Source organism: Schistocerca serialis, chromosome 4 (assembly GCF_023864345.2).
Source record: "Schistocerca serialis cubense isolate TAMUIC-IGC-003099 chromosome 4, iqSchSeri2.2, whole genome shotgun sequence".
NCBI lineage: Eukaryota > Metazoa > Arthropoda > Insecta > Orthoptera > Acrididae > Schistocerca > Schistocerca serialis.
The window spans coordinates 715802926-716057223 of NC_064641.1; the positions used below are offsets into that span (position 1 = coordinate 715802926).

The 254298-nt window shown below is 40.1% G+C and overlaps 1 protein-coding gene across 1 annotated transcript; it reads right to left on the reverse strand.

The window, feature by feature from the left end:
- Positions 1–43156: 43156 nt before the first annotated feature.
- On the reverse strand, positions 43157–199184 carry LOC126473234 (condensin-2 complex subunit D3-like). The gene is made up of 12 exons (XM_050100148.1): positions 197090–199184; positions 152396–152572; positions 152146–152306; positions 151901–152051; positions 125480–125710; positions 104173–104347; positions 81833–82010; positions 65887–66175; positions 64173–64344; positions 47167–47360; positions 46918–47055; positions 43157–46410 (listed from the first exon to the last, which is right to left on the reverse strand). The coding sequence occupies exons 1-12, from the start codon at positions 199043–199045 to the stop codon at positions 44983–44985; spliced, it is 5250 nt and encodes a 1749-aa protein (XP_049956105.1). The 5' UTR covers positions 199046–199184; the 3' UTR covers positions 43157–44982.
- Between the last annotated feature and the right edge of the window lie 55114 nt (positions 199185–254298).

Genomic DNA, 254298 nt, shown 5'->3' on the forward strand with positions numbered 1-254298 from the left:
TTGCTGAGAGTTCCATAATTTACGTTGTTCGTGTTAAATATACTGATGGTACAGCGCTCCTATTTGACACAGTCATGCAGAGCAAGTGACGAATCCTGCTAAGTGCAATTTCCATGAAATTCACTCTTTCATATAGGTATTTATATCTACATAAAAGGTGTGGTCAGAAAGTAACAGGAATTTTTTTAATTTCGCAGACTTTATACATACGATTTTCATTTTTTTTTTTTTTTTTTTTTTGTGACTTGATGCTACGTATGTTCCTGATGTATGTTTGCATTTTCAACTGCTTTGAATGTTTAGTTTATTGCTGACAGCCGAAAAGGTTGTATGTCTTTTCGAGTGCTAGGCGAATTTTTACTTTCGAAAAAGATGGATCAAAGAATTTCCATTAAATTATGTTTGAAAAATGAAATAAGTGCAGCACCGCATACGAAATGCTGACTGTAGCTTTTGGCGATTCTGCTATCAGTAAGACAAGAGTTTACGAATGGTATAAAAATTTCAAAGAGTGTCGAGAGGTTGTTGAAGATGGCGGCCGCCCTGGACGCCCTAGCACATCAGTTACTGGTGACAATGAGGAAGAAGTAAAGAAAATTGTGCTGGAAAATCGACGAATCAGTAATAGAGAGGTTGCTGATTATGTAGGCAAATCCTCTGGCTAGTGACAAGCAATTTTTTTCGGATGTTTTAGGCATGAAACGTGTAGCTACAAAGTTAGTTCCGAAATTGTATACCGACCAAAAACGACGTTGCGTAGATATCGCTCAGAAATTGCTGAATGAAGTCGACAACGATCCAGAACTTCTACAGAAGGTTATAACGGATGGCGAACGGGTATGACGTTGAAACCAAGACCCAATCCTCCCAACAGAAATTGACTGAAGAGCAGAGACCGAAAAAAATTCGACAAGTTCGATCACACGTGAAGGTTCTTCTCATTGTTTCCTTCGATTACAATGGGATAGTGCATCACAAATTCCCACCTTATGGTCGTACGGTCAATAAGGAATACTACCTGGAAGTTACGCGCCGTTTGCTTGAAGCAATGCGAAGAAAATGACCGGAATTGTGGCAAAACCACTTGTGGAAACAGCATCACGATAATGCTCTCGTTCACACCTGAATACTTGTTAGTGTTTTTTTCGCAAAAAACAAGACCGTTATGTTACCTCAGCTACTGTATTTGCCGGACATGGCCCCCTTGCGATTTCTTCCTATTCCCGAGTCTGAAAAGAACCGTGAAAGGACGTCGTTTTGCCACCATTGATAACAACAGAATCGCTGAAGGAACTGAACACCATAAAGTGAGTTCCGTAAGTGCTTCCAAGCCTGGAAAAAGTTCTGGCACAAGTGTACTGTGTCTGAGGGCGATTACTCTGAAGGAGACAAAGTTGATGTTGTTGAATAAACAAAGATTCTTTAAGAAAAACAAAAAATCTCTTTGCTTTTCTATCACACCTCGCATATAAGCGGATTTCCGGAATTTGCCTTATGTCCAAGGTAAAATCACATTTGTCACGTAGATTCGCTTCAAATACAATGGTCCAAAAACTGCACGTAAAATTTAAAAGTGCTTTTTGTGCTGACTGTTAAAATTCCTGCGTGAGTCGTGATATATTGTGTATTAACCAAGACATCCGTCATTGCTCAAGTATTTATTTATGGCTGTGCCTGAGACTTCGTACGAGTGGAATTTATTTTTGACTTATAAAGCTACTTGTATGTAGCGTTTGAAGTAGTGTGATCGGGGACATGCATGAAGAGGTTGTTTGCTTTACTAATTTGGGAAATAGCCACATAGAATTAGCCATGCAAAAATCAACTGATACTGAGTTTCACACCTGCAACATGCAACGTCTGGCCTTCTGCTTTGTTTATGGTCACAGCGTAACATAAACGCATCGGGAACTGAAAACGTTTAAAGTGAAATAATAATATGTTAGGAATAAGTGGGATTCTGGATATGAAAATTCTCTCACATCAAAATTTGTTTTTATGGTACTATATTGGAGAGAAGTAACTTTAAGTCTCTGTGAGTGAAGGGTTTTGAGGATCGAGATAATGCCTGATACTCTTGATCAGAGTTACATCGAGCCTCCTTTCAGAAGAAATTTCACAAGAGCAAGTTAAAGCATGACGTACTCGAGCCGCAGCAATTCTCGCCTCACGATCTTCATTGGATTCTTTCAACTGCACAATACTCAGTCTTTTAGCTGTCCTGGTGTATTCAAAAAGTCTCGACCGTTTTCCAGGCATTTTTATTGGTAAAGAAAAGAACAAAATCTAGATTTAACGAGGAGGCGTCCAAATCACAACACAGGCTTAATAATTCGTTTTTACTAGCAAAGAACATACATAAAACCTATTGAAAGAACCAAAGCAATTCCAGTAAGTATTAATACATGAAGTGAAATCAGTAACTACACATCCAAGCCAAATAAATTAAATGTTAGTTGTAACATTAACCAAAACGGCCTTGCTGTGCTGGTACTGCGAACGGCTGAAAGCAAGGGGAAACTACAGCCGTAATTTTTCCCGAGGACATGCAGCTTTACTGTATGATTAAATGATGATGGCGTCCTCTTGGGTAAAATATTCCGGAGGTAAAATAGTCCCCCATTCGGATCTCCGGGCGGGGACTACTCAAGAGGACGTCGTTATCAGGAGAAAGAAAACTGGCATTCTACGGATCGGAGCGTGGAATGTCAGATCCCTTAATCGGGCAGGTAGGTTAGAAAATTTAAAAAGGGAAATGGATAGGTCAAAGTTAGATATAGTGGGAATTAGTGAAGTTCGATGGCAGGAGGAACAAGACTTTTGGTCAGGTGACTGCAGGGTTACAAACACAAAATCAAATAGGGGTAATGCAGGAGTAGGTTTAATAATGAATAGGAAAATAGGAGTGCGTGTTAGCTACTACAAACAGCATAGTGAACGCATTATTGTGGCCAAGATAGACACAAAGCCCATGCCTACTACAGTAGTACAAGTTTATATGCCAACTAGCTCTGCAGATGATGAAGAAATTGATGAAATGTATGACGAGATAAAAGAAATTATTCAGGTAGTGAAGGGAGACGATAATTTAATAGTCATGGGTGACTGGAATTCGTCAGTAGGAAAAGGGAGAAAAGGAAACATAGTACGTGAATATGGATTGGGGGGAAGAAATGAAAGAGTAAGCCGCCTTGTAGAATTTTGCACAGAGCATAACTTAATCATAGCTAACACTTGGTTCAAGAATCATAAAAGAAGGTTGTATACCTGGAAGAATCCTGGAGATACTAAAAGGTATCAGATAGATTATACACTCCTGGAAATTGAAATAAGAACACCGTGAATTCATTGTCCCAGGAAGGGGAAACTTTATTGACACATTCCTGGGGTCAGATACATCACATGATCACACTGACAGAACCACAGGCACATAGACACAGGCAACAGAGCATGCACAATGTCAGCACTAGTACAGTGTATATCCACCTTTCGCAGCAATGCAGGCTGCTATTCTCCCATGGAGACGATCGTAGAGATGCTGGATGTAGTCCTGTGGAACGGCTTGCCATGCCATTTCCACCTGGCGCCTCAGTTGGACCAGCGTTCGTGCTGGACGTGCAGACCGCGTGAGACGACGCTTCATCCAGTCCCAAACATGCTCAATGGGGGACAGATCCAGAGATCTTGCTGGCCAGGGTAGTTGACCTACACCTTCTAGAGCACGTTGGGTGGCACGGGATACATGCGGACGTGCATTGTCCTGTTGCAACAGCAAGTTCCCTTGCCGGTCTAGGAATGGTAGAACGATGGGTTCGATGACGGTTTGGATGTACCGTGCACTATTCAGTGTCCCCTCAACGATCACCAGTGGTGTACGGCCAGTGTAGGAGATCGCTCCCCACACCATGATGCCAGGTGTTGGCCCTGTGTGCCTCGGTCGTATGCAGTCCTGATTGTGGCGCTCACCTGCACGGCGCCAAACACGCATACGACCATCATTGGCACCAAGGCAGTAGCGACTCTCATCGCTGAAGACGACACGTCTCCATTCGTCCCTCCATTCACGCCTGTCGTGACACCACTGGAGGCGGGCTGCACGATGTTGGGGCGTGAGCGGAAGACGGCCTAACGGTGTGCGGGACCGTAGCCCAGCTTCATGGAGACGGTTGCGAATGGTCCTCGCCGATACCCCAGGTGCAACAGTGTCCCTAATTTGCTGGGAAGTGGCGGTGCGGTCCTCTACGGCACTGCGTAGGATCCTACGGTCTTGGCGTGCATCCGTGCGTCGCTGCGGTTCGGTCCCAGGTCGACGGGCACGTGCACCTTCCGTCGACCACTGGCGACAACATCGATGTACTGTGGAGGCCTCACGCCCCACGTGTTGAGCAATTCGGCGGTACGTCCACCCGGCCTCCCGCATGCCCACTATACGCCCTCGCTCAAAGTCCGTCAACTGCACATACGGTTCACGTCCACGCTGTCGCGGCATGCTACCAGTGTTAAAGACTGCGATGGAGCTCCGTATGCCACAGCAAACTGGCTGACACTGACGGCGGCGGTGCACAAATGCTGCGCAGCTAGCGCCATTCGACGGCCAACACCGCGGTTCCTGGTGTGTCCGCTGTGCCGTGCGTGTGATCATTGCTTGTACAGCCCTCTCGCAGTGTCCGGAGCAAGTATGGTGGGTCTGACACACCGGTGTCAATGTGTTCTTTTTTCCATTTCCAGGAGTGTATAATGGTAAGACAGAGATTTAGGAACCAGGTTTTAAATTGTAAGACATTTCCAGGGGCAGATGTGGATTCTGACCACAATCTACTGGTTATGAACTGCAGATTGAAACTGAAGAAACTGCAAAAAGGTGGGAATTTAAGGAGATGGGACCAGGATAAACTGAAAGAACCAGAGGTTGTAGAGAGTTCCAGGGAGAGCATAAGGAAACAATTGACAGGAATGGGGGAAAGAAATACAGTAGAAGAAGAATGGGTAACTCTGAGGGATGAAGTAGTGAAGGCAGCAGAGGATCAAGTAGGTAAAAAGACGAGGGCTAATAGAAATCCTTGGGTAACAGAAGAAATATTGAATTTAATTGATGAAAGGAGAAAATATAAAAATTCAGTAAATGAAGCAGGCAAAAAGGAAAACAAACGTCTCAAAAATGAGATCGACAGGAAGTGCAAAATGGCTAAGCAGGGATGGCTAGAGGACAAATGTAAGGATGTAGAGGCTTGTCTCACTAGGGGTAAGATAGATACTGCCTACAAGAAAATTAAAGAGACCTTTGGAGAGAAGAGAACCACTTGTATGAATATCAAGAGCTCAGATGGAAACCCAGTTCTAAGCAAAGAAGGGAAGGCAGAAAGGTGGAAGGAGTATATAGAGGGTTTATACAAGGACGATGTACTTGAGGACAATATTATGGAAATGGAAGAGGATGAAGATGAAATGGGAGATAAGATACTGCGTGAAGAGTTTGACAGAGCACTGAAAGACCTGAGTCGAAACAAGGCCCCGGCAGTAGACAACATTCCATTAGAACTACTGATGGCCTTGGGAGAGCCAGCCATGACAAAACTCTACCATCTGGTGAGCAAGATGTATGAGACAGGCGAAATACCCACAGACTTCAAGAAGAATATAATAATTCCAATCCCAAAGAAAGCAGGTGTTGACAGATGTGAAAATTACCGAACTATCAGTTTAATAAGTCACAGCTGCAAAATACTAACGCGAATTCATTACAGACGAATGGAAAAACTGGTAGAAGCGGACCTCGGGGAAGATCAGTTTGGATTCCGTAGAAATGTTGGAACATGTGAGGCAATACTGACCTTACGACTTATCTTAGAAGAAAGATTAAGAAAAGGCAAACCGACGTTTCTAGCATTTGTAGACTTAGAGAAAGCTTTTGACAACGTTAACTGGAATACTCTCTTTCAAATTCTGAAGGTGGCAGGGGTAAAATACAGGGAGCGAAAGGCTATTTACAATTTGTACAGAAACCAGATGGCAGTTATAAGAGTCGAGGGGCATGAAAGGGAAGCAGTGGTTGGGAAAGGAGTGAGACAGGGTTGTAGCCTCTCCCCGATGTTATTCAATCTATATATTGAGCAAGCAGTAAAGGAAACAAAAGAAAAATTCGGAGTAGGTATTAAAATTCATGAAGAAGAAGTAAAAACTTTGAGGTTCGCCGATGATATTGTAATTCTGTCAGAGACAGCAAAGGACTTGGAAGAGCAGTTGAACGGAATGGACAGTGTCTTGAAAGGAGGATATAAGATGAACATCAACAAAAGCAAAACGACCATAATGGATTGTAGTCAAATTAAATTGGGTGATGCTGAGGGGATTAGATTAGGAAATGAGACACTTAAAGTAGTAAAGGAGTTTTGCTATTTAGGGAGTAAAATAACTGATGATGGTCGAAGTAGAGAGGATATAAAATGTAGACTGGCAATGGCAAGGAAATCGTTTCTGAAGAAGAGAAATGTGTTAACATCGAGTATAGATTTAAGTGTCAGGAACGCGTTTCTGAAAGTATTTGTATGGAGTGTAGCCATGTATGGAAGTGAAACATGGACGATAACCAGTTTGGACAAGAAGAGAATAGAAGCTTTCGAAATGTGGTGCTACAGAAGAATGCTGAAGATAAGGTGGGTAGATCACGTAACTAATGAGGAGGTATTGAATAGGATTGGGGAGAAGAGAAGTTTGTGGCACAACTTGACTAGAAGATGGGATCGGTTGGTAGGACATGTTTTGAGGCATCAAGGGATCACAAATTTAGCATTGGAGGGCAGCGTGAAGGGTAAAAATCGTAGAGGGAGACCAAGAGATCAATGCACTAAGCAGATTCAGAAGGATGTAGGTTGCCGTAGGTACTGGGAGATGAATAAGCTTGCACAGGATAGAGTAGCATTGAGAGCTGCATCAAACCAGTCTCAGGACTGAAGACCACAACAACAACAACTACTCATATATATAAGATCGCAGCACTTAATTCTGTCTCTGATGTAAACTACCAAAAATACTTCTGTCACTGCGGGGGAAAAAAAAAAGCTTTCCTCGGAAAGAAGTCAGATATAATTACATCCTGTTGAAAGAAGCAAAACAATGCCGTTGAGTTTTTAAAATGATAAAATGGATGATAATAAATTGATAAATTGAATTGAATATACAAAGCGGAATCAGTAAACCTGCATATCCTAGCCAAATAAATTCGCTTTAGTTTGTATTTATAAAGATAAGATTTCAACGCCTAATTCTGTCCCTGGTGCAAACTTCCGAAAATGCATCTGCAACTGAATTAACAAAATTAACAGCGCCATCTATTGATTCTTTGGGGTGCTGAGCTGTGGTGATTAAATTCGACGTACTAAACTGAGCAGACGATTTTACACTCCTGGAAATGGAAAAAAGAACACATTGACACCGGTGTGTCAGACCCACCATACTTGCTCCGGACACTGCGAGAGGGCTATACAAGCAATGATCACATGCACGGCACAGCGGACACACCAGGAACCGCGGTGTTGGCCGTCGAATGGCGCTAGCTGCGCAGCATTTGTGCACCGCCGCCGTCAGTGTCAGCCAGTTTGCTGTGGCATACGGAGCTCCATCGCAGTCTTTAACACTGGTAGCATGCCGCGACAGCGTGGACGTGAACCGTATGTGCAGTTGACGGACTTTGAGCGAGGGCGTATAGTAGGCATGCGGGAGGCCGGGTGGACGTACCGCCGAATTGCTCAACACGTGGGGTGTGAGGTCTCCACAGTACATCGATGTTGTCGCCAGTGGTCGGCGGAAGGTGCACGTGCCCGTCGACCTGGGACCGGACCGCAGCGACGCACGGATGCACGCCAAGACCGTAGGATCCTACGCAGTGCCGTAGGGGACCGCACCGCCACTTCCCAGCAAATTAGGGACACTGTTGCTCCTGGGGTATCGGCGAGGACCATTCCCAACCGTCTCCATGAAGCTGGGCTACGGTCCCGCACACCGTTAGGCCGTCTTCCGCTCACGCCCCAACATCGTGCAGCCCGCCTCCAGTGGTGTCGCGACAGGCGTGAATGGAGGGACGAATGGAGACGTGTCGTCTTCAGCGATGAGAGTCGCTTCTGCCTTGGTGCCAATGATGGTCGTATGCGTGTTTGGCGCCGTGCAGGTGAGCGCCACAATCAGGACTGCATACGACCGAGGCACACAGGGCCAACACCCGGCATCATGGTGTGGGGAGCGATCTCCTACACTGGCCGTACACCACTGGTGATCGTCGAGGGGACACTGAATAGTGCACGGTACATCCAAACCGTCATCGAACCCATCGTTCTACCATTCCTAGACCGGCAAGGGAACTTGCTGTTCCAACAGGACAATGCACGTCCGCATGTATCCCGTGCCACCCAACGTGCTCTAGAAGGTGTAAGTCAACTACCCTGGCCAGCAAGATCTCCGGATCTGTCCCCCATTGATCATGTTTGGGACTGGATGAAGTGTCGTCTTACGCTGTCTGCACGTCCAGCACGAACGCTGGTCCAACTGAGGCGCCAGGTGGAAATGGCATGGCAAGCCGTTCCACAGGACTACATCCAGCATCTCTACGATTGTCTCCATGGGAGAATAGCAGCCTGCATTGCTGCGAAAGGTGGATATACACTGTACTAGTGCCGACATTGTGCATGCTCTGTTGCCTGTGTCTATGTGCCTGTGGTTCTGTCAGTGTGATCATGTGATGTATCTGACCCCAGGAATGTGTCAATAAAGTTTCCCCTTCCTGGGACAATGAATTCACGGTGTTCTTATTTCAATTTCCAGGAGTGTATATAAAACTGTAAAGTAGACAACATTTCTTCCATATTCCCATTTTATTTCAAGTCCATATTTTGCCCCAAGCTATGCTCAAGTTACCTGCAAAAACCCCATGAAAATTCGTCTATTAGCTTTGGAGGTGGTGGTGGTTAGTGTTTAACGTCCCATAGACAACGAGTTCATTAGAGACGGAGATCAAGCTCGGGTGAGGGAAGGATGGGGAAGGAAATCGGCCGTGCCCTTTCAAAGGAACCATCCTGGCATTTGCCTGAAACGATTTAGGGAAATCACGGAAAACCTAAATCAGGATGGCCGGACGCGGGATTGAACCGTCGTCCTCCCGAATGCGAGTCCAGTGTGCTAACCACTGCGCCACCTCGCTCGGTATTAGTTTTGGAGATTAGCATGTTCAAACAGACACGATGGTTTTAGGTGAAACTTTGAATCACTATATCTTTTTCTCTGTGATGCGATTTTGATGAAATAAAGCCTATGCCTTGTTCCAAGCTACACTCGCGTTATCCATAGAAACTCTACGAAAATTTGACTAGTAGTTTTGGAAGATAAAATGTTCGGACAGACACAAAGGTTTTACAGTTTTATTAGTATAGATTTTCGTACACTGAGTGCTGCGAAAAACGTATTTGTGCTATGGCATCAGTCTGTTGTAATCGACATTTGTGCTTTATGCAGTACCTCGTGGAATCTGTTGAATTTCACCTCTGGAGTATTAATTGATATTGCAAAATCTACTTCCATGGTGCAGCACGCTAAGCTGTCGATCTTCTCCCAAGTACCGTGACACAACCTATTACTGTGGAAGATTTGTAGCTCCATTAACAGTTCCCAGCGACCAGGTCGTGTCGTGTGTAATGGATGCATTCTCGGAGCAGTGCTAGCCCTCCACGATCGTAGATCCGATGTGAAGCTGCCTAAGTGAAGAAAGGTACACAAATATTCGAATACTGCAAAGGACTTACACCCTCTGCCTGCCTGCTGATGTTGGCGCCGGTGTTGACGAGAAAGCGAGTGCCCGATGACAAATCAGTGACATAGAGGCATCGCACCACCAGAGCAAGTGGTGCGACATCAGACAGTAGGCACTGTAAAGAATCGTTGCGGGACGTGGTGCCTAAGCATGGCCGTCGGTCTCGGTTGGGAAAGGCGCAAGGCACACGACAGTTGTGGGCGGTGTCCCCATATGTAGCGTGAAACCAGCACAGTGCAGCTGACTGCATCAGGACAAGAAGCCGATCAGGTTGCTGCTCGGGCGAGGTCAGTGGCTGTCAGAGAGCCGAAGGCAGTACCTCCTGTAGGCCACTAGGTGGCAGCTCATGACAGGCAGCTACGGTGCTGAGGTGAGCACGCTGGTCTCTGTCAGCAGAGTGTGAAACTGAAGGTGCAGACATGCCAAGTGGTAGCGACGGGGATGCGTCTATGACAGTCGGTGTCGGCGACGAATGATTGCGTATGCCTGATCGGCCACGCATAGGTGAACCTTGAGATGGTTGGTGACGTGAGATAGCAGGTGGAGTTGTAGATCTGACGGTAGTTTGACCAACCGCAAAGTCTAAAGCACAGCGTCTGGTAGTGTTTGATCATGAATTAATGCACGAAGGCACTGCCAAAGCCACCAAGTGAGGTCGTCAAGGTGCTTGTCATGATTGATGTGGTGGATAACCTCTGCTGGAGGGCAAGAAGGGCATTCAATAAGTAAAGTTTTTGTCATCACATACTTGGGCGAGGCGGGTGGCGAGAGTAGCAGGTCGGGATGGGCAAAGAGGTGGCTCACCACGCAGACAGAACAAGTGTCATCATCCAAGATCCCATAGATACCCAGTACTTGGTCCACCAGGGAAACCAAGTCTTAGGGTTGTCCTTTAGCAATGCAGGCAGCTTAGGACATCAGTGGTTGAGGGAGCCCCCAACACCGGGTGTGCAGTAGTGGTGGGTGATGCATCACCTGAGGTCTGCGTGGGGAGGGGGGGGGGGGGGGGACTGCAAGCAACACACCAAGAGGAGTGGGTCAGTGCAACCAACAGCATGATGTGTCCCAACTACAGACCCAGTGCGGATGTAATGATGTAATGGCCAGTGCCGCTGCAACAGCAGGCAGAAGGCGGTCGCGGTGCAGCCAAGGGGGGACTGATCCCAAAACCGGCGCAGAAGAAAGAGCCGGTGCTGTTACGGAATTTTCTTCCTACTGCTTAGATCTCTACCAAATAAAAATTAGTGTCATGAGAGGATATGTGTAATATAAGGTTGTTACAATTAAATGCGATATACAGGCTGGAGAAAAATTGTGTCACAAAATTTCAACAACTCGGACTACAATTAATTGTTAAAAGTGGTAAGAACAATTCTCTTCCATGTGTGGACAATTACAAATGATAATCAAAGATCTTCTTAACAATATTCTCCGAGGCAAAATACAAAAATATTACTTCAGTTTTTAACTTAAATGCAATGTGTTTCAAGATTGGATTGTATTACAGTAATTAACATGAACAAAATGTTTGCTCATGATTAATCATTATTGACCAACTAGTTATGAAAAGCATAGAAATCAAATTAAAAAAAAATTAAATCCAAACCAAAACCAAATCTCAACCATTTTAAAGAGCTCATCGCACACCATTTAATTATTATTTTATTAATATGTTACAACTACATGCAGCAAAAGATATTGGGATATACAGGCTGGAGAAAAATTGTGTCACAAAATTTTAACCCAAATTACTACTGTTGTGTAGGTCAACAACATACAATTTTTAAACTACAGAAATTTGGCGCCATGCACTCCGATATATATACAGGGTGTTACAAAAAGGTACGGCCAAACTTTCAGGAAACATTCCTCACACACAAAGAAAGAAAATATATTATGTGGACATGTGTCCGGAAATGCTTACTTTCCATGTTAGAGCTCATTTTATTACTTCTCTTCAAATCACATTAATCATGGAATGGAAACACACAGCAACAGAACGCACCAGCGTGACTTCAAACACTTTGTTACAGGAAATGTTCAAAATGTCCTCCGTTAGCGAGGATACATGCATCCACCCTCCGTCACACGGAATCCCTGATGTGCTGATGCAGCCCTGGAGAATGGCGTATTGTATCACAGCCATCCACAATACGAGCACGAAGAGTCTCTACATTTGGTACCAGGGTTTTGTAGACAAGGGCTTTTAAATGGCCCCATAAATGAAAGTCAAGAGGGTTGAGGTCAGGAGAGCGTGGACGCCATGGGATTGGTCCGCCTCTACCAATCCATCGGTCACCGAATCTGTTGTTGAGAAGCGTACGAACACTTCGAGTGAAATGTGCAGGAGCTCCATCCTGCATGGACCACATGTTGTGTCGTACTTGTAAAGGCACATGTTCTAGCAGCACAGGTAGAGTATCCCGTATGAAATCACGATAACGTGCTCCATTGAGCGTAGGTGGACGAAACTAAAATGAGCTCTAACATGGAAATTAAGCGTTTCCGGACACATGTCCACATAACATCTTTTCTTTATTTGTGTGTGAGGAATGTTTCCTGAAAGTTTGGCCGTACCTTTTTGTAACACCCTCTGTGTGTGTATATATATATATATTAGAGGGAAAATATTCCACATGGGAAAAATATATCTAAAAACAAATATGATGTAACTTACCAAGTGAAAGCCTTGGCATGTTGATAGACACAAATACACACACAAAATTCAAGCTTTTGCAACGGTTGCTTCATCAGGAAAGAGTGAAGGAGAGGGAAAGACGAAAAGATGTGGGTTTTAAGGGAGAGGGTAAGGAGTCATTCCAATCCCAGGAGCGGAAAGACTTACCTTAGGGGGAAAAAGGACAGGTATACACTCGCACACGCACACGTATTCATCCGCACATATACAGACACAAGCAGACATTTGTAAAGGCAAAGAGTTTGGGCAGAGATGTCAGTCGAGACGGAAGTACAAAGGCAAAGATGTTGTTGAATGACAGGTGAGGTATGAGCGGCGGCAACTTGAACCCACTTCCAAACCATAACCAAAAAAAATATTTTTTTTCGCTTTCAACACTACCGCTGCTATAAAATCCACCGTTTCCAGTTCACAAACGGTTCCTTTCACCTATTAAACAACCATTTCGGCTAGTTCTAACAACTTTTGCTTTATTTGCATTTCCGTTTTTCCCCACATCACTGGTTATTTTTAGCCGCTTCCCACAGATTTTAACGTCATTATTTCTTAGTCAGACAATTGTTAGCCTCATTTTCATAATCTGCCACCACAAAACCACTCCTTTTAATACATTTACACGCAGTTTTTTCGAAATTTTCCCAAATTTCTCCACCCTTTAACGTGTTTCGCAGCAACACAACCACCGTTGTGCACATTGTTGTTTACCAACGCAAATTCACCATAGGATCATCATAGCTCAACTTTAACCAACACTTTTTCGACTTTTTTCACACCAGAGCTCCAGTTGCTTTCTAGTTCACCTTTATCTCTCCCCATATATTTTTCTTTTCATTTCAGCCTCATGTTACACTTTCCACTTTCTAATACCACGTCACCTCCCACAACGACCCCATTAAGTTTTATTTACATTCCCTCGGCAAACATGCCTTCGCCCTAGCCAGATTACGTTGCCATATTTTATTTACTCAGGCTTGTCTGACATTTGGCACTACCCCCAAAGGCCTCACACTTAAAGTTCCCATCACTGGCTGTAACCCTTCTTTCCATCAGTCCCTATACCAGTTCCAAACTGAACAATCCATTGCCCTCACCCACGTAATCCTTCACCTACACATCAACTCAGCCAATGAACACACCCGTCAACTCCTATCCTTAATAAAAGTCCTCAATCTTTCCTCTCCCACATCCACACTGGCTGTTCAGAGCATCCTCCTACAGGCCAACTGCAAATTAGAACAGCATGCCACCCTCCACCTCAAAAAACTATCCAATCTCCTGGTTTCCCACCTCCAGAAAGGCAACTCATTCACCCTCCACAACCTTTCCAGCAAACCTCAACCTCCTCTCATTGCACACAGACCCGGTCTCTCCCATCTACTCTATCTCCCACTTCCAGCTCCACTCCCCCCAAACCCTCAAAATTCTAATCAACACAATCTGGAACCACAACACCCTAATTCAGTAGTTAACCTTTCCTCCAAACCTCTCTCCCAATCCGAAACCTCTGTTCTATCCAAAGGCCTCACCTTCAGCCCTACCCCCAGATTCAACCAAACAGCCCTCGTCAAAGATTTACTGTCCTACACTCGTACTCTCTGCTGGAAATATCACTTTGCCACAAAGAAAAATAATCCTAATCCTACTCCTAATGATCCAACTCCCCAAGACACTAATCAAATTGAACCCTGCCTGGAACAGTACCGTCCTCCGTCACAGCGGGACCCACCTCCTCTTCCTCAAAATCACCCTCTCCAAACCTTCCAGGAATTTCTCACTTCCAGCCTTTCCTCTCAATCCTTCTTAAAAAAACCTTAATCCTACTCCCAACATCACCACTGCTGAAGCCCAGGCAATCCGTGATCTGAAGGCTGACCGATCCATCGTCATTCTTCCGGCGGACAAGGGTTCCGTGACCATGATACTTGATCATTGCGAGTATGTGGCTGAGGGACTGCGTCAGCTTTCAGACAACACCACATACAAAGTTTGCCAAGGTAATCCCATTCCTGATTTCCAGGCAGAGCTTCAAGGAATCCTCAGAACCTTAGGCCCCCTACAAAATCTTTCACCCGACTTCATCAACCTCCTGACCCCACCGACACCCTGCACCCCTACCTTCTACCTACTTCCTAAAATTCACAAACCCAATCGTCCCGGCCGCCCCATTGTAGCTGGTTACCAAGCCCCCACAGAACGTATCTCTGCCTACGTAGATCAACACCTTCAACCCATTACATGCAGTCTCCCACCCTTCATCAAAGACACCAACACCTTTCTCGAACGCCTGGAATCCTTACCCAATCTGTTACCCCCGGAAACAATCCTTGTAACCATTGATGCCACTTCCTTATACACAAATATTCCGCATGTCCAGGGCCTCGCTGCGATGGAGCACTTCCTTTCATGCTGATCACCTGCCACCCTACCTAAAACCTCTTTTCTCATTACCTTAGCCAGCCTCATCCTGACTCACAACTTCTTCACTTCCGAAGGCCAGACATACCAACAATTAAAGGGAACAGCCAGGATGGCCCCCTCATACGCCAACCTATTTATGGGTCGCTTAGAGGAAGCCTTCTTGGTTACCCAGGCCTGCCAACCCAAAGTTTGGTACAGATTTATTGATGACATCTTCATGATCTGGACTCACAGTGAAGATGAACTCCAGAATTTCCTCTCCAACCTCAACTCCTTTGGTTCCATCAGATTCACCTGGTCCTACTCCAAATCCCATGCCACTTTCCTTGACGTTGACCTCCATCTGTCCAATGGCCATCTTCAAACATCTGTCCACATCAAACCCACCAACAAGCAACAGTACCTCCATTATGACAGCTGCCACCCATTCCACATCAAATGGTCCCTTCCCTACAGCCTAGGTCTTCGTGGCAAATGAATTTGCTCCAGTCTGGAATCCCTGAACCATTACACCAACAACCTGAAAACAGCTTTTGCATCCCGCAACTATCCTCTCGACCTGGTACAGAAGCAAATTACCAGAGCCACTTCCTCATCCCCTCAAACCCAGAACCTCCCACAGAAGAACCCCAAAAGTGCCCTACTTGTGACAGGATACTTTCCGGGACTGGATCAGACTCTGAATGTGGCTCTCCAGCAGGGATACGACTTCCTCAAACCCTGCCCTGAAATGAGATCCATCCTTCATGAAATCCTCCCCACTCCACCAAGAGTGTCTTTCTGCCGTCCACCTAACCTCCGTAACCTCTTGGTTCATCCCTATGAAATCCCAAAACCACCTTCCCTACCCTCTGGCTCCTACCCTTGTAACCGCCCCCAGTGTAAAACCTGTCCCATGCACCCTCCCACCACCACCACCTACTCCAGTCCTGTAACCTGGAAGGTGTACACAATCAAAGGCAGAGCCATGTGTGAAAGCACCCACGTGATTTATCAACTGACCTGCCTACACTGTGAAGCATTCTATGTGGGAATGACCAGCAACAAACTGTCCATTCGCATGAATGGACACAGGCAGACAGTGTTTGTTGGTAATGAGGATCACCCTGTGGCTAAACACGCCTTGGTGCACGGCCAGCACATCTTGGCACAGTGTTACACCGTCCGGGTTATCTGGATACTTCCCACTTACACCAACCTGTCACAACTCCGGAGATGGGAACTTGCCCTTCAGTATATCCTCTCTTCGGGTTACCCACCAGGCCTCAACCTCCGCTAATTTCAAGTTGCCGCTGCTCATACCTCACCTGTCATTCAACATCTTTGCCTCTGTACTTCCACCTCGACTGACATCTCTGCCCAAACTATTTGCCTTTACAAATGTCTGCTTGTGTCTGTATATGTGTGGATGGATATGTGCGAGTGTATACCTGTCTTTCCGCTCCCAGAATTGGAATGACTCCTTACCCTCTCCCTTAAAACCCACATACTTTCGTCTTTCCCTCTCCTTCCCTCTTTCCTGACGAAGCAACCGTTGGTTGCGAAAGCTTGAATTTTGTGTGTGTGTTTGTGTTTGTTTGTGTGTCTATCTACAGGCCAACGCTTTTGCTTGGTAAGTTAGATCATCTTTGTTTTTAGATAAATATATATAAAATTACGCGATGAGATGGAAAATTAAATGTGATAGTAAGAAAAAGAAAAGTTGTACAAGACCATAGACTAGGGAAGAGGAATGCACGTGGAAGCCACCTGGTAAAATTTTACATAGAGCATAATTTAATTGTTGGTAATATTTGGTTTAAAAACCAAGAAATAAGACCGTGTATGTGGAAGAAAATATACAAAACAGGTGAAGTTCCTGAAGACTATCAGAAATGCATCATATTCCCCATACCTAAGAAAGCATCTACTATGGACTGTGAAAACCATCGAACACTCAGTCTTCTTTCACACGCATCAAAAATTCTAATAAGAATAATTTTGAAAAGAGTTGAAAACCAATTGAATAGCACTCTAAGTGAAGACCAATTCGGTTTTAGAAGCGGTGTAGGGACGAGGGAAGCAATCTTATCTTTAAGACTAATAATTGAGAAACAAATTTCCAAAAACAAACAAGTATTTATAGCCTTCGTAGACCTCGAAAAGGCATTTGACAATGTTGTATGGCCAGAAATGTTTAGAATTCTGAAGAAGGCTGGTCTGAAATATAATGATAGAAGGATAATCTTTAAAATATACCAAAATGAAACAGCCTTAGTTAAGAAGGAAAACAAAGAAGAAACAGCAAGAATAAGGAAAGGAGTGAGACAGGGATGCCCACTATCTCCAGTAATTTTCAACGCATATATCCAAGAAGCAATAGACAAAATAAGAGAGAATATTGAAGTAGGAATAAAACTTAACGGAATGAAAATAGATATGTTGCGATATGCAGATGATATCGCCATAATTACAGAAAGGAAAGAAGATTTAGAAGCCGCACTCAATGAAATGGAAAACACCTTAAAAGAACAGTATGGAATGAAAATAAATACGAAAAAGACTAAAGTGATGGTGAGTGGCGCCCTGAACTACAATGAACCCATACGAATAACAATAAAGGGAGAGAAACTAGGGCAGGTTACAGAATTTAACTACTTAGGTAGCAAAATAACAGCAGATGGAAGGAGCAAAAGTGACATTAAAAACAGAATACAACTTGCCAAAATAGCATTCAATGGAAAAAGAAACTTACTGACGAGTAGAAATGTTAGTTTAGACGTAAGAAAGAGAGTCATGAAAACCTATGTGTGGAGTACAGCCCTTTACGGATGTGAAACTTGGACTAGTGGAAAAGAAGAAAAGAGAAGATTAGAGGCATTCGAAATGTGGTGCTACCGGAGAATGGAAAAAATCAGCTGGCGAGACAAGGCTACAAACGAAGATGTCCTCAGAAGAGTGAAAGAAAACAGATCTCTTTGGCGAAATATACAGAAAAGAAGAATAACCTTCATAGGTCACATTTTACGGCATAACAATTTCATTAAGAGAATATTAGAAGGAATCATTGAAGGAAGAACTCGCCGAGGACGACCTAGATTAAGCTACATTCAACAAGTAATAAATGACATCGGGTGCCAGACCTATGCAGATATGAAGAAGAAAGTTGACAAAAGAACGGAATGGCGTGCTGCTGCCAACCAACCTGTGGGTTGATAACCGAAGAAGAGAAGAAGATGTGGAAGAGACCCAACATACAGAAAGGTTTCAAACAGATTACATATTAAACTTCCTGGCAGATTAAAACTGTGTGCCCGACCGAGACTCGAACTCGGGACCTTTGCCTTTCGTGGGCAAGTGCTCTACCATCTGAGCTACCGAAGCACGACTCACACCCAGTACTCACAGCTTTACTTCAGCTGTGTGTACCGGGTGTGAGTCGTGCTTCGGTAGCTCAGATGGTAGAGCACTTGCCCGCGAAAGGCAAAGGTCCCGAGTTCGAGTCTCGATCGGGCACACAGTTTTAATCTGCCAGGAAGTTTCATATCAGCGCACACTCCGCTGCAGAGTGAAAATCTCATTCTAGATTACATATTGTTAGGACAGAGGTTTTGAAACTAAATTTTAAACTGCAGGGGCAGATGCAGATTCTTACTACAATTTAATCACTACAAACTGCAGATTGAAACTGAAGAAATCGAAAAGATGATGATACCTGCATACCTTGAAAGAAACAGAAATTATTGAAAGTTTCAACAGAAACATTACTAATAATTGACTGAAATGAGGATAACAAACACAACAGAAGATGAATGGATAGCCTTGTGACATGAAATTGCGGAAGTAGCAGTGTATCAAACCTGCAAGTCCAGTAGAAATCTGTGGACAGTACAGGGTATATTGCATCTAACTGACAAAAAGAAAAACTTTAAAAATGCTGTAAATAAAGCACATAAAAGGGGATATAGACAGGTAAAAAATGAGACTGACAGGAAGTGGAAAATGGCAAAGCAAGAACAGCTAGATGTGATATGTGAGGCCGTAGAAGTGTGCATGACTAGGGGATAGACAGACCCTTTGTACAGGAAAATTAAACAGACCTGTGGAGAAAAGAGAAGTAACTGTTTGAATACCAAGAGCTCAGGTGACAAGCTAATACTAAGCAAAGAAGAAAAAGCTGAAACTTGGAAGGATTATATAGAAGGGTATGCAATGGAAATGATCATGAGGGAAATATTTTAAAAAGGGAAGACAAAGTAGAGGAAGACGAATTGGAACATACAATAACTCCAAGAACAATTCAACACAGACTGAAAGACAGAACCCAAAACAAGTCCCTGGAGAAAAGGACATTCCATAAGAATTATTGAGATCCTTGAGAGAGCCAGCCATGACAAAACTATTCCACATGGTGAGCAATATATATATGAGACAAGCAATATACCTGTATACTTCAAGGGGAATGTAGCAATTCTAACTCCATAGAAGGCAGGTACTGAAAGGTGTGAATATTACTGAACTATCAGTCTAATAAGTTGTGTTTGCAAAAGACTGGCAAATAAATATTTACAGGGGAATTGAACAGCTTGTAGAAGCAGACCTCAGAGAATATCAGTTAAGGTTAAAGATAAATGCAGGAACATGTGAGGCCATAATAACCTTAAAATTTATTTTAAGAGACTGGTTAAAGAAAGGCAATGTTTGTAAATAGCATTTGTAGGTTTAGAAAACGCTTGTGTTCAGAAAACGCTCTTTCAAATTCTGGAGGTAGCAGGAATAAAATACAGGGAGCAAAAGGTTATTTACAACTTGTACCAGTCTGCAGTTATCAGAGGTGAAAGACATAAAAAAAGCAATGGTTGAGACAAAAGTGAGACAAGATTGTATCCTACCCCAACATTATTAAATTTGCACTCTGAGCAAGCAGTAGTAGAAGTTTGGACATGGAATAAAAAGCTCAGGGAGAAATAAAAACTCTGAGGTTCACCAATGCCATTGTAATTCTGTCAGATAAGAAGATGATCTGGAAGAGCAGCTGAATGGAATGGGCAGTATCTTGAAGAGAGGTTATAAGATGAACACAAACAACACTAAAACAAGGATGACAGAACATCCTCAAACTAAAGTAGGTGATGCTGAGGGAATTAGATTAGGAAATGAGACACTAAAAGTAGTGAATGAGTTTTGCTATTTGGGCAGTGAAATAACTTTTGATGGTTGAAGTCATTAACAACTGCTACTGCTCCTCAAGCTACCAAATGAATTCCAAGCACTTATGCTTGAAAAAGTTCTATTTTCTTAATTAGAATTCGAAGTAGTACTAACATTTCAACTTGAAGAGCCGATTAGATTAACACTTTCAGTCAACTTTCTACATGCAGTGAACTTATATGTCCAATTTGTGACCGACATGTGAATGTCGTAATCAAAGGGAATGGAAAATCCTTCTAAAATCTTTCTCCTTTTTGCATATGTACATTATTAGAAACTGTAGATGCACCTTCTCATTCTGGGAGGAGACCGAAAGATAGCACATAGAATAACTGATGATTAGAAATGCACTTGATAAATCTGTATTTGCAGAAGGGGAAAGAATGAGGGTAAGAGTAAGGTCACGGAAAGGGGAAGTGGCGGTTTAGGCCACAGAGGATTGTGAGAATGGAGGAGAAATGGAGTGACAAATTTCACCCATGTAGTTCAAAGGAATTGGTATGGGAGAGAGGATGGAAGAACACAACATAGGATTTAACATGCAGTTGGCAGCAAGATCGTTAGAAACAGAATACGATCTTGGTTAGAGGAAAGACATTGGCCGTGCTCTTTCAAAGAAATCATCCCAACATTTTCCTTAAGTGATTTCCGGAAATCACAGAAAGTCTACATATGGATGGACAAAAGGGGTATTTGAAATGTCATCTTCCCAGTTACAAGTCCACTGCCTTACCGCTGCACAGGGCCTCGGGGGAGGGGTCAGTTGGAGCACAGGTGTAAAAATGGCATGTGTACTGAAAGAGCTTGGGAAATCACTGGTGGTGTGTGCAGATTATTCAGCAGCTGGATGGTTAAGTTAGCCATTATTTCGAGGTGGCCATTCATGCAGACAGACTGTTGCTTAGCTGGCATCCACATTTTGAATGCTTTGTGGTAACCACAGCACAACTTGTATATATTGTGGCTTCTTTCGCACATGATCCTACCTTTTATAGGATAAGAAATCCTGTGACTGTTCTCCAGTGGGTGTATAGGACAGATCTTGCACCTGGGTTATCCACAATGACCTTTGTGTTGCTCAACTTGGAGCACAGTTGACATGAAGATGGACATAAGTAAATATTTATATTAAAAACAAAAAACAGCCCCTGCATTACTACAGGATGAAACTAATACTTTTTTATTTGTACACTAGCAAACCTGGAAATGCTTTGCAAGTGCTAAATATGTGTGGGAATTAGATGTATATCCTGATCTCTTTCTCCCCCTCTTTCCATCCATCTGTTACTCCTTCTCTCCTCAACCTCCCCCTTCACTCTTTGTCCATCTCCTCCATCCCCCTCTCTATTTCCGTTTCTTCCCCACCTTCTCTGTCCATCTATGCCTCACCCTCTCTCTGATCTTGAGCCTTGTCTATTGTGATTAAAAATTCAGATTCCTTAATAGTATTCTAATTATATGATGATAAGCCACAATTTTTTTAAACTGACTGTGAAAAAGAAAACAAAACAGCACAATGTTGTGTTTAAAATTTTTGTTTAAATATATTTATATAATAGGAAAGAATATGTACGAGAGAAACAATTTCTTTAATGTTTTAGCAACCTGCTACCATAGTTAAAACTGGCTGTGAGAAACAAAAAATGCGCATATTCACAGCAAAGCAAAGCACAGCACAGCATTTTTTTAATGGAAAATCTGTACATTATTGTCTGCAAACAATCTAAGAGGACTGTCTCCTAAATCATTTACGTACATCAGGTACAACAGAGGGCCTGTAACACTCCCCAAGGAAGGCTCTCTGTTGTTCCTGATCTACGTAAATGATTAGAAGACAATCTGAGCTGTCCTCTTAAATTGTTTGCAGATGATGCTCTCATTTACTTTAATGCTACGTCAACATATGAGCAAAACGAATTGCAAAATGATTTAGAGAAGATATCTATATGATGCAAAAAGTGGCAATTGATTCTAAATCATGAAAAGTGTGAAGTCATCCACATGAGAACTAAAAAGAATCCACTAAATTTCACTTACATCCTAAATCACACAACTCTAAAGACTGTAAACTTAACTTAATACTTTCGGATTGCAATTACAAATAACTTAAATTGGAATGATTACATAGACAATGCATTGGGAAAGCAAACCAAAAACTGTGATTTATTGGCAGAACACTTAGAAAAAGTAGCAGGTCTACTAAAGAGACTGCTTAGATTACACTCTGCTTATCGCCCTCTTCTGGAGTACTGCTGTTTTGTATCAGGAATCGGCATCAGATATGATTGACAGAGGACATTGATAAAGTTCAAAGAAGTACAGCTCATTTTACAGTATCACAAAACAGTGGAGAATGTGTCACAGATATATACACAAATTGGGGTATCAGTAATTAAACAAAGTCATTTTCTATTGTGGCAGGACCTTCTCATGAAATTTCAGTCATCAGTTTTCTCCTTAGAGTGTGAAAATGTTTTGCTGGTGCCCACCTACATAGGGAAAAATTATCATAATAAAATAAGAGAAATCATAGCTTGTGCAGAAAGTCTTAAGTGTTTGTTTTTCCCACATTCTGTTAGAAGGTGAAATGGTAGAGAAGTAGCTTAAAGGTGCTTGAATGAACACTCTGTCAGGCACTTAATTGTGAATTGCTGAGTAATTATGAAGATGTCGATGAAAAAATATACAGCCCATGTTCATATGAATTTGTCTCCCAATACCACCCCAGAATGGAGCATCTGAACCATATCCTTGATGAGGTCTTTTTACCTATTGTAATGCCCTGAAATGAGGAATATCCTAACCAAGATCCATCCCACCTCTCCTAAAGAGGTGTTCCATCATTCACCCAACTTCTACATTATCCTAGTCCATCCCTATGCCACTCTCAATCCCAACCTCTTGTCCCAGAGATCATATATATCCCTATGGAATACCCAAGTGCAAGACCTACCCAATCCACCCATCCAGCACTTCCTATTCCAGTCCTGTCATGAACTTATCCTACCCCATCAGAGGCCAGGACATGTGTGAAAGCAGACCTTATCATATACCAGCTCTGCTGCAAACATTGATAGCTTTTTATATTGGTACAACTACTCACCAGCTGTCCGCCAGGATGAATGACTATCACCAAACTGTGGCCAAGAGCATGGTGGACCACCATTCCCTGCTATCCCACCACCTTCCCTGCCCAACTCCAGATTGCCACTCAATGTGACAGAGGCATTCCAGTCCGAGCTGCCAGAGATGGCAGTCATGTGTGCATGAGGTGTGCCTTCTTTTGCATATATATATATATATAAAATAGAGGGAAACAATCCACGTGGGAAAAATTATATATAAAAACAAAGATGAGGTGACTTACCGAACGAAAGCGCTGGCAGGTCGATAGACACACAAACAAACACAAACATACACACAAAATTCAAGCTTTCGCAACAAACTGTTGCCTCATCAGGAAAGAGGGAAGGAGAGGGAAAGACGAAAGGAAGTGGGTTTTAAGGGAGAGGGTAAGGAGTCATTCCAATCCCGGGAGCGGAAAGACTTACCTTAGGGGGGAAAAAGGACAGGTATACACTCGCACACACGCACATATCCATCCACACATACAGACACAAGCAGACATGGTTTGTGTTTGATGTCTGCTTGTGTCTGTATGTGTGGATGGATATGTGCGTGTGTGCGAGTGTATACCTGTCCTTTTTTCCCCCTAAGGTAAGTCTTTCCGCTCCCGGGATTGGAATGACTCCTTACCCTCTCCTTTAAACCCACTTCCTTTCGTCTTCCCCTCTCCTTCCCTCTTTCCTGATGAGGCAACAGTTTGTTGCGAAAGCTTGAATTTTGTGTGTGTGTTTGTGTTTGTTTGTGTGTCTATCGACCTGCCAGCGCTTTTGTTCGGTAAGTCACCTCATCTTTGTTTTTTATATATATATATATATATATATATATATATATATATATATATATATATATATGTGTGTGTGTGTGTGTGTGTGTGTGTGTGTGTGTGTGTGTGTTCTTTTCTGAAGAAGGCTTTGGCCAAAAGCTAAATTTGCAGCAGTCTTTTCGTTGTGACTGTCTGCATTTCAATGGGCCATCTTTACAGAGCATAGCAATCTATCCTTTTCCTAACATTGTTGATATTTCAACTTGGAGCACATGTACTTATATTCTATAAGATGACCCTCAAGCAGGTTTATAAAAACATACGCATATTCAAAGGCAACATTGTGTCAAAATTTCAAAGCAATCAGTGACAAACTTTCAGAGATTTAAACAAATGGACAGTCACATTTTATTTATATAGTTTGTATATTATGCATAGGTATGCAGTATGTCAGTACTTTGTATCATCTCTGCAGTGGGAAGCTAGAACAGTTACCAATGATCAGCTGCATGTGGAAAACACTCAATTAAAAATACAAAAATAGTATCCACAACATATGCATAAATCTAAAACATTTAGAAGATAATCACTTTCTCCTCAAAAACTTATAAACTTGTCCCCTTTTTGGATTTCTGGATGGGGCTGCCTGGAAGGAAATTATCAGGTGGAAGATGAATAATGTTATACAAACTATAGTATAGAACGCTAGAATTTTAAAAAGTGTGAAGAAACTAATTTCTAGATATAAGATTACGGAGTAATAACAGCAAACAGTAAACGATACTAATACCAGTCGGTATTGGTACTGTTATGAATAGGAAGATCGGTGAAAGAGTAAGTTCCTGTGGGCGAGGAGGAAACTGAGGAATTGATAAAACATGTGAAAGGAGATAAAAATTTCATGACAAGAGAGAGAAGGAAAGAAAAGCAGGGACACTGGAGAATGGACTTGGAAGGGGTTGTGGAATCATGTGACACCTTTTAGCTGGTTCTTTTGAATATCTTCTTTCAAATTCACAACAAAATAAGGTATATTTGGAAAAGATCAAGAGATGCACAAAATGGTTAAACAAATATCTAAAAATCTGTAAATATCCAAGGGCACATATAAAGGGTGAACATCAATAAAACCGACAAACTGCGAGGACAGATTTCTGACTGGAAAAGGTGGATAAAAGGCTATGAATATGTTTCTTATAATGCATTGTTACCACAGTAGATGGCACTGACGAATGAAAGTTCCTTTGACCACCTGCTGTGTCTGTAGCCCACAGATGATGATTATGCAGATTGATGAAGCCAGTTCTGGTAAATGTTGCTTTGTCAGTGAAGAGGACTGATGACAGAAATCCCGTAATTGTGATGGTCTGGTGCTTAATGGTCTGGTGCAAAAACCATCAATAAAATCTTTCCTATAGAGGAAAATCTGCTGCTGATAATCCTTGCTCTTGTTACTGGTGATAGGTTAAGTAGTGGTTGTCATGTGGGATACACATATTTGTACTTTGGCTTACAAAATGTTGGTGAGCCACTTGCCTGGAGCTTGTACTAGGGTTCTTCTCAATATCCTGTAGAATCCACTCCTCCAAATCTGGTGTATGCACATTCCACTGCCTCCCTGCACGTTTGTTTGTCTGAAAAGACCCATGATCATTCAGACATCCAAACAGGGCTTGAAATGTGTGATGTCATTGATGTCTGTGAGGGTACTTGTTCTGGTACAGCCATGTTGCCTCTCGACCGTTTCCATCTGCTTGGCCATACACAAATACCATCTCGGCTTGTTCCTGACATGAATACTGGGCCATTCTGTAGCTTAAAGTACACTGTGTCAATAACATAGCCAGCAACACACAAGGAACACACAGATGGTCAAAGGAACTTTTGTTCACCAGCGCCATCTACCATTGCAACAATGCATATGTCTGGAAACATATGTTCAAAGGACCTCTTTTTCTCCATTTCCAGTGACGAATCTGTCCCTGCAGTTCATTGGTTTTATTAATGTTCACCCTGTATATGTCCCCTAGTGGTGAATCCCATGCATTGAAACTCTAACAATAAAGAAAAAGTAGCACAATAAGTGAATACTTTGGGCAGAATAAAATAAAACCACATCTCCAAGGTGGTGAATGATGGCCTAAGTACAAGGGCTGGAACTTTAATAGTGGCAACTATTTATTTACAGCTCATTCAAAATAGATACATGTTTCAATTTTTTACTGACCTTCAAAGTAGTCACCAGTATTGCGTATAACCCATTGCCAGCAATGTGGAAGTCGTAGGATACTCTTAGCAGTGCCAGTTGTGTTGACAGTTCGAGCGATGCAGTCTATTGCCTGACGAATTTGTAGCAGTTCTGAAGCGAATGTCATGAAATGTTTCCTTCAGTTTAGAAATAAAGTTGAACGTACGAGGGCTTAAGTCAGGGGAGTGCAGTAGGTGGTATAGCACTTAGCATCCCCATCAGTAACAGCTTGCACTGTATGTGCTTGAGCATTGCCCTGCAAAATGATGGTCAGGCCCTGCAGAAAGTGTCGTCTCTAGGCTGATCGAAGGTTAAGTTCCAAAAATGAACAGCATAGAGACAGAAGTGATTATACTTTCTGCAGGACCTGACCATCATTTTGCAGGACAATGATCAAGCACATACAGTGCAAGCTGTTACTGATTTGTTTGACTGATGGGGCTGCTAAGTGCTATACCACCTACTGCACTCACCTGACTCAAGCCCTCATAAGTTCAGCTCAATTTCTAAACTGAAGGAAACACTTCACGGCGTTCGCTTCAGAACTGCTACAAATTCGTCAGGCAATGGACCATGCCTCTCAAACTATCAACACAACTGGCACTGCTAAGAGTACCCTACGACTTCCACATCGCTGGCAATGGGCTATACACAATGCTGGTGACTACTTTGAAACATGTATTTTGTACGAGCTGTAAATAAATTTGTTGCCACTATTGAAGTTCTAACCCTCGTAAAAGGATTGAAGGAAGGGGGATTAGGGTTTAACATCCCTTCAACACAAGGTCATTAGAGAAGCAGTGCAACCATAGATTGGATTACGATTGAGAAGAAAACTGGTCATGGCCTTAAAGAAACCTTCCCAGCATCACTCTTAACTTTATGTTAATTAAGATATAACATGTAATTTGTTTCTCTAACAAGAGTCTTCTATTACTTTTTAATGGAAAACTGCTACTATTCCATCAAAGAATATTTCAGGAGACAATTTCGCAGGTTGAGCATGAAAATTTAACATTTATCTGTACAGTAAATCATATTTCAGTAATGTATGTAACAGAGCATAATACCACACATTCTGTTTCTTTCCGAAAAGAAAAATAATGTAAGGTTTTTATTCTTTTGTTTCCATTTAAAGTTTAAGTGTCTCCTGGATACAAATGAAATGATTTGATATTTGTATGTGATGAGACATGTAAATTAAATTTCATTTTAATGTTGCCTACAATAATATAGAAAAAATTAGTCATGAACATTGGAAAGGTACTTGATCAAAGTCAGCTTGATTTCTGTAAAGCTGAAAGAATCAGAAGTAATTCTGAAGTCAAATTTGATAATGGAACGAAAAACAAAGGAGAATCAGGATACCGACATGGAATTTGTAGACCCAAAGAAAGCCTATGACAATGAAAGTTAAAATAAGATGGCCACACTACTGAGACAAATCATGTGAATTACAGCAAGTGTGTGTAACAGAACTAGACAATTTAATGTTAAGAAGGATGCAAGGAACAGTTGCAGTTTATTGTCATTATTGTTTAACTGAGAAGCTGCAGAAGCAATGTAGGAACTGATTTCATTGAGAACAAAGCACAATGTGAGCAAATGCCAATAGCGTGATTTACACACTAAAGCTCTTCTGACTGACAATAAGTGATGCTTTAAAAAACCTGATGATCAGAATGGACAGCATGGTCTGCACAGAATATACAAACAAAGCTAAAGTGAGTGTTGTTGTTGTTTGTTGTTGTTGTGCATGATGATGATGATGGTGGTGGTGGTGGTGGTGGTAGTACACAGCAGTGCAATAATTTTTTCTGTAGGAAGAAGAACAAAAGCAAAAAAAAATGGTTGAAACAAAGCAGATTCCAGAAGTAGACTGGTACGGATGATAAAAGCTTACTTCAACAAGTGAGGTCTCCTCTTGTCAGGAAACTGCACACAAATTGAGGAACAGTTTTCTGATAAAATATATATGGGGCACAGCATCAAATGGGAGTGAAATATGGGTCCTGGGTGGAATAAAAAATAATAATAATCAAAAAACAAACAAGTATTGACTAAAAAAAGATACAGTGAGCTGTTGTAGAAAAATGTAAAAAATTATAAAGACAGATAGTGCATAAATGATGATGTACTAAAAAGAAATGGTAAGTATGAGGTCTATGAGGATCAATTACCAGGAAAGGACCATTAAGGAATAACTAGTCCCTACTAGAAATAGTAGAGTGGTCAAGTTTACAACTTGACAAAGATTAGATTATGAAAAAATCTTTTACTGATGATGTAATGCAAAGTAACTATGTAGAAATTAAAAGAATAGTATGAGAAGGAAAGAAATAGAGTATGACAAGGAACACATAAAAAAAAAACAGAATAGGAAAACAAAACTGTAATCAATAATGTGACATTACATCCTAACTTGAGCAAAGTGTAAGGCACCTCTGTAAGACCGCTGTAAAAAAAAATGAACCTTATGGTTTTAACACTCAGTGTAGGATGACGTCATCAGAGACCAGGCACAAGCTCAGATTGGACAATTAAGACATATCAAATCAGCACTGGCCTTTTCAAAGAAAATGCATCACATTGGCCTAGGGTGGTTTGGGGAAATCACAGATGACTTCAATCTGGAGGACAAGAAAGGGATTCAGATGTTGCTCCTCTGAAATATGGGTGCAATACTTAACCATGGTACACCTTTGCTCCATGGGAGGAATGGGGTAGCAGTGGCTAGCTCACCATCCCTTAAAAAAATAGTAGTTGTACAGAGAATATGCATATGGTGTTATGGTGAGAATGGAAGTTTTATTCGAACAGGATTTTTGACTAGTCTTAAGGAAATCACAAACCATAGGTCTATAGCGAATTTTACATGGAGAGGTCCTCAGCAGTGGGATTGACTTTTTGAAACCATCTATATGGTTATTTAGTTCAAGATCTCAGGTATCATACACTGCAGCCATTCACCCTGGTGAGCCCTAATTTGTGAGTAATTGATGAAAAACAAAATCAGAATTTTTTGTGACAACACTAAAAAAGTTGCATCAAATGGTCTGGTTGCATGTTGTAATAGATAGGATAGTAGCTTCACTTGTGGGAGGTTGTGGTTTCGAATCGTGCCACATGCAGTAAATTTTTTTTATTTTTAAATCTTTACCGAAATGACTTTGATCATCATTTTTATTTAGTTAACTGATCTAAATGTAATTTTTTATTTCCATTCCTTTGTCACATCATTTTAATCATAATATCAACTTCTTCATTTGCCCTCATTTTCCTTCCTATCATTCTTTTCCACTTGAAATCTTTGTTCATGTATTCTTAATTAATTTTATGTATTAATTTTGATTTAATTTCTTTTATCACCCTTTTTTGTCCACGTTATTGTGTTCATTACACCTACTTCTCGTTTTGTTTGAATTTCATTATACGTACAAACCCATCTAACATTTAAATCTTCTTCTGCTGTATTTTGTCCAGAGTGCAATAGGTATTTAGGTTATGTTTTAAATGCTTGTATGATGATTATGATGCAAAAAGAATTGCACATCTGGTAAAAAAAATACATTTTTTTCTCCACTACACAATCAATATAAATAGATTATTTGGTCTTTTATTTCTAACTAATAGATAGGAATTTTCAAATAACTGAATATAATAAATGATAAATATAATTAAATTCGTATTCATAACAATTCCCATTGGAAAAAGAATGATATAAAGAAAAAATGAAACAATTGAAAAAAGTTTGCATGGTGATTAACATAATATGACAAAGGAATAGAAATAAAAAATTACATTTAAACCAATTAATTGAACAAAAATAATGTTCAAAGTGACAAGATTCAAACCCATGACCTTTGTATGTGAAGCTTTTATCCTACCCATTACACTACACAACCAGACTGCATAATTTGACTTTTTTAACATTACTGAGTATTACACAACATTCTGAAAGTTTTTTTGTTAATTACAAACAAGGGGACATCAGGGTGAATGGCTGCAGGATGTGAGACCTGGGATCTTAACCTACATCACTGTATATTTTGTTTAAAAAAGTCAACACCACTGCTGAGGACCTCTCTGTGCAAGAAACAATAATATAAAAATATCTATTGTACAGTAAGCATACTGACATTGTTGTGCAGTATGATGAATAGTAACAGTAGTAGTAGTAGTAGTAGCAGCAGCAGCTGCTATTGGTGTGGGTTTCTGTCTGAAGAATGGCTTGATGCAACTCTCCACACTAAGCTATCCTGTAAAAACCTCATCATCTCTATTGCAACCTGCATTCATTTAAAGTTCTACCCTGTAGTCAAACAGTGGTCTCCCTCCACAAGTTGTACCCTCCCACACTTTCCTCCATTAATGCCTCCAGATGTGTCCTACTCAACCAATTCCTTTTTTCAGTAAAGTTGTGCCATAAATTTCGTTTTTCCTCCCATTTGATTCAGTACCACTTCTTTAGGTATTTGATCGATCCACCTACCCATCGGCATTCACAACAAAAACACATTTAAAAAGCTACTATTCTCTTGTCTAGACTGTTTACCACTCACATTTTACTTCCATATAAGGTTACACTCCAAACAAATACCTTCAGAAGAAACTTCCTAACGCTTAAATTTATTATTAATAATGGATTGCCTCAGCCATTTCACGATTGGTTTTTCTTTGAAGGTTGTACTGTTTCGTTCTTGCAATCCGCCCAATACTGTAATTTTCTCAGTTTGTCTGAAATCTCTATACCGTTCTACATGTCATTTCTGCTGAAAATTTGTGGTTCTTAACAAGAGTACTGATTTTGTATTTGTTTTCTGCATCTGGAGTCTAGCTGTTTTAAGATCTTTTTGAATTTTTCAGAGCCAATGCTCTACTGTTTTTTTTCCCCTACGATTTTTCTTCACAAGTTGTTGTAAAATCCTGTTTACTTTCAACCTTAAGATGGGAAAGAAATAAGAGATTATCTTCTCCTGCGCTGTGCTAGACTCTCCACAGGCAGTTTCACTGGAAGGATTCGCCAGACTCCCGAATGAGATTTTCACTCTGCAGCGTAATGTGCACTGATACGAAACTTCCTGGAAGATTAGAACTGTGTGCCAGATCAAGACTCGAACAAGTCTGGAAGGTAGGACGCAAGGTACTGGCAGAAGTAAAGCTGTGAGGATGGGGTGTGAGTTGTGCTTGGGTATCTCTGTTGGTAGAGCCAAAAGCCTGAGAAATGCAAAGGTCCCAAGTTCAAGTCTTGGTCTGACACACAGTTTTAATCTGCCACAAAGTTTCATTCTCCTCGAACTTCATATTTTTTATTTATGAAAGTTCTGATAATTCTTCTTTCACTTTTGAGGTGCTGATTACTTCTTCCTTCATTTTTAATTTGGAACAGGTTTCCACAAGTATAAGTGGCTTCCTGGAGAGTTACAATTTCATAGTGTTGGTTCTTAGTGTCTACTGGCAAGCATTACTTATTAGACATTTCAAGTTCAGAAATGGGCTTCATTTATTTTGTTCATTCTACTTGTCCATGTTCCTTTCTCATTTAAGCTATTCTTCATGATTTGTACAACATACAAAGGGTGTTCAAAAAGTTTTGCACAGTCGTCTCTAATTTTTTTTATTATTTTTTGCAGGAGGAAAATGAAATTTTTTGTGAACATACTTGGAACATTTGGATATACATTGAGCCTATTCAATGTAGCCTCCATCAGCTGTGACACATCTGGCCCAACATTCTTTCTATGATGTAAATGCACTTTGGTAAAATTCTGGGGATGCACTTTTACACCATCGCTTGACACAGGAAATAAGGTCTTTCTCACTATCAAATGTTTTACCATAAAGGTGGGCCTTCAGACGACTAAAGAGGTAAAAATCAGATGGAGCCAAGTCCAGACTGTAGGGAGGATGAGGAATGATTTTCCAACCCATTTTCCTGATTTTCTCCTGCATCATAAGAGTTGTATGGGGTTTGGTATTGTCATGGTGTAGTCTGATGAGCTGACCCTGAAGCCGTGGTCTGTGGGTCTTGATGGCACGTCGCAGCTTGTCCAATGACAAACAGTAATGGTCCCAGTTAATTGTGGAGCCAGGTTCCAAAAAGCCAATGAAAATGACACCACACTGATCCCAGAAGAAGGCCATCACCTTTCGGCCTGCTGTTCATGAAAGTCTTGGTTTCTTCTTCCAAGGGGAAACCGGATTACGCCACTCTATGGATTGGGTTTTGCTCTCAGGTTTGGACAAAAACAACCATGTTTCATTCTGGGTAATGATGGCGTCAAAACACTGTTTCCACTCTTCAGTAAAGGTCTTCATGAGACCTTTGCACACATTTTTCCTCATCGTTTTCATTTCTCTTGTCAATAATCTAGGTACACAACATGCACAGATTTTTCTGTATCCTATTGACTGCACCAGTGATACCACACTACCCAATATCAAATGAGTCACTTCAGCAAGCTGACATCTCGTCACACATCTGTCATTTTGGATGATTTGATCAATGGTCTCCTTATTCACATCACTCACTGCCATCGATGGTCTATCACATCATGGATTGTCTAGTAGAGAGAAATCACCTTCTTTAAATCCCTGCAACCACCGCTGGATACTGCTACGATCCACTGTGTCCTCCCAATAAACAGGGAGCAACTTCCTGTGAATCAATGTGGCAGAGTCATCGCCAATCTCGAAGAGGAACTCCATCACCGACTGTTGTTGCAACCTGGCATCTATTTCATGGTCCGTTATGGCTCACCTGTAACTAAAAGAAAATACTTTTTTGTACCAACTTACAGCTAAATGTTCCAAGTATATTCACAAAAAATTTCATTCTCCTCCTGCAAATGACACAAAAAATTAGAGACGACTGTTCAAAACTTTTTGTATTCAAGCTATAGAGCTATGTTAATCTTTTGATAGTTTATGAAGACTTTACTTATACACGTGGGTTTCATTCTCAGTTTTCTTCAAGGATATTTGTAATCTTATTTTTAAGACGATTTCTGCAGAGTGGGATGGGGATGAACTTCTTCCATGTCAAAAGCTAAAAGAGCTAAATCATCAAGAAACTACAGGAAGTGTGTTCTTATTGAGGATTTTGCTTAAATTGTGATATTCAGTGGTTTTTCTTTTTGCCAAATCTTCATAATTAAAATTGAGGGCTACATTGAAAAGTAGTGGGGATAATCCATCATCTCATGTTAGATCACTTTATATTGTGAGAACTTTAGAAATTTCTCTCCTGAACTTCACCTTGAAATTTGCATATGTTCAAGTTAGTTTGTTGATTTTTATTAATTTGGGATGGAGACTGTGCAATCTGAGGATTTGTAAATGCGGGTCTATGTGTACTATCATATGCTTTTTTGAAATCTATGTAGAGCATGGGTGAAATCCCCCTTGGTATTCTCCAGTTTGTGGTTACAGAGTGTTTTTGATCTTCTTGTAAATTATACTGACAAATATTTTACATTTGTATCCAGAAGAATTCCTCTGTAATTACCTGTGTTGGTTGGATCTCTATTTCAGAAATGTTTTTCTTGATACTGCCAACCTGCATTTCACTTCCTCTCTAGTTATATCGCTGCCAAAATAGGTAACCTCGTATACTACTTTTACAATGCCTTATCACACTCCATTATACTTGTTTCAATTTTGTAATGTTGACTTTATAGACCCTTCTTCAAGATGCTGTCAACTATGGTCAACAGATTTTCCACATCCTCTGTCGTGTGACAGAATCATGTTATTGGCACTTCTTAAAGTTTTTACTTTTCTCTGTGAATTTTAGTCCCCTTTCAAAATTTCTACTTGATTCCATTTACTGCTTGCCCATTGAATATATTGAACATCAGAGGTAAGCCATGGTCCTATTTCAAGCCCTTCTCAACTAGTGACTCCCTCTCCCTGGCACGTCCTTTGACGCATAACAGCAGTCTGATTTCTGTACAAGTTGCTGAAAACCTTTAGCTTTCTGGATTTTATCCCTACAGTAAGTCTGTTCCTACATTCCTTTGGAATACAGACAGATTTTAATTTCATATATTATAATCAATATTTTTTTGAAAGTCTGCAACTTTTTAACAGTCATAATTTAAATAATAAAAGATTGCACCAGTTACATATTTTTTCATGCTTAGCATGAAGCATTCTGAGAATTTATTCTGATTGTCAGGTGAAAATATTGATTATGAAAGTATTTTGTGTGATGTTTGCATGTGTGTTTTTCTTGCCTCTCTTGCACTGTCATCATATTTTTGAGTGTTTGTGCCTCCTCCATTTTGCATAGTACCACACATGTTGTGACATGGTACAAAATAAATTTTTGAAACATGTCATGCTAAGAATGGAAAAATTTGTAACTGGTACAGTATTTCATTATTTAAATCAAAAACTGATCTTTTCTGAGGTCAGCTTCTATCGGTTTTTCCATTCTTTGCAAAATAATTTGTGATAGCACTTTGTAACCATGACTTATTGAACTTATGGTAATATTCACATCTGTTAGCATCCGCTTTATTTTGAATTGGTATTATTACACTGAAGACTGACTTTACCTTTCTCAAGTGTTTTTCATACTTGCTGGAATAGTACTGTACAGAAGAGAAGAAATACCTCAGTGCACAGCAAACTACTCAATAATTGGGCAATCCCTGATAGTATTAACATTTTTGCGCTAACTTTCCAAAAGCACAAACACAATAATAATAAAGAAGAAACTGAGATATTGTCATGCAAAAACCTAGAACACAATGTGGGCATCAGACAACAAATGTTGTTCTTGTTGTGGTCTTCAGTCCAGAGACTGGTTTGATGCAGCTCTCCATGCTACTCTATCCAGTGCAAGCCTCTTCATCTCCGAATAACTACTGCAACCTACATCATCCTGAATCTGCTTAGTGTACTCATCTCTTGGTCTCCCTCTACGATCTTTACCCCACACACTTCCCTCCAATACTAAATTGGTGATCCATTGATGCCTCAGAACGTGTCCTACCAACCAATCATTTCTTCTAGTCAAGTTGTGCCACAGATACACCTTCTCCCAAATTCTATTCAGTACCACCTCATTAAGTAGGTGATCTACCCATCTAATCTTCAGCATTCTTCTGTAACACCACATTTTGAAAGCTTCTATTCTCTTCTTGTCTACACTGTTTTATTGTGCATGTTTCACTGCCATACATGGCTACACTCCATACTAATACTTTCAGAAAAGACTTCCTGACACTTAAATCTCTACTCAATTTTAACAAATTTATCTTTTTCAGAAACGTGTTCCTTGCCATAGCCAGTCTGCATTTTATATCCTCTCTACTTTGATCATCATCAGTTATTTTGCTCCTCAATTAGCAAAACTCATTTACTACTTTAAGTGTCTCATTTCCTAATCTAATTCCCGCAGCATCACCTGATTTAATTTGACAACATTCCATTACCCCTTTTTTTGCTTTTGTCAATGTTCATCTTATAGCCTCCTTTCAAGGCACAATAAATAGTACATAGAAAGCCATATTGCTGGTGTTGTCCAGGATTCTGCAGCTGTCTTCAATCTGCCCAGGGATAGTGTAGCAGCCTGCCACAAGATCAATGAGTTAAGTAACACAGAGAAGAATAAACAAAGTATATTGATATACGATATAAAGAAACTCAAATCAGCAAAATTCCACAACTGAAAAAATAATAATTCTTGCATCATCATATTCTGGCACAACACTTGATTGCAAATGAAAGTATTCGTGATTCCAAAACATGTATATGGTCATTATGGCGGGCCCAACGCAGACCTGCTGTAGAGCACAATACTGTAACATTTGATTAATAGAGTGTACTGGTTACAGGCTCACAGTAAATTTAACCTCTTATGAAGTTTGTTCTGAATAATCAATCATGATAAAAAGATATAAATACTGTTGTAAAGAACATACACACTTGCTCTGTATTCCCAGACTGCATGTGCTGATACTGCCTTGGATGCCAGAAGTTCTTACTTACTTCACCAATCAATGGAAACTAACATGAGAAGTGCAGAATGTGGACACAACAAAATGTAAATGAAATGTAGTTCTGCTCAACATATTTCAATAATAATACAAAAACAAATATTTTATTTTGACAAACAAATACAATCATTTACACATACATGCTCTAAAAATTGCATGCTCAGGTCATACATTAAATACACTCACTATGTACAATGTTTACAACACACATAACATCCTTTTAAAAGGCATTTCTATTATATTGCACTATAATTTTCAATTAGTCCAAGACAAATTAAGAACTGAACATTTCCTACAGCTTAAAACAGTGTCAGAGGCCTGGCTGCATGTGCTGATTCTTCCTTATTTATGCCAGGCATTAGCCACTGATCAACTTCCTTTCTACATATTGATGGGTTGGGTTGTTTGGGGAAGGAGACCAGACAGCGAGGTCATTGGTCTCATTGGATTAGGAAAGGACGGGGAAGGAAGTCGGTCGTGCCCTTTCAAAGGAGCCATCCCGGCATTTGCCTGGAGCGATTTAGGGAAATCATGGAAAACCTAAATCAGGATGGCCGGACGCGGGATTGAACCATCGTCCTCCCGAATGCGAGTCCAGTGTCTAACCACTGCGCCACCTCGCTCGGTCTACATATTGATAACTGAGTTTGCATATTCTGGTAGGTTTTTTGTTGCATTATTTTTCCAATTAGCTTAATGCATATCATTATCACATGAGTGTGGTACTATATTTTCACTTGAATATTAAGAAAAATCAGCTACTGTGCACTGAATTAAGTGTAACTACAGATTCTTCAATACATGTGTGGACACCAATTAACTAAATCTCCAAGAAAATATATAAAAACTGCAATCCAATTAAACTATGCATCCAAATTTGTAGTGTTTCACAAGAAACAAAGTTGGACTGCTCACTGTTTTGTTTGAATATGTTCTTTTTGAAAAGATGCAACATTTCTCATAGTAGAGCAAAAAATTTAACAGATACTAGTGCTTGAAAATAACCAAGAAAGAAGACAACCAAATGATTATGACTAATTTTGTTCCTTTTACAATTTCCACTTTTTTCTTTTGGCATGTTTTTTTATGTGTCTTTATACAGCTTACTTTTGCAACACTGGAAATCTTAATCATAAAGATGATCATAATGATCTCAACACAAAACATGCTGCACAAGCATCAGCTGATCCAATTAAGTGAACACATGAATCGGCTACAACTGTCGGCACTAGAATAACAGAAATTAGCAGCCCAACATGATAACTGAAAGGGGATTTGTGTTAAATATTTACATGATGTTCTTAAAATAAATTCTCCTTTATGGTAAAGACTACAACAAAACACACTAGATTACATGGAGTTTTTTAACATATCTATAAATTGCCAGAAATCCACTGCCTCACATATTGCTTTAGTAAAGCCAGCTAAAACACTGTATTCCTCAACATACAAGATAATGACCTGGCTGATATGTGCACAGAATAATGCATACTGCATCAGGAGACTTTATTTTATGACCTACTTTCTTTTCCATCTCATCCTTAGAGATTTCCAGGGACATTTAGTTACATACCTGTATATTACCCGTCTATATTACTTGCAAAGCATTTAGTTTTTAGTCACTCTCTCTCAACAGTTAATCCCTCACTCTTACTTTTGAAGAAACTCTTCTTTTGTTTAAGTTACAAATAAGGCTTTTCTGCTTTTTTTAAAAAAATTTTATCCATGACACAGTCTTGTTAAAAACATATACTCACTTGAGAATTAACCAGAAACACAACTACTGCAGAAGAAGTGATGCGTGTCCAATCTGAAGTGACCAAATAAACGATGCATAAAGGTCAGATGCTTGCACACATGGTAATAAACATACCACATAGTTGGTTACAAAAGCATCAGAGGAACAAATCAAACAAATTGAAAATGAAAGTGAAAGACAAAATAATCTTTGAAATATATTGCAATCTGTTTCTGTTGCTTGAGACACGACAAGAACTGTACATCATTAACCTCGTCTAAGTGTTTTACTTGGCAGAACAACTGACATATGCATTACTACAATGGGTTAAAGAACTCCTTGTTACAGTGCACAGTTCCCCACATTTGAAGTGAGAGACAGAGGAGGGAAATCTAGTCACTACAACAAATCAAAATGGGAAAATGTGTAGCTTATATTTCAACTTAAGGTTGAGTACAAATTGTTAATAAATTACTACGATAAGACTGAAGCATTTCAAAAAGTTCCTCATCTTTTATGTACAACTGTATTGCAGTGAAGTGAAGCATTTAGATCTAAATCATATGGTTTCCAAAAACAAAGTCTACATCTGCAAAGAGTACAAAGACACACTACCAATAAAGTTTAGAACAACAATGTTGTACTGTTGCAGATACAATGCTACTCCTCTTGAAAAATGGAAGTGTTGGGATTATTCAGGAAGTAAGTTAATATAATGTCAAATCACTTCCATAGCAATGTTTGAGGTTATACAACTGAACAGCATTTAAAAATAAAAAAGTGTTATAAAAAATAAAACAAACTTTAAATGTAAACATTTTAGATTAGGCTTGATCATGGCCATTACGAACATCAACTGACAATACAAATTACTGTAATAAGCAATATTTATTATGCTTCACTTTCCACTATACACTTTGGAGGATTATATCCCAATCATCAGGTAGAAAATTTGTTTTTTAGTATGTTACAGTGTTGCTCAGTTGCATGACTCAATTGATACATTACATTAAGAAAGAAATACGAGACATGATTGCTGGCCAGTGCTTTCCTTTGGGAGACAAAATATTTGTATTTTCGGCAGATACATAAGTGGGGAAGGTTTAAAAGGAACAGAGGTCACTTAGATTCCACGTTGAGAGGGACTCATAAAGATCTTTTTCGACCCTTGTCCTGACTACAAGTACTAGCAAGCAATTGTGTCTCACATTTATGAGTTTTCTCGGTTGGATTTTCTTTTGATGCATTACATTAACCCACAGACAGTATGGAAAAACAAATCACAACACGTACAGAATCATAATTTAAGAGCGACCACGTAACTGACAAGATAACAGCCATAAGTATGGAAAGCCTTTCAATGTGGATCACTGAGCCGAATAATATGATGATGAATTGCTCCTAAAAGCTCACTGATCTGGAAGCAAACATGAGATTGTGTCACTAAAGAAAGTTTAATATGTTCAAGAGCTAGAACTGGAATTCAGAAGTTGCCACAGGGAACGACATCTCACAAAATAGAGCAGATATTAAGAATGGAATAGAGTGAAACTCAATCAAAGAACCAATTAAAATTGAAGTTTGAACAGGGTAGAACAAAAAAGAGGAAGAGACATGTCAGTCAGAAATACAAGGTAACATAGGTTTTTAGATTTGGGTCTATAATTACAGTGGAAGAGCAATGACAAGAAATAAACAGCCAACTAAAATTTTATCAAAACATTAATCCTGAAGTATGGCCAGTTATACTTTGAAATAATAAGTCTTGAAAAAAATCACAAATAGCACACAACATACCAGAGCACTTCCACATACAAGAAAAGCATGTACATACTGACATATGACAATGAACTTACCTACAACCAAGATGATACAAGAAGCAGTGATAGTGCAGAGTTTAGTGACTCACTGATGTTGAGTTGAACTTTAAGCACAGACTGGGCAAGGCTATGACAAGAAATATGTTTTGATATTTTTGAAGGAACCTAAACTGACAAACAAAATTTCAGACAACCTAAATCACAATGGTCAGACAAGAATTTGGAAGGTTACATTCCCTCCAGCATCTTAATCACTGCTCCAGTTCGCATAAAAAGCAGACACAATCTAACTTGTCAGGATATCTGAATAGCATAATCCTAACTTGGGAAGGAAAAGCTTGCATGATACAAGAAACATTACACATCAGTTTATTTGACTACTATACTTTCAAGTTGGAAAAAATACTTTCTACACAACTGAAACCAGGAAAAGCTCTGGAATATCCCTAACCTTAGCAGTATACAAATGATAATTAATACTTCTGCACAGAAACAAAAATGTTACTGATGTACAGCAAAAGGCTAGATTCCTTAACACTAAAATATAAAGCTGAACTTCTACAAACTGCTGAGAAAAGTTTTTGCAAATCCTGAAAATATGACAAAAATGCCCATGAAGGTAAAAAAGGAATACTAAACCAAAGTTTTAAGAAAGGAGAGTAAAACTAGAGAGAAAGTCATGCACATATATCAGCATTTTATAATTAAGGGTAGTAGAACATACATCGAAAATAGGTATACATACTCAAAATAGCGCAAAGGAAGGTGATTACAAATGCAAAAGTAAAGAACAAAACACTGGCTTTAGCTCTAAATGTCACTGGTATACAATACTCTTTATATTCTTTCACAATTTTACACCATACCAACTAAAGTCTATGTCAACTGAACTGGAAGACTCATTCATAAACTTTCTAGTTTTCCTGGTGAACAAACAGTATAAAATATTCATGGATGTCTAGCAATGCTCAAGAACACAAGAACAGCTGGAATATTACTTGCAAATGTCAAAGACTGGCTAAGGAATGCTATTATTAAGTTAAAAGCTGAAGATATAATTTCCTCAAAGAAAAATAACTAAAAGGAAACAATAGTAAAGCTGTTAATTATGCTAAGCAAAGGAATGACATTTGACAGTCCATGAATGCCAACCATTATGGTTTAGAACTTCAATGTTGATACTCATGAATAATTCAAAAGTACATACCATCTCTAGAGATTTCTACACATACATAAAATGAAGGGAAGAAAGAGTTGGGTTTAATGTGTCATCATCAATGAGGTCATTTGACTTGAAGCCGATTGGGAAAGAAATTGCCTTAAACAATTTAGGGAAACTGTAGAAAACCTAAATCTGGGGGGCCAGATGGAGATTTAAAATGCCGTCCTCCAAAATGGAAGTCCAATTCTGCATTTAAAGTCAAGGGTTTGTGATGTAACACCTAACTCCATGATAAGTATCTCTGTATGTACATAATTCAATACACACTAATGGTATTCTTAAATGTAACAATGCAAGACACAATGGACAAAAACTGAGCTACCAAGAAATAACATCAGAGAGTACCCCAAAATGCAGCAGTAGCTGTGTCTAGTGTGACATATCTTTATACAACAAAAAATAATAAAAGAAATGGAGGTTAGGATGTAACGGGTTGTTGTCAACGAGGTCAGTGAGGGTGGAGCACAATCTTGGACTGGAGGAAGTTAAGATAGGAAAGCAGTCTCTCATTTCTAGAAGAACCAGCCCAGTGTTTGCCTTAATCAATTTAGAGAAACTGCAAAAAATCTAAATCTGGGTGGCCAGATGGGAAGTTGAATCATCGGCCTTCTGAATGCAAGTGCATTGTGTTACCAATATGTCACCTTTGTCGATCTATATACAATAACCTTGTTTGTGAAGCCAATGCCAGGCAAGAGGAGGAATATCAGATCACTATGGTATCAAACCATGGAGAAATCTTAGCAACCAACAAATAAATAAATGCCATAAGGTACTCAACCTTTATAATTGCTGCAACTCTTATGTCAATTTAACTGTTTATTTACTCCAGTTACTTTTTATTTTACTTCACCAGACTGAACAGCTTTCATTTGAGACTTCACCACCACAGAAAAATCTAAGGTGATGACAGGAATCAAAGCCATGACCTTGCCAGTATGCTTAGAGAGGTGATTCAGTGATACAGAAATTCAAATAGGTATGACTCAAACTTAGGGTTTAAAATGTTAAACAGCTCATAGATGTCAATGAACAAAGAGAGGATGCAAATGCAACTAGATAATCACACATCAAATATGTCCCAGGACAAACACCTTTTGAGAGCCATCACACAAAAGGAATGAGAAAGGAAGATTAGTATTTAACAACCCTTTGACAACGAGATCACTCGACATGGATCACAAACTCAGATTATGGAGGGATGGGGACAGGGACAGAATCAGCTATGTTCTTTCAAAGGAACCATCACAGAATTTGCCTTATGCGATTTTGGGACATCATGGCAAATCTAAATCAGGATGGCCACACACAGATTTGAACTGTCATCCTTCCAAATGCAAATCCAGTGTGCTATCCACTGCACTACCTCGCTTGGTCTATGACACAGAGTTGCTAATTTTAATGACTGCTGGCAAGCCAAAAGTCATAAGAACTGAGGTCATCGGAAGTCTATCTCACTATTTATAGTTCTGTCAGCCAAGAAGTCACGCAATTAACCGATCTTAAAGCTAAAAAATATTACAGATTAGAAGAGAGAGAAAAGGCAAAGTAATACAAAAAATTAATGCAGGAGGAAACAAAATGGGTATAGAGAAGCAGTTTGTAAAGAAAACAGATAAAATGACAAAAGTAAGACCAGTTGGAAGGAACATAGAGTGAAGATTCAGAAGGGAAGGAATAAAATAAGGATTTAAACTCCCATCAGTGGTAAGAACATTAGAAAGCATAAACTTGGGTTGAAGAAATAGAAAGCATAAGCTTGAGTTAAAGAAGAATGGAGCACGGAATCAGTTGTGATCTTGTCATTTGAACCATCCCAGCATTCACACTCTACAATTGGGGAAATCATATCCTCATTCCTTCGAAAAGAAAGTACAGTACCTTATCAATTTGCAATACCATTTGACAATGAATTCAGGAGAGGTGTAATACAAGGAATAGGTTGGAAGAAGTGGTAGGTTTTATGGTGTGTCTGCTCTCAGAGTGCACTGGACGAAATTTATCTTGAATCTCGAGAGCAGTGGGCAACATTTTTTTCATTTGAAACAAAATCTGTTTCATTTGAAACAAACAGCATGCAAAAAATAAATACTATCGTACTTATGTAAACACACAGATTAATGGGCTGCAGAAACTGGATTGGAATTATACTATTAGCATTAAGTTAAAACAAAAAGCACCCATATATGGGCTAGACAAAATTTTATTAAAAAAAAAATGTACAGTTTAAAATATTTAACAGCTTAGCTTCACTGTATATACAAGTAGGCAATACTTACAGCCAAAGATTCACAATCTGGAGATTATAAAAATGGAGATTTGAGGAAAATTTTGTGTAAACATAAACCCCCTTTCCCTTTGGGCATATTGAGGTTAATTTACATGTCCAATTGTAAAATATGAAATCGCTGTTGGCCAGAATGGAACTGGTAACAGTGCAAATAAATTCTTTAATCTGGAACCCGACAGCTTTTTCACAAAGAAAATGTGCAACAGAAATGTCATGATGAAAGCAAATATTGCCACAGGAAGGGATTTAACTGATAGTGATACATTCATTATACCACCATAGCACATTACTCTTCAATGTAACGTAATTTTTTATATTCATCTTCTGTCCACCACTCACTGCCCATGGATTAGACCTTAAGCCTGTTCCAAGTGCAGCTTACATGGCAGTATGAGGAGAGATCTACAGACATGGGACATGTGATCAGCGTGTCACCAACTTCTCCCACCAATATCACAACTTGATGAATCCTGATGATCCCACTGCTTCTTTATTCAAGCATCTTTTCTTTTGGTCTTATGAGACTGAATGGACCCCCTTCCAGACCTCCCTATCTCAAAAACATCCAAGGAGTTACTGGAATCAAACCTGGGACCTTCAGCAATGACGGCAGTGATGATAACTATTCGGCTATGGAGGCAGTCTTTATTATTTATCCAATGAAATAAAATTTGTTTTGCAATATGATAAAATACAAACTTCTGTGTACCAACATTTTTTCATAATACTTCTTTAGAAATAGCGACCTACTAATTTCTGAAAAATCAGGGTATGGCACAAGACAAAACTAATTATCTTTTGGAAAATGGACACTGGGAATAATATAGCCTTTTTACAAGCACCAAAGGTACAACAGGTTCCATACAAAAAAAAAATACAACAATCTGATTACTGTATTTCACAGACAATACTAATCTTGTGGTAGGGCATTGCAAATGATCATCAAATAAAATCTAAATAAGATAAATTAGGACACTAAAAGTAACATGAGTAAGATTTAACCCTACTTTTTGCATACTGCTGAGTACCAAGTATTGTTTATTTATGATTAATTTTCTCCCTTCATTTACCTCATCTCTTCCTGGCCACAAACCAACTCTACATCCTTGTCCTCATAAAGAGTCTGAAGGGCAAAATCTTTTATTTTACAAGACCAATGGAGAACATACAGTATTCTGTGACATTATCAGCCAGCCTGTGCTTCCAACTGTTCAGAAATACAACCTAGCTATTTGTAATTAAAATAAAATTATGACTAATGAAAGATGGGAATATCTATAATTAATTGATAATTCCATGATTCAAGTGCAATTTCTATAGATGCCGACTGTCTGCTGCCTAAAATGGAGCAGTTGTTATGACTATAAAACATTTTAAAGGAATATTTGTGAAACTGTTACTACTGTAAACTTAACAAAATGTTTTAATAGTCTGTTTTCTTTACATATATAACAAAATGTAAATCACAAGAAAGCTGAGTAATTCAACAGAGTACTGCTTTTACGTAACTTTTACGTAAATATTGTTCTAAAGTAATCTAAATCAAAAAGTCATATTTTTATTTAGTGATTTTAGAAGTTCATAATTTACCGATATAACATCAGTCAAATATCCGTTGAATGGCTTACTTCTATAACTTAATATTTATATTCATGTTCTTGAAGTTTCAGGACTGGGTTGAAATTTCTTTCTTCCTGCGTCTTCGATTTACACTGGTAGTGTCATCTGTTACACTGTTCTCCGGGCTCACAGGAGGTGAAACTGCTGTTCTCTTTACACCACGTTTATGGCCATGATTTGTTAATTCCTTCTCCGTTGTACTTGAAGTAGATCGAGATTTATTTGAAACAGATACTTTGTGTTTTTCCTTCATATGTTGGTTTTCCCCCCGTTTGTCTTGAACATTAGAACTACTTTCATTACTTGAATGCACACCTACTTTTAGTGTTTTATTCTTTGGAGTGGCCTTTCCATCTTCTTTGCTAGCAATTTTGCTGTCAAAGGAACCAGTGACAGGAGACGGAGCCCCATTGGTGCTTATTCTGTTATGAGATGAAATGTCACTATCTTGAGAACTGTTTGTATGTGTTTGCTCTTTACCCAGTCTGTGGCTACCTGCAAGGTCTAAACTGTCACTCTGTATCTGAATACTTTGCCTTCTACTTGTGCGTGGTGTTTCAGGTATATCCTTTGATGCTGCACTTTTTATTGTGTTTGGATGATTGCTAGTAGAAGCTGTTTCAGATGAGGTACCTGCACGACTGTTACTACGCCTCAGGGTAGCTCCAGAATTTGAAACACGTTCTGAGACAGGTTTTGGTGTAATGAACGCATGGTCTGAAACAGGTTCTGATGTACCTTTGGTAGGGGTTTTAGTGATACCTGCTGCAGCTACTGAGGAACACACACTGGGCTGTGATGTTCTGGCCTCAGTAACTGTTCCAGACTTAGCTGTAGCGGCTGGTGTTCTTGCACTTAATTTGTCTTTATCACCAGAGGTATTTGAGTTAGACACTGGTGTTCTTACTGCAGACATTTGTACGATGCTTTTACGCTGTTCTCGAGCACTGCTGGTGGTACGTGGTGTCTCTTGCATTTCTGCAGGTTTACTCTTGTTCGAGTTTCTCTTCTTCCTACTTTCATCAGCATTGCTCTCTGATAGACGATTAGTATTTGAACTTTTTCCTGTTGTGTTTGTACCTGGTGTAACATGTGCCTCAGATCTATTTTCATTATTTGATAAAGATTTCCTTTTTTGATTATCTCCATGGCTCTGTTTTGTATTTGGAGTCTTGGAGGAGAGACGTTGTATGCTCCTCCCTGTTTCATTGATCATATTCTTGCTTTGCTCTTTCGCTGATGGTGTCCCTGCTTCGCCTTTGCCAGCTGGTTTCTCTATTACTGCCTGGGGACTGTTACCTGAACTTGTGCTTGGTACAGGTTCTATTTCACCATCTACCACTGTGTCGCAACTTGCGGCCTGCCTAGATGCAGCAATTTGTGCTTCCAGTTGTTTTTGTTGTTCCTCGTGCTTCTTCAGATCAAACAATATTTCTGCAGCCAGTGTCTTGTCATCAGCAAAAATTTCTTTAATCTGCAATAGGGGACAAATTATAATTAGAAAGAGACAAAGAGAGAAACACCAATAATTAAAATTTTATGGCCTACTTAATACATTTCCAACTCTGCAGCAATCATAGTAATAGCACCAGAAGTAGTAGTAGTAGTAGTAGTAGTAGTAGTAGTAGCAGCAGCAGCAGCAGCAGTAGTAGTAGTACAGAAAAAAGAAAATCAGGAAGTTAAAGATTTCAGTTTTGTTTTTACATGCAGTATTCATTAGAGAAACTGGATATACATTAGTACATTACTATTACAAGCAGAACTGTAATGCTTATTGCCCATCTGCTCCCAACTAACATATGTCGTTCATATTTTATGACAATAAGACATGATTGTGAAAATTTCTTATTTGATTCGCAAATTAATAATTACTGATGTATCTTTGCCACCAAATACTACTGAGCAAGTATTAGAATGATAGACTGAAGCAGAAATGCATATTCTCTCCCATTTTCACTGAGTAGACAAGGTACAGACTCACCTCATTCTTAAAGTCCCTCATCAATTCTTTGATGTATGACATCAGATCCAAAACAAGTGGTGACATAGCAGCTTGTAGCTTTGTCTTCAGTTGTATGACAACAGGTACAATATTTTCAATTGTATTTCGTTTTACACACTAAAAACATAATAGTCACTATTAATCTGGTGATGAAAAAGATAGGAAGTTAATGAATTCTTAATAAACACTGACAAAGGTTTACACATTCCATTTTAAGTTGCATGTTACCTGGGAAATAATCGTCTTCTTTGCAGTAGTAAGAACAGCTGCAGCAGCTTCTGACTCATCTGCTGCAGGTTCTTCCTCTCCTTGAGACCGCAATGAGGACAATTTGATCTCGTCACATGCCAACACCATCAGTGAATCTTTCAAAACATGTCTACCAGCACCATTCAGTGACATTTTGTCATTCACCACAGCACCTGCAGAAAAAAGTTTCATCTCTTCTATTCAAGACTAAAATAAAAGTTTGTCACTTAAATGTTCACAAATGAAATATTAAACACAACAGTTGAAGAAACTGATTGTTGGTATAATTCTCCAAGGAAATAAAATTGGATCACTTCATTACACTCCCTATAACACCATAAGCTGTATTTTTAAAAGGAGGAAGAATGGTGTGAAAACTGGAGACAGGAATTTTTGATTTTTTTTCTGTACTACATACCTACACCACAAGGGATATGCCATCAGCATTTGTACCTATATCCTTCACCCTATACGTTATATTGTTCCTGCAACTGCACCAATTTTCAACCTCTCTGATTATGTTATATTTGGAGGAAGACGAAGAAGAAGAAGAAGAAGAAGAAGAAGACAGACACTGGAATACTGTGAGCAAAAATAAACCACAAGATCAGTTGGTCACCTGAAATTTTGCTTTAGATTTCTTGCTGCTTAGTTACAAAAATTATCATTTAATTCATTTGAGTGCAATTCCTCCCTTGTATAACATTTGAGTATCCTCTTATTTACAAAAACAATGTGTGAAACCTTCTCAAGTCTTTATGAGCATTTCTGTTTTCCAAAATGAGGAAAACCAAACTGTTTTGAAATACCAAATCTTCACTGTTTATTTCAGTGTCTGGTTTTCAAATCCCTCTAATGCTCAACGGTGAAACTCACATCTGAGGCTTGTTTGTTTACAATGTGAACACATATTTCGTCGATTAAGATGTGTCTTTAAACTTTTACATTTGTTTGTAAAATATAATTAAAGAATTCAAGCTATTAGGAAACATTCAAACAAAGTCTCACATATATTTGAATGCAACCCCCCCTCCACACACACACACACACACACACACACACACACACACACACACACAAGTACAATTTCTTTGCTTGTGGAATCATAAGCTTTTAATGATATTTTATTCATTATTTTACCTGTTTTACATTCTGTATACTTTCTTCAGTGTATGTAGTTGTTATAATACTGAAGGTTTATATGTATTCTAAAGTTTTGATAGACACAATCAAAGTCTGACATTTATTTAGGAAAATAGTATGCAAAAGCTAGTCTACAGTTATGATCATGCTAAATTTTTAGTAAAAGAATTACCAGTCTCAAAACATTACAACATATGTCTTCCTCAGGGGAGTATATTAGAATCTACTCTGATCTTGATAATGAGTGATCCTAGAGATTCCCATTTCACAAGTTTATATCTTCTAGATGAATGAAGACAGAGATTTGGAGAAAATTTTTAACATAAAAATCGAAAGTAAAAGCTCAACTTGACACCAGCTGTAAGTTGTCGAGTCATGTGGCTGCCATTGGGGTCTCCCTGGTGCTACTAGTTCGCTTGCTTGTTTGTTACCCAATGAGCATCAATTTCATGACAATAACACAGCAAAAGTGAGAGACACTCCAAACCTTCATGTATTTTGTGCCATTTCCTGAGAAAAGGTTTAGAAACTATTCATTTTTTGTGGGAAAAATGGATACCTTGGAGATCTGGAGTCTGGGATATTTCATTATTGCATAACATGCTAAAAAATTAATATTTCAGAAGGTATTAGCACAAATGAACTGGCACCTGCATGTGAGAGCATTTCTTAACTATGAGCTGCTTTTGTGGAATGTACCGTTGTATGAGGGGATGGAGGTGGGGGCAGGGTGGAGGTGAACTGCAACACCACCAAACAACAGCAGTGAATGTAACTCTACACAATTTTGCAAAAGAATGGGATGAGTCTGAATCTTTGCTACACACCCATTGGAGGGCACACTGAACATTTTCGAAAGGTAAATATACATTTGTCATCCTAAATGTAATTGTGGAAAAGTACCCCAAGGTTGATATATGCTTAAATTTAAAAGATACACCCATGTAACATCGGATGCTTCTTTTGGGGAGTGGGGGAGGAAAAAAATAGTTGCCCTATGCATTAGTTACAATTTACTCCAAGTTTCTATTTTCATTCATGTAGAATATACCCTTTTTTGAAATATCCTGTATACATCAATGACATTCCTGGCAATGTAAGGCATGGAGAAACAATTTTCTTTGCTGATGACAGCAACATTATAGTTAGAGGTCTGTGCTGATGTGGATATCTGTGGACATCACCAGTAATATTACTTTGCAGATAACAGCTTGTGTGGATATGGAGAATCATAGGTATATCTGTGGGGTATCTACAATAATAATTATTTAGTTGTTAACAGTTAAAGGGCAGAGTCAATACTGTTACATGACATTCCACACTATAACTGTGCATCCTACCAGCAGCTGCCTTGCATCTGACTCCTGAAGTGTCACAAAATGATCTTGATGAAAGTTGGTGGGCATGTAGATGTGGCAAAATAGTACAATATAATTTTTTTTGTTTGTGCCAATTTCACTTTTAGGGGGTACAACACATTGCAAAAGGTAATTTAGTATTTTAGCTTTAGGGGGAAAATCATCAAAATGTTGATATACAAAAAATGTTTTTCATATAAAAGTCAGTATGTAATTAATGTTATTGAAAACTGTGTAATCAACTTTTGTAATGATCTGAAAACTTGCGAAATACCCTACCACCATTAATTAATTTTGAAAAATGAAAACCTTCATTACAACATAAATTAAAGAAGATTTCGAGCCATGTACACCCCTGTGTAATGAAGCTGGTTTCTGGAATACCACTTCTGGAAAATAAGTTGTACACAATTTGCTGTCAGAGTATTGTCAACATACCTATTTAAAATATCTAAATATTCATTACTATCCTAATTATTTATTTTACTTACATTTGTTTTATGTTTGAAGTCATTATGTTACATTTTACATTCATTGCATGCGTATTTTGTTAATTGAAAATAATAACTAACTCACCATTACGATATAAAATGATTACAATAATGATAATCTGTAAAGAAACACTTACAACATAATGTTTTTTCTACACCATGCACATATACAATGGAGAAGACAATATAAAACAAATTGCAGCAAGATTTTAAATTGTAACGAGTGATCCTCTAAATACCCAGATTTTTATCAGGCATATATCACTGCATCAGTAAGATTTGGCAAAGAAGATCAATTATGAACTAATGACTGTAGCTTGATTATATTGATTCTCAAGTGGAGACTGACATCGTAATCATTCAACAGAGCTAGACCTGAAAATCTTCTCACAAAACTTGTTCAACATTGAAAGCTTGTACATCCCATTCCCTTTACTGTCGAGCCCTTTGGGATCACAACAAGTTCCTTGTCCTCAGGTACAATGATCTCAAGAGTTCTTTAACACTGACTACCACAAGAATCTAACAATAAAACAGACAGAGGACTAAGAAAGAAAACACCTTTCAAGTGTCTTTTGGCCTGAAAAGCATTTGTTTCCTAGATTTCAATGCTGTCACAAGGACATTCGGGGCTTCAAAAAGATATTCTCGAAATCTCTGTTCAAAGTTGCCTATGAAGAGGCTTGAGGTCAGTGTGAAAAAAGCTGTTTAGACTGTCATGTCCAAGGACAAGAATCACCTGGTGATCCCAAAGGGCTCAATGGTACAGGTACAATCATGGAATGTATATGGCTTTTGATGTTGGAAAAACTTTGTGAGAGGATTTTCAGATCTAGTTCTGTTGACCCTGCCTCTTCCCTATGAGTCATGGACCTTACCAATGGTGAATATGCTCAGGGTAAAAGAATGAAAGAGGAAGCCTTCTAGTAGAATTTTGCACGGAGCATAATTTAATCACTTGTAAGAATCATGAAAGAATGTCATACACATTGAAGAGACCTGTAGACATTGGAAAGTTTCAGACTGATTATAGAATGGTAAAACAGACTTCGGAATCACACTTTAAATTGTAAGACATTTCCAGGGGCAGATGTGGACTCCCAACAGAATGGTTATGGCCTGTAGATTAAAACTGAATAAATCGCAAAAAGGTAGGAAATCAAGAAGATGGGATTCGGATAAGTTGAAAGAACCAGAGGTTGTTCAGAGTTTCAGAGGGAGCATTAAACAACAATTGACAAAAACAGGGGAAATAAATACTGTAGAAGATGAATGGGTGGCTTTGAGGGATGAAATAGTGAGGCAGCAGAGGATCAAGTAGGTAAAAAGACAAGGCCTAGTAGAAATCCTTGGATTCCACAGGAGATATTGAATTTAATTGATAAAAGGAGCAAATATAAAAATGTAGTAAATGAAGCAGGTGACAATGAATACAAACATCAAAAAAATGAGATTGACACAAAGTGAAAAATGGCTAAGCAGGAATGAACAGAGGACAAATGTAAGGATTTAGAAGCATATATCACTAGGGGAAAGATAAATACTGTCTACAGGAAAATTAAAGAGGCCTAGGGAGAAAGCAGAAGTAGCTGTATGAATATCAATAGATCAGATGGGAAACCAGTCCTAAGAAAGAACAGAAAGCTGAAAGATGGAAGGAGTATATAGAGAGCCTATACAAAGGAGATGGAGTTGAGGACAATATTATAGAAATGAAAGAGGGCGTAGATAAAAATGAGATGGGACATATGGTACTGAGAGAAGAATTTGAAAGAGCATTGAAATACCCGAGTCAAAACAAGACCCTGGAAGTAGATGACATTCCGTTAGAACTACTGATAGCCTTGGGAGAACCAGCCATGGTCAAACTCTTCCATCTGGTGGGCAAGATGTATGAGACAGGTGAAATACCTTCAGACTTCAAGAAGAAGAATATAATTTCAGTTCCAACATAAGGAAGTGCTGACAAGGGTGACTATTATTGAACTATCAGTCTAATGAAAGATGGCTGCAAAATACCAACACGAATTATTTACAGAAGAATGGAAAACTCATAGTAAAGCTGACCTCAGGGAAGATTGGTTTGGATTCCAGAGAAATGGGACACACAAGGCAATACTGACCCTACAACTTCTATTAGAAGACATGTTATGGAAAGGCAAACCTACATTTATAGCATTTGTACTCTTAGAGAAAGTTTTACACTATGTGGACTGGTGCAGACCCTTCAAAATTCTGAAGGTAGCAGGGGTAAAATAAAGGGAGCCAAAGGCTACTTACAACTTGTGTAGAAACTAAATGGCAGTTACAAGAGTCGATGGGCATAAATGGGAAGCAATGGTTGAAAAGGGAGTGAGACAGGGGTGAAGCCTATCCCCAATGTCATTAATCTGCACAATGAGCAAACAGTACAGGAAATCAAATAAAAATTTGGAACAGGAATTAAAGTCCAGTGAGAAGAAATAAAAACTTTGAGGTTTGCTGATGACATTGTAATTCTGTCAGAGACAGCAAAGGACTTGGCAGAGCTGCTGAACAGAATGCACAGTGTCTTGAAAGGAGGATATAAGATAAACATCAACAAAAGCAAAACAAGGATAATGGAATGTAGTCAAATTAAATCAGGTGATGATGCAGAAACTAGATTAGGACATGGACACTAAGAGCAGTACATGAGTTTTGTTATTTGAGCAGCAAAATAACTGATGATGGCCAAAGTAGAGAGGATATAAAATGTGCACTGGCAATGACAAGAAACTATCAGAAAGTTTTTATAAAGTATTTGTATGGACTGTAGCTATGTATGGAAGCACAACATGGATGATTAACAGTTTAGACAAGAAGAAAATACAGGTTGAGTAAGAGGAAAGGTACATGCTTTGAGGGGTGATAGTATTAGTGATTCTGAACAAAAAACTTCATGCGGATGTATGCCCTATTCCAAATGGTTTCAAGGTAGAGCACATTTAATATCACTTTTGTACGTTTTTCTTGAATAACTCAAAAACCGCACACTCCAGCAAAAACATGTCACAGTACAAAATTATAATATATTAAATTTCCTACAAAAACGACCCATTCATTTTTTTTCTCTAGAACTAATGGTTTGTGCAAAGAGATGCGAGAATGTTGGAAAACTCGCTCGACACGCATGCGCTGTAACTTACGCAGTTTTTGAAGGCCAATTTGAGGTAGTGTGTTGAGGTAGCAAGATGAGATGAACAGTTTGGGACACTTGTGGCCTATCAAGTCAGGAAACTACCTCAAATTGGCCTACAAAAACTATGTAAGCTACAGCACATGTGCGTCGAGCGCGTTTTTCAAGATTCTCACTCTCTCTTCGCACAAACCATTAGTTCCAGAGAGAAAGTGAATAGGACCTTTTTGTAGGAAATTTAATATAGTTTAATTTTGTACTGCAACACGTTTTCGCTGGAAGGTGCTGTTTTCGAGTTATTCAAGAAAAATGTACAAAAGTGATATTAAATATGTTCTATCTCGGAAACCATTCAGAATAGGGCATACGTCCATATGAAGTTTTTTGTTCAGAATCACTAATACTATAACCCCTCAGAGCATGTACATTTCCTCCTGACTCAACCTGTAGAAGCTTTTGAAATGTGGTTCTACAGGAGAATCTGAAGATCACTTGGGCAGATCACGTAACTAATGAGGAGGTACTGAATAGAATTGGGGAGAAAAGAGATTTCTGGCACAACTTGACAAGACGAAGGGATTGATCGGCAGGGCACATTCTGAGACATTAAGGGATCACCAGTTTAGTACTGCAGGGAAGTGTGTGGGGTGTTAAAAATTATAGAGTGTGACCAAGAGATGAATACAGTAAGCGGATTCACAAGGATGTACGCTACAGTAGTTATTCAGAAATGAAGAGGTTTGCACAGGATAGAATAGCATGGAGAGTTGCATAAAACCAATCTTCAGACTGAAGTTCATGATATGAATCTCGACCTGAGAAACAATATCTGCAGTCACTAAAACACAATAAATTCTCTGTGCCAAATCTTACCAATGTACCAAAATACAACTGAAACAAATCATGATATTTAAAAGATCACATTTTTCTTCAATCACTCGAAAACCGCACACTCCAGCAAAAACATGTCACAGTACAAAATTATAATATACTAAATTTCCTACAAAAACGACCCTATTCAGTTTTTTCTCTAGAACTAATGGTTTGTGCAAAGAGATGCGAGAATGTTGAAAAACTCACTCAACGCGCATGCGCTGTAGCTTATGTAGTTTTTGTAGGCCAATCTGAGGTTTTTGTTTTTTGCAAACCCTGCTGAATTTTGTTTTATATTGTCTTCTCCAGCATGTATGTAAAGAAATTTCATTCTTTTATTTGCATGGTGTAAAAAACATTACATTTTAAGTGTTTCTTTACAGATTATCATTATTGTAATTATTTTCAATCATAATAATGAGTTATTTATTATTTTCAATTAACAAAATACACATGGGGAGGAGGAAAAAGTAAATGAAAAATATAAAATAACAATTACTAACACAAAAAATTTAAGTAAAATAAATAATTGCAACAGTCATGAATGTCTAGATATTTTAATAAGGAATGTTGAAAATACTTTGATAGCACACTGGTACAGCTTATTTTCCAAAAATGGTATTTCAGAAACCTGTTTTATACCAAAGGATGTACATGGCTTAAAAGCTTCTTTAATTGATCTTGTAAGATTAGTTTTCATTTTTCAAAATTAATTACTGGTGGAGGGATATTTTACAAACTTTCAAATTATTACAAAAACTGATTACAGTTTTCAGTGACATTAATTCCATATCAACATTTATGTGAAAAACATTTTTCATATATCATCGTTTAGAAGATATTCCCTCCAAACCTAAAATGCTACACTACCTTTTGGGGTGCATTTGACCCCTTAAAAGTGAAATTGGGCACAAGCAAAAACAATTATATTGCACTATTTTGCCCCCTCTATACAACCACCAAGTTTATAAAAATCGTTTATTGACACTTGGGAATGCTCTCTTGTGAGTCATTCTTGGATTGCAGTAACAGAGCTCAATAACTCAATTTTGAGGGCTGAATATTGATTTTCAGTTTAAATTTACACTAAGGTGACAAGTCAAGGAATACCTCCCAATATCAAGTCAGACCTCCTTTTGCAGCAACTCGACATACCATGGACTCAACAAATCGTTGGAAGTCTTCTGCAGAAATACTGAGCCGTGCTGCCGCTACAGCTGTCCTTAACTGTCAAAATGTTGCTGGTGCAGGATTTTGTGCACGAACTGACCTATCTATTATGCCCCATAAATGTTTGCCAGGATACATGTTAGGTGACGTGGGTGGCCAAACCATTTTCTCGAATTTTTCAGAATGTTCTTCAAACCAATCATGAATAATTGTTGGTCAAAATGGTTCTGAGCACTATGGGACTTAACATACGAGGTTATCAGTCCCCTAGAACTTAGAACTACTTAAACCTAACTAACCTAAGGACATCATACACATCCATGCCCGAGGCAGGATTCGAACCTGCGACCGTAGCGGTCCCGCAGTTCCAGACTGAAATGCCTAGAACCGCTCGGCCACACCGACCGGCAATAATTGTTGTCCCGTGATTACATACATGACATCAGTATTTGGGAACACGAAGTCCATGAATGGCTACAAATAGTCTCCAAGCAGCCAAAATAACCATTCCCAATCAACAGTTGTTTCATTTGGACCAGATGACCCACTCCATTCCATGCAAACACAGCCCACACCATTATGGAGCCACAACCATTTTGCACAATGCCTTGTTGACAACCTGGGTCCATAGCTTCGTGGGGTCTGGCCACACTGAAACCCTACAATCAGCTCTTTCCAGATGAAATTGGGCATCATCCGACCAGGCCACTGTTTTCCCATCAACTAGGGTCCAACCGATATGGTCACAAGCCCAGGAGAGGCACTGCAGGCCAGGCGATGTTATACTGTTAGTAAAGGTACTCATGCCGACCATCTGCTGCCATGCCCATTAATGTCAAATTTCGCTGCATTGTCCTAACGAATACATTTATAATACATCTCACATTGATTTCAGCAGCTATTTCACACAGTGTTGCTTCTCTGTAAGCACTAACAACTATGGAAGTGCCTGTGCTATTGGTTCTCAAGTGAAGGCTGTCGGCCGCAGTATCGCCCGTGGTGAGAGGTAATGCCAGAATTTTTTTATTCTCAGCAAACTCTTGACACTGTGGATCTTGGAATATTGAGTTCCCTAATGAGTTCCAAAATGGAATGTCCCATGCCTCTAGCTTCAACTACCATTTCATGTTCAATGTGTGTTGATGCCCCTTGTGTTGCCATAACCATATTGGGTACAGAATGAGATTTTCACTCTGCAGCGGAGTGTGCGCTGATATGAAACTTCCTGGCAGATTAAAACTGTGTGCCCGACCGAGACACGAACTCGGGACCTTTGCCTTTCGCGGGCAAGTGCTCTACCATCTGAGCTACTGAAGCACGACTCACGCCCGGTCCTCACAGCTTTACTTCTGCCAGTATCTCGTCTCCTACCTTCCAAGCTTTACAGAAGCTCTCCTGCAAACCATGCAGAACTAGCACTCCTGAAAGAAAGGATATTGGGGAGACATGGCTTAGCCACAACCTGGGGGATGTTTCCAGAATGAGATTTTCACTCTGCAGCAGAGTGTGCGCTGATATGAAACTTCCTGGCAGATTAAAACTGTGTGCCCGACCGAGACTCGAACTCGGGACCTTTGCCTTTCGCGGGCAAGTGCTCTACCATGGTTCGCAGGAGAGCTTCTGTAAAGTTTGGAAGGTAGGAGACGAGATACTGGCAGAAGTAAAGCTGTGAGGACCAGGCATGAGTCGTGCTTCGGTAGCTCAGATGGTAGAGCACTTGCCCGCGAAAGGCAAAGGTCCCGAGTTCGAGTCTCGGTCGGGCACACAGTTTTAATCTGCCAGGAAGTTTCATATTGGAAACCTTTACACATGAATCACTTGAGAACAAATGACAGCTCCACCAATGCAATGCTCTTTTATATCTTGTGTACACAACAGTATCACCATCTCTATACATGCACAACACTATACCTTGACTTTTGCCAACTTATTGTAATGGAAACATAAAATTACTGGTAAAGTGAATCTCATCAACATTTGTGTAAGCGTCTTTTAAGTGTGCCTGTCTGGAACTTAATGAGTCTTCTTTACAGTAAGTAGTGATCTATCTTTTCTTACATTGTTGATATTCCTACCTGGAGTTTCAACTGTTTGAAAGCTAGAAATATTTCAGCTTTCAGACAAAGTCCTTCTTCAGAATTAAAAAACTCTCACACAATCATGCACACACACTTACATGAACGTGTGTGGGTTTTTTAGTTCTGAAGAGGAACTTTGTCCAAAAGCAGAAATAATTTTAGTTTTCTTCCTCTTCTTTCCCCCCTCACCCCATTGTGCCTGTCTGCAATGCAACATTCCTTTATGTGGTGAGCAGCAGTATATCCTTTCCATCTTCTATATACCCCTTTCTCCAACAAACAGCTCAGTTTACAAAATCAAAACTATGCACCAGAACAATCTACGCAAAGATTATTGTGGTATTTTGTATTAATGTAAGTAAAAAAATCTGATATGTTCCACATTCACAACAACCTCCCAACAGAAACAGATCCATGGGACGAAGAGTTCATCTACACTATTCTACAACACACAACTCATTATGAGGGGATGTTGTCTTAAGATTCCCAGACAGGCAGAAGGGAAGACATGCAGATGTACTGGAGGTGTGGCAGCAAGTTCATGATCTCTACATCATCTGTGAGAGTAAGTGGTGTATGCAATGATTAATTTTGAGATAGGTAATGAACAGTGGATAACTATTTCTCATCTTATCACTTAGTTGTTCTTAGTATGTATAAACATAAGAGCACTGGAAACTAGGGATAAACCAAATGAAGTAGTGTGTTGGTTCAAACACTGGCCTCTGATTCAGAAGCATGGATTTCCTAAATAACTTCAGACAAATACCTTGGCTAACACCAGTACTTTCCTAGTTAAGCATGTGTGTATATCTCTATAATAATATGATGTATATTGTTCCTTACACATGTACTTCCTAACAAATTTTATCAGTGTTTCATTACCAGACAGTTGACACACTTGTATAAGCAGGTGACTAACTGATATTAACAACAGTGGATGTTAGCTGCATCTCATGACAGACTGCAATATTATGGTATAAGCCAGGCTGTTCCAACGTTGCCGTATCAGGCAAGGCGCCTCTTCTAGGAGGTGCAGATAGTGTATGCTAGCCACCAAACAGCCCCATTGCTTATTTTTGTGCCAGTGCAAGCTGCTTGGCCACCCACACCTGTTTGCCTACAGTTAGTGCAGTACAATCGCATACGCTATGGCCTGACTGCAAGAACTACCCACATGTCACCGCTGTCTGTGGCCATGTCCACCCATCTGCCTCGAAAGTGTGTGGGAGCTGGAATAGCCTACAGCTGGAGTCACAAATGATGGTGGCGAGTTTTGGCTTGTTCTACACATAGATGGCACATATTCTCCAACAACCGATGAGGGTTCAGTAATGTTCTGTGCGCTCTGATGTGAACCTCACAACCAATGCAAGCATTAATTGCGATCACAGCAAGTAATTTAGTGACTATTTCATTTGTTGTGAGTTGTCTCTCTGGTAATGGCGGTATGTGACAAATTTTACACAAGCAAGCGAGATACATAATTTGCTTTCTTCAAGCACAAAGTACATGTATGGGTGTACCACAACTGTTGCTTGGAACTGGCAATGATGCGAACCCCGTCTGTGCCACAACCTGTGCAAACTGCCCATCATTCATGACTCGGACTGCAGTGTAAGTAAATTAAAGGACATTATTGCATTTTAAAGAAAACAATGCCAATAGTACACACTCATTTAAATTAATTTTGTTCTTTTATTTCAGTGGAAACTAATTTCACATTATTTTTACTGAGGCATTACATAGCTTTGCGAGTTGTCACATGTTCTGATCTTTGAAGTAACTCTATAGGGTGACTTACAGCATTGACAACCAGACCATACTAATTCAAAATGGTTTGCAAATCTGCTGAAAAGGAAGCAGGTGGATTGACATTCATCACAACTTTATGGAAAGTCTTCCTATACGCTTAGCAGCTAAGAGCCACATGTGGCTGCATTGCATAATACTGACACCACAACAATTTCAAATTAGCATTTTTTATTATATCTGTTCATTAATAGAACTTTAAGGGTAATGAATGTAGTCGTTGCACACAGTGAACAGAATATAAGGTCCTTGCAATACACTCTGTATGTCTGACGACGACTTCTGTTTTTGTGTAAAAAGCAAGTGTTTATCTTGCTTTTTCCAGTTTCTGTATTTAAGTCACACAATGAACCTCCACTTTTTACTATTTACGAAAATAATCGTGATTATTTAAACTGAATGGTGCATAATGATAGTGTGTGTTCTAATTTCAATACTTCCATATGACAGGGAGTAAAGGCGCATAAAATCAAAAGAAACATTGCATTTGTAACAAAAATAAAGGCAAAACAAATGTAAAACATAAATAACAAAGACTAAACCTGAGGTATATGTCAAATTTATGAGTAAAAGTGATCAGTAAGTAAAAATGGGCGAACCAGCCACTTTGCAGCACACTGATACTTCCTCCTAACACCTTGCCAAGTATTCTGGAGAGTAGGAATATATAATTTACTCTCAGAAGATTCAAATATGAAACATTTTAATTTCAGTACAATCTGATACATAACCGTCCTCTTAAAGGCACCAGAACAGCTGCGCACGTTAGAACATCGCTTTCGGGGCTGATGTAGGCACACTAGACGTGGGTTGAATCTGGCCAGCGGATTTATGATTAAGTCAGTTTGCTGGCCTGCCTGGATGTAGCTTTTAGGTGATTTCCCATGTCCAGCTTGGTGAATACCCGTGTCACACCTGTTATAGGATTCACTAACATTTTGAACACATTCTCACACTTTCACATGGCTAACACTAGACGCAAGCAGATGAGGTACCACAGTTTCCATCTCATGGAAGGAAAGGGTGGCAACAGGAAGGTTATCCGATCATCCTATTTGACTGATGTGCCAAGTCAAAATTTAACAGGTTGACCCAATGTAGGTATGGGATAAAGTCAGAAGAAAAAGAATAATAATTTCCAAGATTCTAGAAAGTGGCTTCCAGTCAGGACATAAATGATAATCTATAGGACTGAGAACAAAGCTGGCTGGGCCCAACTCTATAAGCCATCAGCCAGCCAGAAGAGCGCTCTACAGAGAGGCCGTGCACGCATACGAGAGTGGAAACCTCTGCAGGTGCTGGCATCTTGCAACTTCTGAAGCACGCCATACAGCTGCGCGCCCAGATTGTGGGTAAGGACTCTTACACAGGTTACACACTACCTGTTCCACAACCTCCTGCATCTTACTCCAGAGGTTCATCTGAGAAAGAGCAACACCCGCACAAACTTGATGCAGGCATGCCAAATGTTGTTGTAGATTTGTTGTCATCCACTGATCCTGAGTTCACAGTCAACATTTCATACTCTAATAGCCATCTGATCACTCAACTAAATAATCTTGTAAGGGATCTGGGATTGTCAAACAGTGGCACAGAATTGTTGGCCTTTAGACTCAAGCAGTGGAGAGCTCTTGCTGAAGATGTTAAGAGGTATCTCTTTTTCAGACATGATGAGAGACTCTGGAAGATTATTTTTCACCAAAAAGTGATCTAGTGCATAGTAAAAATGTAACTGGTCTTATGAGTAAATTTGACATAGAACATAATCCCGATGACAGTTGACTGTTCACAGACACATCAAAACCAAGTCTGAAAGCTGTGTTAGTGAACAATGGAAATGTGTTGCTATCAGTTCCAATCAGTTATGCAGTAGCTCAACTACACAAAATATTGCTACATTCGGTGTGAGTGTGATAGCCGAGACAAGGCTTCCCTTTACGCAAAAAAAGACTGGCTACTTCATAAATCTTTGGAACCAGGAAAAAATTGCATTCAATAAGTTCGTCTGGTAGATTCTAACAGGTTTTTACTTCCTCCTTTACATATTAAACTAGGTTTAATCAAGTACTTTGTTAAGAGTATGAGTCAAGACAGAGACACAATCATATACATCCTGAGTAAAATTCCATGAATTACTAAAAGTAAAATCAGGGAGGTAATATTTGAGTCACTTTATCCAATCGGCATAAATTTCTGTACTTAGTAAAAAATGTATTTAACAATTTCTGTTGCATGTATAAACCTGAAATTTTTTTGCATGTTTCTTAGTTACCTTTTTTTGTTATTAAAAAAACATCATAAAAAATTTTGTTATAAATAAAAAACTCTTGGATAAGGGACATTTTGGAATCAAAATATGGAGCAGAGACATTTTGAAAAAGAAAATAGGGGGAAAAATTATAAACAATGTATGTTTAGTAAATGTATATAATTTAATTTTTGTGGAAACGGCTTATGTAGGTATTTTTAAAACAACTGAAATAATTTCTGGTTAAGCTAGGGAAACACACAGAAACATACATTTAGCAGAAAATTATCAAAAAATAACATTACATTACACCTACACACATTACAGAAAACATAATTTTAAAAGTGTCTTAAGGGTAGTCATTTACTTATTTAAATCTGGATTTGTCCTATTAACTGCTGAGAAGTAATGAGAAGCCGTTTTCATCATCTATGTCTCCACCGGCATTTTTGCCATCATATTGATTTTCAGTTCTATTCTGTACTGGATTGAATATAATATTTTTGTAAAAGGCCGTGTCTTCATTTTGAGCCCAGTGTTCCCCAAAGTGAAGAGTCAGAAGCTTGTTGACATCTTTCACTTTCAGCTCTTTTTCTATTAATCAAGGTAGTACTAATGGTAGTTCAAAGTTTTGAACTTTAAATCCAGGTTTGAGTACTTTTTTCACCTTTCCGAGATTGGTGTTCTACTAAGGTTCTCCTGCAACAAGTACTTCAGAGGTTAGCGCATTGCCTAGTGTTATAATAAATCTTTTAGCACTTGAGTAATTTTCACTTACATTCTTCCAGTCAAAAATATTACAGCTCTCAGTCATATTGAAAACAGTTCCACATTCCTTAAAGATTTCAATGTATTTCTCAGGCTTAATAATAGTGTCATAATTTTGAATTTCCTTCTCAGTTCTACCAAATACACAATCAGGTGGCACATGCAAATAACCTGGTACAAGGAATACTAAAACAATGTCTTTAATATCTGGCGGCACTTCATTTACCAACCAGTATTTAAACATCATTGAACTGTTCCGGTTTTGTCCTCCACAACCATCAGCAATTGCCTTACAGTGGTCACTCCTTCCAAGCAAGTATTTTTTAGCCTATGAAAAATTGCTGATGCAATTTCATTCAAACCTCTTTTTTTTAAGTCCAATTTTGTCCAGTGATATATAAAAACACAGTCTTTTGTCTGCTTATCTTTAGATGTACCTTGGCAGATAGTAAAGTTAAATAAATAGAACTGTCGACTATAGTAAGCTGCCTAGTCAGGGATTTTGGGCAAAACTAAATTCTTTTGGCAAAGGAAGGGTTATTTCATTTTCAGTTTTCAGTAAATTAAAGAATGCTTCTGCTCCCTTTTTGTGGAGATCGAAATCAGTTTCAACTGATTTGTCCCCGCTGTCTAATTTCAACTGAAACTGGATGCATTTGGGGCACCTGTCCACAGCAGGAGAGCCAAAGCTTAAGTTATAATCTTTGACAAATATTTCATAAAAATATGAATATGGAACCTGAAGATAACTTTCTGTTCTTGAATTTTAAGCCTTGTGAAACTTACTCATTGAAAGATAGCTCGAACACTGTCTTGTAATTTGGTCTTTCTGCAATAATGTTTTTCAAGTGGGCAGAGGCTCTCTATAAATAACTTTACAGAATGCCTTTTAGCCTCAAACAGCTTAGACTTATGGTCTCCTCCTCTATTCTCTACAGCTAGATTTATGGAGTGGAAATGTATCTTACACTCTCGTTGAGCTCTTTTCTCACTAACACCAAGTATGTCACAAAAGGATCTCTTACAGACCCGAACCAAAGAAGTGTTTCCAGTTTTGGTATGTGGGATCAGATAGCGATTCCAATTTTCAGTGATTTGTTTCCATTCATCTTCATTAGCACTCCTCCGTTTAGGCGTTTCACACTCAGTATATTTAAGTATTAGTTATCCTGATCAATTTTATTCTTAGAAGAATAAAAGCTTCCATGAAACTTATGAACATCTTGCATTGTAAGCTGATTACACTTAAAAACTTGATCAGAATGAAGGCACTGTGGTACTCTTGCAAGTCTTTGATGTGTAGAGCTTCCACCTCTCTATTGTCTTTTTCCATTTATCTGGATCTTTTACACCTTTCCTTACTTTGTTCTTCTGGCGTGGAGTTATCTTCGGTCCCTCCATAACCTGTTGTTCAGTAGTTTGAGGTTGTAGTTCCTCCACTGGTTAACCACGAAGTTTATCAACTTAGGCCAACAACACTGCCTGTATAGTACACTTTTAAAACAAGAAGCTCCATCTGGAGTTGAGTTCGAGTTCTACTTCTGCTATACAGTGTGTTACGTTGCGTCCATGGACAAGTGTTTGTAGTAGCTGCATTTAGAGCACAGAGTACAAGATCTAAAGGCTAGCCATATCACACAGCTCAGAATCTTTGGTTGGTTCTTAGTATGCTTGACAATCAAGAGTCATATCTGTATAAATAATTCCATATGTATTTCCTGCTGTCACAGCAGTGGAGAGCTATAAAAGGTATGTGTCTTTGTCCACCCATGTGTACAAAAGGAGAACACAACACAAAGAATGCTGAAAAACAGTTATTACTGGAAAAAAGCTGATTAGTTAAGTTTCAAAATTAATTAAGAAAACAGAAAAATGTAAAACACGTACCAAGAATGTCCATACAAACTTTATAGGTTATCTTAAAACGATGCTCATCAGTCATGTGTTCAAGCATAAATTTATATAGTGTCATGCGCTTTTCAGCATTATCTTCACCAGATAAATCGAAAACCTCGGCTTCTTTCTGCGTCTGTGTTGTTCTCATAAACACATCTTCTGTCTTTAAGCATTGAAAAAGAATAAAATTATGTGTCAGCTGTCTGCTATTCTTTAGTTTAATCAACAAAAACACCAAATGCAATATTTTTCTCTAAAGTAGTGAACATGCAAAAGTAACAGAGTAGATATGATGTGTTCTAATAACAATTATTCGCTGCTTTCACAGGTTCCAGTCTTGATATAGAGGGACATTTCAAAACATGACACAGAATAGAGAAATATGCATCACGGAAATTAAACTACTACTTTTGCAATGGAAAAAGTCATCAACATTTATTAAAAAAAAGATAAGGTTTGCCATATGTCCCAATAAAATTAGTGACTCAATAATAATAACAAAAATGTAATATCTTCTTAATAATATGAAGTACAGTAGGGTATCTTATGTAGTATTTTGAACAAAAGAAAGTATGATTATTCTAATCAATGATTTCAGATTAGTAGTTTGTGTAGCATATGTTTCAGAAACTAAAAAAAGACACATTATATTTGTACAACGATGTTGAAAACTGTCAGCTGTGCTGACTGACTTCTCAAAAATGATCCTTACATCTGATTTCATCATAACATAAATACTTAAAAAATAATACTGGAGGAAATTAGCAGCACAAAATTCATGAGAGAACTAAATTGATCAAAGTTAGTATTTTCTTTGTAAGTGAAGAGTCATCATGCTAATGTACAAAGTAACAAAATATACTTTTTAGGTTATTGAGAATAAACTTTATTCAGTTAGCAAGAACGTAATTGTTTGTGCACCTCAGGTAGGTATTCCATCATACTTTTGAGGCGTATCTTCTTCTCTGAATACAATCCTTTTCACCAGTAACCTCACTGAATGTGAGCGAGTTGAAATCTTCACTTCACCGTCCAACATTCTCATCATTTCCCAACCCTTTATTTTGCCAAATGTCTTTTTTATCTGAATTACTCTAGGTGTGGTGGTTTTAATCCACAAGGCAGAACTTACATTAACCTCAGTTGTGTTAATGATCACTTCACCTGCTTGCCGAAAATCCATAAAATAACTGCCTTTCACTTGAACGACTTTGAGAGATTGGTTATTGCAAGCTGTTGCTATAATGTTCACTACATCGGTAACAGAACGCATCCCCATCTTCAGCCACATTTTCTTTTAGTTACCAGCTTTTCTGTTACTTCCCTTTGCTGAATTGTTCATATCTTTTTCACTATTTATTTTACTGCCAAGGAAGACACACAAGAGATAGGTTACAAAATGGCAGGAGCAAGCAGAACGGTATATTCTCTAAGTTGAGTATAGCTAGCTCGTACAACACAATCTGCACTGACCCCACTTAGCATGAACAAGTCATAGGAGTTACCTCTCAAGACATGTACTGGCCTTTGGTAGCACCTACATCAGCCATCACTGAAGGCAGCCCTTTTAAAATGTGAAAGCCCTGTTCACATACCACCTAATAAAGCACAAAGCACAATTTATGCAAAAGTGGCTCTCGGCCGCTTTAGCATGATAACTCTTCAATCGTCAGCATAGTAAATTAACTCATCAATAAATACATACCTCACATTTATTGTAATAATAGAGCCCAGCAACAAAATTTTGGTAAAGTATGTTCTTGTTCTTCACTAACAAAGATTCGGTGATGAAATAGATTATGGAATCAACAATAGTTTTGTCCTTATCACAAAGCATACTGAAAATGTTGAAATAAAAGCTGCCCCTCAGCTTCAAATAATCTTGCTGCAAGAGCTGAATCAACTGCACAAGAGCAGTTTCCCTCACTTTTTCTCTAGGATCTTTCAAACACACACAAATATCCGGGATTAAAGGCTCAACCATTGAAGTATACCTAAGAAAAGAAAAAAAACACTGTTGTGGAAAATAAATTGACTATTAATAAAGTTTATTCAGGATTACTCACAAGGGCTACAATTTGCAGGTTGCTAGTGTAAGTGTTATCAGTAAAAATAAAAAGTAGAGTTATTTCTCATATTTTCACCATTATGAAGCAAAAAGAACTTACAGAATTAAATATTGCATGATTACTGGAAACTTAAAAGGGAGAGATCACTTTTAACTTTTAAAATAACACAGCTTTCAAAATGATTCTTCCTGTTCACCTGTTGCACCTCTAAGAATGACATAGAATGAAAGCATATAATTAATACATTATTTTATGTTTCAACAATATGTTGGTTATGAGAAGTAGTGGAAGGGCTTCCACTGTGATGTGCTGTATACTAGACGAACGAGAGGCAATAACTTAGCAGTAGGTTACTGAGCACTGTTTAAATGTAACATTTAGTTAGCAGAGATTCGCAGAAATTCTGTGACACAAGAAAATGGATGGCATTAGTTTTTAATATTAATGTCTGATAGATTCAATCTGCATACCAAGGTATGATGTCAAGCCACCACTGAAAGAGTGAGTCACATTTACACGAACGATTAACTATGAGACAACTTTATGTAAGCAAAAGTTGACATTTATTGAGTGCTGACCATAAGCGATGAGGAGGAGAAACCATATGCAAATTGGAAGGAGAAACCTCACCAATGTTAGGATCATTATAAACAAAATCCAGCAGATGTTTTTTGCCCATTTGTTACCGTGAATGAGATGTAGATTCACCATTTCAAACCCAAAACAAAACACCACTCAACCACTCAATGCAATAAATGGGAGCCAGAGGCCCCGCACCACAAGAGAGAAAGTCAGTTTCATCTGTCAATGTGCTTATGTGTACAGTTTTATAGGATTTGTAAGGAATTCTTTTAACTGATAGCCTTACAAATCTGGCTCAATGAGAGGAAAAATATGTCGGGTGAGGTCTGGCTTGCAAAAGGAGGAAAGGGAGGGATACAATGCACCTGTCACCAAAAGAGTTTTTCCAATAAGAAAATAGTGGAATATGAAATGTGAATCGTGGTAATTTTTACAAATCTGGATCAATGAGGAAAAAAATTTGGGATGAGATCTGGCTTGCAAAAAGAGGAAAGTGCACTTGCCACCAAAGGAGGTTTAATAAGAAAGATGAGGGATATGAAATGTGAATGATGATAATTTTCACCCCATTTATCAGAGTTTTGTATACTCACACTTCTATCTACAACTACACCTAAAAAAATTCAGAGTTATGTTCATTGGCCAACCAAAGGTGGTAGGAGATGGGTAGCATATAGATCATCTAGAAACTCACTTCCAGAATGAAATATCCAACCATCCATTACAATGCCAGGTCAGGACTGGTGTGGTACTTCTCTAATTTCAGGCAGATACATACCGGCGTGTAGGCCGTTATTACTATGGGATTCTAAAGCGACTGCCAGCTTTCCCCCCCCCCCCCCCCCCCCCCACACACACACACACACACACACACACACACACACACACGGGCCTGGAATCCCTATACCCCTTCTATGCCTAGAGCATATTGCAGGGTCAAATGTGACATTGTTTTTCAAATTGTTTGCACATCACGTAACCAAGGCAGAACCAAGGCCTCATATTTACCTAAGTGGATGTGAGAAACCTGTTAAGAATCACACCCAATCTAATTGGCACACCAGTGTGCAAGGTGAATACGATCTGGGGCCAGAGTGCCTCTCCGTGTCCCAGAAGTTGGCTCTTTAACTGGGTGGGTCCAGAATGAAAAATATTCTCTGAAAAACACTGACGGAGAGTGATCATCTAAAGGAAGACAACACTAGACAAATAATTCTGAAAAAAGAAAAGGAGAAAATAATGAAAGCAGTCTTTCAGTGTCAAGCAAAGATTGTTTCATTTTCCACAAGTCACATCCCACCATTATTAAATTTATTTCTCTACCTGAAATGTAACTGCAACTGTAAATTTTTAACAGCTTTGGAAGCCAAGTTTATTTTTAATACAAATGTAATAATAGATGGAATCTCCTGAGGAAGACACTGTCAGGAGCTGATTACTTTTTAAGTATGATATTAAGATTACAGCATTATCCATTGGGCAAATTGTGCAATTTTAGAGCAATCATTTATTATGTCCACGTATATATCACTGCATGATGAATAAATATTCCAGCTATGCTACTAAAAAGAAACATTACAAAAGACAGCATATTTAAAGTAAAAAAGTTGTGGTTTGCATTTAAATATTAAGATAATTTATAAACAAATACGATGATTTTTCTTATTGTTTCTGTCTCTTGCATAGTCATTAATAAAGAATAACAGATTGATTAATAGAGTGTCATTTCATGCGATCAAAATGTATAGTGATTTTGATATTTTTTGCCACCTGTAGGTAGTAATATTACTCGTACAGGTCCTGTCTCAAATACACAATACATTAACAAACTGCAACATACAAATATTTTAAAGAAACGAATAAATTAAAACAGACCACAAGGTATTTGTTCCTTGTCAACACAGAGCTCAAACTGCACTCTGCTACACTTTAAAAAAATCTTAAATGGATTCTAAAATAAGAACCCCTCACTTAGTCGTTTATTACAAGTCAATTACACAACTTTTTTAGCTGTGGCTCTGTGGTATCAGCTGTGCTCTCATTATAGCTCCATACATCAGCTTAGCAGGTATTCAAATTATTCTATGCATTTTCTCTGGCTATGTGTATACATCAAAATAATAGCAGTTTCAGTAGCCACCTGCTGACATCTCTGGCCCGATATCTCACTCTTCCGCTGTCAGGTTTAGTAATTTATCACCATTACACACTGACTATTTTTCAGAACATCTTGTTTATATCACTATTTATGCAATGGTCCTTTGCATTTATAAATTTGAAATTTTATGAACTTTCCCACGTGTCACTGTCACTATGGCCTAGAATATAACACTGCTTCCTATTGCTGTAGAATTCCTAGGTCTCAATCCCACAGTTTGAATCCCACCGTGTGACTGTGATTTTCTGTTGGGGAGTGGACGACAAGAGATCTATTGAGCTAAATGAAGTAAAATGAGGTGTACACACACACACACACACACACACACACACACACACACCATTTCATTTTGGTAATATGCTATTTATGCTGGGTCTGCAATAATCTCTCTTCAGAATCAGAAATACACAGATATTTGCTAAAATATACTGTACAAACAAACAATTAATGAGATAATAACCAAGGAAGATGTAAAAAAGGAACTTCCGTGTTGTTAAACACAGAGGCATTCTAGTAAATACAACAAAGACAAAAAAATAAAGCAGTCTATCCAGCTTACAAAAGCAAAAAATCCAGGATATAACAGAAGAGACAAAACTGGTAAAACTAAAATGGTTATCTCATTCTGTTCTGTTTGCATCTTTTCTGTTATTTGCATCTTTCTGTAACTGGTCTCCAGCCAAGTTTTATGTCCGCCTCACTCCTTGAGTCTTGTTTCTAAATTAGTTACCACTGGTCTTTGCACAATATCTTTTTTAAGCATATCTTTAATTATTTTTGAATTTGAACCTTGACTTAAGTTGCCATGACTTTATTCTTGTAACAATACTCCCCCTTCCTCTACCTATCTATCTACGTATCTATCTGTCTTTATCCATAACCAAACAGTAAATGACTTTTTCTTCCCTCTCCTAGCTCTGGCTCCTTTGTGAGTCTTTTAACATGTTTTCCTTCTTTTGTGTGGGCCTATCAACAACTCTATGTCTGCTTGTAACTATTAACAATCTTGTAAATATCTGTCGTAGTACTTTTTTCCATAACACATCGCTAATGCTGTCGCTGTCTGATACCTGATATTGCTCCACATCATAGGTGTAGTGCAGGGGAAATTGTTATTCTACAGATATGTAATGTCTCAGCAAAGGACTTCGTTGCTGAGCAATATTTGCTAAGACCTAGTTAATATCTTCCATAAGTTTAACAGCTCCAGCTGACAGCTAAGTCAACAATGTTACATGGTTACATAGTTGGCTAATTCATCTGTAGAGTTGTACATACTAGTAGTAAATTCTTTGCTAATATTCATTGGTATTGTCTTTGCCTGTAAATTTGTTCAATAAAGTTGTCAATATCATTTTTGTGTTTTAAGTCTTTTGTGTGTTAAGAATTTCGTATCTAATTCTTCTAAGAAGTTCATTATTGGGTCCTTTGGTGCTATGTTCAGGATCTGTAATTTCATTTTTGATCTGTTTGCATGGGCTTGAAGATTGTGGATGGGTTTGTGTCACTGTTTCTGGCATTCTCTCACTGCCTGATTTTGAAATTTCTCTCTGTTTAGTTCATGTAGAATTTTTCACGGTCACTATAATTAATTTTATATACACTTGGGTATATGTGCAACGGAATTTTGGTTTTTACTGAGTAGATATTTGTTCTCTGCATGTTTACAGTGCTGTATGCAAATCTTACTGTAGTTTGCCTTAGTACGGTGTTATGTTTGTTTGATGCAATTCACATATACATTTGTGGTTTGTATGTTATTTTCTGTTTTGTTGGTACCTCTCTTGTTAATTTTATGTCATTATGTTTGTTGCGTTTCTCATAGGTTTGGTTGGCAATGTTGGGACTGAAGTTGTTCTGTTGTGCTATGTATTTGAGGATATCCAATTCCTTCTGTGTTGTGAATTACTGCAATAGTAAATTCATCCGTCTGTTTATCATCATTTAAAAGTATGCATTTTTGTGTGTTTTAGGATGACAAGAATCTGTTGTAATGATGTTATCTGATGTCTGTTGTGAATGTTTTTTATTGTCTGGTCCAGGAACCTTTATTGCTGTCTAGTTCCATTGTGAAGTCCATGTTGTGATGAAGTTCATTTAATGTTTTATGTATTTGTAGATTACCTGTGTCAGAATCGTCTATTGGTAGCTAGGTGTCATCTACATTACGCTAATTATGTATAATTATCTTTTCAAGTATGTTTGTGGGACTAAAAACTTTTGTTCTAACATGTTTAAAATATATGACCTGTTGCTTTCGCTAACCTACTCCTCATGGCTACTCCGTCCTTTCGTATGTATAATGAATTATCGAAAACAAAGTAATTCTGATTTAGTACTAGTGTCAGCAGTTCAGTGTTCTGTATTCCTGTCGTGGGCAATTCTCCGTATTGTAGCAAGTTGTTTTCTATAGCATTAATTGTTTCTTGTACTGGAATATTGGTGTAGAGATCAGTGATGTCAAAGGACATGAATTTTCAATTCTTTAGGGTTATGTTGTTTGCTAATGTTCTTGAGTTTCTTCACTGTGAGTCATTTTTTATATGTATAGTATTTTGTGGGCAGGATGTTCCGCTTTCTACTAATAAGGTAGGTTGGGCTATCTATAATAGAGTTAATTACTGGGCATATTGGGAATTGTGCTTCTGGATCCTTGGTTGGCCATATAGTTTAGATGTACTTGGGTTAAATATTATGTTTCTTCTTCTTCTTTTTGTCCTCTCTCCCTCCCCCACCCCAACCTTCAAATTCAGTGAAAATCGTATTGCAGCTTTTCAACTACAACCAAATTATTTCCTTCATCTGCTTTATTTGCTACTGTACAGACTGTGATGAGTTTTTGGTTTACCCTATTGAGTGTACAGTGATCTAGTTTTGCCTGTTATTTGTATCTATCATTGTAGGTTAATATTTTATTCTATATTGTGTGATGCTTGTACTGTTGTTTCATTTTGTCATCTAGTAGCTCATTTTGCTGTGTTGATTGTGAATTTGGTTGCGGCTATGAAATTTTTCAACATAAAATACATAATAATTCCAAAGAATGGAAAATTCATGTCCTTTGACAACACCAATCTCTACAACAATACTTCAGTATAAGAATCAAGTAATATTATAAAAAACAGCTTGCTACAATATTTAGTACTAATGCATTATACATACAAAAGGATGGAATAGCCATGGGGCGTAGTGTAGCTGGCACAATAGGTCATATATTTTTAAAAACATTACAAAAAAAATTCTTCTAGCCCCACAAACACACTTGCACAGAAAATTGCATATTATTACCTTCATGTAGATGACACCTTGTTACTAACAGACAGTTCCAACACAGGCATTCAACAGATACACAGAATGTTAAATGAACTTCACCCCAACATGAAATTCACAATGGAACCACAGAAAAAAATGAAATGACCAACTTCCTGGACCTAACAATAAAAAACATTCACAATGGACATCAATTTGAAGTCTACAGAAAACACACAACATCATTAATGCAAATTCTTGTAGTCGTAAAACACACAAACACGCATATTTTCATATGACAATGAACAGACTGATGAATCTACTATTACAATAATCCATTATACAAAAGGAATTGGAGATCCGCAAGTATGTAGCAAACAGAACAACTTCAATCCAACATAACCAGCCAAACATATGACAAATACAAGAAACAGAAACAAATTAAGATTCATAGTGGCATAAAATTAACAGCAGATGTATCAACAAAACAGAAAATAATATACATACCACAAACATACATTGGAAATATATCAAACAAACTTAGCGTATTATTATAGCACCCTACAGAAAGATTTGCATACCACAGTGCACATAAGCCAAGAACATACCTCCATTCCAGAAAAATGAAACTACCAGTGCACACATACACAGAAGTATATAAAATTAATTAAAATGACTGTAAAAATTTCTATATAGGTCAGATGGGGAGCAATTTCAAAATCACATGCCGATAACATACCTGAAACACAGATCGAAAATGCTCTGCAAATCCTGCACATAAGACCAAAGGGCCAATAATGAACTTTTTAGAAGAATTAGAATTATACATTATTTCCAGGCAAAATTCTTAACAAACAAAATGATTTAAAACATAAAAATTATACTGACAACTTTATTGAAATTACAGAACATGATAACGCATAAAACAAATTTACAGGCAAAGACAATACCAACGAACATAAGCAAAGAATTTACCACCAGTACTCAAACCTCCATATATGAATAAGCCAACTATGTAAGTATATAATATTGCTGACTTTGCCATTAATTGAAGCTGTTAAACATGCGGAATATATTAAATAGGTCTTAGTAAATGTTACTGAGCAGCAAACTCCACTGCTGGGACATTATGTATCTAAAGAAAAACAATTTCATCTGCACTACACCTACAATATTCAGCAATACAAGGTATTTAGAAAGCGATAGTGTTAACGATGTGTTATGGAAGTAAGTGCTATGACAATTATATACAAAACTGTTATTAGTTACAAGAACACATAGATACATGTACTAACAAGTCCATACCTTTCCAAACAGCTTGGTAATGGCCACGAGGCCTAAATTAGTTTACAGCACCAGAAAATGACATCTTAATAAGAGGTCTTTGAATATATCAGCATTTTGGCTTTAGTATAAATATAATGTCCTTAAACGACATCTAGAATGCCGCAGGCTCATAATAACTCAAAATATTTGAACATTCTCTACCATATCTTTTTCAGTTGTATATTATGGTGAACATAAGATGCAGGCATGAGCACTGGAAAGTACTTCATACTATTTTTCCATACATGATTCTAGTTCATCTTACTACTGAGAATGATCAGTCTTTCAATCACTATTTGTGCTAGCGTAAGCTGTTGCCAGCACACCAGCTGGCAAAGATGTAGCAAGAAGCAGGTGAGCGGCCAAAGATAGACTCGCAAGCAACACACCACCAACACCCTCTTGACCGCAAGTATTCAGATCGCCGCCACAAACTGGAGGGCTCAGTCTCAGTCAGTCAGTCAGTCAGTCTCAGTCACTAGCACAGTCTCAGTCTCAGCCACTAACCCTGCCTCTCAATCACTGGCGCATTAACTCACACTCCAAGTTGGCATCTGGCAGCAAACCGCGATCAGCGCAGTGTTTATAGCAGGACTTGTACTGCACCAGCAGTGAGGCTAATGTAGACTATTAGTGGAAGAGCTTGTACCACAACACACAGACTCTATTAAAAATAAGTAGCTTCCTGTTAGTGTAAATAAAGAAGCCTGTTAATATATGTGTGCAGTTGTGTTGTAGAAAGAGGATACCGGTCACCAAACAACATCTTCTCCCTTGATTCCTATGGGACAAGACTCAGCAGTGTCGATGAGGACAGTTGCGACAAGGATATAACAGTGGCCATGACGATAATTCAGTGCAGATTGAAGATAACCAACTTGGTTGAAGATTTTGCTTCTTTCTCTTATGTTTTAGCTTGCAGGGGCGCTTGCTCAATTGTTGTTGTTTGTTCTTACAAGTATTCTATGAAGGGAGCCACAAAACCAATCAAATTTCTCTTTTCAGAGGTTTTGCTTGCTTTTTTGCTACAACATATTTGCTACAACAACAAGCACTTACACAGCTGCACAGACTGGCATGTAGACAGGCAGACAGGCCTGTGAATTTAGTGAAGTCTTGCCCTAGATGTTTTGCTCACCAGAAGAGACGGGATCGCCCGTCATGTAATGCAACTTGTTACACGTGTGGAAAAAAAGGCCATGTCCAAGCAGTTTGTTTCCAATGGCACAAGACCACCAATTTTGCTTGCTCCCAGAAAAAAAAACAGGCTCGTGCACATGCCATGAATATTGTGTTTTCAAAACCTACAACAGGTTCCGACAACAGTAAGATTAAGGTTGTGCCTCCTTCTTGCCCTAGTGCTGGGCAACAACATTCTAACAAACTATTTGGCTCCTTATGAAGTGCTGGCTGTCGTGTGAACTTTCAGTTAGATGCAGGTGCCACAGTAACCTTGCTTAATCATGCCACATATGAACAGTTAGGCTCACCATGCCTTTCTAAATCTAGCAAGCACCTCACTGCTTACAACAGACAGGAAATTCCAGGGCTTGGACAGTGGAGTTTGCCTGCCACTTACAAATCTCACACAACAGTGAATTTTACTGTGTTGGAATCAAGAGGCAGCGAGAACATTTTCAGTTTAGATGCCTTGGACGTAGCATACAAGACATACTTTCAGTACCAGCTTTTGATCCAAAAGAACTCCCTGAACTTTTTTTAGAAGGAATGGGGAAATCTAATGACTTTGGAGTGCTTGTTACATTGAAAGACAATGCACAGTCTAAGTTTTTTCCGGGCATGCCCTGTTCCAATTGCTTTACGAGAAAAAGCTGCCAGTGAACTGTAAGAATTGCAAGGTAATGTGTAACTGCTCTCATTCGAGCCAGTCAATGGGCAAGTCCCCTCATTTTGCTGCCTAAGCCTTCTGATTGCATTCGCATTTGTGTTGACTTCAAGTCAACAGTCAACCCACAGACAGTAGTTGACACTTACCCATTACCTCACCCTGAGGAATTCATGGGCAGGCTTGGTGCAGGACGTTTTCTAAGATAGATTTGTATGATGCCTACTTGCTATTTCCACTGGATGAAGAATCACAGAAAGTGTTTGTTGTAAATACATACTTAGGACTGTTCAAGTATTTGCATTTTCCCTTCAGCAGTGCTTCTGCACCCGCCATTTTTCAACGTTACTTGGAACAGCTGACTGCAAAAGTGGCATTTTGTTCGAACTATCTTGACGATATTGTCATTTCAGGTCATACACCAGAGGAACAAATTGCCAATTTGTGCGTTCTTTTTCAAGTGTTGTCAGAAGCAGGATTCAAATGTCATCTCGAAAAATGTGACTTTTTTCAAACTGAATTAAAGTGACACATGACACAGTCATGTGATAAACAGTCAGGGTGAGCAACCCCTCCAATCTCATTTGCTTGCAATCCATGACTGCCTGTTCCTGACAATGTGTCTAAACTGCATACAGTACTTGACAAGATGACATACTATGTTTGGTTCATACCGAATGCCTGTCAGATCGCAACTCCACTGCATCACTTGTGTCGCAAAAATGTACCTTTTGTGTGGACTAAAGACTGTCAAAACGCCTTTCAGAAACTCAAAAATGCCTTGCTCAGTGACAGATGTTTAGTACATTTTGACCTTGCTAAGCCAGTAGTCTTGAGAGTCAACACTTCTTCCTGCGGAATCGACGCTGTGCTTTTGCACAGAACTAGTGCACAAGACAGACCTATTGATTTTCCCTCAAAGTTGTTAACTCAAACTCAGTGCAATTATTCTCAAATTGAAAAATAAGCTCTCACTATTGCGTATGGTGTGACCAAATTCCATCACTATTTGTATGATCGCAAGTTCTATTTAGCGACAGATCACAAGCCTTCGCACTCCTTGTTTCATCTGTCAAAGCCAGTTCCTACACACATTGCTTAAAAATTGCAATGGTGAGCTTTGTTGCTTTCGCACTATCAGTATGAAATTGTGTACAGACCTACGGCAAAGCATGGAAATGCAGACATCCTTTCTCGTCTTCCGATTGGCCCAGACTCTGATTTTGATTCACCTGCTGCATTTTGTTGTCAAAACATTGCACAGGACTCTGAATTGCTGGACACTTTTCCCTTGCACTACAGAAAAATTGCACAGGCCACAGCAGCAGACCCAGACCTCAAGATTTTTTTGCATTACATTCACATGTCTTGGCCTCGTTCATTGAACAGTATCCAAATCTCAGTTATGCACCAATACTTTGCGCGTCGGCATAACTTTCAGTTCAACAGGGTGTGAATCTAGTTCAAAATGTCAGTGGACAATCGTGTGTGCTTATTCCCTAAGTGTTGCAAAAGGATGTGTTGCAATTGCTCCACCAAGAACATTGGGGAATTGATTGCTCTAAACAGTTAGTTGGCAGGGCACAGACACCCACAATCAACAGATGACATCACAGTGTAACGCATGCAAGGAAAACAAACCCACTCCACCACAGATATTCTCAGCTTGGCCTAAGATTCAATTGCCATGACAACGAGTGCACACTGACTCAGGCAATGGACCACAGTTCACCTCACGTGATTTTGAACAGTTTTGTGAATGAAATGACATTTGTCATCTGACAAGTGCTCTGATACACCCACAGTCCAACTGAGAAGCAGAATGCTTCGTGTGCACTTTAAGCAACAGATGGCCAAGCTTCGCACCACCCACACACGGGAACAGGCACTGCAACTCTTCCTTGCCTCCTACTGTTTCCACCCATGAGACAGACCATCATCAGCAGACCTTCTCCGTGGCTGCCGCCATTGAATGCTGCTACAGTTGCTGCATACAATGCAGCATCCAGTGCCGGCAATGGTTCACAAGTATCGCTTTGCGCTGCATGATCTTTTTCTTTTCGGGGTTTATGGCAGCTGTGGGCACTGGGAAAGAGGTAAGATCCAGGAATGCATTGGTTCTTTTATGTACTTGATTGCAGGTGCGATGGCTTGCAGCACTGCCACCAGAACCAAATTCATGCATGTCATTTGCCCAGTGATTCTGCTGCTTTTCTTCCCTCAGATTCTTGGCCTCATGGGACTGTGCGGCCTTTGAAGCCACCCACTTGTTCCAGCATGGCACCCCAGTAGGAGCGGATGGACAATGCGCCCTCGCCCCTGCCATCCTCGCTCTCTGACCCAATGGACCTGGAACCGCTATTTCCATTGCTGTCCTCGTCATCATCCCAGGACATGCCTTCAGGCCTGGACATGTGTCCTGGCAGCAGTTTTCCGGAGGATGTTCCTGTTGCCTCGCAAGCCAGATAGCTGTGTATGGTTGGGAGTATGTCGTCTTCCAAAGGCATAGTTCCCTACTTATCTCTACATCCAGCATCCTGCCTCTCTCCCAGTTGTCATACACATCCACCCTACATGACAACGGTGCAGCTTTTTTCAAGGGGGAGGAATGTGTTGGTGTAAGCTATGGCCAGCACACTGGTTGGCAAAGATGTAGCAAGAAGATCGATAGCAGGTGCTGGATCAACAGCGTCTATCAGGAAGGCCAAAGGCAGACTCGCAAGCAACATGCCACCAATGCGCAGTCTCAGTCATTAGCTCAGCTGCTCAGTCACTGGTGCACTAACTCGCACTCCAAGTTCGCAACTGTTAGTACACTGTGACCAGTGTAGTGTTTATAGCAGGACTTCTACTTCACCAGCAGCAAGGCTAACATGGACTATGATTAGAAGAGCTCGTACCACAACATATGGACACTCTTAAAAAAAAGTAGATTCCTGTTAATCTAAATAAATAACCCTGTTAATATATGTGTGTAGCTGTGTTGTAGAAAGAGGACACCAGCCACCAAACAACATCCTCTCTCTTGACCCCTATGGGACAAGACTCAACAGTGTAGATGAGGACACTACAGTGGTGACAAGGATACAACACTACTTACAGGGAAATTTGCAGTTTGGAAATGATGATTAAACACTCTAAGGTTCTTGTTGAAGCATGAAAAAGTTGTAGGTATAAAATTTTAGATTGTCCATCTCTCAGTTATAAAGGAAACCATAACGTCCTAACTGATTCAAACATATCAATAATTTGAAAGAGTGTAGAGAGCACAAAAGCAAAGCACAGAAAATCCCCAGATGGTTTACAACATATAGGAGGAAGGTCTAAGCTCAACTGGGAGGATGGTCTAAGCTCAGCTGCTTATAACAAAAGGAAAATGATCAAACTACTGTAAGACACTACACACAGATACTAGACAACACTTTTAAAAAATAATAATATTTGGGGGACAGGAAACACTAGGCCTATGAAACTGATAGCAACATATGCAGACAAAACTGTAGCAAAAACAATGTAAATGGGGTAGGTTCCTGGACATGGAAGTATACATAGCGAATGCCTAAAAGCTATTTAAATTGCAGATGAAACTATTCAGTATGTACACAACAAGAACAAATGGATGGAAACATGGACAAGAAATACTGCACGAAGGTATACTACTCCACAACAGAGCATGAATTTTTTGGTAACACTGGGGGAAAAAACTATAAAATTTCCCAAAAACTGTATGGAGAAGCAATTTCAAAGGAAAAAGAGCAGATAGGTTTCCGAAGTAAATGATTAGAAAGTATCTTGACAGCTCTTGGGAAGCCCATCTGGTTTTTGTACACCTCCAAACGCATATGACACTGCCCTTTCAATGGATTGTGATATGCAATGCAATGTAGTAGCATAAATTTCCAGCCCTTGAAAGCTGTATGAAACATGAACCCAAACATTTCTGCAAGTATTAGATTGGGAAGACTGCATGGAAGTCCAATTCCACTGGAAGGCAGGGGCTACAAGTGGTGGATCGTAAAGACCAACAAATGTGGCTAAATATGGCAGCAGTTGTAACAAACTTGCCTGAATAAATTTAACTCGACACTGGAAGCAGTGCTAGTACTCCACCAAACATGGAGGAGGCATTGCAATATCTTCAGTTAACCTGCAGCAATTTAAAAAAAATGCTGCACAAAAAACTCCAACTTCTATCCACAATAGTCAGTAACCACTGAGAGATCAAATTATATGAAATCTTCCCAGTTCTCAAGACTTGTCTGTAAGTGATCGTTTTTATTGGAGTTATGTAAAGTCTCTGTGGTATACCAACAAACTAAAACTGCATTTATATCACATCACAACTAAAATTTCATATACCAGTGTTATGAAAAGGTCAAACTGTTATTTACCAAAGAGAGGAAGCATAGAGTCATAGACAGAGAAAACAAAAAAATTGCCAAATTTATGGCTTTCAGGCAAAAAAATCCTTCTTCAGCAACAGAACACACACACACACACACACACACACACACACACACAAAATAAATAAAAAAGCAAGGGACTCACACACAAATGGCTACCGTTTACAGGCGCTTGTGTCAAAACTGAGTGGCCATAGACGGTAGCAGTGTGTGTGTGTGTGTGTGTGTGTGTGGTGTGTGTTTTCTGTTACTGAAGAAGGACTATTTCATCTGAAAGCTGAAGTTTAGCAGTCTTTTCATTATGTCTGTCTACAACACAAAGCCTCCTCAATCTGTTGAGGAGCAAACTATCCTATTTAATGAAAATAAACAATTTTTGAAAATATAATGTAATTGGGTAGATACAAAATCTACTCACCAAGCAGTAGCAGAAGGTGTTGCCAGCATACACTCTCTGCCTGCACCCATTCATCCTAACTGATAACTTAGTGATAGCCATGCCGATGTGAAAGGCCAAACAGTGTTTACATAACAACTGGTACATGAAACGTTTCATTTCACAGGTGGCTCTCTCTTTGATAGTATAAGTTTTGCTAGTTACAGGGCTGGTACTAGTGGTAGGAGGAGGGTGATTAAGGCAAGTCTTATGGCAGGGATGGCCACAGGTGTAGGACCCACACAATGGAAAAATGGGTACTGAAGGAATAGGGTTTGACAAGGATACTGTGGAGATTGGGAGGGTGACAAAAAGCCATTTTATGTGTGGTAGACAAAATGGAAGACAGAATGAACCTCATATCAGGGCATGATTGTAGGAAATCTTAGCCTTGTCAAAGCAGATGATAATACATTGAAGAACAGGATAATACTGATTGACAATACTGAGTCTGAATGACAATACTGACCTGCTCTATGCACCCTCTTACCACTCCCTATACAAGTTCTGTAACGGGCAAAACATACTATTAATGAGAGAGCCACCTGTGGAATGACGCACGCCATGTACCAGATGTTACGTAAACACTGTTCGGCCTATTACATTGGCATGATTACCACTAAGTTATCAGTTAGTATGAATGGGAATAAGGAGAGGGCGTATATTGCCAACACAAAATATCTTGTTTTAAAGCATGCGATAACATGACAGTCATGACCTCAGTGCCTGTTTCACCTAACACGCCATCTAGATTCTTCTGCCAAGACCCCAGTTTCTCAGAACTCAGCAGGTGGGAACTAGCGCTACAACATGTCCTTGGTTCTTGCCACCCACCTGACATCAGTTTACAATAATTTCTTCCGTCTCAGCATTTCTTCACAATAACTACTCCTTTCTTCACTCCGTTTTTGTTTTCTGTGCCTTTGATTTTCTTACCTGTCTATTTTTGCTGTATCCCTCCCACCTCTGTCACATACATTGCACTTAGCTTTTCACTCTTATTAACTCATGCTCGATGTTTTAGCACTAATCTCTATCTTCCATATTACCGTGACCTGGGGTTCTTGGCGGTTTTTCCAAAACTCTCCCAATTTCCTAAACATCACCAGTCCTTTCCCATCACCCCTCTTCCTTTTCCTTCAACCCTTCTGACAAAAAAGGAACCTCTGTAACCACTGGCTTCGAAAACTTGTTAATTTCAATACCTTTATAGTTGTGTTCTTCTGCCACCACTTGGTGAGTAGTATTTTTTTTTAAATCTATGAAATTACATAAAATCTATCCTATTCATATTGTTGTTATTCCATCCTGGACTTTCCATTGTTTAAAAGTTAAAATAATGATGATACACCATATCACAAGAAAAAACAACTTTGTAATAATCATGTAGAACATCTGAAAAATGTATTATGAAGCCAATTTGCAACTAACAGAAAATTAACAATATATGTCCACCATTCTGAAAATAAAATCATATCTGTCTTGTATATCACAGTTTCAACCTAAATTTTAAAATTTTCACATCCCTGTTGCTCACTACTAAACACTTCCAGTTAAAGTTGAAGGAATAACAGTAGCTTACCTTATACACAAATCAGCCAACACATTGATGACATTTACTTTTACTATTATATCATCTGTCTCACGTAACACACACCCCAAAAGGGATACTACATCCTTGGCAAACAGATCATTTTGAAGGCTCATCTTACCAAGTGTAATTACAGCCATGGCCTGCAGTGGAGTATTTTCCAGTGGCACTGTAAAATTATTCATGTTTTAGTACACTTCACAGACATAAAAAAACAGAGAAAATATTAAACTTACACAATTTTGTTATCTTTCTTAGCTACAGAGCCCTGATTAGTCTAAGTATAATACACTAGCAAACCTTTCAATGCTTTGCAACTGCTAAATATGTCTAGGAATTGGATATATGACCCAATCTCCTTCTATCTACCTCTCTCTGTCCATTATCCTCCTACCTCCCCCCCCCCCTCGGCACACAATTTGTCCTCTCTGTCCATCTCCTCCTTGTCCACGTGCCCCCCCCCCCCCCCCCCCCTCTGTCCATCTCCTCTTCTGTCCTCTCTCTAACCTTGAATGTTAATTATTGTTTTTGCAAACAAAACCTTGACTGGGAGTTGAATTCACTTAAAAGTGAATGGGAGAATGGTTCTTATCATTGGTGTACAGAACACGAGAGACCCATCTTCAGCTGCTCGATCTGTGAGGATAGTAGCTTAAGTAACAGCACTCATCAACATTTTAATCTGTGGGTGGATAGGACTGCAACATTTCAGATGATTCAGATCCTGGAGTAGTTTTCTAATCTTAAGCCAATAAACCACAGAAACCACTTCACTGTTTTCTATTAAAACCAACTGTGAGGAAGAAAATAAAATGGCACTTTGTTGTGTATGTAGCTGTTGTTAAAAATTACGTATAAGGAAAAAGGCATTTGAGAGAAACCATTTGTCTAATGGTTTAAATGCCCTGTTATTGTAGTTAAAATTGACTATGAAAACGTTAACAAAACTGCACATTTTCATAGCACAGTGTTTTCTTTCTCACAGTTAGCTTTAACAGAAAACCAGCAAATTGTTGTTTATGAAAAAATACATCCTATGTCAGAGTGAACATTTATTAGAGCACCTTGTAAAAATTTGGAGTAAATTGGTCAAGCACTTTTCGAAATTTTTGCTAACACAGTTCCCACTTTATACATGACATATATTAGTATATTGTATTTATTAAAAATATAAATGGCCAATGTCCGTCCAAACATTTATTAGAGTATCATGTAAAAATCTGAAGTAAATTGGTCAAGAACAGTTCAAGATTTGTGCTAAGTTAACCCTTAAAAGTGTTTATTTATATATGTAAATAAATTATACACAACTGCAACCCGCTGGATGCTGGTGAAGTGTCACTGTTAAAGTGTGAACTAATATAGTTTGTGTGAAAGTGTTCTGGACATCAAAATAGAGGCAGACAGATACGAAAAAAGCCGCCTATACTGTCGCAAACCAGCACCCAGCACTATGCTACTACCAGTAATGATGTAACTTCCCGGATTCTCCCGAAATCATCTGAAGATGAACCTGAAAGGGTTCGAAAACCGGTTAATATAATAAAGCATTATTAATGAAAAAAGTGACTGGTTGCAGTTGTGTATAATTTATGTACATTAATATACAGTCACGGTTCTATAATATCCGTAATGGATAAGCATAATCAGTTTACTTATATATTATGTATGTAAATTTATATAATAAAAATACTAAGAATATGTAGCCTACCTTGATCCAAAAATTTATTAGACTATCGTGTAAAAATCTGAAGTAAATCGCTCAAGAATTTTTCAAGATATTTGAGATAGCCTTTCCCCTTTGTATAGTATATTAAATAGTTATATACCATATATATTAAAAATATGTAACCTATGTCCATCTGAACATTTATTAGAATATCATGTTGTAATTTGAAGTAAATCAGTCAAGAATTGTTTGAGATTTTGGTAACAAAGTTAAACAACGACTTGCCTTTATACAGTAGTATAGGTAACAGAAGACAACTAAACATGATACTCTTTTCGCAGTTTTCTTCAGTAATTACTTGACTCACAATTTTCATACATTGTTCTTGGATTGTGTCTATGTGATGTCTCAGTTGTTGACAATAAATGTCAACAGTGGTGATTACATGTTGGGGGAGCAATTCCTAGTACACCACACTGTTGCTGTTCCAAAAGATGCATAACATTATCTTCTGTGGATGCGCATAGGTCTTTATATGGGGAGATGCTGCTTTGTTTGGGCTCAACCATTCCTTTCTTTTCCATGTGTTAGCATAAAAACACCATTTCTCATCACCAGTAATGATACAAGACAGGAATGGTCTGTGTTGTTCATGAGTCAACTGATGACAAGCAAGCAGAGATGCACATATAGCCACCTGCTGATTTTTGTGATTTTGGCTTGGGGCATGTGGTACACATACACTCAATTTTTGAGCCTTCCAAATTGCATGCGAGTAACAGACGATGGTAGAATGATCACAGTTCATCAGATTGGCCCTATTTCGAGTACATTGATGTGGATAACTGAGGATTAGGGGTTTAAATTATCTTCCTGAAACACCAAAATTCTTCCTGACTCTGGAGAGTCACTAAAGTAAAAATAATCCTCCTTAAAACGAGAAAATCATATCCATGTGGTGCTCTGTTCAATGGCATTATCCCCATACATGATGCAAATGTTTTTGGCTGCCTCTGCTGCTGTAATCCCTCTACTGAACTCAAATAGAAGAATATGTCGGAAATGTTTTGATTTCTCCACCTGGCACTCCATTTCCACAGATCTGTGCACTACCTCTAAATGAAAAAATGAGAATATGTAAACTCAAACTGCAGTATCATCAATGACTGCATTGTGGCACATAGCATTTCATGGCCAGGAATCAGACAGCATTCAGCTCATGGTCGATAGGCGGTGGCACCAGCTCCACTTAACAGTGCAGGTGCAACCACCCCTAAGTCGCTTTGTTGGTAACCCCTGCAATGCCAGCCAACATACATACAGAAAATAGCAACCTACTGACTACAGGCCAATCATGCCATGCCACGCCACCAAGGGCTCCCCGGTGGCCTGTGTACTCCTGCATGCCTGGACTAGTTAAAAAGTGCACGCTCCACCATGGATGGCAGTGCAAAATCAGGCTTTAGTCCCACAAAGTGTTTGGACTCATCATTTGTAACTATGGATATATACAGACTTGAATTGGTAGTGTTGTATGATTGTGATAGGGACTCAGTGTACAATTCCGTCAGACAGTGTTTGTATGCAGAGCTTGAGTGAACTTCAACTGAGAAATTAAACTCGTTTTCCCACTCGCACCTCCAGTCTTCATTGTTCCACACTTCCCGGATACAACACAGATAGCAACAGTGAATAACAAATAGAAAATGACAATCAATAAATAAATCCACAGCAACCAAAATACCAACATGCAAAACAAAAGTGCTACAGCTTTGTGCCACCATAATGTATTAGTGTTGTTCATGTGTAATGTTGTTACCACGCCTGGTAAGGTATACTAGGAGCATGAACAGCGTCAGGTGCTTAGTGGTCACTGAGAAGGACAAGCAGATACTGCATACTCATATGAGACATTGTTATCAGCACTTGACATTCGAAAGGGTTTCCACAGTGGATCTCCATTTGGCTGGCTGGTCGAATCGTATAATATTTACATTTGTGTGACATTCAAATGTGCAGTGGCCTGATGTTGGACTGCTTGGGAATATGAGAGCATGCAACTGTCATCAGAGAGCAAGTAATGGACTCTCTGCAACATTATGAGTCATCCCACACCATTGGTCAGAGACTAGCAGCAGACAGACTACGAACTTACCATCCCAAGTGTATGCTAACATTAGTATTACAACACTGATGGTTGCATTTGGTGTGACGCCATGCATGGGAAGCAAAGACTGTAGAGGAATGGCTCTGAGCACTATGGGACTCAACTGCTGAGGTCATTAGTCCCCTAGAATTTAGAACTAGTTAAACCTAACCAACCTAAGGACATCACAAACATCCATGCCCGAGGCAGGATTCGAACCTGCGACCGTAGCGGTCTTGCGGTTCCAGACTGCAGCGCCTTTAACCGCACGGCCACTTCAGCCGGCTGTAGAGGAATGACATCGCATTGTGTTCAGCAGCAAATCATGTTTCTGCACAACCCCGGATGACCATTGATGGCGAGTATCGTAGTGACCTCAGAAGAAGTACCACTCTTCAAATATTTTGTAGAGGAAAGTGACGTTGAGAGCCATAAGATTGTGGCTGGTAAGGACCAAGGGAACTCTGACAGCACAACGGTATGTCACAGGCACACTTCATCCACATATGTTGCCTCCCGTGCGACAGTATCATGGTTCTATTTTTCAACAGGACAATCCACATCCACACATGGCTTGTGTCTCTATAAACTGTCTGCGTAATGTTGAGGTATTCGTGTGGCCAGAAAAAGTATGGATCGACAATTCCTTCCGCTGTGGAAACAACAGCATCTGTTACAACTACTGCAGCAGTAGCAACAACAATGCGCAAAACAGCTGGGTTCACTTTTGCGATATGAGTCACAAAACTGCAAGGCTTACCCTGCAAGTCTAATTTTGTACGTGCATCCGCAAAAACAAGTTAAGATGAAAGCATTAGCATCTTCAGACCCATCACTCGATATGGCTTTACAAATTGCGCAAGTACTTGAAATAGCCACTTCCGCTCAGGATACATTTGAAAACAATGTTGATGTATGTAGATTATCTAGTAGCCAATGTTGACAATACACTGATTTCAGACAGTTACAGACACCATCTCTAGGACTTAAGTCCACCACTACTGCATAAAGTGGCCAATAATTTGCCCAGCTCACCATTGCATTCAGAGAAGCACCAGTACAGATAATTTCACTGTCGTAACCAACATGAGAGACACACAATCACTCCTCCATATCGTTGCCTTCATGGCTTCATACTGCTACATTACAGAAATCATGTCCAGAGTGTTGTGTGAAACACACGCTACCAGTCTCTCATGACCTGAGGTGCAACACAGGCCACAAATCAGTTCACTTAACTAGTTTGTGCCTGATCATGTGGCCATCAACAACAGAGCCATCCCAGCAGTAACAAACTCCAACCAAACTGATGAATCAGCTAACCATCAACACTCAGTAGATGGAGATTCAGATGTACATTTGGGCTGTAGTGTGACTAATCAACTGGCACACACAACAACACACTCGTGCCCCCAGTCTACAGAAAGCAGAGTGGCTATTAATAATGTGCAGTGGCCAGCAGATATCACTAACAGGACCAAATAAAGTGTCAGTAATTTACAATCAAGTAGCTCTCACACTAACACTGCCAGTAGTTAGTTTAATAGTAGCATTAACACATTTGGACTATGCACTCACATATTATTTGAGTTCCAAATCGACTACAATAACTCAATTTAGTAATCTGGTAACTTTAGTGGTAATCATGAGAAAAGATTTTAAGGCACACATTATGTTAAAATAACCAGTGTAACCACACTTATGCTGAGCATGAGCAAACTCAATCACAATGTGCTACGCTGTTCAAACACAGCTACAAGAAAAGCTTGCAGATGATCAGACTGAGGCAGACAATATATCTGAAACGAAGTGTTTAATTCCACACACTGTTCGCTGCATTTCAAGTGCACGTTTTCAACTTCTTGCACATGTGGCATTATGCCATAATAAAGAACCAAACATGAGATAACATAGTACTGGTATTCCAAGAAAATTTATATCCCGAAAACTACATTGAAAAGCTTAATATCAGATCGTGGCCTACTTCACTAGGAATCTGGACATATGAATGTGCACTTTAAATATGCACTTTAAATGTGCACATTTTAGTATGGGTCACGAAATTTCGATGCTCTTGGAGTATCATCTGATGTCTTGTTTCTTTTATGACATAATGTAAGATCTAATGTTTTACACGCATGAACATACGGGCTCCCAACGACATCGTAGCTGCGCAGCAAGCGCGGTGACGCCTGTCATCTGGCACTCTCTGGCAACTGCAGAAACGAACCTATTTCTAATAGGTCGCGGGAAAATATTCTGAATGGTGGTTTGATAAGCTTTGCTATCAAAGTAAACTTCATTTCACACAAGCTGAACTACATGCAAGAATGTACAATGAATTTCTTAAAACACAGAGTGTTTGACTCTCATTTAAAAATCAACTCTTTGAAAACGAGCCATTTGGATGAATTATGAGCCCAGAAGATCAGACATTTATGTTGTTATTAAAAATTTTACTGGCACATTTGTGTGATATATCTTACATTGAAACACGCGCATAAATGACCAACATTATATGTAAAAGCTTAGCTTCTCTTGCAGCGTATTAATCTTACAGACCAATATTATATGTGGAAGCTTTGCTTTTCGTGTAGCAACACTATGTATATTAATTTAAACCATTAGCTTTTTCTGTTTGTGTGTTCACACTTCTTAACAGTGATGTTGCTATTGGCTAACTACATCACATGTCCTCAACTCTGACTACCCGCTGTCATCGGCTGGCGAGATCACCTGACATGAGCTATGCCTGGCTCACAAAAGGGGAACGCAATCTCGATTTCAATGCTTTGGAAAGTAACATGCGGTGTTTGGTGGAATTCGAATTTATTCTTTCATAATACAAAAATATGCAGCGTACATGTTTCTGCTCATGAAAGATCTTTCCAAAATATGTTTTTTTTCCCCCGTGTTTCATTTTCTAAAGAGCCGGGAAATTCTATGGCCATGTATTAGACCATACCCATTCAAAGGACTAATAAGTTATCCAGTTATGAGAGAAAATATACTCTCAGTTAACAGGGAAAAAGCATGTTTTCACCCGGGAGAAAGTGTATTTTTAACAGGGAAATCCGGGAATTTCTTTTTCCTTGTCCGCGTATACACCCTGAAAATATAGGCTCAACCACCTTTCACAATTCATCAATGAAATTATTCTACAAGAATCATAAAAACGTATAAAGTAAAGCTATAAATAAAAGTATTATTAAGTTGTGGCCACTTCCCTTGAAACTGAGTCTTCCTAAAATGTGGTTCAACATCATTCGTCCAGTTGGTATAATAAACTAAAATGAATTGGTTTATGCAGTCTGTGAATACAGCCAGTGTCATGGCAACAGCTGCTCGTGTGTATGGTCATATACCTCCAGGAAAGACACGTCTGATACAAACACATATGAAGCATAACTGAGCATTTCATGTACATAATCACTCTCACCAGTGATCAAAGATAATGTACACCCTGTATACAGCTGTCCTGGAGTTAGAATCTCATCACCCATTAAATATCCACGGTATCACTATAATTAGAGTAGCTGACCCCAAACTGATATTATAAAAGACTTACAACTTTTTAATAAGCAGTTCGTACCTCATGTATTCTATTCATTGAATATATCTTCATTTTTCCCAATACGTGTCGTAGTCTCTAACTTTCCCAATGGACCCAATTTGCTACAATTTTATGTATGTGTGAAATTGCAAAGGATAGCAAGTTTCATGGATGTGCAAGGTTATGACTGACTTTTCGAAATTATTAAGGCAAAAAGGGTAATTTTTTTTTCACTTTTGTAACATTCTTGTAGAATAACTGAAGGGGTTTACGGAAGAAGAAGCTAACCCAGAACATTTTGCGTTACTGCATGTTACAAGTGTAATCAAATTCAAAGACAACAGCAGAAATTGAATAAGACTGTTGTGGCTCGACGCGCAGTTACACGCATCATCTACATGCGGCGCTGTCTGCCAGCCATGCAGCAGCAGTGCCACCTAAGTGGCCAGCCAGCCAGCGGCCACTAGACTTAAACTCAGTTATGATTTGACTGTTAAAGTGTACACACGTCTTACTTCGTTTACTTGATCTGTGACTTTCATGTATTGCGTCTTCCTTGAAATATATTTGTTCAACTTGAAGTTTTAACAATTGGCAACGAGGTAGTGATTTTTCTTTTCCATCGTTGACCCACATTTCCATGGCTACTTTAGAGCAACTATTGCAAAGTCTCATAGAACAGCAATCGCTTCTCACAAATGCGATTCGTGATTTCGTCGCGGCATCAAATGCGGGGCATGTCTCGTTGTTGTCTCTACCTCCTTACGACGATACGGCGGAAGTCTGGTCTGATTACGAAAAACGTCTTCGACAGCACTTCTGGGCATTTCATGTCACGGACGAACAAACATGTAAGTCTCTGTTCCTTTCATGGATTTCACCTCAAATGTATCGGTTGTTGTCGCAATTGGCTCCTTTGAAAGATCCTGCGTCTTTATCCTTTGCTGAAATGTGCTCACTTCTGTCCATCTATTTTCAAAAGCAAACACATGCGGTAGTGTTGTGTACATAGTTCCGCATAGTCAGCGCGTACACAACTTTCCCACTAGAGCGGGCCCCACTAAGCACAACAGCGCAGGCACAGCGCTCGTCCGTCTCCGCACTACGAGATGGCGCTGCCACAGACACGGACCAAATTCTGCTTCCGCTGATCCGCGTATTAATATGTAACGCAGCCAATGAGATTAGTGCTAATGTAGAACCTTTTCTCCTCGCAGATCAAACTCACGCAGTGATACATGAACACGCGAGGTATGATAACGAGTGTACAGACCTCAGATTAGACAGTCTCCATTTGTCTGTACCAGTCTGCATTTGTCTGCAACAGTCTGTACGAGTTCTACATTTGTCTGTACCAGTGTAGTCAAGTTTCAGTCTGTGCCTAATAAGATTACCATATTCCTGTACTTAGCCATGAAGATAAATGTATAGACACTTTTGTCAAGTATCAGAGATATATGTGAGAATAAGATTAACGTACCAATACCAAAGGAACTGCAGATTGTCAATTGTAAATAGCATCCAGAACCAAGTTAAGTAATTTTTATGCATGTTATTATTTTAATAAATGTATGTGAAAAATTAAACAAGTTCTGTTTAAAGTTGGTCACCGTCAATCTGCTACTCTAAGCGTGCAAGTGGCATTTCTATCGTCTGACCTAACGGCGGAAGATAAACACGCCACGATAAGGCCACGAGGCATATTGCTGACACTTGCCTACCTCGTTAGAGTGACAAGTCAAATAATCTGATGATGTGTGTACTGAAGATCTTACAGTACGCACACCACAGGTAACCTCTCGTGTTGCCTTTTATCGCTGTCAAAAACAACCGAATCAATCCTATCACACTTGGGCTGCTGAACTTCACGGCCTCAGTAGAAAGTATCAATTTGTTACTGAAGTTCACAAAGAATCCTACACTGATTCCGTAGTACAGGATGCTATTATCCGATCGGCGCTAGACAAAGAAGTTTGGCAACGTGCCCTTCAGTTGGCAAATCCAATTCTAGATGAAGTCCTGTCCATTGCTCAGTCTTTTGAAATTTCTCACTCCACTGGAGCGCAAATAGAGGCATGGGGCGACGTCGGGGAAATACAACCTCTGTGCGATGTTGACGAAGCGTGTGGTGTGTCCCCGCCGGCCGACGTGGCCGCAGTATGCTCCCAAGCGTAAACAAACCTCTAAGAAACTGCAGCAAAACCCACGGCAACTTCCTTCATGTCTGCGGTGTTTTATGAAACATTCACGAGAAGATTGTCCACAATGTTGGGCCGTGTGTCACAAATGCAAAAAAAAGGGTCATGAGTCATCCATTTGCAAATCCGACCGCATAAATGATGTTCATGAACATGACGCTGACTCTGATTCTGTGTTGTCTGTCAATTGTACTTCTTCCCTTTCAGGGAAGTTATTCCTCGCTGTCCAAATACTTGGTCGAGGTATTCGCATGCAGGTGGATACTGGTTCTGCTGCCACGATCATCAATTCTCAGACGTATCTTCAGTTGGGTTCTCCAGTCCTGTCACCTGTCACTAGGCAATTACGGACTTACAATAAACAGAAGATTTCTCTCTTGGGACAATTTGATGCTAAGGTATCTTACAAATCTGTCATTCGCACTGTTACCATATTTGTGCTCGACCATAGTAACATGAAGAATCTTTTGGGTTTCGATGCCTTTCGAGTTTTTGGGTTCTCCATAGATGACACTGTCAATATCGTCTCTGATGCTATTACTTATGCTCAATTGGATTCCTTGTCGACGACATTTTTGTCCCTTTTTTCTCCTGGGTTAGGCAGAGCAAATGACTTTGAAGCTCACATCATGCTCAAACCCACTGCTCGGCCTAAATTTTTTTGGGCTCGGCCCATTACTGTGGCCCTTCATGATCCGGTCAAACGGGAGCTGGATCGTCTCACTGCTTCAGGGGTCTTGCTTCCTGTCACTTCCAGTGGGTGGTCCTCTCCTGTCGTTGTCGTTGCTAAGCCAAATGGTGATATTCGTCTCTGTGGCAATTTCAAAGCCACTCTAAATGCTCAATGCCTTATTGACACTTACCCTATGCCTCGACCTGAAGAATTGTTCACTAAACTTGCTGGAGGCCAGTATTTTTCTAAAGTTGACCTGTCAGAAGCTTATCATCAACTTCCTCTCGACGCTGCTTCCCGGCAGTTTCTGGTCCTTAACACGCCTTTTGGCCTCTATCAATACCAACGATTGCTATTCGGGATTGCCAGCACCCCTGCTCTCTTTCAGTGATTCTTGGAACAATTATTGCTCACTGTCCCTGGGTGTATAAATTACCAGGACGACATTGTTCTCACTGGCTCCACCACTGACGAACATCTTCAAAATCTCCTCACACTATTTCATGTCTTACAGACTGCCGGCCTTAAGTGTAATCTTCCGAAATCCAAATTTTTTTAGGCATCTATCACGTACTTGGGGTTTCAATTCTCTCAGGATGGTATACATCCGCTTCAGCACACGGTCACTGTGATCCATGCCCTTCCTCACCCTACATCTGTTAAGAAACTGCAGGCCTTCTTGGAGAAAATAGCACACTATCACAAGTTTTTACTGTCTGCTGCTTCGGTGGCCCAGCCATTGCACCGCCTGTTGCATAAAAACATGTCTTTTCACTGGTCCACGCCATGCGATGCAGCTTTCCAGATTTTATTTATTTAGCGTACGGCTAATACAGACATATCATACAATTACATATACATATGTACATATTGACACACAAGAAACTTAAGTTTGTCTTTACAACTGAATATCCAGTCCTTCAATCCAGCGCACTGCATCTGGAGTTGCTAGCAGGAAGTCCTCTTTGGCGCCGTGATAGGCTCGAATCCTGCATTCACTGACAATGTGGTGAACAGTCTGGTATGGAGCCCCGCAGTCACAAGCTGGATCAGGCAGCTTCTTCCACTTAAAGAGAGCATCCCTGCATCGCCCATGGCTGGTGCGGATTCTGTTGAGAGTAGACCACGTCTTGCGTGGTAAGTCTAATCCACTTGGAAGTTTAGCACCTGAGAAGATGTTATGCAGGTGCACATCTGTCACTGCTTCCCACCGACCTTTCCATTCTTCAAAAGGTTTGAAATTCTTAGCAACCATGTCAGCAGCATCGCACAGAGTTGGATGACGTGATTTCAGTCTCTTGCGATTTAAAAGTGGCAGGTCGCTATGCACGGGTAGGTTAGAATTCCTGGAGATCTTGTGGGATTCTCTCATAAGGGCAGCACATCTGCGTAGATCAGGAGGCATTATACCGGTTAACAGTGGAAGCCAATAAACTGGAGTAGATCTGATTGTGCCAGATATTATGCGCATTGTTGTATTCAGCTGGGTATCAACAAGCCTTGTATGATGAATATTCATCCAAACAGGTGCACAATACCCAGCACTTGAGTATACCAAGCCCAGAGCTGAAGTTCGCAGGGTGGTTGCTGAAGATCCCCAGGTAGTTCCGCATAGCTTATGGAGGATGTTGTTTCGAGTCCACAGCTTTTGAGCTAAGTTAAGGTGTTGTTTGAAGCATAGTGTACGATCCAGGATGACACCAAGATATTTTGGGTTCCAGTTGTGACGAAGAATTCTGTCTCTGAAACTTACCTCCAGTTTTACGTTCGCCAACTGGTTATTTAGATGGAAGCAACACACTTCTGTTTTACTCACATTGGGTTGGAGTCTCCAGATTTTGAAGTAATTGTCTAATACAGACAGGTCATTGGCTTTCCAGGCATTGAAGACTATGCTGAAACAGGTCCCGTGTCTGGCTACTTATCGAGCTGGCCAACATCTTGTTCTTGCCACGGGTGCCTCTCAATACGGGGTCGGTGCAGTCCTTGCGCACCATTTTTCTGACAGTTCTGAACAACCCATTGCTTATGCCTCCAAAACGCTCACGGATGCCCAACAAAAGTATTCTCAAATTGAAAAAGAAGCTTTGCCCATTATTTATGCTCTTCATAAGTTTGGTGTTTTTCTCTATGGATCCAAATTTCATCTTGTTACAGATCACAAACCACTTGTTTCCTTGTTTCATCCATCAACGCCACTTCCCGACAAGGCTGCACACCACCTCCAGCATTGGGCTCTTTGTCTCGTTTCAATTATGAGATTCATTTCTGGCCGACGGCTCAACATGCGAATGCTGATACACTGTCTCGCCTTCCCATGGGTCTTGATCTGGCATTCGATAGGGACGAACTTTTGTGTTTCCACCAGGATGTTGCTGAGCAGCGGGTTGTGAATGGGTTCCCCATCACCAGGGATCGGCTGGCAACTGCTACGGGTTCTGACCCTACCCTCTCCCAGGTTTTACTCTGTATTCAGAAGGGTTTGCCAGATTGTCCGTCTGCTAAGACTTCTGATCCATTGCGGAACTACTACACTTTGCATTACTGCCTCACGGCTAGGGATGGTGTTATCCTCCTTTCCACCGAAAATGCTTCGCCGCGTGTTGTGGTACCTGCATCTTAGCGTGCTTCGGTCTTGTGCCTCCTTCACCAAGGGCACTGGGGTGCCTCTCGCACAAAATCTCTGGCGCGCCGGCATGTGTACTGGCCCGGCCGGCATCGACTCTCAAATCGCACACATGGTCGCTGCCTGGGGCCCTTGTGAGTCACAGGCCGCCGCCCCTAAGTCATCTTTGTCACCGTGGCCTTCGCCCGAGAAGCCCTGGGAGCGTATTCATGCTGACTTTGCGGGACCTTTTTTAGGTACTTATTGGCTTCTCATTATTGACGCCTACTCTAACTTTCCTTTCATTGTCTGTTGCACGTCGCCTACCATCACGGCAACCACCAATGCTCAAGCTCGCATTTTCTCTTTGGAAGGCCTTCCCTCTACTCATGTTACTGATAATGGTCCGCAATTTGCCTCTTCCGATTTTGCGGATTTTTGTGCCCGTCACAGCACCATGCATGTCACGGCCCCTTTTTTTTATCACTTTTGTAAGATTCTTGTAGAATAACTGAAGGGGTTTACAGAAGAAGAAGCTAACCCAGAAGAATGCATTTTGAGTTACTGCATGTTACAAGTGTAATTAAATTCAAAGACAACAGCAGAAATTGAATAAGACTGTTGTGACTCGGCGCGCAGTTACGCGCATCCTCTACATGCGGCACTGTCTGCCAGCCATGCAGCAGCAGTGCCACCTAAGCGGACAGCCAGCCAGCGGCCGCTAGACTTGGACTCAGTTATGATCTGGCTGTTAAAGTGTACACACGTCTTACTTCGTTTACTTGATCTGTGACTTTCATGTATTGCATCTTCCTTGAAATATATTTGTTCAACTTGAAGTTTTAACAATTGGCAACGAGGTAGTGATTTTTCTTTTCCATCGTTGACCCACGTTTCCATGGCTACTTTAGAGCAACTATTGCAAAGTCTCATAGAACAGCAATCGCTTCTCACAAATGCGATTAGTGACTTCGGCGCGGCATCAAATGCGGGGCATGTCTCGTTGTTGTCTCTACCTCCTTACGACGATACGGCGGAAGTCTGGTCTGATTACGAAAAACGTCTTCGACAGCACTTCTGGGCATTTCATGTCGCGGACGAACAAACATGTAAGTCTCTGTTCCTTTCATGGATTTCACCTCAAATGTATCGGTTGTTGTCGCAATTGGCTCCTTTGAAAGATCCTGCGTCTTTATCCTTTGCTGAAATGTGCTCACTTCTGTCCATCTATTTTCAATAGCAAATACATGTGGTAGTCTTGTGTACATAGTTCCGCGTAGTCAGCGCGTACACAACTTTCCCACTAGAGCGCGCCCCATGAAGCACAACAGCGCAGGCACAGAGCTCGTCCGTCTCCGCACTACGAGATGGCGCTGCCACAGACACGGACCAAATTCTGCTTCCGCTGATCCGCGTATTAATATGTAACGCAGTCAATGAGATTGCTGCTAATGTAGAACCTTTTCTCCTCGCAGATCAAACTCGCGCAGTGATACATGAACACGCGAAGTATGATAACGAGTGTACTGACCTCCGATTAGTCAGTCTCCATTTGTCTGTACCAGTCTGCATTTGTCTGCAACAGTCTGTACGAGTTCTACATTTGTCTGTACCAGTGTAGTCAAGTTTCAGTCCTTGCCTAATAAGATTACCATATTCCTGCACATAGCCATGAAGATAAATGTATAGACACTTTTGTCAAGTATCAGAGATATATGTGAGAATAAGATTAACGTACCAATACCAAAGGAACTTCAGATTGTCAATTGTAAATAGCATCCAGAACCAAGTTAAGTAACTTTTATGCTTGTTATTATTTTAATAAATGTATGTGAAAAATTAATCAAGTTCTGTTTAAAGTTGGTCACCATCAATCTGCTACTCTAAGCGTGCACGGAAGAAGATAAACACGCTATGATAAGACCACGAGACAAATTACTGACACTCGCCTACTTCGTTAGAGCGACAAGTCAAATAATCTGATGGTGTGTGTACTGAAGGTCTTACAGTACGCACACCACAGGTAGCCTCTCTTGTTGCCTTTTATTGTTGACAAAAACAACCGAATCAATCCCATCGCACTTGGGCTGCTGAACTTCACGGCCTCAGTAGAAAGTATCAATTTGTTACTGAAGTTCACAAAGAATCCTACGCTGATTCCATAGTACAGGATGCTATTATCCGATCGGCGCCCGACAAAGAAGTTAGGCAACGTGCCCTTCAGTTGGCAAATCCAATTCTAGATGAAGTCCTATCCGTCCCTCAGTATTTTGAAATTTCTCACTCCGCTGGAGTGCAAATAGAGGCATGGGGCGACGTCGGGGAAATACAACCTCTGTGCGATGTTGACGAAGCGTGTGGTGTGTCCCCGCCGGCCGACGTGGCCGCAGTATGCTCCCAAGCGCAGCCTCGGCCCAACCGTAAACAAACCTCTAAGAAACTGCAGCAAAACCCACGGCAACTTCCTTCATGTCCGCGGTGTATTATGAAACATTCACGAGAAGATTGTCCACAATGTTGGGCCGTGTGTCACAAATGCAAAAAAAAGGGTCATGAGTCATCCATTTGCAAATCCGACCGCATAAATGATGTTCATGAACATGACGCTGACTCTGATTCTGTGTTGTCTGTCAATTGTACTTCTTCCCTTTCAGGGAAGTTATTCCTCGCTGTCCAAATACTTGGTCGAGATATTCGCATGCAGGTGGATACTGGTTCTGCTGCCACGATCATCAATTCTCAGACGTATCTTCAGTTGGGTTCTCCAGTCCTGTCACCTGTCACTAGTCAATTACGGACTTACAATAAACAGAAGATTTCTCTCTTGGGACAATTTGATGCTAAGGTATCTTACAAATCTGTCATTCGCACTGTTACCATATTTGTGCTCGACCATAGTAACATGAAGAATCTTTTGGGTTTCGATGCCTTTCGAGTTTTTGGGTTCTCCATAGATGACACTGTCAATATCGTCTCTGATGCTATTACTTATGCTCAATTGGATTCCTTGTCGATGACATTTTTGTCCCTTTTTTCTCCAGGGTTAGGCAGAGCAAACGACTTTGAAGCTCACATCATGCTCAAACCCACTGCTCGGCCTATGTTTTTTAGGGCTCGGCCCATTACTGTGGCCCTTCATGATCCGGTCAAACGGGAGCTGGATCGTCTCACTGCTTCAGGGGTCTTGCTTCCTGTCACTTCCAGTGGGTGGTCCTCTCCTGTCGTTGTCGTTGCTAAGCCAAATGGTGATATTCGTCTCTGTGGCAATTTCAAAGCCACTCTAAATGCTCAATGCCTTATTGACACTTACCCTATGCCTCGACCTGAAGAATTGTTCACTAAACTTGCTGGAGGCCAGTATTTTTCTAAAGTTGACCTGTCAGAAGCTTATCATCAACTTCCTCTCGACGCTGCTTCCCGGCAGTTTCTGGTCCTTAACACGCCTTCGGCCTCTATCAATACCAACGATTGCTATTCGTGGATGCCAGCGTCCCTGCTCTCTTTTAGCGATTCTTGGAACAATTATTGCTTACTGTCCCTGGGTGTATAAATAACCAGGATGACATTGTTGTCACTGGCTCCACCACTGATGAACATCTTCAAAATCTCCTCACACTTTTTCATGTCTTACAGACTGCCAGTCTTAAGTGTAACCTTCCAAAATCCAAATTTTTTTAGGCATCTATCACGTACTTGGAGTTTCAACTCTCTCAGGATGGTATTCATTCGCTTCAGCAAACTGTCACTGCGATCCATGCCCTTCCTCACCCTACATCTGTTAAGAAACTGCAGGCCTTCTTGGGGAAAATAGCATAGTATCACAAGTTTTTACCGTCTGCTGCTTCGGTGGCTCAGCCGTTGCACCGCCTGTTGCATAAAAACATGCCTTTTCACTGGTCCGCGCCACGCGATGCGGCTTTCCAGAAATTGAAGACTATGCTGAAACAGGCCCTGTGCCTGGCTACTTATCGAGCTGGCCAACATCTTGTTCTTGGCACGGGTGCCTCTCAATACGGGGTCGGTGCAGTCCTTGCGCACCGTTTTTCTGACAGTTCTGAACAACCCATTGCTTATGCCTCCAAAACGCTCACGGATGCCCAACAAAAGTATTCTCAAATTGAAAAAGAAGCTTTGCCCATTATTTATGCTCTTCATAAGTTTGGTGTTTTTCTCTATGGATCCAAATTTCATCTTGTTACAGATCACAAACCACTTGTTTCCTTGTTTCATCCATCAACGCCACTTCCCGACAAGGCTGCACACCACCTCCAGCATTGGGCTCTTTGTCTCGTTTCAATTATGAGATTCATTTCCGGCCGACGGCTCAACATGCGAATGCTGATACACTGTCTCGCCATCCCATGGGTCTTGATCTGGCATTCGATAGGGACGAACTTTTGTGTTTCCACCAGGATGTTGCCGAGCAGCGGGTTGTGAACGGGTTCCCCATCACCGGGGACCGGCTGGCGGCTGCTACGGGTTCTGACCCTACCCTCTCCCAGGTTTTACGCTGTATTCAGAAGGGTTGGCCAGATTGTCCGTCTGCTATGACTTCTGATCTATTGCGGAACTACTACGCTTTGCATTACTGCCTCATGGCTAGGGATGGTGTTATCCTCCTTTCCACCGAAAATGCTTCGCCGCGTGTTGTGGTACCTGCGTCTTTGCGTGCTTCGGTCTTGTGCCTCTTTCACCAAGGGCACTGGGGTGCCTCTCGCACAAAATCTCTGGCGCGCCGGCATGTGTACTGGCCCGGCCGGCATCGACTCTCAAATCGCACACATGGTCGCTTCCTGCGGCCCTTGTGAGTCACAGGCCGCCACCCCTAAGTCATCTTTGTCACCGTGGCCTTCGCCTGAGAAGCCCTGGGAGCGTATTCATGCTGACTTTGCGGGACCTTTTTTAGGTACTTATTGGCTTCTCATTATTGACGCCTACTCTAACTTTCCTTTCATTGTCCGTTGCACATCACCTACCACCACGGCAACCACCATTGCTCAAGCTCGCATTTTCTCTTTGGAAGGCCTTCCCTCTACTCATGTTACTGATAATGGTCCGCAATTTGCCTCTTCCGATTTTGCGGATTTTTGTGCCCGTCACAGCACCATGCATGTCACGGCCCCTTTTTTTTTATCACTTTTGTAAGATTATTGTAGAATAACTGAAGGGGTTTACAGAAGAAGAAGCTAACCCAGAAGAATGCATTTTGAGTTACTGCATGTTACAAGTGTAATTAAATTCAAAGACAACAGCAGAAATTGAATAAGACCGTTGTGACTCGGCGCGCACTTACGCGCATCCTCTACATGCGGCACTGTCTGCCAGCCATGCAGCAGCAGTGCCACCTAAGCGGACAGCCAGCCAGCGGCCGCTAGACTTGGACTCAGTTATGATCTGACTGTTAAAGTGTACACACGACTTACTTCGTTTACTTGATCTGTGACTTTCATGTATTGCGTCTTCTTTGAAATATATTTGTTCAACTTGAAGTTATAACAAAGACAAAGTAATTTATACAGCAGGCAGTTGTTTCTAGTGGTACATTGGGAACTACTTGTTATTAGTATATAGTCCATTTGAAAACATAACAAATTATTTGATCAAACTAATTATTACTAAACTGAGGGTTAGCATTTTTTTCTGCCAACCTCTTCAGTTCTGATGGAGAAGGATTATTCCTTTGAAATGTGTCACTTTTAGTGCTTTTGCATTGTGAAAGGTGGTTGAGCCTACACTTTAACATTGCTAAATGTAACTGGCTTCAAATATGGCTGAACGCCACACAGATGGGTTCACATGACAGAAAACAATGTTTACACATGGGAAACTACAGGTTGTAATATCAAGAATATTAGGGAATGGATAGACTACTACTCACCATAAAGATGGCCTGTTGCGTTGCTGACAGGCAGAACAAAAAGACTGCTACACATTATGGCCAAAGCCTCCCTTAGAGAGAGAGGGAGAGAGAGAGGGGGAGAGAGAGAGAGAGAGAGAGAGAGAGAGAGAGAGAGAGAGAGAGGGAGAGGGAGAGGGAGGGAGAGAGAGAGAGTGAGAGAGGAAAGGGGGGGGGGGGGGCGGGGGGCGGCACCGCATTCACAAAAGTAAGCACACCTCATACACCATACACACTTGACTGCTACCACCAGCAGCTCTGACCGGTCAGAAGCCTTTGGCCAAAAGCTATAATGTGTAACAGTCTTTTCACTGTCTGTCCACAGCTCAACAGGTCACCTTTAAGTTGAAAAAACAATATTTAAATTAAAAGCACAAATAAGTTTGTAACATTTTTGCACTAAATATGCTTTTTCTTCTAGTGCAGTAATTATAGATGCCATTAGTCCTTCAGAACTCTACTTGATTGTTTCAAACAAATTTCGTGAGAGGAAATATGTACTATGATTCTGTTGTTAAAATATCTAACTTCTTAAGCAGTTGTCTACAAGGTAGTCAAGGCTGAGCATCACATATTATTTTTATGGCACATTATTGTGCAATGAAGACTTTCTTCTTAAAAATGAATTATTGCAGAATGCAAACCTGTATGAAGTTACTAAATGAAAATAAGATAAGAATTAACTTACAGATTCCTCTCTCCCTGCAATCGGTAATATTACAAAGTGCAAAATGGGCTGCAAATGAACTGACTTATAAGCTTAAGCTCTAATCAGTATGGGGATTGAGATTAAAAAATATTGAGGATACTACCTTGCTTACTAACTCCTGCCCATGTTTTAAACTTATTATTGATACTGTATGCTTTTAAGCTGCCCCTAATGGGCACTGAGTTCATAACTATAACTAAAGAAAAGTTCATGTTCTAATGTTGATTTTACTTTGTTACTGTAAAGACCTATTTGCCAAATAAATATATCAAATATTGTGACACACAATGGAATCTGAAGCATAACATGCATAAACAGATCAATGATCCAGCATGACAAATCTTTTCTCACATTGTGACTTAAAGGATACACCTTTCTCATGAGCAAAATAACATTATTGATCATTGAATAGAATTTAACTCCAACTTTCTTGTCCTCACTTTTCAATAGGATAAATACTGTAATGGAAAGTCCTTAGTGGAATGTAAGTAATCAAAGAAACGAAGATTATGCACTCACAGTCTAGCTCTGATCTTGAATGATTGAGAACCACATTAACACAACCAAAAACATTGTTACACTTCTGGACAGGAATTGCAGGCTTCAAACTCCACTAGCCACTGCCCTATGCCCCGCCTCCCTGGTCAGCATTTACTCCACTTCAATCATTCTACACCCAGGTCTCCTTCACCATAACCTCCCTCTCCCTCTGTTAAATCTTCCCCCTGTCCACACCTTCACATCATTGTGCACCACATAAAACTCCCACTACTTGCATCAGATACAAAGCTGATTGGTGCCAAATTTCTATCTTGTGCACTTGCTGCCTCTTCCTCCCATTCGTCAGTCATCCTTATCTCCAAACATCCCTCCTGCTCCTTGCTTTCTTTCTCCCCTTGCCCCCTCTATTCAATACGAAACCTCACCCCCGTCAAGTTTCTCTGCCATTCCAGTGTAGTCAGAGAGGATACTCTAGCCACGATGGTGTATGTGTTAGCTTTCAAGAAGAACTTGTAAGTGCCTAATGACCACTTGATGCCTCTACTATACTTCAGTCGTTCCCTTAGTAATAGAACAAAGATATTTTAGGTAATATGAATAATGTTTAAAAGATACTAAAGAATAGACTGAATGTTTTCTAGGCCATGACCCTACATATGTAATTATTCAAAAGATACAATACCAACATCATCTACTATGTTAGAGTTTAAAACCATCAACAATGCTGACTAACTGACTGCAGTATCATTTAACCCATTTTAAGAACATCTGCTTCTTTCTTTTTTATTAACTGGCTTTTGACATATTCTTTCCATGAACCACTGCTTTTTCTACACTTAACAGTGGCTTGCTATGAAAAATTCTAATATAAACGTCCACAGTACTCACTGACAAGGGTACACATGAACAAATGTTACTCTTCACGTTAGATTTCACATCTCCTGTAAACCCTGTAAAGTTTAAAATCATGCCTCCATCATGGCTGTAAACCTTCTACAAAATACTAAATTCTACCTTATCTAGATAGGCCTGGCATGTTAATAACTTTTAATTTTTGACAAAAAGTTTAAAGTCCCGATAAAAGCATGGTTTTAATATTTGACAAGTCTTGTCTTACTGACAGAAATGTTGGCCGGACTAACTGATAGTGGAGAAAGCTGAGCTTACAGTGAAAGTTCCATTATTAGGCAGAATAACAGACTTGTTACATAAGAAAAATATCATGCAATGCTCTGGTATACATGGTCATTTTTCTTCCCATTCCTTTAGCAATATGTTGTTTATTGCTCAGGCATTATGCTTTAGTTGTACATCCGAATTTTCACCAATATGCACAAGTATTTCTTCAGTTTTCAAAAAACTTTTTACCCCTGTCTGCAATTTTCAGAAGAGTTTATTCAGTTCTATCTTATTTCTTTCTTTAATATATTGTATTTCGAACATAATAATCTGGATAGCGAATGTCATTGCCACTCAAAATTTTGAATAGTTTTCACCACGCATTTTTTAATTTGTTGGTTTACACTTACAGACATGCTGTCCTCTTTGCTCTATTATTTCAGATTTGAACTTGTTCCTTAACACCACCAGGTAATGCAACTGATGATAGAAACATGAAGAGGCTTGACACATCCCTTAGTGGGGTGCAGAATGCAGAACCTATGAGCTGACTGAGATACATCCAATTTGCCTCCGTTGAGCTTCAACTTCAGAGGCTGCCTGAGATGCACACAGTTCAAAGCAGCAAGATGCTCATCGAAATGACGACCTTTAGTAACTGCCCAATGAACATCATGTGCGTCAGCCTGAGAATTAAATGACACACTAGTGGTAGATAAATATATTATAATTTAACTCTCCAGCAAAAAGAAGAAGGGTTCTGTAAAATGTGTTTCAAAACTGTCATGTAAAAAGATTCAATCCATATTAGTTACATACATCATGGACCACTAATTAAGATGAATAAAGAAATAAATGTCTCTTCTTATATCATTTCTGTTCAGTGCCACTAGCAACTGGTGCATGTTGCATAGGATGTTTCTGACATCTAGTTGATCAAGATGGATGTCCTAAATGCTTTTACAATGATTATCAAGCTAAATGTGATTGTCCTCTCCTTCATCAGACACATTTTTCAAATGTTTGTGAACCCATTACCTCAAAACAGATTTCTGCCACTATCTCACATTAATGTGCATGCATAAAACTATTATTATTTCTAAAATTCACAACAGGCACTATACATTATGAGAGATCCAAACTGAGAGCACATCTCATTATATGAAAATAGATATAAGACAGACATCAGACTATCAGAAATATAGCTGGATCACAAAGAAAGGCATTTACTCTAATGATGCAGGAATTATCTGTTTGCCTACCTGGGAGCTTTTTCGGAAACAAAAGCTTTACAAGTCTGTACTCCGTGTCTTTCTCAACTTCTTCAGGACAGTATTGAGAAGCTTCACCAATAGCAAAAATATATCGAGAAAATTCTGGCACATTTGGCATCTTCCCAGTATCAGGATGATGCTCCTTTATGTAATCCTCACACATCTAAAAATTAAAAAAAAGAGTATGTGTAAAACAGCTAGTATATACAAGAATGAATTGGTAAGTGTGGTAAACTTCTATGAAAAAAAAATATTACAAATGGTAAACTTCATTAAGCTGGTAACTGTGATTCTTGTAATATTTTTGTTCTAACTAAAACCACATGTGCACATGACTGGCATTATCAGCACTGTCAAGTGATTTGAATAACACATTTCACACATCACTTTGTTGCAACACACAACATAAAAACACATTGTGACTCATGGAATATGTATAATTTCTGCTCATAAGTACCAGGTTTAACAATGAGTGCAATGTTAGGAGTGCCACATGGCAAGGCAGCTTAAACAATTCAGTAAGGAAGTGAATTGCACACACAGCCAGAGCAGAATGAGGGTGAGCATCGGACAGTAACAGCCTACATCACAGGTGGTCAACTGATGGTCCACAGATCGAAACTAGCCCGCATTGGTTTCAGTCTGGCTGCCAGAAGAACTAAGTTACTCCTCATTGTTTGTTGAGTGGGACCACCTATCTCAATGTCATATTTTGTTTTTCTATTCCCTGTTGTATTAACATTAGTAAATAATTTTTCCATTGTGGATGTATCAGAACACTGCAAGTGGTGAAATTGATTATAATTTTTAACGCATTTGCTGCAACCAGTTGCTTTTATAAGCGTTTGTTTTTCCATGATGACATTTCAAGATGCCTCGCAAACCGTCTTCAGATGTTTGCACTTATTTGCATTTTGCAAACATTGTTAAAGTCTTGTGGGTTACCACACACTGAGTACCTATAAAACATTTTTACTCACGAAAATGGAGTATGGTCCAGATAAAACTGGGCTGCAAGAAGCACCAGCATATGAGACCCCTGATTATCCTACTGGATAAATGAATTTGAACTTGGTTACGGTATGAAACAAATTTTTATTTTTGCACAGCATTTTTTTCTATCAAACTAGTTTATTTCACCCTTTTAAAACACTGTCAAGCAAAATATTCATATGCAGGCTCTTACATTACCACAATTTTTTTGCTGTGACAACAGATGCAAATGCTTGAGGGTATTGTCTGCCTGATTCAGTCTCAGAAAATGGATCCACTATGCTGTGCAATATATCGTATTTACAAGTTGTATCATAGATGTTCAGGAAGATAATACGTGGCCTACTGCATGAAAAAATTATCCAAGATAATGGTAACACTTGAAATCATTGTGAAATATTCCTTAAGTACATAACATAAATGATGCAGCAATGAAGTCTGTAAGCTACAGGAAGCTATGGAGGGTGTAAGTCATCTCCTTCAGTTCATAAATGAAACCAAGTAATTGATAGTATGCTACAACATTAAGTTTTAGAATAGGTTGTCTGTAATAAGATAGTGGGGTGAAGGACTACAGATCATCGTCCCTCACTTATCAAAGGATTCCACAAGGAAAAAGGGATGAATAGCCGATTTTATCCTTTAAGGTATCAGTTGCGCCTTAGAACCAAGTAAAAGGTAAAGTGAAGGAATAACAACTGCACGAAAGTAAAACATGCAATGACATGGGGTAGGAGCACCAATCAGAAGCAGCCAAGCACCCCTCGGGGTAGTGTGCTCTTTGGCGATCTCAAGTGAGGTGTAAAGCGAAGTAAGAAAATGAGCAAAGGTGAAACAGTCATGAAACATAATAAATTAAAGTGAGGTGGGGAAGGTGCACTGGCTGAAAACAGATGGAGGCTTCCTGTCATTTATCTTTCTGCATCTGACAAGCAAACCCCCCCCCCTCTCCCCTCTCCCTCTCCCTCTCCCACCACCACCACCGCCACCATCACAAATTAACACACCCAGTCACTGCACAAGACTGAAGAATGTTCGTGCCACAGAATGCTAAAAAGTGATGTTTCAACCATGGGGACAAACTTGCAAACTTCAAATGGGGATAAATCATTCTCTTGAAGAAAATGTAAACCAGATCTGACCAAATGATACAAATGAATTGGTATATAGGGTGGTCCACTGATCGTGACCGGGCCAAACATCTCACGAAATAAGCATCAAACGAAAAAACTACAAAGAACGAAACTTGTCTAGCTTGAAGGGGGAAACCAGATGGCGCTATGGTTGGCCTGCTAGATGGCGCTGCCATAAGTCAAACTGATATCAACTGTGTTTTTTTAAACAGGAACCCCCATTTTTTATTACATATCGTGTAGTACGTAAAGGAAATATGAATGTTTTAGTTGGACCACTTTTTTCACTTTGTGATAGAACGCGCTGTAATAGTCATAAACATTCGGCTCACAATTTTAGATGAGCAGTTGGTAACAGGTAGGTTTTTTTAAATTAAAATACAGAATGTAGGTATGTTTGAACATTTTATTTCGGTTGCTCCAATGTGATACACGTACCTTTGTGAACTTATCATTTCTGAGAACACATGCTGTTACAGCGTGATTACCTGTAAATACCACGTTAATGAAATAAATGCTCAAAATAATGTCTGGCAACCTCAATGCATTTGGCAATACGTGTAACGACATTCCTCTCAACAGCAAGTAGTTCGCCTTCCATAATGTTCGCACATGCATTGTCAATGTGCTGACACATGTTGTCAGGCATTGTTGGTGGATCGCAATAGCAAATATCCCTCAACTTTCCCCACAGGAAGATATCTGGGGACGTCAGATCCGGTGAATGTGCGGGCCCTGGTATGGTGCTTCGACGTCCAATCCACCTGTCATGGAATATGCTATTCAATACCGCTTCAACCGCACGCGAGCTATGTGCCGGACATCCATCATGTTGGAAGTACATCACCATTCTGTCATGCAGTGAAACATCTTGTAGTAACATCGGTAGAACATTACATAGGAAATCAGCATACATTGCACCATTTAGAATGCCATCAATAAAATGGGGGCCAATTATCCTTCCTCCCATAATGCCGCACCATACATTAACCTGCCAAGGTCGCTGATGTTCCACTTGTCGTAGCCAGCGTGGATTTTCCGTTGCCCAATAGTGCATACTATTCCGGCTCACGTTACTGCTGTTGGTGAATGACGCTTCATCGCTAAATAGAACGTGTGCAAAAAAATCTGTCATTGTCCCGTAATTTCTCTCGTTCCCAGTGGCAGAACTGTACACGAAGTTCAAAGTCGTCGCCATGCAATTCCTGGTGCATAGAAAAATTTTTGTGATTCTCGATTCTCACGCAATTTGTCTGCTACAGATGTGCGGATTAGCCGCGACAACAGCTAAAACACCTACTTGGGCATCATTATTTGTTGCAGCTCATGGTTGTTTCACATGTGGCTGAACACTTCCTGTTTACTTGAATAATGTAACTATCCGGCGAACAGTCCGGACACTTGAATGATGTCGTACAGGATACCGAGCAGCATACATAGCACACGCCCATTGGGCATTTTGATCACAATAGCCATACATCAACACGATATCGACCTTTTCCGCAATTGGTAAACGGTCCATTTTAACACGGGTAATGTATCACGAAGCAAATACCATCCACATTGGCGGAATATTACGTGATACCACATACTTATACGTTTGTGATTATTACAGCGCCATCTATCACAAAGCGAGAAAGTGGTCCAACTAGAACATTCATATTTCTTTACGTACTACACGAATATGTAAAAAAAAATTGGGGTTCCTGTTTAAAAAACACAGCTGATATCCGTTATAGCAGTGGCACATGTAGCGGGCCAACCATAGTGCCATCTGGTTTCCCCCTTCAAGCTAGATGAGTTTCGTTCTTTGTAGTTTTTTCGTTTGATGCTTATTTCATGAGATATTTGGCCCGGTCATTATCAATGGACCACCCTGTATATGCATATAACACACAATATTTAAACAAAATTTCATAAATCTGCATTATGGTGTTTAATGAAAAAACATCTACATAAAATCCCTACTTTAAAAAATAAATAAATACAAATAATTTAAAAAGTCTATATACTATCCTTTGGCCATTTTGGTTTGGTGCACAGATATATGCTCACTAGGAATTTAAAAGGCATATGCTACGGGTCGAATGCCACATCACAAATATTGTAATTTATAATTCTAGACTACACTATAGTGTACTGTATAGCACTGCACTACACAGTAGTAGATTTTGTTTGGACTGCTTGCCCTTGGCATGCTGAGGTACAACTCAGGGTTCACAGAGGCTGTGCTGTCATGTCACACAAGGAGATGAGATTTGAAAGTGACTGTCAGGGTCTCAGGAAATACTTTCTAGTCCTCCCTGAGGCTCATCTCCTCACTGCTTCTAGAAGATTGTTGTAGCTGTACGTTCTGTCATGGTCCGTCTTGCTGTCATTATGTATGGCCTGTTCTTAGTTGTCAGCCACGTATGCTTGCAATTCGTAAGTTGATATTTTAGCTGCCAGGATGTTCAGCTTGTCCCACAACTCCTCATTTCTTATTATGTTAATGGGTGGCATATTACCAAAACATTCCTACCCTGGTGTGTAACAACCTATCCAATGATGCACTCCCATATGAAGTGTACCAGAGTGCCGATTGCTTCATTTTCACAAGCATCTGTGGTGTGCTGGTGTATTTTCAGTAAGTAGCAGGGGTGTGAACCAAGTCCTGACAGGTAGCGTACAGCTCCCATGGCCAGAAAGAAGTATAACATTCTTTATTTTATGTCAAGCAAGAACTGGTAGGTTCTCTTCGCTGTTTCTGCCCTATCTTAGATTTCTTGCCAATCTCAATCAATGCATGCCTTCATTTTCTTTTCCAATGAGGCTTTGCTTACAGTATATCCTTTACCTTAACATCTTCACCCTATCCGAGCCAATACAGTGCACTGCTCTTGCTTATGGCTAAGTCCTGTGGTAGTAAGCCTAATATCACCAGAAGCATTTAAGGTGGCATTGTTCTACACATGCCTGACAAGAGCAGAAATGAGTTTCTCTGCACTTGCTGATAAACTTGTCCTTTCTTTACCTTTCTGGCTCTATGAGCCAATATGCACAGCCTGTAGCCCACAATAATAACTAAAATAGTATAGTGATACATTATTATAGCACTTAGAGGTAGCTGATATCTTCTTTTGCCAACTGATGTTATTCTTTTCAATATTTTAGGCATTAAAATATGGTAAATGGTTTCTGCTGGTCTTGATTTTAGTCGATGTTTATGCCAAGGTACTTTTATACTTCTTTTCTCTTCACAGGTGGGGCACTAATTAGAATTGTTGGGATTCTCAATTTTAATAACATTCCTTTTAGTAACAAATAAACTGTTTTGTGTGTTATCATCAATTTATTTTCTATGCTCCAGTTCAAGAACTTCCGTACTACTTTCCTCTAACTTAGCCTCATGTTGGCAGATACTATAATTAGCAGATAGTCTGCATACGTGATACAGACTCTAGTGCTTGCCATGCACTGACATGTGTTCGCTAATCATATTATGCCACCATCCCAGAATTCTAGACCCAAAAAGAGCCCAGTGGGCAGCCTTTTCACAATTTTCTTTCCAGGGCATTCCATCTTCACCTGCCTGTCAGTGCAATTTTCTTGCAAGATGTTATGGACACACCTGAGGCACTAAATCTGTTTCAGTCTTTTGAACAGGGCAGGCCATCATGAATTATCAAATGCTCCAGATGAATTGATCACTGTGCCGATAATGTACTTGCCATCTGTGATGTTAACAATATAAATTGAGTGATTTACCCTTTCTGCCCATACCCCAGGGATCGCATGCAACAATCGTCTTTGATCCTTCAGGCAACGGCACAGAAGCTTTTCCTGTACTTTGACTAGACCATTAACCAAACAAATCAGCCTCTAAGACTTCACTTCCCTTGGATCTTTGTCTTCCTTTACTTCAGTATAAGGATAGCCACGATTTTCCGGATTTCAGGTGCCCATACCAGCAAAAGACATTCATGTAATAACACTGTTAGATATGAGACAGCTTGATCTACTAGTCAATGCGACATTTCCGCCATAATTCTATCTGACCCAAGTGCTTTCTTCCCCTTTAACTTCATTACTGCCAATCTCACTTCCTCCTGGGCACATGGAATTACAATTCTATTATATACATGTTGCTCTAGTAATTCAGTGTGACAATACTGATGGTACTCTCTGTGTTCTGTTGTTGTATCATCTGGCAGCAGGGTCCACGGTAGGTACTGTGCTGATTTCTAACAGTCTGTCATCACACCACTGGATCATCTCAATGTTGGCAATACAATGGGTGATTCAGCCTTATTTGTTGCAAATATCTGTTACTATTTGATTCTTGATGTATGCTTTCTAACAAATGTTGGGATTGCCTTTGTCTTGCACTGTCTGCGACACTTGCACCATTTCGTTGACTTTAGGTCGACATCAAATCTACTTCCTTGTAGTGGCTGCATCTTGAATTACGTCCTTAAAAGTTCCCAATTTGCTTGGTGCAGATTTTATGTTTACTAGGACAGTATGTTATTGTCTAAGTGATTCACTGTGTCTGTAATTGTGGGATAGATGAGATTATGATCATCTGATGGAAGTCTGTCACAGATCTGCCATTTTTAATGTACCCACTGACTTTCAAGTTTACAAAGGTGATTTATATATCTGTTGCCACACACATGCACTTTTAGAAAGCAGGTTGGGTAAGACGCCTATTCATGACATGAAGCCCAAGTTCTTGCACAATCCTTGGAGGCAGAGTTTTTCATCCATAACTCTGCTGTCACAATGTTGATTTTGCATTTGTGTTGATTACAAAAAAGTTTCTGGCATGCTGACCCAGTAGTGTATGTAAAATTTTCCTAAGGTAGTCATTGTTTCTACTGTCACTATGTGTTCGTTGCACAGCTGATGTAGCTTTGTCACTGTTGTACTTTTATCCCGCACGACAGGCCACTGGATGATTATCTAATGTTAACAACCTGTGGCATACCTGGCACGTAGAGTAACCCCTCATTTCTGGAATATGACAACTATACAAAAAGTATGTGTAAGTCTATCTCTTCTAAAGCCTTCACCAATTCACCATCACCATGGTGTTGCCCACCACATTTATCTGGCCGATTTTAATCATTTGTCTATGTTCCACTGCCATTAAGTTGCATGCTTATTTTATGTGAATGCCAAGGGAACGTAGTGAGCACAGAGGTACGGACCCATTCTAATACATGATCATACACAATTCAGATTGCTTGTACAGATGCTCAACATCAAGTGTCTTTGTCCTCCTCTTAGAAATGACATCAAGTACAGTCTATAGTTCCTCTGTGTTTGTATGAAAGTTGTTGAAACGGGAACTGAATATTATCAACTTCCTCTGTGACAATTTATGGTACAGCCTTTTGGACGAATGTGTCCAACTACACTTCTTATTGCCATAATTAACACATGCTTACGCTCCAGTTTACCTAGTCTCTTTGTGACTTCACATATTTCATAAACAGGCCATGAGTTCAACTAAAACCTTCTTCCATTTCTAATGTCATGTTCACAACTGTTTACATTCTCTTTGTAATTTCTGTTATCATCTGTAGGCTCTGTTACAACTGCATATTTTCAAAATCTTCCCCTAATAGCTGTAGTGAGCTATCACACCCTGCCTTTGTTACACTTTCAATTTGTTCTTCTTAACCCCTTCCATAAACTTCATTCTTCTCTGTTATCTTAATTAGTGTCCTTTTTATTGACCATCTCATAATCACCCTTGTCTTCTACACAGTCAGTCATGTTCTTGGTTTGTGAGGCTAAGTCTCTTCGTGTTTTACCCTTCACATTGGACCGCAATTTTTTTACTCTTTCTGCATCTCTTTTTTTTATGGAGGTTTTCATATCTTACAGGGATGACAGATAATTTTATAATTCATTTGATCAAATGGGCTGGGTTTAATAGTTTTCTTCCTGGGCGGAATTTTGTCTTCTTCAATTATCAACCTGATACTTGTTACTTTTGTAGTCACCCTATAGTTTCCTGTTATGCTTTTCAGCAGATTGCTAAATGGTTCAAAACTCATATTCTGATCTTTGAATTTCCTTCTCCATGAAGCTGCAATCCACTAGCAGGAAATGGGCCACCAACAGAGTGGCATCACAACAAGGTGGGTCCCCTTGCCTGAAAACATAACCATGAACCAGCCAAATGCAGCTGACACAGAAGGTACGGGAATGAGATCAAATGGATTCTGTTTAATAGTTTTCTTCCTGGCTGTATTTTATCTTCTTCAATTATCACTCTGATATTTGTTACTTTTGTAGTCACCCTACTGTTTCCTGTTATGCTTGTCAGCAGATTACTAAATGGCTCAAAATTCAAATTCTGTCTTTGAATTTCCTGCTCCAAGAAGTTGCAACACACTAACAGGATATGGGCCATCACCAGAGTGACATCACAACAACTGGTTGCCTCCCCTTGCCTGGAAACATAACCTTGAGTCAGCCGAAGGTAGCTGACACAGAGCCAGCAAATGATAGTACATTCCCTATGGGAATAATGAAGCGAAGACTGCCAAGCAGCCATGGACCCTTTTATAGTTTGTAGCTTGTTCGTAATGGCTGTAGCATGCTATTCCCCACTCTGAGCTTCCAATAGCTGTACACAATGTTGAGTGCAAGTTGCATCCCACTACCCCCAGCTACGAGGATGAGTCAAATGAAAACCTTAAATTTGTAATAACAAATTGAAATTTTGCGCTGGCCGTTATCCTGTTAAGTTGGTAAGCGTGCTACAAACAGCATGCAGAATGGCCTATATGTGGCTGCATAGTGCAGATGCACACATACCGTCGCAGTATCAGTATAAAGATGGCTGCCCACTTGTGACTTGCACCAGGGAAGAACAGTGTTCTGTTATTCGGTTTTTGCGTAGTGAAGGTGTGAAACCTATTGAAATTCATCAAAGACTGAAGGTTCAGTACGGTGATGCACGTTTGTCACAGCAGCAAGTCTACGAATGGAGTAGGAAGTTTGCAAAAGATGTGACTTCAGCGGAAGATGCTCCTCGTCCAGGTCAAGCACAACGAGTTGTGACTCCACAGAACATTGCAGTAGTTGAATCCATAGTGAAGGAAACCCGCCGAGTGACACTGAATGACACTGCAGCACGTTTACAGATTAGTCATGGATCAGGACACCACATTGTGCATGATGTGCTCCAGTTTCACAAAGTGTTTGCAAGATGGGTGCCACGGCAGCTGACTCCTGAAATGAGAGGACGATGTGTTGATGCTTGTGAAGAACTTCTTTGGCACTTTGAATAAGAAGGTGATGGCTTCCTTGCAAGAATCATTACTGGGGACGAAACCTGTGTTCACTTCCACCAACCAGAAACAAAGAGAATGCACAAGGAATGGCACCTTTCCTCATCACCAAGTGATTTCCATATGTTTGGACCACTCAAAGATGCAATGGGAGGAAAGAAGTTCCGTTCTGATGAAGAGGTACACCACACGGTGCATGAATGGTTGTGCGGACTACCAAAAGATGCACTTTGTAAGTGCTGGAGGACTTGCATTGAGCGTGGGGGAGATTATGTTGAATAGTGATACAGCTTTGTACCACATCTGCACAGTAAATAATATTTAAAAAAATATTTAATGATTTCATTTGACTCACCCTCATACAAGATTTCCATCTTGGCAGTCTTCTCTGCTAACCAAACAGTTGGCTCATTCCTGGAATCCGAATGTAACTTGTGGTTCAGAGAAATACAATCAAGCTCCCAGTACCATGGATCAGGATGAAGAACATGTACAATCAAGACCAGCACATTCTGAGGATAGCATTGGGGTGCGGACTGTGGTCTGTTCAGAGGGTCACAGCTGCTTAATGAATTCTCAAGAGTTCAAGTGCAAGGATAATGGAGGGCTTGGATCACAACCACTGATTCTAAACTGCTGTTCGTGACAGCTGGAATGGATGAAGAAGGCATTTAACTGCTGCAATTGTCAACCTTCCAGCCATCAGTATAAATTATGTTAGAACAGAGTAGTTTCCCAAGAACTTGGAGGAACCTGCCCGAAATGCAGAGTGGTTTGCATTTTCCTTTAGTCCGAAGAAGACCTTTGGGTGAGGTACGAACTAAGCAGAAGTTTGTGAACATGACTTGACAAGAGGGTCAAAAGGTAAAAGCAGAAGAATGGGGACGGGAGGGGGGGGGGGGGGTGAAACACCCCACCCTCCTGGAGAGAAGGATATGTTGATGTGGATGCTCAGGATAGCTGAAGAGATGTGTTACCTATTTGAGTATTAATGTGGCATCTGATTTATACAGTCAATGTCCAACCTCTGCTAGGAGATTGTTCACAGGGCTAATCCAAAGGTACCAGTCACAAGAATGATCCAGCTGCTGTACAAAGTCTAACAGCTGTAATACAGGTGGGTCCGATAGTCTATAAGCCAGGCACCCTGAATGCACCTGAGATAGGACAAGGCTCTGAAAAGAAGGCAGAATGGTTTGCACCCCAGGAGGCATGGAGGATGATGAGTTTCTTCCACTGGCTCTTATTATTCAAGTTGGTGGATATGTGGTAGCCACATCAACTGAGTATAAAATAAAAGTCCCAAAAACAGAGATGACTTTACACACTGAACAGTTCATTACGAAGAAAAATTTCTGATGTGTATGAACAGTTCTGCATTGGCAGAAGCAAGTAACACATGTCCTTGCAGTGAAAACTTGAAAGTCATGAGTGATGGTCTAGAATCAGGCTTTCCTTATGGCACACTGTCATTCGTCAAAATTTGTGGTTGAAGAACTATAGTACATACAAAAATTGTTGAGATATATGAGAACAATGAGGCCATAGGCCCACGACCTCTTTGAGTCCACTGATTGGTATCAGAAAATGGTCATACTCAGCAACCACCCCTGTGGGAGCCCACTCTCCTGTGTGTGGATGGTAGTGCTAGATGCACTGGCCATAATGAGAAACAACCAGAGAGAGAAAATTTCAGATACAATCAGGAGGGGATCTCTAAAAAATCACTCAGTGTGGCAGGGATGTGGTAATGTCATGAGCTATCACATGCCTTTTCTAAGTCAAAGAAGGTTCCAAGGAGGTGTTGATGATAGGCATAAGTTGTCCTTATAGCAGACTTTTACACAGACATTGATTCACCGGTGGACTTACAGCTGACTAACTAAAACATATCTTTACCTGGTTTCAAGAGGTGGACAATTGGACTTTTCCTCCAGTAGCTTGTAAGCTCACCTTCACACCAGATATGATTAAAAACTGCAAGAATGTTATGTTGGTAATCTACGGAAGACTGTGTAGCATCTGAATGTTGATTCTGTTAGGTCACAGTCCCATGTTGTTTCTAAGAGCCTAAGTGCTGCAGAGATCCCATTTATTGAAAGAAGAATTATACGATCCATGAGATTGTGTAGTGAAGAAAAGACCATTATTCTTCACTTGCCTTCTGTGCAGACAGAAGGTAGAGGGACAGTTGTCAGACAGAGCTGTAGGGGTTAATATGAACATCTATATTACTAAGCAGCTTAAATGGTCACCCGTCCCTGAACGTTACCTATCTAACAGCTTCCAGGGGCAAAAAACATTGATTTCCAGTATTACACATGCTTAGGCAAACATCTGAGCAGGGCAAAACCAAAGACTGCACAATTTACACAATGGATTTTTGTCCAAATTTTCATAGCTAAATGAAGAGATGGAAATGGACAAATGGTGCATCTAAGTGAACAGCACTAGTTTCGCAAAAAAGGGTTTAAGTGCTTGAAAGTAATAAGTGTAAATAATAAAAATTTCATTAATTATTTGAGAGAAAATTTTTGTTCAAATTTTCTCAGCCAAATGAAGAGCAGGAAATGGACAAACAGGGTATCAAATTGACCAGTGTGAGGTCTAGTTTTGTAAAACAATATTTAATTGAAACTGCCTGGTAAACTGAAACTGTGTGTCAGACCAGGACTCAAACCTGGGGCCACTCTGCCTTTCTGAGCAAGTGCTCTACCGACTGAGCTCTCCAGCAAGCATGACTCATGACGCCACTCACAGCTTTACTTCTGCCAGTACGTCATCTCCTACCTTTCAAAATCACAGAAGTTCCCCCGCATACCTGGAAGAAAGGACATTCGTTTGGAAGGTAGGAGATGAGGTACTGGCAGGGGTAAAGCTACAAGGGTGGATAGGGAGTCGTGTTTGGATAGCTCAGTCAGTAGAGCATTTATCCGTGAAAAACCAAAGTCCCAGTTTCAAGTCCTGGTCCAGAACGCAGTTTTAATCTACCAGGAAGTTTCAAATCAGTGAACACTCAGCCGTACAGTGAAAATTCATTCTGGAAACAATCCTCCATGTTGTGGCTACGTTATGTCTCCACAACATCGTTTCTTCCGTGAGTGCTGGTCCTGAAAGGTGTGCAAGATACCTCCTACAAAGTTTGGAAGACAGGAGATGAGGTACTGGCGGAAGTAAAGCCGTGAGGGGGTGAGGGCAGATCATAAGTCATGCTTGGATTGCACAATCTGTGGAGCACCTTGCTGAAGAAAGGCAAAGGTCACAGGTTCAAACCTACATCTACACTCTGAAAACCACTGTGAACTGTTTGGCAGAGGGTTTGTCAGATTGGAACAGTTATTAGGGTTTCTTCCCATTGACCATGGGAAAAACGACTGTTTAAATGCTGCTGTGCGTGCTGTAATTAATCTAATCTTGTTCTCACAATCACAATGTGAGCGATAAGTATGGGGTTGTAGCATATTTCTAGAATCATCATTTAAAGTCACTTCTTGAGACTTTGTAAGTAGGCTTTTTCAGGACAGTTTATGTCTATCTCCGTCAGTCTACCAGTTCAGTTTCTTCATCATCTCTCCGACACTCTCCCACAGGGCAACGAAACCTGTGACCATCCGTGCTGCCCTTTTCTGTATCCATCCAATATCTCCTGTTAGTCCTATATGGTATGTGTCCAGCACACTTGAGCAATATTCCAGAATGAGTTGCATGAGGGTTTTGTAAGCAATCACCCTAATAGACCGATTGCCTTTTCCCAATATTCTACCAATAAACCGATGACTACTACCTGCTTTACTCATGACTGAGCCTTTGTGATCATTCTATTCTGTATCACTACAGAGTGTTGCACTTTGGTATTTGTTTGAGTTGGCAGATTCCAACTGCGACTCTTTGATATTATAGACATGGGATACTACTTTTTTTCATCTTGTGAAGTGCATAATTTTACATTTATAAACATTTAAAGCAAGTTGCCAATCTTTGCACCACTCTGAAATCTTATCAAGGTCTAACTGAATATTTATGCGCCTTCTTTCAGACAGTACTTCAAACTGCATCATCTGAAAAAGTCTGAGATTACCATTAATATTGTATGCAAGGTCATTAAAATACAACATGAACAACTACAAACATTTCCCTGGGGCACACCCAAAGTTAGTTTGACATCTAATGATGATCCTCCATCCAAGATAACATGCTGAGTCCTCCCTATCAAAAAGTCCTCAATTGAGCCACAAATTTCCCTTGACACACCATATGATAATACTTTTGACAATAACCATAGGTGTGGTACTGAGTTAAATACTTTTTAGAAATCAAGAAATACTGCACCTACCTGACTGCCTTGATCATATGCTTTCAGTAAGTCACGTGAGAAAAGTGTGACCTGGGTTTCACATGACCGATGTTTTTGGAATCCATGCTAGGTGGCATGTAGGTCATTCCGTTCAAGATACTTCATTATGTTTGACCTCAGAGTACGTTCTAAGATTCTATAACAAATTGATGTCAAGGATATTGGACGGCAGTTTTGAGGATCAACAGGAGTGATCTGTGATTTCGTCAAACTACTAGGCACTGTTTTTTGTTCGATGTTAGAGGGATGGGCTAACTCTGCCGCAAATTCAGTATATGATCTGACAAGGATTCCATCAGGCCCTGGAGCTTTGCTCAATTTTAACAATTTCAGCTGTTTCTCAACACCACTGAAATTAATGCTTACTTCGCTCAGATTTTCAATGGGACGAGGATTTACTGGAGCAATTCTCCTGGATTTTCCTTTGTAAGGTAACATTTGATAATGGAAAAGCATTTCAGCTTCTATTTTGCTACACTCAATTTCATTCTGTCTCACTCATGAATGACTGAACACTAACTTTGGTGGCACTAACAGCCTTTACATAATATCATAATATCTTCGCATTTTTTGAAAGACCATTCAACAATATTCTAATAAGGTAGTCAATGAAGACTTCACACATTGCTCTCTTGACAGCAAAATGTACTTCGTTCATCATCTCCCTATCTATAGCCCTATGGTTCGTCTCACACCTTTCGTGCAGTGATCACTGTTTCTTTAGAAGTTTTTTACAGTGACTATACCTCATGGAGGGTCCCTCCCATTATGGACTGTTTTACTGGGTACACATCTGTCCAGTGTGTGGTCAATAATTCTTTTAACATTGAGCTGTAGTTCCTCTACATGCTTCTGTACAGAACTGAAAGCTTTAAGTTCCCTATTGAGATACATCACTATTGCTTTTTATCTGTTTCACTAAACATATATATCTTTCTACATACTTTAGTTGCCCTTTGCACTTTGGTAATCACTGCTGCCATAACCGCATCATGCTCACTGATATCAGTTTTGATGTGAACATCCACAAACAGATCACTTGCATTAGTTTCCATTATATTTCCGTCATGAGTGAGGTTCTAAACCACTCGTTCTAGATGGTTTTCAGAGAAGGCATTTAGTAATGTTTCACAGGATGTCTCGTTACATCCACTGCCAACAAAACTGTAACTTTCCCAGTTGATTGTTGGATGATTAAGGTCTCCACTGATGATTTCAGTATGATTTGGGTGTTTATGTAGGAACACAGTGAAGTTTTCTCTAAGGTTTTTGGTTACATCAGGAGATGAGTCTGGTGGGACCCAATTACTAAAATAATGCCCACCCCTGATGCTGAGTCTTGTCCAAAAAAAATCTCATGCAGCTTAAATTTCTATCTTGGGGGATTTGAGTTTATTGCGTACTGTGAGAAATACACCACCTCAATATACCATTAGCCTATCCTTTGGATAAACACTTAAATTTTCTTCTGGACCTTACACTCTTACTTCTGGGTCTTCTATAGCTGTTGCTGTCTGGACTGGAGAGCCGCCGAAACTGATCCTGGCTGAACACGCAATTTAATGAGCCAGGAAGTTTCAAAACAATGCACACTCTGTTGCAGAGTGGAAATTTATTATACACACATGAAAAAAAATTTGCATCACCCCGGTTCCCATAACTCCTGAAGATAGACGTTGACTGTGGATATTGTGTCACAGAGACAGCCCCTTTCACTGTTCAGAGATGCCACTAAACCCACCCAATGATGTAAACAACCTTGTATGAGCAGTGCCTATTAGACAGAGGGGATCCGGCAGCCGATGAGTTCCAGTCATTCCACCAGGAAGGAGGTAAATGGCTCGTGTTGTCTGTAGTTCAACCATGCCTAGACGGTCAATACCGCAGTTCGATCGCGTCCCCATTGTTACTTTGTGCCAGGAAGGGCTCTCAACAAGGGAAGTGTCCAGGTGTCTTGGAGTGAACCAAAGCGATGTTGTCCGGACATGGAGGAGAAACAGAGAGACAGGAACTGTCAATGACGTGCCTCACTCAGCCCACCTACTGCAGTGCTACTGCTGCAGTGGATAACCACTACCTACAGATTATGGCTCAGAGGAACCTTGACAGCAACACCACCATGTTGAATAATGTTTTTCGTGCAGCCACAGGAAATCTTGTTATGACTCAAACTGTGTGAAATAGGCTACATGATGCACAACTTCACTCCTGACGTTCATGGCGAGGTCCATCTTTGCAACCACGACACCATGCAGCGCGGTACAGATGGGCCCAACAACACACCGAATGGAACGCTCAGAATCAGCATCACATTCTCCTTACCAATGAGTGTCGCATATGCCTTCAACCAGACAACTGTTGGAGACGTGTTTGGAGGCAACCCGGTCAGGCTGAACACCTTAGACACACTGTCCTGCGAATGCAGCAAGGTGGAGGTTCCCTGCGGTTTTGGGGTGGCATTATGTGGGGCTGATGGTCATGGAAGGCACCTTAACAGCTGTACGATACGTGAATGCCATCCTCTGACCAACAGTGCAACCATATCGGCAGCATATTGGTGAGGGATTCGTCTTCATGGACGACAATTTGTGCCCCCATTGTGCATATCTTGTGAATGACTTCCTTCAGGATAATGACATTGCTCCACTAGAGTGACCAGCATGTTCTCCAGACATAAACCCTAAAGAACACGCCTGGGATAGATTGAAAAGGGCTGTTTATGGATGACGTGACCCGATCTATTCCGAATTGCCATTGAAGAGTGGGACAATCTGAACCAACAGTGCCTTCATGAACTTGTGTATAGTATGCCACGACGAATACGGGCGGCATTAATGCAAGAGGATGTGCTACTGGGTATTAGAGGTACCGATGTGTACAGCAATCTGGACCACCACCTCTGTATGGTGGTACAACATGCGATGTGTGGTTTTCATGAGCAATAAAAGGGCAGAAATGATGTTTATGTTGCTCTCTATCCCAATTTTCTGTACAGGTTCCGGAACTGAGGTGATGCAAATATTTTTTTGATGTGTGTAGAAAAGATTTAATTGTTTGAAAGTAATCAGGGTAATTAAGAAAAATCCAGTAGATAAGCATCCTATTGTACTCTTAAAATTTCTAAGTTAAACACTGAACTTTCAATCTCCAATCAAAACCTCATTTGCTTTCTTTTGATCTATATACTCCTAATAATAATAGAATACCAATCAACATTTAAATATATTCCTGTTTTCTAAACAAAACTGGAAAATAAAATTTTAAAAAATGGAAAAGAGTTAGATATTTTGCAAAATTATTTTTCTCAAAATAAGAAATAAAATAATTAGAGAATCATTTGAGTTGCCATTAAATGATGCTCAAAATCATGTACAGCAAATGAGGTGCCAATTGAGAATTTAAAGTTCGGTATTTTACTTAGAATGAGAAAATTTTAAAAAGTACTATAGGATATTTGTGTGGTGGATTATGTACATGGTGCAGTCTGCTGTTATGTGGCCTTGACATATTTGTGTGATCTATGCCTGAAGGTGTACAGAAGTCCCAACATTTTGCCAATTTCAAAAATTGTTCAATAGAAAATCCTTCAAATATCAGGAAAGAGAATGCATGTGGCACAAGAAGTAACGTCTCTCTTAAAAATGCTTCTTGACATCACTGTTCTTACTCACTCATTTTTTCCCAATAAAAATAAATAAATAAATAAATAATTAAATAAATAAAATAAAAAATATAATAAATTGCAACCATAAATCAGAGAGCAGTTCCAATTGGACTGCAGAGTCCATCTAGTGCTCTTTCTATGTAACTAGTGTATGAGTGTTCCAGCTGCTATGGTGCTTTGTTCGTGATTTTAAATATTTTAATACGGTACTTGATTCTGCAAGGCAAAGTCAACTACATTTTTGCTTCAGTGTTTGAACTGCAGTACATGATTTTGAGCATCATTCAAATACATGTCAAACATATCTCCAATCTGTTTTATTTCTTACTTTCAGGCAAATAATTTCACAGATCATTTGCCCATTTTTCCCCTCTAATATTTGTTAAATAGTCAAATTGAGAATTTACTCATTAAGAGGTATAGTCTAATGTTAAATGTTTAAAACAATAATATGAGTATTTAAGTTACAAATTGAGTTTACAGCTCTTGAGGCAGTGCAGCACAAAAATTATCCAGACCATATTCATCCAGTATTCAACTATGAGAGGACTTAGCAACTTCCAGCAAACTTTACACATAATTTCAAACAGTTTCAAAACTGTTTCTGGCTGACACCCTTCACAAAATAATGAAAAGAAAAAGTTTGTCTTTCATTTTCACTGTTCATGGATGACAACTTCAGCATGTTTCAATTTATTACATTTTTACTCTATTTTAACATCTAGCTTTGCAGGCAGTGTCCACCTATACCACTGAATGTACTCGCATAATTATAACATTGTGCAACATATAATTTAGGGGACATGAGGTCATAATCACTGCGATGCATAAACAATTATAATGTCTTCTACCATAAAGATTTTACATGTTTAGTGTAAAACATTTAGCACATTTCATTGTCTGTAATCTCATATGTTTGAAGCTGTTTTATACATGGGAGATCAATTCTTCAAAGAAATGGGGCTTGGCAGATTACTGGTTGCCACCTAAAAGGATGCCAGTAATACTGGTAGCTAACTAGTGGCCTTAGATATAATGCAACCTGATCTATAACTGTGAAATAAAGGATGAGTGCCTTTGTTGCTGAGATATCTTCCCCAGCATTCCTCCTACTGCTGTTTTATGGGATATCATGCCCAAGCATAGAGCCTTTTAAAGGGAATGCAGTTTTCCAATGCCCTGTAATTTTTATGTTGTTGGAGCAACCATCTGTAGTCTTTGATGGTCCTGGCTACTTCCTGTGTCCACATAGGACAGGTTTCCAATGTGTTCCTACGGAAAGCATGATCATTATTTCTGCTACTTTTAGTACTTCCATAGTTCTACCCTGTAGTACAGCATCAATATTCTCATCAAGGAATTGGGTGTTCTGAAGGGTAACAAATATCACTAGGTAAAATAATAATAGGTGTCTGAGTCTGGTAGGTGGCGAAAATAACCACTACAGTTTGACTGGATGATGACTAGGTGATCCCAGGGATAGTGGGAAAACAGCAAGATGAGGAGTCACACTTCATCCCCTGCTTGCACCATCTGCTTAGTAGGAACGATGTCAACATGTATAATTTCAACACCAGTGGTGTGAGAAAAATGTGCCAGAGCCACCTAGAACCCCTTTTTTTCCACATCTTCCTTCTTCTTTTATATTTATTCTCCCCATATGGATTTTTATTTCTAATTGTGGGGTTGGTGAGTTATGTGTCTCAAATGGAAAATGAGTGAACTATTCAGTGACCCATACCTTATGCCTCCATCAGTCACTGATGAGGCACTATTAATCTACAATGTCAGCACAGAGAAAGGTAACCTTCCATTACAGAAGGGGATGGAGGCAGGAGATTGAGTATGATTTTTTTCAGCTGGGACTGGGGAACTGTGGTCCTCTTTGGTGTAATGGGAACACAGTAGGATTGGGGGTGGAGGGGACCTCTGGGCCCACTCGCAAACAGGTGTATTCAGATGGACAACAAAGCCTGACATTGAGGGGAATGTGGGTGTCTTCATCCTTGCCATAAATGCAGGCTTAGCCACAATGTTTGTGAAAATTGTTGTCATTTGAACAGGTTGTAGTCATTCCTTTTCTCCTAAATTTGACATACTCCCAAAGGTTTTGTATTCCTGTACCTTTCTTTCCCCTCTTCAAAATGGAGCAATTCAAAGATTGAGGAAAATGTTGCTCTTTACACCCGATACACATAGGTGACTGGTGATACAGAGTTGTATTGTGCATTAGCCATCCGCAGTCTACACAGATGGGGATCATTTACAAAGGGCAATGACATAAAATTGCATGCAGGATGGAACTTACAGCTTCATAACGCAGCAGTTACTGTTACTTTAAATTTTCAGATAATACACCCCATTCGAAAGCCAAAATAAAAGCACTAGTCTCCTCAATGTGCTATTTCAAAAATAAAACAGTGGTCAAACCGGTCTCACCAGCAGCTTGAGTACAGACTAGGTACTGTGGGAAAGCCATCTCATCATTTCTTTTGAATCTTCTTCGCAATCCTCCCCTTCCTCTGTCCCCCCCAGCATGGCCAAGGTAGGGGAAGCCCTGAGGGCCTGACCTTTCTACTTCAAAATGATATACATTCTCTCTGGAAGATTGCTGGGGGCTGCATTTGAAAGCTTGATCCTCCTCACTGTGACTAAACTGCAAGAGTGCCATCCACTCTGACTGGTGGCTATGGGAGCCACCCCATCATAAGAACTGCTACTCAGCATTGTTGCTACTGTCTGGAGTCCCTTTGTCAAAGATTTGACAAAAATATTCTCCTTGGCATCTACAGGGAGTTTTCAGTTCCGGCACCAATAGCATGTTCCCTAGCAGGGGCTAAAATGACAGCAGCACACCAGCCCCCCACCCTCAAAATGAACTGGTTGTGGGCACTTAATTCAATCTGCCCACACAAAAGGTGCTTAAGAAAGGACTGCAAACTGGAATGAGCACCTGGAAGGGGGGGGGGGGGCATACACTAAAAATTTAGCTTTGATTTTCATATTAGTGCATGTGTTGTGACAGCCATTTTGCCATTCTACTAGTCATTCAATGTGATAAAGGAAGCACAAGTAAAATCACATGAACAAGAAGAGCAATACTATTTCACATGTAGAATTTTTCTGAAATACTGTAAGAAGCAGAATAATGTTGTATGAGCTAACAGTGTTAGACAAATAACAGCTCTTGCAAATGAATACTATGGTCTTACAACACCCACCAACCATGCATACTGCCTGATACAGCTGACATGCAGAGAGTCATAGTGGGAAGAGATGATGCAAAGTACAAGCATCAGAAATTGACACCCAATTTATTATACTGTCTCTTGAAAAACCAATAAAATTTCCTGTTTTGGTTTAAAATTCTTAACACTGAGAACGTGAAATGTATATAGGTTACATCATGTTCAGTCAACAAACAGGAATCTTTTTTTTTCCCATGTGGATATTTATAATGCAACAGTATACAACTGGTATGACAACTGCCATTACATTATCTTATAATTCCAAAAAACAAACCATACAAACAGAGAACTATGCCACAGAAGCCATAGGTTTGAAACTAACAAGTGCTACCTCAGGAGTTGTAGAGAAAACAGGAGAAAGGAAAGGAAGCCTTGAAGTGATACCTATTGTGATACAAAAGGAAAGTTACAGGTGTATATCACGAGAGAAAGAGAAAGATAATGTCTGTGAGAGTATTCAATCCAAATATTAGAAAATTACACACAAGTCTTAATCTGAAATGCAAGAGCATATAAAAGAAAAAAAGGAAACTTAAAAATTACATGTACTGTTCACACAAGCATCACCAAAAAGACAAATATTAAAAAAAATATCATTTCTGAAAGTGGCAAACCTCAATGAATTGTGCAGCCCAAGTGGTGTCAGCCTCTTCAGGTGACTTGGCATGGTCTCTTGCAATTGTAGCAAGCACATCAAGTGCTGGACTTATAAGAGATATAGGTAGCTCCATACAATACACAGCTCTCAAAAGTTCTGCTCCCAGACGCTGTTGGTCTTCTGATTTAATTGCTTTCCAATTGAAAAACAGTACCTCCAATGCTGACAACAATTCATATTCCTTCTCCTGAAAATAAAAAGGGGGAGGGTGGGTTCAACAAATGTACGTCAGATTAAAATAAATTTTATGAAATAAAGAATTGTTTCTTACATAATTACAACAATGAGTGTCAGAACCAAAAGATGTTCTAAGAAAATTAAGAACTGGAGAACATATGGAAAACTTCAGTTGGGGGGGGGGGGGGGGGGGGGAGGGGGGGGAGGGGGGGGGGAGAGATCAAACAGCGAGGTCATTGGTCTCACTGGATTAGGGAAGGACGGGGAAGGAAGTCAGCCGTGCCCTTTCAAAGGAACCATCCCAGTATTTGCCTGGAGCGATTTATGGAAATCACGCAAAACCTAAATCAGGATGGCCAGACGCGGGATTGAACCATCGTCCTCAAACTTCAGTTGTGTCACTGCCACATATTACACTAGTTAAAACATTTTTTTGTTAGTAATGTATTCCAGAACTGCATAAAAATACACTACAAAATGACCAGAACATGATGTAAAATGTGTATTGCTACTTCTTATATCATTGTTTGATGTCATACTTGTATATATGGCAAATGGTAAGTAAGCATTTAGTATAGCACAGAACTTATGTCACACAGTGTTATAAACTTTTCTAAATGTGAGACTGTAGGACACTTCATTGACTGCTTCGTTTAGTTTTTACATTTGTTCATTGACTCACTGTAGGCGAGTGCTCAAGTTGTTCGTTTCAGATTACACATAACTATTTGTCAATTAACATCAAAACATAGTTGCGTTATCTGACACAATTTTTCTCAAATGCTGTTAGTAGATCAATGCTTCAAGGAACTATCACCAATGTTTGAAATATACCATACGCAACACTTTCCGTACCTAGATGATTCTGATAGATTAAGAGAGGTAACTTCAGCTTCAAGGATGCAACCCCTTGAGGCAAATTTTCTAGAACTATCTCCAAACGCAATGGTGTCACAGTACATAAAATAACCAGTGCCTATCACATAGCCATATCCATTCATTTGCAATTCCCACCATTCTAAAGACCACTTTTAAGCGAGGAAGTTTTCCTTATTGTGGACATCATACTCCTTGAGGTAAATGAAACTTTCTTCATACTGTGACAATGTCAGATGTTGATGTACAGCAGTATCACATTGAAGTACATCCTTTTGGACTCCACAAAGAAGCTGAGTATCTCACAGATAAAAAAAAAAAATCTCAATAAAAGATTAACATTAAGAAATAAAATCTTTGCTGAGAGGAATGTGATACCCAGTGAAGTGATTAAAGTGGTGTATCATATAAGACAACTCCATAAGCTCAAAAAATCTACCAATCTTTTGGACAGAGATGCTTTCCTGATGTGAACGGGTCACGAGAAGACGTGTAACTATCAGCCTGTTTCTATTCTTCCAATCCTGTGAAAAGTGTTCGAGCAAGTAACTGCAAACCAGATCCAAAACTTTATTGCAAAAAATAATACTATTAAATGTAACAAATCTGGATTCCAACATGGGAAAAAAGACACACTGGATACAGCGAATATGCAAAGAAATGGATCAGAGGAGTAAAGTTTCAGGTATCTTCTAAGATCTTACAAAATCTTTTGACTCCCTAAATCATGCCTAGCTTATTTATAAATTAGACAAATTCAATAAATATGGATTTACGAGCAATGCTCTGAAATGGCTTACATCACATCTGCAGAATAGAAAATGAAGGGTAATATCAATTCAAATGCAGGGAATTATTATTCTAAATGGAGTACAGTATCACAAGGCTGCACTTTAGAGCCGGTCATATTCCTATTCCTGTAAATATAAATTTGCCATCAGTTCTGTTTGCAGATGATACTTCAATTCTAACTGAAGATGATGATGCGGAACAAATTCCAAGCTCTATCATGAGCACGCTAGAAAACTAGTTTCAGTTAAATGGGAGAAAACTGAACACTGTACAAACCTGTATGATATACTTCAAAACCAAACTTTCAAAATGTGTGGAACTTACAGTTTATGGAAGAAGCTGACACAGTCAAATGCCTTGTACTAAATATGGACAAAAACTTAAGCTGGATTACACATATTGACTTTCTGTCAAATAAATTAAGCAGTGTTGGATTTGCGATGCATATACTAGAAAATTATACTGCCACGAGTACATGACAAGTACCATACCATAGTTATTTTGAATCTGTCATTAGGTATGGCAGAATCTTCTGGGGAAGTTCACATGGTGTGTCTCGAATACTGAAACTGCAGAAGAAAATTATCACATAAATGTGTACTGCACAAAAAGAGGAGTCTTCTCACCCATTACTTTGGGAAATACAAATTCTTATTGTTCTCGCCATATACATTTATGAAATAATCTTCCTTCACAGCAGACAAAAATTATTTGAGGAGAATCATTTTAATCCACACATACAACATGAGGAATAAAAAGAATTTTATGCTACCCACACGGAAATTGAAATTATATGCATGGACTCCACAGTATATGAGGATGACAATATATAATAAATTAAGTGGCAAAAACATATTTCATATTAAGCCAGATATTCTAAAAATAAGCCAACAGCAGATTCTGTGGGAGAAATGCTACTATTCAGTGGGAGAATTCAGAGAGGATGAAATGGTAATTTGACCAGGGGGTAACTTAGTTTTTTTATTATATATAAAACAATGGAAAGTCCAGAATCCACAATTTTTTCATGTCTCCTGTACCTCAATCAAATGATATAGATTATGAATGTTATGAGGTTAACAAACCAAAATTCACAAATCCTTTAAGGAGAATGTTGAAGCGTATGATAAAATAGCCACTTGAAAGTGGTGTATAGAGTAATTTCCTGCAATAAGCCCAAAAGTCACTTAAAACCATACATTTGAGACTGAAATTTGACAATTGGTTCTTTCACTGTGACTGTGCTCTAGCCACATCATGCAAAAATTTTGATGAATTGCACCAATATCCTTCACCACTTTGAAAACGTTCTCTGTGACACTGCTTTTGTCACATATGACTGTTTTGTTTCCCCAAGTTCCAAGATTCTGATGAAAGAATGGCAATGTACTATGTATGTATTTCCGCATCATGTAACAACGAATAATTTGCTTAAAAAAAAAAAAAAAAAAAAAAAAAAAAGTAAGTTTTTCCACCATCCTCAAGGCTTGTATACATTTATCTTTTTACTTAAGACTGCTGTCTCTCTCCTATTGTGAATGGGATCCTGTGGCATGCATAAACTGTTCAGTCTGTTGACCTAACATTAAGACACATTTCAAACTGTCACTGTCACTTTGCAGCAGGAAGTATTGCCAGGACAGGAAGTTGCCCATTAAATTGGTGTACACCACAGAAACATCATTCAAACATTCAGCCGCTATTGTAGGATACAAAACATTGAAGACCTGCTCGTAGTAGTCACCCACTGTCAATAACATCAGCTGATGACTGTTACCTACAAATTTTGGCTTATAAGTATTCTGAGGAGAATGCAACAAAACTGTGTGCTAAATTTCTTGAGGAAACTGGGAGGGCTGTATTGAACCAGACAGTATGCAACTGTCTCCAGACAATCAATTTTGCCTCTAGATATCTATTACAAATAAAAATACAGAACCCTCAGCACCGTGGCGCACAAAAAAGAGAGCCAAGGGAACACCTGGAATGGAAACTCAATCAACAGGTAGGGTTTTCTTCATCGATGAGTGCAGAATTGTCAAACAATTGGTGATCATTGCAGAAGTGCATGAATCTGCCCAGGGACCAATGCACATCTCAGGCACACAGTCCCACAAAATGTTCTGCAAGGAGGTAAGTCAGCCATCTTTAGGTCTGATATCATGTACGGATGTCAAATATTTCTCATTGTTAGCAACAATAATTCCAAGGCTCTGGGCAGTGCAGCATCAAAACAGTATCTCCCAAACTACTGGCTAACCCCACAGTCAACTTATTGACAATTAGTTCATCTTTCAAGATGATATTGCACAAAGACACCGTGCCCACTTCATGAACACCTTCCTTCAGGAGGCAGGAATCAACCACAGGGAAAGGTCTGCAGTCTCTGCTATTCATGAACCAAAAGAGCATTCTTGACACCTGCTGAATCTCACAGAGTGTCATCACAAGAACCTTCCTCAAACATCAGATGACTTTGAGAGGACCACCTTCAAACAGTGAGACAAGCTCAGGCAGCAAACTGTTGACCACCTTACGGACAGCATTACAAGGAAGACCCAATAATCTTATGATACATGAGGTGGAGCAATGCAAAACTGATCGTTAGCCAACAGCAAATAAATTTTGAATTCATAGATGTGCTAAGATGTGCACTTTGAAATATATTGCCTTCAATTTGGTTATTTTTGCATTTTTATTTCAAAGTTTTTTTCCCCTGAGGTCTATTACTTTTCTCTGTTCTCCTAGAATCAAGTCCACACATGTTTGCAGATATGCTAGCGATGTATAACGTTTTTCTGAGCAGTTTAAGCAAGATCTCCCCAGGACATTGGACCATGCCATGGAGAGGCGGTTTGTGTGCTAAAATGAGCATGGGGTACCTTAATTGGACAGGAAAGTTAGACAGTTTACAGAGAAAAATGGATAGGCTGAAGTTAGATATAGTGGAAATTACTGAAGTGCCACAGCTGGAAGAACAGGACTTCTGGTCAGACGAGTGAAGGTTTAGCATCACACAATCAAATATGGGTAATGCAGGGGTAGATCTAATAATGAATAAGAAAAGTAGCATGCAGGTGAGCTACTATGAACAACATTGAGCACACACTGTTGCGGCAAAGGCAGAGACACTGCCAACATCCAACATATTTGTATAAGACTACATCCACAAATGATGAAGAGGTTGAAAGTGTGTAAGATGGCTAAAATAATCAAGGGATGTGAAAATTTAATTGTGACAGGGGACTGGACTTTGATAGTAGAAAAAGGTAAAAATATAGTAGGAAAACATGGACTGGGGAAAAGTAACAAAAGGGGACACTGACTGGTAGAATTTTCCACAGAGCACTATTTAATCATAGCTAAGTGCAGCTGGTTTAATAATCAAGGAGGAAGGTTGTATACATGGAGGAGACCTGTAGACAACACAGATGTTTCAGGTAGATTACACACTGATAAGGTAGAGATTTTGAAACTAGAGTCTACACTGCAACAAATTTTCAGGGGTAAATGTGGAATCTGATCATTCTTTATTCATTATAAACTGCAGGTTAAAAGAGATTAAACTGCATGAATACACAAAATTAATCCTTTTGCTGCTACAGACGTGCTTACCACAGGCTGTGCCAAGTGCTGTGTCATTATGGCCTGAGCCGGCTTCCTGCCTGCTGAATTACCTGCATTGGCCTCCTGTTGCTGCAATGAATGTTTTAAGCTAGCTTGCAAGCTAAATGCTGTACAATTCTTACATCCATTCTGCACAGATTGTCTGTGCTCATGGCGCATGTCAGCGGAATTATTCACTCACAAACAATTCACAATGGAAAGGAACAGCTTGATGGAACACAGTTTTCATACATCTGAATACGATTCAAGCTCTTAAATAAAATTAATTGTTCCGAGGCAAACTTCAAGACCAGAAATCAATGTTCTCAAATACAAAATCTTTCTTTAAGTTGAATCATTTGACAACACAGTTAAGAGGTGAATCTGTATAATTTTTTATTGACTGATGCTATGTAAGCTTCATATTTACTTGTTTCACAGAAAAGATACTGCTGCATATGAAGAAACATGTCCATCCATGGCCAGAACAATGCTTAATCTGGAGAGATGCTTCATCTCAGAATCTTTAAGCATTGGAATACTTTTTACAACAACCAGTATGTATTTTCAATCCTTTCACATCCTTGGGCAACTTTCATGGCCAAAAATCACAACACACAAATATAATTGTATATGTTACATAGGAATAATTTTAGCATATCATAAGCAGGTGAATATTTACAATTTTTGTTTTACCTGCGCAATGTAGCTCCACATGTGCAAAACAGCTACATTATCAATTGAAATAGCAAGTCAGTTTCTTACCAGCACTTAATCTTTATTTGGAGAGGCACTCCAAAGTGAAGAAATTTAACTGTATTTAATATTTTTTACAATACACAGTATGTACATTGTTTAGCCAGAACATTATGACCATCGACCTACTATCGATATAAATTCATCCAGGATATAGCAGTGTCATCTGGCTAGGAATGGCCACTAGTCAGACAAACGCACGGTGCATGTAGTATCAGTGAGCATGCTGTCTGTGTGTAAATGAGGAAGCCTCACAATTTATCTGAGTTTGACCGCAGGCAGATTGTGATGGCCCAAAGGCTAAGCAAGAGCATTTCAGAAACTGCACGTTTTGCTGGATGTTCGAGGGTTGCTGTGGTGAGCGTCTTCAGCATGTGGCGAAACCAAGATGAAACCGTGTCCAGAAGTCGAGGGGCTGGGTGGCCACCTCTCATTACAGATACTGAATGGCGTAGGCTGGACTGACTGGTAAAACAGGACATGCGGCAGACTGTGATGGAACTAACATCAGACTGTAATGCTGCGCAGAGTACAAGTGTGTGTGAACACACACTGCACCAAACACTCCTAACAATGTGCCTTCGCATCTGACGACCCACACATGAGCCTATGTTAATATGACAACATCAGCAACTACAACTGAAATGGGCAAGTGACCATCAGCACCAGACACTGGTGCAGTGGCAGAGAGTTATATGGTCTGATGAATCCCAATACCTTCTTATCATGCTGATGGGTGGGCGCGAATCTGTCATCTTCCAGGGCAGCAACTTCTTGATAACTGTACTGCAGCATGGACACAAGCTGGTGGTGGGCCCATTATGCTCTGGGGAACATTCATGAGGGCATCCATGGGTCCATAGAGCTTGTGCAAGGCACCATAATGGCCAAGGAGTATTGTACAATGGTTGCAGACCACATATACCTGTTCCTGATGATCACGTTTCCTGACGGAACTGACTTTTTTCAACAAGATAATGCACCATGTCACAAGGACAGGAATGTGATGGAGTGGTTCGAGGGACACAGGAGCAAGTTCTAACTGAGTGCTGGCTCCCCAACTTGCCAGGCCAGAACCCAATCAAACACGTTTGGGATGTGATTGTGTGTGGCAACAGAGCTCATTGTTCCCGTTCCCAGAATTTACAGGAACTACATGACTTGTGTGTGCAGATGTGGTGCCAACTCCCTCCAGTGACCCACCAAGGCCTCATCGCTTCCATGCCACGATGCAGCACCAATGTTATCTGTGCCAAAGGTGGACATACTGGCTATTAGGTAGATGGTCATAATGCTCTGGCTGATAAGTGTATTTTCAATCATTGTTTAAACCCTAGTCAACTTTCATGGCCAAAAACTCAGGGTAGCTGAATATAATTGTTTCCATCACATTTTAATAATTTCATTATATTGTAAAGTGACGGAATGAATCCTGTGTAATTACATCACATATAGTATAGACATTGTAAAACACATCAGAGGCCAAGCCATCTGTGAAAGTAGTCATGTCATACGCCAGCTCTGTTGCAATCATTGCACAGTTTTTTATATTGGTATGACTACCAACCAGCTGTCCACCAGGACAAGCGCCACTGCCAAACTGTGGCCGAGAGCAAAAGTAGGCCACACTGTAGCACAACATGCAGCTGAATATAACATGCTTGACTATAATGGCTGCTTCACTACCCGAGCCATATGGATCCTCCTCTCAACCATCAGCTTTTCTGAACTGCACACATGGGAGTTATCCTTATGACACACTGTTCGCTCCTGAAATTAGCCTGGCCTTAACCTATAGTAACAGACCGTCCCCACACCTTACACCCAACAATTTCAACCCCCTTCATTCTATCACCATCTTCTTATTCTCATCTTCCACCCTCTTTGCATGCTGCCCATTGCCAATGCACCTGTCCATCTTTCCCCACTACTGTCCTGTTTCACTACCTGTTGCCCCCCACCCCACAGCCTCCCGACACTGTGCCTGTTGCCAGTTGGCCGTCTAGTCCCTCCACACTCCCAGACAGCACCTTCAAACCCCCCCCCCCCCCCCCCCCCACACTGCTGCCTACCCATACACTGCAATACTTTCCCCTTCCTTGTACCCTCCAGATTGCTGATTCCACTCTAGCTGCATTCCAGTCCAAGCCACAGGAGATGGCAGTCATGTGTGCATGATGTACAATTGCTTGCGTTAATGAATGTGTGCATTTCTTCTTCTAACAAAGGCTGTGGCTGAAAGCTAATGTATGAGTGTCTTCTAGGCATGCCTGTCTGCAACTTAATGTCTCATTTTTACAGTCAGTAGCAAAATATATATTTTCCTTACATTACTGATTTTCAAGCCCGGAGATTCCTTTGTTTAATAAGATATCTGTTCACCCAAAGTTGTAATTGTTATAAACAAGCAACAAAATAAGGAAGATTTGTTTAAAAATTGGTTAAGTAATTTCATAGGTTGCATAGATTGAAGCTCTCTCACAGGCCTTGACCCTATGCAGATGATGAAGATATCAAGTGATACGGAACAGTGGTACAGCATAGCAGGTCCATTACATCAAGAAACTCCAAGAAAGGCAACCATATGAATATACTTAATATAAAAATTACTGTCATGGAAGTGACAATGGGTGTAGAAACAGAACTTGGAGGTTACATTCGAATGGAAGACAGCAAAATGAAAGCTGAAGTCTTAAATTTCGCATTTACAAAATCATTAATGCAGTGTGATCTTAGGGTTGCACACAATCTGGTATGGAGGACATAAAAACAGGCATCCCTGGCATTGAGAAGCAACTGAAAGAGTTGAAAATAAGTAAGTTGCCAGGTCTGCAAGCAACCCCAATTTAGTTTTACAGAGAGTACTCTACAGAACTGACCCCTTACTTAGTTCGTATTTATCACAAATATCTCATTCAGTGGGATATAGAAAGTGACTTAGGAAAAAGGAGCCAGAGACTCTTGTATATAAAAAGGGTACAGGAATAGCTGTACAAAATTACAGACCTACATCCCTAATATCAGTATGTTGCAGTATTCTAGAACACTTTCTAAGTTTGACTTTAATTACATTTCTTGAGATAGACTAGCTTTTGTCCATATATCAGCATGGATGTAGAAAGTATAACTCATGCAAAACTCAGATTGCCTTTTGTTGCACAATTTCCTGTGAATCAAGGATGAAAGACAACACTAGTGCAGCCCATTCTTGGATACTGTTGAAGTGTTTCAGATCCTCACTGAGACAGACTAAAGGAAGACACTGAAGCAATACAGTGGCATGCTGCTTGATTTGTTACTGGTAGATACAATAAACATGTGAATGTTACAGAGATGTTTCATGAGCTCAAAACATTGCGAGAAAAGAAAATGTTCTTTTCTAACGTATATTTCATGTAAGGATGACAAAGACAAGATAACAGAAAGTAGGGCTCTTACCATCGAATACAGACAGCCATTATTCCCTCACTCCATTTTCCCTTGCTCCATTTGCAAGTGGAATACAAAAGGAAAAGACCCTCCACATATGCCCTATGGTGGGTTGCGGAATATGTATGCAGATGTAGTTAAATATGTGTAAGTTAAATATTGTAGTGTCTGAAACATCAAGCCTGTTCACTTGCCAGTGGACTACTTCATCTGAAGAAATGAAGTCAGGAACTGTTTGAATATTTTTTACATCCACTGTATCTATTTTTCACCTTTCATTATGATCGGGGTTTTGGACTGGCACTGGTGAAGTTAAAAATAGATTTTGATATTGGCTTTTTTTACATTTTTGTGTTTTTCTTTTTCTTTTCTTAAATAATTTATTCAGAAGTGTCAACTAATTTTATCTACCAGTTTTAGCTCATGACGACTTGTAATGCTTCTTCATGTGGCAAGTCTTGTAATTAGGTACAACACATAATGGCGTGTTGCAAGTTTTGCTTTGGTATATGGTTTCACAGAGCACTTTTTGTTTGGTGCAAGCTACAGTTCTGCACATTAGCAAACTTTCGTTAGAATGTTCACTCACATTAACATCCGACGAAAGCCTCCCTGCAAATAATAAAGCATTCTTGTCATCGGTGCCACTTCCTCTACCACCTTTTCTCCATTCTGTTGCATATTTTCCTATAGTTTCACTAATGATAGAGAGGTGAAATTATGCTAGTGCCATTTTTTTCTTTGTAATCAATCTGTGGAGAGCCAGAGCATTTAAATGCACACATCCAGAATGTGGAAAAAGTATTTCTTGCACCGTTTCACAGTCTTATGTACTGATCCTACTGAGCTCAGTAACATGTCACAATGGTCAACTGCACTCATACTCAAATTGTAATCCATAATATTTTATTTTTAATTTTTTTTCACCAACATTACTGTTGGTCTTCTCTGTTTCAACCATTTGTATTTTATTACAAGCGGTCAACATTCACACACTTTTAAATCACAACATTTGATAGCAAGCATCTTGTCATTTGATTTAACCTCAGTTTTTCTTTATTTCAATTTCTACTGTAGTTTTGGTACGTTACACCTGTCCTTACGAACAGTGCCACATGATATTCTTCCATGGTTGTGAAGCCAGAGAAATGAGGTCTGGGCTGGAATACCAGTTATTGACATACAGAGTGTCTCCGTTCCAAATACAGTCCCATAAGTGTTGACACTGCGCTGCCACTTTTCCCTAAATTGTGGAACCCAATTTCTGTTGTTGCACCTGTATATACATTGAAATCAAGAATGTAGCCAGTCCGACAGTCATACAGCACAAATGTCTTTATTCAAAATCTACATTGCTTGATGGAATAAATTGTTTAAAAGATTATTGATCTCTGAACAACAAGAGACTTTCAACACTGTGCAAAGCTCCTCTGATGTGAATTAAATGTACTGCGAAATGTTGTATGGACTTTTTCAACAATATTCCTAATTTTATACATACTGTCACTTCCAGCACTCACAATGTTTCACTTAAGTTTAACATTCTGAAATGCAAAACAAAATGTTCACAGGACATAATTTTGCTGAAAACTTTTAAGTATGTCTCTGGACCAATAACCACTTATTTTCACCTTTTTAACTTGTGCCATTAGAATACATAAAGCAACTAAACAATAAAGTACCTCAAACCAAGTTCCTATCCACTATGACAGTCAAGAATGCACAGATTCTGGCGAATTTGCCCTGGTGTACACATAAAATCAATTTCTTTTGTCTGCTATAAGTGCAATAGCTCTTCTGACGAAAAGTCATAAAAATGATAGAATGCTAGAATCTTTAAACAGTTGACATCTGTGTCCTGCAGCCATGTCATCAAATGCATGCCTTAGTGTCTGAAATAAGTTTTTTTTCCAATCAAAAGTGCCATTAAGACATGTTTTAGTGAAGCATGCCGCTATCACTTTCTGCTTCTTCAGGTTCTGACTAGCTACCGACTGCACCTCTTGTAGAGATCGAACTTACATGGTGCTTCAGATGTACACAGGGCTGAGGACTACTGTTTCTATGATTACATTGCAGACTCGTTACTGCTACTGACATCAGAGAACTAATGCTCGCTTCACTGTCACTCCTAAAATTTCACTAGCTGTGCAACCATGGTGATAACATTTCTCTTATAGAACAGATGACTGCAAAGTCAAAACTAATGAAAGCAAAGTCAAATTCTCCAACAAGAGACCACAGCAGCAAATGTAGACACACACTTGAACTACGCAGCCAGAACTCTGAACAGCTATTGGAAGAATGGTCCTCAAGCGCAGCTCCACACGTATGCACATTTAGAGCTTGTGGTACCTGTGACTCGACACACATAAATTCGACCGCAACAGTGGAGTGCTGGCAGCACACAGTGCTTAAACAAGTAATTAGCACTGTAGGAAAACCCTAGGGTTGTACCAACCCAAGTAGTACTGGTTGGTCATTCTACGCTCATTAGTCCAAAATATCGGGAATTCCTGCCACCTTTAATCCTAAATGGGACAAATATCAATTTCTCTCTCTCAGTAAAGAGTCTAGGAATAATAACAAATGGTGATCTAAATTGGACTGAACACGTAACTGCAATCTGGTCTACATAAACATATAAAGCTCTACCCTCTTGAAGCAGGAACTTGTACGAACACTTATACTTCCAATTACTGATTATAGTAAAGTCTGTCTCATGCAAGTTTACAGAGGCTGGAACTGGTTATAAATGCCTGTGTTCATTATATCTGTGCTGTTCACCTCTTTGATCACATTTCACCATCATATGCACAGTTATCCTGGCTGCGTGCAGACAAGCACAAAGGTTTCCACACCCTCTGTCTTCTCTACTGTCTTATCAACATACACTGTCCCTCACGTCTCTCCAGAGGAATAGAGAAACTGGGGAAGGCCAGCCTCGGTGAAATGAGTTTAGAGTTCCAGAAAAATGTAAGAACACACAAGGCAATAATAACCCTATGACTCACCTTAGCAGGAAGGTCAACCTAGGTTTGAAGTGTCTGCACATTTAGAGAAAACTTTGGCAGTGTTGACTGGAATACAACCTGATATTCTGAAGACAGTTGGGATAAAACACAGGGAGTGAAAGTTTATCTGTAACTTGCATAGAAACGAGGTTAAAGTTATAAGAGTCAAAAGAAGCAGTTGATAAGGAAGTCATACAGAGTTGTAGCCCATCTCAAAATTATTCTGTCTCTGCAATGAGCAAGCTATGAATGAAATCAATGAGACATTTGGAAAGAGAATTAAAGTTCAGGAAGAAGAAATAAAATCTTTGAGGTTTGCCGATGACATTGCCATTTTGTCAGAGATGGCAAATTACTTCAAAGATCATCTGAACGGAATTGACAGTGTCTTGAAAAGAGCTGGTAAGATGAGCATTAACAAAAGTAAAACAAGGGTAAAGTATGATGTAGTCGTATTTAATCATGTGATACTGAGGGAATAAGATTAGGATATGAAACACTGTCTTGCTATTTGGACAGCAAAATAACTGATCATGATCAAAGTAGAGAAGATATAAAATGCATACAGGCAAAAGAAAAGTGTTTCTGTAAAAGAGAAATTCATTGACAGTGAACATGAATTTGGTCAACAGCACAGACCTACTACAGAGCCTCTAGAGCACAGCAGCTAAGACTGGTCTGGACATCAATATACAAAAAACCGAGTTTAATACTACCATAAAGGCAGTCCCATCTGCAAATCTACTAGAAGACAGATCCATTCATAAAGATCCCGTAGTCAAAAATTTACAAGAGTGGATTTAGATAAATGAGTGTGACAACTTGGCAATAGATAGCAGACATGCCATGTTGGAGAGTGTCTATCACTCCTGCAAGGGCATTTACATCTCCAAGTATCTTTTCCAAAAACCATAAACTCAAACATTACAAAACTTTCCTGGCAGATTAAAACTGTGTGCCGGACCGAAACTCGAACTTGGGACCTTTGCCTTTTACGGGCAAGTGCTCTACCATCTGAGCTACCCAAGCACGACTCATGCCCCATCCTCATAGTCTTACTAAAAGAAATCTGTCAAATTTCAGTTAAAAGATAAGCCACACAATTCTCAAAGCTGTTAATTCAACTAAATGCCAAGGAATTACAATTACCAACAACTTTAATTGAAAGACCATACAGATAATATGTAAGGAAGGCAAACCAAATGCCACACTTTGTTGGCAGAACACTTCTAAGATGCAGCAAATCCATTAAACAAACTGCCTACAGTACACTTGTCCGCCCTCAGCTAGAGTACTGCTGGACAGTAGGGATCCATACCATACGATTGCCGGAGAACATCGGAAAATTCCAAAGAAAGACAACTCATTTTACATCGACATCTACATCCATATTCCGCAAGCCACCTGACGGTGTGTGGCGGAGGGCACCTTGAGTACCTCTATCGGTTCTCCCTTCTATTCCAGTCTCGTATTGTTCGTGGAAAGAAGGATTGTAGATATGCTTCTGTGTGGGCTCTAATCTCTCTGATTTTATCCTCATGGTCTCTTCGCGAGGGAGCAATATATTGCTTGACTCCTCGGTGAAGGTATGTTCTCAAAACTTAAACAAAAGCCCGTACCGAGCTACTGAGCGTCTCATCTGCAGAGTCTTCCACTGGAATTTATTTATCATCTCCGTAACGCTTTCACGATTACTAAATGATCCTGTAACGAAGCGCACTGCTTTCCGTTGGATCTTCTCTATCTCTTCTATCAACCCTATCTGGTACGAATCCCACACTGCCGAGCAGTATTCAAGCAGTGGGCGAACAAGTGTACTGTAACCTACTTCCTTTGTTTTCGGATTGCATTTCCTTAGGATTCTTCCAATGAATCTCAGTCCGGCATCTGCTTTACCAACGATCAACTTTATATGATCATTCCATTTTAAATCACTCCTAATGTGTACTCCCAGATAATTTATGGAATTAACTGCTTCCAGTTGCTGACCTGCTATTTTGTAGCTAAATGATAAGGGAACTATTTTTCTATGTATTCGCAGCACATTACACTTGTCTACATTGAGATTCAATTGCCATTCCCTGCACCATGCGTCAATTCGCTGCAGATCCTCCTGCATTTCAGTACAATTTTCCATTGTTACAACCTCTCGATACACCACAGCATCATCTGCAAAAAGCCTCAGTGAACTTCCGATGTCATCCACAAGGTCATTTATGTATATTGTGAATAGCAATGGTCCTATGACACTCCCCTGCAGCACACCTGAAACCACTCTTACTTCGGAAGACTTCTCTCCATTGAGAATGACATGCTGCGTTCTGTTATCTAGGAACTCTTCAATCCAATCACACAATTGGTCTGATAGCCCATATGCTCTTACTTTGTTCATTAAACGACTGTGGGGAACTGTATCGAACGCCTTGCAGAAGTCAAGAAACACGGCATCTACCTGTGAACCCGTGTCTATGGCCCTCTGAGTCTCGTAGACGAATAGCGCAAGCTGGGTTTCACACGACCGTCTTTTTCGAAACCCATGCTGATTCCTACAGAGTAGATTTCTAGTCTCCAGAAAAGTCATTATACTCGAACATAATACGTGTTCCAAAATTCTATAACTGATTGACGTTAGAGATAGAGGTCTATAGTTCTGCACATCTGTTCGACGTCCCTTCTTGAAAACGGGGATGACCTGTGCCCTTTTCCAATCCTTTGGAACGCTACGCTCTTCTAGACACCTAAGGTACACCACTGCAAGAAGGGGGGCAAGTTCCTTCGTGTACTCTGTGTAAAATCGAACTGGTATCCCATCAGGTCCAGCAGCCTTTGAGCGATTTCAATTGTTTCTCTATCCCTCAGTCGTCTATTTCGATATCTACCATTTTGTCATCAGTGCGACAATCTAGAGAAGAAACTACAGTGCAGTCTTCCTCTTGAAACAGCTTTGGAAAAAGACATTTAGTATTTCGGCCTTTAGTCTGTAATCCTCTGTTTCAGTACCATTTTGGTCACAGAGTGTCTGGACATTTTGTTTTGATCCACCTACCGCTTTGGCATAAGACCAAAATTTCTTAGGATTTTCTGCCAAGTCAGTACATAGAACTTTACTTTCGAATTCATTGAACGCCTCTTGCATAGCCCTCCTCACACTACATTTCGCTTCGCATAATTTTTGTTTGTCTGCAAGGCTTTGGCTATGTTTATGTTTGCTGTGAAGTTCCCTTTGCTTCCGCAGCAGTTTTCTAACTGCGTTGTTGTACCACGGTGGCTCTTTTCCATCTGTTACGATCTTGCTTGGCACATACTCATCTAACACATATTGTACGATGGTTTTGAACTTTGTCCACTGATCCTCAACACTATTTGTACTTTAGACAAAACTTTTGTGTTGAGCCCTCAGGTACTCTGTAATCTGCTTTTTGTCACTTTCGCTAAACAGAAAAATGTTCCTACCTTTTTTAATATTTCTATTTACGGCTGAAATCATCGATGCAGTAACCGCTTTATGGTCGCTGATTCCCTGTTATGCGTTAACTGTTTCAAATAGTTCGGGTCTGTTTGTCACCAGGTCTAATATGTTATCGCCACGAGTCGGTTCTCTGCTTAACTGCTCAAGGTAGTTTTCAGATAAAGCACTTCAAAAAATATCACTGGATTCTTTGTCCCTGCCACCCGTTATTTACGTTTGAGTCTCCCAGTCTATATCTGGCAAATTAAAATCTCCACCCAGAACTACAACATGGTCAGGAAATCTACTCGAAATATTTTCCAAATTATCCTTCAGGTGCTCAGCCACAACAGCTGCTGAGCCAGGGGGCCTATAGAGACATCCAATTACCATGTCTGGGCCTGCTTTAACCGTGACCTTCACCCAAATTATTTCACATTTCGAATCTTTATCAATTTACTTCGATACTATTGCACTTCTTATCGCTATAAACACGCCTCCCCCTTCACTGTCCAGCCTGTCTCTACGGTATACATTCCAATCTGAGTTTAGGATTTCATAACTGTTTACGTCTGGTTTCAGCCAACTTTCTGTCCCTAGTACTACATGGGCATTGTGACCGTTTATTAATGAGAGCAGTTCTGGGACCTTTCTATAGACACTCCTGCAGTTTACTATTAGCACATTAATATTGTTATTCCCTCTAGCATTTTGCCTGCTCCTACCTTGCTGCGTCTCAGGAGGCGTCTTGTCGGGCCTAGGGAGTGAATTTTCTAACCTAAAAAACCCACATGTGCACTCCACACGTACTCCGCTACCCTTGTAGCCGCTTCCTGCGTGTAGTGCACGCCTGACCTATTCAGTGGGAACCTACATTTCTCCACCCGATAGCGGAGGTCGAGAAATTTGCACCCCAGATCTCCGCAGAATCGTCTGAGCCTCTGGTTTAAGCCTTCTACTCGGCTCCAAACCAGAGGACCGCGATCGGTTCTGGGAACGATACTACAAATAGTTAGTTCAGATTCCACCCCGCGAGCGAGGCTTTCCACCTTCACCAATTCCGCCAACCGCCTGTACGAACTGAGAATGACCTCTGAACCCAGACGGCAGTAGTCATTGGTGCCGACATGAGCAACAATTTGCAGTCGGGTGCACCCAGTGCTCTCTATCGCCGCTGGCAGGGCCTCCTCCACATCTCGGATGAGACCCCCCGGCAAACAGACTGAGTGAACACTGGCCTTCTTCCCCGACCTTTCCGCTATTTCCCTAAGGGGCTCCATCACCCTCCTAATGTTGGAGCTCCCAATAACTAATAAACCTCTCCCCCCGTGTGCCTGCTCGGCCCTTGCTGAAGGAGCGGCCACATGTCCACTCACAGGCAGAGCGGGCGATGCCACACGGCCAGCCTCCACATTGACCCTCCACCTCGTGCGCCACGAACACTGCTGAACCCGCCACTCCCCTTGGGGAGAGGGTGGCCCAACCGCACCCGGTACCCGCGAAGATGTCTCGACAGCAGGGACAGTGGGTGAAGCATGTAACACTTGGGGTGTACCATGCGACGCAGCAGACTCCCCACTGCCGCTACACTCGAAGGCAGCAGCCTGAAGACAGCTGACCGCGGCCATCAACACGTTCAGCTGTTGGCGAACAGTGGCCAGCTCCTCCTGCATCCGCACACAGCACTCACACATCCTATCCATCCTAAGAAATCAATTTACTGTAGAGAGTTAATCAACTTTTAACTAGACTGCTAATTCACTAAAGGCGGCTGATTGTTGACTAAACTGTGGTTGCTAGACTCTTCTTGTAGGAAACAATGAAAATAGCACTACCTGTCTCTGGACTGTATTGAAAACAAACACTAGCACTACTGGCACTATGGCTGACTAAAGGGACTCTCTGACTGTATTCAAAACAAACATGAAATCTATGGAACACTATTACTAGCACTCGACAATTAAAGCTTTCTAAAAGCAAAAACACATGGAAGAAGAAGTGACAAGTAATAAAAATACAGTTAATACTTAAATTAATGTAGCTCGCTGCACAGCAGACATGAAGCAGACGGCAGTTACGACGACACATTTTGTATTATAATGATTTAGGGGAGGAGAGTTGGAGTGTCAATCACTAAAACAAATGCGTTTTTTTGTTGCGAAGAGAACTATTTACAAAATTTCTCCTCTGAATGTGGAAATATTATGTCAACCTCCATCTACATAAGGAGAAAATATCATCATAATAAAATAAAACAGAGTGCAAAAAGAAAGATTTCCTGCATGCTATTCAAGGCAGAACAGTAAAGAAATTATCTAAAAATGGTACGATGAACCCTCTGACAAACACTTAAGTGTGAATTCCAGGCTAGTCATATACATAAAAAATATAAAATGCAAACAACTGATCATTCATTGGCATAATAATGCACGGAAACTATTGCAATATTGCTCCAAGAAAACAGAATGAAATTGTTTGAGGTTGGCTGATTTCAAAAATGTTGAAATGATTGCACTGATTGCACCACTGTAATATATTATTGTTATTACTAAAAATTTAGGCACATTAATGTTTGTTGACTCATTAATTACAATGTTATACATGCTGTCACCAATATCTTGCCACAAATTTTCCACAAAATAGGGCCTTAGTACGTTTCATGTTTTATAGTGCCCGCCCGGCTAGCCATGCGGTCTAACGTGCTGCTTCCCGAGTGGGAAGGCGTGTCGGTTCCCGGCACAAATCCACCTGGCAGATTGCTGTCGAGGTCCAGTGTGCCGGCCAGCCTGTGGATGGTTTTTTAAGGCAGTTTTCCATCTGCCTAAGCGAATGCAGGCTGGTTCCCCTTATTCCGCCTCAGTTACACTATGTGTTAGCGATTGTTGCGCAAACACTTTCACACTTTCTTCACGTACACATACACCATAATTACTCTTCCACGCAAATATTTGAGATGTTCCCTGGGGGAAGGGGGGGGGGGGTGTGTCCACTGGGGGCCGAACTGCACATTAACCTGGGTTTGGTATGGGGTGGCGGCAGGGTAGGTGGCCTGCTGTGGCCTGTTGTGGACCACTGCAAGCTACGGCGGGGCGAAGTGTGTCCGTCATTTCTAGGTCCCAGTTCCATACACAATACACACACATTTTATTGCTGCACTATGTTTTGTTCTTTGTATCTGAAGTTTCCTGGCAACATCATTGCCCGAATTTACTCACATATGATTCACATACGTGACCACATGATATGACGCCACAGTGGCAAAAATACAAGGGAACTCTCTGCTAGAATTACTTCTAGCAATTCTTTCATGTTTTTGCAAGGTATTTTTGTTTAGGATGCCACAGCTGTCTTGTGTTTTTTTGTGCCACTACAGCTTCTATGTCGGCATAAGGTACTAACAAAGTACTATGACAAAATTTGCAAGATCCCTTGTGTCACTGCCAAAAATTCTTTCTAACAAGCTTGCAAATTTACTATTGTGTAGCCATGTAGCATATCTGTGTATACTGTGCCTTTACTTTACCCATGTTTAGCACTAAAACAATATCCAGTGATGTAAACAAAACCACATTAACACCAGCCCTACTGGTAGGCACAGCGCACGCAGTTGCACATTTATTAATACTACAACGCAAAACAATAAAGGAGCAAAGGTGGAATACCATGTATTATAAATGTTGAGTTGATATAAATTCGAGAGCTAGTAGACATTAATAAGTTAAATAGTGCTTTTTTCTGTATGTTGAATGGACCAAATTATTTTTAAAACTAATTTTACCCTAATATGTTCAAAATCTACCATAATTCCCACTAGCCACTAGACAGGTCTCAAATCCACCAGACTTGTTGGGAAAACACTATCTTGGCAACCCTGACACAGTGACAACACACAAACGCAAGTCCAAACAGAGTACAAAACTGCGCAATACAAGCATAAATTCTATGAAATGTGCAGGAAAGAGGAAAAAGTACAATCTATAGCATGGCGCTCGCGACTTCCTGATTTCTTCAAGCTCCGAGAAGTACACTGGTTAAAAAGACTAATAAACAAAGGACTTCCACAACTGACCAAAAACCGAAATGATGGGTGTTCAAAACTGTCTTAGGTTTGACGATCATTAGCTAAAAATCAGCAGAAATAATGGAATAATCAGGAGGCAGGAGAAAAAGCTGAAAATCTGGAGTCTTCCACATAAATCAGGAGAGTTGGCAGGCCTGTTCTGTCAGGGGAAGAACAGTGGTTGTCAACAGATGGGTATGTCTGGCTTCAGGATGCATGCGTGGTGAAGAAGGGATTAATGGAATCAACCCCTTTGTCTAAGAGGAAGCAAGAAGAACAGAAACATCGAGACAGCAGGACTGCGATGCATACCTTGCCGGTCCTCCCTCTTCACTGAGAAACCAGTGGCAAGTTTCCGTAATTAATGCCACAACTTGACATTAGAAAAGAATAGGTTACATCAAGTTGTGCAAGAGTATGCCGAAAATGCCAAAGTCTGACTGTCACTTTTTAGCAACACTCTGTAAGATTTCCCAGCTTGTCCGATATTCCTGTTCTCCTTGCTGACGTTTTAAAGCATTCATTAATTAAAACTTCCAGGCTGAATTGCCGTGGTCCATATATAAAACTACTTCTCCTTCCCGACATTTCGTAGTCTACTGCGGACAACATCTTCCGAGGTGAGTCGGCTACTGGCCGCTAGGCACTGGAGGTCCCACTAATATAGAGCGCTTAGATGGCACCACAACTCATCACATGCTTTCAACTTTAAAACTATCTCTGGCTAGTGCCATCTCTCCATCTCTCTCGATTACAGAATAATGCCAAACGAGGGAATATCAAAAAAACACCTTCCAAGCAGACAAGTTTCCTGATGTCAGCAAAACTCTTAAGTATTAACATCAACGTCTTTTGTAACTGTTTTCAGATGGAGAAAGTAAGCCAAATGGTATATGTGTTTCATTAAGACCACTATTTTTATTTTATTTCAATAAAATGAAACACATTTGGTGACAAAAATACACATTTCCTTGGAGATCCAAGACATTTAAAATACCTTCACTGATTTTAGAAACATCCTCAGAAAAAAGCAGGTCTCTTGAAAGAAGTGTACAAAGCAGGGAGTACACAGTGTGCAAACAGCCAGCATCTGCCACAATTTTCTTCTTCTTATCATCCTTACTTTCTAATATATAAACTGCTATGAAAGTGCCAAAATGTAATAGAATATATAAAATATCTTTAAAATGTTGCACTGCCAAGGAGCACCATAGTCCTGGGTCCATGGATAAGCCACAAAAATCCACTGCATTATGCCACACACAAACAGGCTCAGCCTGTAGGCAGGTCAGTGAGACTAGATCTGACGGGCAGGACCTGCACATTAGCCAGAGATAGTTTTAAAGTCGAAAGCACATGATGAGTGGTAGCGCTATATAAGCAGGACCTCCAGCACCTAGCACCCAGTCCCCGGCTCACCTCAGAAGATGTTGCCCGCAGTAGGTAACAAAACGTCAGGAAGGAGAAGAAGTTTTATATATGGACCATGGCAATTCAGCACGGAAATTTTAATTACTGAAGATGCCGGCCGTGAAAGCTTACATGTTATGGTTTTAAAGCATTATTGGAATCCCTTTTAATGGCCTACCGCTCCACCAAAACAGCAGGGTAAAAAACAATGTAGTCATTGAAAATAAAATCGCATTAAAGGTCAGTGAGATGGTGAGCAGCTGTCACAACTACAGGTGCATTACAATGTTAGTAAGATGACATTGTGCAAACTTTCCATTGTTTTGCCAAAGGTAGTAAATTTTAATAAGGAAACAAAAGAAATGTAGCTTCTTCTTGAAATTCGCCACTTTTGAGTGAGTGGTTTTCAACAGACAGCAAGTTTAAGTTGCTAAAGATATAATAAAGGGGCTGGACCAATGAGCATACTGAAAAATGGATGGTTGTACCAAAACCACAGTGCTGTTATAGAAACTAAATTGCAAAATTTGAAATGAAGTTTCAGAAAAAATTCTTCATTTGTGTAACTATGTTGTCTGTTGCTGCGTTATAATAACTGAATTGGATAGATAAAAAATCTATTCACCAAGAGCCGGCAGAACACACACATTAAAGACTATTGTGATTGGCAAGCTTTCAGAGCCTGTGGCTCCTTCTTCAGGCAGAAAGGTTGAAGGGGGAGGAAGAAGGGTGAAGGGAAAGGACTGGAGAAGTCTAGGAAAAGGGGTAGATTTTGGGAAAGTCACCCAGAACCACGGATCAGTGGAGACTTACCATACCAGATGAGAAGGAAAGTCTTATGGTTGAGGATTGCATTGGATGAGATTTGAAGTCCCCCAGCAATCAGTCTTCCCTTCTCATCTCGTATGATAAGTCTCCACTGACCTGCAGTTCTGGGTGACTTTCATAAAATATGCCAGCACTTGGTCAGTAGATTTTTTTATCTATCCAATTACATGATTTTACCAATAATTAATTGTTTTGTTGTTATAATAACTGAAGGTATTTTAAATCCATCTTTGCAACTATGGTAGAAGAAACAATAGTGCCAAACGAGGGAATATCAAAAAATACCTTGCAAGCAGACAAGTTTCCTGATGTGAGAAAAAAATCTTAAGTATTAACATCAACATCTTTTGTAACTGTTTTCAGATGGAGAAAGTAAGCCAAATGGTATATGTGTTTCATTAAGACCACTATTGTTATTTTATTTCGATAAAATGAAACATTTGGTGACAAAAATACGCATTTCCTTGGAGACGCAAGGCATTTAAAATACCTTCACTGATTTTAGAAATATCCTCAGAAAAAAAGCAGGTCACTTGAAAGAAGTGTGTAAAGTGGGGAGTACACAGTGTACAAACCGCAAGCATCTGCCACAATTTTCTTCTTCTTATCATCCTTACTTTCTAATATATAAACTGCTTTGAAAGTGCCGAAATGTAATAGAATATACAAAATATCTTTAAAATATTGCACTGCCAAGGAGCACCACAGTCCTGGCTCCAAGGATAAGCCACAAAAATCCACCGCATTACGCCACATACAAACAGGCCCAACCTGTAGGGAGGTCGTTGAGACTAGTTCCGATGGGCAGTTCCTGCACATTAGTGAGAAATGACGGACTTATCAGCAGGCCTGATCTGTTAGAGGTACCCGAAGAAATGGTCTGCGGTTTTTGCTCGGCATGGAAATCCACTTGTGTGGCCAGCTATCCATGAGTCACAGCAGCATGTTGATGAAATGAGACCACGATAATCAGTCCATGCAACATATAACTTGTGCGAATACTCTGAGGACCTAATGAGGATAGGTAGCAACTCATCATAAAGATGATCACTAAGACACAGACATGTACATAGTAAAGATAACCACATTCTCCCAACTACATTTTTGGCTCTTGCCTTTGTCAGAAAATGAGAGGACACACTCATTCACACAATCACTCAGACACAACTCATGCACATACTGTCTGTTGCATCTACAGTCTCTGAGAATCAGATCCAAACAAACCACTCCTCATGTCTGCCTACCTCTCGTTGGCAGCTGCTAGCCTAGCGGAAAGAAGTGGTGGCAGCATTGATTGCAAGCTGAGGGGAGTGGTAGGAATGGGAGAAGGAATACGAATGAGGGAGTTAGGAAATGGCACACATACTCAGCCGCACCCAGCCAGCGACAATGCATGACATCTCAGTAAACAAACCATTACACCTACTGAGACAAAAATGAGATCTCTTCCAGTGTTCATTTCCCTGATATTCCCTGATTTCCAGAACTTGTGGCAACCCTGGATATACACTTGAAAAATCCCCAAAAGTCTCCTGCTATCTACTTCCAGTTTCAACCATCTTTCTTACCCAGTATTATGCGAGCGTCACTGCTTTTCGTGAGCACTTCAAACTCTGGTGCTTTGTTGTGAATGTTTTGACAGTTTGCAATTAGTATTTTAATACTCTCACCTGCAGGAGGCATTTCTTTCAATCGCACTGATACTTTGGGGTTTCCTACAGCTATCATTATATGGATTGGATGGAGAGTTGCCTAATCTAAAAAACCCTTGTGTGCACCCCACACACAGTCAGCTACCTGAGTAGCAGTCTATGATATGTAGTGCACACCTGACCTATTTAGGGAAGTCCTGCAGTTCCCAACTCTATGGTGCAAGTCCCGGAAGTCACACCCTAACTTGTCACAGAACATTCGAAGTCTCTGGTTCAGTCCTTCCACTTGACTCGGAACCTAACGGCCACGATCGGTTCTGGGGACAATGCTGCAAGGTGTGAACTTCATTGAAACTCCACTCTTCTCAACCTCCTCTGCCAATCACTGGAATGACCCAAAAATGACCTCAGAGTCCAGACAACAGGCATCATTTGTTCCAACATGCGCCACAATCTGCAGGGTGCACTTCTTCCCACAATGGATGCCATAATAGTCTATTCAACATGTTGAATGAGGCCTCCAGACCTGCACACTGAGTGCATCTTGTGTCCTTTGCTGCCATTTCTCTAAGCGGTAATGGAACACAACATTAGCAGTGTGGTGCTTGACACAGTGACGTCGATTAAATAGGTTACAAAATAGGATACAAAATGGGATGAGCATGTAAGGACAGAAGCAGGGAAGACAAATGGTCGATTTTAATTTGTTGGGAGAAGTTTAGGAAAGTGCAGCTCACTTATAAGGGAGAACAGAATAAGTATCAAAATTTGTTTCAGGGTTTTCTGTTGCTTCCACATGTAATAAAACTAGTTATCTCTCAGTAGTTACAGCAAAATGAAAATGTGGCAAGTCATCTAAGTCGATTGAATAATTAAATAAAGCTATATATGTGCATTAATGAACATAGGTGAACTGTAAGCCTTGGGGACATTCAGTTCTTAGTTGCTGAGCATGAGTCAAGGAATCTGAGTGCTTGATTCACCACACAAGCTATCCAGACTATTCCACCTGATAATAAATTCCCTGAACTCTAGAGATGTAGACCTGCCCAACAACACATTGCTGCATTCTAAAACCCTCCTGAACCTAACACCCTTGAATGTATCCAACTGTATTTTTTCATTATATAATTTTCTTTATTATCATTCTTTGCTACATCCTAATTCTTAATCACATTGTTCATCTCTCTTCCCCTTAATCTATCTTTACTTCTCACTCAGTCCTTACCTCTGGGATGGAGCTACCACAGTGCTTACCAATGTACCATATCTGACCTCCTCTTTTGATGCTTTGTCTACCATCGACCTCATAGGAGTATCTTTCTCATCCTAGGGGCCAAGTGACATGCCTTTCCTTTATAACCTTCCGCAACCTGCCTGATCTCCTCCCTAACTATTAGTCTCGAAACCTAGGTGGTATGCCCCTTTTATTTTTCTATATGTCTATCGGCATTTCAACTCCACAAGGTATGTACTGGTCAGAAATTCTGTATCATAATTTATCAGTTAAATAAAAAACTTTTACAACTGAGATATGAGATTAAATAAATAAACAAACATTAAGTTGAAATGTCGGTTCCTTTATCGTAAAATACCTTGTTCATTTAAAACACACACACATACACACACACACACACACACACACACACACACACACACACACACACACACACACACACACACAGGTGAAAGTCAAACGGGACTTAGGGATATAAGATTTTAAAAATTGAAGCATATTTAATATGCTGACAAATAAAACACCCTCAAGTCTTATTTCTGCAAGATACTTTATTATCTTCCTGATCCCCATCCAGTGCAGCCTTTACATTTAATTATTTCTCACCTCAAGGTTTTCCGCGGCTGGTGACTTCTTTTTGCCACTATTTCTTTACAGACAGAAAGAGGTTTAGAATTTGGCATCCTGTTGTAGTCAAGCTCCCTAAAAACTGTGAACATCTTGATTTGGCAGACAAAGCCTACTCCTGAATGAACACTTGTTATCTTAACCATTGCACCACATCAGTCAGGCCCAGCCACTAAAAGCCATTTACATGCCTACTGATTTCATTCAGCTGTTTACATATGGACTAGTTTCCCCAAAACCTCTTCATAGCGAAAATTTCACTGTAGAGAACAGGAGAACTTATTCATTAGATGTCCCATGTCTACAGGAATGACAGCGAACAAAGTGAACATTTTCATTTGGTAATAAATAAATGGACCACAGAGCTACCTTAGAATTTAGGGCCACTGGCCCTCTAGATTACCTATGACATTAAGGCAAATAAGCTGCAAAGGGCAATACAAGAAGTACCAATTAATTACCTACCTTGTAATCACGAAAATTCTCTAGGAAGTAATCCAAAACAAACTGTACTTTAGGTATCCGCATGTTCTCTGCAATACAACTGAGAAGCAGCCACACAGGACATTCATTGGGGGTCCCAATGTGTGTATGCATTGCGTTCACAACTCCAGTACTGAAAACAATTGCAATTACAAGTGTGATTATTATGTTACTTTAGAGCACTGTTACACTGTACGTTAACCACTGTGTGGAATTGAAATACTTACCTGATCATATTGTTTTTGCACCAGAACGAACATGTCTTAGACAAAAGTCTTTTCATGCTTTTATCAAGAACACGTTTAATAATCTGCCAGGGAAGCTTGTGTGAATCTGTATATTCTTTTTCGAATGGTACAATATTACAAACTATTATTCTGTGGAATGCCTGCAAAACATGTGCCCAAAAGTTCAAAGAATGTAACTGCAACTCAATATAAACAACAAAATGTTGTATGTTAGATAATATAACTATACCTCAAAAACCTTTTCCTGAACCTTGGTTTCTGGGTCAGAGATTCTTGGCAATACAGATTCCACAACAACAGCCTGAAGACCTTCATGGTCAGGATAGTAGCACAATAACTCTGAAAGACTCTGAACCATGTGTTTTCTAATGAGAACAGCTGGATCTAAACAATGTCCACCCATCAGCTGCAACAAAATCACATAATTAGTTGCACTGAAATTATCAGTCTTTATTACTTAATAGTAAGCTTTTGTCTGTTTCCCAAAGTTAAAATCAGAAAGCACTTCAGTACTGGTTATAAAATGTGAAGGAAATGCACACATGTGATCAGCCTGTGAACATAAATTTTCAGAACACGGCACACTCCACCGCAAAGTGAACGATTAAGGCTGGAAAATGCAAATGCAAAATGGGGAATGATGAAATATATCTTACATACAACACCATTCTGCAAATATGTTCCAAATTGATACTGACAGCATCAGTGAATCAGAGGAATATCTACATTCCGACTGTTGAAACACAAATAACTGTCATCACACTGACTTCTTCAATGTAAAGACTGAAAGAGATAAAAAAAAAAATAACTCCACACACTGTATGTGGTGGGACATGAGGTACACTAAATGATTATGAAGTAACAGCTTCACAAATGTCTGTATCATGTCACATTTCCCAGATTTAAGAGCATTTAGCATTTGTACATTTACCCTTTCCTGTTCCCCATCTCCATCCTGTAAAGAAATTTTACACTTGTTTCAGGAATTGGTAAACAGGTAAATCTCCCTGGTCAAAAATATAACTGCATCATTCTATAACAAGGTCATAAAATTAATGTGTCCTCCAATACAGTCCCATGTATATGATTCTAAAATTTTACTCTGGCATGTTGATTTGTTTTTCTCAAACTTGTGACTATGCTAGTCAAATAACACTGAGAAATGTGTTCAAGAACGAAAGTACTAAATAATACACATCTGCATGACAGATTCTTTTACTCCACACATGACTGTTATCCGCTGGGCTATATAGTGTGTAAACCAATATATCAAGCTTTTACATAAGAACATCTGCACAAGAGATATTTGCCACTATTTATTGGTGTTTATCATATTGCCTGAGTCTCTGGGTGCAACATTTATGTATTAATACACAAACAAAGCTGTTTATATGGCCTTTCTAATTATATTTTAATGTTATTCTCAACAGCTGGACAATGCAAGAACGAATGTCTTTTATGGCACTTTCGTTTGTAGTACTACTTGTTATGCATCCTCCATATCCCTTTCTGCCACATCTATTAAATATGCACTCATAACTCTGTTATTTGTATATCATTGTTCATCATCTTATGAGTCTAAAGTCTCCCCAACCCCCTCAACATCTGTCTTGGTGCTTTGTCCTTCATGCATACTGAATAATGCAGCAGGAGGTCTCCTGTGCTTTGTCTCTCCAGTCACCTAACACCTCTCGCATACCCACCATCCAGCCACAATGGAGAACTCCTCTTTTGACACAGTACCACCCAGCACTTGAGCAACTGAATCACATTCTCCACCAGGATTTCAACAACCTCTCGTTGTGCCCTGAAGTTCAGAATATCCTACCCACTATCCTACCTACCCATCCCATAGTGGTATTCTACTACCCAACAAACCAACGCAATATCTTTGTCCATCCTAATCCACCACAGCTCCCAACCCTTTGCCCCATGTCTCATATCCTTCCATAGACCTAGATGCAAGACATTTTCCATACATCCTCACACCACCACTTACTCCACTCCTGTCACAGTGTCCTCCTACCCATCAAATGCATGGGTACCTGTGAAAGCACCCATGTGATATACAAACTATGCCTAACAACTGTGCTGTTTTCTACATGAGTATGACAACTAACAAGCTGTCTGTCCACATGAAAGCCCACTGCCAAACTGTGGCCAAAGAGAGAGTTGGACCACCCAGTTACTGAACATGCTATCCTACATGCTGTGCTTCACTTGAATGAATGCTTCACAGCATCCACTGTGTCATGTGGATTCTTCCAATAAACACCAGCTTTTCTGAACTGTGCAGGGCATTCTTGTAAACCTTCTGGCCTCAATCTTCACTAGCTCCTGAGATCCACCTTCTTTCCTGCTCCCCCTCCAGCACTATCCAAGCCCTCTATTCCACAATATACTTACTAGTCTTTTCCTCTCCTCTAGATCTCTCCGCTCCCCTTCTTCCTCCCCCAGCACAGCCTCCCAACTCTGCACCTATCAGCCCTATGCTGTCCTCACCATGTCTCTGCTTATTCCCACAGTGGCACATCATCTTCCCCCACTCCTACAGTGCTGCCCCTCCCCTCCCCTCCTCCTTATCTCCATCAGCCACCTCAGATTGCTGCTCACATCAGACAAAGGCATGTCCCGAGTCAGGACTGAATGGCCGCAGACAGGAGCCACGTGTGTGAGTTGTGCTTGAGTAAGTGTACGGATGTTTTCTGCTTCTGAAGAAGAACCTCTTTGTCCAGAAGATAAAAGTTTAGCAGTCTTTCCATTGTGTCTCTCTGTGACTCAGTGCCTCCTCTATGCAGTGAGCAAAGAATTTAGGATGTATATTCCATTCCTATACATATTTAGTAATTACGAAGCATTTCCTGCACAGAGGGTTTGGGGGAGGAGGATATGTACGGAGCTATTGAACATTCAGACACAAATGGACATTGGGGAGGTGGGGGGGGGGGGGGGGGCGAGGAGGAAATAGAAAGAGAGAGAGGAGAGGGGGAGAAGATTATTCACAGAGAGTTAGGGGGAGGAGGAGATGTATGGAGAGAAAAAGGAGGATGAGAATATGGGCAGAGAGAGGGGGTTTGGGAAGATGGGCAGAGAGAGAGGGGGGGGGGGGGGAGGAATTTAGGATGAATTTTCAATTCCTATACATATTTATCACTTGTGAAGCATTGTCCAGTACTCTAGTTGTCTCAACAATACAGGGCGTTCCAAATTATCTATACAATTTGGTCAGAAATTGGGTGAGGCAGAAAGTGTGGTTTTTGGCATAATTTTCATACACAACCAAGAATCCAGTAGCTGCTTGACAGAGTTCACTGTGTTAAGGTGACAAAATTTTCTAGACCTAAATTCAGAATACATTAAAAAATTTTGATATTGCAAAAAAAGTCTTAATTAAATATAATAATTCCAAACGATTAGTTTAACTTGTTACAAAAAAAGTACTTTAATTTATATATTACTAGAACCTTCTAAGGTGAAGGAGTGCAAGCAGACAGTATTTATTAGTGCTGTAAATTTTCTTCTGCGTGTCTGTTCTCTTCAACAGCATTTGAAAACATTCAACTCAAGTTTCATCATAATTTGCTCTAGTCACTAACATTGCTTTTGTAGTTTCTTCAAGCACTGTCTTGTCACTGCACCATGTATTATTCATTTGGAAAAATGACCTTTCAGTAGCATAATACTGATACTGGTGAAATGAAAATCTAATTCATGATAAATCATTTCATAATTGTTAAATCCAGGACAAATAGGTGTCCCAAATTACTTTTGAAAAAATTTCAGACAGAGCTAGAAAAATTGTAACTGTCACTAATAAAAGGGGAGGACAGATGTCATCATAAACATGTGCAGAACAGGATATTCCAGTCCCATGTCCGACCTAGGATGTCCTCATCAACACATGCTATTGCTGCTATGGATGTGAGCTCACAGTTCCTGCAGATCCCACCCAAAGAAAAGAAATCATCTATGGTTTGCAGGACCTGAGTGTCAGATCTGGTCAGTACCACACACAGTGCCAATTGCTGGCATGGGGAGGGGTCAATAACTAACACGGGAAAATAAGTAAATAAAAATAGCGTCGGTGTGTGTGTCTTTTTGAACATTATGCCACAAACCACACCGTTCCACCTATTCCCATTTCTGAAACATACGTGGTCAAAGCTGTACTTGTCGCTGAGTTTTTAACACACTAAAACACAAAAAATATCTATGGACCAGTCCTTATTTGACAAAATTTAACAAAGGTTTATTACAATCTAATTATTTCCAATCAATTTAATTTCTCTAGACATGAAAAAAGGTCTGGTTTTACCCCGGACAACTGAATAAAAATCCCTCCAGTATGCATCTCGACACCCTCAAAACTAGGACCACCCTGAAGAAACCTGAATGTACTGCAGTCCTAGTTGGGGGCGCAAAGATGAGCATAATTATTTCCTTAATGATCTATGAAGAAGAAAGGAACCTTGCCTTGTTTTAGCAACAGTTTGCATTCCATTTTATAAAAAATGTGTGACGATGTCCACAATTTGTGTGGAAGGTAAATATTTTTTTCACTAAATTACTCCACTGGCTACATACATATATGCACACAATATTGTTTACATTCCACAGCCTGTGAAAAGAAGCAACTATAGCGTTACTTGGATATGATGAAGTGCTACTCACATTCAAACATTGGTACTTCAGTTTCACAGTAAGCCTATCTCAAAGTAGCATTGTAAACAATCTGTAGCAGTATAACAAAGTGCGCATCCCTCTAGCACCCTGGGAGCAACGGACTCACCAGACCACCAGGGTACTCAATTCTTAGCCAAAACAATAGATCATTTTGGTGCTATTAAATCGTTACTGTTGACTGGGCTCTGTTACCATCTGTGATCAGTAATACTGTTGTTCATAGTTGCCAAATGTAGGGACATGTCCCAATGCATGGGGGCTTTTGGCTCTTTTTTCCAAAATGCAATGCCAGAATTCCAATACCTCCATAAAACGTAGGGATTTTTTGTCCAAAAACGAAAAATTAAAAAAAAAGAAATTAAAAAAGAAAAAGTTGCCAAACGGTACAAATTTTAAACATTGTATATGTCTGTCTCCATTGTGTACAGAAAGTTGGCCTGAAGGGTCTAACTTACTCAGGGACAAAACGAGGTGGAGAAGGGAAATATTTTAGTCACTGTCTGGAGAGGTTAAGTGACAGGGGAAATACTGATATTTTTGTTACTTAGTGCTTCTCGTGCCTATGAACTGCTGCCTCCTAAGGTAATGCAACACAAATTGCCAAGCAAAGTAATAGATGCATAGCAGACAACATATACAATGGGCTGTCGATAAAATACCGATATGTCGATATTTTTTCCAAAAAATATCAATACATATAGGCGATATTTTTTCCCCTGATATATTGATATCTAAATGGCAATATCGAGTGCTGATACTTTCATTTTATATTACATTTCTTTCACAACTTTCAGAAAATTTTTTGAAGTTGTTCTTTTGAAATTGTAGTAGGACATAATTTTACTTTCACTATGTGAAGGAGTCTTAGTACTTTTTGAGCTTTCATTACATCCAATCTTTCTCTTTGGCTGTGCAAAGAAATTACCTGTGGCACAAAAGAAGAACTCCGTTTGCGTTGGGGTGGGCAGTGTGAATGGAATAACAAGATTTCCGATGTGCAGAAACAGCGCATGAGTTGCATTAAAGAACAATTTTTAACACAACTACTGTGCTATTTCCACACATTGTCATTCTCCAAAGACAGCTGTTGTAAATGATGAACAAAAAAAACAGGGAAGTCAACATGAAGTGTTCCGGACAAATCCAATATGTGACAAAACCGAACAATGGACCCATCAGACTCCTTTTATTGTGCCACTTATATGCAGTTACCATTTTTAGCAATGTGGTTATCATCAAGAAAGAACACACATTGTTTTCCTTTCAAGTCTTGCTCTAAGGGGGATATGCAGGCTGCTAGTTTGTTGATTTAAAGAATATCTAATAATTAATACGTACTTAGAATTTACAGCGCTTAAATCCGCACATATAAAGCTTTTTTTAAAAGCAAATTTATTAAAACATAATACAGATTAAAATGAAAATCCTTTTAATAGAAGTAGTAGTATCTTTCAAGAGTAACATTACTCGATGTAACCCCCTTCAGTCGTAATGGCCACCTCCAGTCTTGTCCTGAAGCGATCACACGCACTCTTTGAAACAGCGCTGTCCATATTCGCAAATGCTGCTTCGATAGTGGTGTGTAGAGGTGCGACATTAGGGTGTCTCGTCTTATCGGTAACTCTTTTGATTGTGCACCAATCATAGTGTCCGAGGGGATTCATATCCAGGCTATTCAGGAGCCAAAACTTCTTTGACCAGAGCATGTCAATATTATCGGAGAGCCAATTTTGGACTAAATGGCTCATATGAGGTCCTCCTCTGCCATCTGACACATTCACTCTCTGACATTCAATACCGATGGCAATTTCCTCAGCAATTGACCCGGGTCCTCCAAAATCAGCACCAGAGCCTTTTCGATGACCGCCGCAGTTCGTGACACACTTTTCCTCGATAGAGGTTTCAGGTTCATGGAAACTTCCCCATACTTCTCAGAAGCATTATACTTGGCCACAATATCATAAACAGTTGATCTCAGCTACATGAGGAGTCAAACAATTTCAATGTGTGGATGCCCAGTGTGAAGCCTTTCGATAATCGCGGCTCTTTGGTTGTACGCTGCACTGGTCCGTAACATCTCTGCCATTTCTGACTGTTTAGTAGATGCCCATGGCTTTCAAAGAACATCAGCCTGCAACAGAACTACAATATGGTGGGAAATTCAAATTAAAATTTGTTTGCATCTAAGCACTGCACCCTGCGTTTACAATGTGCTGCCAATATTTTTATAGCCAGGTATGTCATTATTTTGTCTGCTGATAAATTGATACTCTTTTTTAAATATCAATATAACAGATTCCCTATATTTTTAAAAATATTAACAGTCCTAGTCTGCACATGACAATGCGCACGCCTATGTGTGTTATTTCTGCTAATTTTTATGCATGCCCTTTTATTCCAGTGCATCAATGATTGTGCATGAGGAAAGACGCATCCTGTGGACATACCTTTTACTTTTTCAAGTGATTACTGTTTCACCACGATCTTTACGTTTGCAGAGTGCATAAGACACAATGGGACTCAAGACCGTGGTGTGAAAAAATAAAATAGTCTACAAAAAGCAGCTGTTGGATTCTTATTTACCTCACTTAATGACACTAATACGCTATCACAGATGTGCATGAACTTCAGTGTAAGGGGCTTTTGTGAAACATTGATACGTCTTTGCATCATTTCAATCACAGCAATTGTTCAGTACGAATCACGAGATGAGTAAGTACTTGACCAGCAGAACATCTTAAGAATCTTGATAGTGGCACTGGTTTCAGCGCTTATCCCGCAACACATTTCAGCGTTCCACAATGTAATAATCTAGAGACTGAGACTTTGTGAAACCCCGAAGCTAGTCATTTGAAGAAATAAAAATTTGGATCTGAAAGCTAACTTACTTACTTTCTTTGTATAATGCATAATATCTATTCCTCACCGTACCCCAACCCTCATCCCTGTGCTTCCCACGTACCAAAATAAAACATTAAAAATATAAACTAACAATGAGTCATTTCTTTTCAGACTCCTCCAATGGAGAACAACTGAAAATAGTGCATCATTTCCAAAAGAAATACTCTATTTTGTTACAACTGTCAGTGCCTTTAGCAGGAGGCACAAAACAATGAACTGCCACACATGACGTAGGGAATAGCAGCAACAAGCTTCTCAAATAGCAATGAGAATATTTTGTTGTTTGAACACTATGACCGTTAAGTGTACTAAGTTGTTAACATAGGGGAAATGTTACTACCCAATACGTGATTTTTTTTTTTTTTTTCTTTGGTCATCAGCGTAGAATTTTTTGTGTCCGTAGGGGCTTTCATGGTGAAGGTAGGGACTTTTCACATGTCGTGTACGAACATGGTCGCAAATGAGTTGGCGACATTGCTGTCATTCCAATCAGTGTCGCCGACCTTAACGGTATTCCGCTAAACATGGCACAGTTTTTTTATCTTCGGTGCGTAATTCTAAAAGTGTTAAAACGTAATGCAATTTTAACTTCCTTTGCCTGAAAATAAAATGAATCTCCATTCCAAAGTACAAAAAATATCTGATTCACCATTACAGTAATTTTAAAATGTTAGTACATTAAAGATTAATACAAATTTAATATGAACTGTGCATGTTACATACTGTTTAATCTGCACACTTTCATATTCATTATGATCAACAGTGTGTGTTCTCGAATGCTGCCAAACTAGTAAAAATGATACCAATCTTGCTGCATGGGAATCCAAGTGTTGAACGGGCCTTCTCCAAGACAGACATTAAAACTAAAAAACATATAGGCAAAACCCTGAAATACTCGTTAAGAGTGCATCTTGACATGCGAAATAAGCACAATTGTTGCATTTCATACCCACTTCAGGAGGAATGTTGCCTTCATTTGTAAAATGTATGTACCACCTCCCTAACAAAAATGAACAACTGTCATGAGGTGAGCAAAGTATTGCTATATTTACATTGTGTATTTCACTGCCAGTTTAAAACACACTTCATACACAAAGCTAACAAAAACACTTGCAAATTAATATGTTATACATTCACAAGCTTAAATTCCGCATAAACATGAGAGTACCAGTTGCATCAAACTACAATTATTATACTTATGAACAGCGACCTTGTGAATGATCCATGATCTTCCCCAAGTTCATCACAGTCGTCCTTGGTATCACTGATCATCAAAAATGGCTAGATGGAAAAGTATGGAATAAACTTGATTATAGTTTGTTATTTTTTAGTCTGTATCACTGGTAATTTGTGTAAGCTATACAATAAATTATGTATAGAGGAATTCGAGTATGCTCATAGCGAAAATAACTATTTTTGCCTCGCAGCACTGGATCTGATACTTGCAGTAGCTTTCTGTTAAGTTTTTAGTTCATGTTTATTACTAGTGTGTTCGTGTTATAGTAAGTGAACTTTGTGTTTGCCATCTGGATCAAAATGCCGAAACGCTCAGTTGCATTGGAATTTTACAGAAAAACTGAAAGAAACATTTGCCATCTCTATGACCTGTAAAAAGGAAATCTGTTTTCACCCTTCATCTAGTAACTTAATGGACCACTTGAAAAGGAAGCACCAACAGTTCTTATACATTGCATCTCTTGATAATGGTCAGAAGATACAACAAGCAGTAAACTCGCCTGATCTGATGCTGGCACCACGTCTACCTAACTCTCCCATCTCTGGCTGCACAATGTCTCCTCCTCTTCCTGTTAGCATTACTGCATTCGTGGATGTGGCAAGTATGTCAAGTAGCTACCTGATTTCACAACCAGCATTATCACATAAACAACAATAGTAAATCAACCCTCTAATCATCCAAGTACTGCAGCCCCACAAGCATCGAGAAAAATACCAATGCAGACATCAATATTTGGTACCCTGAAAATAAAAGAATTATATATAAGGTTCATTCAAATGAAACCTGGTCAGTGCATCTACCTTTGCCTTACACATAAGGTGGCACCACGTAACTGCGGGTATGGCGGTGCCACCTATTGTTACAGAGACTGAGACATGCACACAGTTTGATGTTGCATAGTGCCCATGTGGTTTCACACCAGAGAGAAGTTTGTCACACAAGTTATCGTCCACCACCGATCATGCAGGCAAGTAAGCAGGAACAACGAGGAGTGATTCAATTTTTGATGGAGGAGGGAGTTGGAGGCTGTGAAATGTATCGACGGATGAAGGCTGTGTACAGTGAGTACAGTCTGAGTCGCTCAAGTGTTGTGGAATGGCGCAAATGATTCCTTGAGGGGCGCAAGTAACCGGAAGACGATGCTCGTCTTGGACAGGCTCATCCACCACACAGTCCCAACCTTCCACTGTGTGACTTTCATGTGTTTGGACCTCTAAAACAACCTATTTGCAGACATCGATTGGCAACGGACGATGAAGTGTGTGACTGGGTCCAGGCCTGGATCCGACAGCAGCCTACTAGCTTCTTCAAGGATGGAATCGACTGGCTAGTGTTGCAATGAGATAAATGTGCAAACAGTTTTTGTGACTATTTTTCAGTATTTGTACTGTGCATAACTACATTTTTGAGTTAATAAAATTGTTACCATTACTTTACACAAGTGACCAGGTTTCATTTGAATACCCCTTATAGTACTAAAATTAAAGAGACTGACAACTTCCCCTTCGATACTGTAGCTGAATATTACATTCTGTTTTCTTTGGTTGATAATACCAAATTTATGAAACTAGTTAAGACTACAGAACTGCAGTATTCTTTGCCTTCCAGGAAAACCCTGATAAACAAACTGCTAAATGATAATTGTCAGAATTAGGGGAGTTATTGGCAATATACTGGCTGAAACCAAATATGTCACACTGGCTGTGCCTCTGTGTGACAGTGCACTTTACTGAGCAGTATGGTACAAGCTGAAGTCGGCTGTTCTGGGCACTGTGCACATCTCTGATCGCCACACTTCCGAATACATTATGAAGAGCATTAAAACAATTATTTCTGAATGGGAAATAGATGAAGAAGTGTTTTCTCTCGTCACTTACAACACAAATGTTATGGCAGATGTAGCAAGGAAAATGAATGTTATTCATATGGGATGAGCTGCTCACTCAATTTAGTATTATCAGCAATTTAGTAGTATCAGATGTGTTCAACCATCCTGAATCAGTAGCACTAAGTTCCTTGAGACAGAAATGTCGCAAAATCATTGGGTTTTTCAAAAGTAGTATCGTAGCCACTGCAGAACTGGTAGACGGCCAAGTTTGGCTGAATAATAAACTGTTAAAGCTAAAACAGAAGCCACCCATCAGGTGGAACTCCACATTTCTTAAAACAAAATGCCTAGCATTGGTCAAAGATGCATCATGACATTTTCATATGTTAACTGTGAAGATTTGAAGGTAGATGATGGGGGCATTTTGGAAGACTGCTTCCCTCTACTGGAACCTCTGTTAGAGTTAACAGAAGAACTGTTCGGAGTACAAGTTATAACAGCCTTCACTGTAGTCCCATTAGTTCAAAGATGCCAAAGAGCTGTGACAGAGACAACCACAATGACTAAGTTAGGCGCTGCTTACTGGAGACCCTGTCAAAAAGGATGATTCCTTATGAACAAGACAGCACCAGCACTTGTGCCAAAGCGACTATTTTAGACCCTCAGTTCAAAAAATATGATTTAGGAGTAGCTGAAAGTGCTGAGAACGATATGAGTGATCTTATAACAGAGATTAGGCAAACTCCAAACAATGGCAGAGTTGTGGTTGATAGTTGGTGACACAAGTAGAAGATGGTGAAACATAAGTTAAGAAGAAAATCTGGAATTTTTTCATGGAAAAGAATTACAAAAATGAGTCAGCATTTTCAAAAATGAGTCAGTATCAGGTAACTTACAAACACACATGGAAGAAGAAACACAAGTCTATGCCATCTTTGTCTGACACTTCCTTAAAGTATTTTTGTGTTTTGACCACTTCAACCCCCTCATAGCGAGTTCTTATGAAAGCCAGATAGATTTGTACAGAGAGCAGGAACCGGCTGAATTTGAAGTAAGTACACATCGCAGTACCACCATCTGACAGCTATGGTTTGGTTAAAATTGTGAAGATTTCACTTGTAACCAAAATGTGTTTAAATAATATTTTGTGCTTTCATTAAAAATCAAAAAGTCCATGGATTTTGTGTTTAGAAATCAAAAGTACATAAAAACCCAATATTGCAGTATTATAACTTTCACCAATGCTAATTAACTGAAGTATATTTGTGCTCATACTAACACTGGCAAGTACAGTCACAACTTAGTAGAAGATGGGTACAAGATGTGATAATTTAATTCACTGAGTAATTTTAAAGTACTGTTTTTTAAATTATGTCTGCTCACTGTGGAAGGCGACAGCTGCCTCAGTTTGGCTCCCCGTCACTTTGAATCACTTTTGCCAGCCAGACTGAGTGTGGTTTTTCACATGATTTCTCCACATTTTTCTAGGCGAATGCTGGGCTGGATACCCATTTCAGCCTATTTACACGATACACAAACACTTACATGTCTCCATATTAAAACTATTATGCAAGACATGTTTCAACACGCATAAGAGTACCTTTAGAGGTAAACTTGTGTTTCAGTTGTTGTAAGAAGCTGCAAAGTTTGAAATTTATAAATGTATTTTGTTCGTCTGTACTCCTTAAATACAAACAAATAATACTGCAAGTGGTTCTGATGTGCCAATAAGCATGATGACAACAAAGATGCTTTAACTATTACACAAATATATGTGTATAAGAGTCAGCATAATTTCTATGAATGAGAAAAATCATACAACTGATAAAGACGTGATCCCCAATATAAATTCAATGTGGTATAGAATATCTGCAAGGATGAATTATATTATGAAACTACATTAACTAAAGAAATTCAAAGGAAATTAATAAATGATGACAAACAGATTTCATTAACAAAATACTTACCACAGTGGCAATCAATGCTTAAAATGCAACTGATCAAATCACCAATACAAAAAATTGTATCATAAGTTGTTTATGTTCTATCACTGCAGTATTTACCCAAAAAGAATTAACCATGATGGGTGCTAACCAGTGGGATGAGAGAGACAGAGCTTCAATAAATTTCAATTGCAAATAATTATTTAAGTAATTTTTTTTTAATATAACACATTTTCAAAATGGACTGAAAAGTATCACATTATTTTTGCCTAGCTCCATACAGATTCGTAACATTCCTAGTCCTGAAAATACGTGCTTGTGAATTTTTAACACCTATGACAGTACATGTGAAATTTACAACAACAAATATGGGACGCAGGCAATAGGTAATTGATGCGTGAATAGTTCACCTAAGTCACTAACAATGTTATTGCACTTCAAATGATACATATTGTTGTGTTATTTTTCTCAATGACAGCTACTCTCTACATTCCTTGCTATTATATATTAAAAATTCACAAGCACAAGTTTTCCGAGCTACCTGTATGGCACTAGGAATCTGTATGGGGCCACAAGAGATTATTTAATAGTTTTTAGTCCATTTCGAAAAAATGTTATATTAAAATTTCTTTTATTTAAATAGGCCCCTAGTTATTTTATGCTTAGCAGTCTTGTGCATGTGAAACGTTTCAACTGATTTCAAACCTTTTGATCAGATTACAACAGAAACATAGTAAATTTCAGTTTCTCTTCAACTGCGTCAACCAATACATTACCTCTTCCTATGTAAATCTCGCAAAAAGATTGCAAATGTATAAATTAGAGAGAATCAAGCTAATACAGAAGCCCAGCAGAAATTGTTCTTAATTGTGAAACATTCATCGCTGAAATAGGAAAACAGAGAAAAGCAATGGAACACCAAGTACCGTCCGCTATACACCAGAAAAGAAAGTGAGTTGATATTGCATTTCATTCAGTTCTGAGCTAAGGTGAAATTTTCAGGTCTGGCTTATTAGCAGGTTAGTTTAAAATCAATTCCAAAATCTGTAATGAATAAATTGGCCTAATAAAAACGTGTTGAAAAGTAATTGTTCATTTATATATACATAAATCTGCAGTGCAACACCAGATATTAGACTTTTAGAAACCAATCAAATATTTATATTTAATGCCACAAGTACAAAAATTTGTATTTAACTAAGCCAATACATGTGTTGTTGTTGTTGTTGTTGTTGTGGTCTTCAGTCCTGAGACTGGTTTGATGCAGCTCTCCATGCTACTCTATCCCGTGCAAGCTTCTTCATCTCCCAGTACCTACTGCAACCTACATCCTTCTGAATCTGCTTAGTGTATTCATATCTTGGTCTCCCTCTACGATTTTTACCCTCCACGCTGCCCTCCAATATTAAATTGGTGATCCCTCGATGTCTCAGAACATGTCCTACCAACCGATCCCTTCTTCTAGTCAAGTTGTGCCACAAGCTCCTCTTCTCCCCAATTCTATTCAATACCTCCTCATTAGTTATGTGATCTACCCATCTAATCTTCAGCATTCTTCTGTAGCACCACATTTAGAAAGCTTCTATTCTCTTCTTGTCCAAACTATTTATTGTCCACGTTTCACTTCCATACATGGCTACACTCCATACAAACACTTTCAGAAACAACTTCCTCACATTTAAATTTATACTCGATGTTAACAAATTTTTCTTCTTCAGCAATGCTTTCCTTGCCATTGCCTGTCTACATTTTACATCCTCTCTACTTCGACCATCATCAGTTATTTTGCTCCCCAAATAGCAAAACTCCCGACAATAGCATCACCCGACTTAAATCGACTACACTCCATTATCCTCGTTTTGCTTTTGTTGATGTTCATCTTACACCCTCCTTTCAAGACACTGTCCATTCCGTTCAACTGCTCTTCCAAGTCCTTTGCTGTCTCTGACAGAATTACAATCTCATCGGCGAACCTCAAAGTTTTTATTTCTTCTCCATGAGTTTTAATACCTACTCCGAACTTTTCTTTTGTTTCCTTTATTGCTTGCTCAATATACAGATTGAATAACATTGGGGATAGGCTACAACCCTGTCTCACTCCCTTCCCAACCACTGCTTCCCTTTCATACCCCTCGACTCTTATAATCGGCATCTACTTTCTGTACAAATTGTAAATAGCCTTTCGCTCCCTGTATTTTACCCATGGCACCTTCAGAATTTGAAAGAGAGTATTCCAATCAACATTGTCAAAAGCTTTCTCTAAGTCTACAAATGCTGGAAACGTAGGTTTGCCTTTCCTTAATCTTTCTTCTAAGATAAGTCGTAGGGTCAGTATTGCCTCACGTGTTCCAACATTTCTACGGAATCCAAACTGATCTTCCCCGAGGTCAGCTTCTATCAGTTTTTCCATTCATCTGTAAAGAATTCGTGTTAGTATTTTGCAGCTGTGACTTATTAAACTGATAGTTCAGTAATTTTCACATCTGTCGACGCCTGATTTCTTTGGGATTGGAATTATTATATTCTTCTTGAAGTCTGAGGGTATTTCGCCTGTCTCATACATCTTGCTCACCAAATGGTAGAGTTTTGTCAGGACTGGCTCTCCCAAGGCTGTCAGTAGTTCTAATGGAATGTTGTCTACTCCGGGGGCCTTGTTTCGACTCAGGTCTTTCAGTGCTCTGTCAAACTCTTCACGCAGTATCATATCTCCCATTTCATCTTCATCTACATCCTCTTCCATTTCCATAATATTGTCCTCAAGTACATTGCCCTTGTATAGACCCTCTATATACTCCTTGACAGGAATGGGGGAAAGAAATACAGTAGAAGAAGAATGGGTAGCTTTGAGGGATGAAATAGTGAAAGCAGCAGAGGATCAAATAGGTAAAAAGACGAGGGCTAGTAGAAACCCTTGGGTAACAGAAGAAATATTGAATTTAATTGATGAAAGGAGAAAATATAAAAATGCAGTAAATGAAGCAGGCAAAAAGGAATACAAATGTCTCAAATATGATATCGACAGGAAGTGCAAAATGGCTAAGCAAGGATGGCTAGAGGACAAATGTAAGGATGTAGAGGCTTATCTCACTAGGGGTAAGATAGATACGGCCTACAGGAAAATTAGAGAGACCTTTGGAGAAAGGAGAACCACTTGCATGAATATCAAGAGCCAATACATAAATTTTGAAAATACTTACTTTTAGAAATACACTTTTTATTTACATTTCCTTGAAATAAGATACTTTATTTGTCTCTAAAAAAAGTTGTTCAACGTAGTTATGGTTAATGTATAACCAAAAAGGCTGAAAAAGTATGTACGTAAAGTCACTCAAACCCAGAGACAGAGTGAAAACATTCATATAATGCTGCAAACAACAGAGATCTGTCAATAAATTGTCTCACATTGAGTGAAACTACTTAAATCTGGTGGGTGAGTGAAAACATTCATACAGCTCGCAAGGCTAGTTTCATTCAGTTGTTTCACTTGACTGGAAAAACCAACTGAACAAAAAAATAATTGACCGATCAGTCAGTTGTGAAAAGCAATCTGTTGTCCCATCACAAGTCTGCACTACTGGATGGAAAATTGCAGTATTCTGGGATAAAAAAAGAAAGAATATTATTATGTTTAATGTTCAGTCAACAACAACGTCATTACACACAGATCACATTCTAAGATGGGGGATGGACATTGAAGGATATCATCCATGTCATTTTCTGAAGGAAACATCACAATATATGCCTCAAGCAGTTTAGGAAAAACTAAATTATAATGGGTAGTCAGGGACATAACTACTGTTCTTCCAAGTGTGGACCAAGTATTGTACCTCTGCACCATTCCACTCACTAGTTTCTTGGATAAGTAAGCATGTACTACACTTTGGAAATGGTTACTTTGGTGGCAAAGTATATTTTCAATGCACTAACGCACCTTTTTTTTTTTTTGGGGGGGGGGGGGGGGGGGGGGGGGGGGAATGAGTTAGCGACATCCAAAGATCCTCAGATACAAACTTCACCTCAGAAGCTAATTAATACATATATCAAATATGGAGTGTTACAGTATTAAAGTACTTGTTAACAGCCACGACACACACTGAAATCACCACTTTAACAGAAAGCAGTAACCCACATGTAATACTAAGAACTGAAATTTGGTGGAAACCACACAGCTAACATTCAATTATTGTGGATGACAATGTAGAAGTTGTACAACAGATATACAGGTATACTGTACATTTGTTCCATTCAAATAGTGAACTACTGGAGAGGTACAACAATGCTTAATAATAATGATATAAAGTTACTTTAGAAAGTGGAAATCTGAATCACAGATTCTTAAGACTTCACAGTCATACAGGCAAACAGAAGTTGAATGAAATAAAATCTCCAGTGCCCTGACCGGGCACTTACGATTTAATTGAGCAACATTCTGTGTTCACAGACTGATATCCAAGGCTTTTGGTGCTCTGGGAGCCTAGCAGAGTATAAAAGCTGAGACTCGGCTAACAGGAAAGTATTATATTGTCTTCGCCACTGAGTGCTCACTTGAGTAACTCGTAAATTTGGGATTACATGACCTACTTGCAATGCTCTCTGAACTCTGATCCAATACTGGAACCAACACTGAGTTACTTCTTCTATTCATACTTTTGCCCTCTAGACTCTATTACAGCTGCCTTGTACATATTTTGTGTTAAACCATCACATATTTTACACTGTTTGCCTCTGGGACCAGCCCATTCCTATTTATGCCATGTCCTCAGATTAGTATTAAAAACAGCTAACTGAGTGTGATAAAAAAATTAAAGGGCACCAATCCAGCTATATAAAATTCTGGTACTATGTAAAATAAATTAATAGTCAATCATTAACAATATAGATTCTGAAATAGATGATGATACAACAGAAGCTAAAATTCTGTACTACAAAACTACCTCGTGTAACAAGACTGTGCCACAATCTGCACATTTGAACACTTATATGAACATAAAAATGGGAGATAAGATAAAAATCCTCTCTCGCAGGTATACGTTCAATCAGGTGCTGGAAGGTTTCTTTGGGAATGGCAGTCCATTCTTCATGGAGTGCTACACTGAGGAGAGGTATCCATGTCAGTCAGTGAGGCCAGGCATGAAGTCGGTGTACCAAAACATTCCAAAGGTGTTCTATAGGATTCAGGTCAGGACTCTGTGCAGACCAGTCCATTACAGGGATGTTATCATAGTGTAACCACTCCGCCACAGGCTGTGCATTATGAACAGGTGCTCGATTGTGTTGAAAGATGCAATCGCCATCCCCGAATTGCTCTTCAACAGTGGGAAGCAAGAAGATGCTTAAAATATCAATGTAGGCCTGTGCTGTGATAGTGCCTCACAAAACAACAAGGGGTGCAAGCCCCCTCCATGAAAAACACGACCACACCATAACACCACCACCTCCGAATTTTACTGTTGGCACTACACACGCTGGCATATGATGTTCACCGGGCATTCGCCATACCCACACCCTGCCATCAGATCGCCACATTGTGTACCGTGATTCATCACTCCACACAACGTTCTTCCACTGTTCAATCATCCAATGTTTACACTCCTCCCACGAAGCAAGGAGTCATCTGGCATTTACCAGTGTGATTTGTGGCTTATGAGCAGCTGCTCGACCATGAAATCCAAGTTTTCTCACCTCCCGCCAAACTGTCATAGTACTTGCAGTGGATCCCGATGCAGTTTGGAATTCCTGCGTGATGGTCTGGATAGATGTCTGCCTATTACACATTACGACCCTCTTCAACTGTCGGCGGTCTCTGTCAGTCAACAGACAAGGTCGGCCTGTACGCTTTTGTGCTGTATGTGTCCCTTCATGTTTCCACTTCACTATCACATCAGAAACAGTGGACCTATTGATGGTTAGGACTGTGGAAATCTCGCATACAGAAGTATGACACAAGTGACACCCTATCACCTGACCACATTCAAAGTCCGTGAGTTCCACTCTGCTCTCTCACGATGTCTAATGACTAGTGAGGTCACTGATATGGAGTACCTGGCAGTAGGTGGCCGCACAATGCACCTAATGTGTCCAGATACTTTTGATCACATCATGTATTGTTACATAATATGTTAATCACAAAATAAGAACTAATTCTCTTCTAACATTGGTTTTCAGAGAAACTGATCATTCACTGTGAACGGCAGTGAGTGCAAGTTGCTGTTTTTATGAAAGATAAAAATTGTTGAACTCTTCTTGACTTTCTGGAGAAATGATGAAATACTCAACTCTCTTTATTACATTCTGAACACTTTACATTACTGCACTAAGATTAATGGTGTATCTCAACACACAGAAAAAACTTAATTCAGCACCACATTGTCAGCTTGTAAACAAAATGTGTTTACAAAATACTGGATTACACATGAAGCTGTGGACTCCCTTGGAGAAAAGAAGCCCTTTACTTTGTCTTGAATGAGAGGAATATCGGGTCATTTTATGCCAAGTCATCTAGAAGTTCCCATATGACTATCATGAATTTTGATAAAATTCTGTGTGAACATTCACACATTCCCAATAAACAATAGAAAAGTTTCACCAACATCACCAATTCAAACTTGCACAATATAGTTATCTGTTTGACCCTTTAGCACAGCTTTCAACAGCACAGCCTTGAGTTTTCGGCAACTTTGAGACATATCTCTAGCAACATTTTCTAGAGAGAAACAAAACTTGGCACTGTGAGCAATTTTTTGCACTCTCTTAAGTGTAATAATAAAAAAAGATTTCTTGCACAATTTTCATGTGGATAATTTGAAGCAAAGTCAGCTGAAAAGATTCAAGCTCAAAAAAAGTGAAGTTTAGCTTCTTATGTCTTGAGAAGTAATTGCAGCGTAAACCTGAAATTTTGCATGTAATAACTTAGCAATACATGGTCTTAGAATTTAAAGCTTCATTTTCATACCGCTTTCCAGTTGTTTACAAATTGATTGCAAAGATGACAATTTTTGTAAAATATTAAAAAAATGGGTACTTTTAGTGCACTTTCACAAAAAAACTACTGTAAACTCTTTTAAACAGTTTTCATGAGAAAAACCGTGTTCTAGCCCACCTAAAAAAATGAGATTTGGTTTTCCAATGGGAGCATATCAGGCTCTAAAATACAAAAAGGTGGAGATACATTGAAGACGTGACTATGTTCTGTTGTTGCTCAAATTACTCACGAGATCTTTTATTATAGTCTACAATTGTTTAGTGTTCTCTGTGGAAGGTACAACCAAAAGTCCTTACGACCACAAGTTTTACACCATTATCACACTGTGTAGATTTTGGTGAAGTTCACAGTAGTCTGCCAGACAGTTTTTGGAAAGTTTTCATGTTATACAGGATTTTGGGAATGTCTTTTTTATTGTACAATGCTACTGCTGTGATAGTTTAATTCCAGTTTAAAGTATAGCATATTCTGTGTTTGCATAGTTTGTGATTTGGGTGGAACATGAGTGTACTGATGAAAATGGAGCTTATTAAAGCATCCTGCTCACTGGAAGTCTCACAGGTATTTTTCCTAAATGTATACAGCATATTGTCCTGGCTGGAGGTCTGATGATAATTTATCTCATTCAATATTAGCACTAATTATAGTCAGAAAAGATGATGTATCATTTGAAACTCTGCTGACTTGTTTCATTAATTAGTAAAAATGGCATTAAATTTCCTTACATCAGTAAAGAAGAAATTGAACAAAATAAAGTGTTACAAGAAGAGGTGTTTAAACATGGGGCATATTCTAGCAGGAACTTGAGAAAAATCATCATTTTTTGTCAACTGATTAAACAATGCTTCAGATCAGCAGAGCTTCAAATGATGCATCATCTTTTCTGGCCAAATTAGTGACAGTAGTGAAGGAGATATATTAACATATGACCTCCAGCCAGGACAATATGCGATATGCATTTATGAAAAATAGTGGGGAATTGGAAATATCAGTGAGAATTCTGCTGAGCAAAAGGATGCTTTAATAAGCTTACCCACATGGCACAGCAAATTCATTTTATTGGCCATCAATGAGTGAAAATTCTGGGTTCTAAAACAGCACATTACTGCAGTCAATTTCAGTATCATCAGTGACATCATCTCACTGGCATTATAGTTTTCCTCAAGGTATTCAAATTAATGAAACATTTAATAAATTCAAGTAACTTGAAGTAAAGGTGAGCTTAGGGTCCTAAAAAAAGAACTCTTCTAGCTTTGGCATGTGTATAATCAGGCTTGGGATACTATATAAAGAAACCCTTATCGGCTTCGGAACCAGTGATGAAGTAACCCACCCATAGCTGCTGTTGCAAAGCTATCAGGCATGGTCCCTAGGGTGATGGGGATGCTGGTTTTCTCACTTTAAAACAAACCAGCAATGTTTAAGCCACCACAGATCACAGCAACAGATTTTAAAACATTTCATCAGTACATACACTCCTGGAAATTGAAATAAGAACACCGTGAATTCATTGTCCCAGGAAGGGGAAACTTTATTGACACATTCCTGGGGTCAGATACATCACATGATCACACTGACAGAACCACAGGCACATAGACACAGGCAACAGAGCATGCACAATGTCGGCACTAGTACAGTGTATATCCACCTTTCGCAGCAATGCAGGCTGCTATTCTCCCATGGAGACGATCGTAGAGAAGCTGGATGTAGTCCTGTGGAACGGCTTGCCATGCCATTTCCACCTGGCGCCTCAGTTGGACCAGCGTTCGTGCTGGACGTGCAGACCGCGTGAGACGACGCTTCATCCAGTCCCAAACATGCTCAATGGGGGACAGATCTGGAGATCTTGCTGGCCAGGGTAGTTGACTTACACCTTCTAGAGCACGTTGGGTGGCACGGGATACATGTGGACGTGCATTGTCCTGTTGGAACAGCAAGTTCCCTTGCCGGTCTAGGAATGGTAGAACGATGGGTTCGATGACGGTTTGGATGTACCGTGCACTATTCAGTGTCCCCTCGACGATCACCAGTGGTGTACGGCCAGTGTAGGAGATCGCTCCCCACACCATGATGCCGGGTGTTGGCCCTGTGTGCCTCGGTCGTATGCAGTCCTGATTGTGGCGCTCACCTGCACGGCGCCAAACACGCATACGACCATCATTGGCACCAAGGCAGAAGCGACTCTCATCGCTGAAGACGACACGTCTCCATTCGTCCCTCCATTCACGCCTGTCGCGACACCACTGGAGGCGGGCTGCACGATGTTGGGGCGTGAGCGGAAGACGGCCTAACGGTGTGCGGGACCGTAGCCCAGCTTCATGGAGACGGTTGCGAATGGTCCTCGCCGATACCCCAGGAGCAACAGTGTCCCTAATTTGCTGGGAAGTGGCGGTGCGGTCCCCTACGGCACTGCGTAGGATCCTATGGTCTTGGCGTGCATCCGTGCGTCGCTGCGGTCCGGTCCCAGGTTGACGGGCACGTGCACCTTCCGCCGACCACTGGCGACAACATCGATGTACTGTGGAGATCTCACGCCCCACGTGTTGAGCAATTCGGCGGTACGTCCACCCGGCCTCCCGCATGCCCACTATACGCCCTCTCTCAAAGTCCGTCAACTGCACATACGGTTCACGTCCACGCTGTCGCGGCATGCTACCAGTGTTAAAGACTGCGATGGAGCTCCGTATGCCACGGCCAACTGGCTGACACTGGCGGCGGCGGTGCACAAATGCTGCGCAGCTAGCGCCATTCGACGGCCAACACCGCGGTTCCTGGTGTGTCCGCTGTGCCGTGCGTGTGATCGTTGCTTGTACAGCCCTCTCGCAGTGTCCAGAGCAAGTATGGTGGGTCTGACACACCGGTGTCAATGTGTTCTTTTTTCCATTTCCAGGAGTGTATAAACCATAAACTATGCGAACACAAAATATGTCATACTGTAAATCAGAATGAAACTTGTACATTAACAGAATTGCACAATAAAAAAAAAACCACTCAAAATTGTCTATTACATGAATCCTTTCAAAAAATTTCAAGCAGACTGCTATGAACTTCACCAAAATTTACACAATGTGACAATGGTGTAAAACTTGAAGACAGTTTATAAAATGTGTGTTGCAGCTGTTATGCAACAATTTTACAACGAATATCTCCAATGCCTTAGTAATTTTGAACTTTATAACCAGTTTGACTTTTTTAGATATTATAGCACAAAATCAGGCTCAAATGCATGATAAGGAGTCATGACAGTGCGGTGGTCCAGTGTAATGTTAAGCTCTCTCTATACAGCTTAAGCGTTTTTGTGGACTTGCTTGTTGAAGATTCCTGGTTCTGCTTTCTTGCAGCGCCGATGTCTTCTGCTAGCACTGGCCGCTTCTCCGAAAATTTCACTGCTAGGAAGGGGAAATTTTCGCTCTCTCTCTTCTTATTTAAAGAATACGCTACTCTGGGAATATCATTAAATGCACCAGAACATATTTATTTCCACTTTGTACAAAAAAACAACTAAACTTTATGACGCGAGCCCACACATTACCGGGCACCCAGAATCAGTTAATTACCCATTTTTGAACACAATTAATACATATGCTTTTATTGTGGCTGACTATCCACATCCAGTCCACGTATTCTCAACAGCAGTTCAACGTCTAATAAACAGTCACTATTTCGAGTCTCTCCATTTGTTTTTTAACAATACAATGCTATATTACTCTTTGCAGCCGGCCACGGAGCTTCCGGGCCATATTTGCTTATTCTCGACAGGTCGCACTTAACACTTGCCAGCGCCGACGAATTATCTCCCTTCCAGTTTTGCCTGCACAAACAATAAATGAGTGCAGTATCCCATGTTCATCCTTACGTCCTGCTTTAAAATAACGTGTGTTCGAAACGGCTGGAACAGAAGTGTCTCCAGACTTTCATAAAATTCTGGGGGTACTACAACAGGACTTTTGCAACTGCCTTCCCCTGAGAGAATTAAACATTTGTAGAACATAATAAAATATGTCAGATTTAATTTGATACCAGGCAAACGTGGACACACTTTCAATGCACCTCCACATTGTCATTTTTAGGGCTTTATATGCTTGCATTGCAAAACCAAATCTAGTTTTATAGGTGTTTTAGAACATATTCTTTCTAATGAAAAGTGTTTAAAACAGCTTACAAAAGACTTTTTACTAAGAGGGGGCTAAAATTACCAATTTCTGCCATTTTTATAAAACCCGTCAACTTTCCCTCAATTTGTAAATGATTGGAATGTAGTAGGAGAATAAAGTCTTTTATTGTAAGACCATTTATTGGTAAGTTATTGCGTGCACAGTTTCAGACTTGTCCCGCAGTTACTTCTGGAAATATAAGACACTAAACTTCACATTGTTTTTTCAGGCTTGTATCTTTTTGGCTAACTTTGCTTCAAATTATTCATATGAAAATTGCTCTAGAAATCTTTTTATTATTATTATTATTATGCTTAAGTTGTACATGATGTCAAGTTTTGTTTCATTCTACAAAATACTGCTGGAGATATTACGTCTCAAAGTTGCCAAAATCTCAAGGATGCACAGCTGAAAGCTGCACTATGGGGTCAAACAAATGACTGCATCTCTGCAAGTGTTACACTGGTCAAGGTAAAACTTTACCTATGTTTGATGGGAACATTTGTGAATGTTCATGTAAGTTTTCAGCAAAACCTGTGATGGTTATGCAGGAACGTTTTCTGAAATTAGACCACTTGACACAGAATAACCCTATCGCCAAAAGCAATAGTAACAATAGGCATACTTCAAGGAAGATTGATAGTACAATACTCTTTGTAATCGTGGTTTATACTAGAGTAGATTATAACCAAATATAATAACACACATGGAAAGTCAAAATGATCACATACCACTTGGATCCTCAATTGTCAAAAGGTCTCTAGAAATAATCACAAATGTAAAATATCTAGGCATCACCACCTGCTTTTCCCATTCCGGCACTACACAGCCCTCTATTCCACCAACACACTTTTTACTTCTCTCCTTTTCCACTACTCAGAGAGTATAACACACCACAAGAGTAACTGCATCCTACGTACACTGATGAGCCTAAACATACAGACCACCTGCTTAATACTAGCTTGTTTGTCCAACTTTGGAATGAAATACACCACTGATTCTGTGTATCTGGGATCCGACAGTTTTTTGGTAGATTTGTGGAGGTATGTAGCATTAGATGCCTATCCACAGGTCATGTAATTTGTGTAAATAACAGGCTGCTGATTTGCTTACATGGTGATGGGGCCTGATAGCGACGCAGATGGGTTCCATAGGATTTACATCAGATGAATTTCATCACAGAGACATCAACGTGAGCTCACTATAATGCTCCTCAAATCACTTTAGCACAGTCAAGGGTCCGAGAGGTGGACAACCATATTGCTGAAAGATGGCATCACCATCAGGGAAGGCACCAAGAATGAAGGGATGCAAGTGGTCCGCAGCTGTCAGCATGTCTTCAATTACTACCACAAGTCCCATGCAAACACAGGATACTGTCTCCATAGCCTAATACTGCTCCCACCAGCCTGCATCCATGGCGCACTGCATGTTTTGAGCTGCTCTTCACCTCAATGAAGGCATTTATGGAGACGACCATTGACCTTTTGTAAAAAAAAATGAGATCCACCCGAAGAACTGACACGTTTCCATCGATCAACAGTCAAATCCCAAAGGTGTCAAGCCTGCTGATATTGTAATTGATGATGATGTTGGGTCAACATGTGAACATGTAGGAGTGATCTGCTGCGGGGCTAAATGTTCAACAATATACGATGAAAATGGTGTGCTCCATAACAGATGTGCATGAAACAGCATTGTGCTTCATCAGCAGAGATGCCACAAATCACCATCTGCCCTACGTTACAGAGCAGACAAGCCTCCAAACCTACCACGTTCTGTGAACAGCTGTGGACATCCTACTATTTAGTGACTTGTGGTAGTTTCACCATCCTTCTACCTCTTTCTGTAGATGCTCATGACAGTATGTGAACACGCGACCAGTTTCACCCTTTTCAAGATGCTCGTTCACAGGCTCTGCATAGTAATCAGATCACTTACCTGCAACGCCACTAGGCAGCATCCAACATTGCAGTGGGCAATAGTCATAATGTTTTTGCTTATCAGTGTATATACCTAAGCAGCCACTGTCTCTCACTACCCATGTCTCCGGCCGGGGGGTTTCAGCAACATGTGGTGGGGGGCTTGGATCGCTGTTCGACCCTCGGTGTATTCAGTCTTGCCCAGGCTCGCATAGTGTCATGTGCCAGGTGCATTCTTGGCGTAGTGCGAAGTGCAGTGTCAAGAGCCATGCCAAGTGCCAGTGCAGTGTTCCATGTGGAACTTAGCTGGTAGACATCATTCCTGTTGATGAGATTGTCACGGAACTTTATCTCAACTGATTCTCTGATGATGCTCACCCAAAAATCACCAGTATCACACAACAAATTCCTCGCTGAGACTGAGACTGTGTTCTGCCACTTCTCATTTAACTTTATGCCCCCAGTGTATGCATCTAATGTATTCTACACAACATTGTGAGATGCAGCACTGTGTTTGTCCACTGTATTGGCAACCACTCTCAAAAGGGATGATATATGTGACAGGTATTTTAGAGTTGTAGTTTGTCCTTTTCTAAGCCAAGGATATCCTTCATTTTTCATGGTGATCGAAAGATGGCCCCAATATTGTTTTTTTTCCAAAGATTCCCTCAATTTTGGCTGAGGGAGCCACAAGATAGGGGATAAAGACGAGTTTCTCTTCCTCTTTCACTGCCTTTTCTTTCCAGATGGCCGTATCATTTGTTTTCTTCAAAGCACATCTAATCTGCAATTCATTGAACTCAATTCAGTGAGACATGTCTCTAAGGTGCTGCAACTCAGTTAGGAGGCTGTCTTTGTCACAAATGGCATGCACCTTGGGTACTAGAGTTGTTAGAATAGTGCAACGCTGCACAGGATGATGACAGCTCGTTTTACGTAGATGCAGATCTGTGTATGTCTTCCATCTAGGATATAATTCGTTTTTCTTCTTATTAGAATGTCCAAAAATGGAAGATATCCACCCTGTTTAGCTTCATTGTAAACTGTATGCTTTGATGGACACTGTTCAGGTGGTCCAGGAACTCATTTGGGGCCTCTCCGTCATGTTCCCACACAACAAAGGTGTCATCCACATAACAGAAGAAGTGTTCAGGTTTGAGTTGTACAGTTTTTAGTGCCATCTCCTCAAAGTTGGTTCAAATGGCTCTGAGCACTAAGCGACTTAACTTCTGAGGTCACCAGTCACCTAGAACTTAAAACTAATTAAACCTAACTAACCTAAGGACATCACACACATCCATGCCCGAGGCAAGATTCGAACCTGCGACAGGAGTGGTCGCCCGGCTCCAGACTGTAGTGCCCAGAACCGCACGGCCACTCCGGCCGGCCTCTCCTCAAAGTGCTCCATACAGAAAATGAAAAATTCCAGTCACATGTGGCTAGCCCATGGCTCCTCCACCAACTTGTTACAGAAGGTTGATTGGGTGATTTGGGGGAGGAGACCAAACAGCGAAGTCATCACTCCCATCGGGTTGAGGAATGATGGGGAAGGAAATTGGCTGTGTCCTTTCAAAGAAAACATCCAGGCATTTGCCTGAAGTGATTTAGGGAAATCACATATCTGAGTAATGTATTTTTTGTTGGGCTGGAAGATACCACACTTCATTACAGCAGTAACTGAGTACCTTGCACATTTGTCTGATATCATCTGATGTTCTTCCATACCATCAACAGATTAGGGAGACAATTTATGGAGTTTAGGAACTGCTATCCAGATATCACCTATAATATGATAGATACTGAGCATTTACAATTTGAAAGGCATGGGGATTCTCAGCTGACGGTTTACACTAGACGCTCTATGTCTATAGCATCTGACTGTGGAGTGGCACTCTTCACTCTACCAATTCCCCATGATTCTTGTATTTTAATTTCCCTTTCCCAACTGGGTTATACATTCAATGTCCTCATATACTCGATCTTATGATCTTCCACTTGTGACTAAAGCATGTATAACTGAACTACCGTGGTTGCCACTGTTTTGCTTTTGATTATGAAGAGAATAATATTATCAGTGAATTGTTTTCAGTAATCAGGGTTGCCACAAGTTTCCCTAAGTGAAGTTCCCTGATATTTCGCTGATTTCCAGACAAGTTTTAGCATTTTTCCCTGACAAATTTTGTGATCTCAAAGGTAAGTAAAGACATAAGTTGATGAAAAAAATGTAAGGACTTCCATATTTCTCCCCCATGTGAGCAAAAATCTAAAGTACTAACCTCAACATCTTCCAAAATGAAATGCTTTTAGATGGAGAAAGCAAGCCAATTGGTATACGTGTTTCATTAAAGCCACTGTTGTTATTTTATTTCAATAAAACAAAACACATTTGGTGACAAAATTATGCAGTTTCTTGGAGTCACAAGACAAATTTAAATTACCTTCACTGATTTCAGAAATATCCCCAGAAAAAAACAGGCCTCTTGAAAGAAGTGTATAAAATGGGGAATAGATGTTTTAAACCAACACTATAGGTGACCACTAATAAAATGTTAGTTCTACTTCGTTCATTATTGTCGGTTATTACTCACTGTGTTATGTCTATTATTTTACAGGTGATGTTTGATTTTTCTTTCAAGAAATATATGAGTACATAGTGTAAAAACCACCAGTGACTGCCACAATTTTCTTCTTTTAACATCCATACTTTCTAACATATCAATTACTTTCGAAGTGCCAAAATGTACTAGACTAAATAAAATATTTGTAAAATGCCGCACTGTACGATCTACTTGTGGTGATACAGTCACAATTCCTGAAATCGATCACCCATGGCCTCTGGCCTGATTAGGAGCACCGGAGTCCTGGGTCCTTGGATAAACCACGAAAATCTATCGCTTTATGCCACACACAAACAGACCCGGTCTTTGGGCAGATCGGGGAGACTAGATCCGATGCACACGGCTTGCACATTAGTGGGAAACATCATAGACACCATGTTGATGAAATGAAACCACGGTGTTCAATCTATGCAACAGATAAACTGCGCTAATGCTCTAAGATCAATACTAATGAGGATAGGTAGCAACTCACCATAAAGATGATTGCTGAGCCACAGACAGGTGCGTAGGAAAGACAATCACACTCTCACAACTAAATTTTCGGCCACAGACTTTGCCAGAAAACAAGATCACACACACATTCACACAATCAATCACACACACATCCACACAATCACTCAGACAAAACTAATGCACACGACTGGCGTCTCCGCACACGAGTGCCATCTCCAGCCGCTGCGTCTACAGTGTCTGAGAATCAAATCCAAACAAACCGATCCTCCCGTCTCCCTGCCTCTCATTGGCAGCTGTTAGGCTAGTGGCAAGAAGTGGTGGCAGCACTGACTGCAAGCTGAGGGGAGTGGTAGGAAGGGGAAAAGCAGTAGAGATGAGGGAGTAGGGATGCAGCGCACGTACTCAGCTGCACCCAGCCAGTGACGACACATGACATCTCAGTAAACAAACCATCTCCTCTGCTGAGACAAAAACAAGATTTTTCCAGTGGTTTCTTTTTTTTTCAAATTTCCCTAATAATTCCCTGATATGTTTGAAATTTCCTGATATTCCCTGCTTTCCAGAACTTGTGGTAACTCTGGTAACTCACTCTTTGCCATACATTCCTATTCATAACAAACCCCAAACCTGTAATGCCATTTTCTGCTGCTGTTAACATTACCGTATATGTTCCTGACCAGAAACGCTTATCTTCTTCCCATTTCACTTCACTGAATCCTACTATATCTAGACTGTTTCTTCGATATTTCCCTTTTTAGATTTTCTGGCTTCCTTACCACCACCAGACTTCTGACATTTTGTGCTTCATGCCTTAGAATGTTAGCAGTTTTCTGGTTTTTCAGTCTTTTTCTGTGCTTTTAAGACATTGTCTTCCGCATCCTCATGTCATTGGTCATTGCTGTTTCTTCTGCATTTAGAGGCATTTTTCCAGCCCAAGGGCAAGAGGTTGCACTGAAACTCTGTCCATTCCTCAAACCATCTTCAAAAGTTCATTGGCACCACGAGGGGTGGCTCCTTATACTGGAAGCATTCAGCTGCTGTTGCTGATTACTTTCATTCAAAATCTAAGCAGTGAGTGCAATTAAACCTAGGACCCAGGGCATTTTTATTAGTAGTTAAAGACATTATCCCTAGACCAGCATAACTGCAACTTTTTGTATGCTGGCGTTGACAGCAAGTGGTGAGTAGTGCTGTGCATCATCTATGGGGACAGTTACTACTTCTTCCGCTCTCCCTTCACTTAGATCACCCTTTCTGTGGAGGTTATAACCCCTTAACACAGGGGCAGTAGATAATTTAAAATGTATATCTCCTAAGCACAAGCACAAAGGTCAACCCTGTGCTAGAAATCTCACTCACTCCACATAAAATGGGAGCCATTCTATTGGTGAGATTTTGTATTTTCTTTGCTTCTTTCTTTCCACTGGGCTGGGGCTGTTGCAATAGGAGGGGGTTGCTGCAGCAGCTGCAACTGAGGTGCAGCAGCTGGCCCAGAGGTTGTCCACTATCAACTGCTTCTCCCTGACAAACATCAGCATTATTGGCATGGAGCACAACTTGGGTCTGAGTTTCATTTATATCATACTGAAGTGCCAAAGGAACCCATATAGGCATGTGTATTGAAATACAGAGATATGTAAACAGGCAGAATAAGGCACTGCAGTCAGCAACATCTATATAAGATAACAAGTGTCTTGCACAGTTGTTAGATCGGTTACTGCTGCTACAATGGCAGTTTATCAAGGTTTAAGTGAGCCTGAATGTGGTGTTATGGTCAGCGCATGAGGAATGGGGCACAGCATCTCTGAGGTAGCAATGAAGTGGGGATTTTCCCATATGACCATTTCATGAATGTATTGTGAATGTCAGGAATCCAGTAAAACATCAAATCTCTGACATCACTGTGGCCGGAAATAGATCCTGCAAGAATGGGACCAACAACAACTGAAGAGAATCATTCAACTTGACAGAAGTGCAACACTTCCGCAAATTGCAGCAGATTTCAATGCTGGGCCATCAACAAGTGTCAGCATGTGAACAATTCAACGAAAGATCATTGATATTGGTTTTTGGAGCCAAAGGCCCACTCGTGTACCCTTGATGTCTGCGTAACACAAAGCTTTAGGCCTCGCCTGCACCCGTCAACACCAACATTGGACCGTTGATGACTGGAAACATGCTGCCTGGTTGGACGAGTCTTGTTTCAAATCGAATCGAACAGATGGATGTGTACGGGTAAGGCGACAACCTCAAGAATCCATGGACCTTGCATGTCGGCAGGGGATTGTTCAAGCTGGTGGAGGCTCTGTAATGGTGTGAGGCGCGTGTAGTTGGAGTGATACGGGACCCTGATACGTCTAGACCCTGGTCACCTGCATCCATTCATGTCCATTGTGCATTCCCATGGACTCGGGAAATTCCAACAAGACAATGTGACACCCCACACTTCCAGAATTGTTACAGAGTGGCTCCAGGAACACTCTTCTGAGTTTAAACACTTCTGCTGGCCACCAAACTCCCCACACGCAAACATTTTTGAACTCATCTGGGATGCCTTGCAACGCGCTGTTCAGAAGAGATCTTCAGCCCCTTGTTCTCTAATGGATTTATGGACAGCCTTGCAGGATTCATGGTGTCAGTTTCCTCCAGCGTTACTTCAGACATTAGTTGAGTCCATGCTACACTGTGCTGCGGCACTTCTACGTGGTTGCAGGGGCCCTACATAATACTAGGCAGGTGTGCCAATTTCTTTGGCTCTTCAGTGTATTATTATTATTATTATAGAGGTTTGACCCATGCTTGTGATCCAGGTGGTTAGATTGAAATTCTTACTCACTGTGACACAATGTTCCATCATTACGCAGCATGGAGGTCACTGCAGTATGGGCAGAATTTAAAAGTTACAAAGGATTGGCAACACTCACCAGTCCTGGCTAGGGAAAGCCATGTTCACCAGTATGCCAATGACGACTCAGGTCCCTGAGGTGCTCACCGCTTGGCAAGATCAAGAACGCACACGTGGCTCACCAAATGTCACACACATGCATAGCATTAACCCCAACTCCCCCAACAAACTTTTAAATCTCTGACATGCTGATGACACAGAAGAGTGGAGTTACCATAATTACGTGTCTTATGCCAACCATTGTAATTTCCATCACTACCAATTATCAAAACCCGTATTTAATATTGTTGTATGACCTTACATATACAATGATATCTTTAATGTTTTCAAACAAGCTCAACTGTTGATATTTCTGTTACATGACTAGAAAGTTTTGAACGAAACCCCTGCCCCTCCACTGGTAAGTTTATTCAAAAATGGTAAAAGAGAAAATGACCAGTAAGTCTACACATCTCACTGTATGTACAGCATATGACCAGTTCATGATCACAATGGAAGAAACGTCCCACAGTAAACAGTTCACCACTCTCACAATAACTTGCCTAAGATATACTGGAACCAAAATTGCTCTAAGGTTGTTGCTATACAAGCAGTGTTACAAGGATTTAGGCACCAGCCCAAGTAGCAAAATATACTTAAAATATAAACACACTGACACAACAGCCAAATGAGTCCTGAAAGAATGCAAAAGAGAAATTTGGAAGTCGTTCTAGGCCTAGCTGGATAAAGACTTTGCAGACACAGCTGCCCCATCATCTGTTGACTATCCAGTTATTTCACTTGATCTTACAGCCAAGGATCACTTTCTATGCACCCCCATTATTATGAAATAACTTCAATTGCCCATCGAGCAAATCTAGAACCACCCCTAACACCAACAATATTTGAAGAGTGAAAATGGAAAATGTTCTAAGTGCTTTTCCCCACCAAGTTTTTGGTGCTGTGGTATTCTCGGTACTCTGTTGCATGTCCTTAGGCTTGAATCAGTTGCCAAACCATGGAATAGTTCTTTCAAATATGTGTTAGTAGACGGCGCATGGTCTCTGTGGCAACCTGTGCTACCCTCCGATGTTCTAAAATTGAAAATATATGAGAGATGGCTTTTGCCGAATACAGTTCTACAAGCTAAAAACCTAATACTGTATTTCTATTTTTGTATTATCACAAATAAAACATAAAGCCACAGTATTAACAATACTTAGGGAAAAACTTTCTTGTGTTATTTTTATGAAAACTGGCATTTTTTAGACTGTGGCTGTGTATAAAATACATGATTCACACGAAGAAAAGGAGAGCAACTGACCACTATTACAAACACTATTCATTTATACAAATTGCGGCATTGCTGTATTCAGACCAATGGGTTCATCTTCAAATGTTCAAATGTTCAAATGGCTGTTTTATATTACATTTGTTGTTGTCCACATTAGTTTTTGGCCGTTTCTTTCTTCAGAAGGGTCATTCCAGATCAAATCACCCAGAAATTTTAGGAAATGACACCCATTGTCATGCAAATCCTTGAAATTTTGAGCAGTGGAAGTTTACCTAGATATATTCACATTTCCAAAATGTAAATGTTGCAGTCAATTACTTTTTCACTTATGGTAAAAAGAAGTTGTATAGATTCAGGAATTCAGGCTTTCATATATGAGCACTTTTATAATTTAAAAATGCAATAGCTCCTACAGTTTTTTGCAGTGGAGGTTTGAATTTTCTTTTTTTAGTTAAAGAGGAAGGTTTATTTTTTATAGTCATGCTTCTTATAGTGAATATCCATCATCTACATTGCAGAAAAAATTGTAAATAGTTTCTTTTAAACAAAATCTATGCATGGACATTAGAATTTTTTAAGGGAATTGTCCCTTCATGGATCCCTTTAAAAATTTTACAATATTATTATAATCATTCCACTATGTCATACAAAAAGAATCAGTTTGTAGAAATAATGGGAAATGTGAAAAACAACATTATTATAAAAGAAATATTGAAGTTGCTAATTCATGACTACCATGTCACCACTAAATTGCTGAAGTTGGCTACAATGGATTCTCCTAGGAACAAATCATATCTGAGAAAACTGTTTTATTGCCACTACATGTATTTCATCATCCAGTTCCTTTGTCTTGAGTCATGTGTTCACTGAGCACTCACTTCTGAGCCCTTGTACTGAGTTGTACCCCGAGTCAATTATTGGTTAAAAATTCAATTGTTACAGTTTTTAACTATTCATTCCGAAACAAAAGTAAGTCCCCTAATGTTACAATAATAATGTGAAATACTTTTGTGATGAAACAATGGGATAGAATGATTTATCATTATTTAATTACTTTTTAGGTTCTGAATTATTTACGACAAATATTGGTTTTATGACTGAAGCAGTACGGAAAGTACAAGTAGGCAGTGTTTTCTTGGACAGTATCTGCAAGATATATGTGATAATGCCCTGAATTGTGTGAATGAACTGACCAGTGAAGGACAAGAACTTTTATTATGGTGAAGCAACAGTCATTCATACCGTGATTTAAGTGCTTCATGTGAGTGTGTGTGTGTGTGTGTGTGTGTGTGTGTGTGTGTGTGTGTGTGTGTGTGTGTGTGTGTTAAACAGTGTTAAAACACTGGGCAGATTCTCTCTACATAAGAAAATATGATGTGATTCCTTCAAGCGCCATAAATGATTTGTTTCATCTGGTGAAATTAATTTAGAAAAGGCAATGATCTACAAAATGAGAGGCTTTGGCATTATTCCTGGGGAGAAAATATGCCCAACCTGTATCAGACTTATTAATGAAAAACAAGCAAGTGACGACTCATTCTCTGTGCTCAATACTAGCTCAACTAGCTTAGGATTATCTCCTACAAAGGTGTATTCAGTTGCTTGGCATAGTCGGTATGCAGCAGCCAAACGAAAATTGGAATCAGCAGCGGGGGCTCTGAAAACTAAAATTTCACATACATATCAAGTTGAGCTGGCTGCTGATGCAAGCACTATCCCTGACAATGATTTAACAGAACTGGAAGAAAAGGCAAAACATTGTGATGAACTCATGGACAAAATCAAACAGAAAATTGAATATGCAAATAATCGTGAAAAAATTCAGTTACTTACTCTCATGCCACCAACTTGGTCTCAACAGAAAGTCAGTTCCAAATGTCACGTTTCTGAATATCTGGTACGATAAGCAAGAGCTCTTTTAATGGAGGAGGGAATTTTATCGATGGCTGAGCAGAAAAGAGGAAAGACATTGCCACATGATACAGAGCAAAAAGTAAAGAGCTTTTATTTGGATGACAAAAACATAAGAATAATACCTGGGAAAAAAGACAAAGTGAGCACCAGCAAAATATCTATGAACAAACTCATCTTGTTTTAAGTAATTTAACTGAATTGTATTCTCTCTATAAAAAAAGTATCCTGAAGACAAAGTAGTATTCTCAAAATTTGCTTATCTTCAACCAGAACAGCAGGAGCATCAGGAACACATACCATATATGTGTGCATTTACCACCAAAACTTTAAATTGCTTATAAATTCCATTTATATTAAAGAAACATACCAAGATCTAATTAAAATGATAACATTAGATACGAATAACTGAGCCTGTATGCTTTGTCTGTGTGAAAAATGCCCCACCAGCTCATTGCTTCAAACCCACTTAGAAAATTAAATAGATGGCTATGATCCTGATGAGATGGTTCAGTACAGTCAATGGATATCAACTGATAGAACGACTTTAAGTGTTCAAATCACGTCTCCATCAGAATTCTGTGACACACTAATTACAAAAATTGGAAAACTTACTCCACACTCTTTTATTTCTCAATAACAATCTGACTATCTGAAAATGAAAAAGGAAACACTTCATGAAGGATCAGTGCTAATTTTAACGGATTTCAGTGAAATTCTCAATTTTGTTGTTCAAGATGAAGTACAGGGGTACCATTCGAACAATGGCAGCCACGCTCTTCACACTGTCAATATATATTACAAAAAGGACAAACAGTTGAACGCAAAAAAGTATTTGTATTGTTTCTAATGATCTAGAACATGATGTTGCCTTGGTGTACCAGACTCAGAAGACTGTATTGAATTTTTTTGAGTGTGAATTTCCAGAAATTCATCTTGTGTACGTTGAATATTTCACTGATGGTTGTGCTGCACAATAAAAAAATTAAAAGAATTTCAGAAATATCTGCTATCATGAACACGACTTCAACATAAAGTGCAGCTGGTCCTTTTTCGCTACCAGCCATGGCAAATCTCCCTTTGATGGTATTGGTGGCACTGTTAAAAGACTTGTCACACAAACAAGTTTGCAAAGAGTTTATAAAGATCAAATACTTACAGCTTCACAGGTAATTGAATTCTGTCGCAAGAACCTGCAAGGCATTTCAGTTCTCTTTGTTTCAAAAGATGAAATGGTACAAGTCAGACATTATCTTTCTCAGCACTTCACAAGTGCAAAAATAATTCCTCGAACACGATCTATGCATCACATTGTACCAATATCACCAATCAAGATTGGAGCAAAAAGGCTGAGCTGTGACACAGATTTTAGCATCGTGCATGATTTCTCAGATGCTCTTCTGCCACTAATGCCAGAATGCACTGTGCCCACCAACTGCTATGTTGCATGTGCATATGACTCTTCTTGGTATTTGGGAATTGTTGAGAAGGTGAATTGTGAGGAAGGAGATGTTACAGTAAGGTTCATGCATTCTCATGGACCATCCCCGCCTTCTATTGGCCTGATAATGATGTTTGTGATGTTTCTTTCTCTCATCTTCTGTGCGAAGTTGATATCACTACAGCAACAAGCCAAACTTATTCTCCGAGCAAAGAGTCCTAAAAGTTGGTGGAAGAAAAGTGATTCTCATACAAAAAATATTATCTAAGCATTGAACTGTCTCATCACATGTATAGTTCGGAATCAACTTGAATGCAGATTGCAGCACCAGCATTTTGTACAGTGTTGACAATATTAGATTTTGACAAAATGCTTAAATATTATAAACAAAATACTGTGTATTTTTACATTGAGTTAATTCGGTTATGGCACAGGTAAGAAAGTGTTCATATGTCATTTGAAACTTTGTTATTTGTAGATCACTTTCTAATTTTTTCAGTGTTTTCCAGAGAGGGGCAATTGACCAAAATATTTTTTCTAATTTAACAATAAAACTAATTTACAAAAATTTAATTCGACAATTCTAACATGTTTTCAAATCATGAAAGAAGGTTGTATACATGGAAGAACCCTGGAGATACTAAAAGGTGTCAGATAGATTATATAATGGTAAGACAGAGATTTAGGAACCAGGTTTTAAATTGTAAGACATTTCCAGGGGCAGATGTGGACTCTGACCACAATCTATTGGTTATGACCTGTAGATTAAAACTGAAGAAACTGCATAAAGGTGGGAACTTAAGGAGATGGGACCTGGATAAACTGAAAGAACCAGAGGTTGTACAGAGTTTCAGGGAGAGCATAAGGGAACAATTGACAGGAATGGGGGAAAGAAATACAGTAGAAGAAGAATGGGTAGCTTTGAGGGATGAAGTAGTGAAGGCAGCAGAGGATCAAGTAGGTAAAAAGACGAGGGCTGGTAGAAATCCTTGGGTAACAGAAGAAATATTGAATTTAATTGATGAAAGGAGAAAATATAAAAACGCAGTAAATGAAGCAGGCAAAAAGGAATACAAACGTCTCAAAAATGAGATCAACAGGAAGTGCAAAATGGCTAAGCAGGGATGGCTAGAGGACAAATGTAAGGATGTAGAGGCTTATCTCACTAGGGGTAAGATAGATACTGCCTACAGGAAAATTAAAGAGACCTTTGGAGATAAGAGAACCACTTGTATGAACATCAAGAGCTCAGATGGAAACCCAGTTCCAAGCAAAGAAGGGAAAGCAGAAAGGTGGAAGGAGTATACAGATGGTCTATACAAGGGCAATGTACTTGAGGACAATATTATGAAAATGGAAGAGGATGTAGATGAAGATGAAATGGGAGATACGATACTGCGTGAAGAGTTTGACAGAGCACTGAAAGACCTGAGTCGAAACAAGGCCCCCGGAGTAGACAACATTCCATTGGAACTACTGACGGTCTTGGGAGAGCCAGTCCTGACAAAAGTCTACCATCTGGTGAGCAAGATGTATGAAAGAGGCGAAATACCCTCAGACTTCAAGAAGAATATAATAATTCCAATTCCAAAGAAAGCAGGTGTTGACAGTTGTGAAAATTACCGAACAGTCAGTTTAATAATCCACAGCTGCAAAATACTAACACGAATTCTTTACAGACGAATGGAAAAACTAGTAGAAGCTGACCTCGAGGAAGATCAGTTTGGATTCCGTAGCAATACTGGAACACGTGAGGCAATACTGACCTTACGACTTATCTTAGAAGAAAGATTAAGGAAAGGCAAACCTACATTTCTAGTATTTGTAGACTTAGAGAAAGCTTTTGACAATGTTGACTGGAATACTCTCTTTCAAATTCTGAAGGTGGCAGGGGTAAAATACAGGGAGCGAAAGGCTATTTACAATTTGTACAGAAACCAGATGGCAGTTATAAGAGTCGAGGGACATGAAAGGGAAGCAGTGGTTGAGAAGGGAGTAAGACAGGGATGTAGCCTCTCCCCGATGTTATTCAATCTGTATATTGAGCAAACAGTAAAGGAAACAAAAGAAAAATTCGGAGTAGGTATTAAAATCCATGGAGAAGAAATAAAAACTTTGAGGTTTGCCGATGACATTGTAATTCTGTCAGAGACAGCAAAGGACTTGGAAGAGCAGTTGAACGGAATGGATACCGTCTTGAAAGGAGGATATAAGATGAACATCAACAAAAGCAAAATGAGGATAATGGAATGTAGTCGAATTAAGTCAGGTGATGCTGAGGGAATTAGATTAGGAAATGAGACACTTAAAGTAGTAAAGGAGTCTTGCTATTTGGGGAGCAAAATAACTGATGATGGTCGAAGTAGAGAGGATATAAAATGTAGACTGGCAATGGCAAGGAAAGCGTTTCTCAAGAAGAGAAATTTGTTAACATCGAGTATAGATTTAAGTGTCAGGAAGTCATTTCTGAAAGTATTTGTATGGAGTGTAGCCATGTATGGAAGTGAAACGTGGACAATAAATAGTTTGGACAAGAAGAGAATAGAAGCTTTCTAAATGTGGTGCTACAGAAGAATGCTGAAGATTAGATGGGTAGATCACATAACTAATGAGGAAGTACTGAATAGGATTGGGGAGAAAAGAAGTTTGTGGCACAACTTGACCAGAAGAAGGGATCGGTTGGTAGGACATGTTCTGAGGCATCAAGGGATCACCAATTTAGTATTGGAGGGCAGCGTGGAGTGTAAAAATCATAGAGGGAGACCAAGAGATGAATACACTAAGCAGATTCAGAAGGATGTAGGTTGCAGTAGGTACTGGGAGATGAAGAAGCTTGCACAGGATAGAGTAGCATGGAGAGCTGCATCAAACCAGTCTCAGGACTGAAGACCACAACAACAACAACATGTTTTCAGAAACTAAATGTCTAATTCTAACATGTTTTCAGAAACTAAATGCCCGAAAGGATATTTAGGGAAAAACTATCAGCACACCATTTTCTGTTTAAAAACTGCAGCCAATTTTCAAATTTTTACAGGTTGCTTTGAAGTAACGCATTGCATCAATCTTTCAGCAATTGCTACCGACAGAATGTACATAAAGCAATACAAATTGGCAGAAGTTCATGATATTAGATACAAAAGCAGTACACAAAATCACAGTTCACAACTAGATAATGAGTGTCATGGCCTGGATGACTTGACATGGAATGACCCAGCAACTAACGTAAACAACACAAATGTAATATAACATTGAACAGCTATCTGAAGATGAACCTGTTGGTTCAAAACTTGTAACAGTGCCATTTGTGTACAGAAATAGAGTTATTAACAGTGACTAGTTCCTCTTTGCAAGAACAAACTGAGCAAAAAATGTTTCACTGGCATTTCCAAACAGTCTGTTTTCTGGTATGGCACTCTGAACATCCTCAATGAAGTATTTATTTTCTAATTTGTCTCACTATTCTTCACAGTGATGCAGTGATCAGCACAGTTACACAGCATCAGTGTGTCTTCTCAATTTGTTTTAGATACAAAGAATTTACATACCAAAAAAGATAAATTGGTTTTTAATTCTCCTGAAAAATGTCAGATTTGGCTCTTAGAACACTTTCCATTTCCACTCTTGATTTTTTAACTCATACGAGATTGTTAGGCCTATGCATCCTTGATTAAGTGTGGTCTTGGAGTCTATGCCAATGAAATCATTGTGTCCATACTCAAACACGGAAAAAGTCCAATTGTAATATGTCTTGTGGATACAATTTCCTATGCCCCATCATTATCATAACTCTGGAATGGATAGTTAAAACACAACTGATATGGTTGCTGGAATTCAACTACCTACTATCTCAAACTTAACAATGTAACTTCAGAAAAGGAAAGAAGCCTTAAAACAATCATGCCTGGGCCTTGTTTGAGTCCACAGCTTAGCCAACAGTCCCCCCCCCCCCTCCCTTCAACGATCTAAAGAACCACTGTTTCTGGTCATTAACTCTGATGAGTTGCTTTGATCTGTCACCACTTGCTGTACATTCTGAATATCCATCCACTATTCTCTGAAAAGAGATCAGGATCTATATGTATTGCTTACGTAAAAATGTGTATGGTATGTTTACCTAAAGCCAATAAAAAGAAACTAATAAACAAATGCTAGAAAGATATGACAGTTACAGCAAGAAACAGCCTTCTCCCAGTAACTATTTTCAGAATATTTACAAGATGGAATAAGTAATGTCTGGCATAACATATAAGCCTGAAATAAATTCTCTTACAACTGTTTATGTAACGAGCCATCATTTGTCATTCTTCAATATCTACATCAAAATTAAGGCGTCTTTTTATTATGAATACATCTATCCAACATAAATGATGTTATATTTCTGCACAACTAATATACACTGAGGTCACAAAAGTCATGGGATATCTCCTAATATTGTCTCGGATCTCTTTTGCCTGGCGTAAGGCAGCAACTTGATGTGGCATGGACTCAACAAGTTGCTGAAAGTCCACTGCAGAAATATTGAGCCATGCTGCCTCTATAGTGCCCATAATTGTGAAAGAGTGGCTGAAGCAGGATTCTGTGCACAAACTGACCTTTCGATTATGTCCCATAAATGTTCAATGGGATTCATGTCGGGTGAGATGGGTAGCCAAATCATTCATTCAAATTGTCCAGAATGTTCTTCAAACCAACTGCAAACAAATATAGCCCTGTGGAATGGTGCACTGTCATCAATAAAAATTTGATCATTATTTGGGAACATAAAGTCCATGAACGGCTGCAAATGCCTTCCAAGTAGCCGACCATAAACATTTCTAGTCAATGATTGGTTCAGTTGGACCAGAGGAGCCAGTCCACTCCATGTAAACACATCATTATGGAGCCACCAGTTGCTTGCTCAGTGCCTTGTTGACAACTTCGGTCCATCATTTCATGGGGTATGCATCACAATCGAACCCTACCTTCATCTCTTACCAACTGAAATCGGAACTCATCTGACCAGACCACAGTTTTCCAGTTGTCTAGGATACCACCGATATGGTCATGAGCCCAGGAGAGGTGCTGCAGGTGATGTAATGCTGTTAGCAGAGGCACTAATGTTGGTTGTCTGCTGCCATAGCCCATTTATGCCACATTTTATCGTACTGTCCTAACAGATGCATTCATCTTACATCCCACACTGATTTCTGCAGTTATTTCATGCAGTGTTGTTTATCTGTTATCATTGACAACTCTACGCATATGTCCTGCTCTCAGTGTTAAGAGAAGATTGTCAGGTGCCGCAATGTCTGTGGCGAAATTTAATGCCTGAAATTTGGTATTCTCGGCAACTTTTGACACTGTGGATCTCAGAATATTGAAGTTCCTAACAATTTCCAAACATCCGTTAAGTCCCATTGTGTGACCATAATCACACTGGGAACCTTTTCACATGAATCACCTGCATACAAATGACAACTCTGCCAATGCACTGCCCTCTCATACTATGCGTATATGATACTACTGCCATTGTAGGCCTATGTGCATATCGCTATCCCACGACTTTTGTCACTTCAGTGTATAGTATACAAGTTGATAATTCCATGGGAAACTAAGACTGGCATTTTTTAAAAATTTTATTTTAAATTAAATTTATGTTAGCCACGAAGGAGTTCAAAGTGACAAGGGGGATGTATCCTATGTCATGTTTGAACTTCTTGCTATTCTCCTAATCAGACATCAAACACCTTTTACTATGAATTTTCTAGAAATTTAGACATTTCTGAAAGTGGATGAGTAGTGATCTGAAAATTTTTTGTGGTGCATTTTTAATTAAAATAAGTAGGTACTAAGGCTGTTGTGGTGTGTGACGTCATGACAGTGCGGAATTTGGTTTGTGAGTATGGCATGTTTGTAGGTGTCATTGAGTTGCAGTTCGTGGTGCCCTCTGGTGGTGTGTTTAGCAGTTTCGAATTGTGTGGCGTACTGGGTTCAGTTTGGTGTTACTGATTCTTGTGGCTGGTTCTTGTTTTGGCTGTGTTTGGAGCCGAATTGGTTGCAGTGAGTTAACGATTTAGTGTTTTTGTGTGAAAGTTATTGTAGTGCTGTTCGCTGTAGGTCGTGTGTTAATTTGAGTAAATTAATTTGTTGCTGCTCTTGTTAGGTATGGATATGACCGATAAAATAAATAGTGTGCAACTCCACGCTATGATGGGCGTGATTCAGTTGGAGCTGATCAAATTTCTACAGCTTTTTGGGTTGATTGCGGAGGTGTTTAAGTGCGCTGTATGTGGGGACGAAATGACACTCGCAAAAGTTCCAGCATCTTGGACCAGGGACAGTTATATGTGGCGGTGCTGTAGGGATAACCTATGGCACTCCATACGTCACAGTTCCTGGTTCGAGAAGTTTAGGTTGGGCATGCGCGAGATTATGTTGTTGACGTATTACTTTTGTTATAGACCCTCTCAAAGGTTTTGCACGCAAGAGACTGGTGTGAGAGAGAGGAGTGTGCTTGACTGGTTTTTGTTGGGTGGGCCTGGGGTTGTGGTGGACAAGTCGCAGTTTGGGAAAAGGAAGTATGGGAGGGGTAAGTCTGTGGTTGGTCTCTGGGTGTGGGGGGCTGTTGTACCAGGGGGTGGGTGTTCAGAATGTGTTTTTAGGGTTGTGGAGGGGCAGTCTAAGGCAGAATTAGTGGGGTTAATTGAGGAGTTTATAGAACTGGGTTCCACTGCAGTTTCCAATGCTTTTTCTTCTTATAGGAGGTTGGGTGAGAGGGGGTACAATCATTTAGTTGTTAACCATAGTTTAGAGTTTAAAAATTATGAGACAGGGGCTTGTATGAATACTATAGAGGGGATATGGGGGGGGGTGGAAGGGGGGGGGGCATTAAGTCAGTTCTTGGGAGGGGGAAGAGGCGCTCTTCTAACCTTCAGTCTCATTTCAATGAGTACTGTTGGTGGAAGAGCATCCCTGAGGGCTATTGTTTTTTCCAGTTGTACAGGCCGAAGGTGATTAGTTTAAGTGGTTTGGGTAAGTTGGTGCGGCTCGGAGGGGGGGGGGGGGGGGTTTAGTTGTTGGTACAATGTGTGCTGCAGGGGGGGGGGGGGGGAAGTGTGTTGATTTGTGATTTAGTTGTGGAGGATCTATTTTGTTGCAGTTTTTGTTGAGTTGTAGTGGGTGATTGAGATTTTTTTTATTTTGCGTTTGGTTATTGTTTATGGATATTTTATTTTGGGGTGAGGGGATGGTTGGTTTGGAGTGTGGGTGGGTTGGGTCCTCCTTTTGGTTTTGTATTTTTTCATTGGTTTGTGGTTGCGTGTGGGTATGTGTATGTACGGGTGTGTGTGTGTTTGCGGCTGGGTGTGTGCGTGTATGTGATTGCGATGACCGACGTAGGTTGCGGCGCCGAACTTTGTTGTGGTAAGTTTTTACTTTTTTTGTTCTTAGTGTATTTACAGTGTATTGGGGTCAAGGGAAGTGTTCCATTACAATGTGTGGTTGTGGCTGTTCTGGTATCAGGAGTTGCTGTTGAGCTATACAGGTCAAGGGAAGTGTTCGATTCCAATTTGTGGTGGCTATTCTGGTATCGGGAGTTGCTGTTGAACTATATAGGTCAAGGGAAGTGTTCAATTCCAAGGTGTGGGATCAGGAGCTGATGTTGAGCTATATACGTCAAGGGAAATGTTCAATTCCAATTTGTGGGGAGCTGCTGTAGAGCTATATAGGTCAAGCGAAGTGTTCGATACCAATTTGTGGGATCGGGAGCTGCTGCTGAGCTATATAGCTCAAGGGAAGTGTTCGATTCCAATATGTGGGATCGGGAGATGATGTTGAGCTATATAGGTCAAGAGTAGTGTTCGATTCCAATTTCTGGGATCGGGAGTTAATGTTTAGCTATATAGGTCAAGGGAAGTGTTCGATTCCAATTTGTGGGATCGGGAGCTGCTGTTGAGCTTTATAGTTCAAGGGAAGTGTCCGATTTCAGAGGACATTGTGTTTAGTGGAATATGGGGAATTTTTTGTTGTCGGTTTTTTTCGTTGTTTTGTTGGTTTGGTATGGTGGTATGTGTATAAATTTGTTTATATTTACTTTGGCCCCACCCAAAAACCCCCAATTTCCCGTGCTTGTCCAGTTAGTGTCATTAGGTTTTTTTGTGGAACGCGTGTGTGGGTTGGTTTCTAAATGTATTTTTGTGTTTGTTGTCATGTTTATGTAATGACATCATAGGCATCATATTGGAGTCATGGCGTATGGTCGTTTTCGTCATATTTGTGGCGTCATGGGTCAAAGCAGATGGGTGGAATTGGATGCTTCTGTATTTCCCAATTATGAGAGGCTCCTCATTCAAACACACCAACAAAAGCCATTTAGAAGGCTTAGTTTCTTCATGGCAGATTAAAGTTTTTAAAAAGAAAGCCCATGCCAAATTTTAGTTTCCATGAAGTTCCTGAGATCCATGCCTGCTGCAGGGCATTATCTGAAGAAAATCATGAACAAGTGAATAAAACTCAGAAATAGAGGATATGGAACCCATATCTGCTGTCAACTTTCAACACATTACATATACACATTTTAACAGTTGTATATTGATGCAAGAATTGTAACAGCTGTTACTTATAATTTTTTGCACATTAACTGATGATTCTGCAAAAGCAATTATGATTTTGAAGGTGATATTGAACTGTACCTGCAAAATGTCATTTAGCACCCACTGACGGTTAAGTTTCATGATGCTGTCCATAACTTGGAATGCTGCTTTGCGTACAAATACTTTATCTTCTGCTGCCCTTTGAAACATTTCACTTAAGACAGCTTCTGCTTTTGGAATTGGATTAAAGTCTGTGGTTGAATCACCTTCTATAAATTTCATAAATTTTTTGTGGTTCAGGAGACTGTTCTCAGCAGTTATTACACAGGAGATTTCAGGGACATTCTCATAAGGCAAAACAAAAACAGCTTGCATTATCTTTTGAATATCACTGTTGTTTGAATTAATACAATCTGCTAAAACAGAAAGCGCCTTGGTCCGTACTGTTCCCGATAAATCCTGGCATCTTGAAAAAACAGTGCCCAGGACATATTTATGAGACACAGACGGCGATTTATTTGCATTCAGTGATACATTTTCATCCACAATATCTGAGTTCTGCGTGCTATCTGCATTCACATTAACACCAATTTGCAAGGAAGCATCTACACTTTGAAGAGAAGGATCACTGCAGTTCTGAACAGATGACTCGCACTGGTTCACACTGTTTGAGTCTATGACTGACACATTTTCACTAGGGCAATTCACTTCCATGTTAATACCACTACTCATATTCTGTAAATTTAAGGAAATATTTGTCGAACTGTTCTGTGATGAACAATGAATAAAACTTTGTGTCAGTTCTGTTCTCTCCCTTTCTTGCAACAGTTTTGAGATAACATCAAGTGCGAATAATCGATGAGAAGCTTTTGATGCATGTGCAAATTTAAAAAACCACTTCACAAATCTTGTGTATAAATCAATTGGCATAAAGCGGAGTATCTCAACAACACTTTGGGATCCTTTCTGTCGAAACTCTGCTCGGTCTGTGATATGTGCACATAGATGCTGTACAAGAATGTAGATACCTTCACAAGTACCTTCTGGTAGTGCTTTTAACATATACTGTATAAACGAAATCGTTTGTCTCAGAGTGTTTGGACCATCTCTGGAACTATCTGTCATTAATACACATGGCAAAAGATTCTCCATTATCAATTTTACTGTCACGTCAATTTTGCCATGGTTTGGAGTACACAGGGAATATAAAGCTACAAAAGCATTGCCTACCAGTGAAACTATTGTCATTTGTTTCGATACCGAAGAAAAATCATTCCTCGGAAACACTTCCAATTTAGTTACTTCAATTAAATGCAATATTGTTTGCAATAGCGCATCATCCATTTTTAGTGAAAATCTTTCGGAAAACACTATCAAATCCAGAAGCACTAAATTCAATTCACTAATCAATACATTCACGTCTTCTGCAGGAAGGGTACCACTATCCATGTCATCATCATCATCTTCATCAGAATCCCCTTGCTTCTTACTCCTAGCATTCTTCTGCCTTCCTCTATTTTTCGGGCGTTGCTTGTTTTTGTTAGATTTCATAAGCTTTCGCGCAATATCAAGCACATCTAAAGCTTTTCTGTATAGATTTGGATGATAAATAAGAAAAGCACTACTACCGGGGATAGCAAGCAATGCAAAGTACAGCCTAGCAGACTTCAGGCACAGCTTTGTCAAGGTGAGATCTTTCGAAAAGTCTTGACCATTGTGTACAAAATAACACAAAATAGCTAGCAGCTCTTTGTGGTTTATGTTATTCGCTATCAGATGCTCCCAACTTATGGAATCGTCTTGTTGTCTCGGATTATCACGGGATGTGCTTGCTATTGGATTTGCAGAAGTTCTACGTGATGCATTCTGCAAATCCTCTTTCACTGCTCTTATGGCTGTCTCCATAATAATTTCCGTATCAGCATCAACAAGATGCATCTGGTATTCAATAGGTAGATCTTCAACACCACAAAACTCATCGCTCCAGACTGTCTCCGCCCAGCTCGAATCAACTTTGTCAAGTTCCAAAAGGCTCAAACTAGTAACAACATCCATAATGTCAGTAAAAACTACTCGGTCACTCACAAACGCCTTGCCATTTCAAATAACAGCAGAAGCAATGTTAAACTGAAGATCAATACAATCGTGGAATTTTGCTAAAACAGTCACTAATTCTACACAGTAAACAACACACAACGTCAACAAATTCAAAATACAAACTATACGGAGCAGAGATATTAGGTGACACAGATACTTAACTATGCTTGATTACTTTGATACAAATCGATTCTAGCTATCGAAGTCATATGAAGGAACGCCGCGGACATTTGCTCTATGATTACTTGTGGCTCCCAAAACCGGATTTAGCAAACGGATTTCCCAATAGAAACTTTGGTTCGTCGTCTAAACACTGCAAAATAGTGATATGTAGTTCTAGTTACCACATTTTCTCTCCCAAAACCGATTTTCACTCACATGTAAATACACAGACCTTTTCAATCGTGCTTTGTCAGGTTTCATCTCGTTTAAACACTAAACTGTGGTTTAACCCTGTCTCTGCTACGTACGTGCTCTCTGCCTTTAGTATCGAGGCAGCTTTTTTTATAGCTGTACTGCTGGCCAAATGCTGGTGCCTCTGATGAGCGCACAGAAATCATACTGGCAATACTGTGTACAGTATCACTGGTGTCACCATGGCGGTGAAAAAAGAAGGGAGGTGGCACTACAGGCTTACGCTGTACGCTGTTTTGAAGCAAGAGTGGAAGGGATCTGCCGCCATTTTAAGTAGACAAAAACATTAGCAAACTAATGTTTACGATTGCTTCTTGTTCATTATTTCTATCGTGTGCACGAAACAACTGTAGTAAATACTAAATATTACAGTGCTTACATGAGTAACACTGTCTCAGAAAGGAGATTTCAAACGTTTTTCTTTTCTTGAATGTACATTTGTTCTTGTAACACGACACGTTCGGCATTCTTAATATAACTTGTTTCTTTTTTCTTTTTTTGCATATTTCGAATAACGAAGAGGGGAAGAATGTGATATGAAAAACATGCTTTGGTAATCCATTTAATTCCACTTTTATTGTCTTTGTATCGATAGCAAATGAAACTGGTGCTCCGAAGCCAATTATGGTTTGATTACTGTTACTGCTTCTTATTCGTTACGTTTTCACCTTTCATCTCAATTACGCACGTTTTTAATATTCAAGTTTGCAGAAAACTAACCTACGTGTTCTTTACTAGAGTATAAACGTGTGCGATAGGGAAAGAAACGAGGCATGCTATCGTATCTTATGCATGTCAACAAAGTGAACGGTTATCCGACTGCCAAAGAAACAGAACTGCATGCAGAATAGAGTTCTTGTTTTGTTAGATTGCCAGCGCATTTCTTTTACTGTAGTTTACATATCTTCTCTCCTTGAAATCTTATCTATGATGCAGCATTCAGTGTGTGACCAATAATGGTAACTGACAGCTTAAAAAATTAAAATTAAACGTGTTTCAGCATTATGTAATACTATAAATGTGATAATGGATATGTCCTCAAACGCTTGGACCCTGTAAAATGGGTATCTTGCTTAGAGATGTATTTAAGGCATTTTTTAGCAATTATAGCCTAACCTGTATAATATATAGGCCTACATTTCCTAGTTTCTTTTCCAGGAATATTTCTCCCAAGTAACTCTGAAAGTTTTTCAGGAATAACCAAACATATCACAATTGGAATGTCTGTTTAAATTGATCATCTGCTTCATCTTACTTCATCTTGTGATATCCCAATATTTAGTTAGCTCGCTAGTTAGTTAGTTTCATGTTCCATGTATCAGTTGCATGATAAATCATAATGATGTGGAATGAGTAATTTTATGTTACGAGCATTTTTTTGTAACACTATACCTCCATGTTCATCATCTATTAGATATTTTTCGTTTTTTAATTAAAGACAGACATGTTAGTCAGTAATTCCTATTCATCATCATTTACACATTACAGTAATCGATAGTCTTCTGCAAAATGGGAGGAGTTGTTAATGAGAAATGTTTTCAGCTAAGTTTCAAATTTTACTTTGCTGCCTGTCAGGTATTTTATAGCACTGAGTAAGTAATCAAAAGTTTTGGTTGCAGCATTTACAACAAACTTCATAAGGGAATAACTATACTGTGAAATGGATAGATCGCTATTCACACGGAAAGCAGCAGGTCAGTGATTACATAAGTTTTCAGCCAAAACCTTCTTCAGAAAGTAATGCATACACACACATTCATTCTATCACACACACACACACACACACACACAAACACACACACACACACACACACACACACACACACACACACACACGGGCGTGCGTATAACTGCTGTCTCCAGCTGTTCTACACAGAATTTTTTTTAATGGGGAGGAAATGTGAAGAATGAACAATTATTGGGAGGATGAATTTAGGGCATGAAATGCTGCCTCAACAATCAGTGTGGTTATGAAGCCATGTGTTGGCTGGCACAAAACCATCGATACAGTGTAGCTCTGATGCCAGAGCATTTGCTATTGGGAGCGCCATGAAAAACACAGAAAACTAGGAACAAAAACGAAACTGGGTAAAGTATGCCAAATCTAAAGTCAAATGAGGGAAATAAACTAAGTAATATAGTGGCGAGTGCAAAGGATGTGTAAAAATTGTTTTTTATTTACTAATAAAACACTTGTAAGAAATGGGTATAAACTGATACAACTAATGTAAGCGTAGGCTTCCGAGGCCGTTGTCTTCTTCAATAAAAATCTTCAGGGTATCAGACCGCATCGTCATAATTTTAGAATGCGCCAACGTTTCGGCCAGCGTTGCAGCTAGCCTTCATCAGGGCCTTACGTTAACTGCTAAATGAACACACTTGGTTCCTTAAATAGCTGCACGAGAAAACCGTGTCGTTACTTGATTGGCTGTAAAAGGAGGAGGAGGAGGGGTGAAAGGTATGCTTTATTGGTGTTTCCTTTATTATCTGTCATTGGCTGAAATAGCTGTTTTCTATTGGTCTTTATATTAATCCACCCCATTGGAGGAGACGGACGAATAGCGAACAGGTGATGGCTGTGACGTCACACTGTTTCCATGCTGTCCAGAAGCCAGCTGCGGCGTGCCATTGCTTTGTGTGCTCGCGACCACTACTGCGGCTCCCCGCGTGTCTGCATGGGCCGCCACGGCTCTGCCGCCGCTCCGTAGCCCTGCTATTGCAGGCAGCCAAGACCTCGGAAGCTTGTACCCGTCCTCTCTATTCATGTTGGCGGGTCTTTTGGCTATTTCTATCGCCTCTCTAATCTTTCTTTTGAAAGTGAGAGGCTGTTTCGCCAGGACGCGGGCTTCTTGAAAAAATATTGGTTTCCCGCACTCGTCTCGGTGTTCCGCCACTGCTGACTTAGTGTGTTGTTTCAGGCGGATATATCTTTCATGTTCCGAGAGCCTTGTGCTAATCGGACGTCCCGTCTCACCTATGTAGACTAATCCACACGCACAACCAATTTCATACACGCCAGCTGTGTGTAGTTTGTCAACTGCATCCTTGGTAGAACCGAGCATGTCTGATATTTTGTTTCTGCTTCGGAAAATTGGTTTGATGTCGGCTTTTCGTAGAATTTTGCCAATACGTTCGGTGACCCCTTGTACATATGGTAACACAGCAATGCTCTGTGCCTCCTTCTCCTCTTCCCTATTAGTCTTCTCCCTTGTCGACATGGTGCTGTCTATCATCTGCTTCCCATAGCCATTAGTTCCGAAGATGGACCTGAGGCGTTCAAGTTCTGTCTTCAGATGTTCTTCGTCGCTTATCCTGTACGCTCTCTTCGTTAGCGTGTGCAGGGCGGACTTCTTCTGCGTGGGGTGATGGTGGGAGGAGGCGTGAAGGTACCTGTCCGTATTGGTTGGTTTCCTGTACACTTTGTGGCCAAGTTTACCATCAGGTTTTCGATAAACTTCCACGTCGAGAAAAGGCAGCACCCCATTCTTCTCTGTTTCCATTGTAAACTGAATTTTCCTATGCTGTTGGTTAAGGTGCTTGTGGAAGTTCTGTAACTCCTCTTCTCCGTGGGGCCAGATGACGAAAGTATCATCGACATAGCGAAGCCAACAATTTGGACGTAATGGTGCGGACTGGAGGGCTGTTTCCTCAAATGCCTCCATGAAAATTTCTGCTGCGATAGGCGATAGGGGTGAGCCCATAGCTACACCGTCAGTTTGTTCATAAAATTGACCTCTCCACTTGAAATAGGTGGTCGTCAGACAGTGGCGCACAAGCTCACATATATCAGGTGCCACGCGTTCTTCTAGGATGTTCACGGTATCTGACACTGGGACATTCGTGAATAGGGATTTGACGTCGAAACTAACCATCAGATCTTGGTCCGTAACACGCATTTCCTTTAGGAGAGACACGAAGTGAGTGGAATCCTTAACGTAGGACTCGGTTTGATGCACTAGGTGTCGGAGCCTAGGTGCCAGTTCTTTCGCTAGGTAGTAGGTCGGCGAATTTATACTGTTTACTATGGGCCTTAAGGGGACCTTCGGTACACCATATATCCTTGGTGCCTGTGTCACTTGCGGGATGAATCTTCTGGCCTTGTCGAAGTTGATTCTAGAGTGCTTGAGCAGTGCCTGCGTCGTTTTGATTACCTTGGCCGCCGGATCTCCCTGAAGTTTCTTGTAGATAGGTTCTGCGAGAATATCTTCCATTCGTTTGTTGTAATCAGTTGTGTCCAAGACTACAGTGGCGTTGCCCTTATCTGCCTGTACCACTACTAAGTGGGGGTTGTCCCTGAGTTCCTTGATGGCATGGTATTCCTCAGCGTTGATGTTTTGCTTCAGTGGCTTTGCTTTATTCAGAACTCTGACCGTTTCCTGCCGGATCTTCTCCGCCTCGGCCTGTGGCAGATGACGTACCGAAGCCTCTACGGATTCTATGATATCTTCTTTTGGAACTCGCTTAGGTGCGACTGCGAAATTCATCCCCTTGGCCAGAATTGCTGTGGTTGCTTCGCTCAAGGTGTGGCTGGAGAGGTTGACCACTGTCCGTCGCCTGTCCAGTGTCAATGTTTCGTCCGTGGCTTTCTGTTGTAGTTTGTCGTACTTTCTCATCTGGCGGTTAGTAATACTATTGCTGGTCCTTGATTCTTGCTGAAAGGTTAACCTGTCGACTTTATCCCAGTCTTCCATCTGAAGTTTTCCGGCCAGAAATAGGTGCAGATCACACAAATTCCTGTTGTGAGCATCGAGACTTATGCAGATGTGGCGGATCCTTTCCCATAGCAATGCTTTACTGGCTTTAACACAGATATTCCTCGCCTTGTTCGTTTTTATGTGAGACGTCAACCTCAAAGAATACGGCACAACACTCGTGTCTCTGCATCTCTTCAAAAAACCAAGGTCATTCAGCAGTTTACATCTTTTTAAACGCAGTGCTTCTAACTTCTTGATGTTTCCGTGGATTTCCAGCCCATACAGGTTGGTTAAATGTAAGCGTGGGCTTCCGCGGCCGTTGTCTTCTTCAATAAAATTCTTCAGGGTATCAGACCACATCGTCATAATTTTAAAATGCGCCAACGTTTCGGCCAGCGTTGCAGCTAGCCTTCATCAGGGCCTTACGTTAACTGCTAAATGAACACACTTGGTTCCTTAAATAGCTGCACGAGAAAACCGTGTCGTTACTTGATTGGCTGTAAAAGGAGGAGGAGGAGGGGTGAAAGGTATGCTTTATTGGTGTTTCCTTTATTATCTGTCATTGGCTGAAATAGCTGTTTTCTATTGGTCTTTATATTAATCCACCCCATTGGAGGAGACGGACGAATAGCGAACAGGTGATGGCTGTGACGTCACACTGTTTCCATGCTGTCCAGAAGCCGGCTGCGGCGTACCATTGCTTTGTGTGCTCGCGACCACTACTGCGGCTCTCCGCGTGTCTGCATGGGCCGCCACGGCTCTGCCGCCGCTCCGTAGCCCTGCTATTGCAGGCAGCCAAGACCTCGGAAGCTTGTACCCGTCCTCTCTATTCATGTTGGCGGGTCTTTTGGCTATTTCTATCGCCTCTCTAATCTTTCTTTTGAAAGTGAGAGGCTGTTTCGCCAGGACGCGGGCTTCTTGAAAAAATATTGGTTTCCCGCACTCGTCTCGGTGTTCCGCCACTGCTGACTTAGTGTGTTGTTTCAGGCGGATGTATCTTTCATGTTCCGAGAGCCTTGTGCTAATCGGACGTCCCGTCTCACCTATGTAGACTAATCCACACGCACAACCAATTTCATACACGCCAGCTGTGTGTAGTTTGTCAACTGCATCCTTGGTAGAACCGAGCATGTCTGATATTTTGTTTCTGCTTCGGAAAATTGGTTTGATGTCGGCTTTTCGTAGAATTTTGCCAATACGTTTTGTGTTAAAGCGAGTAAAGCATTGCTACGGGAAAGGATCCGCCACATCTGCATAAGTCTCGATGCTCACAACAGGAATTTGTGTGATCTGCACCTATTTCTGGCCGGTAAACTTCAGATGGAAGACTGGGATAAAGTCGACAGGTTAACCTTTCAGCAAGCATCAAGGACCAGCAATAGTATTACTAACCGCCAGATGAGAAAGTACGACAAACTACAACAGAAAGCCACGGACGAAACATTGACACTGGACAGGCGACGGACAGTGGTCAACCTCTCCAGCCACACCTTGAGCGAAGCAACCACAGCAATTCTGGCCAAGGGGATGAATTTCGCAGTCGCACCTAAGCGAGTTCCAAAAGAAGATATCATAGAATCCGTAGAGGCTTCGGTACATCATCTGCCACAGGCCGAGGCGGAGAAGATCCGGCAGGAAACGGTCAGAGTTCTGAATAAAGCAAAGCCACCGAAGCAAAACATCAACGCTGAGGAATACCATGCCATCAAGGAACTCAGGGACAACCCCCACTTAGTAGTGGTACAGGCAGATAAGGGCAACGCCACTGTAGTCTTGGACACAACTGATTACAACAAACGAATGGAAGATATTCTCGCAGAACCTATCTACAAGAAACTTCAGGGAGATCCGACGGCCAAGGTAATCAAAACGACGCAGGCACTGCTCAAGCACTCTAGAATCAACTTCGACAAGGCCAGAAGATTCATCCCGCAAGTGACACAGGCACCAAGGATATATGGTGTACCGAAGGTACACAAAACCGACTTCCCCTTAAGGCCCATAGTAAACAGTATAAATTCGCCGACCTACTACCTAGCGAAAGAACTGGCACCTAGGCTCCGACACCTAGTGCATCAAACCGAGTCCTACGTTAAGGATTCCACTCACTTCGTGTCTCTCCTAAAGGAAATGCGTGTTACGGGCCAAGATCTGATGGTTAGTTTCGACGTCAAATCCCTATTCACGAATGTCCCAGTGTCAGATACCGTGAACATCCTAGAAGAACGCGTGGCACCTGATATATGTGAGCTTGTGCGCCACTGTCTGACGACCACCTATTTCAAGTGGAGAGGTCAATTTTATGAACAAACTGACGGTGTAGCTATGGGCTCACCCCTATCGCCTATCGCAGCAGAAATTTTCATGGAGGCATTTGAGGAAACAGCCCTCCAGTCCGCACCATTACGTCCAAATTGTTGGCTTCGCTATGTCGATGATACTTTCGTCATCTGGCCCCACGGAGAAGAGGAGTTACAGAACTTCCACAAGCACCTTAACCAACAGCATAGGAAAATTCAGTTTACAATGGAAACAGAGAAGAATGGGGTGCTGCCTTTTCTCGACGTGGAAGTTTATCGAAAACCTGATGGTAAACTTGGCCACAAAGTGTACAGGAAACCAACCAATACGGACAGGTACCTTCACGCCTCCTCCCACCATCACCCCACGCAGAAGAAGTCCGCCCTGCACACGCTAACGAAGAGAGCGTACAGGATAAGCGACGAAGAACATCTGAAGACAGAACTTGAACGCCTCAGGTCCATCTTCGGAACTAATGGCTATGGGAAGCAGATGATAGACAGCACCATGTCGACAAGGGAGAAGACTAATAGGGAAGAGGAGAAGGAGGCACAGAGCATTGCTGTGTTACCATATGTACAAGGGGTCACCGAACGTATTGGCAAAATTCTACGAAAAGCCGACATCAAACCAATTTTCCGAAGCAGAAACAAAATATCAGACATGCTCGGTTCTACCAAGGATGCAGTTGACAAACTACACACAGCTGGCGTGTATGAAATTGGTTGTGCGTGTGGATTAGTCTACGTAGGTGAGACGGGACGTCCGATTAGCACAAGGCTCTCGGAACATGAAAGATATATCCGCCTGAAACAACACACTAAGTCAGCAGTGGCGGAACACCGAGACGAGTGCGGGAAACCAATATTTTTTCAAGAAGCCCGCGTCCTGGCGAAACAGCCTCTCACTTTCAAAAGAAAGATTAGAGAGGCGATAGAAATAGCCAAAAGACCCGCCAACATGAATAGAGAGGACGGGTACAAGCTTCCGAGGTCTTGGCTGCCTGCAATAGCAGGGCTACGGAGCGGCGGCAGAGCCGTGGCGGCCCATGCAGACACGCGGAGAGCCGCAGTAGTGGTCGCGAGCACACAAAGCAATGGCACGTCGCAGCTGGCTTCTGGACAGCATGGAAACAGTGTGACGTCACAGCCATCACCTGTTCGCTATTCGTCCGTCTCCTCCAATGGGGTGGATTAATATAAAGACCAATAGAAAACAGCTATTTCAGCCAATGACAGATAATAAAGGAAACACCAATAAAGCATACCTTTCACCCCTCCTCCTCCTCCTTTTACAGCCAATCAAGTAACGACACGGTTTTCTCGTGCAGCTATTTAAGGAACCAAGTGTGTTCATTTAGCAGTTAACGTAAGGCCCTGATGAAGGCTAGCTGCAACGCTGGCCGAAACGTTGGCGCATTTTAAAATTATGACGATGCGGTCTGTTACCCTGAAGAATTTTATTGATACAACTAAGTTGCCTTTAGAATTTTGACACAATTCTCAATACATGCCTCATGTTTGTCTTTTAATTGTTTGTACAGCACCGCGTGGAGTGGCCACGCGGTCTAAGGAGCCACGTCAATGATTTTACGGCCTCTCCCACCTGAGGCTTGAGTCCTCCCTCAGGCATCAGTGTGTGTGTTGTTCTTAGCATAAGTTGGTTTAAGTAGTGTGTAAGTCTAGGGACCAATGACCTCAGAAATTTGGTCCCTTAGGAATTCACACCCTTTTTTTTTTGTTTTTGTACAGCAGTCGAGAGATACAAGGAAAGGAACATTCAATGCAAGCATAACTAGAAACATCTTACATAGTTTTTCTTCTGTACTGTATGTAAGTCTAAATAATTACATTACAGTTTATCTCATCCAAACTACTGGCAGTATTTAAATAGCTTATGTATATTTTAGGGTTTTTAACAATCTAGTGGTAACAGGCATAGCTTAATGCTGTGCTTTTACCCAGGTTTAATCAACTAGGACTTTTCTTCGAATAGTATGCCCCTATAAGTAGACCGTGCTTTCTGTCGTTGATAACAAGTGTTTTTATTCATTTGAGTGTTCTTGCCGAAACTACAGACTACTTTAAAAGTGTGCATATGTAACTTGATGTTCTTCTCATAACAAGATTCTACTTTGTATGTGTTAAACTCAACTAGTACACAAATATTTGCTCAATTGCGGAAGTTCTTTAAACCACCTCATAAAACATACAACGCCATTTCATTTCAAAAAATCATGTTAATACCAAACACAAACTTCCTGACGCCACCATCTTACCTCACCAAACGTCAGCTTTCAGCAAGAAATACACTTTTCCTAATCTCGTAATGTATATCTCGAGTTGAGAGATGGCTTTCTGACCGATATGAAATACTTATCATCCGATTTTTCGAAAAATTTTGGGTGAAAAAATTTGATTTCTACACATTGTACGGTCTGATATCTTCACTCGATAAAGAACTGAATTTCTTTTTGATATTCATCATACGTACAGCCAATTCACACTTGCTGTCATTGCACCATCACAGTGTATTCACGCTGTCTGTCACTTGAAGTCAGTTCAAGTCACATTCGCATGAATGTCTTCAACTGGTTCTTTCGACGGAGCTACAATATATATAAGATGAATTTCAACTAATTAAGCTTATCCATTACAGATGTTTTAGATCCAATGACCGTTCATTCAATATAAATACATATAACTGCAACCAATCACTTTTTTGAAATAGTTATTTATTCATTCCATGAATCAGTTTTTGGACCTTTTTGGTGTACCCTTAGATGGTTTTCCAGAAGTTACATAGCTATTTCAAACATAATGCTGGGTGCTGGCCCTCCATCGCTAAGAGTATTGTTTATCTGTAGATTTGGATCCAAAATTTAATTTTGTACTTACTGCAACAGTGTGGGCGACTCTTGTTTTTTGGATCCAAATAGACAGATAAACAATACTCATGGCAGTGCATTAAAATATGTTCCATCTTCTTGTCAGCATTATATTTGAAATAGCTGTATAACTTCTAGAAAACCATCTCAAGGTGAGCCTAAAAGTATTTACAATCTTTTCAACTGTTTTATACGTGAAGTGCACATAACACAACATAGTTGTTTTACAGGTCTATATGTGGATGCTGGAGTGCACATTTGTACGAAAATGACATTTATTATATTCAAATAGTTTGCAGCTTGCAGCGATAGCTCGTATATCAGGGAAGGAAGGCAGACATGCAAAACAATACAGAAAAAGAGTGTGGGTCCGAAAAATGCCATTATGTGGTAAAGATGGGGCGTTTCATACACTATACAAGGGGCTAGAGGAAGAGGAATCTGCATTCTATATTTTTGAGAATGGAAGGGTAAGTTTTTTCACTTGTTTCATCAAATAGCACCCACAATTACTAAAATGAACACAGTGTTATGAGCTGCCATTTTGTGCAATAGTCATATCTCTCTCAATACTTTTCCCTTCAACATGTAAGGGTTTCTTTACATCTTGTATTTGACTTTTAATAGTTCAAGTGCCTTATTTGTACTGCAGTTAGTTAATGTAATCACATAAATATTGACCACAACTGTCAGAACTTTTTTCCTAAGAAATCTTGATGGTACCATGATATCATGTGATGGAACAGGACAGCCAACATGAATGTGCCATTTGAAGTACATTGCAGAATGTTTTAATGGGAGTGGAAGTGAGATGATGAGAAGTGACATGATGTGATGGCTAGTGTGAATTGGCCTTTACTGCAATGCATCAAATTAAGTAAAACATTGCATTTAATTTTAAAGAATTTGCATTGTGTAAACTTTGTTTATGGTTGATTTTAGCTCATAAATTGCAGTGAATGAAATGTAGATAAGATATCGAAATTTTATTTGCAGTTGAGAGCAGAATATCTCATTTCGTTCTTGAGTTATTAGGTTGCATCCAAAGGACAGACACACGCGACATGCCCATTCATGTCCTTGTGCATCACAAATCATGTGGTCATAAAAATCGTCATATCACATGAACGATTCAAAATATTGAACTGACATTTTTTTTGCAAATGGTAGCTCCTAATGAGGCACATATGTCTTATGATAAATACTCGAAACTTTTTTATTCACTGTGATATGTAAGTTACTCGTCAATAGCAGTGAGAGGACGGCATCTGAGGTCGAATTCAGACCTCCATAGAGCCATAACAGAATCCAAGCGTCATGCATAGACACGTCCACAATACCTGCGAATGGAGTAGCAGGATGTGTATACATGTCCATAGCAGTGAATGGCTGCTAATCTAGAGCACGTGACCTTCAGTGCAGTGAAGGAGCAGAAAAAGTATTGAATGGAGCACGAGGTTACTCATGTACTTTACATAGTAGAATAGAGGCATATAGGCTACTAATATTTCTAGATGGCAAGTGGCACCAGAAAGGAATTTCTTAAAGAATTAGCGAAAGTTATGACTCTAGTTGATTACACATGAACACCCAATCACTTAAGGCAGGTGTCAGTGTTTAGATAAAAGTAAAGTGTGCGATTTATTCCTAAATATTCTTATTTATGTTTAAATTGCATATGACTCGAAGCACTAGTCTATTTCAGATCAAAGCGTAAATCACTTGAGAGAGAATTACATGGCGCCAAGAGGCACATTAGTATTAGTGAAAATGAACGTTCTGATTTTGCTTTTTCCAGTGAAATGACTAGAGTGGTTAGTCTCTAGGGTCAGAGACTGTCAGTTTTAATCGTAACGGTGTAAATTTGATGCTATGATCTATGGAAGAGCAGTAGACAAACTAGAACAAGGGGATGAAGGCCAGGGAAATCTCGTTGTGGACAAATACTTAATCTGATCCAAGTACTTAGAAATCGGCTATGAGGGAGGACTTTCGACAGGAGCTGCTTCATCGACTTAATTGCAGCACGTGACACAGTTAACCACAAAGGTAACTTACCAAATTGTATGAATTAGCAAAAGACTTTAGACTCATTTCCCTGATAAAGGGAATCCTTCAGAACAGGAAAAAAATCAACATAGACATCAAAAAATAGACTACCTCAAAGAAGCGTATTGACCCTCTATTGTACATCTGTAAAATGGAAATATGATAATTTTTCATCTGTGTGGACGACGTTGTTATCACAGCTCAGGGGAAAACATTCAAAGATATAGAAGTAAAACTCTCAATAGCCTTGGAAAACCTCACAAAATATTTTGTGCAGAACAATCTCTAACAGAATGCTAACAAGACCCAAAACTGCAATTTCGGTCTCCACAATAAAACAGTTAGGAGAAATCTTAATATCAGATGGAGGAAGTTATAGAAGTAAAACACTCGAAATCCATGGAAAATATCACAATATATTTTGTGCAAACACAGTCCTCACAAGACCCAAACCTGCAATTACCAGCTCCACAGTAAAACGTTTAGCAGAAATCTTAATATCAGATGATGATAAGATGTAGAAGAAAACCTTTCGGAACCCTTGAGAACCTCACATTATATTTTGCACAGAACAGTCTGAAACAGAATATTAACAATACGCAGGTCTGGAGTTTTCATCTCTGAAATAAATAGGCCACGAGAACATTTAACACCAGATGGGAGGAAGTGCCCACCAGAGCATGAACCCCATCCCAAATATCTGGGGTTGGACTGGACGGTACCCTTTCTTTCAAATAATTGCAGTAAATTAAAAGGGGAGGTTAGCTCAAAAAGCTATCTACTGAGGGGTAACAGGCACATCACGGCGAGCACATCCAGAGGTAATAAAGATCGCCGCAGTGGCTCTACCTTTCACAGGAGGAGAGTATGCAGCATTGGTGTAGGAAGCATCAGCTCACTCAAAGCAAGCAGAGGTTGCTTTTAATGAGGCAATAAGAATTGTTACTGAATACTTGAGACTTACACCTTTTACTACTGTTTACCCTTTTGCAGATATTGCACCCTCCTAAATTACAGGAGTAGTCGATGCAGAAAATGAGAGGAAGATGCAAACCGAAGATTCAACACTTATGTTATATAACCACACTGTTTTCACGCCACTCCTGAGGTCGAGAAAGAATTTCCTGGAGATAGCCCATAACAATTGCGCTCGATACCAGACACCTAAATCTATGGCAGGAGACATAAGTAGATCCTACTTATGAACTAAAAAAAAGCACTTCCTAAACCACACCCTCATATGCCCCACTTGAAGAACGTCTAAGTTCAGGTACCTGTAAATGCCAAAACACAATACGAAAGTGGAGCTATGTATCGGTCGTCTCATATGAATGTAGGAAAATACACACGTCACCTACTCCTCTGCACATTTTTGGACAAAGCAGTGAAAGCTTCATCCAAACCTTAGTTTTACCAAAGGACAACGCTGTGAAAGCTCCTGAATATTGAAGATTTACTGCACAGTGGACACATAAAATAAGTAGTGTACATTTCTTTACTGCGCTGCTGTAGAAACAGCCGCTCAACAAGATGTGTCAGAACAACTAGCACATGAGTATATTGCTTTCACAGTGTCTATGGAGGAATCTCCAAAATTTACTGTCACAACAAGAAACAGAAGGATAAAGTGGCCAGGACGAGTGGATACGATTGGACGTGAATGTATGCTTATAACCACACCCTGTGACTTGCACAACACCTTTACGCCCGCCACATGACCTACACTGATTCCTTGGCTCACATTTACACAGTCTTCATGGCTGACAGAGTTGTTGGCAGATGTCAGTCTAGTCGAGGCCCTAGCTGGCCACCAAAGTCACCTAATCTGTCGGTATGCATTTACTTTGTGTGGGGAGCCTTCAAGTCTGAGGTGCATCCCAAAAAGCCTCTGTTATGTCTCCTATGCTCGTCGTCAAATATGTGGAGTCTTTGAGTCCTACATACGCAGTTCACTAGATAACATTCAAACAAATCATATTAATGAGATTCATTACAAAAAGAAAAGATATAATTCTTAACTTTGTCAATTACACAGAAGTGTCACATGCAATGGGTGACAATTCTAAGTCTGTGTTACATAGATAATACAAGCAAAGTAACGAGCTTTGACACTTCTATCCAAGTTGCTAGTCTTGACAATGCTATCCAACTGGGGCATCGCCAGTCGGTCGCAGCACTTATGTCCTCTTCACATAGGGGTCCCTGCCGTCGCGTTGTCATCCTGGAGAGGGATTGGTTGGCATGCTATTGGCTGACTTCTTCTTACAGCCATCTCTTCTCTATCGTTCCCCTCTGGCGTGGCGGCACTTGACTTTACACTGCAACACCCTCATAGCCTTCCAGAACTGCAACATAACATTTTGGATGAGAACGAAGCAATTCAGTCCAACTTTGATCCACCTTCTGCAACATGCTGACTAGGGCCCAAACAGTGCAAAGAAATGAATGGTGGTCACTTTCAACATCTGCTATATTTCCTTTCCTCTGCTGTGTGTCTTTGTACCCTGACACAGTTCTCTAGGCCACTTTTATTTGCGCCACCCTGTATAAAGAGCGAGTGCTGCTTATAATTGAACTTTACGCAGATAGACGCATTTAAATTGTTTTTTGTGATTATTAAAGTGTAATGGTTGTCTTAATGGTTACGTTCTATACCTACTATAGTTCCAGTAACATAGTGTGTTTACACATGTTGATATTACATTGATTTGTCATATATGCTTGGTCATTCAGTCAAATGCTTGGTAATTCAATCACATTTTGGAGGAAAGTCCTTGTATCTGTTACAAACACAATATACTGGTGCTTTAGCCACCTTTGTCCAGGTATATGGACAAATCAGTTGGAGGTCCAAAAGGATCAGCAAAAATGGTTAGACTTCTGCTTTTATCCAACACACGCAAGTTAAATTGCTGTACAGCACAAGCAGTGTGGATATTCTTAGAGTTAAGTATCATCTTTACTATTTATTGCACTGCTGTTCCATGAAATGTGAAACTAACTGACTGGAATATGTATTTAATTTACTCATGTGCCAAAGATCTACGAAGGCACTACCTTCAGACTCTTCTGCTCTCTAGTCCCACTGGCTCATGAAAAGGAGTTAACAATACTTTTTCATTTATTGCCAGGATTACCGAACTTTTTTCAGTTTTACTTCATTACAGCTAAAGTTATCATTAGATGCACTCACTGGCATGAATTCAGTGGTGGATGAAATGCAGAATTCTAATTTATTATTAGTCAGTCTATGAAAACAGCAGAGCTTATATTATGCCACTCTAGTTTTAGCTTAAGGGTACTGCTAGTAGTTGCTAGATGTATTCTAATCTCTGCCTTCCTCTGCAATTTTTACCTTCTACAGCACCCTCTAGTACCACGGACGTTATTCCCCAATATCTTAACAGACATCTTCACGTCAGTGTTTTCCTGATATTCCTTTCCTCACTAATGTAAGTCTGCAGAGAACTTCCTCATTCCTTACCTTATCAGTCCACCAATTTTTTAACATTCCGCTCTAGCATCACATCCCAAATTCTGCAATTCTCTTCTTTTCCAGATTTCCCACAATCCGTGTTTCACTTCCATACAATTCTGTTTTCCAAATAGAGATTTCCAGAAATTTCTTCCTCAGTTTAAGGTCTATCTTTGACACTAGCAGACTTCACTTGGCCAGGAATGCCCTTTTTTCGAGTGCTAGTCTTCTTTTTACATCCTCCTCGCTTGTCTGTCATGGGTCATTTTGCTGCCTAGGTAGCAGAATTCCTTAACTTCACCTTCCAACCCTGATGTTAAGTTTCTAATTGTTCTCATTACTGATACTTCTCATTACGTTTGTCTTTCTTCGATTTTTCTCTCGATCCATATTCTGTACTCAGTAGACTGTTCATTCAGTTCTGCAGATCCTGTTATTCTTCTTCATTTTCACAGAGGATAGTAATGTCACCAGCGAATCTTAGCATTGATATTTTTTCACCTTGAATTTTAATTAAACTCTTGAATCTTTCATTTATTTCCGTCATTGCTTCTTCGATGTATAGAACGTACAGAGGGGCGAAAGTGAACATCTCAGTCTTACATCCTGTTTAATCCAAGCACTTCACTCTTGGTATTCCACTCTTGCTGTTCCCTCTTTGTTCTTGTACATATTGTATATTACCTGTCTTTTCTTATAACTTACCCCAATTTTTCTCAGAATTTCGAACATCTTGCAACATTTGACGCTGTCAAACGCTTTTCCAGGTCAACAAATCCTATGAATGTGCCTTGATTTTTCTTTAGTCTTCCTTCCTTTATCAACCTCAATGTCAGAATTGCCTCTCTGGTGCCTCTAACTTTCCTAAAGCTGAACGAATCGTCATCTAACACATCCTCAATTTACTTTTTGATTCTTCTGTATATTATTCTTTATGCTATGGTCTCTTAATTTAAATGAAAGTTGAAAAAGTGTATTCTTTCTCATTAGCTCTGTATTAAAAAATGTAAAACGCAAATTCCAAGCAGTCCATTGTTTACTAATAACAATTTATGACCAATTTGCCATGACAATTTAAGAATAATTTTCATAAATAGTTTTCCAGTACCATATTGCAAAAAATAAAATATAAGTACCACTGTTAACACAAAAGAACACCAGCAACTTTTGTAATGGAACTTTTACTATACTAGGTACACCATGTTCTAATAACATACCATTGCAGTGTTTTTGCTACCCAGTTATTGTGAAAGCTGCATTCATTTGTGCATTGCACAGTCATATTGATAGAAATCAGGCAATAACATATAAGTTCTGAAATCATCCAGTTAGTAGGTATTACGTATCTGGAATTGTGATATATGGACAAGCTAAACAGCATGAATAAGACTAGAGCTGTACTTCATGATCTTCTTGGCGAAAATCGTAATTACATGTGACTCTGTTAGTAAAAAAGAGTTCTTCCTATTATATGTTATAAGTGTGACACCAATGCAGTGATAAATTGACTCTACTGTTTGACAGGTTAACAGAAGAATTCAAAAGAGACAGGCAGGGGCAAAAGCAGCTGCTGGAGAGTATGCATTTGAGGCATTCAAAACAGAGTGAGTGGTCTTCTGTCTATCTGTAGAAGAAACAACTTGTCTCATATTACGCATTATCTGCATACCACACACTTCCCCTACCTGGCTTTTTCCCACCACCATCCCCGTGCCTGTCAACGTCAACTACCCAGCTAGAGACAACTGCTACACATTTAGATCGTAATATGGAACAAGGCAAAGTACAGATATTCTTGAAAACACTTGTTTTTACTTGTAGCTGTCTCCCCAACAAATAGCAAAAACACAACAAATTACCCTGTCAACACGGCGCAAGAAACCTGTTGGCATTTGTAGGTAGTAGGAAGGGGGCATGATAATTACGACCATAAGTTATCACTCGCACTCTCGTCGTTTGCTATGAATACATTTATTCTCGCAGCATATACACAATGTATGAAGCATAGAGCACATACTACAAGAACTGATCTGGCAAAGATACAGTTGTTCTTGCTGTGGTGGGGCAGCGATATTACGGGGGGTAGAGCCAATGGTTCTATGTCCCCTCACGTTCAAAACAGTTTCCAGTCATCTTCAAATGGATAGATGCAGGTCCTGTATTGTTGTCAAGGGAATCTGACACCATTCTTCCTGCCAAATAGTAGCAAGTTCCGGTAACGACGATGGAAGTGGTTAGTTATCACGCACCCTTCTGGCAAAAGTAGACTACAAGGGCTCAATAATATTGAGATCTGGTAGCCATGTGAGATGCGCCAATTCGTCATTGTGCTCACAAAACCAGTCATGGACGATGCAGCTGTGTGAATAGGGAACTGTCGTCTAGGAACAAAGCATAATCATTGGGAAACAGACATTGTATCAAGGAGTGGACCTAATCAGCCAAAATGGTCACATAACCCTTGGCAGTAATGGACCTTGCAGATAATCATGGCACCCATGGAATATCATGATCTGGCTCCAAAAATCAACACCAGCCCCCTACCATGTTTCAGTCTTGGAACATAAATTTAACGAAAAGTTGTAAACTGTGTGAAACAAAACTCTTCAGACCAAATGAGTTTCTTCCACTGCCCCATTGTCCAGGTTTCATGACTTTACAACCACATTTTCCTGTTATGGGAAATTGCATCACTGATTAACGATTTTTGAATTGCAGCTTACTGTGCAATTCCCTGCTTATGGAGCTCCTTTTGTGTTATTTTGGTGCTGCCAGGGTTTTAGAATGTGACATAAAGTTTTACAAGGACTTTTCCAGCTGACATCCCCTTATTTTTCATCACAATCCTCTTCAATGACTGTCTCTCATGATCACTCAACACACTCTTTCATCCATGTTGCGGCTTTGCAGATGTCGTTTTTCTGCTTTCCTTATATGTGGTATTAATCTTTGATGCATACCTTTCGAAATACTAAAAACATGGCTATCTTGGTTACCGAAGCATCCATCATGTGAACCTCAACAATCTGCCCAATCTCGAATTCACGTAGCTCTAAGGTAAAACATTCGCAACTACACAGAAAATTGTTCTGACCACGACTAACACTTGCAATGTACTGAGGACATTGCACAAGTGCCGTTCATTGTCAAATAACTCACAACAGCACGTCCTACAGGCTTGGCCACCATCTGCATTTATGTTCAAGTATGCATTTCTTACAGTGACTCCAATTGTTATCCAACTCCTGTATGTATCCACTGATTGGTCAACTATCCTAGTTTGAAGTTCCCACTTGATATCTTTCACAGCTGCCTCTTCGCCTAGTTTACTGTAGTTTTCTGAACGTGTAAAATTTTCTACTTGTTTTATTTGACTTGCGTGATTTCGTGACTACTGTCATCAAGCCAAATCTCATGGCGATTGCTGCTACTCGTTTCAAAGTGGACAAACACAAAGAGGTCAGCTCTGTTTGTTGCCATTAGTTTATGTGGACATCAGAGAGAACCCAACATTTATTTCCACATATAACCTTGCGAATGTTTTTGGTATTTCGAAAGGTATGCATCAAAAATTAATACCACATATAAGGAAAGCAGAAAAACGACATCTGCAAAGCCGCAACATGGATGAAAGAGTGTGTTTGAGTGATCATGAGAGAAAGTCATTGAAGAGGATTGTGATGAAAAATAAGGGAATGGCAGCTGGAAAAGTCCTTGTAAAACTTTATGTCACATTCTAAAATGCACAGAACACCCTAAAAGTATCAGGACCTAAGAGTCACGGCGATGAGAAGCATGGAATAATCGGTAATTTCCAAGAATGATTGCCTATCGAACGTGCGATCAGAAGTCGATCATGCGATCCCGGTGGCGGGCGTTGTGATCAATTATTTGTGATCGTCATTTTTATCTGTTTTCCGTCGTTCCCTTACTTGCTCTAAATTAAATACCGCCGCGAATTATTTGTGAGTTGGTAGGGAAACTCAGACGATTTATGTCGTTAGTGAGTGGGATGTCTGGTGTTCTTGACGTTTCTTCGGCGAATCCTTTCTCTTGGAAGAATCTAGTTCCACGTTTATCCAGCGTAGAAAATTTTTCGACTTTTTGTCGCAAATATGGAGTACTACTGGAGGAGGAAAGAAGGGACTGTGTACACTGTGGTGGTGCGAAGTGTGTAAAACTTCGTAAGAACAGTTTCGATGCTGAAATACCGTTACAATTTCATTGTGGACAGTGCAGAAAACGAAGGAGTGTCAGGAAGAATACTTGGTTCGACTCTTCCAAATTATCCATCCAGACCACCGTAATGGACTTTCACATGACAACACCGACGACAAGTGAGGTAAGTCGTCTACTTTGTAATTACAAGTATTTTGGTAACGCTCTTCTTCTGTCGTTGCTGTAGTGATCAACGTAAACATACTCATAACACCCGCCACCGGGGTCGCATGATCGATTTACGATCGCACGTTCAATATGTATCGTTTGGACCCAGCGACTTCGATAGGCATTCATTCTTGGAAATCACCGAATAATCTATAGCTTCAACTCAAAGAGTAACTAAGATAATACGTCGAAATTGCAGTTACGTGGAATGTTTATACATCACTGGGGTCTAGTTAAGCAGGGGATCAACGAGTTAAAATTTCATAGAGTGGCTATAGGTCCGCCATGTTTGAAGCAAATTGAAGTTCTGGCCGCCATGTTTTCTTTAGACAAGGCATTCGTCTGCTGTGTCCCGCCCCCTTGTAACTGCGTTTGACTTACTTGAAATAGCCCATACTAGCTTTATTTTTTCTAAAACAAGCAATAGACAGCAGTGATTTCAGTGTACACTGACAGCAAAAAGGGATGTTTTTGTCGAAATATGGCTAAACTTTTCGATGTAGGTAACACTACAAGACAACTCAAATAAGTCTGTCCATCCACTATAGCGTTACTTGTTGCCCATAAATTAATGCAATTAGAGCAGTTACCACCAGAATATTACGGTGAAACTTCTAAACATGCTGTGGTTAACTATTAGAAACAGTAACGGGCGCAGAAATGCGATATTTTTGTCGCTATTTCAAAGTAAACAGTCAAAGCCTCAAAAACCAGTACACTGTGAACGAGAATTTATTTGAAATATGTGTTACAAGTAGTTAACACAAGCATAGTAATTCAATAACAAAGTCGAAGCGTTCTTGGGTGGGGTAATTTCACAAATTTTCGTAAGTAGCTGTACGCCTTGGCAGAATAAAAGTGTAGGGTCAGGGCAAATTTCCTTATCTGCTGAGAATAATGGCATACTTTAGCACTGCACTGAAGTTCCAACAGCTCCTTCAACAAACCAACTACATGTTCACTGTTTAACATATCAGAAACTGAACTACATAGCCTTCTTCTCAAACCAGCAACTAAAGTCTGTAACTGCACTATTCTTCTTTTGTGTCGTAAACTAAGTTGCTTCATTTGCTTTATCCGCTTCTTTAGTCGCACATTCTCTGCTTGTACTTTGTTATATTGTGTTTTCAACTTCTTAGGGCTTGGTAGACAGTAATTGTGGTTAGCAGAAACAGATGTGGGTCCGACAGGCACTGAAAGAATGTAGTTACATCATAAGTTTATAACAGAGTTACACCATAAGATTATAATAGAAAGTATGTAATTCAAAGTAATAAGAACATGGAGTAAAATTAAATTATTGACTTACTTTGTGCTGATGATGTCACTGTAATAGCACTATCTTGCAAATTGTCGAAAGATCGCTTTCTGGGTTGTGGTCGTAATACTTTATCTTGCTTTTGTAAATGTGGTGGAAAGTTAAAGATAGTAGGTACTGGTTTTGACAAAAGGCGTCTATGGACATTTGTGTGGTACATATATTTCTCTTCAAAATGAGCTGAACAGAGGTAACCGGCTGTAGTAGGAAACCAGTTTTCTCGCTTCATATTTATAAGCCATCTTTTTGTAATTTCCTTATCTTTTAAAGGAAATCTGTAATCAACGATAAATAAATTACTTCCTGCATTTGTCTTAAGCATAATTACAGTTCCAATGCAAATGACTCTTTAATAAACATTAAAAAACGTGTGTCGTATTTCGGTACTAATATACTTACTTATAATATGAAATATTTGTTGTTTTATAGCTGCGATTTGTGCAGTTGAACGCTGAACACACTGCAGGCATGTTGACTTTATATTTTGTAACAAAAAAGTCAACTAGAAAAGTTAAATATTGCAGTAATATCACAACAGCTGACAACTTCAAACACAAACAACAGTAACGCTTTCCTAATGTTTTGACTAAGGAGAACATGGCGGCCGAGTTAGCGTTGGTTGCCGCTAGGAGCGCTGTAACTAGTATCTCAGCCACTCTATGAAATTTTAACTCGTTGCAGGGCATACAACCCGTCGGCTTTGACCAATGACGTCATAATTGGCCAGAGAGCATTTATTACAAAGATGAAAGAGCTGAGAAGAATGTTCAGAAACAAAGGAATAGAAGAGAGAAAAACTGTACTTCACATATATAAGGGCCAGTAGTATTTTCATGTTAACGATATCGCGTGTGTGTATCTTAGTATTTCTCCGTAAAATACAATGGAAAGACATGTATCACGTTACATGTATGTCAGTTGTATCTCGAAACTCTTTTCGAACTGTATTGCTTAAGTGCAGTACGGGATACAAGTTCAGCGTACGTCGATTTCTTAGTTTCAACTAGCATTGCTGTCCTGTCGTTCACTTGAACTATGTATCCCCTGCTTCACTAAACCCTAAATGAAACACCGGATACAAATTAAAAGCTCATTCGAAGTGTGTTGCTTAAGTACAGTACGGAAAACTAGTTTGTCGTAAGTCGATTTCTTCGTTTTCACTAGCATTACTGTCCTGTTCTTCACTTGAACGATGTATCCTCCGCTTCAGTAAACCCTAAATGGAACACGGGATACTAATTGTAGGTGTTGTTTATTTCGTCTCAGCTGTTACTAACAGTCATTTCTTACGTACATATCAGCACTACTGATGACAGAAGGACCTACGTATGTCATGTATGTATACCATACTTCCGTTGACCTCTATATATACACACTGGTAACGAGAAGTTGGAAATAGACGTACGTTACATTTGCAACTTGTACCTCAATTGAACTACACGGAGACAAGAAGACGATACGTATACAATTTGTATCCCGTACTTCACTATGGGGTACAGTTTTCTTGTTGCCTTGGACGCTAATAGTATCCCATTCGTTACTTGAGCTATATAGCTGTACGCAACATTGGTATCTTGCTCGCCAATTGATATATATAGTGTCAGTATAAATGGACGGTAATAGTATCCCATTCGTTACTTCAGCTACATAGCTGTACGCAACATTTGTATCTTGCTCGCCAGTTAACATATATAGTGTCAGTGTAAAGGCGAAGTGAAGGACGGGATACAAATTTTAGTTGTGTCGTCAGTGTAAAGGCGAAGTGAAGGACGGGATACAAATTTTAGTTGTGTCGGGTGTTTCGCCTGTAATATAGCAAGTACACATTCGAATATGTCGTACTGATACTAGTGCTAGGAAACGAAAGATCGACAGCTGAGAAATTTCTGTTACGTACTTCGCAACACGAATATACACATTTTGGTGGAATAAAACAGTGAAATATGTCAATACAGTGAAAGAAGCAAATGGAAAAGTGAACTTCCCACACGGAATATCGAGGAATAACCGAAGCTCGCCTAGACCGACAGTAACGAAAATTAAATAGCTACAAACAGACAAATCCATTCCTATAAACGAAAATAAGACACTAAAAATTGTTCTTCTTCCTCTTCTTCTTCTGCTTTTACGGCCTCATTGGAGCACTTCAGTCTATCATTTCTGGTCCTCTTCTTTGGTATTTTCCCCTTCCGAGTGGCCCAGTATCTCTTCATTCGTTCCGATACTTTTCATCGTTCCTTATCTGTAAATACCCTTTTCATTGTATGTCGTTTGTCAATTTTTGGTTTAAATCTTATTTCTGTGTCCCTCAACTTCTTTAAATTTGGTGTTTTGTTCTGCAAATCATCCTGAGTTATTTCCAGTTCTTCCATATCCTCTCTTATTTCCTTAAGCCATCCTCCTTGTTGTTTCAAATTCCAGAGTTTCTCAGTAATTTTCCTTGATAATCTGGTTTCTGGTGTCCTCAGAATGTGACCACAAAAAGAGATCCTTTTCTTTCGTATAGTATCAGTGATGGGCTCCAGTTCTCTGTATACCACTTCATTTGGAACTATCCGCCATTGCCCAGCTTTTTGATATTTCTTATTTATGCATGTTATAGCAATTCTTATCTCTACTTTTAAAATTTTGTCAATTCTGTTTTTCTGGGTGACTTTAAAAAGAGTTTCACTTCCGTATGTAACCTCTGGTTGAACCACCGTCTTGTAATGTTTTAATTTTGTTTTAATTGATAGACATTTTTTATTGTACGTAGACCATGTTAGTTTTTGAGCTTTTATCATTTTATTAGTTCTTGCTCGCCATGCAGGTTTCTCGTCCAATTTATGTGTTATAATTTCACCCAGGTATTTAAATTGTTTCACTATTATAATTTCCCTATTGTTCACTGTGATGTGATCTATTACAAGTGGATCCGTTACCATTATTTCAGTCTTTTCAAATGATATCTGGAGTCCTAATTTTTGTGCTATATTTTGTAAGCTTGTTATTTGTTTCGTGGCTTCCTGAATATTATTAGCTAGTAATGCTAGGTCATCAGCAAATCCCAAGCAATTTAGGTTTATTTTATCTTTCTTAGTTCCAATTTTAATATTCATAGGATTTTCCTTGTACCATTCTCTCATTACATATTCAAGAGCACAATTGAATAGCAATGGTGATAAACAATCTCCCTGTCTCAACCCTGTTTTAATCGTAAATGGTTCAGATATTTCTCCTCTAAATTTTACTTTGGATTTGGTGTTTGTTAAGGTTAACTGTATCATTTTTATTAATTTAGGATGAAGTCCAAAATTCCTTAATATTTTCATCATTGAAGATCTATGGATGCAATCATACGCCTTTTTGAAATCTACAAAGGTTATGACTAGTTGTTTTTGCCTTCTTTTGTAGACATCCATAACTAACTTCAAGGTGATTATCTGTTCTGGGCAGCTTCTCCAGGATCTAAATCCTCCTTGATATTCTCCCAGTTCCAGTTCTAATTGATCTTTACAGCGGTTGTATAGTATTCTTGACATGATCTTATACGTGCAGTCCAAAAGGGAAATTCCTCTATAGTTGTCTGGATTTGATTTTTCTCCTTTCTTATGTAATGGATGTATTATAGCAGTAGTCCAATTTTCTGGTAATTTCTCTTCATTCTAGATTTTTACTATGCATTGGTGTAATGCTATCTTTACTGGTTCTGCTGCATATTTCCAAAGTTCAGCAAACGTTTGATCTTCTCCACTTGCTTTGCAGTTTTTGAGTTCTTTCAAAGCTCTGTAGACCTCATTAATTGTAGGTGGATTTATATTTTCTGCTGGTGTTTTAATTGGGGTCTTTCAGGTGACTGCCCACCGTATCCGAGTGCAGTCTTCCTTGGTTATTGCCAAGTGGTGGATTATTCCTTGAAAGATTTCCTTCCATGTTTGATTTTCAAAGGTAGTCAACCTTGTATGGAGCAAGCTCCGAGTTACAACTACGGTTGTTCTACAATAACAAATACTCCAAATTACCTCAATATCATTACGAATAATTATTTTAATGTACAATTATGGCGCTTATCCGGAACACAGAACTGCTTTATTATCTATGCCTCGAAGTCAAGACATTACTATCTATGACTAATGTATGACGTCATTGGTCAAAGCCGACGGGTTGTATCCCCTGCTTCACTAGACCCCCCATCACTGTACACTCGACGGAACGGGACAGTACATGACTCCCCCTTCCCTACAGCTAACAATATCGTAGATTAAACTTAACGTGTAGTCCAGCACGTGTTGCACTGCGTCCCTGCACCTGTCGTTGTGCTACTGGAGTCGGTAGTTCCAACAGAATGTGAAGCACCAATCTGTGGCGACGTATCCTTCATTGAAGCGTCTGGCGTCTGTCATGTCTCGTGGTGACCGTGGTGTACTGAAAAATTTCCTGGTGCTGTATTCTCATCTTTTGCTTGTGTGGATCTTGCGGTGTTTGCACTGTCCAATGTGTCGAAAAACGCAGGCTTGAGTCCGCCCAGGGAGACAGTGATAGGCAGACCACTGATTCTAATTCGGAATTTGTTGTTGCCTCTGCTAACCACCAAGTATGGTCCATCATATGGTGGCTGTAACGGTTTGCATACTGCATCATTACGTAAGAGAATGTCAGCAATTGTCAAGATATGCGAACACAAACGAGTGTCTTCCAAACTGACTTCTGGGCGGCGTTAGTCTAAGCTAGCGTATACGTTGCCGTAATCTGGTGGCGATGTATGACACAGCGATTGCATCATCTGACATGCTATGCAAGAATTCTCCTGGCAGGTGTAACGTTTGCCCATATACTAGTCCTGCTGCCATAGACTTTTGATTGATATCTCAGAGCTGCTTTTAGTTGTCGATGCAGACGCTCGACCATGACGTTTGGTGCAGGATGATAGGCTGTGTAGCATATATGCTTCTTACCTAATACCGTAGTTTATGTCTTGAAAAGATAAGCCTCAAATTGTCGCGCCTGGTCAGTGGTTACTGGCAGTGGTATGCCCAACCGAACGATCCGTCAGCAGAAAACGTTTGCACTATAGTTCCAGTGGGGAAATGCTACATACCTCCAGGTGAACCCGTCCACAACCGTGAGATAATAATTGTAGCCTTCTGAGACTGTGAGTGGGCCATCGATATCGGCGTACCCATGTTGGAAACGTTGATTCGGCGGTAGAAACGCACCTAACGGCGCTCTGACATGCTGGGTGATCTTGTTCCTCTGACACGTTGTGCATCGCTTGACAAATATTTTGCGATTTGCGTGCATCACAGGCCAGACGAAACTTTGCTTGACCAATCTATTGAGTGCTCCATACTCCTGGATGTGCCAGATTGTGTGGTGATGCAATTGCTTGGGTTCGACAATGTTGCGGCACAAATGGACGTGCTTTCACTCCGGACAGGTCACAATATAATTCAGCATTCATTTCAGGCGTCGTGCGCATTGCAACTTCAGTCCTCCCGGTTGTCTCAATAAATCGCGCAACTCCTCACCATGCTGTTGCGCCTGTGCGAGAGCATCAAAATCAATAACAATTGCTACAGCTTCAACATGTGAACATGCGTCTGCTGTTACGTCCACAACCTCCACACGTTAGAGAGCGTCCGCTGGCATGTTCAAGTTCTCTTGTACATAGACAGTGCAGGTAGTGAATTGGCGAATGTAATCTAGATGGCATAGATGCCTCGGTGATGTTTTTCTGGTTTTACAGTAAAAGCGTAAGTTAACGGCTTGTGATCCGTATAGATAGTAAACTGTCGGCCTTCTAATGAACACCTGAACTTCTTGATTGTGACGTAAGCGGCATATAGTTCGCGATCGTAGGTTGCTCAACGTTGCTGTGAAGGTGACAATTTATGACTGAAGAATGCAATGGGCTGCCAACAATGCTCGACCCCCTGTTGCAGCACAGCTTCAATGGCGGTAGACGAGGCATCAACATAAGCACAATTGGAGCATGTGCCACTGAGTGAGCCAAACGTGCAGCCTCTGCAATTGCTGCTATCACAGCTTCAATAGCGACGTCCGCCTCGCTTGTCCAATGCACCCTGTCGTTTGGCTTTGGTGCGCCCTTAAGAAGTTAGTTCAGGGAAGCAGTTATCAATGCGTGATTGTGTATGAATCTCTGATAAAAATTCACGACATTTAAAAAACGACGTAGCTCTCTTACTGTAAAGGGGCGAGGGTACTTGCTTATGGCTTCTACCTTACGCTGTGGTATTTGAATACCATTCGCATCTACTGTGTAACCAAGAAATTGTACCTCCCTAACTCCTGAAGTACATTTTGAAAGATTAATTACCAAGCCTTGCGAGCGTAAGCGATAAAACACCAGAGACAGACGCTGCAAATATTCTTCTTCTGACGCAGACATGACCAATATGTCTTCTATGTAGACATAACAGAAGTGCAAGTCCCTAGAAATCTCATCCGTGAAATGTTGGAACGTCTGTGCTGCGTTGCACGGACCGAAGGGCATCCTAGTAAACTTGAAAGCTGTTTTGCGTATAGCTTTCGTAGCAACAGAAATCTGATAGCACGCCTGGACTACATCAATGGTGGATAATGTAGTCATACCAGCCACGTCGGAAAAAAAGTCTTCTATTTGTGGTACTGGGTACGGACTCAGGATGGTCCTCGGTACTGGGTACGGATCCAGAATGGTCCTCACACTGAGCTGACAGTAAGCATCACATGGAAGCCATTCGTTCTTTACTTAGGTGCCACGCGGATTTGGGCTGCCTAGTTGTTACTCGAAACTCTGCAAATGTCCTGTGACAGCATGCTGCGGAATTCTTACTTCACAACTTTCAACTTCTCTGGCGTCAAATGTTTATGCCGAGCCTGAGTTGGTGGGCCTAGCGTGGTTAAAATTCGATGCACCGTTGTGTGTTTAACAGGCGGGAGAGCAAGCGAATGCTGCGTGCATTCAGGAAATTCTGTTAGTAGTCGTGTGTACGGCATATTTCCTCGACAGTACACACCCCCATCAGGGTGCCGCAAGCGTAACACGCGTTTCCTGGAGTATTCAGGCTTGTAGTCGAATCGGTCAGCTGCTGGCGTCGTAGGTCAGGTGTGAAATCATGAAAGGATGAGAAATTGGGTGTAGCGCAATCACGTTGGGGGTCACCAAACGACGTGTATGGTTATTTATAACAGTCGGGTCACTTACAGAGTTCCAGGGTTTCCCCCTCTGACTTCACTTTTAAACAGTTGTCGCCCAAAGTTTACGTCTGGTAGGAAATAAAAAAAGGTCAATACATATGCCACACAGCACGTGTTGTTCCAGTTCGAAAATCTTAAGCAAACTTTTCGTCAAAGTTCAAAAACCTGCCCTTCTGACATTACAGTTTAAACAACAGATAGAACAAAACATTTATTTCAATCCATAACACATACAGAACAGCTTACAAGTAACAGTACACAACACAGTGATCAGAATCATGAAACAATCCAGAACTCTCAAGTCAAAGAGTAACTAGGATAACACATCGGAAATGCAGTTACATGGAATGTTAATGTATCACTGTCCACTCGTACTTGCGGGGACAGAATGAGACGCTACAGGTTTAATATAAACTGCCTGGCGGAAGTGAAGCACCCAGAAGGGGAGGACGAAACGAAATGAAGCTTCACGGATGGAGAGGGTATGTGAAGTTATTTCAGTGATTAGAAAATCGAATCAATTTACAAAGAAGTTTGTAGTAGATCCAACTTATCAGTATGATCTTGCAGCCCCTCACACATGGATGCCTGCCTTGATTCATGCTGGCCCACAACTTTTGAAACCAGTTCTTGATATCATGGATACTGGCACCGAGGAGAAGTTGAGATCCGAGCTGGTCCCACATATTCTTCATGAGAAATCTAGGGCTCTATCTGGCCACAGGAGTACCCCAGTATCACACAGACAGTTCATAGAGACATATACCACGTGTAAAAGTGCATTGTCCTGTTAAAAAATGGCCCCACGATACTGTTGCATGGCAGGCAGCAAGTGAGGACTAAGATGTCCATGATGTACCGTTGTGTCACCTGAGTTCCCTTCATCACTACCAGCCATGACCTGAAGTCACACAAAATGGCTTCCCACACCATAATGCCCAAAGTAACACTGCTGTGTCATTACAAAACGTAGGAATAATTGGACCTCTCCTCAAGACACTGAAATACTCGCTGATGATGGTCATCTAGGGTAGTGCAGAACCAAGATTCATCATTGGACACAATTCAATGTCATTCATCAGCAGTCCATGCTTCCTAGTCTTGGCACTGCTCTAAATACAGCTGCTTCTGTTCTGGTGTTAATGGCAGTCTACACATAGGACTGTAATTCTCTAAGTCTGATGGCTGCCAATCTCCAGCAGTAGGTAGGCTGGAGGTGTTCCAGTACAAAGTAGGTCACTGATGACATCCTCAGTGACTTCATAAATTAGTCACCAGATTCCCCCCCCCCCCCCAACCCCTCTGACAAAGGCCATTTACTCTATGTGGGATATTAAAAAACTGGCAGGAAATTCAAAAATAGACCAACTGTGCTAGTGGGTTTCCCCACTCCTATGACGTCACTGTGGAAATAGCGCTGTGATTCTAAATATAAACCGGCGGGAAATTCAAAAATCGAATGTGGAAGTAGGTCACTTGTGCTAAATATACCGATAGAAGTCAATATGGCCACTGAATTTTCCCCCGATGTCGCTGTTAAGTAGGTAACTTGTACGAAATGTAGAATCCAAGATTGAATCCAACCACAGAGTATAGAATCCAACATGGCTGACTGCGGATATTGACATAATCTCTATGACGAAAGGATCCTAGATGCTATGACAAAGGGAAGTAACCAGTCTGCTGATCTATTTAACATGTTTTGCCGCCAGCTATTGTTCACTCTGAGTTGTATGGTTATTTATAACAGTCGGGTCACTTACAGAGTTCCAGGGTTTCCTCCCCTGACTTCACTGTTTAAACAGTTGTCGCACAGAGTTTAAGTCTGGAAGGAAATACAAAATGGTCAGCACATATGCCACACAGCACGTGTTATTTCAATTCGAAAATCTTAAGCCAACTTTTCGTCAAAGTTTAAAAACCTACCCTTCTACCATTACAGTTTAAACAAGTTGGTTCGTAGATTACTTTTAAACTGTATTATTGTCACTATCATGCGTACTAACACGTCCTAAGTCCAATAGAGCTACGTTTAAACACACCCCTCTGGTATTAAAGTTTAAACAGTTCCCTTCGCATGACTCTGACACTACAGTTTAAAAAACTTAACTACACCACCAGCAACCCAATGTCATATATTGACGACGTAATGACTTGTATGTTGTTACGCTTAAGGCTATTAGGAGCCATCAAGGGCACTCAGTGGTAGAAAATCAGAGACAAAATGCAGAGAGCAGGCAAAAGTGGTAGCGTTTAGGCTACCGGAGATAAATAGTAACAATAGAGCCGAGCAAATTACAAGCACTCTGCGCAGCTGTCCCGGGTGAGATGTTTCACTTCAGAGCATTAACTGGTAATTCCATCCATCTGCTAGACGCTGCTGTAAGGCGTCATTGTAGAAGATTGCCACGAAAAGGCTCGTTTTAGCAGAGGCAGCAAGTTTGATACTTGCTCCTGAGAACTGCAACGTCAGTGGGTTTACACAGGTTAGAGTGCTACTACAGCAGTCCCCATCCACAGAGGGTCGGAGAGCGGGGCCAAGTGACGTAAAACACTGTTGTCGCTGGCCATAGTAGCTTTCAGCTGAACGCTGTTGATACCAAACTTGGAGTTTGTTAATGTAAAATCCGGAAGCATCCGTACCTACCGAGAAGGTGTAGGGGAGGAATCTAAATGTGGTTGGTCATAGGTGCCCTGGAGGTGCAGAACGACTCGCCAGATTGGCCAAAGCTTTTAAAGTGCCAGTTAATTGGTGCGCCTATACTAGGAAAGGAGAAATGGTGCGCCGCCACGATTCTTTAAAAAGCCATGTTTTTTATTCAGAGGGAGTTCTTAGTTAGATCGATGGGACGCCGACTCCATGTCACTCTCACTAACTCTCACTAGGGGGGCTGCTCTAAAGTTTGCACTTAACATGCTGGTAGTGTTCGCTACTTCTGTTAGCACCTGCACCTGTGACTTCAGACATTAACTTCTGTTGTGCAATGAACTGCCTCCTTTGTTTTTCTGATGCTTAGATTTAGCCTTCAGTTTCCTTTAATTTACGTCTATGGTCACAAACTTTTGTTAGCAGATTACAGGTTTCGGTCTATAATTACCATCATCAGATCTGTTTCATAAAAACAAAGTCCTAATGTACAGGACTTTGTTTTTATGAAACAGATCTTATGATGGTCATTAAAGACCGAAACCGGTAATCTGTTAACAAAAGTTTGTGACCATAGACGTAAATTCAAGGAAACTTAGTATATATACAGGTCACTGTTTTTTCGCGACGATGTCTCAGCTTCTGAAATTAGCCTTCAGTGTTGTAGTTAGTCTTATCTCAAATAAAACTGCTGATCAGACCTCTGAATTCCATGAGTTTCCTGCACCAAGCATCCTGTCGAGTCCCAAAATCCACATCTCTCGTAGATGCCCTGTGACAGTGTTTGATGCTGATCCAACTCATCAGCATGCCCTCACTGGGAAATTGTCTTCCTGCATCTGCTACTCACCACTCAGAAATTGCAGAGTGACCTTAAATCCAAACTTCCCTCTATCCTGTCAGGAAACGACGCTGAATTCTAAACGCAAGAGCTCATTTCTCCTCAGTTTAAATTCACAAAATCGCTTGACCAATGTTTAAAAATGATGAGAAATTCAGAAGCTACTCACCTTAAGTTTAAAATGATTAGAAGCAGAACTGTCAGAACAATAGCGTAGCGTTTGTTTGGACCCCACTGGGTGTCGTAACTATAGAGCACTTGTCCGAACTTTAAAACTGTATAACTCACTGATGTATTCTATGTGAGTTTCAGACACTCGTAACTGTTGAAAGGTGGCTACACTGAGTCACAGCGCCAGAGACTGCGCCAAAGATTATTATTCAGCAGACTCCACTGGTGCAGTAGTAGTTCAGAGGATGTTGAGTGCAGTTGTTGTTCTGTTGGGCAAGAGAGTAGATGCTGTTCGGTTGGTGTAATGTATAGATGGAAGATGTTGCAATTATCACAGTGTATTTGAGAAAGGAGATGGGCTTTGATTTCTGATGCTGGTGTAATGGAAAATTTTCGTCAATATATAATGAGGTAAAAAGGTATTACAGATTTCTTTAATGACAATGCCTCTTGGTCACAGGTACAGTCAACAAAGCATCTGGTTCGTGTTCATGTATTAGACTTGTAATTCTGGTTTCTATGTGCAATTATAGTATTTCTGGTTTTTCAATTAGTTCATTGTAAATAGTCTTTAAAATATCATGTCGTTTTGAGGAAGAACCGAGCCAGATACATGTACGTTGTGTCACACTACCACACACAGAACAGATACACTTGTGCTTTGTTGTTTCGTAGCTTTTATAGTTGCAGGGGACTTAATTAATCAATTGTGTTAATGGAAATTCCTTGTCATTCTTTATTTTTATTTTATGCTGTCAGATTGCGTGCTAATACTAGTCAGGGTCAACCAGTAAGAGACTTAGTAACCGGTCACACTACTAAAATTATTGCAGCTTTTCTTTTTAATTAAGCCCCCATGCACTGTGTAGTGGAGGAGGAGTAGGAGAGGCATTCTCTTGCATCTTTATTTGGACATCATGGTCCCAATGCCATGCGACTCCATGACGTCACACAATCCCATGTCAGCAATAGCTTTCTGCTGCATCCGCCCCGATAGCTGAGTGCTCAGTGTGATGGACTGTCATGCCAAGGGGCCTGGGCTCAGGGACTGGGTGTTGTGTTGTCTTCATCATCTCATCCCCTTCGACGTGCAAGTCGCTGAAGTGGCGTCAACTCGAAAAACTTGCACCAGGCGACCAATCTACCTGATGGGAAACCCTAGCCTCACCACATTTAATTTCATTTCATTTCAGTACCTACAGGGTGACAATTATTGAACTAGACGAAAATAACGTAAATTAATTACAAGCTACGGCGTGCACACACTTTCTTCAACATGTAAACGTCATCACAGATATTTGATTTTAGATTACAACATGTTCCATATGCCTGCTACCATCGGTGATGATGTGCTGGAGACAAATTGTGAAATTCTGCATGACCCACTGAAGTGTTGGAACATCGATGCTTCGATGCTGTCGATGACCTCCTGAATGTTTGAAGCTCAGCAATGGTTTTGGGATCATTGATGTACACCTTGTCTCTAATATGGCCCCACAAAAAGGAGTCGCATGTGTTCAGATCTGAGGAACATGGCGGCCAATCAAGGCCTATGCCAGTGGCCTCTGGGTACCCCAGAGCCAGAAGGCTGTCCCCAAAAGTGCTACTTCAGGATATCAAATCCTCTCCTGCTTCGATGGGGTCGAGCTCTGTCTTGCATGAACCACATCTTGTCGAAATCAGGATCACTCTGGATAATGGGGATGAAATCATCTTCCAAAACCTTCATGTACCATTCAGTAGTGATGGTGCCATCAAGGAATATAGCACTGATTATTCCCTGCCTGGACATTACACACCACACAGTCACCTGTTGAGGTCAAGGGACTTCTCGATTGCGAAATGCGGAGTCTCAGTCCCCTAAATGCGCCAATTTTGCTTATTGACGAACCGATCTAAATGAAAGTGGGCTTTGTCACTAAACTAAACCATATTCACATCAAAATTACCATCATGCCCTGAGGTCATCCGTGCAGTTTGAACGTCCTAACGCAGACGGTTCAGAAGTTATGAAGATTTTATTTCATATAGTTCAATCATTGTCACCCTGTGTCAACTGGCCGACGCCACGTCACTGGCTCGGAACGCAGGCAGATGTTTGTCAGTCTCCTTTTGTTTGGTAATGGGTTGGATACCTCGACATAGCCAGCTACATTATTTAGCAGATAAGAACTGTACAACGTCCTGTTGTGCTTCACGATCGTTACGAGCCAAGCACTACCACCGTAAATGCTTTCAATGCTCTGCACTACCATCTCTTCTCCCATTCGCCAAGAACAGTAGGGTCACAATGTATTTATCTCAGGAGTGTTGGAACATACAATACATCCCAACAGAGGACTTCAGTTAGCAAGCGCTAACACTGAGGCGTTCCTAAGAAATTAATCGCATCTCAATTTTGAAACTGCGCAGCTTCTTACTATGTAGATGAATTTTGATACTGAGCATAGAGATATGAGCCGATTCTATCACGTACTCTACAGCAGCCACCACAGATGTTAAAATTTGTAATAATTATCCGTAAAGGAATGCATATAATTACTTTTTAAGCTCGTAATTCCCTCTATGTGAAGAACGAGACACTATTTGCTAATAACTCTCCTGCTCAATCACAAGTCTAGCTTGATAATCTTCATTCTATTCGCACAATGACAGTGTGGAACTGTACTGTACACAGTATCAACATAAACACATGTACCTAAAGTCATTCAGGATCGAGAACGAACAGAGTGTGTTTCCCCACTGTTAAGAACGAAACCCTATTTGCTAGGAACTCTTCAATTCAGTCATAAATCCCCCATGATAATCCATATTTTGCTCATGTGATTATATCTCGGAAGTGTATTGAACACTGACCAGAAGTCAGGGACACGGTATCTACCGCCTCCTGCGGCTCGTGGACGAAGAGAGCGATCTGAGTTCCACACAATTAATGGTTATGAAACGCATGTTGCTTTTCTGTCTCCAGAATGGACTCAAAACGCATTCCAAAACTGGAAAGCTGACTAGCACTAGCGGTCGGCAGTGTAAAGTGTTTCCTGGTGTTGCACTGAACATATGTCATAACGCAGATATATAAAAATTTCTATGCTTATTTACTACTTGTAATCATAAAAATAGATTACAAGGTGGACGTTTTGTCCTTTATCATAACTTACATATACACTCAAGTGTACTACCTAGCATTTTCAATAGTTTAACATACCTTAACCCTTCATGATGTCATGCTGGTATTTTTACATGCTTTCATGCCCCTAATTAATTTTAACCTAATACAATTTCTCTTACCTTTTGAGAAGAAGCTGGACAAAATGACAGTAGAGGGGCTAAAGGGGTGTCATCCCAAGTACTGTTATCCAAGATGGCGGAGATGACGTCATCCAAGATGGCGGCCGTGCTGTCATCCAAAATGGCGGTCGTGAAGTCATCCAAGATGGCGGATTTTGGCGGGAAGATAGGTCAATTGGACTACCTCCACTAACCTAACCCCCTCCCCCAGAAAATGGCGGGAAGTTCAAAATCCAGCAGGATAATGCATCACACCTCTGCTGACTTAAGAATATCGTGGGAAGATAGGTCACTTTGGCTACCTCCACTAACCTAAGTCACCCAACCGCCACCTCTTCCTAGGGGTTGGTGGGAAAAGGACACAATCTGCACTGGGCTGGTGGAGAGAGGAAGGAGCGTACTTTATTTATTTTGGAACAATTTATTTAAGGATGGAGTATATTTATCACACTGATGCAGAACACACGCTCTGACATGCCACACAGAATACAGACCTGCAAACTACTCCTAAATAACTCATGTATAATGGTCTGCACACATGCTTGCTAATTGTAGACTGTCAAAATAATGCAGTCCACAGCCTACAGACTTGCAAACTACTCGTAAATAATGCAATACGTTTATGTCCAGAGAGCCAAAAAACCTGTAAATTGTCAAAATAATAATCCATCTAAAAGACTCTGCAAACATGCTTGCTAATCATCAACTGTCAAAATCATGCACCAGTCTTTATCTAAACAATCAGAGGCAGCGCCACCATCCAGTGCATTCGCCATCAAGTCCAGACTCTAACTGACCTAGTACACAGTACTACCACTAGAGGGCACAGTCGGCCGTTCCGTGACATAAGCTAAGATGTCAGCCATGATGTCAGCTGATGACACAAGGAACAATTTATTTAGGGATGGAGTATATTTATCGCACTGATACAAAATGCATGCTTGGGGTCACGCCACACAGCCCACAGACCAGTAAACTACTCCTAAATAACGCTCTGTAGACATGCAAACTCCTCCTAAAATACAGAAATAATTTCAGTGCAGACCTGCAAACTGGTCCTAAATAATGCAGTACACAGATGTGCAGACACAAAATCAGCTCGTAAACTGTCCAAATAGTGCATAGCACAGACTACAGGCCCATTCGCAAAATGATGCAACAGACACACAATCAACAGGCGCAAGCACCATCCCCCACCCCAGTCCACTGGAACGCACATGAGGCTAGTCCCAGCCCAGGATGTGACATGGCTGTCAACTGCCAAACCACAAACAGATGCTCGTTCGGGTCCTGCATGCATGAGGCATCAGCAGCCCTTTCATACTTGACACATGAGAAATTCCTCACGAAATATGTGATCACCTAGGCGCTGTTGATGACGGGAGTGAAGACCTATTTATAAAGTGTAGACACTCCAAGGTGGGCTGCACACAGGTGTGTTTGCCGCTACCCTCCCTCTACATGCGGCCAGGCGAAGAGCTTATTGCCGAGTGGCACTGCAGAAATCTGTTCCAGAATGGCACAAGCTGCTTTCTCCCTAGCAGTTCTAATGGACCACGTGTGACGTGTGGCTGAGGCATCGCCGCACATAGCTACATACCATCCCAAGCGCATCTAGCAACGTTTTCAGTGTTACAGTGAAGTCACATAGCTATCTAAAATAATAACCAAGTCGAACTCTAGTAAATTGCATAGTCTCCCAGCAATACTTAACTTGCGCTTTTGTAGGAGTTTTCGTGATGTCTCAGTCTGTATGCACGGAAATTCTTCTCCTAACAGAACCAGTTTACGAAAATAGCGCTGATTAACATCGAATGCACTCTTCCTATCGGTCCTAACGTGATACCCCACGAATCACGTATTACCCTTCCTGCTTTCAACAAATACACAAACGTTCCCACCACTGTGTAGAGACTCCTATATCCAAGCACAAAAGAATGTCTGTGGTACACATATTAGAGCCTCAGTAGACGTTGCACAGTCCTTATCAGACACACAGCCGTAGGCCATCCTAGAAAATGGCCTCACGTCCAGTGAGGTCTCCCTGTCAGGGTAAACAAAAGTATAGGCTTGTACACAAGTTGGTTACTGAAAAGCCTAGGTGGCAATGTACTTGCACATATGAACTATGTTTACATTACCGTTGGCAGTGGCTATCTAGGCTATTTTATGTTTTGGACATTGCAGGATGGCGTACCACTTGCGTTCCGCATTGGGATTCCGAAGAGAAGTGTATGAAGATGCTACCCGTGGTCTACAACAAACCCAAACCAATGAACATTACACAAGTACTAATACAGAGGGAGACAGGCCTGAAGAAGAAGCTACACAAGATGGATTTAATGACAGATGGAAGGTGCCGTTGTCGCGCCTGCCAGCGCACCTTCTCGGAGATGGCGAATCATCCGCTGCGAGCTATCGAAGCACCATCCACCTTTTCTTTTTCCTTTTGCAGACGAAGCTTTCAGAGGTAAAAACTATTTTACACATATCGCCATATTGCACCGACAATTAAACACTGCAAAATACCCACTACATATTGCCAAATACAGAAAGATTATTACTCAATTACACTGCTCCTCCATCGAGTACAGGAGCTTGAATGTTAGAACGTGAAACCGACCTATGACCCATCAATATATCACTGCCCACCCTACTTATCGTCAAATACGGAAAGACACCTACTCAATTACACTGTTTTCTCACTGAGGACGAGAGCTTGAGTATTACACTACTGGCTTTTAAAATTGCTACACCACGAAGATGACGTGCTACAGATGCGAAATTTAACTGACTGGAAGAAGATGCTGTGATATGCAAATGATTAGCTTTTCAGAGCATTCACACAAGGTTGGCGCCGGTGGCGGCACCTACAACGTGCCGACATAAGGAAAGTTTCCAACCGATTTCTCATACACAATCAGCAGTTGATCTGCGTTGCCTCGTGAAACGTTGTTGTGATGCCTCGTGTAAGGAGGAGAAATGCGTACCATCACGATTCCGACTTTGATAAAGGGCGGATTGTAGCCTATTGAGATTGCGATTTATCGTATTGCGACATTGTTGCTCACGTTGGTCGAGATCCAACGACTGTTATCAGAATATAGAATCGGTTGGTTCAGGAGGGTAATACAGAACGCCGTGCTGGAACCTTTAATGAAATTTTAAAAAAATAATAATAAAATGATTTGAAAATGGATGAAAATGTTTGAGGATGAAAAATGTTGCTTTATGTATTTTTGTTATTTTTTCTTTCGGTACGAACTTTGTTGTAGAACCCCTTATTTACGTGTGGTAATAAAAATTCATTTAGACAGAATTAAGCACATTTAAAATTACGTGAACCTTAGTCAACCCTCTCGTGCTGATAAATTCATATTAACTGATTAAGAACATTTAGTTGAAAATTGTATAAATTAAATTTTTTTTACGTATTTCGGCCTTGGCACACATTTTCTAAATGCAGTGGTTTTTTAAATATTTACTGAATTCTTTCCCGGCGTTAGCCATGGAACACAAGACTGTCTCTGTTAGCAGAAAATGGTTAAATATTGCCAAGCCGACCTGAACGTTTAATTATCATTGATAAAACACACTTCACTATACGTTTAAGTTATTTGCTTTAGAAAATGAAAGAACCAACAGATTGTTAAACTTCAACGTTAACTATCCGCCTATGAATGCACAAATGTGAAACCAGTAATAAATTCCGTCAGTCTCAGGATTGCTGTAAAAGAAAAATATTTTCGTAATTCACTGCTAATTTTATCTGCTTCCGATTTACGGGTTTGGTTAATTTTTCTTAGCGGAACAATTTTTTTAAATGTGTCGCCGCTGCAAATCGTTCGGTCGTGGCACAGCCCAGCAACACCAGCGATAATTGCTAAAAATGCTGAAAATTCTTTAAAGAAGTATTATAGATGACATGGGCAAGCTAATTTACATTAGTAATACACAATTTTGATAAATTATAATGTATTTAGACCACAACAATAATTCAACTTACATTAGTTTGTAATTTCTCCTCTAATGGCGGCTAAAGATAGATACAGACAAAAGAAGTCTACTCATTCATAAAATGCTACGTCACAGGTTCCTCTCTCTCTCAGCTCTCGAGGAAGACGACAAAGAATGCACATTATGTATCCCTATTTATACTATTGCTGCTTGTTAATGTCTCTTTGCAATCTTACAACATTACTCCCCTCTGTGGCTGTATTTTACATTTTTCTTATCACAGATATTAACATATTTCGTAATTACATTATGAGTATAGAAATATTACAATCATAAATACATCGAGAACATTATTACAGAAAATATTACAATAATAACGAATGTCCTTTATACAAAATTAAATAATATTTTTTTAAACAATTACAGTACATACGAATTGCTTCATAGCGTACATAGTACAATCAAATGTCATTTCCATTGATTAATAGTGTGTGTGCTGCCAGGGAACGTTACATTGCCCCTTGGCAGCATTTGGCAAAGAGTTTCTATACTTTGACACAATGGTGCCAGTAACATTCTTTACAATTCTGTATTTTTTTATGGAATGGCTCTTTTAATTAGTCCCAGGGTTATAAATGTTCATGGCTCCCCCATTTGGGCGAAGGCAGACAGGAAACCTGGGCAAAACTGTGACGGAGCCCAGCCATCCCAGTTGGTTCATGATTAATCTTGTCTCTTTAACAGTCATTCTTTTGAATTGATTTAGCAGTTTGTCATCAACGGTTACATAATATCACAGCCACATACAGTTCAACGAAAGTTTGTTGTGTGTGATTAACAACTCGTAATTATCATTTTTGCGATATACTGCAAGGTCACTTGTCCTAGGATATATCACTTAGTTTTTTTGAAATCATTTAGCACAACGTCACTTTTCATAATGTTCTCACCACCTACGTGTTACAAATCCATCTCCTACACTTGTTAGTGTTCATTTTCTCTCGTCATTTTACGGGTATACGTAATAAGTGTTCAATGTTTGTCAAAAATCAAGTTCATTGACATGTTATGCAGTTTGTGTAAATATTTTGGAATATGTCAATAATGCTGTAGTTGGTGTGCGGTGCGGAGTGATTGTTGAGCGGCGCGTCGGCTCCGTGTAGGGCACCGCCACCGGTGTTGAAAGCTACGGCGCGGAGAGGCGTGTGGCTGTCTGGTCTGCTACGGGCTGCTGCGGCCGCTGCATGGCTGAAGTAGCCGGATGCGCGTTGTATATCAGCTCGCCCGTGTGACATCTTCTTGCAGTGCTCCAGCAAACATGCAACAAGTTCACAAACAGTGTATTATCCTTATGGACATTTTTCCTGCTGTGGGAAAGAACGCACACAGTTATTGCCAGTTATTATTCAGTAGGCCTTCACTAGTCTGGTTTGCACAATGTTTCGTTGTCACAGTAACACGTTTTATGGGCACACAATATTTTTTCACCATGTCATCACTTGTCATTAGTCACACGCAAGTTTTCACCTTAGGACAAAATGTATCTCTGTAGTCAATGTGCTTTCCTGGCGTCCCTTGACACACAAAGAGTTATAGTTTGACACTAGACTAGCTTGGTCCACCGTCTGTTATCGGCTCACTGTTCGTGTCGTGGTAGTTCCTTGTCCACTTGCACACACGGCGATGATACAGTTTCTTATTGCTTGTTCAAAACAACCTCGTGACGTATTGCTGCAGGTTTAACAGTCACTGTCTGTCTCTGCCACACAATACTGCACTTTTGTTTAAGTTTTTTTTTCAGTTACAATGTCCGTTGTGCAATTTTTTGTAACAGCACATTCGTAACTTCTTTGTTCGCTCTTTACCAAGGTGTGTGATAATTGCGTACCTGGTAACAAATATTAAAATTTCGTATTAGTTTGCCCAAAAATCATCTACATTTACATTTGAGTAGATTTTATTTGTGCATTCCAGCCGGATTCAGGCATATTGTTCAATAACTCCTTTGAAATTATGTCTCACTTTACTTGCAAGGTCCTACGTAACTACAGTGTAGTCTCTGTAGGCTAAAATTGACTTGGACTGTATCAGGCTAGCTCTTTTTACTGATTGGATCTGCACATGCTTCAATTGAAGCTTCCTCGTGCGTAACTTTGCGTTACTTAAATTTGCCTCCCATGGTGCCCTCGGGCCACTACTGGGTGCATTACTCTCTCTGAAAATACTGGTTTGAAAATAAGGTTCTCAGGGTCTCATATTATTGATATTATTCTGGGTTCAAATCTGTCAATCTGACAGCTACATATATATATATAAATGTAATAGAGAAGGCTGTACCAAGAAATATTTCAAGTTTGACACACATGTAGAATATTATGCAGTACACAAACTAATCACTACTAAAATGTTCCTCCTGACTGATCTCTGTCGCAATTTAACACTACAAATAATTGCACTAATCAGGTTATCTGTCCAGACATTTAGAGCATGTTTAAGCTAACACTAATTAAAAGGAAGACATAACACAGATAATCATAAACAAAAGAGAAAGTCAATCATATTCTTATAACTAAGTACTTCTACAGTAGTACATTATCTCTACAGATCACACATCATTAATGTTCATTCATTTCCAAAAGAATGGTGTACCTTTTTTACACATAACACATAGGACTATTAGTCATTTACTGTAGGAACATTTTCACATCCTTACGCGGATACAGTCCCCGTACTCTCCCTGAGTGGGGATCTGCTAAGAGATAGCTACTATTTCCTTCTTGGACCAAGGAATGGAGTATGAGGCTCGACAGTACGTTTTGTGAGGCTTCACCTCGATATTGTATTGATATCCCTTAACAATTCCTGGTCGTTCTGAAAATACATTTGCATAGTTAGATAATAACTGTACCAAATCCTGCTGTTGCATTGAGTTCAAATTTTCGGACTGTGATACTTTGTTCACAAGTGCGTCCACATTTGCTTTTAATTGATCGCTTTGTACGTCTGGATAATAGAGATTTTGTCCTAGAGAATGATTGTCTAAATGTAGTATCCACTGATTCCTACATTTTATGTTAATAGCATTACAATTAGGCACAGGTACCTCTTCAGATCTGAGCATGGACAATTCTATCCTCCTACCCGCGTTCATCAAACTAAATTTTCCCCGAGAAAGGTCGATCACTGCGTCCCTTTCTCTCAAAAAATCTACCCCCAAAATGCAGGCTACCTTTAAACCCTTTACTTCCAGGAACGAGCACGCTATGGCTTCTCCCCCTATATACATCACTACCTGCACTTGGAGTTTAATTATTTGTCGCTGTGCACTGATGGCTCCAGTGACTTTGCAATTGTTCACAGGAAAAGTCAGCATACGCTTTTCTTTCCCCAGTACTCTGAATAAGTCCATACTCATGACACTGACAGTAGCACCTGTATCTTGCACATCAATATTGTTAATTTTGATCTCTATTATCGCTTGTACTTCGTCTTTGTGCTCCTTTATGCACGTGGGTGGTTCAGTTATTAATTCATGTCCCATCTGTACCCCGTCATTATACCTGAGGATACGGATTTCCGATGTTTTGTTCTGTCGGGCTGCTGTCACTCCAAACAGCCGACGATGGAGAGCGTATCTCGGCTGAATCTAGTTTGTTGGATTATTACTGGTGGATGGGTGTGGCTGCTCTGTGTCGCTGACCTCCACTATGTGTAAGTTGTGTTGCGTCGGCCGCCACGGTTGCGCAATTGGCGCATTTTGTGGGGGCGGTCGGTTATTGTCATATCTTTGACTGTTTTGCCGGTCCGGACTGGGCCTCTGGTTCTGTGGCCAAGTTCGGTTTGCATCGCTATAGGTATTGGTGTTCCACGGCCCCCTGGCATTTTTCCATCTACTATTGCTTGGTGGGCCTGTTTCATATCGGTCATCGGACCTCCTTTTCCGGTCATTATTCACCGGCGGACTATTGCCGTTCCGGTCTCTACCTCTATTCCCCTTTTGTACATAATCTTGTCTCCTATTGTTACCTCCGCCGTTTCCATTATTTGGTGGAGGCGTGTTATTTCGACCATTTCTGTAACCGTTTCCGTTACTTCTAGCCTGTTCAGAGGCTGCCTTAACATCCTCCTGAATCAGGTCAATTGAGTCCAGAACAGACAAGAAATGTCCCATGTCGTTCTCCGATACGTGTATAAGTTTTTCCTTTACGTGTATCGGCAAGTGTGATTTCAAAAGTCTGATCAAATCCCGGGATGAAATCTGCTCGTCCCAGTAACGGGTCTTATTAATGTATTTCTCAAAATATTTTCGCAAATTGCCTAATCGTGGAGAATACGGCTCTGGATTATATACCTCTTTTCGTAATCTCTCCTGAATACATGTTGACCAATATTTGGCCAAGAATGCCTTTTCAAATTGCTCATATGTGTCGCAACTGTCAGCTGCTTCGGTTGCCCATAATGCAGCATCTCCTTGTATGTAAGACATAACGAACTGTATTTTCTGTGTATGACTCCAAACGCTAGGCAAAATGTTTCTAAATCCCTTGATAAATACTACAGGGTGAACAGATTTCTTCTCCGTTGTAAAGATCTGAAACTGTCGGTTTTTAATCAGGCTTTCTTCAATCACTATTTTGGAGTGACATTTGTTTGTTTCGCTAACATTGGTTGCCTGTTCTGTCTCGCAGTCGCAATTTATATGCCTATCATTGTTGGACCTGGCTGGCGTGACACACGCCTGTGCGTCGCCGTGCAACAAGCTGTTTTCCAGCTCCGCAAGATGACGGTTAACATTTCGCTGCCACAGCGGAATGTCAGTGTGCACCGCCCTTTTTAGGTCCCGCACTCGAGCCCAAGTCTTTGGCCTCAATCGCGGCGTGCACCTTCTCGTCTATTTTTTTTTTTTTTTTTTTTGTAAATTCGTTTTCAATTTTGTTCGCCTGTTCGGACATTTTCTGCTCAATTGCTTGACTTGTGTCAATTTCTAATTGTTCCATCCTGTTAGCCAGTACACTGATTTCATCTACGATACTGGCGTTAGCCACCTGGATATAATCTACTCTTTCGCTCAGTTCTGGCACCGCTTTGGGTATGGTTTCATAGTTTTGCCTCAAACTAACAATCTCACTTTGCATAGCTTCCAAAGATTGCATTAACTGCAAGTCTCTCTCATGCTGGCATCGATCACGCTCTGCTTGTTTAGAATCACGTTCAGTTTCTCGTTCTGCTTGCATACGTGCAAATTCAGCTACCAATCTCTGGTCACGCTCTGCTTGTTCATGCACAAACTTAGCTTGGAAATTGAGCATGCGCTCGAACATAACCCTTAATTATTGCACTTCTGACACCTCACCACTCTCTGGTCCGTGTCTAGTGCTTGTAGGTGGCACAGTATTTCTACTTTCAACTGAATCACTGGCTGGCAGTGGCAACATTTCTTGCCCTTCTGCCTCCAGATTCTCACATTGTACTTCCTGAACTACCCCACTAACATTACTTTGTGCCCCACTTTCTAACTCGATATCACTGCTTGCTAACTGTTGTTCATTATCCATGTTTATATTTTTCTGACTACGCAATCTAACCATAATCAACAAAAGAAACAAAATCTGAACTAAATATCCTAACACTCAGGTTTCACTGACATAATCACACAAGAAATGGTCATTTGTTGAAACACACTTATTATATACTACGATGACTAACTACTCAAATGTCCTGTTATTTTAAAAAAAAAGAACATTAACATCAAGCACACCACTAATTATCCGAGAACACCGCACTAAGGCTACTTTACTACCCACGGGACAACTACACTGTAGCTTTACCTTTTGGTGATCTATCTTGGGTGCAGCTGCCCCCTGGTATTGTGGTAGGTAATTAATTTTTTTGATATAATGAGCTCTCTTCTTCAGCTTGCTCTGGGTATATAGTGTTCTCATGCAAAAAATCATATAGAGGTATTACCACACAATATTGGTTAGGCAATACATACAATACATGAAAAAATTATTAATTGTTCTCCAACAGAGTTCGACTACAATAATTCCCTAGTTATCTCATGGGTATTTTGTGGCCACTGCTTATTCGGGCCCCACGTTGGGCGCCAATTTAATGAAATTAAAAAATAATAATAATAATAAAATGATTTGAAAATGTTTGAGGATGAAAAATGTTGCTTTATATATTTTTGTTATTTTTTCTTTCGGTACGAACTTTGTTGTAGAACCCCTTATTTACGTGTGGTAATAAAAATTCATTTAGACAGAATTAAGCACATTTAAAATTACGTGAACCTTAGTCAACCCTCTCGTGCTGATAAATTCATATTAACTGATTAAGAACATTTAGTTGAAAATTGTATAAATTAAATTTTTTTTACGTATTTCGGCCTTGGCACACATTTTCTAAATGCAGTGGTTTTTTAAATATTTACTGAATTCTTTCCCGGCGTTAGCCATGGAACACAAGACTGTCTCTGTTAGCAGAAAATGGTTAAATATTGCCAAGCCGACCTGAACGTTTAATTATCATTGATAAAACACACTTCACTATACGTTTAAGTTATTTGCTTTAGAAAATGAAAGAACCAACAGATTGTTAAACTTCAACGTTAACTATCCGCCTATGAATGCACAAATGTGAAACCAGTAATAAATTCCGTCAGTCTCAGGATTGCTGTAAAAGAAAAATATTTTCGTAATTCACTGCTAATTTTATCTGCTTCCGATTTACGGGTTTGGTTAATTTTTCTTAGCGGAACAATTTTTTTAAATGTGTCGCCGCTGCAAATCGTTCGGTCGTGGCACAGCCCAGCAACACCAGCGATAATTGCTAAAAATGCTGAAAATTCTTTAAAGAAGTATTATAGATGACATGGGCAAGCTAATTTACATTAGTAATACACAATTTTGATAAATTATAATGTATTTAGACCACAACAATAATTCAACTTACATTAGTTTGTAATTTCTCCTCTAATGGCGGCTAAAGATAGATACAGACAAAAGAAGTCTACTCATTCATAAAATGCTACGTCACAGGTTCCTCTCTCTCTCAGCTCTCGAGGAAGACGACAAAGAATGCACATTATGTATCCCTATTTATACTATTGCTGCTTGTTAATGTCTCTTTGCAATCTTACAACATTACTCCCCTCTGTGGCTGTATTTTACATTTTTCTTATCGCAGATATTGACATATTTTATAATTACATTATGAGTATAGAAATATTACAATCATAAATACATCGAGAATATTATTACAGAAAATATTACAATAATAACGAATGTCCTTTATACAAAATTAAATAATATTTTTTTGTTAAACAATTACAGTACATACGAATTGCTTCATAGCGTACATAATACAATCAAATGTCATTTCCTTTGATTAATAGTGTGTGTGCTGCCAGTGAACGTTACAAACCCAACGGCCTCGCATCACTAGCAGTGGAGATAACAGGCATCTTATCCGCATGGCTGTCACGGATCATGCACCCATGACTCGATCCCTGAGTCAACAGATGGGGACGTTTGCAAGACAACAACAATCTGCACGAACAGTTCGACGACGTTTGCAGCAGCATGGACTATCAGCTTAGAGATGATGGCTGCGGTTACCCTTGACCCTGCATCACAGACAGGAGGGCCTGTGATGGTATACTCAACGACGAACCTGGGTGCACGAATGGCAAAACATCATTTTTTTGAGTGAATCCAGGTTCTGTTTACAGCATCGTGATGGTTGCATCCGTGTTTGGCGACATCGCGGTGAACGCACATTGGAAGTGTGTATTTGTCATAGCCATAGTGGCGTATCACCCAGCATGATGGTATGGGGTTCCATTTGTTACACGTCTCCGTCACCTCGTGCTCGCATTGACGGCACTTTGAACAGTGGACGTTGCATTTCAGATGTGTTACGACCAGTGGCTCTACCCTTCATTCGATCCCTGCAAAAACCTACATTTCAGCACGATAATGCACAACCGCATGTTGCAGGTCCTGTACGGGCCTTTCTGGATACAGAAAATATTCGACTGCTGCCCTGGCCAGCACATTCTCCAGATCTCTCACCAATTGAAAACATATGGTCAATGGTGGCTGAGCAACTGGCTCGTCACAATACGCCAGTCACTACTCTTGATGAACTGTGGTATCGTGTTGAAGCTGCATGGTCAGCTGTACCTGTACACGCCATCCAAGCTCTATTTGACTCAATGCCCAGGTGTATCAAGGCCGTTATTACGGCCAGAGGTGGTTATTCTGGGTACTGATTTCTCAGGATCTATGCACCCAAATTGCGTGAAAATGTTATCACATGTCAGTTCTAGTATAATATATTTGTCTAATGAACACCCGTTTATCATCTGCATTTCTTCTTGGTGTAGGAATTTTAATGGCCAGTAGTGTAGAACTTAAAACCGATCTCCCACCCAGCAATTTATCACCGCCTACCGTCTCGACGTAGTAAACATACAATTCATATTCTGCGCCATACAGAATCAGCCCTTTACATCATTTGTACATATACCGCGAAGACAGGCAGCACAGTACGTATACTCGCACCAGTAGATATTTACCGTGAGGTTGAGCGGGCATTTACCCCCAATGCATGACCAGAGCTCCCTCAGTGGATCAAAGTCACTCTCAGAACTGTTCTACAAAATCGACCTCGTTTCCCCAATCAGCACAAACGCATTACTGTTTCTGGTCTGTACTGGCTTGCTTGCTTGCTCGGTTTTCTACATTCATCTCCAGACTCTGGGATTACAAGAACATATCTAATTTCGCTTGGTTTGCTAGAATATCATGCCATTTTCGCAGTAATTCTCGATATCAAGCACATATCAATATCGCTTGCATAGCAGTACCTCTCGCGCGATGTAATTCCGAAGATATAGGCTGGAAATTATTTCTCTAGAAACCCGAAACTTTAGCTAGGTGGGGCGTGCTGTAAACGACTGACTAACTAGAAACCTGTAACGCATGTGAAGACATTTACCCGCAAACTCGAAAAAAAAAATAAAGAAAACTGATATTTCTACTCGCAAATACCGATGTCAGTGATGTAGCAGATTCCAAATCATCCCTATAATTTACAAGGTCAACTAAGGCGTTTCTCATGTGTAGAGAACTGGCAAACGTGTCTTCTACATGCTAGATGCACACACTACAATCGGTCTTCTCTCAACTAAATAAAGGCACAAAATGTGCAGAAGCAGTCAGCCGAACAATTTATATGGGAGGGAATAATGGTCCAGCGCAAACGCACCTCCATATTCAATCTCCTCAAATTTCCACACGATCACAAAAGGTATCCAACACATACTAAGTATTAGTTCACTATTCGGTAGTCCAGAGGACAACACATTAATTCATCTACATTCCTACATCCATCAGGCCTCTCCATTCTGACAGCTCCTACCGATGATGGGAAACGTGAATCGGCCCCGCACAGGTCACTGGCGCTGCAGGCCGAGCACGCACAGGTAGAATCAAGGTATTTGCGACTCCCTCACGCCGCCTCAGCTAGATACTTCTATAGTACTTGTAACGTTTTCTGTCTCGATACCATGTCAGAGGTTCAGTGATATGTCTACTGAGTTATAGGCGATGACTGACTGAGAAGGATCACAAACAGTACTAGTAGATGATGTGCTGATTGAGCTTGTAAGAAAATGTACACTATTTTCTCAGATCTCCAGTGTTACGCTACCCGCTAGAAATGATGTCCATGATTTGGAATCAGGTCTTTTCATTGAAGCACATATCTGCGTTGGATCCTATTGACAATTCCTTTAATGATTACAACCACTACTCAATCATATTTCTGGCACTCCGATATCACAAAACGAGTCAACTTTCTCGAATCTGGCTGCTACAGTAAAATTCCAACGTGGTTTTAGTCACCCACTACGCATCATGCAACTGCTCCCATTTCTACAGCTTTCTGCATGGGATTGTTCCGATTTAAGTTAGAACTGAGCAGAAGTCGGAGAAAGACATATCCACCACCTTCTGCAACCCGTGTAGAAACAGAACAACCTGAGTTAATGCAACAGGACCGTGTTTTGACCATTTGGTGGAAAAGCGCTGAATGTGGAATGTCCCCAAACTAGATACAGATACTACAGTCTGAAGCAGATCCGTGTCCATTCAAATCTATCAGCCCAACATGCTATCATCGTTATTCTCTACCCCCCAACAGAGAAAAATTAAGAAGTATAGAAGCTCCACTAACTCCATCCGATATAGAACTCACCTAGCTACCGTTGCTCACACGATGACCCATAGCTGCAGTGCAGTCCAGCGCGGGGAGGGAGATTTCGTGATGTTCCACATGAATAGCATTCCTAATGGGACAACCCATCCACAAAACTCATTCCCCAACTCAAACAAGAGCTGTCAGTCAACCATTATGTGATAACCAACAGCGCGCCAATGCACGGAGGGGGTGAAAAAGACACAGCCGATGTACTGTAATAATAAGCATCACAATTGATAGTGCGAACAATTTTAGCACTTTTACAGTAATTTCAACACCAGTCGATGATGTGACAGCATGTTTCCCCAATGTCAGTAACATAGCTAAACCACCCCTTCTCTACTTTGCGAGCATCATTGCGAATGCAAATAGATGACTGCACAGTGCGTCCATACATTATTTATTCTCAAATACATATCTCATCAAAGTATACCAGATAGCGCTCTACGTATTTCTAACACCTCAAGCACAGTACTTAATATACAGTCTGTCTCTCTGTGTATGAGAGACACAGAGCATTCTCGCTGTCTTAGGGTAAAATTAGAGAGTGAAAGACCCTCATCACACTGTCATTGACCAACCCGCCCTGCAGCATCGTTACCGAATTAATCTGCAACAGATCAGAAGTAGACCGCTACACTCCACGTCTCATGAATGAATGGAGCTCTCCGAGTCCTCACCCATACAAGAGCACGAGATTTCTCGAGATGCGCCCATGTCGAGGAGCTTAGCACTCCTTATCCATGTAGAGTAACAGATTTCAAAGTGTCGTGATGTAATAGCAGACGGTTAAGAAGAACAAGAAAGGAATGATTGGAACAGTCCCATGCAGAAAGGTGTAGAAATGGGAAACATCAACTGGACAGTCGCTCTCAATACTTTGGGTATCAGAAATCTTCCCCATGTTATACCAAATTATCACAAAAGATAACCCTGTTTTTCCCCTTTCTAGTGTCATTGACGTCTTTCAGTAACGGTTCACTTCTTTTACAACACGCCGACACGTTTTACAACCTACCATTTTTTAGAGGCAGTGACTATTTTAATTACTGCATAACAGCAACTATGACAGAAGAAAATATCACAGAAGTCTAAGTTAACTATCACTACTCCTCTGAATTACTAATCTGTCCTTTGACTCTGTAATAATTTATCGAGCAATATGTTACACTTACAAAAGAAACTGTAACATCGACTTTGGCTCTATTATGCAAGGCCGATTACCTTCTGCTTGCATTTAAATTCTGCATTTGTTTGTTCCACACAAGTAAGTTTACACTATTTATCATTTTATGCTCGCTTGATATTTCTGCGGGTTCACCTCTTTGATCGCAGTTTACTTCTTCTCATCTCTTCTGCACTGATGTAGGTTTTCCACTTCCTTTGTTCCAGCCTGTTTTTCCGGATTCCCCTCATCATACTCAAAATTTTCTTTCCAAAGTCCTAAATATTATTCTTCATCTACGTCTTGTTCATCGTCTGGAATTGACTCCCATTCTTCGTCGTCCTCTTCTCCCTCATTTTCCTACTTCTCTAAAGTATGGGCACTTACAAGTTACCACTTATCTTCCAAAATAACAAAATATTAAAAGTACTCCATACCACAGGTCTAGCCCCCCCCCCCCCCCCCCCCCCCTACAGAATATCATATAGGCGTTCTTGTCATCCGCTTCTAGGAAGGGAAAAAGGAACTACAATGCAGTGTGTCCTGAAAATTAGATGAAGAAAGGGAACTTGAGTATTCATAAAGGCCTATTCGCACTGTCCCTCATGGCGCCGTTAACGTCACGGTACCACCACGTCAAGGTGTATTCACAAAGTCCGTCACGTCATGGCAATTCAATTCAAGTCACGCGATCTCAACTCGCGTTGCTGTCCTCAGTTGTTCTTTCGCGGGAATTGCAATCTTCGCATGATGATTTTCAACTATTTTCACGCGTGAAGTGCACATACACAACAGCTTAGATGCATAGATGCCGGAGTCCATATTTGTACGAAAATGACGTTTATCGGACTCAAATGTTTTGCTGCTTGCAGGGGTAGCTTACATATTAGAGAAGGGAGACAGAAGTGCAAAACAACACAAAGGAAGTGTGTGGTTTCGAATAAATGTCATTACTTGGTGCAGAAGGGGAATTTCACAAATTATAGAGGGAGCTTAAGTAAGCGGAATCGACATTTTATATCTTGGAAAGTGGAAGCACCAGGTTTTCATTTGCTACGTCAAATTGCACCCAGAGTTACTAAAAGGAACTCAGTGGTAAACGAGCTGCCCTCACATCAGTGACGGATTTAAAAATTTTGCATCCCTAGGTACACCATATTATATAAAGCCCCCCCCCCCCAAAAAAACAAATGTTTTAAATATTAACTATTACCTGATCACTTCACAATTGCCGTTTTGGGTGGGAGCACGGTGGGCTATTTCCGTACTCTATTCGTTATTCTGAAACACGCGCCAGCGGTCTAGTCGCGCTCAAAGTGTTATATGGTTCCTGAACTGTACTTGGTGTACGGCAGCGGATAAAACAAACTTAAAACTGCATTGTGTTAACACATTCTTCTGTCGAAAAACAACAGAAACGAACACAAGGAAAATAACTTTTCTTTTATGGCCTAAAAATTCAGCAGAGCGTGTAGGAGACAACGGTTTTTCGTTATACACTCACTTTTAATATGTTCTTTTACACTAAACCGTTGAAAATGAAAATAAAAAAGTTCTGTTACGATCTAAAAATTGAAGCGATTGTGTCGTACATTAGAAATTAATACGTAATACTACAGAGATGCGTCAAAATTAAAATTAAACTGTCGTTTTACGATCTAATAACTTGAATTGTAGCAGATAAAAAGACAAGTTCAGTATTTATACGTGAATCCATAGGATAGCGTAAGAAATGAAAATGAAATAGAGATTCTGGTGCACGATCTAATAACTAATACAGACGAACAAACACAGTACTGGATTTGGTATTGTATAATTTTACAGACTAGTGTGGAAAAATAAATTTTGTTTTATAATCTAAAAGTTAATACGTAAAGCATTAGGGTCTGTGTAGCTATACGCTGCATAGTAGGTGTACACAGTACCTTTAATCCTTGTAAGGGCTGAACAGTTTTGTACTGCAGCTACTGCTCTCACCAAAGCTCTTTCTAACCATACTAGCAAAGCTTTTACGTATTTATCGACAGAACTGAACTACGTTATTTATTAATTCTTTTTCATCTGAGCGTAGTCTCCGATAACGTATATTACCGCGATAACTATACATCTCAGCAGACGCCAAGAATACGCATCAGTTGCAATATACTATAGTATCAGTATGACTTGACTGTACAGCGCCGAGCGGCTTGGGTCATACGGGTATTATTTAGTACCGTCGGGCGCCTTCGTTCACGTCTGCGCGTATAAACGAGGTTTAGTTCCGTGTTCTGCCATCGGCAATTGTAAAATAAACAGGTAATACGTACTTTGCAAATCCAATGAATATGCTCTAAGTTATGATAAAAATCACATTATAATCTTATGGTTTTAAAACTAATATGAATAAATAAACAAACTCACCAGTCAGCAAAGTTTGCGACTGGATTTGATGGCAGAAAACTCGTTGATCATATCTTCATAGTTCAGACGGTTATCAGTTCAGGAGGTCGGCTTCGATGTGAAGAATGGACAAGGTGTTCAATCTCTCCACAGACAACTTAGAACGTAAGTACGATTTCAGTCTTTTAAGAACCGCAATCGAGCGTTCTGCTGAACAACTTGTAAGTGCCATACATAGAAATATTCTAAGAGCAATGTCAACTTTCGGAAACACGGACTGTAACCTCTCTTTTCGTAAAAATATACTCATTTCGACTGGTATATCACTAATCTCAGAAGATTTCAAAAGTTCCGCAAAATGTACGCATTCAATAAGGAAGGAAGGCTCTAAATCTGTGTCCTATAATGCTGGGACTTTTGCTGCACATTCAGCAGTATCGTCAGGGGAACTGTTCTTAAGAATACTGAAAACTGTGAAGGAGTCCAACAGTGTTCTATAGTTTTCCCTCCTCCTCACTAATTCGGCATACAAGTTGTCGAGTACCGGGCGAATATTATCGACTCTAAATTTTTCCCTTCCAGTCAGAAAAACTTCTTCTGAGTCCACTTCTTCGTCATAATAAAGTTTGCGCTTTCGTGATCTTTTATGGGTGCATTCGTAGTCTATATCAGTCACAATCTCAATAGATTTATTTTCATAACAGTGGAACATGCCACGAATAGATGCAATATCCTACAAGTGACTCATATAATTCATGCACTATTTTAGTATCAATATTTACTCTTTGCAATTTCAGATTTACTCTATTAAATCTCTGGAGTATGCCCTTCCCAACTGTCATCATGAATACTGTTTCTAGTCTGCTGAGTTGATTCAATAAAGCTGAAGCCTCATTTCGCACAAGTGGATTTTAAACATATTATGGCCAATATGTGTGAGGGCATTGATAACGCCCTCCCAGTTTTCATATAGACTTACACACGCTTCCTCTCTTGCTGACCAACGTGTTTTTTCTAAACGTTTTATCATTTTGCTTCCTGGTTTCGTGAAAGAAAGAAGTTTATCCCAGCGCTGTGTAGAAGCAGATAAAAAAATTATAAAGTTTCTGCAATACACTGAAAAATGAACATGCTTCCCGACAAAAGCTCGCAGCTCTAGTGCCGACTAAATTCAAAGAATACGCTGCACAAGGCCCATAAAGCACTTTCGGATTACATTCTTTAATGCGTGCCTGCAAACCAGTCAGTGTAGGTTCCTGACATGTTGCTTGCATTGTCATATGACTGGCCTCTACAGTCAGTAATATCAATGGAATTTTAGACAGGACTTTTAGTACAGTCTCAGCTAAGTTTTCGGACTTGCGTCCCGCGTTTGGCGAAAACAGAAGGAAACGTTCAACAGTTTCATCATTTTCATTCATATACACTACTGGCCATTAAAATTGCTACACCACGAAGATGACGTGCTACAGACGCGAAATTTAACCGACAGGAAGAAGATTTTGTGATATGCAAATGATTAGCTTTTCAGAGCATTCACACAAGGTTGGCGCCGGTGGCGACACCTACAACGTGCTGAAATGAGGAAAGTTTCCAACCGATTTCTCATACACAAACAGCAGTTGACCGGCGTTGCATGGTGAAACGTTGTTGTAATGCTTCGTGTAAGGAGGAGAAATGCGTACCATCAAGTTTCCGACTTTGATAAAGGTCGGATTGTAGCCTATCGCGATTGCGGTTTATCGTATCGCGTCATTGCTGCTCGCGTTGGTAGAGATCCAACGACTGTTA

Excerpts from the sequence above, each read along its gene's own strand:
- LOC126473234 (XM_050100148.1), bottom strand. The coding sequence starts at position 199,045 with ATGGATGTTGTTACTAGTTTGAGCCTTTTGGAACTTGACAAAGTTGAT. Across the intron at positions 152,052-152,145 it reads TGCAAAAACAATATGATCAG|TACTGGAGTTGTGAACGCAA; the intron begins GTAAGTATTTCA and ends AATTGTTTTCAG. Across the intron at positions 125,711-151,900 it reads AGAATTTTCGTGATTACAAG|GAGAAGGAATATGAATTGTT; the intron begins GTAGGTAATTAA and ends TTTTATTTTCAG.